The sequence below is a fragment of the Pleurodeles waltl genome, chromosome 12, assembly GCF_031143425.1.
Source record: "Pleurodeles waltl isolate 20211129_DDA chromosome 12, aPleWal1.hap1.20221129, whole genome shotgun sequence".
Classification (NCBI taxonomy): Eukaryota; Metazoa; Chordata; class Amphibia; order Caudata; family Salamandridae; genus Pleurodeles; species Pleurodeles waltl.
The window spans coordinates 687,293,193-687,581,550 of NC_090451.1; the positions used below are offsets into that span (position 1 = coordinate 687,293,193).

The window sequence follows — 288,358 nt, forward strand, 5'->3', positions numbered from 1 at the left end:
ATTTCATTTTTGTACGGTTTCCAGACCGGCCCTCATTATGTTTATGTAAGGGAGCTTCAGCTCTCACTGTCAACCTGCTGTAATCCTCCTTTCCAGACAGATTTCATTCATGACTAAAGTTGTGACATTGTTCCACGGCGGTCGGAATATCATCTTACCGGTGTTCTCTGCTCTGCCTCACACCTCTAAGGAGGAGAGACTCCATTGTTTGGACCCCAAGAGAGCCTTGAGCTTTTAATCAATCATACCAGCTCTTTGTGGAGCTCACCGAATTGCCAAAAGATATGGTGCGTTTCTGCAAGGCCATATCTCGCTGGATTGTGTTCTGCATTAAGATCTGCTACTCACTGGCCACAAAGCAACCTCCCACCAGGAGACCTGCTCCTACTGCACTGGCACACAGAATTCCTGTTCAGGATATTTACCAAGCAGCTACTAAAGCATCATGCCATACATTCATAAGACACTACTGCCTGGACAGCCAGGTTCGCCAAGAGGGGCTTCTGGTTTGAATTAATTCACAGACCGTTCTGTGCGAGCCACTCACCGGATTCCAGGTGTTCCGATGGGGCAATGACAATTCCCCAATCCCGGTGAGGACTACAGTGACTGCGATCAGGAGTACATTGCCCTCTCACAAGTCCTCAAGTGGAAGGTGGTTTTGGGAAGAGAAAATACCAGCTTCTGCTTCGTGGACTGCAGAATCTGACTGTTGGACCCTGGACTGTGTGTTGTGCTGGGCGTCAGGACTTCTGATTTCTGAAAATACTGGGTTCTTGGTTTTTAGGATTCTGGGCTGCAAAAGAATTACTTAATGCATTGAACTTGAATAAACTATTGTGAAATTATACATTGTTGACACATTGTGCATACTTTTCTATAAGGCTGAACAAGTCTCTTCCTCTTTTTATGATATTTTCAGAGTCTCTGAAGCAAGTCCAAACTCAAAAACAATTACCTTGACTAAAGGACTTCTTTGTGTTCTGACCTAATCTCTTGCCAATAATAGTTTTGATAAACTTGCTCTATTTCCAATCTTCTAATTCTAAGGGGAGCACTTGTTACAGGAATATGTGTTCCCTTAATGTCTGTTTAGCAGTATCTTGGATTCCCACCTAAACGCTAAATCATGTTAGTTCTTATTGTCATAAATTATTTAAAAGACCGGGCTCTGTCTTGTTTCATTTAAGCGATTAATCTTTCTTTACCTTAAAATGAAGCTACTTGCTTGAAAATTTCAGAAGAACCCAAACTTGATTTTTTTCACCTTTCATATGTTCTCTCTTTTATAGGAAATACGGGATAATCGGCAGAAGATGGAAGAGGAGAGCCGGGACTCCGCAGGAAGACGTCGGAGGGTGAGGATCACTGGAACTTGACTAGAGGCTGTCTGGAGTATGAGAAATGCTGGAACTCAACTGGAAGCTGGTCAGAAAATGAGGAACACTTGAACTCGACTGGAGAAAAAGGAACTTGACTTGCACTGGACCTCATCTGGAGGCAGGCTGGAGGACAAGGCACTTGACTCGACCGGAAACAGGTGAGCAGAGCAATAGGTACCAAGCCAAGAAAGGCCTCAGACTCACAAGCATCCTTAAATAATCAAATGTGCACATGTGCCTTTTGGCAGTTGATTTGTTGGTAAGGAAATTAGCAATTATCCTCCTGATTGTGGCACATGTTCAATACAGATAACATTGTGAAGAGCACATGTTTTGGCAGTTAAAGTTGGAGCAGGTGGAACACAATGTGCATAATCAACAAGAATTGGTTATAACAAATGAGACATTTAAGAAGCATTGGTTATTGCAAACTTGATATTCAAGGATGTAATGAATATACCCATATAAGTCTGAATGTTGCAAGCAACAACATCTTACTGTAATTGTGTTCTTGGATTTGCTAGTGTACCCACAACACAGAACCACATAAAAATAGCCACTGCTTTAGTATCTGCTCATAAGGTGAGGAATCTCCGGTTAGAACTCTCTATCAGAAGTTAGTTACCTTTGTTTACACTCTTTCTGGTAGAGACTCTATCTAACCACAAATTCCTCATGACCCTCTAATTGTCCCATTCTGTGAACTGGACTTTATCTTTTAATAGGATCCAAGTCTAGTAATTTGCGCACTGGTCACAACCAGTTTGCTATTGGGCCTTTGCATCTGGGGGCACGGACACCCTCGAAAGCAATGCGTGGGACTTTCACCAGAATGAGCTCCGCACGTCATTTCCAGAGTGAACCAGCATCAGTATAAAGTACATGGCATCACCTACTGGTGTGCAGAGGTACTGCTGAAAAAGTTTCCAGATTATGGGCCTGATTTAGACCTCGGCGGATGAAATACTCCATCATAAATGTGATGGATAAGCCTGTCCCCCTTATTACAATCTCCAAAGGATTTAATGGGATCATAATTTGGAGGACTGGATATGCGTCACGTTTGTGAAAGTATTCTCCTCCACCTTAGTCTGATGCCTGGCGAGCATTCAAAAGGTGAGGAATCTGCGGTTAGATAGTCTCTACCAGAAGGAGGGTTACTGAAGGTAAGGAACTTGTTTAGCAGGTGTTAACGTATAGGATGAGTCTCAATTTACTGATATGAGGATAGAAGGCTGAGCTGGTCTTGTTATGATTTGTGTTTGTGATCTATACATCTCAGTAGATGTCAACAGGAAGCATTATCTTAAGCACCTTTTGTGGAGGCTAGAGGTAAAGCTATTGAGGTACATCAGCAGCTCAAGTTTTCTACAGTGGAAATCTATATGCAACACGAGGTTGCAGGTTCAAGCCAATGAAGCTTTTCATCCTTCTAAGTTTGATAAATGCAGTACCAATGAAACTATGGACATTTTAGACCTCACCCCACCTCACACCATTTTTAATCCCACCTAAAGTATTGAGTATATCATTATATAATTTATTGTAGCTTTCCATCAGGCATGGCAAAACATGTGAAATTACTTTATTTTCAAGTCCTGTTTCTGTCACATGTTTAAGCTACCCTGCATGTTTGTGCCTAAAGTAAATTACATATTATTCAAAGTTGAAACGGCGAAAACAAAAGCCAGGTGCCTTCACAACAAAGGCAGAAACTGCATTTTTAATTAGTTACTAATGTGTGGTGAACACACCTGGGCAAAGTGCAGGGGATCAGGGTTAGATAGTTAAATGTACTATTTGCGTGATCCCTTTTAAACCTGTGCTCCGCTTTTCCTCCAGGAACTTTAGAAAATGAATTTATTGGATAATGATGATTGACTGCTGAGGAAATGTGATATCACAGAGTGTGTGTTTGAATTCAAATTTGCATTGTTCTAGGCTGTTAGTAAATATTTTTTCTCTTACATCTCATGTAGTTTGCTTTGCATTAAATAGTTTAATTTCCTTACAGACCTGGGCGAGGTACCATACCAGTTTGCCAAGGTGCAAAATATGTAGGAGCTCCATGTATAGCATTTCCTCCACTTCCTCCTGCCAGTCCTCCCAAACCAAGTTTGTGAATAAACATCCTGCTACTTATAATACCATAAATGTTAGTTAAGTGGTAAGCCCCTCTCCTTCTTTAGGGTGGACCTTTAAAATGGCTCTTCTCACACAATGGCTCCTTTTTAGATTTCGCCTGAGACAATGCATGTGCTGTTACTTTCATCGATCTGTTGTTTCTTTAATAAAAAATAAAAAAATAAAATAAACCTCTAAGAAAACGCTTTTAGCTGCCCATTACTTACAATTGGCTAGCTTTATTGTTGCTCTTATTTTCTTACTTTTCATTGGTAGCACGTGTCAGTGCGTGTCCACTTTAGTTGGGAGTCACCTTTTCTCCATGCTATTGTTTTCTTCCTTGGAGCTTCGACCAAGTCCTGATTGATTTCTTCATTAGTGTTATTCCCCACCTCTTGTGCTTGGATTGTGATACTTTTATATATTTTTTTGCTTTTACTTACAAGACAGCTTGAAACCATCAAAGTTGAATCTCATGTTTACTGGCATTTCCAAGAGATGAATTCATACAACTAGTAATAACAAAACTTTTTGGCATGTGACCAATTTCCGAAATATACATTTTGTCCGCCTGTTGCTTTAAATGATGATGAAGCTGTAAATATACACCTTTAGTTTGACTGCTGCCAAAGAGTTTGTATTTTTCTGAATTAACGTTTGCCACTTTGTCACATTTACTTATATGTTGGCTACATCTTTTATAACTTAGATGACGATTTATTCATAATCAGACATGCAGTGTTTTCAAAAGGTTTATCTTTCATCCTTACCTCCCTTTACTTCTACCTACCCTTAAACCGTTAAATCATCCATACCTCTCTCTAGCTCTACCACCCCTGAACCCTAAAATCATGCTTAACTCCATTTACTTCTACCCACCCAGAACCCTAAATTCACCCTTTCATTCCTTCACTTTGTAATGCTATGTGTATTTGACCGCCAACTCCATCTTGAACACTGACTCCATTTTGTGCTTAGCTTCAGGTGCCGTCACAGTGGCGGTGCAGGGTTTTTCCACACCAAGAGTGTTTTCCAGATAGAACGTGTTTGCGCCTTTCTTACCAGCACAGCGTTATACTGTATTGGAACAAAACATGGGGGATGTGGAAGGTAGACATAAGAGTCGCAGCCTGAGAATGTTTTCATCAAGGAAAAGTACAGCTCCTCTGTCTCTGGAATGCGCACTGGGGCAGGGCCCGTTCCTTTGCGTGTTTTCGATGCAGACCGAGTACAGCCAGCGCTTGAATTTCATAACCAAAGGGTGGGGGGAGATTGCCAGAATCTTCCTCTTGAGTTTGTTTAAGGTATATAAGGTGGGGAAACTTGGCGCTGAGGTAGAAGGAGCCCGTCTGAACGTGGATGCACGGTTCAGGAAAAAACCCATGTTGGTAAGACCTCCTAACTCAGCTGTCCAGATTTCCTCGGCTTGATGCTGGCAAGGATGAGGATTTCAACCCTCATGGTGATGCATTTTAATTCCTAATTATTTAGCATGAATATATATATATATATATATATATATATATATATATATATATATATATATATATATATATATATATATTCGCTACATATATTCCTTGTTGATGCATTGCACATTTTCTATCTGTCGTTTAACTGCTGTGAGTATTTTGGCATCTACATGTGTTTCACTGCATTTAAGTTGAATGCTCATGTTTTCGTGTGCTTTCATTTGATATCTGGGAAGTGCCTTAAATTCATCACTCAGACTAAGAGTGCTGCTTTATTTGGCATTGTTTCCTCTTAGTTTAAAGTAGAGCAACACATCTTGGCGTAACTATGCAGGATTTTGGAAACAGTTTGGTAAAAAATCTAAGGCAGTTTTCCAGATGCCATATGACATACCAGTTTGGGAAAAAGTACCCTATAATGCTCTTGAGAATGAATCGGTGTGTGGTGCAGGGTTGTGTGAAAATTGGGGCAAATGTCTTGTAGATGCTGAACCAACTCAAGTATTAAATTGTTTGCTAAAAGTGCCTATAGATAAGGGGAGGGAATTATCTCTTTTAGGCAGACTGGGCAGAATCCTTTTATCTGCCTATGGAAAAATGCATGAGAAAAGTGTTCAGTTAGAACAAAAAAATTCAGCAATTGGAGAGGCAGGTAGTCGAAGCCAAAAATAACACAAACATGCTGTCCTGTCAGAATAAATTACTGCAGAATATAGTTAATACTTATCAGTCCATGGCAGAGAAAGCTGCAGTGCACGTTGTTCAGTATAAGTACAAGAAGTGAAAGGGTAGAGTTGCTAAAAAGAAGGTTCTTTTAGCCATTGCTAAAGCAGGGCTAGACTGGAATCCTGATACTTGGGATGTAAATATTTGTGATTCCACAGATATTTCTGATTCTAGCAAAGAGCTTTGTAAAAATATTGGTGCTGCAAGCGAGGCAGATGAACAGAAAATGATACATGCACAGCCCATACACAGGCAAAAGTTACAGCATGAACCTCAATAGCCTGGGTGGCAGCCATGGACTCTCTAGAGGATTATATAGAACAGAAGATAAATGACATTATCTACAGATTTAGGCAGAGTTCTGGGGAAGCATTACTTACATGGATGGTGCGATTACTTGACACAGAAGAATCTGGAGTAATTCTAGATGTAGGTGCTCTGAAGTTTTGCATACTTTGCCCTGATCCCACTGTACAGGAGCAGGTTAGGGGCTATGAGACTAACCAACAGATCACCCTACTGCAGCTAGCAGTTATGGAGTGTAATCAAAAGAATCCTACAGAGTCAGACTGGCCGCAAAATGCTAAGCCCTGGTCTATATTAAGAGATGCAATGCAGAGAATTAAGGAGGAGGGAATGAAAATTGCCATTTTCTTGGGTGACGCTCACCGTTTGTTGGACGGACCGCTCTCTGTATCAGTGCGAAACAAAATAATTAGCTTTGCTCTTCCACCCTATAAACGTGATAATGACCCTATTAATCAATCCGACAGGTACTCCCTTAAAGGATGTGCAAGACAAAAGATACAAAAATTTGCCACTCCCCGTAATAAACAGGAGAGACTGCAATTGATTGGATTGTTTGGTTTTTGGAGACATCATATCCCTCACTCAAGTCGGATTTTGGCCCCTTTGTACAAAGTGACTAGAAAGAAGCATGAGTTTGGGGAGAGAAGCAGCAGTGTGTGCCTGAGTCGGCAAAGGAAGCGATTTAACAGGTGTTAGACTTATGGCCAGTACAGCAGGGAGACTTTGAGTTAAATGTAACCGTTCAAGGGCAATTTGCAAATTAGAGTATGTGGCAAAAACAGGGAAGAAAGAGGGTCCCCTGGGTTTCTGGGCTAAAAAGCTACCAGATGCTGGAGAGAGAGATACTCCCTTTGCGAAACAGTTACTAGTATGCTTCTGGGCTTTAGTGCATACTGAGCAAATGAACAGAGGGCATGAAGTGATTCTGAGACCCGAGATCCCGATAGTGCAGTGGATGATGATGTAGCCCAAAATGCACTGAATAGGACATGCACAGGAAACAAGTGTCATTAAGTGGAAATGGTATATACAAGATGGCCCAAGTGGGACCAGCAGGAACCGCAGCCCTGCATGAAAAGGTGGCACAGGCCCCCGGGGAGGATGATGAGGTGTTCCAGGAAGTACTAGAGGTGAAAGAGTCACCAGTGAGGTGGGGTGAGCCATTTGAGTCCTTGTCCCCTGAGGATGGGAAGCATGTATGGTTCAGCAAAGTAGTCGGGCCAAGAAACATTGGAAGGCAGTGTCCTATAAGCCTGTAACCAAGAAGCTGCTTTCCAATATGAGAGAAGCTAGTCAATATGTAGAATTATAGGCTGTATATCAAGCTCTAACGCAATAATTTCTTGGGAAATGCCACATTTATACGGATTTTGGTCTACTGCCAATAGCTAGCTACCTGGCTCCCCACATGGCTTGCACATAACTGGCAAATACATTCTAACAAGTTGTGGTGTAAAGAATTGAGGCAAAAAATCTGGGAAATGCTAAAGCAAAGTACAGTAACTATATATCATGTAGATGCCCACTGTCCCACAGACTCTCCCAAAAAAATGGTTTAATTTCTTTGCAGACAGCAAAGCCAAAATCTCAGATGCAGAAGTGACGACACAGGATTCTGACTTATTAGGTATGGCTAAATGGGCTCACCAAAAATGCAGACACCTTGGAGAGAACGCCACTAACTGGTGGTCAGGGATTAGTGATGCACATTGCACTAGATGTGATCAAAACAGTTCTCATTCACTGTCCCATTTTTCAACACACGCAACAGAGATCTGTTCCACAGACTGTCAGAGGTCAGTTAGGGAGAGAAAAGTTGCCGGGCAGATTGAGCCACTACCGAAGAGTTGCAGTGTCAGCACACCTGCACGGTGGAGGATACTTATTTTGGCTATCTGATAACGTTTCCATGTAAACGTGCTGCTCAGTTTAATACCATCAACACGTTAGGCTTGTTAATGTTGTATCATGGTGCTCCAGTTGAGGTCCAGAGTGACAATTGGTCACATTTTAAAGGTAGGTTGGTGCAAGATTACTGTTCACAACACAATATAGAGTGGGTTTTTATATTCCATACTACCCACAAGATGCAGGATTGATTGAAACAATGAATGGCTTGCTGAAAGCCCAGTTACGCAAGCTGGACCATAGTACGTTGAGAAATTGGAGACATCATTTGAAGGAAGCTCTTTAAATTTCAAATAATAGACCTTTAATTGATGCGAATGTTGACCCCAGCTTTACAGCTACAAACTCGTGTAGTAATGAATATTGTGTAGAGGGAGACTAAAACATGAGCTTTAGCTCTTGTAGGTGTAGGTGATGCTCATTGAAACATGTTGGGATACGAATTCCCCCAGAGCATTTTGGATTAGTTGCTCTTTGATCTGGGCTGGAACTCGAGGGTACTCAAGTCTTGGGGGGAGTGATCAATGCAAACTACAGAGGCAAAATTAAAGTGATTTTGTTGAACAGTGGAGACGCTGATTTGATAATACAACCTGGAGACAGAATTGCTCAGATTGTCATAATTCCAGTGTATGGAGGAATGGTCAAAAAGGGGACTGCCCAACCCTTCTTACAGTGCGTGGGGAGGGAGGCTTTGGCTCAACTAACAAAAGTCCGATTGGTAAGGTAAGGGAAGGATCCCCAAATTGTCCTCCTGAACCAGTTGAAATCATAGTTACGGGCAAGGACAAAATTCTGTTAGTCATAAAACCAGGACAAGAAAAATGGGAATATGTACCAGCTGATAAATGTTATTTGTGAGAATGATCATACTTGTCTCTTTTACAGATCATACTACGAGGTGTCTTTGGGGTAGCTGTACTGAGTGGAGCATGTTTGGACGGATCCGAGTGGGGATGGGGGAAACCGAAGGCCCCCAGCTCTGAAGTAATCGACAGACAGCACCAATCGACACCCTTGCTGCAGCAGTCCAAGAACGTTTTGGATTTATTTAGCCCAGACCCTGTTGAACAGGTCAGACTTCTGCATGACGAATATGAAAAGCACCGTTGATGTCATTTCCACATACTCCGACACTATCCCCCTCACACCAGTGTTCTGCTGCAAATATTCAATGGAGCCAATGCTGAGTGAGCGATTTTACCCCCTACGAATATTGCTGATTTTGCCAAGAAAAAACAGAGGAAAAATGGGAGAACCTGACACAGGTGATGACTTAAATTGTTACTGCTGGTGATGTCTGCTGCAACGTATCATGCAACACTTACAAAATCAGTACATGTGCTCAAATGTGCCTTGAAGAAATAACGGGGACTTCTCCTACAATGGAAAGAACAAGTACTATATCAACGAAGTAGGAATAAAATGTGTAAAAATGCAAATAATAGCATGTCTTGCAAGAATATAGTGTCTGCTGCTAGTCACACTGAGCATGCCATAGTACATTCCTGCAAGTATAACTGGAGGACCGTGTGCTTTCAAGCGGCTAGGACTCATTATGTTTCCATTTCACTATGTATTAGATAGTCGAAACAAAAGGGAAACAGTTCAACTAAGTGAAGACTGAGACTTAGAAGTTCAACTATTATCTGGATCAGAATATATAAGCTTAGGTCTTTCTATGGTAGGAGTTCCAGGATAAGCTGTGTATGATACTAAAGTTATTAACAAACTAGCAAGTTTGATGGTTAAGAATATCATTAATAATCTATTGTCTTGGCAGAGCTATTACTAGATATACGAGGCACTAGAAAAGCTGCTCTGCAAAACAAGGCAGCTATTGATTACTTGCTTTTGAAGCATGACCATGGCTGCTCAGAATTGGAAGGAATGTGTTGTTTTAACCTGTCAGATCATTCTAAATCTATCCAGTCTCACATTGAAACCTTGCACGAATTGGTGAAGGGACTGAAGCAAGATGTAGACAAAGAGTGGTGGAACTGGATTTTCGAGTGGTTCCCAGATTTTGGTCAGCTTTGTTCTATTTTAGGTGGAATCCTTATAGTAATTTGTTTTATAATAATAATGCTATGCTTGTGTATACAATGCATACCCAACCTAATGACTATGTTTAGACCAAAAAGGGTTACTTTCAGATCAGTATGTTATGGGAGTCACTGGTGAAAGGGTGGAGAGTGATGCTATGTGCATTCAACCACCAACTCCATCTTGATTGACCACTGACTCCATTTTGTGCACTGTTTCAGATGCCGACCTGGCAGCGCAGGGTTTTTCCACACAGAATGCGTTTTTGCTTTTCTCACCAGAATAGTGACATACTGTGTTGGAACATATTATGGAGGATGTGGACTAGATAAGAGGGTACCAGGTTGGGAATGTTTTCATCAGCGAAAGGTACAGCTCTGTCTCTGGAATGCGCACTGGGGCCTGGCCAGTTCTTTTGCGCTTTTTCGACACGGACCAAGTACAGCCAGCGCTTGATTTCATAACAGATGGGATGGTGTTCTAGAATGCTCTCCTAGCTTGTTTACAGTATAAAAGACGGGGGTACTTGGCGCTAAGACAGAAACTCACCTGTGGAGCGGACGCGCTGCCAGGGAGAATTTTGATCCCATGTGTGGTCTTCTGCCTTGGTTGTCAGAGGGTTCCCTGATCGTGCTGGCTAAGATGACAGATTTACCCCTCATGGTGATACATTTTGACTTAATTATTTAGCGTGTATATGTATGTATATGTGTGTGTGTGTGTGTGTGTGTATATATATATATATATATATATATATATATATATATATATATATATACACATTCACTGTTAATGCATTGCACATCTGTCTGTGATTGCTTAACTGCTATGATTCTTCTTGTGTATACATGTTTTACTTCATTTAAATCTAGTGGACACTCCGCAAATGACAATAGGGCATAGTGTGATTGTGAGTCCCGAGATCCTGATAATGCAGTGGGTGAGGGGTTCACCTAAAACTCACCCAATAGGACATGCACAGGAGGCAATTTTCATTACATGGAAATGGTACTTACAAGACAGGGCCCGAGTGGGACCACCAGGAACCGCTGCCCTGCATGAAAATGTGACACAGGCTCCCGTGCATGTGAAGAGGTGTTACAGGAAGTACCAGAGGTAAGAGTCACCTGTGAGGTGGGGTAAGCCATTTGAGTCTTTGTCCCCTGAGGATAGGAAGCATGTATGGTTCACTGATGGTTCAGCAAAGATGGTGGGCCAAGAGACATTGGAAGGCACTGTCATATAATCCTGTAACCAAGAAGCTGCTTTCCACTACGGGAGACGGGAGTCTATATGCAGAATTATACACTGCATATCAAGCTCTAAAACAAGAATTACATGGGAAATGTCACATTTATACAGATTTATGGTCTACTGCCAATGGGCTAGATACCTGGCTCCCCCATGTGGCATGCACATAACTGGCAAATACATTCTAAGGAGGTGTGGTACAAAGAAGTGTGGCAAGAAATTAGAGAAATGCTAGAGCAAAGTACTGTCCGTGTATATCATGTAGATGCCCACTGCCCCACAGACACACTAGAAAAATTGTTTAATTTCTTTGCAGACAGCAAAGCCCAAATCTCAGAAGCAGAAGTGGCGAAAGGATTCTGACTTATTGGGGATGGCTAAGTGGACTCGCCCAAAAATGTGGACACCTGGGAGAGAAGGTTCCACTTCAGGTCCAGAGTGACAATTGGTCACATTTTAAAGGTAAGTTGGTGCAAGATTAATGTTCACTACACAATATAGAGTGGATTTATCATACTCCATACTACCCACAAGCTGCAGGATTTATTGAGAGAATGAATGGCTTGCTGAAAGCCCAGTTGCACAAGTTGGATAATAGTACGTTGAGAAATTGCAGAGAGCATTTGAACGAAACTCTGCATATTTTGAATAATAGACCTTTAACAAATGCAGAGACCCCTTTAATGCGAATGTTGACCCCAGCGTTACAGATATAACCTTATGTAGCAATGAATACAATTATGTATTGGGAGATAAAACAGGAGCTTTAGCTCCGTACCGAGCAACACCAGAACCTGCAGGTCTTTATTTGTGTGCTTTGAACATGTACAGACTGAAACCAAGAGACATGATGCTCATTGAAACATGTGTTTGGGTACAAATTCCCTCAGAGCATTTCAGATTGATAGCTCCTTGATCTGGGATGGCACTCAAGGGTATTCAGGTCTTGGAGGAGTAATCAATTCAGACTACCAAGGTGAAATTAAAATGATTTTGTTAAACAGTGGAGATGCTGATTTGATAATACAACCTGGAGACCGAATTGCTCAGATTGTCATCATTCCAGTGTATGGAGGAATAGTTAAAAATGGGACTGACCAGCCCTTCTTACAGTATGTGGGTAGAGAGGCGTTGGCTCAAATGTCAGAAATCCCAGTGCTAAAGTGTGGGTAGAATCCCCAAATTGTCCTCTTGAACCAGCGAAAATCCTAGCAAAGGGCAAGGACAATATTCTGTTAGTCATAAAACCAGGACAAGAACATTGGGAATATGTACCAGCTGATAAATGTTATTTTTGAGAATGATCGTACATGTCTCTTTTGCAGATTATACTACAAGGTGTCTTTGTGGTAGCTGTACTGAGTGGAGCGTGTTTGGACGGATCCAAGTGGGGGGGACTGAAAGCCCCCAGCTCCGAAGTAATCGACCAACGGCACCGATTGACACCCTTGATGCACCAGTCTGAGAAAGTTTGGATTTATTTAGCCCAGACTCTGTTGAACAGGTCAGACTTCTGCATGACGAATATGAAAAGCACCGCTGATGTCATTTGCGCATGCTTAATTGCTATCTCCACTCCCAGAAGTGTTCGGTTATAAATATTCAATAGCACCAGTGCTGATAGAGCAGTGGAAGAAAGTGATGTGCTGACTCATTTTACCCCCTACGAATATTGCCTGTTTTGCCAAGAAGCAACAGAGTAAAAATGGGACATCCTGACACAGGTGATCACAAACAATGTTCTTGCTGGTTATGTCTGCTACAACTTAACATGCAACACTTATAAAATCAGTAAGTGTGCTCGAATGTGCTTTGAAGAAACAAAGGGGTCTTCTCCTGCAATCTTATGGAAAGAACACGTACTATGTCAACGAAGAAGGAACAAAATGTGTAAAAATGTAAATAATGGTGTGTCTGCTGCTAGTCACATTAAACATGTCATACTTACGTTCCTGCAAATATAACTGGAGGACTGTGTGCTTTCATGCAGCTAGGACTCATGGTGTTTCCATTTCACTTCGTATTACATACTCGAAACACAAGGGAAACCGTATAATTAAGCGAAGACTGTGACTCTGAAGTTCAACCATTATCTAGATCAGAATATGTAAGCTTAGGCCTTTCTGTGGTGGGAGTTCCTTGATTATCTGTTTATAATACTAGAGTTATTAACTAACTAGCATGTTTGATGGTTAAGAATATCAATAATAAATCTATTGCTTTGGCAGAGCTATTACTAGATATACGAGGCACTAGAAAAGCTGCTCTGCAAAACAGGGCAGCTATTGATTAATTGCTTTTGAAGCATGACCATGGCTGCTCAGAATTTGAAGGAATGTGGTGTTTTAACCTGACAGATCATTCTAAATCTATCCAGTCTCGCATTGAAGCCTTGCACGAATTGGTGAAGGGAGTGAAGCAAGATGTAGACAAAGAGTGATGGGACTGGATTTTTGAGTGGCTCCCAGATTTTGGTCAGCTTTGTTCTATTTTAGGTGGAATCCTCAGTAATTTGTTTTATGATAATGCTGTGTTGCTGTATAAAATGCATACCCAACCTAATGACTATGTTTAGACCAAAAAGGGTTACTTTCAGACCAGTATGTTACGGGAGTCACTGGTCAAAGGGTGGAGCGTAATACTATGTGTATTTAACCACCAACTCCATCTCGACCACTGACTCCATTTTGTGCACTGTTTCAGATGCCGACCTGGCAGCGCAGGGTTTTTCCACACAACATGTTTTTGCTTTTCTCACCAGAATAGGGACATACTGTGTTGGAACATATTATGGAGGATGTGAACAAGATAAAAGGGTTCCAGGCTGGGAATGTTTTCATCAGCAAAAGGTACAGCTCTGTCTCTGGATTGCGCACTGGGGCCTGGCCAGTTCTTTTGTGCGTTTTCGACACAGACCAAGTACAGCCAGCGCTTGATTTCATAACAGATGGGAGGGTGTTCTAGACTGCTCTCCTAGCTTGTTTACAGTATAAAAGACGGGGGTACTTGGCGCTAAAACAGAAACTCACCTGCGGAGCGGACGCGCTGCCAGGGAGAATTTTGATCCCATGTGTGGTCTTCTGCCTTGGTCGTCAGAGGGTTCCCTGATCATGATGGCTAAGATGACATATTTACCCCTCATAGTGATGCATTTTGACTTGATTTTTTAGCAAATATATATAAAGTAATGTGTGTGTGTGTGTGTATGTATGTGTGTGTGTGTATATATATATATATATATATATATATATATATATATATATATATATATACACACACACACACACATTCACTGTTGATGCATTGCACATCTGTCTGTGATTGCTTAACTGCTATAATTCTTCTTGTGTATACATGTTTTGCTTCATTTAAGTCTAGTGGACACTCGGCAAATGACAATAGGGCATTGTGTGATTGTGAGACCCGAGATCCTGATAATGCAGTGGGTGAGGGGTTCACCTAAAACTCACCCACTAGGACATGCACAGGAGGCAATTGTCATTACGTGGAAATGGTACTTACAAGACGGGGCCCGAGTGGGACCACCAGGAACTGCTGCCCTGCATGAAAATGTGACACAGGCTCCCGTGCATGTGAAGAGGTGTTACAGGAAGTACCAGAGGTAAGAGTCACCTGTGAGGTGGGGTAAGCCATTTGAGTCCTTGTCCCCTGAGGATAGGAAGCATGTATGGTTCACTGATGGTTCAGCAAAGATGGTGAGCCAAGAGACATTGGAAGACACTGTCATATAATCCTGTAACCAAGAAGCTGCTTTCCACTACGGGAGACGGGAGTCTATATGCAGAATTATACACTGCATATCAAGCTCTAAAACAAGAATTACATGGGAAATGTCACATTTATACAGATTTATGGTCTACTGCCAATGGGCTAGATACCTGGCTTCCCCATGTGGCATGCACATAACTGGCAAATACATTCTAAGGAGGTGTGGTGCAAAGAAGTGTGGCAAGAAATTAGAGAAATGCTAGAGCAAAGTACTGTCAATGTAGATGCCCACTGTCCCACAGACTCACTAGAAAAACTGTTTCATTTCTTTGCAGACAGCAAAGCCAAAATCTCATAAGCAGAAGTGGCGAAAGGATTCTGACTTATTTGGGATGGCTAAGTGGACTCACCCAAAAATGTGGACACCTGGGAGAGACGATTCCACTTCAGGTCCAGAGTGACAATTGGTCACATTTTAAAGGTAAGTTGGTGCAAGATTACTGTTCACTACACAATATAGAGTGGATTTATCATATTGCATACTACCCAGAAGCTGCAGGATTTATTGAGAGAATGAATGGCTTGCTGAAAACCCAGTTGCGCAAGTTGGATAATAGTACGTTGAGAAATTGCATAGAGCATTTGAACGAAACTGTTCAAATTTTGAATAATAGACCTTTAACAAATGCAGAGACACCTTTTAATGCGAATGTTGACCCCAGCGTTACAGATATAACCTTATGTAGCAATGAATACAATTATGTATTGGGAGATAAAACAGAGGCTTTAGCTCCGTACCGAGCAACACCAGAACCTGTAGGTCTTGATTTGTATGCTTTGAACATGTACAGACCCGAAACCAAGAGACATGATGCTCATTGAAACATGTGTTTGGGTACAAATTCCCTCAGAGCATTTCATATTGGTTGCTCCTTGATCTGGGATGGCACTCAAGGGTATTCAGGTCTTGGAGGAGTGATCAATACAGACTACCAAGGTGAAATTTAAATGATTTTGTTGAACAGTGGAGACGCTGATTTGATAATACAACCTGGAGACCGAATTGCTCAGATAGTCATCATTCCAGTGAATGGAGGAATAGTTAAAAATTGGACTGCCCAGCCCTTCTTACAGTATGTGGGTAGAGAGGCTTTGGCTCAACTGTCAAAAATCCCAGTGCTAAAGTGTGGGTAGAATCCCCAAATTGTCCTCTTGAACCAGCGGAAATCCTAGCAAAGGGCAAGGACAATATTCTGTTAGTCATAAAACCAGGACAAGAAAATTGGGAATATGTACCAGCTGATAAATGTTATTTGTGAGAATGATCGTACTTGTCTCTTTTGCAGATTATACTACAAGGTGTCTTTGTGGTAGCTGTACTGAGTGGAGCGTGTTTGGACGGATCCAAGTGGGGGGACCGAAAGCCCCCAGCTTAGAAGTAATCGACCAACGGCACTGATTGACACCCTTGCTGCACCAGTCTGAGAAAGTTTGGATTTATTTAGCCCAGACTCTGTTGAACAGGTCAGACTTCTGCATGACGAATATGAAAAGCACCGCTGATGTCATTTGCGCATGCTTAGTTGCTATCTCCACTCCCAGAAGTGTTCGGTTATAAATGTTCAGTAGCACCAGTGCTGATGGAGCAGTGAAAGAAAGTGATGTGCTGACTCATTTTACCCCCTACGAATATTGCCTGTTTTGTCAAGAAGCAAGGGAGTAAACATGGGAGATCCTGACACAGGTGATCACATACAATGTTCTAGTTGGGTATGTCTGCTACAACTTAACATTCAACACTTACAAAATCAGTAAGTGTGCTCGAATGTGCTTTGAAGAAACAAAGGGGTCTTCTCCTGCAATCTTATGGAAAGAACACGTACTATGTCAACGAAGAAGGAATAAAATGTGTAAAAATGTAAATAATAGCGTGTCTTGCAAAAATATAGTGTCTGCTGCTAGTCACATTAAACATGTCGTACTTACATTCCTGCAAATATAACTGGAGGACCGTGTGCTTTCATGCAGCTAGGACTCATGGTGTTTCCATTTCACTCCGTATTACATACTCGAAACACAAGGTAAACCGTATAATTAAGCGAAGACTGTGACTCTGAAGTTCAACTCTTATCTATATCAGAATATGTAAGCTTAGGCCTTTCCGTGGTGGGAGTTCCATGATTATCTGTTTATAATACTAGAGTTATTAACTAACTAGCATGTTTGATGGTTAAGAATATCATTAATAAATCTATTGCTTTGGCAGAGCTACTCCTAGATATATGAGGCACTCGAAAAGCTGCTCTGCAAAACAGGGCAGTTATTGACTACTTGCTTGTGAAGCATGACCATGGCTGCTCAGAATTTGAAGGAATGTGTTGTTTTAACCTGTCAGATCATTCTAAATCTATCCAGTCTCAGATTGAAGCCTTGCACTAATTGGTGAAGGGAGTGAAGCAAGATGTAGTGGTTGGACTGGATGTTTGAGTGGCTCCCAGATTTTGGTCAGCTTTGTTCTATTTTAGGTGGAATCCTTAGTAATTTGTTTTATGATAATGCTATGTTGCTGTATACAATGCATACCCAACCTAATAACTATGCTTAGACCAAAAAGGGTTACTTTCAGATAAATATGTTATGGGAGTCACTGGTGAAAGGGTGGAGACTAATGCTATGTGCATTCAACCACCAACTCCATCTTGATTGACCACTGACTCCATTTGTGCACTGTTTCAGATGCCGACTTGGCAGCACAGGGTTTTTCCACACACAACGTTTTTTTGCTTTTCTCACCAGAATAGGGACATACTGTGTTGGAACATGTTATGGAGGATGTGGACAAGATAAGAGGGTACCAGGCTGGGAATGTCTTCATCAGCAAAAGGTACAGCTCTGTCTCTGGAATGCGCACTGGGGCCTGGCCAGTTCTTTTGCGCATTTTCGACACAGACCAAGTACAGCCAGCGCTTGATTTCATAACAGATGGGAGGGTGTTCTAGAATGCTCTCCTAGCTTGTTTACAGTATAAAAGACGGGGGTACTTGGCGCTAAGACAGAAACTCACCTGTGGAGCGGACGCGCTGCCAGGGAGAATTTTGATCCCATGTGTGGTCTTCTGCCTTGGTCGTCAGAGGGTTCCCTGATCGTGCTGGCCAAGATGACAGATTTACCCCTCATGGTGATGCATTTTGACTTTATTTTTTAGCAAATATATATAAAGTAATGTGTGTATGTGTGTGTATATATATATATATATATATATATATATACACACACACATTCACTGTTGATGCATTGCACATCTGTCTGTGATTGCTTAACTGCTATGATTCTTCTTGTGTTTACGTGTTTTGCTTCATTTAAGTCTAGTGGACGCTCAACAAATGACAATAGGGCATTGTGTGATTGTGAGACCCGAGATCCTGATAATGCAGTGGGTGAGGGGTTCACCTAAAACTCACCCAATAGGACATGCACAGGAGGCAATTGTCATTACATGGAAATGGTTCTTACAAGACAGGACCCGAGTGGGACCACCAGGAACCGCTGCCCTGCATGAAAAGGTGACACAGGCCCCCATGCATGTGAAGCGGTGTTACAGGAAGTACCAGAGGTAAGAGTCACCTGTGAGGTGGGGTAAGCCATTTGAGTCCTTGTCCCCTGAGGATAGGAAGCATGTATGGTTCACTGATGGTTCAGCAAAGATGGTGAGCCAAGAGACATTGGAAGGCACTGTCATATAATCCTGTAACCAAGAAGCTGCTTTCCACTACGGGAGAAGGGGGTCTATATGCAGAACTATACGCTGCATATCAAGCTCCAAAACAAGAATTACATGGGAAATGTCACATTTATACAGATTTATGGTCTACTGCCAATGGGCTAGATACCTGGCTCCCCATGTGACATGCACATAACTGCCAAATAAATTCTAAGGAGGTGTGGTACAAAGAAGTGTGGCAAGAAATTAGAGAAATGCTAGAGCAAAGTACTGTCAATGTATATCATGTAGATGCCCACTGTCCCACAGACTCACTAGAAAAATGGTTTAATTTCTTTGCAGACAGCAAAGCCAAAATCTCGGAAGCAGAAGTGGCGAAAGGATTCTGACTTACTGGGGATGGCTAAGTGGACTCACCCAAAAATGTGGACACCTGGGAGAGAAGGCCACTAACACACACAACAGACATCTGTTTGAAGAAAGTTGCCAGGGCAGATATGGCAGATTGATTACATTAGGCCACTACCGAATAGTTGCAGGTGTCAATACATGGTGGTGGATACCCATTCTGACTATTGAATTCAATTTCCAGGTAAACGTGCTGCTCAGTTTAATACCATCAAAACGTTAGACTGGATAATGTTGAATTATGGTGTTCCACTTCAGGTCCAGAGTGACAATTGGTCACATTTTAAAGGTAAGTTGGTGCAAGATTACTGTTCACTACACAATGTAGAGTGGAATTATCATATTCCATACTACCCACAAGCTGCAGGATTTATTGAGAGAATGAATGGGTTGCTGAAAGCCCAGTTGCGCAAGTTGGATAATAGTACATTGAGAAATTGCAGAGAGCATTTGAACGAAACTCTGCATATTTTGAATAATAGACCTTTAAGAAATGCAGAGACTCCTTTAATGCGAATATTGACCCAAGCTTTACAGATACAACCTCATGTAGCAATGAATGCTATAAAGTATTCGGAGACTAAAACAGGAGATTTAGCTCCGTACCGAACAACACTAGAACCTGCAGGTCTTGATTTGTATGCTTTGAACATGTTCAGACTGAAACCAAGAGACATGATGCTCATTGAAACATGTGTTTGGGTCCAAATTCCCCCAGAGCATTGCATATTGGTTGCTCCTCGATCTGGGATGGCACTCAAGGGTATTCAGGTCTTGGAGGAGTGATCAATACAGACTACCAAGGCGAAATTAAAGTGATTTTGTTGGACAGTGGAGACGCTGGTTTGATAATCCAAACTGGAGACCGAATTGCTGATTGTCATCATTCCAGTGTATGGAGTAACAGTTAAAAATTGGACTTCCCAGCCCTTCTTACAGTATGTGGGTAGAGATGCTTTGGCTCAACTGACAAAAATCCCAGTGCTAAAGTGTGGGTAGAATCCCCAAATTGTTTTCTTGAACCAGTGGCAATCCTAGCAAAGGGCAAGGACAATATTCTGTTAGTCATAAAACCAGGACAAGAAAATTGGGAATATGTACCAGCTGATAAATGTTATTTGTGAGAAGGATCATATTTGTCTCTTTTCCAGATCATACTACGAGGTGTCTTTGTGGTAGCTGTACTGAGTGGAGCGTGTTTGGACGGTTCCAATTGGAGTTACCGAAAGCCCCCAGCTCTGAAGTAATTGACCAACGGCACCGATTGACACCCTAGCTGCCCCAGTCCTAGAAAGTCTGGATTTATTTAGCCCAGACCCTGTTGAACAGGTCAGACTTCTGCATGACAAATATGAAAAGCACTGCGGATGTCATTTGCACATGCTTAGTCGCTATCTCCACTCCCACAAGTGTTCGGTTATAAAAATTCAGTAGCACCAGTGCTGATGGAGCAGTGGAAGAAAGTGATGTGCTGACTCATTTTACCCTCTACAAATATTGCCTGTTTTGCCAAGAAGCAACAGAGTAAAAATGGGACATCCTGACACAGGTGATCACGTACAATGTTCTTGCTGGTTATGTCTGCTACAACTTAACATGCAACACTTACAAAATCAGTAAATGTGCTCAGATGTGCCTTGAAGAAACAACAGGGTCTTCTCCTGCAATCTTATGGAAATAACACGTACTATGTCAACGAAGAAGGAATACAATGTGTAAAAATGTAAATAATAGCGTGTTTTGCAAGAATATAGTGTCTGCTGCTAGTCACATTAAACATGTCGTACTTACATTCCTGCAAATATAACTGGAGGACCGTGTGCTTTCACGCAGCTAGGACTCATGATGTTTCCATTTCACATCGTATGACATACTCGAAACACAAGGGAAACCGTATAATTAAGCGAAGACTGTGACTCTGAAGTTCAACTATTATTTAGATCAGAATATGTAAGCTTAGGCCTTACTGCGGTAGGAGTTCCATGATTATCTGTTTATAATACTAGAGTTATTAACTAACTAGCATGTTTGATGGTTAAGAATATCAATAATAAATCTATTGCTTTGGCAGAGCTATTACTAGATATACGAGGCACTAGAAAAGCTGCTTTGCAAAACAGGGCAGTTATTGACTAATTGCTTTTGAAGCATGACCATGGCTTCTCTGAATTTAAAGGAATGTGTTGTTTTGACCTGCCGGATCATTCTAAATCTATCCAGTCTCACATTGAAGCCGTGCACTAATTGGTGAAGGGAGTGGAGCAAGATGTAGACGAAGGGTGGTGGGACTGGATTTTTGAGTGGCTCCCAGATTTTGGTCAGCTTTGTTCTATTTTAGGTGGAATCCTTAGTAATTTGTTTTATAATAATGCTATGTTTCTGTATAAAATGCATACCTAACCTAATGACTATGTTTAGACCAAAAAGGGTTACTTTCAGATCAATATGTTATGGGAGTCCCTGGTCAAAGGGTGGAGCGTAATACTATGTGCATTCAACCACCAACTCCATCTCGACCATTGACTCCATTTTGTGCACTGTTTCAGATGCCGACTTGGCAGCGCAGGGTTTTTCCACACAGAACGTGTTTTTGCTTTTCTCACCAGAATAGGGACATACTGTGTTGAACATATTATGGAGGATGTGGACAAGATAAGAGGGTACCAGGCTGGGAATGTTTTCATCTGCGAAAGGTACAGCTCTGTTTCTGGAATGCGCACTGGGGCCTGGCCAGTTCTTTTGCGCGTTTTCGACACAGACCAGGTACAGCCAGCTCTTGATTTTGTAATGGAGGGGAGGGTGTTCAAGAATGCTCTCCTAGGTTTTTTAAGGTATAAAAGACTGGGGACTTGGCACTAAGACAGAAACCCACCTGTGGAGTGGACGCACTGCCTGGGAGAATTTTGATCCCATGTGTGGTCTTCTGCCTTGGCTGTCAGAGGGTTCCCTGCTTGTGCTGGCTAGGATGACAGATATACCCCTCATGGTGATGCATTTTAACTTTTGATTATTTGGCATTCATATATACATATACATTCACTGTTGATGCATTGCACCGCTGTCTGTGATTGCTTAACTGCTATGATTCTACTTCTGTATGCACATGTTTTACTTCATTCAAATCTAGTGGACTCTCAGCAAATGACAATAGGGCATAATGTGATTCTGAGGCCCGCGATCCTGATAATGCAGTGGGTGACGAGTTAACCCTAAACTCACCGAACAGGAGATGCACAGGAAACAAGTGTCATTAAGTGGAAATGGTACATACAAGACAGGGCCCGAGTGGAACCAGCAGGAACTGCTGCCATGCAGGAAAAGGTAGCACAGTACCCCGTGCAGGATGAAGAGGTGTTACGGGAAGTACCAGAGGTAAGAGACATCCGTATGGTGGGGTGAGCCATTTGAGTCCTTGTTCCCTGAGGATAGGAAGCATGTATGGTTCACTGATGGTTCAGCAAAGTATGTGGGGGGGCCAAGAGACAGTGGAAGGCAGTGTTTTATAATCCTGTAACCAAGAAGCTGATTTCCACTACGGGAGAAGGTAGTCAGTATGCAGAATTATATGATGTATATCATGCTCTAACACAAGAAATACATGGAAAATGTCACATTTATACAGATTTGTGGTCTACAGCCAATGGACTAGCTACCTGGCTCCCCACATGGCATGCACATAACTGGCAAATACATTCTAAGGAGATGTGGTGCAAAGAATTGTGGCAAGAAATGTGGGAAATGCTAGAGCAAAGTGCCATCACGGTATATCATGTGCATGGTCCCACAGACTCATTAGCAAAATGGTTTGATTTCTTTGCGGACGGCAAAGCCAAAATCTCAGTGGCAGAAGTGACAACACAGGATTCAGACTTATTGGGGATGGCTAAGTGGGCTCACCAAAAAATGTGGATACCTGGGAGAGAAGGCCACTAACAGGTAGGCAGGGATTAGAGGGATGCACATTCCACTAGATGTGATCAAAACAGTTATCATTCAATGTCCTATTTGTTAACACATGGAACAGAGATCTGATTAAGGAATGTTGCCAGGGCAGATATGGGAGAGTGATTACATTAGGCCACTACCGAATAGTTGCAGGCGTCCATACAACTGCATGGTGGTGGATACTTATTCTGGCTATCTGATTGTGTTTCCATGTAAATGTGCTACTCACTTTAATACCATCAAAACATTAGACTTGTTAATGTTGTATCATGGTGTTCGACTTCAGCTCCAGAGTGACAATTGGTCACATTTTAAAGGTAAGTTGTTAAAGATTACTGTTCACAACACTATATAGAGTGGATTTATCATATTCCATACTTCCCACAAGCTGCAGGATTGTTTGAAAGAACGAATGGTTTGCTGAAAGCCCAGTTACGCAGGTTGGATCATAGTACGGTGAGAAATTGGATACATCATTTAAATGAAGCTCTTCATATTTCTAATAATAGACCTTTAATTGATGCGAATGTTGACCCCAGATTTACAGCTACAAACTCATGTAGCACTGCACACTTTTATGTAGAGGGAGACTAAAACATGACCTTTAGCTCCATACCGAGCAACACCAGAACCTGCAGGTCTTGATTTGCATGCTCTGACCGTGTACAGACTGAAACCAAGAGACATGATACTCATTGAAACATGTGTGGGATACAAATTCTCCCAGAGCATTTTGGATTAGTTGCTCTTCTATCTGGGTGTTTCCATTTCACTCCGTATTACATACTCGAAACACAAGGGAAACAGTTCAATTAAGCGAAGACTGTGACTCCGTAGTTCGACCATTATTTGGATCAGAATATGTAAGCTTAGGTCTTTCTATTGTAGGAGTTCCAGGGTTAGCTGTTGATAATACTAGATTTATTAACAAACTAGCATGTTTGATGGTTAAGATTATCAGTAATTCATCGCTTTGGCAGAGCTATTACTAGATATACGAGGCAGTAGAAAAGCTACTTTGCAAAACAGGGCAGCTATTGATTACTTGCTTTTGAAGCATGACCATGGCTGCTCAGAATTTGAAGGAATGTGTTGTTTTAACCTGCCAGATCATATCATCTATGCAGTCTCACATTGAAGCCTTACACAAATTGGTGAAGAAAGTGAAGCAAGATGTAGACAAAGAGTGATGGGACTGGCTTTTTGAGTGGCTCACAGATTTTGGTCAGCTTCGTTCTATTTTAGGTGGGATCCTTATAGTAATTTGTATTATAATAATGCTATGTGCTGTATACAATGCATACCTAACCTAATGATTATGTTTATACAAAAAGGGTTACTTTCAGATCAGTATGTTATGAGAGTCACTGGTCAAAGGGTGGAGTGTAATGCTATGTGCATTCAACCACCAACTGCATCTTGACCATTGACTCCATGTTGTGCACTGTTTCAGAGTCCGCCGCAGCAGCGCAGGGCTTTTCCACACACAGCTTGTTTTTCACAAAGAACATGTTTTTGCTTTTCTCATAAGAAGGGTACAGCTCTGTCTCTGGAATGCGCACTGGGGCCTGGCCAGCTCTTTTGCGTATTTTGGACACAGACCAACTACAGCCAGTGCTTGATTTCATAATAGAGGGGAGGGTGTTCTAGAATGCTCTCCTACATTGTTTAAGGTATAAAAGACAGGGGAACTTGGTGCTGAGACAGAAACCCACCTGTGGAGCGGACGCGCTGCCCGGGAGAATTTTGATCCCATGTGGGGTTTCCTGCCTTGGCCATCAGAGGGTGCCCCGGTCGTGCTGGCTAGTATGACAGATTTACCCCTCATGGTGATGCATTTTAACTTGTTATTATTTAGCGAGTATATATGTGTGTGTGTGTGTGTGTGTGTGTATATATATATATATATATATATATATATATATATATATATATATACATACATTCATTCACTGTTGATGCATTGTAAATCCGTCTTTCATTGCTTCACTGATTTGTTTCTTATTGTATATTCACATGTTTTACTTCATTTAAGTTTAACTGCTTTTTTTTCATATATTTGTGTGCTTTTTTTATATCCGGGAAGTACCTTAATAAATTCATTACTCAGACTAAGAGTGCTGCATTCTTTGCATTTGTTTCCTCTTAGTTTAAGCATGCACCTCGCACAGGGTAAATGCTGGCCTTGCACCTGCTGAATGTTGGGTCACCTGCTTGCTTTACGATGCATAGTCCAGTGGCTCACCTGAGGGAGATGTCACTTCCAGGGGCACCTTTCGTAGAGTCTCACATTTTCCTTGAGCCTGTATCAGTTCAGCACATGGGCTGCTTGAATGCAAGAAGCATCCTGCTCTGGTGTCCACTATGGGTCAGGCTGGACTGTTGATCACCCTTGCAGTCCTCTTCTGCGGTTAGTAGGACTAAGAATCTACTGACAATCCAACCGCATGGGATCTCAAGCTCCAGTGAAGCAAGGTACATTCTAAGCACCAATAGCAGTCCATTTCTTCAATATAAGTCAGCAGCACAGATCTTTTCCACAGTCCTAGGGATTTTGGTCCATACATCTTAAAGGAAGACAGTGGTAGTTTCTGTCCCTGGTCCAGTCCTTCCCCATGTTCTTGGAGATCCAGTGAGTCAAAACATGACCACTGGATATGCATTGCCTACTCGCTTTTAAACCATCTTATGGAAAGGTGAAATTTCCAAATGTTCAATCAAATACATTGGGGGAATCAGTCCTTACAGAGTGCATTTATCTTTCAGGTAGCCACTTTTCCAGAGGATCCATTTGATGGTGAAACCACCACCTTGCCACTTGCGTATTCCATGTAGACAGATTCATAACACAGATCTCAGGATTGAGGGCTGATAATTTCCCCTTTGGCCAGGGTCCCCTGCTAAAGTCTATGAGTTGGGGTTATTGGCTTCATGGTCACATCTTGATTTGCTGGTTCAGGGTCCTTGCTGGCATTGTCTATGAAAAGTCAGTCAGTGCACTCAGGTTTACAGTATGTTCCTAAGTTCTGGGTTGGCCGGGGAAGGGGGGAGGGTTAAAAGGAGCAGCACAGAAAACCATAGCCAAGAAGGGGATCCATCATAAATTATTTGGATTTGTATACATACAAGGGTACTCTGACCTAGTATTCTACCTCACATGTGCCCAAATATTCACATGCAGCATATCATTCTGTTGATTGTTTCAGCTGCAGCCATAGCAGAAAACATAATTATAATATTTGTGCTAAAAAAATAAGCTATAGACATTTAACATTCAGGTGACTAAAATATACTAAAAAGATGATAAATACACATATTAGCATCTATGGGGAAAATCTTACTAAAAACTTGCATTATACAGAAAAATGTTAGGGTGAGGACCCCATGAATGTGCTACAGTTGTGGGAGACGGATGTCAGGGAAGAGTTGACTGATGCAGAATGGAAGATGATCAGAGGGCTGGTGAAGGAAGTGTTTATAACAAGAGTTTCTAGGTACCACATAGAGCCCTAGCATGCCCTAGATGTGGGTCTCATGAGGCCACATGTGAACACCGATTGCCAATGATCACTAACATCTGAATTACTGGTACTATTAAATATCGATTATCATGCATCATACATCATCCCACAGATGTGAAAAGCATAGGTTTGCTGTGCTGGGATTGTTACTAGCCAAGAGGCTTGCAGTGATGATATAAATCAAACCAAGGTGACCGACTGTAGAATTCTGAGGGCCAGACTTGGTAGTGTGGCCCCTAGCATAGGATCATGGGAATGTGAGAAATCTGAAGGGGAGAAAGGTCAATAGACGGTACCTTTTAGTGGTCCACAATGATACAATAGTTAGTAGTGGAGGAAACGTTTATGATGGGTTAAGTTGGGTGCCTGAGGGTGAGAGTGTACAGGCACTGGAACCCTACCTGGCATCCTTATGACCAATCATGTTAGCACTGCTTCCACTCTGGATGAGTGCAATATGAAGGGAAGAGTAGAGAGATTTGGGGGCTCGACTTGAACTTCTGTTCTGACTCTATACACAAGTCATGATAAATTAGCCATAATTGTGATCGCTGAGATGAATACTGCGATTGTAATGTTTTCTTTTTTTCTTTTCTACAAAACTACCATAAAAATACAAGTTAAAAAAAAAATAATCTTGCATAACACTTCGGCCCAGATTTAGGAAGCTGTCACTCAACGCAGCAACCAAAGCTGTTGCGCTGCGTTGCGTGACAGGGAAAGAGATGGATAGCGATATGTCTACAGAGATGTTACTGGCCTGCTCTCTTCCTCGCACCGGCGCACAATCAGCCTGCCTAGCGCCACGCACGCACCTTTGCACCGTAGTGCAGGGGTGTCTGCTTGAGTCTAGCACAGGTTTTGTACTGGAAGAGCACCCTTTCAGTATAAAATACTATACTAAGAATAATTTTAAAACTTTTCCCACTTTGTATGTGTGTTGTACAGTGCAGTACAAGTGCAAAAGGAGAAGAATGATGAGAAATGAAAGCATTTCACCTTCATAATGCCTGCTTCAAAGTGGCATCCTTTTTCAGTGCAAAACCTCGTCACGATTGATCTCAGATAGGGCTTTGTGTCAGAAACCATGGGTGGTTGCACGGGAACTCCCATGTACCCCCCCCCAAGGAATACGCCCTGATGCAGAGGCACACTGATCTGCATCACTTTTAGGCAACTTTCCACAGCAAAACACGTTTTGCACAGTAAAGTAAACCCAATAAAAACATTTGCACAGGTTTTCATCACTTTCTGATGCAAACCCACCATAAAAGGTAGGTAAATCTGGACCTTACTGTGAAAAACAACGAAACCTGCTGATATCCTTAGATCTCATCCATGCGACATGTCCAGGGTGAACGCTGTAGATTATTGTCTGCACCACAGTTTTACCAGAGGGTAATCCCCACAGTGAATCAGTCAGCATCTCACTACTAAAATATTCCATCACCACCTGTTACTAGCTCCATGGTCTGGGCATGGCGGCAGCAGATGCCCATTCTAACAGTAGTACCGCTTTGGGTGGTCCCCTGAAACTCTAGCGTGCTGTCGGTGAGCAATATGTCAAAGGCATGTAGAGCCCGTGCCAAGAGACCTGTGGCATGGATCTCTTACATCTGAACATTGACCATGAGGGCCATGTTGGCACTGTTGGAACTGTGCTTGGGACTTTGGACCCTCCAGCAGGCCTTGCCCCTCGGCCACCGGTCTCCTACGGTTTATCTGCCTCTTTAAATAATGCCCCTGGTTTCCTGTCCTATGCACTGCCTCCCCCGCCTCCTGCCCAAACTCTTAGCACCCACCTCTGCTTCACATGTGTGCGGGAGTGGACATCTCTCTCTGCAGAGTCAACAGAGCCGAGTGTTTGCTTATCCCAGCAGACCAAAGGTCCAATCTCAAAAAACACCTCCAACAAACTAAACTGGATCATTTCCCAGAGAAGCTCACCCCTGCGGCAGCTCCCAGATCATGGGCCCCCATGGTTTCATGGTGATCCAGTGAGATCCACAAAAACAGCTTGCGGGAAGAACCACGCCTCTGCCACTCTTGGGTTGCTCACCCTGACCTGTTCTACCCCCCTCCCTGCTGACTGCTTCAGGTCCTGCTTCCCCCCCCCCCCCCACGTCCCGATTTATTAGATTTGAGAACCTACATTACTTGCAGCTCAACTGTGGTTGAGGGATTCCTCTCGAACCCCAGGCCCCCTCCCCTCCATTTACCTTTCCTTCTCTGCATCTCTGGATCTCTCAGCATTGACCTCCAAAACTAAATCCGCCATAACCCCCGGGGACCTCCCCTTTGACCAGCCCCCCTCCCAATCCACTGTTGCACTCAGGCTTGCAAACTTCTCGACCAGTTCCCATCTAATCTGCGCGCCATGAAGACTCACTCTGGCCGACTCCTGACGCTGTTGACGCTGTTGCATCTGTCTAACGGAGACACCAGTCACCAGGAAGAGACTCTCAAGGACCAAGAGGGGGTAAGTTGGAAAACAGGGTCACTCTGAAGCTCGTGGTGTCTGGCCACCAGTTTGTGATGTCAAGTTTAGAGAATATGGTAGGGGATCTGCTGTGTCCTCTGATCCAGATCAGCTGGGATGGGATTGGTGCTCTTCCTCTCCAGATATTCGGGGAGACGCTGCTCAGTGTGGTTGAGGCGTGCTCACAATCCATAACAAATGGCTTTGTTTCTTCACACAGGCGGGCTTGTGCTATGGTGTATACCGCCAGGAAACTGAGGCGTTGAACATAGGGCAACACTGGGCCGGGGCTATCCCAGCTGCCACTAAGCACATCGACCTGCTGCAAGTGACCAGGTAAAGAGGTTTTTGTAGAAAGCGTTATAAATAAATAACCATTTACTGGCTTATTTGTTAGAGTGAAACCAGAAAACCTGGATAAACCGTGGCTTTCCCGCTCAAATTGTGTGATCTTAGTCAGATAGTTTATTTAACCAAAATTATTTTTTTCTTCATTATCGCATACGAAAGCACTTTCAAATATGTGAGTGCAGACGACCAGCTGTACAAAACTAACACTTGGAATGAGTACTTCTCAGTGTAGTGCTTAAATGTGCCCTGTTAATGTGAAGCTTTCACATTTTAAGGAAATATTTTGTTTCAACTTTGAAGAGACTTTTGCATATTTTACATGGTTTGTTGTATGATTTACATAAAACAAATTCTTAGAGCTCAGCTCGTGCTTGGGCTCTGAGACCCGAGGCAGACCCTTGACTCTGCTCTCCCTGTTTATGTGTTTGCTTGCCTACCACTAATGAATGAGTTAATAAAACCCAGACCTATTGGCTTTGCCACTGCTTGTTTATCTCTGCCTCTTTGTCCCAGGGGAGGTGGTGGTCTCCGAGCTGGGTGTCCATGACTGTCCCCCTTCCTTCTTTAAATTTAGCCCCGGGGCGGTGGCGGCCCCTGGGGCTGTGGGGGGGAGGGAGGAGGCACAATGCCTCCCTGAACTCCTATGATTATAGCATGTGGCAGTCCCTGGGGCATATTAATGCCCTAGAATGGGGCCCCCCTGCCACCCCCGTTTATTTCAACATGCCCCTGGGCCCTGGCTCACCAGGGGGCTTCATTTAAAGAAGCACGGGAGACCACGCTCTTTTTTCCGTTTTAAATTTTTTTTCTCGCAGAGTCGCTGTGAAAATGAAAAACAAATGCCTCTTTGCCCTGAGGTGGTCCCTCTGGGACCCCAGGACCAGAGCTAAGGGGTCATGGTGTCCCTACTCTGGCCCCTTTTCTTCTTTTTTTTTTTTCTTCTTTTTTTTGTGTGGGACTCGGCTGAAGCAGAGGCCCAGGATGGCTGCCAGCACTTCCTGTTTGAAGTGTTGGTAGCTAATCAGAGCTCTGCATTTCCCTGCACTAGCTTATTAATATTCTTGAGTCCATCGCGCCTCTAGACATCTATATTTCTTTTTCTTTTAATATCTCAAAAACTACTGAACTGATTTACACCAAATAACAAAACACTTTTCTGGATAAGAGCTACCTTTCTGCCAAATTTGGTGTATTTCTGTCCAACAGTTTGGGCTGTAGTCATGTGTAAACCACTATGGGAATCATATTGGAAAAGACACTTTTTTTCACCCTGAAATTTCCCATGTACAACAAGATTCCTGAACACTTTTTTTGAAAAATTGGTGAAGATTAGTCAAACAGCGCCAAAGATATAGGAAAGTCAAAAAAATGCTTTTTCAAAAGATAAATACCTACTGGTGTCCGCGGGTAGGTAACATGTATGTATGTGTCTGTCTGTCTATCTATCTGTCTATAAATGAAATATCTGTGCGGGTAATCATCACAAAAGCCAAGAATAAAGTCGCTATTGGGACAAAATCATGTTCTGGCTGACTGTTCCCTCTAGCCAGAGGAGAAAGTGGGGAGTCAGCACTCTGCTTGTAAATTGGTCTGTCCCAAAAAGGAACTTGTTTCTTTCTAATATTCAAGGCTTTGGCCTAATATCCACTTTGTTCTGTCTTTCAGCCCTGCCTCTTCCTTTGAATTTCGCACTTTTGACCCGGAAGGAGTGATCTTCTATGGCGATACTGTGTGGGGTCAGGACTGGTTCATGCTAGGCCTAAGGAATGGGCGGCCAGAAATCCAAGTGAGAAACACCTTTTCCCCTGCGAGTGTGTCTGGCTGCAAACAGATCAACGATGGGCAGTGGCACCTGGTAAGAACCTTTGGGATCCAGTGTTAGGTAGTAAAGGGAGGGGTATACAGGCCTGTCGTGAGCGGGTGTTATGTTACCAGCTATTTATATAGCACATGGATACCAGAGCTTAATGGCGCTTCTACAAACCAGATTGTGTCTTGTTACTGAATAGGACAACTTTTAACTGTACTGTTTCTTAAAAACCAATTAAGAAACAACTCATGTCGTAGGCTTAATGGGAAAGAACTGCAGACCTTATCGGCTGTGGCAGAAAAAGCTTGGTCGCAATGGTGAGCTGCCTTTACCTTTGGGGCATCTACCAAAAGATGTGCAACATAATCAGCGCCACACTGACAGACTGACGAGAAGGGACAGGCCTCACACTGAATTCTAGCATAGTGAATGCTCGTTGGTCCAGCCCCCTTCCCAAAGGGGTGTGGTATGGCAGGACCAAGAGTCTGAGGAGGCCACCCCCAGGAAGCAGAGCCTGGATGGGTCAAAGTGAGCACAGAAGAATGCAAGGAATGTACCTGGTCTGAGGTGAGGTGGTCTTTTTAACCTTAAGGAGACACTTTCTCCTGCGATTCAACCCTTGAAAGGAAGTCACATTGTCACTGGCATTGCCCTGATAGTCTGTGACTGGCTTCTGCATCACTTACAAAGCCATCACACTCAGCATCCCTGCTTACTTTGCAAACAGCCTGACCATTTCTCCTTGCATTCTGCACACCTGCAACCAGGAGACCATCAGATTAAGAATTAAGAAATTTAAAAAAAACAAAAACAGCAACAGCATCTCTGTATCCATCAGGACCGCCCCAACACTGCTCCTATTTAGGAAAGAGTTCAAGAACCCCCCCCCCCTTCAAAGAACGCTACATCACAGGGCATTAATAGTTCACAAACCATCTGCCTCTCATCTTGCTCATTGACTATGGGCCTGATTTGGAACTCGGGGATAATGGGATTTAGATTTCAGCGGACGGGATACCCATCACCGTTGTGACGGAGTAACTCATTTGCTGAGTTCTAAATCAGGCCCTCCGTGCTTGTCTTCGACCTTATGCAGCACATCCCTTTCTTTGTCTAGATTTGTGAAATTGAAATACTACATACATACATACATACATGCATACACACACACACACACACAGATGCCCCTCAGCCGCATGCTCTGTACTGTGTACGCAGGACAGGGGTTACCCAGGTTCATGGTGTGCAGCAGCAAAGCCAGGGACCAGAGCTCTGGAAGCAGCTCGGCCAGCCTACTACAGGCATGCAATAGGTATTTATAAGGAACACAGAGCACTGTGTGGTTGACCTGTAGGGTCAATCCTGTAGAAAAAAATTCCTCCAGCTGTATTGCCTCCAGCTGCAATTTCTCTCCACCGTTGGCAGTGCATTCAAGAAAGAACAAGAAGGGGGTTCAAAGTGGCACGATGTTCAAGATAACACAAATTGGTCAATGGGGTCTGCAGGATGCAAAGTCCCGGTAGCCTTTATGTGGTTCTTATGTGTATTGCATGTGTATGGGGAGTGTAGGTAGGCAGCCAATCCTTAGACATCCATTTCTAGGCACTTACAAAGAAGTCCTTGGGGAGGACGTCCCAAATCCCCTTGTAAGCTGGTCTTTCTTACAGTTGTCATTGTTTGATGGTATTCTAAAATCTCCACCGTAGGAATAACTCTGAAAATCTCAGTAGCCTCCTCATTGTTGTCGTGTGTGGTTGACAGGTAAGGGTATTGAGCCAGGTCTAATGTCAGACCTCTAAGAGGTCATGCTTGGGTTGTCATGAATAGGTAGACTTCTGCAAGTCAGAGTCCAGATGTGAGAACATCAGACATAGGTGAAGTCAGGATTGAGGTGTAGTAGCACAGCTGTTGCAAGTGACATTGAGATGCTTTGGTAGAGCTGCAGGAGGTGAAGATTGAGCTGTAGCTGTAAGTTCTATTTATATAGTGCCTACTATCCCTGACGAGGCGTTGAAGCCCTTTGTGGTGAGTAGCACACTACTCCACTTCTCTGGGACCCGAGATTAGAGTTCACATTGGCAGACCCATACGAAGTCAGGGTTGATGACAGAAGACAGGCCTGGAGCAGAATATTGAAGCGCATTGGTAGAGGTTTGAGGTTACGCATGAGTTGCATTTATTTTGCATTTTATTACTGCTTTAGCTGTCCTGAGTCTCAAGGTGCTTGGACATAAAAAAAACTTTCAATGAACTAATTGCAAAAAGTAAGTTTACCCAATAGGAGTCTTTACTATGAAGAAGCAGCAAGTTTTCCTGAAGAGCAAGTGTTAGCCCATGAACTCGGTTGTGGGTCAGACCACCCGCAGGGTTTTGCCCAACAAGGCAGAAGCTTGTTCAAGAGCCACGCCCACTGAGTGCCAGAGCCACACCCACTTATAAGGAGGCAGGGCCAACTTTAGGACAGTGCGGCCAATGCAGGTGCTCCTGGCGCTGTGTTTAAATATAACCTGTGGGTTTAAAAGCATTTGAACTTCCTTGTGCGTCTAGCAGTTTTCAGGCAACAATAAAAATGTAAAGATAACTGGTGATTATTGTTACTACTGGTGAGAGATAGGAATTTTGTTTAGTGGCAGTTTTGATTCATCATACAGTAGCTCAGAGAGATAATGTGCCTGCTGCTGAGAACATGCACCATGCAGATCACACAACTGACTGTGAGTGAACTATGAGTATAACTCAAAAACACAAATGTATGTAATAGAGGGACTATGGAGAGATGAGGGGAACTGTTGGAGACTGAAAGTGAGGGATTCCATGGAGAAGGAGGTCATGGGGGGTGCCAAAAAAGACAGTTTCACCAAGTGCTACTAATGTTAAAGCCACCCCGTAAGGGAGGGCCCAAGAGTAAAGTCCGTGGAGAATGCTGAACGTGTCTGGGCTTGGGTCGGACAATGTTAAGCTCATATTGCCCTCTTTTTATCTCTACAGGTCTCAGTGAGAAGCGAAGCAAATAATATTGTACTGCATGTGGACCAAGCAGAGGTCTTCCGCGTCTGGCACCTCTCCGTGCCACTGAACGAAAGCACGGGCACGATCCTGCGCATCGCCGTTGGGGGCATGCTCGCTAATCAGAGCAACCTACTGGTTCCAGTAAGGATAATCCATGTTTATCAACAATCGGGTACTTCCCAGACTTAATTTTGGTTTATGTGCCCTGCCTCCATTTTGTAGAATGTTTTGGGCAGGATGGGTGGCTGCCAATTGGCCCCATGCCATGAATGTGCTGTTAATGTTTATTTTTAGGTCGAAGCCTACCAGACATCTGGTTGCGTAAGACTTCTTGGGGACATTCTGAAAGCTTCCCTGGGAATGCGTTCTCCCCATTGCTTACCATTGGCTTTGTGTTTTTATCTCTCATCTGCTTGCTTCCTATTTTCTGGCTTTATTTTTTTTATGCTGTCTAGCATTTTGATGTCTCTCCTGTGGAGCACAGCCTAGTTATCACCTCTCTGACTGCCTTCTTGTATTCTTCCAAGAGTGCTCACTTTCTGGGACCTTTTTTTCCATGAGGTGCTCCACAAGAGTGTGTTTTTAGTTTTTTCCCTTTGAATGCTAGTTCAGTAGGCAGTATACATGCTGTATTTTTTTTTATTAAAGATTTGCTGCCTCCTATCTTTTTGCTTGACTGATTCTACTTATCCCTGCCAGTTCATCAATCTTGCATGCCTATGAGGAACACTCCACTCTGTGCCACACCACTCCACACCACTCTATTCCACTCTAAGCCACTCCACTCTGACACTACTTTACTCTATGCCTCTCCATACTCCTCCACTCATGCACTCCACGCCACTTTCCTCTATGAAACTATACTCCACTATAGGCTACTATACTCCATTCTGTGCCACTCCACTCTGCCACTAAATGCCAGTCCACTCTGACACACTACGCTACTCCAAACCACTCTACGACACACTACGCTACTCCAAACCACTCTACGACACTCTACTTCGTTCTATGCCACTCCACTCCACTCAATAACACACTACTCCACTGTGACAGTCCCCTCTACTTCACGCCACTCTACAACACTTTACTCCATTCTACGCCACTGCACTCTTTGCCACTCAATAACACACTACTCAACTGTGACAGTCCCCTCTACTTCACGCCACTCTACAACACTTTACTCCATTTACGCCACTGCACTCTTTGCCATCCTACTCCAAGACACTATCCCACTTTACCCCATGCCACTCCACCCCATTCCACTCTACAACACTCTACTCCAGACTCTGCCATGTGATACTCTTCTCCATGCCACTCTACTCCACTGTATGCCACTCTACTGTGCAACACTCTACTCCATTCTACAACACTTTACTCCAGAGTACACCACTTCAGTTAACGCCACTCAATGACACACTACGCCACTCCACGCTACTTTACTCCGACACTCTACTCCACTTTATGCCACTCTACGCTACTTTACTCAACACCACTTTATTCCACTCTATACACATCCACTCTGCGTCACTCCACTCTGACACTGCTCCACTTTACTCCACTCTGATATTCTCCTACTCTCTGACACTCCACTGTAGGACACTCTACACCACCCCATGACACTTTATTCTACTTAACGCCACTCCACTCTATGCCACTCCACTCCACTCTAGTCCACACCCCTCCACTGTAGTACCCTCTAGTCCATGCCACTTCACATCACTCTATGCTACTCTACTTCACTCTACTCTCCGTGACACTAATTCACTCTACACTACTCCATGACACACTACTCTACTCCACTCTACCGCACTCTACTACACTCTACCCTACTCCATTTTGTGACACTGTTCTCCATTCTTCGCCACTCCACTCCACTCTGACAATCTACTCCACTGTATGGCACTCTACACCACTTTACTCCATTGTAGGACACTTTAGCATTCCAGTCCACACCACTCTACTCTAGGCCACTTCACAACACTTTACGCCACTCTACTCTACACTATTCTATGCCACTCCAGGCCAGTGTACTCCATGACACTCTAGTCCACTCTTCTCCACTGCACTCTACAACATTCCCCTCTGCAACACTCCACTATATGCTTCTCCACTCTGCCACTCCACACTACTTTACTCCAAGCCACTCCACAACACTATACTCTGTGCCACTCCAGGCCACTTTACTCCACTCTACGCCACTGCACTCTTTCCCACTGTACTCCATGACACTCTACACTCTACTCTACAACACTCCACTTTACTACACCCTACTACGGTCTAGTCTATGCCATGCCACTTTACTTGACTTTATGCCACCCCGCTTTACAGGTTTCCACTCTACTCCACTCCAATCTATGCCACTCCACTCTAGGACACTCTACTCCACTCCACAACACTCTATGGCACTCTACTCTACTACACTCTTCTCCTCACCACTCTACAACATGCCACTCTGACACTCACTCTATCCCATTCTACGACACTTAATGACACTTTACTCAAGAGCACACCACTTCAGTCTATACCGCTCTATTTTACATCACTTCAATCTATGCACTCAGTGGCACTCTATGCAACTCCACTCTGTGACACTCTACTCCTCTTCATGCCACTCTACGCTACTTTACTCCACTCAATACCACTCTATACTCTTCCACGCATCTTCACTCCATTGTGACGCTCTACTCCAATATACCTCCACTCGACTTTACAACACTCTACTCCACTCTATGCCACTCCACAACACTGTGCTCCATTCTACAACACCTCATGACACCTTGCTCCAGAGTACACCCCTTCAGTATATGCCACTCCAGTCTACACCACTTCAATCTATGCACTTAGTCACACTCTACGCCACTCCACTCTGTGCCACTCTACTCCACTTTATGCCACTCTACACTACTTTACTCCACCTCAGGCAACTTCACTCCACTCTATACTCCAACTCTAGGCCACTCCACTCTGACACTCTACATTACTCTAGTCCATGCCACTACACTCTAGTCCATGTAACTCCACACCATGCCACACCACTCTACTCTACGGCACTCTACTTCATTTCATGTTACTCCATGACACTCTACTCTTCTACACTCTACTCTACTACACTCCACTCTCCACTCCACTCCACTCTGTGACACTTTTCTCCACTCTTTGCCTCTCCACTCCACTCTACAACACTCTACTTCACTCTATGGCACTCTGCACCACTTTATTCAATTCTACACCACTTTAGCATTCCAGCCCACAGCACTCAACTCTAAGCCACTCCACAAAACTTTTCTCCACTCTATGCCACTGCACTCCATGACACTCTAGTCCACTACACTCTACAACTCTCCACTTCACAACACTCCGCTCTGTTTCTCCACTCTATGCCACTCTACTTTTCTCCACTCTACGCCACTTCACTCTACAACATCCTTCTCCATGCCACTTTACTCAACTGTATTCCACTGCACTCTCTACTCCATGACACACTATCCACTCCACTCCACAACACTTTACTCTGACACTACACGACTCCACTCTACTCTACAACCCTCCACTTTACTACACCATACTCAAGTCTAGTCTATTCCATGCAACTTTACTTGACTTTACACCACTCCACTCTACAATTTTCCACTCTCCTCCACTCTACGCCACTTCATTCTTCTACACTCTACTCCACACAACTCTGACACTGCACTCTATGCCACTCCATTCTATGACACTTCATGACACTTTACTTCAGAGTACACCACTACAGGCTATGCCACTCCAGTCTACACTACTTCAATCTATGCCCTAAGTGACATTCTACACCACTCCACTCGATGCCACTCTACTCCAAGACACTCTAATCCACTTTATGCCACTATGCTATTTTACTCCACTCCATGCCAGTTTACTCCACTCTATGCTCCTCCACCCTGAAACTCTACTCCATTCCACTCGACGACACTCTACTACACTCTGATACTCCACTGTGCCACTCCATGACACTCTGCTCCATTCTACAGCACATTATGACACTTTACTCCAGAGTGCACCCCTTCAGTCTATGCAACTCCAGTCTACACTACCTCAATCTACACATTGTGACACTGTGCCACCCCACTCTATGCCACTCTACTCTAAGACACTCTATTGCACTTTATGCCACTCTGCAGTGTTTTACTTCACTCCATGCCACTTTACTCCACTTTGTGCTCCTCCACTCTGACACTCGATTCCACTTTACTCCACTCTGACACTCCCCTCTAGGACACTCTACTGCACTCTATGCCACTCCACTCTGTTCCACACCACTCTTCAACACTCTACTCCTCTCTGCTACACTCTAGTCCACGCCTCTCCACTAACCACACTCTAGCCCATGCCACTCTACACCATTCTATGGCACTCTACACCATTCTATGGCACTCTACACCATTCTATGGCACTCTACTTCACATCATGCTACTCCATGACACACTGCTCCACTCCACACCACAGCATTCCACTTCACCACACTCTATTCAACTCTACTCTACTCTGCAACACTTTTCTCCATTCTTTGCCACTCCACTCTACAACACTGTACTCCACTCTGTGGCACTCTACACCACTTCACTCCATTGTACGCCACGTTAGCATCCCAGTCCACACCACTCTATCATAAGCCACTCTGCAACACTTTACACCACTCCATTCTATGCCACTTCACTCCATGACATTCCAGTCCACTCTTCTCCACTACTCTACAACACTCCCCTCTATGCCTCTCTACTCTATGCCACTCCATGCTACTTTACTCCACTCTACGCCACGCCACTCCATGCCATTTTACTCCCCTTTACACCATTGTGCTTTGCCTCTCTACTGCACAACACTCTACCCACTCCACAACATTGTACTCTAATCTGTCACTTCACAACACTCCACTCTTACCCACTCTACTCTACAACACTTCACTACACTCTACTCCAGTCTTGCCTAACCACTTTACTAGACTTTACGCCACTCTGCTCTATGGCTTTCCACCTTGACACTCTACTCCATTCCACTCCACAACACTCTATCCACCCCAGGACACTCTTCTTCACTCTGACACTCCACTCTACAGCACTCCACTCTACTCCACACCATGCCACTCTTCAACACTCAACTATATGACACTCCACTCTATACAACACTCCACTGTACTCCATGCCACTCTGCAACATCCACTCTACTTTACACCACTCTACAACACTCTGCTCTATGCCACTTCACAACACCCTGCTATACCACACCTTTTTTCTCCATTCTACACTACGCCAATCTGTGAAATTGCCACTCCACTGTATGCCACTCCACTGTATACCTCTCCACGCCACTCTAAGCTTCGACACTCAGGTCCATTACCCTGCAATATGAAAACCTACCCTTCTCCAATTTATGCCACTCCACGACACTCTACTGTATGCTACTCCACAACAGTCTCTCCACTCTATGCCACTTCACTCAGACACTCCAATCCACCCTACAACAGTCTACTCTATGCCACTCCACTTTGTGACAGTCTACTTCTCTCCTCATCCATCCACTCTTCAGCACTACTAAACTCTGTGGCACTCCACACTACACCACTCTATTCTACTTGACACCACTCTACTCATCTGCACTCCACTCTACTCCACTTTATGCCAGTCCACTCTATGGCACTCCATTTCAGGACACACTATACTACTCTACTCCACTCTACACCACTCCCCTTTATGACAGTCTACTCAATTCCAGTCTACAACACTCTACCCCACTCTCCTCTACTCCGCTCTACACTATTCCATTGTACACCAGTCCACTCTACAAAACTCTCTTCCACTGTACAGCACTCTACCCCATTCCACTATACTCCATTCTATGCCACTACACTTCACTCTTCTCCACTTTGTGACACTCCATTGCACTCTTTGCCACTCCATTCTATGGCACTCCACTCTACTTCACTCTAATCCACTCTTTGACTCTCCAGTCTGTGCCACTCCACTGTACAACACTCTACTCCACTCTATGCCACTCCATTCGAGGCCACTCTACTCCACTCTGTGCCACTCTACTTTATGCCACTTTACTCCACTCTAAAACAATCTACTCCAATCTACAGCACTGCACCCTGCACCACTCGACAACATTTTAGCCATGCTGAACAGCAGACCCGCTGGTGTACAACATGGCTAAACATATTGCCAAAGGCAAAAGCTCCCAAATAGGGGAGACCCATTTGCTTGTGTACATCTGAGATTTACCAGTGCAACTGTCAAGAAGGTATTTATCTATTCCTTTCATCCATTGGCTTTTTGCAACAAGCATCTTTTAGCCATTGGCTTGAGACGTTGTTAATCATGTCCTGGCTCAGTCCTATAGAGAACTGATCTCTCACCTAATTTCATTGACTGTTCGAGTGCATTCTTCAGGTTTGGATTGGGAGCATGGAAATTTAGGCACTAAGCGATGGGCCTGTATGGCAGTTGGCAGCTTATTTTTCTCTCAGTAGCTTGTCTGTAAATCCACCTGCCAGGAAAACATCAAACAAACCAAAGTTGCTGTGGCCGTAGAAAGGTGTGTATTTCACACAGTCTGGCTGTCTCATTCTCATGCACAGAATGACAATGGGCCTGCCCAGTCGGGTATGCCAGGTGAGCCCCTCGCCTCCTCTTAACTATTCATGGGCTTGAGCCTATGCATCCTCTGGAGATGTCTTGAACTGCACTATTATGATGCCAGGAAGATAGAGGCAGGGTATGAGGTGGAATAAAACACTTCTCTGAGACTGGTGCCCTAGGTGGTCTGCTAACGTTAATTGGACATTTAGCAGTGCCTCTTGGCATCAAAGCACGTTTTGCATGACACTGTCCTCTCAGGCTTCAAATGGCCCACAGTGGTGTAATGTCTGAAGCCAGGGGCTTATATGGGGCCGCACAATAGTTCACCAACCAATAATATGCTGTCCTAAAACAATATACCAATAATGCATAGGCTCCTACAGCAATAATGGTACAACCATATGTTGCCATGTATACAAATATACGGCTAAATAGAGGTCGAATACTGCCAGATATTTAAACCGAGGAGGCTAAAGTCACCATTACCAGGGTTTGGGCCAGCAACTTCCGCACCCCTTTTTAAATCATTTTAGCGAGTCAGCCCACTCCTGCGATTCCGCTATCGAACCCCCCATGAATTCTAGCGAAGAAAGTCAGGAGGAGAGGCTCCTATGCCACTCCCAAAATGGTGCCCAAGTCGCTTTGCTGTTCTTATGAGCTTTGTGACCTCTTCTATCCTAAATGGCCCTTCTTAGATTAAAATTAGCCATTAATCAGGCAAACCACTGCTGAAAGGTAGATGGTCCTTATCGAGCGAGCAAGATGCTATACACAGGCGTGCCACTGCCATGGCAATAAACACGAATCGTTGAGCGACTTATGGGACCCTTTCATTGCATACTCCCAGCAAAATAAGCTGAAGGGTCAGGAAAATATTAAGACCAAGGCATGAATAAAAAAAACGTTGAAATGTGTCCCCGGATTGGTTCAAGGCCGCAACAGGTACTAAACACCAGTAAAGCATCTGCCTTAAGATGCTGGCAGCGAGGACAGGTGAAACCTACTGTCCTACCTCTGTTGGCAGTTTTCCAAAGGTTATAATACAGATCAAGGATAGTTTTATAATGCTGTTCCTGAAGATTGGCAGATATTAAGATAGTGTGCACCAGTTCTAATGACTCCAGAAAAGACCACTCCGTCGCCCCCAGCTCGTCATGCCATTTTTCAGTATGTTTACCCAAGTCATACAAGGTGAGGGCATTTAAATCCATATAAAGTTGGCTAATAGAGCTTGACTTCCTCCCGACCAAATGGTCTCACAACTCAGACTTCTGAAAGCTGACAGCAACCCCCCTTTTCGACTAAAAAAAAATTCCTAATTTGCAAGTACTTAAAGAAGTCCCTACGGGGAATCTCAAACTTATCATGCAGTTCCCCAAATTAAACTATTCCTTCAGGTTAAAATAAATCCCTCAACCTCCCAATTCCACAGGCCACCCAATCCGCGACAGGGTAACCCCTAAAAATCTCTGGTAGGAGTATGTTACTCTGTATCAAGATATAATGGTGATAACGCCCAAACCCCAGTTTTTTTATAAATCAGAGCCAAAAACATTTGGGCCCCGTAAACCGTCTTAAGCTGGACTTTTTAAAAATAACTGGGTTTAACCGGTTGCAATAGACTACCTCTAGCACTTTCCCAAGAAATGACAAACTTGGTGTGAAAAAAAATCAAGGTTCATAATTTTTGTTTTCCACAATGTATCCAAACTTGACTGCCTCCCCTGAAGAAGAAGGGAATATGCTCCAGGGAAAGACCTATTATTGCTGCTGAGACCTCACAAAAGAGAGTTAGACGGCCTGGCATACTTAGAACCTACCTTAACTCAAGCCCGGAGCTGCAGGCCCAGTGGCACCACGTGCTGCCACCAGAAATTGTCCAGACCAGAAACCATTGTTGCCTCCTACTTATTCCAGGGTTGCTCTCCCTCTCATTGTTTCCATGTCATGTCCAGAGAGGTGAACTGATGGACTACATCCCCTAAGTGCAAGGAGGAAAGAGTCAAGAAGGTGGTGGGCAGACCTCTGCTGAAGATTTGACTCATTTGTGGCATCATCCCTCCTCCTCCCTACACCAGTATGTTCTCCCTGTGGAATGTGCCTAGGAGTGCAACCTGACCTGGTGATTCGTGGCCAAGTGGCTTATTTGGCCCCATCCACCATTATGCCACGCTCGCCACCATTGAGCACAAAAGATTGGGGGAATGCTTGCAATAAATCTAACCAGTGGTAATCGCTCAAAGTAGCATCCCAACCCATCAGTCTTTTGCTCATGTCACCTCAATTTTGGCTCAGCCGTACAAAAATCAGTCTTGACCCTGCTTTAGGAGGAACGGTCCAGCCCGAACTGCCAAGCCAGGTCCTCCCTGAACACAAGCAACCCAAGACTGGCTTCTCCTTCATTAGAGTTCATTAGTCGGGTATAGCTTTGTTCTAATGGCACAGTTAGCAAGGGACCCACGTCAGAGCATACCCTTGCCACTTAGGATGTTACATCAAACACACAAAAGGTGATGGAAGAAATGCTTGCAATTTGTCTAACCACTGGTAATTGTTTTGGGTAGCATCCCAAGCCATAATTCTTTTTCTCACCCTGCCATTGACCATCTTTTTGTTTTCGATCCCTCCTAAAATACCAGGATCATCATCAGGGCATGTAATCTTGGTGGACGCCAATTGTAACCATCGTTATTGTCCTCAGGAGTTGATTACATGTCCTGATGATCCCGCTATTTTAAGAGGGATCGTTATTTACATTATTCTGATTGTTTCCTAAGGGGACCAAAGTAGTCTGTCTCTCAAGCACACTCCATCACTCTAGCATTGCTTGTAGTCATTGTGTCCAAATCGGTCATCTTGTGATGGCTCTCTGTCCCTCTCCTCTTTAGATGAATCCCGCAATGGATGGCTGTATCCGCTCTTGGAACTGGATGAACCAAACCAAGAACTGGCTGACAGGCCCCCCCATCAAGCAGGGTGTCAGTAAGCACTGTTTCGCCCACGTGCACGGAGGCAGCTTCTTCTCAGGTGCGGGCATGGCCATCTTCAGATCGAAAGGTAGGTCATCACTGCCTGGGTGCATTCTGCTCCCCCTTTACAGACTTGTGTACCACCTTCATTCTCTGATTTTCGCTCCTGTTTTCTTCTCTCCCTTACTCTCTCTAGCTTTTCCTTTCCTTTCCATTCACTATCTCCTTCTTTATCCTTTTCATTTCTCCTCCTCTATTTGATTCTCTTCTGACTGCCTCACTTCTCCTTTACTATCTCCTTTTGTTGTCGTCTTCCATTCTTCTGTCTCATCCATGCCTTCCTTACTCTCCCATCAATCCTTCCTATTTTACCCTGTCTTCTTCTACATGCCTCATTTAGTCTCCCCTGACTTTCACTCTATTTCACTCTCTCCTGTTCGCCCTGTCTCTTTCTACCAACCCTGTCTCTTCCTTTGCTCTTCTGCGTTTGTATTCCATCACACCTTATCTCCAGGTCCCAAGGTAACTAGAGGGCAGGGTCCCTGTTAGATGCTGCCATTTACCACTGGTGACCCAGGGTATTGGGTAGGTTTGTTGGGAAATTCATTTGGCCAAGCACTCTCTTTGTGCTCCTGACTCTCCAGGGGTGTCTGAGCCGAGCAGTCAAGGCGTCTCAAGGAGGAGGCATGTGTTTGGATCACGTATGTAGTCTAACATAGCACATGCACACCAAACCTATTAATATTCAGGTAGAACTGCACTTTATAGAAGGGCAGGTCTTTATTTGCATTTCAGTACTTAGTGGCTACAGCACATCTTCAATGCTCAGGTAAGTTGCGTCTTCAGGTTTGGTTTGGGACAACTGGGCTGCAGATGGCACAGAAGCTGGTATCTTCTCTTCACTCCACACTTCTAGGTCACCTGAACCTTGATTCTGTCTCCTATTGGTCAGGACATCCCTTCAGCTCTCTGACCAATTCAGTTCCTCATCTTCGAAGAATGCGGCAGAAGTCTTGACTTTGTCATCTGCTCCAAGACTTAGTTCCAACCTCCAATAGGATTGCAGCAGTGTCCTGTTCCTGACATATCCTCCCTCCTAGATGTTCCAGAGCTTCTTTCTGGAGAAATGAATACAAAGCCCTGTCTCCAGAGGACCAGTGCCTCAGCCAGAACACAGGGCGATGTCAGATAATTCACCCTCTTCAAAATCAAACTCCTCAGCCAACCACAGCAGAGATCACCTGCATATGTATTTCTTGGGCTTCCTACATTCAAGGAGAGGTTAGAAATTGGTCGATGTGAAGCTAACTGGGTGGCCCATTTCAGGAATTAGATTTTATGGTGATCTAGTCATAGGATAGGACCCACTCTTAGAGCCGCCATAAAACATAAGGTAAGAAACAAGCAAGCATCCTTTTTTTCTTTTGCTAATAGGTTACTAGACATCAGCAAACACTTGTAGTGTGTTGATCCTTGTGTGCGGCCACGATGATGCTCTGGGCACCACATCTTCACACCGGTTTGTTCTTCTTTGAACGTTGGGTCATTGAAGTGTCTGATCGACCCCCAACTGTTATTGGGGTCTATTTCAAGTTGGATATGCACACCAAATTAAGTGTCTGTTTCCTGAATACATGCAAGGAAATTGTGTTTACATTGGTTTCCATTCCCTTCATTTAGAGATTACTTTTTCCTTACCTAAGGTGACTGAAGTTACATTTCCTGTTCCTTTCGGATTTCTTTTAGGTCACTTGCTATCCTGCACTATAAAAGGAGTATTAGTAATTTTTGTGGATTAAAGCTTTGCGTGTACTATTTGTTGCTTGATCTAGTAGATTATCATTTGTTCCTGATCTTCAAACTCCCTGCTTCACTCTGGAGGTGCTCCCTCTGGCCTGTATAATGCAGGGAAGTTTTTTTTTTTTTTTCTTCTCATTTTCACCTTTTCTGTTTTAACTTTCCTTACAACATGGTTGTTAAACCATTTAAAACCTGGATGGGAGGTGTGTGGGCTTGAGGGGGCTGGACATTCCTTTAAGACAGAAAGAAGAAACAACTTGTTGTGATGACAAATAAACATGCCTTGACAGGTTAAGTCCATAAAGGCCTGACAGACTAGATCAACTCCAGGAGCCTTTGGAAATAGCCAATAAGCCTTTTACCCTATCTTGATTCTAACCATTGAAGATGATGTATTGCGACAGTCATTGGCTATTTTGCAGCAAGGTTCTTTAGACCCTCCCTTGGCAATTCGGGCTGAACAGAGGTTTGACAGCTATTTTCATTAGTGAACGGAGTTCCTTGACACGTCAAATTCACTATACTTTGGAGTCCCATGTTTATGTCACTTATTAGGCTAAAGGGAGCTTTATTGTTAAGAGCACTTGGGAAAACGCATTAGCTTGGGCAACTCCATTGGTGTCTCAAGTTTTTCCTCTCTTTGATAATTTTTCAGCCTTTTTGACAGAAAATGAAGAATAATTTTGATAAGCACAATCAAAGTTACACTTCCCAGGAAGACATCTTGGGACTATAAACAAGGAAGAGTACGGCTCTAGCAAGAGAATATAGCTGTACCGTAGTCTGCTTTATGGACTCTTCATTGGAAGTGGCTAAATGGAGAAAAAAAGTTGTACTGGCTAGAGTTTCGAGGCCTGCCTCTTTAACGACCTTATCATCCTTTCTGTTGAAATAGATAGTTGAATGGAAGAAAGGAAACATGAACGGAAAAAGTTATCTTGTACATGCTCCTCCTTTAAGACTCCAACTAAGTTGAGTACTAAAGTTAATGACACTGAAGAAGAACTAATACAGATATGATCAGGAAGATGTCCTTTATCAGAAGAAGGGGAAGAGAGGCAATACAAGATGGACTTGTGCCTATATTGTGAAGTTAACGTTCATCCTATTGGCATCTGCCCTACACATCCTAGTCAACTAAGGAAGGATATGGAAAAGGACAAAGCTCATTCTTACTTCAGTGTCTAGACACATTCCATTAGGGTGTTGCTGTGCCTTTCATTTATCAAGGCTTTCTTACATTACAAGCCCAATCAATCGTTACGGGTAAGTCAATCTGTCTTCTATTAATGGACAGTGGAACCTCAAAGAATTATATAGCTTTAAAGTAGACGTATGAAAATACTGGTCCTGTTTGTAAAAAACTATGAACCTTATTTTGTTAAGACAGTTGACAGACCTTATTTTTATCATGACCTGTCATCAAGCATTCACAATGCATTTGATTATTTCTAAATATCTTGAAAATATAATGTTTCACTTAAACATCACTGCTCAGTATTCAATCATTATTTGTAAGTCTTGGCTCTCTTTACACACCTCTTTTATAAAATGGTGGGCAAGAACTTTGCTGAGAGAGGCTCTGGAAATTGCACCAATCATTGTACAGAAAGATGTTTCCTTGCTACAACATGCAAGACCTCTTCAATCTGAAAAATCTTCCATGGTGACTCAAATATCTTATAGTTAACAAAAATATCAGCGTTTCAGGATGTATTAATGGAGTCTACAGAAAATGAGATACCACTTCATTGACTATCTGAATGTGCCATTGAATTAATTCCTGATGCAATAGTAATCTTTGGTAGAAACATTATCTAATCTCCTCTAGAAAAAAAGCACTTTGAGAGTATTTGGATGAGACTTTGAAGAATATTTCCTTCAAAATCCCCTGCTTGAGTGTCAGTTTTCTTTGTACACAAAACGGGATCTTTGGAACTCCAACCATGTATAGACTACAGAGGCCTACATGATATGACTATTAAAGATTGCTATTCCTTGCCTCTAAGCTCTGTCACAAGCTGCTTGAGAAGCAAAGATAGTTACAAAATTGGATCTCAAGGGAGCTTACCACTTACTATGAATAAGAGCTGGCAATGAATAGACGGCAGATATCCATACTCGGAGCATAATATGGTAATTTACATTGATGAGATTACATCTTTATATTTCCATGACTCTTAAGGAGTATAAGGATTGTGTAAAATATGTTCTTAAAATACATTATCTTCATCTCCTGGTCAAACCTGAAAAACTGTACCTTCCAACATTGAACTTTTGGGTAATATATAATGTAATCTAAAGGATCTGAGATGTCTACTCACAAAATTAAGACAAGTCTAGATTGTCAGATTCAAAGTGCTTTGAAGGAAATTTAGGGTTTCTTGGGCCTGGTCACTTACTATAGAAAATGTATCTGAAAATATTATTCCTTGGTCAACTCATTTACGGATCTACTTAGAAATAAGGAAAGATCTTTCAATGAACTACTCTGACTAAATATTTTTCAGGACTCAAGAATGAGTTTACTGAGGCCCAATTCTATCACAGTCAGATACTTCAAGGCTGTTAATTTTAGAAAGTGATGTTTCTAGCTGGTCAATTTGAAGTAGCAAAATTCTAATAACACTTAATATCGAATTTCCATTTTACCTAGAAATGAACTACTTCAGGACAAAATTACTTTGTTGTAGAACATTTAGAAAAATAACTTTTTGTTATAAAAAATGTCGGTATTGAATGGAGACACCTTTTCTTGGGAATACAGTACTGTGTGGTGACTCTCGGGGATCACCACAATTTGCATTTCCTCAAACAAATTGAATGACGAAATTGCAGGGAAGCAAGGTGGACATTCTTTTTTCAACTGAACAATTTTGTAGTTATCTCCATTCCAGGTTAACACATTGTAGTTGTTGCCTGTTTAGCTTGCCAACTTCTAGAAAGAGAATTCCAAATCAGCAGAGAAGGAGAATTTGGCCCTCAAGCTTTTTAAGCCAACCTAATTTCTGAGTTTTTATATTCGTTTAAGATTCTGACCTAAAGATTTTCTGAATTCAGTTCAGGTCCGAACCCACTTGACATAAATTATATATATCTACTGATGATTCCAGAATTTGATCCTGACATGTGGCAGCAGTGATACATGCATCTCCAACAGTTGATAGTTCTTGCTCGAAAGTCGTGTAACTGAGATGTCGGATTGATGATGACTGTCATGCGAGTCTACAGTAAATTGTGTGTGTGTGCCAAATCAAGTGCATGTTTCTGAATCCATTCCAGCTTCATTTACATCATTTTACTCTCTTCTATGCCCCTTTCCTGTCTTTTCCTCTCACCCTTTGTTCTCTTGTCATCATGTTCTTCTCATGCTTACAGCATCATTTGCTCTCCTATATATCACTTTTTTCTGCATTTTCTTCATTTCATCTGCTCTCTTATGTCACTTTTCGTCTGGCACCATTTTTCCTCCTCCCCATACCTGATGTGCCACTTTCATATTTCTCTCTTCCCGCTGTCTTTTTCTTCCTCTGCTCTCTTGTACCACCGTTTGTGTTACTTTTCTTTTTTTCATCTGCAAAAAATGTGCCTTCTCCTTTGCTCCTCTGAACTGTTTAAACACACTTTCCTCTGTCATTCCCTCTGTTCTCTTGCCAACATGTAACCTCGCTCCTCATCCCATACTTTGCCCTCCTTTTTCATATCTTTCTCTGCTCACTTCTCTCATCTCTTTCCCTGTCTCCTGTACTTCTTTAGTGGTCTCTGCCTCCTACTTTACCTTCCATCTCTCCTTCTGTTGTTCCGGTTTGCTCTCACTGTCCTCCCGGTTCCTCTTCCAGATCTGGAACATGGAGTGCTTAAGGACTGGTCCCTGACCCTGGAGATGCACATCCGACCTGTGAAGGACACAGGATTAATCTTTGCCGTGGCCGATGGGTCTTCATATGACCGGCCTATTCTGAGCCTGAGACTGAATGGACAGGTGAGCCAACCATGCAAAACATTTCTTGGATAGCTATGAATTTGTGCATTATTACAAAAAGGAAATTGGAGAGGATTCAAGAGTCTGTGTATGACGTGAGTGTGACTGAGGATTATGCATGACCTATAGTGACCAGTGTGCCTCAGCACCAACGTGCCGCATGAGAGCCTCAGGAACAAGTGCACATAGGCTAATGCAACCTTTCCCATGCCTAAAGACCAATGTGCAAGGCCACCAGTGATCATTGCATAAGGACATCAGGGGTCATAACATACAGCATCCAAGAAGAGTGAATGAAAGCACCAGGGACCTGTGTGTAAGATCACCAGAGACCAGTGTACAAGAGGACCAGTGACAAATGTGCCTGAGCACCAACAAGCAATGTGAGAGAGCTCCAGGAATCAGTGCTCCTGGGCTCAAGGGACCCGTGTGCAAGGACACCAGGGACCAGTGTGCCTGAGCACAATAAGCAATCTAAGAGACCTGGGACCAGTGTGTGAAAGCACAATGGATCAGTGTATCAGAGTTCCAAGGAACAAAGAGGGAACATAAGGGATTGGATGACACCAACAATTGGGGTAGTGTAAACAAGTGTGCAAGAGCATCTAGAGCCGGTGTGCCTGGGCTCTAGGAACCAGTGAGAGAGAGCATCCAGAGCCAGTGTGCCTGGTCTCTAGGGACCAGTGTGAGAGCATCCAGAGCACGTGTGTCTGGGCTCTAGGGACCAGTGTGAGAGAGCAGCCAGTGTGGCTGGCCTCTAGGGACCAGTGTGAGAGAGCATCCAAAGCCAGTGTGGCCGGGCTCTAGGGACCAGTGTATGAGAGCATCCAGAGCCAGTGTGCATTGGCTCTAGGGACCAGTGGGTGAGAGCAGCAAGAGCCAGTGCACATGAGCTCTAGGCACCAGGGTGCATGAGCTCTAGGGACAAGTGTGCAAGAGCAGCCAAAGCCAGTGTGCATGGGCTCTAGGGACAAACTCGTAGAACACATAACATGCATCCTCCAACAGTGTTGGGCCAACAGAGGCTTTCAACCTTTTAAGGTTGAATGAGCACGCCAGTGTTTTCTAGCAGAACAAACTCTTTTTCTGCACCACTATGAAAGAGAATGTGGAGAAGAGTGCTGTATGTAAAAATAAAAAAGTAATGAACCGCCACGTGTAATTTGCAAACCCAGTGTTTGTGTTGTGTGCATAAGGCAATATAACAAAATGTTGGTCTGTATTTAGGGGTGCAATTGAAATTTCCACCTACCTATTTGCTTTTCATCCAGGGAGGGGGATATTTTCTTTTTCCGGTTAGTCTGGTTGTTGTTTAATATGCTAATTTTTTCTAAAAGCATGGGAAAGGTTGCATAAGTGCACTTTGCAGTTACATCAATTGCTCAATGACTCTGGGGTGGGGACTCCGACATGATGTGTAACTTCTAAAATTTGACTTAGGATCTACGAGTTTGGCAGAGTCAAGAGATAGAGTTTTGAAACAAGGTTTGAGTCTTGGTGTCCCCTCAACGTTCTGTGATTCTGGGCAAAACACTTAGGACCTCGTTAGGACATTGGCTGTAAATGCTGCTTACTGCCGCAGTGACGGCCGCCAACATACCACCATGGTGGCGAACATCTGTTTGCCTTATTTTGACACACACACACCAAACCGACAGAATACTGCCACATACACAAATCCGCAAGCCCAAAGGTCAGTGGTAAAGTGTCGGTACGAACACCCATACCGTTATGCAAACAAAACAACGCCCACTACATTATGACCCACAAATCACCACAGCGGACATTCAATGGCGGTAAACCATTGGAGATACACACCGGCGCGCTAAGAATGGCCACCCAAATACAAAACTCAACATTGGCCTAAATGAAAATCACACACCTGACACTGATACACACACCACACAGACCCACCCACAGCACTATAAACCACACACCCACATTACACACAACCCTTTACGAACAACAATAACCGCCACAAGACTAACACAAAGACCACTGAGACAACTACACACACACACACACCACAAACACCCATCCATCATTCAGGCACCCCACTCCTTAGCACATCACTCAACACCCTCTGCACAACACACACCACACAATACCCATGTCCCCCCTAAGGCTGCCCCATTTCACTGATGAGGAGTTGCGGGTCATGGTGGAGGAAGTAGTCAGGGTAGAGCCACAGACGTTTGGAGCACAGGTACAGCAGATCTCCATTGCCAGGAAGATGGAGCTATGGCGGATGATCGTGGACAGGGTGAACGCCATGGGACAGCATCCAAGAACAAGGGACGACATCAAGAAGAGGTGGAACGACCTGCGGGGGAAGGTACGTTCCATAGCAGCAAGACACCAGCTCGCCATCCAGAGGACTGGCAGTGGACCCCCCACCTCCTCCCCCACAGTTCACAGCATGGGAGGAGCAAGTCTTGGCAATCCTGCTTCCTGAGGGGACTCACTGAAGTAGCCGGAGGACTGGACACTGGTGAGTCAATATTTACTACTTATCACCCCCCATACCCGCATGCCATTACACCCCCTAACCCTCACTCCATCACACACACTGCACCTACACATATGACTAACCTCAATGCCAAGCCCTGCATGCTATACCAATGCATGGACAGCCCTCCCAGCCCTGCATGTACACCCATCACAAAAGCATGGAGAACTAACAATCCCACAATACATCACCATACACAAAGGCGGCAGGGCAACAGCAACAATAGAGGGGACGCTAGGGATGTACAATATGTCACAGATATGAAGCATAATACATCACTTACATCCCCACCGGTGCCCCAGCCAAACTCAGCGGCGAGGAGGTGCCACGACTATCCAGTCCCCCAACAGAAGATGCCCCCAGTGATGAAAGTAACTCTGGACTTAAGGATCTGGATGAACTACCTGGCCCATCAGGGACCACTAGTCAGTCGGCCACCCCAGCCCACTCACAGTCCACCACAGAGCCTGCCCCATCAGTATCCAACACCACAGCACCCACCCAATGTCCCCACACCCCTGTCCTCAGGACATGTCAATCAGCAGTGTGCTCACCTATACAGGGACCCCAGTCCACACCCCACCCCCTGGACAATCAGGGACCTGGGGTCAGTGGCAGTGGGCACACTGTTCAGGGGACAGAGGTTCAGGGGAACAGGTACACTGGGAGGACCGCTGTGCGTCAGGGGGAGGACAGGCCCAGGGAACCAACTCTCCAGGAGGCACTCACTAATGTCCTAGGTGCTTACCAACAATCCCAGGACAAGATGGGCCACATTCCTACCAACATGCAGGAGAACAAGCAGCTGCAGGAGGTATACCATCAGGAGATCAGGGAGGATGTGCAGGCATCAACACCACCATGGTCTCCATAACACGGGTGCTGGCAGATATGGCCAACAACATGAGGGAATGGACAGCACACCCCTACCAGTAGCCAGTTTACTGACCAGCCCACCACGTCTGCTACAGGTAGTGGGCAGGAGGTACTGCCACAGGACCCACAGGCAACCCACTCCCCTCCCCCTGCAGAAGGTGAACCACCCCGCAAATGTTCCCTGCGAACCAGACAAAAGCCAGAGACACTTGCCAAGTGGGGCTCAGGCTCACCAATTAGCCCCACCCTGTGCCTCTGTAGTTGTGGCATCACATTAGGGATGCTGCTATTCCTCAGGATGAAGGCGTCATGCACTGACTCAGGATACCTTGCAGTGACGTGGAAGATGTACTGGTACGCCAGGCACACCATTTGTACTTAGAGTGAGTGGAAACTCCTCAGATTCCTGAACACCTGTTCATTCTGGTGTGGTGGGGGGGGGGGGGGGGGCGCAAACGCAATATGTGTACCGTCAATTGCCCCAATAATATTGGGCATATGTCCCATTGCATAGAATCCTGCCTTCACAGTGGCCAAATATTCCACCTGGGGGAAAGCAATGTAGCTGCACATGTGTTTGACCAAGGCAGACAAAACCCTTGCCAGCACAATTGAGAACATTGGCTGTGACATTCCTGCTGCCAAGCCCACTGTCACTTGGAAATAACCAGTTGCCAGGAAATGGATCACTGATAGAACCTGCACCAGAGGGGGGACCCCAGTGGGAATAGGAGAGCTGATATCAGATCAGGCTCCAATTGGGCACACAGCTCTGTGATTGTGGCCCTGTCCAGTCTATAGGTCAGTATTATGCGCCTGTCCTCCAGTGTAGCCAAGTCCACAAGGGGTCTGTATATGGGTGCTTGTCTCCTCCTCCTATTCATCCGCAGTGGTAGGTATCCAAGAAACACAAGAGTGAGTAGGCTGTCACAATTTGTAGAATAGAACCACCACCTCAGTGCACATTGAGCATTGATGTGATGGGACAATGTGAATGTCAATGTATGTGCAAATTGTAGCAATGACTCAGTTATGGATTATCTGAATGTAGTCCACCACCATGAAATGGTGACCGCCTGTCCTGTTTCCAGGGACAGGTGGAAGTGAGGTAACTCTGCCAACGTTGGGCGTCATGGGGGAAGGTGGTCTTACACTGCCGTGCAATTCCTTGTTGCCTAATATGGGGCTCTATGGAGTACAGTGGCCAATGGGGATCAGCGGCGGTGGTGACGGTGTACACCGCCGTGGGCATGACCGCCATTTTTTATCTGAATCCTCACTTGATTTCTGACTTTCCACAGGACAACACCTTGACCAGTGTTTGGATCCTGCCATGGCCTGTGTGACCGGGGAAAGGGCCCCTGCCTTCACTTCGGAGGAGTTGGAGCGCTTGGTGGATGGACAGCTGTATGGGCCTCCAGACCAACAGGTGAGTACACCTTGAGCACAATACATGTGACAAGTTTGCATGGAGATGTGTGTGCAAGTATCGTGTCATTTGGGAGGGTGGTATGTCTGGTGGTAGTGTACATGGTGGGCGTTGGGTGATGTGTGTGCCAATAGAGTTGGAAATGGGATTTGTGGGCCACATGTGTGACAGACTGGATTGTATGTGTAATGGTGTCCTCTTGTCTGTGTTTCCTCTGCAGGTCAGCACCGTCCGAAGAAGGGATTGTGGCGTGCCATCGCCAAGTGCGTGTGGACCCTGGGGGTCTACAGCAGGCGGAACACCCACTGTAGGAAAAGGTGGGAGGACCTGAGATGCTAGGTCCGGAAGACCGCTGAGGCCCAGCTGGCGATGGCCTCCCAATGAGGGCGGGGTGCCCGTTGGAACCTGACCCCCCTGATGGCCTGCATACTGGTGGTGGCCTACACAGAGCTGGATGGGCGCTTTATGGCATCACAGCAACCACAAGAGGGTGAGTATAGTGGGGGTTACAACTATAATTGGTAGGTGGCATGGGATCCTTGTGGTGGGTGTTAGTTAGTGGGTGCCCCTTAATGCCAGCTCAGACATTGCAGCGTGATCCAGCTCAAGGGTAATGGATGTATTGCAAAATCTGGTAACCTAGCTAGGTTGCATTCCATGTCAGAGAGGGCTTAGTGACTCCCAGGAGGGGTGCAGTTGACAGTGGTTGGCTCACATCTTGCTGTGGTACCTAGCCAATGGAATGCCAGTGCGATGCATGGTGCTCAATCCTGATCCCTGTGTGTGATGGTAATGTGTATGCCATCTGTGGTGTTGGTGCTGTAATTGACCCAGTGCTCCCTTTCTCTCCCCCCCCCCCTTTTTCTTCTGTCATCCTGTCCATGTGTGCATTAGCATCATCTGGCGGAGGAGCAGAGGCACTGGCGACATAGGGAGCTGCATCCCGCAGGACCCAGGAGGCAGAGTCCACTGACGCCCTGGAAACCAGTGGGACGGAGGGCGAGGGGAGCACCACAGCGGAGACAGGAGGTGACAACACTGACTCTGATTCCTCCTCTGATGGAAGCTCTCTGGTGGTGGCAGACACCTCTGGGACCATCCCAGCTACAGGTACAGCTGCCACCCCCACAACAGCACCGCCCTCCCAGTAGCCCCTCACAATGTTGCCCGTGCCCGCTCACCCAAGAGGGTGGGCATCTCCTTCGCCCCAGGTACCTCAGGCCCTGCCCCAGTTAGCCCTGCAGCCCTCAGTGAGGAGGCTATTGACCTCCTGAGATCCATCTCTGTAGGGCAGTCAACCATTGTGAATGCAATCCAGGGGCTGGCATCCCAGATGCAGCAATGCAGTGCATTCCTGGATGGCATTCATGGTGGATTGGCGGCCCCACAGAAATCGTTCCAGGTTCTGACCTCCTCTCTGATGGCAGCTATTATCCCTGTTCCTGCCGTCCCCCACCCTCCAACTACCACTTCCCAGTGTCCTCAACCCCGACCCATCCCATGCACACATACAGACAAGCATGCACACAAAACATCACACAAGAGTGGCACAAACACAGGCAGCACACTTCAGGCCACAAGCACTCACACAAACAACAGATAGTTGAACACAAAACAACAGCCACTGTCTCCCTCTACTCCCCCCTCAGTCACATCTGCACTCACACCTGCATGCACTGCATCAACAGCCACCACCACCATCACCACACCGCTCCCCAAAGAGACACAACAGCCATCCACCTCACATCAGCACTCTGCCCATGCACCTACACCCAAGTCCAGTAGGCATACACCTCCAACAACCACTCCCTCAACCTCCACTCCCATCCCTCATCCCCCCACCATCCCTAAGAAGTTTTTCCTTGCCCAACCTGACCTCTTCCCTCTCCCTCCACCTCCCCCCCCCTCCCCCCCCCCCCAAAAAAAACCGCCCGTAAGAGCAGGGTCACAATGACCCAGCCCCGCAGCCAATCAGTCCGCGGGGACAGTGTGGAGGCACCTCCTAGTGCTGGAGTTCTCTGTATCTCTGATGGTGAGTCTTTTGTCTTCTGTGTTCTGTTTCCGCCAGGCTTTGGATGGTGTTGGTACCACCCCGGAAATCGTGGGGTTTGCTATGTCATAATATGGTGGGTGGTACCTTGTCTTCAGCCTGGCTGTTGATGGCTGCCGTCGTGGTCAGTGGTATTAACCCCCTGGTGGTTGGTATGGTACATTGGCTATCTATGGGAGTTATCACCGCCATGGTCATAATTTGGCGGTAATTACTGCCAGCCTGTTGGCGGTGTTACCGCCACTTTAACAGTCACCGCCATCGTCATAATGAGCACCATAATCTCCCTGCTTAAAAAAATGAATGTGAACACATGTAAGGATGAATGGTGTTCATGTAAAGCAACCCAATATGTTTTGGTCTGGTTGAGTTTGTGTTATCTAAAAATGCAGAAAGAAAATTAGAATCACTCTGGACAGACACTAATTAAGTTGAGTCCATCTGTACTTAGTACATGCTCCCCACAAAAGCAAGAAGTGATGCAGGAAGTGATGGCTTTGCATGCACTGGCAAATTAGAAGACCGCTAAAAAGCATGAAAATGATGCTAATCAATGGTAAGTAATGATGTTATGGTAACCAATCTACGCCCAGTCAGATCACTGGAGCTACTTATAAAGAAAGCATGCACCCCTCATCCAACTGAAGTACTTTTTTTTTTTTATTCAAATGATGGGACTGAGCACTTACATAGCCCAACCTCATAACCATTGCAAGCAGTAAGTATAAGGACGATTTTTTTAACCAACAAATCACAGTGAAAACAGGATGTGGAATATTCTTATATTGATTGGGGTCCTTTAGAATGGCCAAACTTTTGTCTCTCTTCCTGATTACTGCTAATGTTGTTGTTGGTGGCCAGGTCCCAAATGCTCATGTCTCTTTATGCCTCTGGTGTCTCTGTTGTGGGTGCTCCATCCTTGAGAAGACCCTGCTTTAAGGAGCATCACTCTAGACAAAGACTCAGCCTGTAAGGCAGCCAGAGGAGGACATATGAAAAGGGAACTATCCAAAACCGATTCTGAATGTGCAGACAGAGAATAGACATCTCGCTTCTGCTTTACATTTTGAGAATGTGGCCTGTTTTAAGTTGTCTCTGGCCTAGCAGGGGGTGCTCTACAGCATACAAAAAGGACTACTGCACAATAAAAAATGCTTCCCCAGGGTGAGGGGACTCACTGCGAGTCTGATCTGGAGGATGAGCTGTCTCCCTGTCCTGGAGCACTTGGAAGTATCCTGCCTGGAGGAAAAGGGGAGTGAGCCACAAACTGCACAAGAGGGTGGCTTCCAGTGAAGGCACACTCATTTGATGCTGGTGCTGTGGGTCTCTCTTACAGACTCCAGGGAGCATCCCTGGCATGCTCCTGGCTCATAAGCAATCACCTTTGCTGAAGCAGAGGATCTGTGGCACTACCGAAGTGTTCCTGAGAGGAATACCCTGTCAGCATAGGTCTTCGCAGTCTTGGCACTTGGCCCTAGTGTGCACAAGCGTCATCGTTGCTGAAGGAGTGACCTTTGCCAAGCCTGTGGTGCTACTTCAGTGTGTTTGAATGGATTTCATAGTGACTCGTGCCCAACGTGAGCCCGAGCGGACTACGCTGCTGTAAGTAAAGCTGCTGCTTCAAGGCACTTGACGCTGTGTCTCAAGTGACTATGCTGCTGCTTGAAGTGCTGACTGGATCTGTCCCTGATTAGACCAGGCAGCTGCTGAACTGCATTCATTAGCACAGGTATTCCAATATACGAACTACAGGGCCACAGGGAGTGTACATGGAGCTTCTGTAATTATAGTGAATTTGAATGGTTTACCTTTTGCTAATCTACTGACTACTGACCTCATCTTGGGTTCTGGAGTAGCATGCTACTCACCACAAATCACTTCAGCGCCTCAGCAGGAGTAGTAAGTGCTACATAAATACCATTTACAATTACAATTTAGGCACAGAGCATGAGCTAAATCTGGGGCAGGTAGTATTTGCACCAATTTTCTGAGTTGCCTCTATGAAGGCAAATTACCATCACTTGGTCATAACTCCCACAGTGAAACAGTTTGCTAGGGGTCACAAGGACATATGGGGTAACATACAGTAGGCTTACCTTAAGCGCCATGAACATTAGGAATATTAAGGGGCCAATCCATAAAGATTACAGCTGTACTATTTAGGAATGTGCTACAAAAATTATTACGCATGCACACTTTACGCATCAGTAAAAAGAAAGATACAGTTGCAGTGCTCCCACATGTATTTTGCTTGTGTGTAATGGGCTTGATGTATACATTAAGTCCAATAGCCAAGAAAAAGTGTGCGTAGCTGTAGGCATGTTAGAGGACATACCAAAGGCAAGTGATCTAAATTATGAATGGCTACTGCAGGCAGAGAGAGGCCCTGCAAAGTCACGCATGACTCAAAGATATGGAACAGAACAGGCAGGTCGCAATAAAGAGGCCTCCTGCACCATTTCTTCACCAAACTTACGAATTGACCTCAAGGTAGTAACTGCACTCAACTGGAGCAAAAAGTCAGCAAACCTATAAGGCCCAATTCACAGCATTTGTTTTGCTCTGAATCGGTGTGAATGACCCTTGATTTTCGCTTGATATACTCCTTAACTTCCCGGAGTAGGTAGGTCGGTAACTTTATTGCAAGATTACTTAAAATTGTTGCATAAAATACACCCTTAGAATAAAATGCATCTTATTGTATGATATAATAAAATAGTGTAAACACAGCAGTGAAATGTAAATGCCAGTGTAGAGTAGATTGTCCTAAAAGTCTGGTATCAAATCAATTGTTATGAAATTCTAAAACTTAGAGTGAAAGTGCAAATGTCATAAAGTTATGTAATTGCAGCAATGAAGGTGCAAACACCAGAAAAGGCTATCCTTAAAGTCTGACGTTGGATCTGATGTTATAAAATTCTGTAATCTTTGCATGAAATACTATAAAAACACATAAAATTAAATACCTCTTATTGTATGTTATAATACAACAGTATAATGACAACAGTGAAAGTGCAGAGACCGATAGAGACTGTTCTAGCAAACTGATGTCAAGTTGATTATTCTGAACTTCTGAGTCTTAAAAGTAGAGTGGGAGTGCCATAAAGTACTATAATCTAAGCAATGAGACTGCAAGAGCCAATGAAGGCTGTCCCAAAAGTCTGGTATCTCATCTGTTGTTATAAAATTCCAAAACTTAGACATGATAGTGCAAATGCTGAAAAATACTACGAACACAGCAATGAAAGTAAAATTGCCTATGAAAATTATCCAGGCAGTCTGACATCAGAGTAACGACAGAATGTGCAGATGAAAACGTGGAGCAGAATGATAGAATCCAGAAGTTTAAGTGTGAGTTCCCTGTCAAATATGCATCGCCATGATCTTGGTCAAAGTTAACATAGGTATGAGTAAGACTAACATGGGTGAATGAGCTACTTCGACAATGTTTCTTGAGGGCCACACCTCCCCTTTTGTTTCCTGCATGTTGCTGGCCCCGATCAAGCTGCAGAGCCTTTCTCATAATAGTGAAAAAATTCCCAAGGCAAGCCAGTTCCATAGGGATATCTGCAGTGAATTTATATTTTACGGCTTCTCTGCATGTTCTCAGACCATATTTCAGGAATAGAGGTTTTAGTAGTTGACGTCTCTCTGAGGCCAAGCATAGGCGGCAACATACTTGATGTATTATGGATTCAGTGTGGTAGTTACATAGAGTACATTCTTGTGAGTATCCCCGCAAAGACTTCCATTTGCGTCTAAAGTCCCAAACTGGGAGTGTTAAGAGACACATTTGCAAGATACTCTGAAACCCATGGGCTCCCAGTGCTGCTTTCATGTATGGTTGGGCATTAAAAGTTGTATGAGACTCAGGTAAACCCTCAGCTCTGCTAATATTCCTGATTATGGCAATGTCATTTTCTCTAGAAGCTCGCACACCCTTGTCTTACAAAGTCTTTCTTAGTAGGGCCTTGGATATGAGAGGGTCTGTTGTGTAGGAGGGAGCTAAATTAAAAAATTCTTCGGCTTGCCTGAGATAGATGGCCCAGCTACTAGAATCATCTTCAAAGATTGCGTTCGGGGACCCCCTCAAGCTATCAGTATTGGCCCTACAAACACAATGCAAAAGCTTGATCATATCTATTTTGGAGCTTGGATTCATTCTTATTATATTGAATTTTAGACCTATCCCTGCGTATCTGGTTGATTTAGGAATCTGGAATGTCCTTTTATAGGCTCTATAGGCTCTCATCTGGCACTTCTCCAGCGGTGTAATCGGCCTACTGGGATATGCAAGGTGTCCATAGGTGATACTAGGTAGTAGTTTCACTTTAATAACGCTTCTGATTGCCTCTGATGTTGGAGTTTGGAGCCGGAGATGGAGTTTTGCTAATGCATAAGTAATTCTCTCTGCCTTAGTTCTCAGTGCCTCTACCTGATATGATATTTTTCCTGTGTTTGATAACCAAACTCACGGTAGTGATATTTTTCTTCCATTTCTATTTTTAGTGAACCGGGTTTCCAATCTCTCAGATGTTTTTTGGTCTGACGTCCAAAGACCAAGACCTTGGTTTTTGCAGCGTTTGCCCTTAATGCATTTTTTTCGTTGTAGCTATGTAATATGTCCAGGCCCCTTTTCAACCCTATTTGTGTCTGAGCAAGCAGGAATAGGTCGTCCACATATTGAATTATGGGGAGCACTGCCTTACCCAGTTTCAGGGGGAGTGTATTACCTCTGAACAATCTGCACCAAGGTCAGCCGTGTACAGATTAAAGAGAGTAGGGGCGATGACACATCCTTGTTTTAATCCTTTGTTGGTGAGTATTTTCTTGGTAATGTGTATTTGTGATCTTGATTCTCACCCAAGTATCGAATAAAGTGTGATTATGGAAGTTAACAATTTCCTTGGTATCCCACAGACTGCCAGCTTCTTCCAGAGGTTGTGGTGCACCACACCATCAAAGGCTGCACTATAGTCAATAAAACAAGCAAAAAGCAGCTGAGCAGGTGATTTCAGTGCTTTCTGACCTAGGTATGACAGAGCAAGAACATTATCTATGGTGGAGGAGATATGTCTAAAACTAGTTGGATATATTGGTATGATGTTATTTTCAGTAATCAAATTTTCAAGCTCTTGAAGCAGAACTCTTGCTTAGGCCTTGCTATCCACATCCAGTAAGGCTATTAACCTATGGTTTTCTGGGAGAGTAGAGTCTCATTTTTTGTAAATTGGGTGCAGTATTGAGCCGTTCCAGGCCTCTGGGACCACAGAGTAATGTAGAGGGTCGTTGAAAAGAGTTGTCAGAGGTTCAGCCCAAAAGTCTTGTTCGTCTCTAAAAATGCTCCCTGGAAGGCCATTTGGTCCTGGAACCCCATCCCGCCTGATGCTGCCGAGCACCATTTTCGCTGATTTGACAGTGAACATTAACGCCAAATTTTCTAGGCCGTCTAGATCGTGTTGCCAACCCATAGTACCGTGTACTTCAGTATACTCTGGGTCTACATAGAGGTTGCCCACATGGCTTTCCCAAGCGCTGGCAGATATCGCATTCACCTTACACATGCGTGTAGCAACGAGTTGACATAGTCCCAGAATTCTCTGCTTTTGCTCGGTGGCAGCAATGTACGTAAATGGATCCAGCATTCTTAAATCTCCTTTTGCTTCAGTTTCCATATTACTCCCTTGCACTCTTTCCTCACTTGCCTCCTAAGAGCTTCTGCTTCAGGGGTTTTATTCCTTCTACATCGCATTTCGGCCCGCCTGCATTTACTTTTGCTCTGTGTATATTCCCTAGTTGCTGTGAACATGTCAACTTTTTTGCCTCTTGTTTCCTACAAACCCTTGCTGTGGTGGACTGCATAGAGAAGAGTGTAAGTTCTTTATTGTGTTTGCCCACTGGTCACTGGTCTTGCTTGTCTCGCTTTCAAAGTTTAATGGGCCATTGGCCTGCTTCCATAGGTCGTATTGTTCCTTGCAGGTCACACTCCATTTGATCCTTTTTGTCAGTGGGCATAAGTTAGTTGATAATTGCTGTCTGCTGGCCTTGTAGGACTGATGTCTCACTGCACTGCTTCAAGGTCTATATCCATTGCTACTGGGTTGTGGTCACTCTCCGATCTATTTGTCACCTTATGATTTAAGCATCTGCACAGTAATGATGGGCTTAAGAAAATGTAATCTAATGTGGAGATGTTTTTGAACGTCGGAATGAGTGTGCCCACTACTGTGTTGCTGCAATTGGATGATCTCAGTTCATATTCCCTGAAAAAGGTTTCTAGGGATGATCTTATGGAGTCTCCGGGGAGCCCCACCTCCTGACCGAGGTGTCGGACATTGAAATCTCCTGCGATTAGATGTTCGTGATCCGGATGCTCATATAAATTCCTTTGATATGGACAAATTTAATTTAACCTTCATCTGTTTGCTTTCCCGATTGGGATTTATGTACAAATGTATGACTGATATTGGTGTTTTTTTGGTGAGGGCTAAGCCATATATTGTTATCACGTGGACATCCCTAGTCGATTTTTTTCCAAGGCACCAATTTAACCGCTAAGTCTAATTTGACGTGTGTTGCGAGACCTCCCATATGTCTTCCAAACAAGTTTTTCTTTTGTGCAGGGGACTGAGTTGTTATGAAGCCCAGTATGGTGTGTGGCTCCATCGTCCCGGTTTCCTGAAAGCACACAATATCTGCATTGTTTAAGAAGCACTCAGTGTTGAGGCTAGCAATGAGGTGGGCCAATCCAGCGACGTTCCAGCTGATTATCTTAATCACCTTGTTTGGTTTGTTTAATGAGGGTCCTTTATGGTTAAAGATGCGCTTTCCCTTTAGTGGTCAGAGATGCTCGAAGCCAGTCTCAGTCCCGCCCTCCCAAATTGCTGTGATACTTTCTTGCATCATCAAATTGAATCCCTCCTGTGTTCCTTGTCAACTGTATGGCAATTTTCTTACCTACCAGCAGCGGTTTTATCACTGGGTTCCCCTCAAGGCACTGAACGTTTTTTTAGTTGGGCATGTTAATTGATTTTCCATCGACAGCACCCAAGGGTAGCGTTCTTTCTCTGGTTTGCCGATTTTTATACCACAATCCCTCAAATTCAAATATTCTCTCAACCTGCCTTAGTCAGCCGATCTCGCTAATGTAGATTCTCTCTGGCTGATCCATGCATATGTGTTAAAAGTTTACTCTTGAGAGGTTCCCGGTTGTGAGAGTCGCAAGTGATGGTATTTGATGAAACAGCCGCAGGATAATTCACCTATTAAGTATATCTCAAGGTCCCTGAGATGCATATAGAGGGGTGAATATTATTATTAGCTGTTCATTGGTTTCCTGTAAGCTTACTGTGTTTGTATTTAATGTGCCATTGTACTCCTGCTCATTCTCTGATCTATGTATGATGGGATAATCTCAAGAAGTTGTATGAACTGGTGATCAGTAGCTTCGTTCTCTGCTCCAGGCATGTGTGGGTTTGTCATCCCGATAGTCACATTTTTGTTTTGCTTGCCTCGATACCGGGGGACTTGCCTCCTGCATCCTTTTAGATTCTGTTCTGATTAGTTGATTATTGTATGTTTGTGTGGATTCTTCCTGGGGTCGTTGCCAGGTTGCAGGGATCATCATAACCTCTATGTTGCATTTTGTTTGTAGATTTGGATCTCCATTATTTGTGTATAGGGGCTGCTACCTTGGCCCCTGTGAAGCTTCTCCTCCAGATCTGGCTATTAAGTCGAGGGTTTCTTTTTGGGGATAGCCCCTCCCATAGGTTCATCACCCCCCTCAACCAATGAGGAGTTGCTCTAGACCCATCGCAGATTCTGCCTCTCTAGTCTGCAAGGATGCTTGTGTGTTTTTGTTAAAATTGAGTCATCTGTTTCCTTTCTGCAACCTTCACCTTTGGGGTGCACCTGGTTGGAGTTTACTATGGACCCTACCAACTGAGTGATATGACTGCCTTCCATATTTTTGAATGTTTGAGAATTATATTTTCCTTTTCTGCCTGAGTCCTCCCCAGTTACCAGGGTGATGTGTGCGCGGGAGCAGATTCCAGGTGCCAACATAGATAGCGGTCTCTGCTGGAAAACTGGGTAGGTCTCAAGCTCCCTGATGCCTGTGCGACTGTCCCAGTGCAGTTCAGTCTATTCATTTTTTTTTTTTTTGTGGCTTTGAGTGTTTTTTCAACTTCTTCTTCTGTCACCTTGTTAGTTGTAATTGTTGATGGTTCCTGGTATCAAACTCACGTGGTGACTTGGAAGTTACTTCCGGGACTTGAACTTCTGTGCTATTTTCGGCAGCATTAGTATCTGGAGTGGTCAACAGTGTTGGGTGTGCCGTAATTGATTGCCTGTTTGATTCCATCTACCTACTTCCTTCCTCACCTTCTATGGATGCGGAAGATCCCCCTTTACGGGCTAATTCGGCAGGCACTGTGTATGCTGCTTTTTCACTGGCATCCCACCGTTCTTTTTTTTTCAATTAGATTCATTGGCTGCTTTACAATGATGGATGAGGCTAGTTAGCAAGTTTGGCAGGGTTGATAGTTTGTCTATTATTTCATTATTGCTGGTCCCTTCCACCACATTGTCATCTTTCCATCTGTTACCCCACTTATCTAGCTTTCCACTTAATGAGTTCAATTTATTATCTAGCGTAAGTACACTTTAGCCAGCATGTGGGTTAATCCTAGATGGATATCCATCTTCTGTGACTGCCAAGTAAGTGCTTTAACTACACCTAAGAGAGATGTATTCATGGTATTTATAATACAGTCTGATCTGCCCACTTCTCCCGGTTCCTTGTTGGGCAAGTTTTTCTCTCCCATGACCTCCTCATATGTCCCCCTAGTCTCATTTTCATGGCCTGGTGATACCGCTCTAGTTTCTTGCAATGTCCAGCCATCCTGTCCTGTTACAGTGAACAACGCCTGGGGAACTTCCGTTGTGCCTTGTAGGGGAGTAGAGCAGGACCGGCTCTTGTCGGAGATTTAATGTGCATGGGAGTTCCCTGTTTGTGATTGTGCCGACTGATGAATCTCTGCCACTGTTTGCCGTTTGTTGTTGCTTGGAGATACAGCCTGCCCTCTTTTAGGCTGGCTGGATGCCACTACCATGGGATCTGTTCTAGTTACCTCGGGTCCGCAGGCAAGGCCCACTGGGCAAATGTTGATGCTAGTTGTTCTATCACTGCTATTATGACTGTTCCTGCTTTCTGCCAATGCAGTATCTGCCATTTCTAGCAATTCTCCAATTATTGAAGCATCCAGGCTGAAACTTGTAGCACAGCTAGCAATGTCTTGTGCTTGCTCAGTTTGTGTGGACCTAAGTAAAGGATCAAGCTCCAATATCGGAGTAGGAGAAACAGTGTGAACCTTTCACTTAAGACCTTTGTTGTGATCTTCTAGGCTTTAGGCCCATCTACCGGCAACTGACCTGCCTCGGCGTCAGGCTCATTGTCATCTCCATCGTGACAATTCATTTCTATGTGTTCTATAACGATTGCAGTAGTCCTTGTAGGGTTTGCGGGGTTTACGGGGCAAGTGGGGCACCCTCCTTAATCTTCTTCAACCGCTCTCATTTTGATCATGTTTGAGTGGTCGGACGGCCTCAGTCCCTTGTACCCGGATTGAGGCTGTTGTGCTGTTTTGGGTTGTCTCCTCAGCTTGCCATGTGCCCTACTTATTGAAAAGATCCTATGAGCCGGTTTCCAACAACCCCCAAATGTGTTGAGAGCTCTATCTTCCCATTTTTCTGTTTCTTTTCTTGTACCCTTTGTGCCTTAGGTACCAGCCTCGGAGAATTACAGATTCCAAGCAAATTTAGTGTTGGTGAGTCAGTTGTTGTTTCTCCCGGCCTAGGCTCCAGTACCTGCTCCTGTGCCTGCCCACTTCCAGGGGAGACATAGGCCAGCTTAGCACAGGATTCACTCAAGTTGTTTGTCCGGTGATCCTGGGATTCTTCCTGAGTGGTGTCCGGAAAGGGGTGTTGGTCAAACGTTAACTATTAGTGTAGATTGTCTTTCAGTAACACGTTGAATATCTGTTTAGATAATGGCTTATTACTTTCTTGATTGGTTGCATAGTTTTCACAATATAGAAATGTAGAAATAAAAGTGCTGGTCAGTTTGGTTTAGCCACTTGCCTCCGCACAGTTGAATGCCGCCTCACACCCTGCCCCTCTGCCCAATCTATTTCGTTTTATCACCGCTGGCTGAGGGGGGGCACGAGCATGCTCAAAGGAATGCTCTGGTCAGTTGCAGTTGCAATGGACTGCTTGCAGTGCCGTACAGTGTTGCGGTATCACAGTTCAGTGTTGCAGTTCTGAGGAGTCGTTTGAGATCCCCCTTATAGCTCCAGTGGCTTTTTAGCTCTATGGCTCTTTTGTTCTTGCAAATTGCCTTATAGTTTGGCTCGTGGCTCTTATGATTGCAGTTTAAATCTATTGTTGACTAACAAGATGCAGGGAGCATAGAGCATACTCTGATCACAGTGTTCCACTGTTCCGTCTCCCGGGCCACCTTCGGCACTCCTAACTTTTTATGTGCCTCGAGGCACAGTAGCAGATCAACAGTCCTTGCATGTGTGCCAGGTTTTGTGGGGGTTTTGGTGGGCTTTGGGGGGGTGGGTTGGTAGGAATCACCCGGGTGCAGTTTCAGCATGTTCTGGCTTCCGCGATCAACTCAGCGTTCAATGAGGCAACGTTTAAGCAGAGCTGGGCGCACGCCAATCTCCGGGGTAACCCACTAACGATCTTCCATGATCCTGGTCTCACTGAGGTCATGGAACCCTCTCTCTCAGGCCGCGGCTCCGCTGGCTCTGACATCTGACCAACCAGACCACCCCTGCCTATCTGCTGACCGTCAAGGGTTGGGGCGGCTCGGGAGAAAGAACACCGCTTGGCCGCCTCCTCTCCCCGTGGCTACGTGTTTGCTTCTGCTCCTGCAGGCTCCGCCCTCCTGCGCCTCTATGCTCTCTCTGCGTCAGCAAGCTTTCTTTTTCAGGAACACTCTTCATGTGGCCCGTAAGAAGTCATTTGTGCTCACAGAAGACAGCTTTGTGAACCAGGCCTAAAGTGTAAATCAAGTAATTGCCCTGTAAGCACGTTAGAGTTCAACAGTGCATATTAGTATTATAGATTAGGTGCCCTTTTTGGATCTTTGCAACTGTGTAAACAAAGAGTACTGTGGCTCTGCCTTAAATCAAGTAGTTCTCTGTAACATTATAATAATTTGTGCTAGTGAGCATCTTTTGGGAGGTTAGGTTATGTGGCCCATGTTTTGAGATCCCCTTGGCTACTATGCATTTTCTAAGTTGAAATTTTAGCCAGTGTCAGTTTTTAAGGCATTATGAGACCTGTTCAAGGCATGACTGTGCTGAACCACAAAAAAGACAGGACAAGAAAGGTGTTAACAGTAATGGTTAAGGGCACATTTTCCACAACTGTCTGCACAAGGCTCCTATACCTGAGGTCTGTGCTGGGAAATGGTTCTTCTGAAAGGAGACAAACGGGCCAGATTCCCAACTATATATATATTTTTTTAGATATTACGTTAGCCAAGACCTTTTCATTTTACTAAAACATGTATAATATACTTACTTAAAGGGGCTTCAGCCACCTCCCTTCATTCATTGATCTGTCGCTGTCATTCACATTTTGCTTCTACCCACCACAGAATACAGTGTGGCGCAGTGAGTCAGCCTACTTAAGTCAGCACTGGTTAACTTCACTTTGAGTGACTGCATTTTATTTTTTCTCAAGGAGCGTACCCACACACAAGGTGGCTCGCTTCAGTGGTGGAGTTTTATTTCTTACTTTGTCATTTCTTAGTGTTGCCTGATGCGCTAGAAGAACACTTTTAAAGTGAGCAGATGTCACAATCTAGCTTTATCAATTTATGTCTCCTATCAATGCTGTTGTAATTTTGTTTTGTAAATGGCCTTTATCTATCCGACTACTGCAATTTTCCAGCATGCCATAATGTGTTCCTGGACTCGTTATTACCAATGGTTCTAAAATAAACTTTGCCAAGCAAGAAAAAAACAAACGTTCTCTTGTTTAATTTCCAGCACACTTGTAACACTTTTATTTAAACATAATTGGGTGGTAATTTACATTTTATTATCCAATATTTTATACGGTCTAGCTTTCTTTCTTTCTTTTGTTCTTTGTTTCTTTTTTCTTCCTTCCTTTCTTTCCTCCATTTTTTTCCCTTTCTTGTTTTTCTTCATTCCTTTCTGTTTTTTCTTCCATTCTTTTTCCTTTCTTTCTGTTCTTTCCTCCTTCCTTCTTTTCTTTCTTTCTGCTACCTCTCTTCATTCATTGATCTGTTGCTGTGTCATTCACATTTTGGTTCCACCCGCTACAGCATACAGTATGGTGCAGTGGGTCTGGCCTACTTAAGTCAGTACTGATAACTTCACTCTGAGTGACTGAGGTTTTCTTTCTCAAAGAGCGCACCCACACACAAGGTGGCTCACTTCAGTGCCAGTGTTTTTTTCTTACTTTGTGATTTCTTTAGTGTTGCCTGGTGTGCTAGAAGTACACTTTTAAAGTGAGCAGATGGATGGCACACTCCAGCTTTATCATTTCCTGTCAATGCAGTTGAAAATTATTTTTGGAACGGCCTTTGTCTATCTGACTACTGCGGTTTCTCAGCATCCCATATTGTGTCCTGGACTCGTTATTATCAATGGTTCTAAAATAAACTTTGCTCAACAAGAAAAAAAAAAACTTTGTGTTTAATTTCCAGCACACTTGTAACACTTGTATTTAATCATAGTTGGGTTGTAATTTGGAATTTAGTATGCAACGTTGTATACTGTGTAGTTTGCTTGCTTTCTTACATTCCTTCATTCCTTTTTTCTTTCCTTACTTTATTATTCTCCTTTTCTCTCCCTTTTCTTTTTTGCTTTATTTCCTCTTATTTTCTTTCATCCTTTCTTTGCCTTTTGGCTTCTTTTCTTCAATTCGTTTTCAATATTTTCTTAGTTCTGTCCTTGCCTTCTTTTCTTTATCTTTATCTTCTTTCCTTTTTGCTTGTTTTGCCTTCTTTCTGCCTTCTCTTTGCATCTTTTTTTGCCATTGTTCCTTCTTGCTTTCCTTCATTCATTTTTTCCCCTTTTTAGCATTCTTTCTTTTTCCTTCATTCCCTTTCATTCTTTTCTCTTCTTTCTAACTTTGTTTCTCATTTTTTTCCTCCTTTTCTCTTCTTTCCTTTCTCCCTCATTTACTTCTTTTGTTTCTTCCTTCCTGATCTCTTCCTTTCCAATATTTCTTACATTCTTCCTTTCTTTTCTTTCTCCCTTTCTGTTCTTTGTTCTTCCCTTTCTCTTGTTCTTTTTCTTTTTTCCTTCCTTCTTCTATTTTCTACTTTATTCCATTTTCCTTTATTTTCTCATTTCCTTCTTTCTTTCCTCTCTTCTTTCCTTCCCATCATTTCTATTCTTTCTTACTTTTTTCTTTCTTTCAGTTATTTTCTGTTTTCTTTTCTTCTGTTCTTTTTGTTTTTTCTTACTTATTTGTTCCTTTCTCCTTTCCTCCCTGTTCTCTCATCCTTTATGTTCTTTCCACTGTTCTTCCTTTTTTTCTTCTATTCTACTTATTTTCTTTCTTTTCCTTTTTGCTTTTTCTTCCGTTCCTTTCCTTATGTCCTTTCTTCCTTTCAGTTTCCATTCTCTTTTCTTTCCTTATTATTTTCTTCTGTTTTTTCTTCCTCCTTTCCTTCCTGTTTTCTTTTGTTCTTTCTTCCTTCATTCTTTCCACCATCCTTCATTTGTTCATAGACCCGTTATTACCAATGGTTCTAAAATAAACTTTGCTCAACAAGAAAAAAAAAAATGTTATTGTGTTTAATGTCCAACACACTTGTAACACTTATTTAAATGTAGTTGGGTTTTAGTATGCAATGTTTTATACCATGTAGCTTGCTTTCTTTCTTGATTTCCTGTCTTATTTTCTTTCTTGCTTTGCCTTTTTGCTTGTTCTTCATTCCTTTTTAATTCCTTTACTACTTCCTTTCCTTTCTTTTTTCCCCTTTATCTTTTTCCCCTTCTTCTTTTCCCTTTCTCTATTTACCCCTTTCTCTTTTTTCCCTTTCTTTCTCTTTTCCCTTTCTTTCGCTCTTTTCTTCTCCTTACTTTCCTCGTTTCCTTTCTTTTTTCCTCTTTGCCTTTCTCTTTCTTCTTTCTTTTCTACTTTTTTCCTTCTCTTCCTATTTTCTTATTTCCTTTCTTTCTTCCCTATTCTCTCCTACTTTCCTCTATTTTCTTTCTTTTTTTCTTCTTTCCCTTATTTCTTTTTCTTCTTCCTTTCTTTTCCTCTTATCTTTCCTCCCTTTTCTCTTCCTCCCTTCCCTCTCCTCTTCTTTTCTCCCTTCTTCCTTTCCTGTTCATTTTCTCTTTTCTTTCCTTTCCTTTCTTTCCTCTTCTTTCTCTGTTCTACTTTCTTTCCTTCCCTTATTTCTCTCGTTCCTCTTTATTTTCTCTTCCTCTCCCTTTCATCTTCTTTCATCTTCTCTATTCTTTCTTTTCCTCTTTCTTCTTTTCCTTTTTTTCCTCCCTTATTTCTTTATTCCTTTCTTTTCCCTACTGTTCTCTTTTCTCTCCTTTCCTCTTCTTACTTTAGTTTCTCTTTTCTTCCTTTCCTCTTTCATTTATCTTCCTTTCTTTGTTTCCTTATTTCCTCTTTTCTTTTTTTTCTTTCCTCAATTTCTTTCATTTTCTTTTCTTTCTATCCTCTTTTCTTTTGCTTTCCCCTTCCCTCTTCTCTTTCCTCTTCTTACTTTATTTCCTTTTCACTTCTTTTCTTCCGTTCTTCTCTTCTTTCTTTTCCTTTTCCTCCCTTCTTCCTTTCCTCTTCTCCTTTCTTTTCTCTTCCTTTCTGTTCCTCCCTTCTTTTATCCTTTTCATCTGGTCTTTCCTCAATTTTTTCTCTTCTTTCCTCTTCCTTTCTTTTTGCTTCTTTCTTTCCCCTTCCTTTGTCTAATTTCCTATTTTATTTGTTTCCTCTTCTATTCCTTCTTTCCTCTACTTTGTCCTCTTCTTTCTGTCCTCTGCTTTCCTGTCCTCTTCTTTCTTTACTTCCTTACTTCTTTTCCTCTTTTACTACCTTTCCACTTTCATCCTTTATTTTCTTCTTTTCTCTTCTTTCTTTTCTCCTGTCTTTCTTTTCCTCTTTTCCTTCTTTCCTCTTTTCCTTCTTTCCTTTTCTTTTCTTCCCTTTTCTCGTCTTTCCTCTTCTTCCTTTTTTCCTCCACTTTCTTACCTTTTATTCTTTTCCTTTTTTCCTCCACTTTCTTACCTTTTATTCTTTTCCTTTCATGTCCTCCCTTTCGTTCATCATCTTTCTTTCCCTCTTTCTTCTTTTCTTTCCTTGTCTTTCCCTCTTATTTCCTCTTTTTTCTCTTCCTTCTTTCTCTACCTTCTTCTTTCCTTTTTCTTTCCTATTCCTTCCCTTTTTTCTTTTTATCTTCTATTTCCTCTCCTTCCTGTCTTTCTTTTTCTTCTTTCCTTCCTTTCATTTCCTCCTTTCATCTTCCTTTCTTTTTTCTTCTTTCTTTACTCTTTTTCCTCGTTTCTTTCATTTTCTCCTTTCCTTTTCTCTTTTCTTCCTGTTTTTTCTATTTACTTTCTTTTCCTCCTTTTTCTTTTTCTCTTGCTTCCTTTCTTTTCCTCCCTTCTTTCTTTCCTCTACTTCTTATTTATTTCCTCTTTTCTCTTCCTTTTTTATGTCTGCTTCTTTCCTCTTTCAATTCCTCTACTTTCTTTTTATTTCCTCTTTCTTTTCTTTCCTCTACTTTCTCCATCCTCTTCTTTTCTCTTCATCTCTCCTTTCATTTCGTCTTCCTTTCTCATTCTTTCTTTCTGTCCCTTTTCCTTCTGTTTCTCTTACTACTTTTTTCTTTTCCTCCCTTCTTTCTTTTCATATTATCTTTGCTCTTATCTTCCTTTTCTCTTTCCTATCCTTTCTTTTCTCCTTCCTTTTCTCTACGTTCTTTGTCTCGTCTTCCTTTCTTTTGTCTCTACTTTCTCTCCTTCCTTTTCTCTTTTCTTTCTTCCTTCATTTTCTCTACTTTTTCTTCTTTTCTCTTCTTTCCACCTTTCTTTCCTTTTTTCCTCTTTCATTTACTCCCATTTCTTCGTCTTTCTTTCCTCCTCTTTTTCAATTGTCTTCCTTCTTTCTTTTCTTTCCTTTTCCTCTTCATTACTATTTTCTTCTTTCTTTGTCCTCCCTTTTCCTTCTTTCTTTCGTCCCCCTCTTTTCCTTCTTTCTGTCCTCCTTCCTTTTCTTTTTTATTTCCTCTACTTTCTTTCCTTTTCTCTTTCTTCCTTCATTTTCTCTTCCCTTTATTTGAATTCTTTCCTCTTTCTTTCATATTTTCCTGGTTTCTCTTTCCGTTCTTTCCTTTTCTACCTTTCTTTCTCTTTTCCTCCCTTCTTTTCCTTTTCTCTTCTTTCCTTTCTACCTTTTTTCTTTTTCTTCTTTTCACCTTTCTCCCTTTCTTTCTTCCCTCCTGTCTTTCCTCTTTCTTGCCTCTTGTCTTTCCTCTTCCTTCCTCTATTTACTTTTCTCATTCTTCTTTTTCCTCCTCTTTCTTACTTTTCTTTTTCTTTTCTCCTCTTTCCTTTCCTCTCCTTTCTTTCTATTTCTCTACTCTTTCCTTTTTCTCTTTTCTTTAGTCTTCCTTTTCTATCCTCTTTTCCTCCCTTCTTTCCGCTTCTCTTTTTTCTTTCCTCTTCTTTCATTGTTTCTCTTATTCTCTTCTTTCCTAACTTTTTTTTCCCCTTCTTTTCTCTTCCTTCCCTCTTCATTTCCTCCTTTGATTTCCTCTCCTTTTTATTTAACTCATCTTTTCTCTTTCTTTTCTCGTCTCTTATCTTCTTCCTATCTTTTTTCCTGTCCTTACTTTTTCTTTTCTCTTTCCTTTCCTCCCTTCTTTTCTTTATTTTAACTTTTCTTTTCCTCTCTTCCCTTTTTTCTTTCTTTCCTCTTTCCTTTCCTCTTTCCTTCTTTATTTCTGTCATCTTCCTTTTTTCTTTCCTTTATTTTTTCTTCCCCTTTCTCTTCCTCCCTTCTTTATTTCCTCATCTTTCTTTCCCTTCTTTATTTCCTCTTTACTCTGTTCTCATTTTCCATTCCTTTCTTTTTCCTTTCTTCTTTCCTCTTTTCTCTTCTTTTCCTATTCTTTCTCCTTTTCTCTCTCGTTTCTCCTCCCCTTCTTTTCTTTCTTTTTCTTTCTCCTGTCCTTTCTCCTTCTCTTTCTTCTTACTCCTTTTCTCCCTCCTTTTCTTTCTTCTTACTCTTTCATTCTTTCTCCCTTTCTCCTGTCCTTTTTCTCTTCTGCTTTCTCTTCTCCTTTCTCCCTTTCTTTCTCTGCTTTCTCCTTGTTGTCTTTCTCTCCTGCTTTCTCCTTTCTTTCTCATTCTCTTCTTTCTCCTTTCTTTCTCTTTTCTCCTTCTCTTCTTTCTCCTTTTTTCTACTTTTCTTTTCTTACTCATTTTCTCCTTTTCTTTTTCTCCTTTTCTTTTGCCTTCTTTTCTTTCCCCTTCTTTTTCCTCATTTCCTCTTTTCTTTGTCATTTTCTCCCTTTTCCCTCTTCTCTCCTATTTCCCTCCTTTCTTTCTCCTCTTCATTCTCCTTCTTTTCTCTTTTCTTACTCCCTTTCTCTTTTTATCCCTTTCTTTCTCCCTTTCTTTGACCTTTTCTTTCTTCTTACTCCTTTTCTTTCTCCGTTCGCCTTTTCTTTTTTTCTTCTTTCTCCTTTTTCGCCTTTTCTTTCTTACTTTTCACCTTTTCTTTCTTCTTAGTCCTTTTCTCCTTTTCTTTCTCTCTTCTTCTCTTTCTCTTTTTTCCTTTCCTTTCTCCTTTTATTTCTCCGTTTCTTTCTCAGTTTCTCCTTTTCTTTCTCTTCTTCTTTTCTTTCTCCCTTTTTCTTTCTCCCTTTTTCTTTCTCTCTCCTTTTCTCCTTTTCTTTCTCCCTTTTATCTGTTTTTTCCCATTTTCTCTTCCTTTTTCCCTTCTTTTCTTTCTCCTTTTCCTTCTCATTTTTTCTTTTCTTTCTCCTTTTCTCCTTTTTTATCCCTTTCTTCCTCCTTTCTCATCTTTTTCTCTCCTTCTTTCTTACTCTTCCATTCTCTCATTTCTTTCACTTCCATTCTCTTCTTTCTCCTTTTCTTTCCCCTTCTTTTCTTTCTCCTTCGTTCTCGTTTTCTTTCTCCCTTTCTTCTTCTTCTTTCGCTTTTCTCCTTTTCTTTCTCTCTTCTCCTCTTCTTTCCGCTCCCTTCTCCTTTTCTTCTTCCTTTCTTTCTCTTATTCTCTCTTTTCTTTCTTGTCTTTCCCTTTCGCCTTTTTTCTCTCTCCCTTTTCCTTCTCTTTCCCCTTTACTTTCTTTTTCTTTCTCGTTCTTTCTCCTTTTCTCTTCTCCTTTCTCTTCTTTCTCCTTTTCTCTTCTCCTTTTCTTCTTTCCTCTTTTTCCTTTTCTTCTTTCTTTTTTCTCCTTTTCTTTCTCCTTTTTCTCTTTTCCTTTTTCTCTTCTCCTTTCTTTCTCTTATTCTCACTTTCTCTTCTCTTCTTTCTTTTATTTCTCTTCCTTTCTCCTCTTCTTTCTTTCTCCTTTACTTTCTCTTCTTCCTCGTTCTCTCATTTTCTTTCTCTCCTTTTATTTCTCCTTTCCCCTTTCCTTTCTCTTTCTCTTCTCCTTTTCTCTTCTTTCTCCTCTTCCACTTTTTCCTTTTTTCTCTTCGCCTTCTTTTCTTTCTCTCTTCACCTTCCTTTCTTTTCTCTCCTTTCTGTCTTTTTCCTCCTTTCTTGCTCTTCTTTCTCCTTTTCTTTCATTTTCTTTCTTTCGCTTCTTATTCTTTCTCCTTTTCTCTCATTTTCTTTATCATTTCTTTCTTATTCCCTTTTTCTTTTCTTTCTCTCCATCTTTCTCTTTTTTCCCCTTTTATTTTTCTCCTTTCCTTTCTCCTTTTCTCTCTCCTTTTCTTTCTTCTTTTCTTTCCTCTCCTTTTCTTTCTCCTCCTTTTCTCTCGTTCTTTCTCCATTTCTCCTCCTCCTTTCTCTTTTCTTCTTTCTTCTCCTTTTCTTTCTCTTTTATTCTCCTTTCTCATTTTCTCGTTCTCTCATTTTCTTTCTTTCTATTTTCTTTCCCCTTTTGTTTCTCTTCTTTCTTCTCCTTTCTCTTCTTCCTCGTTCTCTCATTTTCTTTCTCTCCTTTTATTTCTCCTTTCCCCTTTCCTTTCTCTTTCTCCTTTTCTCTTCTTTCTCCCCTTTCTCCTCGCCTTCTTTTCTTTCTCTTCTTTCTCTCTTCTCCCACCTTTCTTTCTCTTCTTCTCTCCTTTCTTTCTTTTTCCTCCTTTCTTGCTCTTCTCTTCTTTCTCCTTATCTTTCATTTTCTTTCTTTCGCTTCTTATTTCTCCTTTTCTCTCATTTTCTTTATCATTTCTTTCTTATTCCCTTGCTCTCCTTTTTCCCCTTTTATTTTTCTCCTTTCCTCTTTCCTTTCTTCTTCTTTCTCTTTCTCTTTTCTTCTTTCTTCTCCTTTCTCCTTTTCTTTCTCTCCTTTTCTTTCTTTCTCTTTTCTCCTTTAATCTTCCTTCTCTTTCTCCTCCTTTCTCTTTCTCCTTTCTCCATTTCTTCTCTTTCTCCTTTTCTTTCTCCTTCTCTTCTTCTTTCTCCTTTTCTCTCCTCTTCTTCTTTCTCCTTTTCTCTCCTTCTCTTCTTTCTCCTTTCTCCTTTCCCCTTTCCTTTTCTCCTTTTCTCTTCTTTCTCCCCTTTCTCTTTTTTCTCCCCTTCCACTTTTTTCTCCTCGCCTTCTTTTCTTTCTCTCTTCTCCCTCCTTTCTTTCTCTTCTCTCCTTTCTTTCTTTTCCTCCTTTCTTGCTCTTCTCTTCTTTCTCCTTTTCTTTCATTTTCTTTCTTTCGCTTCTTATTTCTCTTATTCCCTTTTTCTTTCTTTCTCTCCTTCTTTCTCTTTTTCCCCTTTTATTTTTCACCTTTTCTTTCTCCTTTAGTTTCTCCTTTCCTTTCTTTCTCCTTTTCTCTTTTCTTTCTTTTCTCCTTTTCTTTCCTTCTCCTCCTTTTCTTTCTTTCTTTCTCTTTTCTTTCCCCTTCTTTTGTTCCTCCTTTTCTTTCTTTTTCTCCTCCCTTCTCGTTCTCTTTCTCCATTTCTTCTCTTCTTTCTCCTTTTTTTCTCCTTCTCTCCTCCTTTTCTTCTCTCCTTTTCTTTCTCTTTTCTTTCTCTCTTCTCCTATTCTTTCTTTCTTCTCCCTCTTTTCTTTCTCCTTTTCTTTATCATTCCCTTTTTCTCTTATTTCTTTCTCTCCTTCTTTATCTTTTTTCCCCTTTTATTTTTCTTCTTTTCTTTCCTCTCCTTTTCTTTCTTTCCTCTCCTCCTTTTCTTTCTTTCTCCTCCTTTTCTTTCTCGTTCTTTCTCCATTTCTCCTCCTTCTCTTTTCTTCTTTCTTCTCCTCATTTTCTTTCTTGTTTCTCCTTTTCTTTCTCTTTTCTTCTTTCTCCTCCTTTCCTCGTTCTCTCATTTTCTCTCTTTTCTTTCCCCTTCTTTTGTTTCTCCTTTTTCTTTCTTCTTTCTCTTCTTCCTCGTTCTCTCATTTTTTCTCTCCTTTTATTTCTCCTTTCCCCTTTCCTTTCTCTTTCTCCTCCATTTCTTTCTCTTTCTCTTTCTCTTTTCTTCTTTCTTCTCATTTTCTTTCTTGTTTCTCCTTTTCTTTCTTTCTCCTTTTCTTTCTTCTCATTTTCTTTCTTTCTCTTTTCTTTCCCCTTCTTTTGTTTCTCCTTTTCTTTCTCCTTTTCTCCTTTAATCTTCCTTCTTCTCTTTTTTCTCCATTTCTTCTCTTCTTTCTCCTTCTCTTCTTCTTTCTCCTTCTTTCTCCTTTTCTCTCCTTCTCTTCTTTCTCCTTTCCCCTTTCCTTTTCTCTTCTTTCTCCCCTTCCACTTTTTCCTTTTTTCTCCTCGCCTTCTTTTCTTTCGCTCTTCTTTCTCTCTTCTTTCTCCTTTTCTTTAATTTTCTTTCTTTCGCTTATTTCTCCTTTTCTCTCATTTTCTTTATCATTTCTTTCTTTCTCTTTTTCCCCTTTTATTTTTCTCCTTTTCTTTCTCCTTTCCTTTTCTTTATCTTCTCCTTTAATCTTCCTCCTTTTCTTTCTTCTTTCTCCTCCTTTCTCGTTCTCTCCTTTCTCTTTCTTCTCTTTCTCCTTTTCTCTTCTTCTTTTTCCTTTTCTCTTCTCCTTTTCTCTTTTCTTCTTCCGCCTTTTCTCTTTTCCTTTTCCTCTTTCTCCTTCTTTCTCCCTTCTTTCTTTTCTCTTCTCCTTTCTCTTTTTTCCTCCTTTTCTTTCTTCTCTCGTTCTCTCCTTTTCTTTCTCCTCCTTTTGTTCTCTCGTTCTTTCTCCTTTCCCTTCTTTCTTTCTCCTTTTCTTTCTCTTTCTCCTTCTCTTTTTTCTCCTTCTTTCTCCTTTTCCATTCTCTTTTTTCTCCTTCTTTCTCCTTTTCCATTCTCTTTTTTCTCCTTCTCTAGTTCTTTCTCCTTTTCTCTTTGTTCTCCTTTTCTTCTTTCCTTTTTTTCTCATTTTCTCTTCTCTCTTCTTCTTTCTCCCTTTCTTTCTCCTTTTCTCCTCTTCTTTCTCCCTTTCCTTTCTTCTCTCGTTCTTTCTCCTTTCTCTTCTTTCCCCTTTTATTTTTATTTTTCTCCTTTTATTTCTTTCTTCTTTTCTTCTTTCTCTTCTTTCTTTCTCTTTTTTCTTTCTCCTTTTCTTCTTTCTCCTTTTTCCTTCTTTCTCTTTTTTCCTCCTTTTCATTCTTCTCTCGTTCTCTCCTTTTCTTTCTCTTCCTCCTTTTCTTTTTCCTTTCTCTTTTTTCTCTTCTCCTCTCCCCTTTTCTTTCTCCTCCTTTTATTTCTTCTCTCGTTCTTTCTCCTTTCCCTTCTTTCTTTCTCCTTTTCTCTTCTTTTTCTCATTTTCTTTTCTTTCTCCTCCTTTTCTCTTCTTTCTCTTTTCTTTTCTCCTCTTCTTTCTCCTTTTCCGTTCTCTTTTCTTTCTCCTTCTCTAGTTCTTTCTCCTTTTCTTTCTCCCTTTCTTTCTCCCTTTCTCCTCTTCTTTCTCCCTTTCCTTTCTTTCTCCTCCTTTTCCTTTCTTCTCTCGTTCTTTCTCCTTTCTCTTCTTTCCTCTTATTTTTATTTTTCTCCTTTTCTTTTTTCTCATTTTCTCTTCTCTCTTCTTTCTCCTTTTCTTCTATTTCTCTTCTTTTCTTTTTCCCTTCTTTTCTTCTTCTTCTTTTCTCTTCTCCTTTTTCCTTTTCTTCTTTTTCTTCCTCCTTTTCTCTTCTCATTTTCTCTTTTCTTCTTCTGCCTTTTCTCTTTTCCTCTTTCTCCTTCTTTCTCCCTTCTTCCTTCTCTTCTCCTTTCTCTTTTTTCCTCCTTTTCTTTCTTCTCTCGTTCTCTCCTTTTCTTTCTCTTCCTCCTTTTCCCTTTCTCCTTTCTTCTTTTTCCTTTCTCTTTTTTCTCTTCTCTCCCCTTCTTTTCTTTCTCCTCCTTTTGTTTCTTCTCTCGTTCTTTCTCCTTTTCTTTTCTTTCTTTCTCCTTTTCTCTTCTCTTCTTCCTTCTCTTTTTTCTCCTCTCTTCTTTCTCCTTTTCCATTCTCTTTTCTTTCTCCTTCTCTAGTTCTTTCTCCTTTTCTCATTTTCTCTTCTCCTTTTCTCCTCTTCTTTCTCCCTTTCCTTTCTTCCTTTCCTTTCTTCTCTCGTTCTTTCTCCTTTCTCCTTTTATTTTTATTTTTCTCCTTTCATTTCTCCTTTTCTTTCTTTCTTCTTTTCTTCTTTCTCCCTTTCTTTCTCCTTTTCTCCTTCTTTCTCCCTTTCCTTTCTTCTCTCGTTCTTTCTCCTTCTCTTCTTTCTCCTTTTCCTCTTTTCTCCTCTTCTTTCTCCTTTTTCTTTTCTTTCTCCTCTCTCTTTCTCCTTTTTCTTTTCTTTCTCCTCTCTCTTTCTCCTTTTTCTTCCTCCTTTTCTCTTTTCTCTCCTTTTCTCTTTTCTTCTTCTCCTTTTCTCTTCTCCTTTTTCTCTTTCCTCTTCCTTCTTCTCCTTTCTTTCTTCTTTCTCTTTCTTTCTTTCTCCCCTTTACTTCTCTTTCTTTTTCCTTTTCCTCTCCTGTTTTCTTTCTCCTTTTCTTTCTTTTTCCTTCTCTCCCTTCTTTCTCCTTTCTCATTTCTCCTCCTTTTTTTCTCCTTTCTCGTTTTCTTCTTTCTCTTCTCCTTTCTCTTTTCATTCTCCTTTTCCTTCTTCTTTCTCTTCTCCATTCTTTCTCCTTTTCCTTTCTTTCTTCTCTCGTTCTTTCTTTTTTCTTTCTCCTTTCTTCCTCCTTTTCTCTTTTCTTTCTCCTTTTCCTCTCTTTTCTTTCTCCTTTTCCTTTTCCTTCTCCTCCTTTTCCTTTCTTCTTTTTCATTCTCCTTTTTCTTTCTCCTTTCCCTTTTTCTTTCTCCTTTTCCTTTTTCTTTCTCCTTTCTCCTTTTCTCTCCTCCTTTTCCTTTCTCGTCTCTTCTCTTCTTTCTCTTCTCCTTTTCTTCTTTCCTCTTCCTTCTCCTTTCTTTCTCCTTTCCCTTTCTTTTTTCCTCCTTTTCTTCTCTTGTTCTTTCTTTCTCCTTTTCTCTCCTCCTTTTCTTTTAATTTTCCTTCTCCTTTTCCTTCCTGTTTTTCATTCTCCTTTTCCTTCTTTTCTTTCTCCTCCTTCTCTTTCTCTTTTCTGTTCTTTCTCCTTTTCCTTTCTCTTTCTTCTCTCGTTCTTTCTTTCCCCTTTTCTCTCCTCGTTTTCTTCTTTCTCTTTCTCCTTTTCTTTTTCTTTTTTTCATTCTCCTCTCCCTTTTCTATTCTCCTTTCTTGTTTTCTTCTTTCTCTTCTCTTCTCTTCTTTCTCCTTTTCCTCTATTTCTCTTTTCTTTCTCTTCTTTTCTTTCTCTTCTTTTCTTCTTTTCTTCTCTTCTTCTTCTTTCTCTTTCTCCTCTCTTCTCCTTTTCTCTTCTTCTTTTTCTTTCTCTTTTCTCTTCTTCTTTTTCTTTTTCTTCCTCCTTTTCTCCTTCCGCCTTTTCTCTTTTCCTCTTCCTCCTTTTCCTCTTTCTCCTTCTTTCTCCCTTCTTCCTTTTCTCTTTCTCCTTTTCTCTTCTTCTTCCTTCTCTTTTTTCTCCTCTTCTTTCTCCTTTTCCATTCTCCTTTTCTTGCTCCTTTTCTCTTTGTTCTCCTTTTCTTCTTTTCTTTTTTTCTCTTCTCTTCTTCTTTCTCCCTTTCTTTCTCCCTTTCTCCTCTTCTTTCTTCCTTTCCTCTCTCGTTTTCTCCTTTCTCTTCTTTCCCCTTTTATTTTAATTTTTCTCCTTTTATTTCTCCTTTCATTTTCTCCTTTTCTTTCTCCTTTCTCCTTCTTTCTCTTTTTCTTTCTCCTTTTCTTTCTTTCTTCTTCTTCTTTCTCCTTTTCTTTCTTTCTCCTCTTCTTCTTTTTCCTTCTCCTTTCTCTTTTTTCCTCCTTTTCATTCTTCTCTCGTTCTCTCCTTTTCTTTCTCTTTTCTCTTTTCTTCTTTCTATTTTCTTTTCTTTCTCCTTTTCTTTTCTCTTTTCTTCTTTCTTTCTCCTTTTCTCCTTTCTCCCTTTCCTTTCTTTCTCCTCCTTTTCCTTTCTTCTCTCGTTCTTTTTCCTTTCTCTTCTTTCCTTTTATTTTTATTCTATTTCTCTTCTTTCCTCTTTTATTTTTATTCTATTTCTCTTCTTTTCCTCTTCTTCTTTTCTTTCTCCCTTCTTTTCTTCTCTTCTTCTTTCTCTCTTCTCCTTTTCTCTTCTTCTTTTTCCTTTTCTCTTTTCCTTTTCCTCTTTCTCCTTCTTTCTCCCTTCTTTCTTTTCTCTTCTCCTTTCTCTTTTTTCCTCCTTTTCTTTCTTCTCTCGTTCTCTCCTTTTCTTTCTCTTTCTCCTTTTTCCTTTCTCTTTTTTCTCTTCTCTCCCCTTCTTTTCTTTCTCCTCCTTTTGTTCTCTCGTTCTTTCTCCTTTCCCTTCTTTCTTTCTCCTTTTCTTTTCTTTCTCTTTCTCCTTTTCTCTTCTCTTCTTTCTCCTTTTCCATTCTCTTTTTTCTCCTTCTCTAGTTCTTTCTCCTTGTTCTCCTTTTCTTCTTTTCTTTTTTTCTCATTTTCTCTTCTCTCTTCTTCTTTCTCCCTTTCCTTTCTTCCTTTCCTCTGTCGTTCTTTCTTCTTTCTCTTCTTTCCCCTTTTATTTTTATTTTTCTCCTTTTATTTCTCCTTTCATTTCTCCTTTTCTTTCTTTCTCCTTTCTCTTCTTTCTTTCTCCTTTTCTTTCTTTCTTCTTCTTTCTCTTCCTCCTTTTCTTTTTCCTTTCTCTTTTTTCTCTTCTCCTCTCCCCTTCTTTTCTTTCTCCTCATTTTGTTTCTTCTCTCGTTCTTTCTCCTTTCCCTTCTTTCTTTCTCCTTTTCTTTCTTTTTCTCCTTTTCTCTTTTCTCCCCTTCTTTTCTTTCTTCTTCTCCTTTTCTCTTCTTTCTCTTTTCTTTTCTCCTCTTCTTTCTCCTTTTCCGTTCTCTTTTCTTTCTCCTTCTCTAGTTCTTTCTCCCTTTCTTTCTCCTTTTCTCCTCTTCTTTCTCCCTTTCCTTTCTTTCTCCTCCTTTTCCTTTCTTCTCTCGTTCTTTCTCCTTTCTCTTCTTTCCTCTTATTTTTATTTTTCTCCTTTTCTTTCTTTCTTTTTTCTCCTTTTCTCTTCTCTCTTCTTTCTCCTTTTCTTCTATTTCTCTTCTTTTCTTTTTCCCTCCTTTTCTCTTCTCTCTTCTTTCTCCTTTTCTTCTATTTCTCTTCTTTTCTTTTTCCCTTCTTTTCTTCTCTTCTTCTTCTTTCTCTTTTCTCTTCTCCTTTTTCCTTTTCTTCTTTTTCTTCCTCCTTTTCTCTTCTCCTTTTCTCTTTTCTTCTTCCTCCTTTTCTCTTCTCATTTTCTCTTTTCTTCTTTCTCCTTCTCTTTTCTTCTTCCGCCTCCTTTTCTCTTCTCATTTTCTCTTTTCTTCTTCTGCCTTTTCTCTTTTCCTTTTCCTCTTTCTCCTTCTTTCTCCCTTCTTCCTTCTCTTCTCCTTTCTCTTTTTTCCTCCTTTTCTTTCTTCTCTCGTTCTCTCCTTTTCTTTCTCTTCCTCCTTTTCCCTTTCTCCTTTCTTCTTTTTCCTTTCTCTTTTTTCTCTTCTCTCCCCTTCTTTTCTTTCTCCTCCTTTTGTTTCTTCTCTCGTTCTTTCTCCTTTTCTTTTCTTTCTTTCTCCTTTTCTCTTCTCTTCTTCCTTCTCTTTTTCTCCTCTCTTCTTTCTCCTTTTCCATTCTCTTTTCTTTCTCCTTCTCTAGTTCTTTCTCCTTTTCTCTTTGTTCTCCTTTTCTTCTTTTCTCATTTTCTCTTCTCCTTTTCTCCTCTTCTTTCTCCCTTTCCTTTCTTCCTTTCCTTTCTTCTCTCGTTCTCTCCTTTCTCTTCTTTCCCCTTTTATTTTTATCCTTTCATTTCTCCTTTTCTTTCTTTCTTCTTTTCTTCTTTCTCTTTCTCCTTCTTTCTCTTTTTTTCTTTCTTCTTCTTCTTTCTCCTCTTCTTTTTCCTTCTCCTTTCTCTTTTTTCCTCCTTTTCATTCTTCTCTCGTTCTCTCCTTTCTCTTTTTTCCTCCTTTTCATTCTTCTCTCGTTCTCTCCTTTTCTTTTTCTTTTCTCTTCTCCTCTCCCCTTCTTTTCTTTCTCCTCCTTTTGTTTCTTCTCTCGTTCTTTCTCCTTTCCCTTCTTTCTTTCTCCTTTTCTCTTCTTCTTTCTCTTTTCTTTTCTCCTCTCTTCTTTCTCCTTTTCCGTTCTCTTTTCTTTCTCCTTCTCTAGTTCTTTCTCTTTTCTCTTTTCTTCTTTCTCCCTTTCTTTCTCCTTTTCTCCTTCTTTCTCCCTTTCTCCTTTTCCTTTCCTCCTCCCTTTCCTTTCTTCTCTCGTTCTTTCTCCTTTTCCTCTTTTCTCCTCTTCTTTCTCCTTTTTCTTTTCTTTCTCCTCTCTTTCTCCTTTTTCTTCCTCCTTTTCTCTTTTCTTTCTCCTTTTCTCTTTTCTTCTTCTCCTTTTTCTCTTTCCTCTTCTCCTTTCTTTCTCCTTTCTCTTTCTTTCTTTCTCCCCTTTACTTCTCTTTCTTTTTCCTTCTCCTTTTCCTCTCCTGTTTTCTTTCTCCTTTTCTTTCTTTTTCCTTCTCTCCCTTCTTTCTCCTCTCATTTCTCCTCCTTTTTTTCTCCTTTCTCGTTTTCTTCTTTCTCTTCTCCTTTCTCTTTTCTTTTTCATTCTCCTTTTCCTTCTTCTTTCTCTTCTCCTTTCTTTCTCCTTTTCCTTTCTTTCTTCTCTCGTTCTCTTTTTTCTTTCTCCTTTTCTTTTTTCTTTCTCCTTTCTTCCTCCTTTTCTCTTCTTTTCTTTCTCCTTTTCCTCTCTTTTCTTTCTCCTTTTCCTTTTTCTTTCTCCTTTTCCTTTTTCTTTCTCCTTTTCCTTTCTCCTTTCTCCTTTTCTCTCCTTTTCCTTTCTCGTCTCTTCTCTTCTTTCTCTTCTCCTTTTCTTCTTTCCTCTTCCTTCTCCTTTCTTTCTCCTTTCCCTTTCTTTTTTCCTCCTTTTCTTCTCTCGTTCTTTCTTTCTCCTTTTCTCTCCTCCTTTTCTTTTCTTTTTCCTTCTCCTTTTCCTTCCTGTTTTTCATTCTCCTTTTCCTTCTTTTCTTTCTCCTCCTTCTCTTTCTCTTTTCTGTTCTTTATCCTTTTCCTTTCTCTTTCTTCTCTCGTTCTTTCTTTCCCCTTTTCTCTCCTCGTTTTCTTCTTTCTCTTTCTCCTTTTTCTTTTTTTCATTCTCCTCTCCCTTTTCTATTCTCCTTTCTTGTTTTCTTCTTTCTCTTCTCTTCTCTTCTTTCTCCTTTTCCTCTATTTCTCTTTTCTTTCTTATTCTCCTTTCTTGTTTTCTTCTTTCTCTTCTCTTCTCTTCTTTCTCCTTTTCCTCTATTTCTCTTTTCTTTCTCTTCTTTTCTTTCTCCTTTTCTTCTTTTCTTCTCTTCTTCTTCTTTCTCTTTTCTCCTCTCTTCTCCTTTTCTCTTCTTTTTCTTTCTCTTTTCTCTTCTTCTTTTTCTTCCTCCTTTTCTCCTTCCGCCTTTTCTCTTCTCCTTTTCTCTTTTCCTCTTCCTCCTTTTCCTCTTTCTCCTTCTTTCTCCCTTCTTCCTTTTCTCTTTCTCCTTTTCTCTTCTTCTTCCTTCTCTTTTTTCTCCTCTCTTCTTTCTCCTTTTCCATTCTCCTTTTCTTTCTCCTTTTCCATTCTCCTTTTCTTTCTCCTTTTCTCTTTGTTCTCCTTTTCTTCTTGTCGTTTTTTCTCTTCTCTTCTTCTTTCTCCCTTTCTTTCTCCTTTTCTCCTCTTCTTTCTTCCTTTCCTTTCTTCTCTCGTTTTCTCCTTTCTCTTCTTTCCCCTTTGATTTTAATTTTTCTCCTTTTATTTCTCCTTTCATTTTCTCCTTTTCTCCTTTTCTTTCTTCTTTTCTTCTTTCTCCTTCTTTCTTTCTCTTTTTTTATTTCTCCTTTTCTTTCTTTCTTTCTCCTCTTCTTCTTTTTCCTTCTCCTTTCTCTTTTTTCCTCCTTTTCATTCTTCTCTCGTTCTCTCCTTTTCTTTCTTTCTCCTTTTTCCTTCTCCTTTTCTTTTTCCTTTCTCTTTTTTCTCTTCTCCTCTTCTTTTCTTTCTCCTCCTTTTGTTTCTTCTCTCGTTCTTTCTCCTTTCCCTTCTCTTTTTCTCCTTTTCTCTTTTCTTCTTTCTCCTTTTCTTTCTCCTTCTCCTTTTCTCTTCTTTCTCTTTTCTCCTCTCTTCTTTCTCCTTTTCCGTTCTCTTTTCTTTCTCCTTTTCCGTTCTCTTTTCTTTCTCCTTCTCTAGTTCTTTCTCTTTTCTTCTTTCTCCCTTTCTTTCTCTTTCTCCTTCTTTCTCCCTTTCCTTTCTTTCTCCTTTTCCTTTCCTCCTCCTCCCTTTCCTTTCTTCTCTCGTTCTTTCTCCTTTCCCTTCTTTCTTTCTCCTTTTCTTTTCTTTCTTTTTCTCTTTTTCTCTTTTCTTCTTTCTCCTTCTCTAGTTCTTTCTCTTTTCTTCTTTCTCCCTTTCTTTCTCCTTTTCTCCTTCCTCCTCCCTTTCCTTTCTTCTCTCGTTCTTTCTCCTCTTCTCTTTCTCCTTTTCCTCTTTTCTCCTCCTTTTCTCTTTTCTTCTTCTCCTTTTCTCCTTCCTCCTTTTCTCTTCTCCTCCTTTTCTCTTTCCTCTTCCTTCTTCTCCTCTTCTTTCTCCTTTCTCTTTCTTTCTTTCTCCCCTTTACTTCTTTCTTTTTCCTTCTCCTTTTCCTCTCCTGTTTTCTTTCTCCTTTTCTTTCTTTTTCCTTCTCTCCCTTTTCTTTCTCCTTTCTCATTTTCTTCTTGCTCTTCTCCTTTCTCTTTACTTTTTCATTCTCCTTTTCCTTCTTCTCTTTCTCTTCTCCTTTCTTTCTCCTTTTCCTTTCTCTTTCTTCTCTCGTTCTTTCTTTTTTCTTTCTCCTTTTTTTTTCCTTTCTCCTTTCTTCCTCCTTTTCCTCTCTTTTCTTTCTCCTTTTCCTTCTCCTCCTTTTCCTTTTTCTTTCTCCTTTTCTCTCCTCCTTTTCCTTTCTCGTCTCTTCTCTTCTTTCCTCTTCCTTCTCCTTTCTTTCTCCTTTCCCTTTCTTTTTTCCTCCTTTTCTTCTCTCGTTCTTTCTTTCTCCTTTTCTCTCCTTTTCTTTTTCCTTCTCCTTTTCTTTCTCCTTTTCCTTCCTGTTTTTCATTCTCCTTTTCCTTCTTTTCTTTCTCCTCCTTCTCTTTCTTTTCTTTCTCCTTTTCCTTTCTCTTTCTTCTCTCGTTCTTTCTTTCCCCTTTTCTCTCCTCGTTTTCTTCTTTCTCCTTTTCTTTCTCTTTCTCCTTTTCTTTTTTTCATTCTCCTCTCCTTTCTCCTCTCCCTTTTCTATTCTCCTTTCTTGTTTTCTTTCTCTTCTCTTCTTTCTCTTTCTCCTTTTCCTTCTCTCTTCTTTCTCCTTTTCTTCTATTTCTCTTCTCTTCTTTCTCTTCTTTTCTTTCTCCTTTTCTCTTCTTCTTCTTTCTCTTTTCTCCTCCTTTTCTCTTTTTCTTTTTCTTCCTCCTTTTCTCTTCTCCTTCTCTTTTCTTCTTCCGCCTTTTCTCTTCTCCTTTTTCTCCTTCTTTCTCCCTTCTTCCTTTTCTCTTCTCCTTTCTCTTTTTTCCTCCTTTTCTTTCTCTTCCTCCTTTTCTCTTTCTCCTTTCTTCTTTTTCCTTTGTTTTTTCTCTTCTCCTCTACCCTTCTTTTCTTTCTCCTCCTTTTGTTTCTTCTCTCGTTCTTTCTCCTTTCCCTTCTTTCTTTCTCCTTTTCTTTCTCTTTCTCCTTTTCTCTTCTTCTTCCTTCTCTTTTCTCCTCTCTTCTTTCTCTCCTTTTCCATTCTCTTTTCTTTCTCCTTCTCTAGTTCTTTCCCCTTTTCTCTTTGTTCTCCTTTTCTTCTTTTATTTTTTCTCATTTTCTCTTCTCTCTTCTTCTTTCTCCCTTTCTTTCTCCTCTTCTTTCTCACTTTCCTTTCTTCCTTTCCTTTCTTCTCTCGTTCTTTCTCTTTCCCCTTTTATTTTTATTTTTCTCCTTTTATTTCTCCTTTCATTTCTCCTTTTCTTTCTTTCTTCTCTTCTCTTTCTTCTTCTTTCTTTCTCCTTTTCTTCTTTCTTTCTTCTTCTTCTTCTTCCTTTTCATTCTTCTCTCGTTCTCTCCTTTTCTTTCTCTTCCTCCTTTTCTCTCCTTTCTCCTCTCCCCTTCATTCTTCTCTTGTTCTTTCTCCTTTCCCTTCTTTCTTTTTCTCCTTCTCCTTTTCTCTTCTTTCTTTTCTCTTCTTCTTTCTCCTTTTCCGTTCTTTTCTTTCTCTTTTCTTTTCTCTTCTTTCTCCTTTTCCGTTTTCTTTTCTTTCTCCTTCTCTAGTTCTTTCTCTTTTCTTCTTTCTCCTTTTCTTTTCTTTCTCCTTTTCCCTTCTCTCTTCTTCTTTCTCCCTTTCTTTCTCCTTTTCTCCTCTTCTTTCTCCCTTTCCTTTCCTCCTCCTCCCTTTCCTTTCTTCTCGTTCTTTCTCCTCTTCTCTTCTTTCTCCTTTTCCTCTTTTCTCCTCTTCTTTCTCCTTTTTCTTTTTTCTCCTTTCTCTTTCTCCTTTTTCTTCCTCCTTTTCTCTTTTCTTCTTCTCCTTTTCTCCTTCCTTTTCTCTTCTCCTTTTCTTCTTTCTCCTCCTTTTCTCTTTCCTCTTCCTTCTTCTCCTTTCTTTCTCCTTTCTCTTTCTTTCTTTTTCCTCCTTTTTCCCCTTTACTTCTCTTTCTTTTTCCTTCTCCTTTTCCTCTCTTCTGTTTTCTTTCTCCTTTTCTTTCTTTTTCCTTCTCTCCCTTTTTTCTCCTTTCTCATTTCTCCTCCTTTTTTTTCTCCTTTCTCGTTTTCTTCTTTCTCTTCTCCTTTCTCTTTTCTTTTTCATTCTCCCTTTCCTTCTTCTTTCTCTTCTCCTTTCTTTCTCCTTTTCCTTTCTCTTTTTTCTTTCTCCTTTCTTCCTCCTTTTCTCTTCTTTTCTTCCTCCTTTTCCTCTCTTCTTTCTCCTTTTCCTTTTTTCTCCTTTTCCTTTCTTCTTTTTCATTCTCCTTTTCCTTTCTCCTTTTCTTCTTTCTTTCTCCTTTCTCCTTTTCTCTCCTCCTTTTCCTTTCTCTTCTCTTTCTTCTCCTTTTCTTCTTTCCTCTTCCTTCTCCTTTCTTTCTCCTTTCCCTTTCTTTTTTCCTCCTTTTCTTCTCTCGTTCTTTCTTTCTCCTTTTCTCTCCTCGTTTTCTTCTTTCTATTCTCTTATTTCTCTTTCTCCTTTTCGTTCTTTCTTTCCCCTTTTCTCCTTTTCCTTCTTTTTCATTCTCCTCTCCCTTTTCTATTCTCCTTTCTTATTTTCTTCTTTCTCTTCTCTTCTCTTCTTTCTCCTTTTCTCCTTCTCCTTCTCTTCCTTTCTTCTTCCTCCTTTTCGTCCTTTCTTGTTTTCTTTCTCCTTTCTTCTTTTCTTTCTCCTTTTCTTTTCCTTTTTTCTCCTTTTTCTTTCTCCTTTTCTTTCTTCTTTTCTCTTATTCTTCCTTTATTTGTCTTCTTTTCTACTTTTCTCCAGCACATCCACCCCCCCCTCCGTTGTCCGTGTGCTTTGTCTGAGCCCCTCCCTCTCTTTTCCATTTTAACTCTCAACTTTCCTTTGGTGTTTCCTGCCATCACACCCTCCTGGCATTCCTTACCTCCACTATGCTGCCTCCAGCCTCCCTCTCTGCAGTAAACAAAAAAAGCACTATAACACAGCCAGTGCTGGCTGCTTCATGGTGTTTGTTTCTCAGACCCTCCATTGCCTGACAAGTAGAGCACATGGGACCTAATTATAAAAGTACTAAGGACACGTATCCAAGAGCCCACTGGATAAGTTTGCAAGAACAAAAGGACCTAGGATAGAAGAAAACCTCAGATTAGTATATAAGAGCAGAAGGAACCTGTGTTCAAAATGTACGCGGGACGGACCGATGTATAAAAGAACTTAAGAACAAGGTGCAGGAGCCCAAAGCAGCAGTGCATAAAAGCACAAGGACTAGGGAAGGAGAGAACCTGGGATTAGTGAGATACAGCACAAGAGCCCAGTGCAGTTATGTATGAGGTACCAGAGTGCACGAGCCCATGGGGGGGGGAGTGCATAACAGCACAAGGGCCAAGTATGGGAGAAACTGGGATTAGTTTATGAAGCCATTGTGACCAGTGTACCCGCTATTGCCCACAGGTTGCTGGACACTCAGTTGAATCTGACCAGCAAAACAAATATTTTATTAGTTAAATAATCAATTCCACTGAGAGCAGAAGGCACCAATAACTTGTTAGATCATGCAACTAGAACTAACTGTGCTTTTCTGAATATGTTTCCCACATACCATATTACAGCAATTGAATTAAGTCAAAGACATCGGTAAATGGTCACCTGGAATAACCACCAGGAGTTCCCCAGAAATGCAGACCTGCTAATGATGGTGGCACACAAGGAATACAGAAAAAGGTGCTTTATTCAAATCAGGAAGGGACATTTGAGGCTAAAGGAGCACCACAGTCAGAAAGATTGAGATCACCAATACTGTGTTGTAGATGTGTCCTCCTGGGGTGAATCAATTTAATACAGGAATGTGCTGCGAGTGGTATGGACAAAATAGACTATCAGATGGGGTGGAATGTGGAGTAAAGAAGGACCTCTACTGATTAGAAGGCTCTCCCTTTCTTCCAGGAATACAACCTCCAGGTGGGGAGCTTGATGGAAACCTTTAGCACCGCGAGGATGCCATGCGAAGAAAGCAGATTGGCCTTGGTTGTCACAAAGACGCGCATCACCTTAGGAAGAGGGGACCTCCTCATTGGAGATGCAAACATCTCAGACCACGACTACCAAGAACTCATGGAAGCCTGGCATAACCCACCAGGGCGACTCTTCTTTGGGAGCTTGCCAAGTAAGTTTACACTGACACCAGCAAGGGGAGGAATGAAGGAACTACAAGTAAGGCCAATGCGAAGGACCAAAGAGGCCCCACAATAGAAGACATCAGAGCAGCCATAGACTGCCAGGTTCTATAATGCTACAGAAAGCAGAGAACAGTAATACTACAAAGTACTATAATGCTGCAGAGAGCAGTAATAAACTACCTGGTTCTATAATACTAGAGGCAGCAGAGAGCAGTAATATACTAAAAGGATCTATAATGCTACAGACAGCAACAAGCAATAATATACTCCTAGGTTCTACGATATTTCAGGCAGCAGAGAGCAGTAATACTCTACAAGGTTTTATAATACTACAGACAGCAGTGATAAACTACCTGGTTCTATAATACTACATACAGCAGAGAGCTGTAATATACAACACGGCTTTATAATACTACAGACAGCTGAGAGCATTAATATACTACAAGATTCTATATTGCTACAGACAGTAACACACAGTGGAATAATAATCAATCCTCCAACTGTACAGACAGCAGAAAGCATTTAAATAGTACCAGGCAGCAGAATGGGTGTGTGTGAGTGGGACTCTGGCTGAGCAGAGGTGTAAGGAAGGTTTTTTGAGTCGGATGTGGTTGTTCAGGCATGCTGGGCCAGTGGTGTGCAAGGCTCAAAATAAGTGCTTGAGGAGTTTGACGAGAGCTCGCTTGTGGAAGGAGCCTGTGAAGCCTTCTATATGCGGGGAGATGTACACATTAGGTAGGAGTTGGAAAGTGAGTTTTACGGCTGAATTCTTTATGGTTTGGAGTCATCTGGTTAGTTAAGTGAGGGAGTCTTTGAGTATCGAAGAAAAAGTGGCAGACACGTGGTAAAGATAAAGTGGCCGCATGTGTATGTATACTATCTTGACTATCAGACTTCTAGCTTTGCAGTATTCTTATAAAGGATATCTAGCCTAAGCTTCTCCTACAGGTTCATATCTCTTTCAAGTTCCTGACAAATTACATAAACTTGTCAAATGAACTTTTACTAACACCTTCCCTGGCAGTCACCGGAGGCCTAGGAAGACGTGCATTTAGCTCAATTGTTATGCTAAATCTAACTCCTTCCAGTATGTGAATTAAAGTTCACGGGGTGTCCAAGGATGCCTCGGGCCTATATGCCTCATACTAGGTGAGTGTATTTACCTTTTACATTTAAGAATCACCGGCTGGGGAAGACTGTTCTAAGTTCCTTAAAGAGCACTTCAAAAACTGCTCTAGGTTTGTGGCACAGGATCCTCAGTGACAACGTGGCCTATGTTCCGGCCATCTGTTGTGTGCAGTGCTGTGACGATAATGAACCTCTCATACAGCAAACAGAACATCTTCCTAGTGAAGAAGTGTTCGATGGGAGATGTGTTTCTATGTACAGCGATTGAAAGGTACATACTAGGGTACAACGTAAAGCAACTAGGAAAACATACACCAGACTAGAACACTACAGAGATAAATGTTATATATTACTGCAGAGAGCAGCGGTAGAGTGCTCGGTTTTATATTACTACAGAGATAGTACCAGGCTATGACACTACAGAGTGAAGAGTTCTATATTACTGCAGAGAACAGCAGAGTACAGGTTCTGTCACACTACGGAGATAGTACCAGACTATGACACTACAGAGTGAAGAGTTCTATATTACTGCAGAGAACAACAGCAGAGTGCAGCTTCTGTCACACTACAGAGATAGTACCAGGCTATCACACTACAGAGATAGTATCAGGCTAGAACACTACAGAGACAAATGTTACAGCAGAGAGTAGAGGTAGAGTGCTAGGTTTTATAATACTACAGAGATAGTACCAGGCTAGAACACTACAGAGACAAATGTTATATATTACTGCAGAGGTAAAGTGCTAGATTTTATAATACTACAGAAATAGTACCAGGCTATGACACTACACAGATAGTACCAGGCTAGAACACTACAGAGACAAATGTTACAGCAGAGGTTGAGTGCTAGGTTTTATAACACTACAGAGATAGTACCAGGCTATGACACTACAGAGTGAACAGTTCTATATGACTGCAGAGAACAACGGCAGAGTGCACGTTCTGCCACACTACAGAGATAGTACCAGACTATGACACTACAGAGGTAGTAGCAGGCTATGACACCACCGAGATAGTACCCGGCTAGAACACTACATAGACAAATGTTATATATTACTGCAGAGAGCAGAGGTAGAGTGCTAGGTTTTATAATACTACAGAGATAGTACCAGGCTATGACACTATAGAGATAGTACCAGACTATGACACTACAGAGTGAAGAGTTCTATATTACTGCAGAGAACAATGGCAGAGTGCAGGTTCTGCCACACTACAGAGATAGTACCGGGCTACGACACTACAGATATAATACCAGGCTAGAACACTACAGAGACAAATGTAACTGCAGCGAGCAGAGGTAGAGTGCTGGGTTTTATAATACTACAGAGATAGTACCAGGCTAGAACACTACAGAGTGAACAGTTCTATATGACTGCAGAGAACAATGGAAGAGTGCAGGTTCTGCCACACTACAGAGATAATACCAGGCTAGAAAACTACAGAGACAAATGTTACTGCAGAGAGTAGAGGTAGAATCCTAGGTTTTATTAATACTACAGAGATAGTACCAGAATATGACACTACAGAGTGAAGAGTTCTATTTTACTGCAGAGAACAACTGCAGAGTGCAGCTTCTGTCACACTACAGAGATAGTACCAGGCTACGGCACTACAGAGACAAATGTAACTGCAGCGAGTAGAGGTAGAGTGCTGGGTTTTATAATACTACAGAGATAGTACCAGGCTAGAACACTACAGAGTCAAATGTTATATATTACTGCAGAGAGCAGAGGTAGAGTGCTAGGTTTTAGAATACTACAGAGATAGTACCAGGCTAGGACACTACAGAAATAGTACCAGGGTATGACACCACAGAGATAGTACCAGGCTATGACACCACAGAGATAGTACCAGGCTATGACACTACAGAGATAGTACCAGAGTATGAAACTACAGAGATAGTACCAGAGTATGAAACTACAGAGATAGTACCAGGCTATGACACTACAGAGATAGTACCAGGCTAGAACACTACAGAGAGAAATGTTACTGCAGCGAGTAGAGGTAGAGTGCTGGGTTTTATAATACTACAGAGATAGTACCAGGCTATGACACTACAGAGTGAAGAGTTCTATATTACTGCAGAGAACAACGGCAGAGTGCAGGTTCTCTCACACTACAGAGATAGTACCAGGCTATGACACTATAGAGATAGTACCAGACTATGACACTACAGAGTGAAGAGTTCTATATTACTGCAGAGAACAATGGCAGAGTGCAGGTTCTGCCACACTACAGAGATAGTACCGGGCTACGACACTACAGATATAATACCAGGCTAGAACACTACAGAGACAAATGTAACTGCAGCGAGCAGAGGTAGAGTGCTGGGTTTTATAATACTACAGAGATAGTACCATGCTATGACACTACAGAGTGAACAGTTCTATATGACTGCAGAGATCAACGGCAGAGTGCAGTTTCTGCCACACTACAGAGATAGTACCAGACTATGACACTACAGAGATAGTACCAGACTGTGACACTACAGAGTGAAGAGTTCTGTATTACTGCAGAGAACAATGGAAGAGTGCAGGTTCTGTCACACTACAGAGATAATACCAGGCTAGAAAACTACAGAGACAAATGTTACATATTACTGCAGAGAGCAGAGGTAGAGTGCTAGGTTTTTTATAATACTACAGAGATAGTACCGGGCTATGACACTACAGAGTGAAGAGTTCTATATTACTGCAGAGAGCAGCTGCAGAGTGCTACGTTCTATCAAACTACAGAGATAGTACCAGGCTACACCACAACAGAGAGAATAGTTCTTAATTACTGCAGAGAACAGCGGGAGAAGGGATAGGTTCAATCACACTACAGAGGGAAGAGATCTATATTACTGTAGAGAGTAGTGGAGAGTGCAGGTTCTGTCACACCACAGAGATAGTACCAGGCTATGACACTACAGAGATAGTACCAGACTATGGCACTACAGAGTGAAGAGTTCTATATTACTGCGGAGAACAACGGCAGAGTGCAGCTTCTGTTACACTACAGAGATAGTACCAGGCTAGAACACTACAGAGACAAATGTTACTGCAGAGAGTAGAGGTAGAGTGCTAGGTTTTATAATACTACAGAGATAGTATCAGGCTATGACACTACAGAGATAGTACCAGACTATGAAACTACAGAGATAGTACCAGGCTATAACACTACAGAGCCAAATGTTATATATTACTGCAGAGAGGAGAGGTAGAGTGCTAGGTTTTATAACACCACAGAGACAGTAGCAGGCTATAATACTACAGAGGGAAGAGTTCTATATTACTACCAGGAATGGCAGCAGAGTGCTAGGTTCTGTCACTCTATAGAGATAGTAGCAGGCTACGACACTACAAGGACAAGTTTTCTATATTACTGCAGAGAGCAGCAGCAGAGAGCTAGGTTCTATAACACTAGAGGCAATATCAGGCCATAATACTTCAGAGGGAAGAGTTCTCTATTACTGTAGAGAGCAGTGGCAGAGCCGGAGGTTCTATAATACTACAGCGATGGTACCAGGCAGAAAGAAGAGTTCTATATTACGTCCGAGAGCAATGGTAGAGTGCCAGGTTCTATCACATTACAGAGATAGTACCAGGCTATATTACTACAGGGAGAACAGTTTTATATTACTGCCGAGAGCAGGGGCAAAGTGCGAGGTTCTATCACACTACAGAGAGAGTACCAGGCTATAACACTACATCGGTAAGTGTTGTATATTACTGGAGAGAGCTAGGATCTATAATACTGCAGATATAATACCGGGCTCCAATACTACCCAGGGAAGAGTTATATATAACTGCAGAGAGCAGCAATGGAGTTCTAGGTTCTTTCAATTACAGAGATACTACCAGGCAATAGCACTACAGAGGGAAGAGTTCTATATCACTGCAGAGAGCAGTAGTATAATGCTAGGTTTTATAATACTACATAGATAGTACCAGACTATTACTACAGAGAGAAAAGTTATACATTACTGCAGAGTGCAGCAGCAGAGAGATAGGTTCTCTAACACCACAGAGACAGTACCAGGCTATAATACTACACAGAGAGGAGTTTGATGTTACTGCAGAGAGCAGTGTCAGATTGCTATGTTATTTAATACTACGGAGATAGTACCAGGCAATAATACTACACAGGGAAGTGTTCTGCCGAGAGCAGCGACAGCGTGCTAGGTTCTGTCACACTATAGATACAGTACCAAGCTATAACACTACTGAAGGAAGAGTTTTATACTGCGGCAGAGAGAAACAGTACAAGACTATATAACTACAGTCAGGAAAGAGCAACAGTGTTGTACCGTCTCCTACAATACTCCAGACATCAGAGAGCAGCGATATAGTGTTAGTTACTTTAACACTATCGGTAATCGAGAGCAGTGAGATTGCATCAGGCTGTAACTTCTGGGAGGAGAATGCTTTAATCTTCATAGAGAAGAATAGTCTATAAATACCCCAGAAAGGAGATGACCATGATGTTACCGGGTTCTGAAATCATTTGTATAGAAGATTGCAATGACCAATTACCTGGTCCTTTATTACTGCTGTGACATAGTACTGTGAACCTGTCTTTTTCTGAATCTTACTTTCAAAGAGACTTTCTCACAATGAAATGTATTTGTAGCCCAGTTCTACTCCTCCTGCCCCCTTTACCCCCTTAGTTGCTCACCTCAGTCCTTTCTTTTTCAGAGGAGTTGGAGAAGTATGACCCTGAGCCCATGGTGTTCTTTGAAGGCTGCATGCGGGATGTGATGGTTCAAGGGCATCCGTTGGACATGGACAACGCTCTCTTCAAAAGTGACAGCATCTGGGCCCACAGCTGCCCACAGAATCCCCCCTCCGCCTAGCAACCCTCAGGACAGAAGAAATTGTACAAGGAATGTCGCCTGTGCAAATCTCCCAAGATCACTCTTGACACTGAGCCATGTGCATCAACTTAGCCAATGTGATGGTACTTGTACACCTGCACCGAAGGCCATGGACCTACTGACATCTCCAGACTATCAGCATCCAAGGCTCCCATAACACAACCACCTCTGATTAGCTAGCCAGGCAGGACAAGTCTTCCTGGTTGACTAGTTCCTCATTTTTATCACTATGAAGGTGTTGAAGACTCAGTGACTGGCTAGTCTTGATAAACCACCCTCCAACCTACTTAGTGCATCCACAAGTATATTATTCACAAGCATGACCGTACGAACATCTGTCAGATCACCAAGTTGGTCTAAGTCACATAACTCTCGCACTGTGGAGGTATTTTCATGGTGCTTTTAGTAGGAGAGAAGCATTGCCCCCACCATTCACCATCATTATCTAGTCAACGCTAGATGTTGGCGCTTCAGCTCATTTTACTGCCCCCCAAATTCTTTACCTTGAAGCCATATCAGGGCAGTTATTGGCTCTCATTTTATTAATGCAAAGAGCTGGACTCTAGCAATCCAAACAAATCCAGGTATCTACTTAGGCAGATGGAGTGTAGTATATGTGTTTTTAAATCCCTATCCCAGTGGCTTCTCTGTGGGGTGATGGCCCAAACCGATCCAACAAACCCAGTTGTTTATTCTTTGAACCCGGGACAGTGACCGGAGTTTGGGCAGTAATGTCATCGCCTCCAGCAATGTGCAGAGAGTGCAACCCAAGTTATGAAATAACCCTTCTGCCTTAGAAATCTTGATCCTCTGGGGACAAAGAGGAGAACATTCTCATCAAAAGTTAAAGCAGGTGTATGCGCATGAAGGAGCAGGGAAATCTGAGATATAGACGCTGGTAGAGACTTTTACTAGGCCTGGGGAAGTAACAAAGGCAACACATATACAGTATTGGAAAGCTCCACTGTAGGACTAATGTGGCTAGAATGGTGAAATAACAAAATGTATTAGCACATTCTGAATTACCACTGTGTTTTATTCCAAAAGCCACTCTACTCCCTAGTAGCACATGCTGTTTGGAGCTTGGATGGTTCCAAAAGCAACAAGGACAAATAAAGGAATTGCACCAAGCAGTTTTCTGGTGGGGAGTAGGCAGGCAGCATTAAATGGTTGCCAGTGTATAGATGTAGCTTTTGTCTGACCTTCAACTGGTCAATATTCACATCGCCAGGAATGTCTCACGTACTGATGGGTGTATATGTATAGTAACTGCTTGAAGAGCTGGTGAAGCAGTCAACTTGTACAGCTTGTCACAATAATGATACAAGTAGCAAAATAAAAGGTGCTGAATGGGAAGGTAACATTAATCATAACCCTTGGAATTACTCTTTTCAACTTTGGAGTACATCATTTTATTCCTTAGTGTAATTAGAGAGAGAGAGACCAACCATAAGCAATTCAGCCCTGCAGACTGCATAACGACAACACCTCAGGGCCACCATGGATTGAGACTTATGAAGCCTTACGAACACAATAAAAGCAGCAGTTTCTTCACTTCAAACATTTTAGTGGTGCATTAAAAAAGCCCCCTAGCCATACAAGGCGAAGCATGTGTTGGCTGTCTAGTAACTTTGGCATAGCAACATTAAATACCTTAACAGGTGTGTACAAAGAAAAAAGAACAATGCATTGTCTGTAAAGATATCCTCTTCTCAGTGTTGTTTATTAATCTGTGCTGTACTTGTTTACTGTTGAGAGCCAAATCTCTGAATTATACATATTGCTTTGTTTAAAACCCTTCTGTGCTTCCTAGGCTACCATGGAAGGGGCAGTCCCACCCAATCTGTTAAAAACCTACATCCCCTACGAATTGGAACAAAAACAAACTGAGATCAGTTTTAGCTTTTGTGAGCCTTGTCACTGGGTGCACCTTAAGTATCTAAAACAAGATAAGAGACCTTTATATATATGTACTGTGTCTCCTAGGGGGTGGTCTGCGAGAATCTTAATTAATTATTAAGCCAAAAAAGTTTGTGATAGAAGTCAGTAATGGAAGTACAAGTAAAAATGAATCCATCAATAAACGGAATGTGTAATACCAAGAAATGTAAATATGTTTGGAACTTCAAATAAATCATTAAAACTATATAATTACTAAAAGTTTTTAGTTGATACTGTGCTGAGTTTTTAGTCAAGCTTGTCATGATGCTTTGTGGTTATGTGTTCCGGGTGCTGCGCACTGGTTTGCTGTGCTGCAGAAAAAACAAAGACAAACTACTACTCTACTTTATGTAAAAGCAAAGATACTGCAAGTGTTCTACTTACAAAATGATCCAGCAAGGCTTGTCTTCTACTACCTGTATAGGAATGAAAAGACTCCACAAAAATGAGCACGCTTCAGCGTGACCACAAAGCTCAAAGGCACCGACTGACCATCTTAATCAGTGCACACAAAACGTTTTGCTGCTAGACCCATTGGTGAGCAGTTAACATGAAACATAAACATATGTAGAGAGGGAAAAGCAAGACAGGAAATGTATATTTAGTATTTGCTGTGCCCCTGCACAGGGATCTTGCTTTGTAATTTCATAAGTCTTTGCAGTGAATAAGGTTCAAATAAATCCAGTGGACCGGGGTGTCATAATGTAAGATGCGTTCATCATAAGTAGTAAACAGCACCCTCCTTTTCAACAACACTTACCCCTTCCTCCTGATTTGCTTTTGTCCCAGTCGACCACCAAACACCGATCAACACCTTGGAAAAAGGCACAGGTTTTTCTGATATGGTCCTGCATTGGTTCTCGTCTTACCTCATCAACGGCCACCAACTTTTCTAGATGGGAATTTCAAGATTCCAGAAATTCCCGATCGTCAGAGTATCCCAGGATTCCAGCCTCTCCTCCAGCATCTTCATCCTTTACATGAAACCCTAGCGTATTCATACCCTCTAATAACAATATCAAGATACATCAATATACTGATAATTCAACTCTCCCTCAAAATCTCCACATGCCAAGATTTTCAATGACTTTAAACCTGCCTTGAGCTAATTCTGGACTAGATGTCAAGCATTTAACTAAAGCTCAAACATTCAATAAGCAAATTCCTTGTGTTTGCTAGTAGCACCAAACAACCAAAAACTTAAGCCTGGCAATCCCAAATGTCCATTGATGCCCTCACCCGTCCTCCTCCATGGCCTCCCAGCTGACAGCAAATGCACAGGGATCTTGCTTTGTAATTTCATAAGTCTTTGCAGTTAACAACCTTCAAATTACTAACATTCACCCTTGACACATATCTTCCCTTCAAAGAATATGTCCTTAGGAAAAACAAGATAGGACGTTATCAGCTGTACCTCCTGAAAAAAAGAAAACCATCTTGCATCTGAAGCAGACTTCAGATGAACAGAGCAAACTTACCCGACATGGTGTAACACAAGGATATAGAATCGTATGGTAGGTTAAAAAGGGATCAGTAGTCCATGCCGTATTTCCTTCTGCACCAGGATCCCAATGGTATATTAACAAAAATCATAATATCCAAGAAACCAGTTCAGAAATAAGCCAGGTTTCGAGGAAGGTCGTCTTTTTTAAGGCTAAAGAATACAATGGGGTGAATTCTGAAGGAAGAAATCTGTTACTGCGGCCTGATACAATTTGAACGGGGGAAACTATATTTGTGTTGTAAAACTGATCTTTTGAAATTGACTTTGATACAGAATATACTAGAAAGATCTATAAGGATACGTTGACTTTGTGAAAGAGGACATTCCTTGACATGTGTGTTGATTGTGTTCTGGTTTCTTGGGATTTGTAACTAATGAAGAATGGAATGAATCCTACACTGACAACAAAGATTATTTTTGGAACAATGTATTAGAATGTTGTGCAACTGGTGATTTCTCACTGAAGTGGACATTTCTACGACCTCCCTTAGGGTATTATAACACAAGATTATTGACATTGGTCCAGAGGGCCTGATCCAATACAAATGTTAAGGATATACAGAGGGAGTATGTATGCAATAATTATATAGTCTATGATAATCTAACTTGGTACTTACCCTAATTTACTAGTTCATGTGATACATAGTGAATGCTTGATTATATAGCAGAGATAGTGTGGGTTTTATAATTAATTGACCAAATCATAATTCTTTGCATAAAGTTGCACCAGAGTTAGGAGGCAACAGAATCTCACTTCATGAAAAATTTGTAAACACCTTGTGATATGGACATCAATAGAAGAGTTGCTGTCGTTGGTGATTTCATATGTGATGCCATTTATTATTTTATTAGTAGCTCATTGGTTAGCCTAAAGTTGATGCCTGTCTTTCCTGCCTTAAGACCTCGGTTTACTGTAAATGTACAATATCTCTAAAGGCTTGTGATAGCTGCCACACTAGCAAAGGCATACCTATTTCAATATGTCCTCAGTCACTGCCGGTCTCTGGCCCAGCACTATCTCCCGGGCACCAAACCAATGCCCATGTCCACTCTTTGTTCTCCCTTCTCCACTGAAAGATCCTGGAAGTTTATCTAGCAGGAGAGATATATCAGGGAAAATAACCTTTGTCCTAGATGAGGTCGCTCCAAACTCTAAATTGGTTAATATCCTCCTACCGAGGGGGAGGATATCCTTTTTCTTAGCAGAGTTTCCTAAGTGTAGGTTACCAACATTTTTGCTTTATAAGTGAATTGCCCCCACATTTCAAGCAAGCTGTCATCACATTATTTACTATGTCACAACATGTTGTGGATCCCACCATAGAAGTTCAGTAACATCTCTGGCCTATTACTCACCATGTCCCATTGTCTCCAAAATGCCTCAGGACCAGCCTAATGGAAATTGCCAATTTTATCAAGATGGATAGAGGCATGCCCTGTTCTCTCCCACCTGCCCGACCCTGCAATGGGCAACTTCTGCCCAAGCCCCCATATAGGATATATCATCAAATGATGAATTGCTAAGTTACTGTTAGTCCAAACAAGACCCCTGAGTAGATGGGGAAGAAAAGCAGTAGGGAGGGCTGGACCACAGGTGTGCAGTAGAGACCAATATACTGTGAGGTTACTTTGATACTTTTGAAGATGAACATGATTCTTCAGCATTAGATCTTTCATAAATACACATGCTTGAATTATGACCGCTTGCCAGCCTAGAAATCCTCTGTAGAAATCTAAATCAGCGGTCGTTTAAAAGACACCATCAAAAGTCTATTAATCTTGTTGTAAGGCCCAAAATAGAACAAATGAAGCACAGTGGCTTTGAACTTCACACTTCCTTGAGCTTCCATATCTCATATTTTGTATTGCACAACTATTGGAAAGGAATCCTCCAAGCTCTGCTCTTTTGGTCAATTTTTTCTCCATAAGATGCTACTTCTAGCAGTTGCAGCGAAAGATGAGATGACGATGTTTATTTGATTCATCTTGGAACTGTTTTAACCTTAATCTTAAAGTTCTTTGAGACCTGGACACCAAAACATAATTGTCCACAGCAGCCATTTTGAAACACAGCTTTATTTTATACACACAGTGGCCAACAACCCAGCAACAGAGTAGGAAGGTATTTCACTTTCACTTTCTGCTCCTGCCAGACATAACAGAAAAGATATAAGATGAACATAAAACATCTTCCAAAAAGCTGTGATGTTTACCACTTCAGTTATGACCCACAAAGGGAGGCATATGCACAGGGCCACTGGAATTATGCGATTCTGCACTCTCTGTGTTTTCCACCTAACTATGGATTTACAACATGTGCTGCATGATACACTCTGTTCCGCATAATTTGCAGATTTCAACAAAAGACACTGTCAGCTTGAATGGAGGAAAAATGAGTCTTTTTGCCACATTATTTAGACAACTTTGTTGCATTACCTGGAAGCCCACTTCTCCATAGTTCCAGTGGCCCTGCATATGCCACAGAAAACAGCCAAGCCCATGAAGAGTAAAGATACCCACAGCTAACTACTTCATCTAAACACCCATTGCTCTCTGCATGTACCATAGTCAGAATAGCTGGATGTTTAATGTTACAGCCGCCCTTGCGTTTTGGAGTGGGAAACACCCTGAGTTTAATTTCCCTGTCCGCTTGCTATTCATATGTACCATCTAGGATACCTTGAGGAAGCTTTCCTATCCCCGTAGCTTACATGAAAAGACAACCTGAGGTAACTCTTCTACCAGCACCCCTCTCCATATGAGGGAAGACTAATAGAACAATTGTTCAATACAGCCTCCCCTTACTTAGGTACTACAAAAAGTGGAGCTAAACTTAACTTCCATGCACTCTTGATACATGAAGCTTGGTCACCTGCCATCATATAGAAACTCAAAATCTACATTCTCCCACACAGAAACCACACACAATGGTTAGGCCAGCCAGGCATTAACCCCCCCCGCTTCGTTATAAAATGAGGTTTGAAAAACAGGGGGTCTAACACCTAGCTTTCTCATGCTAGACACAAATATATTCAATTTCCTTCCATGGAATCTACATAGACTAGAACAGGTGGACTTTAAGACACTGGCATTTATACATTCAGGGTAAAGAAGCAAGGAACCTAAAACACTAGCCATCATCATAGACAGGTGATGACCAACAGGGGACTCAGATATCTCCCCCTGTAGACTAAGTATAGATCATGACATCTGTAAGTTCATCTTACACTAATACGGAGGCTAGATGGCCTAGGGACTCATTGCAAACAGGATCATTTATACAGATGAGTCAATGCTAAAATGAGTGCATGTAGCATTTATGACCAAACTTTGCTCTATTTAGGAACTGATCACAAATTGAGGTTAGTAGAGGGGTAAAATGGGTAAAAAAAAATAAAAAAAAGTATGCCTATGTTATTCTCCAACACGTACCACAGAGGTCATAATCGACTGCCAAAACACACCAACTAACTGGCGCTAAAGTAATTTACACTAAGGTATTTTTTTGTTACAACTCGTATTTTCTCATCGGTCTCGGGGACCCAAATACAATGAACCGTGGGGACTCAAATTCCACCTCTCTAGCGCCCACCAGTACTGTAGCCTAGAAAAACAGGGAGTCCAGTTCCTAGAACAGAATCCAGAAACAGCAGGAGCCACATACCTTCACGCACTAACAGAGTGGAGCCTCATTCTGGACCTTCATCTCTCCATGTCCCAAGATGGTGAAGAAGTCCATCATCACACTCCGGTGTGACCTCAATATCTCGAACCTCTCCGCATCTTGTAGGGCTCAAGGACCTCACACCCCTGCTATCACTAACGGATAGTTTATATGTAGGTGTAGAATGTATGGTTACGTATGTCACTGTTTGACATAGCTTGATGCAGATTCTGTTATCCTCTCTCCCTTCTCTTGTGGCACTACCTTATTTGCATTCATTCGGTGATATTTATTGATTGATATTGCATCTATAATGTAGTCCAGCCCTGGAAATCATCCCATAATACAAATGAACGCTCTTTAAACACAGAGACAGGGTTGCATTATCTTGTACACTTACTGGATTTACGATGTATACCTTTACCAATTGTTTGACAAAAACCTTCAATAAAAGTATTTAAAAAAAGACATTGTCAGCCCCTTATCCATGAACACATTCATTAACTTATGAAATCACATACGCAAATGAAATTCTCACTTCCATTGAAGACACTAACATTTCTAAGCAGAAGCAACATTCTGCAGAATGTAAAAATGATGACATTTTCTTGGCAAAATTTATGTCACACATAAATTCAATCTGTAGAAAGATGGAGACCAATGCCTTATGACTTCCTTTGGTCTTGTCCGAGAGCAAACGGGAAGGCAGAGCAGCTAGTTGAATGTATGTAACAGTTCTTGCTGAAGAGTATGGAATGAAGGATTCTTGGAGAAGGTCAACATCAAACAATTCTATTCAGCCACTAATGAATACTTCTGAAACTCCAAAGCTCCAAATGATATTTTGAATAAATTATAATCTCTGGAACACTTTACCTATTTCCTGGCTCCTTCTTCTGGAAATGTTGCTGTATATTTCTGGCCATAAAAAAGTTCAAGTAGGGCATAACTGAAGCATTGGTAACATCTTCACCCCAAATTAACCAATGGACAATCTCCAGCCGTGTCAGCTGTAAAATATGGACAGGCCCCCCTGTTACTGTTTGGTTCAGTGGTTGCATCCCATTTGCCCCCTTGAGTCAAGGGTGATGGGACATCCAGGTGAGTCCCTCTGTGTCAGATAATTGCGAATGGTGCTTCACCCAGAAAGTTCAGAAGAGGACGCAAGTCCCAGATGTATTACTGTTCCCTGAGTTAGAGCCTCTACACAGATCTTTGGGAATGGACCCCTTTGCTCCCCAGGTGTTTAGCTCCCCAAACACCCCTGTCTCAATCATCTCTTCTTGCCAGGGGATGGGCATATTCCCTGAAGCAAACTCTGCATAGAACTCCTTGTCAGCCTCATCAATCACTACACCCTTGATGGTGGAGAAGGCTCCCACGTCATCAATGTCCTTGGCATAGACAGTTCTAGCATCTGGAACAAACGGTGGATCCAGGAGACCTTGGAATCAGATAAGGAAGGTGAGAAGCAGCATTAAGCCAATAAAACTTTAAAGTTCTCTCTCTCTCTACACACAACACAGAACCATACACCAGACACATACACCAGAGATTATACTACAAAAAAAAAAAAAAAACTCACTCAGTATGGTCCAGAATAACCTCATTATTGCGCTGCAAATATATTACAAGCACATCATTCTACACAGAATATGAGCACTTTTGTTCTACAGAATGTGTCCAGTGCACTAAAGACTATTTACAAAAGTTATAAGTAATTTACATATGTAAATGTACTCTTACATGTTTGAGGAACTTTACTACTTTTGGTTATTTGTAGAATGCAAGAGTAAAGCTACTGTAAACTTGCATGTCTCCACAACCTGAAAAAGAATGTGGAGCCTAACTTAGAAGTGGAAGTTATTACTAAAAACAGTAATAAGTCCCACCCATCACCAACTATGACGGCCACCTGACCAAATGGTCAACCCTCACCAGAAACGACATAGCAGAAATTATGCGGACCATCCATTTGGGGCCACCACAGACCTAAACACATCTACAACTGGGAACATGACCAATCAGTACCACCATGACCTACATCATCAACACCTCCATCATGTCCGCCACTTTCCAAGATGAATGGAAACTTGCAGAAATCAATGCCATCTGCAAAAAGCACACAGCCAACCCTAATCAACTGAGCAACATCCAACCAATTTCCTTGCTCCCACTATCCAGCCAAAGTGATTGAGAAGGCCATCAACAGGCAACTCACAACTTGAAATTCAGCATCTTCTAGACAACACTCAGTCAGGTTTCAGAAAGAACCACACCACCGAAACAGCACAAATCGCAGCCACCGAAAACATCTAAATCTTTCAGCACCAAGGAGAAACAGCAGCCCTTGTTCCGCTAGATCTCTCGGTGCTGTCTCTCTCAACAGAAGACTGGCTTACAAGGATCCATGCTCAAATCGGTCTTCCTCACGGGAAGAGCCCAAATGGTCAGACTGCCATCTTTCACATCAGAGACCAAAAAATTGATATGCCGAGTTCCACAGGGATCGCCCTCAAATGCCCCCCTTTTCAACATATACACCACACCACTCTCCATCAACATCTGATCACCTATGTTGATCATCCTCTCCTTCAAATGTAAACCACCGAGGAAATAATTTTAATTTAAATTAAATTATTTCAAATAGTTAACAATTTAAATACATATAATTTAATATTACAAAACAATATCAAAATAGTAAATGTTTTAAATTAATTATAAAATATTTAACAATGTTTTGCATTTAAAAATTAATATAGCAAATGTTAATAAATGTAAGTTAATTACTCTAAATTCATTCTGTGCATCACTTTTAATAAATAATGCATTTTTTTTTTAATTAGGTGGGAATTTATTTTTTAAATGTAACCTTAGCAAAAATATTTTAATGTCATTTTGTCTAATTTTAATAAGTTCATTTTTAATTTGAAATGTAGCTAATGGTGCAAAAGTTTTTGTTAGTCTCCAGTTCCACATTTACAATAAATACATAAAATATTTTTGCAAACGTTTTCCAAATTGAAAACCTTTTTACTTCTCCCTGTATTTTTCCATGCAAATATCACCACCACCAGTCTGGAGATCTCCCTATGATAAAGTATAGGGAACTTTTGCCTATACTTTACCATGCATTTTTACTAAAATATCAATGCACATTTTTTTTAAATAAATGCATTCAAATTTGTAGAAAGAAAAGAATAAAATGCTATAGTAGTATTAACTATATTTGTAATTAAATGATTTACACTTTATTAAATCACATTACAATTTACTATTAAGTACATTTTTAAAACGCAAAAAAGATTAAGACATATTATAATTTAATTAAAAATATGTACTTTTTAAATATTTTCTCATTAAATATTTATTTATATTTTTAATTATTTACATTAATTTAATTAATTTATGTTAGAGTGTGTCCAGTGTTGCAACGGAATGTGTCCAGTCTTATACCAAAGGAAAAGTTCTATGTTGTATGAAAGAATGTATCCAGTGTTTTACTACAGAAAATACCCAATGGTTTACTATAAAATGTGTCCTTTATTCTACCACACAATAAGGTAATAGTTCTGCAGATAAGTGGCACACCTCAAGAACCGAATCCTCCTATCAAAGTGTAATTGAATATGCCCCAGTGTACCATCCAAGATGCTCATTGTTGCAACGCAGTATATGCCCATCAGAATTACTGGTTGAGGTACTGCAAGATAAGGCCATCTACACGCCTCAGTACTACCACCGATTATTCAAGTTTTTTGTTCTGCACTAGGTACCTACTAGGACTATTAACATTACAAAACATACAATATTGATATTTGTAGTAGTGACAGTGCCTATATAAGCCAGATCAATAGGTTTTGAGAAGCCTAGACAGAGTGCCCAAAAGCAGATCTTGGCAAGATTTTGGTCCTCAAGGGCTGTAAATATAGAAAACAAAAGCCAGAGTGGGAAATCTTTAGTTACCTCCTTCAAGTCGGCCCCAATTCATCTTTTTAAACCATGGCTGCTGTTTCAGCTCTGAGCAGTTGTCATTCTTGAAGCCAAGCCTTTTCAAGGGGTCCTTCATTAAAAGGCCCTCACACAGGGCCTTGAGGCAAACACTGAATTTCTCAGAGTAGGTGGCAGGGTCGTGCAGAATGCGCCGGGTGACTTCCTTGTTCTCCACCTGCCAGGAGGGAGAGATGAGGCAAAATACTAGGAATAAGGTCAAGGAAAACACAATATGGCGCTCCATCTAGCTTTGCAGATTCCCAGCCTGAGATAATCTTATACATGTATTCTGGCTTGAGGATATCAGGCCTGAAGCACAGATGCTAGAAACCCAGCGTGGAGAGAGTGAGGGACAATGTGTGGCGATGTTAATCCATCGGTGTACATCACACTAGTCTTACCCTGCTTATTTTTTTCATTTTGTGTTGTGAAGGTCTCCTGTTGACAACATCCAGTGGTACTAACAATTGAGGACCACCTAGATACCAACTCAAGGGCTCACTCCAGCTGAGCTTGAAACTGTTGGTGGGGACGTGGTGACCCTAAAAGTGTTTTCCTACCTGTTCCACAGGGATTATTCTCCCTCAAATAGTTATGGGCAGTCTTTCAGTATGATGCCAGTCCACTTTAGGTTTAAGAGTGCAGCATCGGGTGAGGCCTGCTGACCCCTGAAAAACAATCCATAAATTCAGTCTTGTAAATTAGTCCCTCGCTTTCCAGCCTCAAGGTAACAATTAGATAATGTATACCTATGCCCTTGGCAAAAGGAATTCCTTTCAGTTCCTATGAATTTCAAAAGTCCTTTTGCTTCCTAAAGGCCATAAAGAGTGTTGTATACCACCAGGAACACTAGTTTTGGAGGGGGAGTATCGCTTGCAGAAAATGTGTTGGAGTGAATTATGTCTTTTCTAACAGAATTTGTGACAATTCTTCCCTTATACATAGACACAAGGTGTGCTAACAGGAGCCAAGTTTGCACCCTCATACACCAAAATTTGCATGGTTTGTTTTGGAAATTTGCCCTTTTTGCAGGTTCACCCAGGAATTTGTTTTCACCTTTTTGCTGAAACCTTATTTTTCCTGCATAGAACTCTGTGCACTTTACCCATGCTAACCCGTGGTAAAGTGTTATTGCTCCACCTTTCAACAAGATTAAATTTGTATACACTGGATTTATGTAATTTTCCTACGAGTTTCTAATATATGGTACACAAAATACCCAATGATTGCAAATTATTAGGGGTGTGTGGGGAGCTCTGCTCCGCTGGCGGAGCTAACGTAGTTTTTGGAACTCTTCACCCTGCTTAGAGAAGCAGTAGAAAGGGTCAGGTGCAAGGGGATGGAGTTAAACGGGGTTGGTTTAACAATTATTGATACTGTTCTTGTGTATAAGTAATGTTAGTCAGCTGACGGGAGTGATGTGCTATTTACACATTTTAATGTAGAAATGAATCCTAGCTGAGGGCCACTGATAGTGAGTACCTTGCTCCAGCATCTTCTTGGACCTGTTTCATGCTCTTCTGAATCATAAAATACAAAAAAAACAAAAGTTCCCATTTCTACCCACCTTCTCTCCGCGAGTCCGGAATGGGCCTTTCGCTGCAATCATTTCATACAGAGTCACTCCAAGTGTGAAGTAGTCAACACACCAGTCATATTCATCCCCTTTCAGTAACTCTGGAGCCATGAAACCTGCGAGGAGTGAAAAGTAAAAAAGAAAAGTTTGGTAGGCCACAGGGAAGCCCCTTGAAAATCCAGGGGACCCTGTGAGGGATGTGGTAGACAACACGTGGAATCACAGGAAAGGACGCGTTTGCTTACGCAAGGAAAGGGGTGCTGGAGAGAGATAGACATGAAGGTATGTGGAAGGGTCACCGGATTCACAAGGATACTTTGCAATAATGTACCTGGTCATCATCGATGAGACAATACATATTTGCCGGATGACCTTGAAGTCAACATCATGAAAACTAATAAAAGACCCATGGATTGAAACGATTCCTCTAAACACTATAGGACAAGGGGTTTCTGAGATTTTCTCCAGATCTCTCTGTTTCATTATTCAAACCAATATATCAGTTTATTTATTATTACTTTTTTTTCTTTTAAGAATCAAATTACAATTCTTTTGACGACAATGGAAAAAAAAACACTATTTCCAATCACAGCGAGGTGAGCAGATGAACTCGGAAAAGAAAGATCTCAAACTCATTGCAGGCACGCCAGTTTCCATAGAAAACTCATAAGGGTAAGATCTTTCCAATGGAAACTCGCAGCGGGCAAGTTTTTTCTGCTAAAAAACTTCGAGTAGAAATTTCCAGACACCAAGAGCCTTCCCTAGGAAAATCATGTTAGGCAATATTTGCATTCCTTTTGAAATTTATAGCAAGTAAAAGTTTCATTAGAAGTTCAAAGTAGGCAATCCAACTCCATGGAGCATTCTAAAAAAAAAACCTTTCCTTTGAAGTTCTTAGCCGGAAAGAAATTCTAATTGGAAATTATGACCAGGAAAGAGCTTTCATTTTTAATTTTAGAACTGGAAACTACCACTCCACTGTGACTTACAAGCAGAGGAAACCTTTTATTGTAAATTCAGAGCAGACAAACCCTTGCGGAAGGACTTTTCCACCGGTCAAGACTTTTCCAAAGGAAATACAATTAGTCAAGATATTTCTTGAAAACATCCTTTCCATTACAGATCCACAGCATTGACTCACCAGGTGTTCCCGCATAGCCTTTTGTCTTGGACTGCCCTTCTTGAAGTTCTACCGCCAGCCCCATATCCGAGAGCCTGACATGCCCTATAGAGAAGGACAACTTTCATCAGAGCATCCAAGGAGCTACATCAAATGTTCATGACTGAGGATTCTGCCTTTTCAATAAATAATAACCACATTCATGAACAACAGCCTTTCAAGCTTTTGTCCTACATTCAATTGTTCTCTGTTATACACAGGGAAGGGCCAGGTAGCAGAGGAGTGTTACATCCGTCTCTCACCTGCATCGTCCAGTAAAACGTTCTCCGGTTTCAAGTCCCGATATATGATGCGGTTCTGGTGGAGATGCTCCAGTCCACAGATGATCTGAGCAGTATAGAAAGCAGCCCTCTCCTCAGAGAAACCAGGATTCTGCAAGTCCACATCATAGATGTGGAACCTAGAGTTGTGATAAGGTATCGAGACAGTACTTAGCGGAAAAGTAGAAACATAGTTCAGGGCTAAGCACATCAAACTGCTTTCCAGCATATACCTCTAAGTGTCATTAAGAGTGGACACTCCCATGCTCCCCACCTCTTCCTAGTTTCCCCTGCGTATAAATCAATACATTTCTGAACTTTTTTTAAGTTGTAAAAGTGGCTTTATGTAAACTGAAAACTTTGATAGACCTGTGACAAGTGAAATTTTAATTTGTTCTTATTGCTGTAACTGGACTAGAAAAACCCAATGTAAAGAACTGGCAGTATACACATACTGGACTATGGTTTGATGTACTAGGTCTTGTGTCAACAAAGCAGTCACTGCTTTTCACAGTGATATGTTTGCAAATCTAGTTGGAGGGCCTGATTCACAAAGTCTCCGCACTCGTGGCGGAATCTCCACATGGCGCACAGTGCAGCGTGCCAGGCAGAGATTTAGCCACAAGTGCAGAGCCTCTTCCACGACTGTGGAAACTCTTTGTTAATCAGACCCTTATTTTGTACTGAGATAGACTTAATAATTTGTTGCAATGCAAAACAGACTTTTGAGAAATTCACAAAAAATCTAACTAACGAATATTATTGAGGCAGCTTCTTCTTTGAGAATGGATAACACTCTTTTCACTGTCAGTATCCAATCAATTGTTTGCAGCCACAAACCACTGATTCATGTGATTATTAGTAACACAAACCTAATTTCACTCCTCCTTCCCTAATGAATGAAGTCATAACGTATATGTTGCGAGTCGCAAAAACAATTGCAACTCGCAATGTACCCATAGTACATTGCAACCTTGGGTCTTGTGGTGGCAGTGCCTGCAATTTCGAGATTTTTGCGAGTTATGGTCTGCTATTATGCCTTTGTATTGCTTGATACTTGCAAATTTTAATAAGCCATTACAATAAGTTTCTCTCATGTTTTTACTTTATCCATCTAGGGCCAGATGTAGCAAAGGGTTTGAGAGTCGCAAACGGCAAAAAATGCCGTTTGTGAGGCGCAAAAGCCCCTCTGCTATGCAGAAATGCATTTTGCGAGTCGGATCCGACTCGCAAAATGCATTTCCGACTCGCAAAATAGGAAGGGGTGTTCCCTTCCTATTTGCGACTCGCAATGCTATTCAATTTCATTTGCGACTGCGAAAGCAGTCGCAAATGAAATTGCAGTTACCATCCACTTGAAGTGGATGGTAACCCAGTCGCAAACGGGAAGGGGTCCCCATGGGACCCCTTCCCCTTTGTGACCGGAAAAAAATAAAAATAAATTCAGAGCAGGCAGTGGTCCAATGGACCACTGCCTGCCCTGAAAAAACCCGAAACTAAAGGTTTCGTTTTTTTTTTTCCAAATGCAGCTCGTTTTCCTTTAAGGAAAACGGGCTGCAGATGGAAAAAAAAAACTGCTTTATTAAAAAGCAGTCACGGACATGGTGGTCTGCTGACTCCAGCAGGCCACCATCCCCGTGAGTGCCCATACTCGCAATGGGGTCACAAACTGCGACCCACCTCATTAATATTAATGAGGTGGGTCTTTGCGACCCCATTGCGAGTTGCAGAAGATGTCTGAGACACCTTTCTGCATAGCAAATTGCGACTTGCAATTTGCGAGTCGCACAGACTCGCAAATTGCAAGTCGCAATTTGCTTTTTTCCTACATCTGGCCCTTAGTCTCTCATGTAATGCACCAGATACATTTCAGTGGAATTTAGCAAGCAGCCTCCAAGTTACCATGTCCCAAGGGCCATATGTTACCTCACTTGTTAGAACTCCTCAAGTTATGTATGTTTTTGCGGCCAGTACGTTTAGTCTCAAAATGAGGGAATGGAAATATACAACTGAGAGCAGCTAATGGAAAAATAAAATGGCTCCAAACTAAGTAAGATTTGATGAGTCTGTCCACTTATTTGGACCAACGACTGCCAGTTATGTAATTACTATTTATTTATAAATATCTTTCAGTCTTAGAAAAGTCAACGTCATGTGATGCCATCAAATTAAAAAGTAACAGGGCAACTCTTGCTGTAATATCATTGGGTGCAGAATCAAAGGTCATGTGACGTCACATCCTGTGATGTTGTCAACGAGAGAGTCAAAGGGCACTTGATTGACTCCGGCTGGCACTTTAGTGAACTGATGTTTGATGGTCTTTGATGATCTTTAGCTAGAACAATGGCCAATGTAAAGATTACATTTGCAAGGAAGTGGGTAGGAGCCAGTTCCAAAGCAGACAGGGAAAGGAGTCCTAAATATAAAAACTATCCTCACTACTTTATTCAACTTCAGTCAGTGACTAGAACTTATTCTACATGAGAAAATTCCAAACCAAGGGACTGAACCAGGACTTCACAGTTCATCAAATGGAACATGATTTTAGAGAATGCGATGTGAGCTCTTTCTGGTATAATCTGACAAAGAAATGGAAAGAATGACCTAGCAGAGAGGAGATAACATGTCTAGCATTCAGAACAAGACATTTCTTAGGCAGGGCAAGGGGTCACCCCTAGATATAATGATAAAAAATCCTGCATGGAATATTAGCATATGAGCCCTAGAGGGAATGGAGCTGCAATCTGCCTCCTTTAACAAGCAAACCTCCACAGTAGGGAAGATGTTCTCCTATAATACCACCGGTCCACCAGTAAAAAGGATGAGAGGAGGAGTCTTGCATATTTTAGAGAATGGCTTCAAGTGAGCATGGGAGTAAAACGATCCGACCTGAAAGGAGGTCAGAGGACCTACAGGAATAGGCACAAAGGTAGTTCAGTACTCCTCTCCATTAGCACTTTCATGGAAAACAGTATCCTGGCAGGGTCCCATACCTGAGGTCCCCTCCGTTCATGATGGTCATGACAAGGCAAAGGTCTGTCTTGGTTTGGAAGGCGTAGGCCAGCAGGACGATGAAGCGGCTGTGAACCTTGGCCAGGATCCTCTTCTCCACGATGGCACCCTGCGACCAAGACGAACCAGAGAGGTGTCACAAACTCCGCTCAGAAGGGGTAGGATTGTGTAGATTACAGGGTGCTCAGGGCTCCATTAGCATCAAACACAGCGTTACAGAGCACCGTGGTACCCGACTCACCTCTAAGACCGTGCCTCAGATATCAAAGCAATAACATCATCTCATAGTGTATGCATGGTGTATGAAGGTTTCAAGGCACTTGACCCTAAAGCACGGTCCATGATTTTTGCATGATGCACACCAACCATACGGTCAAGCATCTAGACCTACGGTGTGTCAATGCTGTCTAAATAGCCTGCAGGCCTGGAGCAGAGTCCCAGAAAACATTGACACTGACCGCTGATAGCGGGTATGTTTGTGTATGAGGGAGCATGCATGTTACTTACAACACATATATGACTATAAGAAGGTACCTGACATCAAGCTTGTTCAGGCATTGTTTAATGCCATGCAGGATACACAACTACTACAGGAAAGACAGACAGTCCACTCATCCATGGCCTGGGGCCTTGTGTGGGCTAGGCAGGGGTGTGGGAGTTGCTAGCCCTAGGGTAGTGAGGAGTGGTGTTTTCCTTGCCCTTGTGTGAGGAGAGGCAGGTTTGGTGCATCAGTCCTCCCCGTCCCACCACATAAGGGGGTTCAGTGGGAGACTTCCCTCCCGCCTCTTGGGGAAAGATGAAGAGATAGATAGACAGACATGCAACAGGGCCCTAAGCGGTTAACTGCTGTATTCATCTACCCAACAGCAGCCAAAGAGGCCATTTTCTTGCTAGCACCAGGGCCCATGGCATCGTTGTTACATTACTGGGCACTATCGGCGGTCTGGGTGCCACTTGCCAAGACTGCATGTCTTGTTTCCACTTTTAGCTCTTTAATCCCCCCATAAGACATCCCCTGCCTCTTCTTCCCACTCTTACAGGTTAGTTTTCATCCCGTATTTCTCCCTTTGCCACTGTTTTACCGTCTTTATTTTCCTCCCCCTTTCCCACTTATATTTATTCTCTTGCTTTTTTGGTTGAGGAAAAATAATTGCCAGTCCCCAATAGTGAGTGCCGGTGTTCAGCATCTGCATCCACCAGCTCAAATTAAGCATTGGCTGACACCGCTTACCTTTTCCAAGGGTGGAGGAACCCACCACATCCACCAGCTCAAATTAAGCATTGGCTTCCACCGCTTACCTTTTCCAAGGGTGGAGGAACCCACCACATCCACCAGCTCAAAGTAAGCATTGGCTGCCACCGCTTACCTTTGCCAAGGGTGGAGGAACCCACCTCATCTTGCACACAGCATAGCGGGGAAAATACTTCACTCCACCCTCACCTTGCCACAGTTAGCAGCTGCCTCACTCCTCCCTGGCACACACAATGTGTCAGGCCATGCAGGAGTGGTCATCTGTCAACTCCACCCCTGCCTCCCCACACCCTTCCGCATGTGGGTACTAGGTGAAGAGGCTGGCACCATTACATTTCCAATTTGGAGAAGGTCTCAGCAATGGGCTCTTTCACGTCCAGCACATTGCTGAAAGCCACAGTGGATCAGATCAGGTACCATCCACCGCTGCGTCTTATCTGCAGGTAGGGCACAGGGGTGGGTGTCACATCACCCACACCTCACTGTGTTTTTTTAGATACCATCCTTGTGCACAGCAAGGGGGGCATGCGTCACGTCCCGCCTTGGTTGGGATGAGGGAGGGTCCCTGAGCAAGAAACAAAGCATGAGTGGCACACTTCCCTGACCCTTTGACAAGGTGTAGGGAAGAAGTACTAAACCACCCATTGCCCCCCCGCCCTCCCCAATCTTGGGCAAGAGGAGCTAGAAGACTCTACTGCACCACGGGGGTTAATGTATGAACCCCCCACCCCATAATACTTTTGCAATCTTCAATTATGTTAAAAACACCGTGATATATATATATAAAACAAAAGTTGACCCTGTAGATTGGGGTGTGCTAAAGAACCACTCTCTATTACTCGGGCTCAGTTATAAAAAGATTTCAACATTTTAAGTGGCATATTGAAAACAAGTTACAGGGTAGTGGGTTTTAGGAGGGTAAGAGAAATCCAGCTGTGAGAGCCATTACAGGCACCACTACCATTACCACAATTCCTACCACTACTAACACAACTACAACCATTACCACCACATCAGCATTACCCCTACTACTATTTTTAGTGTTGCTAATACCTTTGGCCCCGTTTGACGAGTCTTCACAAACCTTTCCAAATAGGTGCTTCTTTTTGACTAGTTTTTGAATAGAAAGTTTCGGGGTGATCTGTCAAGTGGAGGCTGAGGAAAAAGGGAGGGGGGGCAAAAAAATGCAAAATCCCCATGCATATCCCATGCACTTATTTAGGAAGCGCTCCCCCAGAAACTACTGAACGGAATGATACCACATTTGGCAGGAAGCTAGGCCTTGGTCCACAGGTTGTGTATTTTGTAATTTGGTGTAAATCCGTTCAGTAGTTTTTGAGAAATTAAGGTTTAAACTTAATTGTATATCTGGACAGTTGGGTACACAAGAGGCTTGCAAGCATCTTGCGGGAGTGCCAATTTAAAGTTAGAGGACTCGGATTGTCACAGCGAGCTTTTTTTCCCCCCCCTTTGGCCATCTTCATCCTGCAAAAGTGAGACTCCCGCAGGAGCAAACGTTGTAATTCTCTGTCAGCAATATGAGAAAAAATTTGCTGGCAGCCATTACAGGACTTTGAGACTTCGGGCCTGATTTAGATATTGCCGGATGGGGTACTACAGCTGCCAAAATCTAAATCCCACAATATAATGGAATTTAGATTTTGGTGGATCAGTCTGCCAATATCTGAATCAGGGCCTAGAGTTCCCTGTCCTGAAGCAAAATAATACATAAATAAGATAAGGGGCAATGTAGACATATCTTGTCCACCCCTTAGGGCCCATCAAATACACAATTTGTGTGACCTGTGGACAAAAATCCTCAATAAAATGGACCACATTCTTCAGTTATAGGTCCAGGGGAGCCCACCCCGGGGCTGCAGACCATAAGGAGGGGGGGATGCGTGGCTGTCCTTTTCTAGCCATTTTAGGCCCTGGGGACCCCCACCCCAGGGGGTCAACATGTTCAAAAAAGGGAAGAGAGATGCGTCTGAGACTTTAATGGCCCCAGGAACCCTCGGGATTGGCTTTACGATTGGTAATAAACTATTAGTGTACATTAATAAAAACTAGGAATTCACTGAAATAAAAGGTTAAGGTAACATTATAGTTAGGTGTAATAAAAAAAAGACCTGTTTTGTTTAAGAGAAAAAAATACTTTTGCAATTATCTGGGAAAAAAAATAAAGGTTAAAGTAACCTTATGGGAACTCAAAAAAACACCAGTTATACTTAGCAGAGCTAGCTATAACTTGTGTCCCAGCCATGCACTGCTTATCCCCTCACATATTACATCACACATGGCATATTATTTGACATCATTTATGACATCTCACAGGGATGTGGGATTCCTATCGCCCGGACATCTTGTTTGGGGTCAAGGGCAACAAGTTTTTATGTATACTTTGTCCTTGGGACAAGTAGGCCCAACCCCCTGCAGCACAAACCCTTTGGCTGCCTGATTACAGAGAGTGGAACTCTCTGCAGTTGAGGTAATGTGTTACCAAAAGATAATGCTGTTCGAACTTGTATTTATGGTTCATTATTTGAAAGCCTTCATTATTAGGGTGAGTGCTGTAAATAAATGTTTTAAGGTCACACTTCACTACTGACGTTGGTTCCAGTACAAAAAAAAAAAAACGTGTATACACATGTTTGAAAAGTTTAGGCTATAAGGCTAAGTATAATGCTCCCAGAATGCTCTCTGATTATATGCAAATGAAGTGTCATTTAGTAAAATGTGTTGATGCATGCTAGTATTTCCCAAAAATATTTCTAATGGAAAATCAGTGTAACCGTTTTCAACACGATTATGGGAAGCATGAAAATAAACAAACACTGACAAAGCCAACTGATCTGACATATTTTTATAAGTCTTTTAGTTTCATCAATGCGTGTCTTGTTTTGACATGGCTTTTGTAACACTTTATTGTTGTGGGAGCTACCAGGCCCTCAACATTGTAACAAACACTGGCAACCCCCCCCCCCAAAAGTTTTTGAACTCTCTAAAAGCACACCAGCGGCATAACAAAGGCCCCGCAGCCGCCCTCCAGGGGGCCCCTTCAGCACAGCACCTGCCCTGAGTGAGTCTGGAGAGGGGGCTCCTCCATGTTCTTTACAAAGGGGCACCCTCCAGTTTAGTTACGTCACTGATTGCCACTGTAGTTCCTGACACTGAACAAAACTACTTTGTGTGGCAATATGCTCCTTGTGGAAGAGCAGAATGCGATCATTCACAGTAAAGCCGGCCGAAAGAGGGAGAAATAGAAGTTTAATAAAAACAAAATGTCTTTGTTAACACCAGACCTAATTAGGAACCAAGACCCACATGTAGGTAGCTTTTTGCATGTCGCAAACAGCGACTTTCGCTGTTGCGACATGCAAAAAGCACACTGCGATGCACAAACCCAGTTTTGCGATTCGGTAACCTGGTTATCGAATCGCAAAACGGGTTTGCGACTCGCAATTAGTAAGGGGTGTTCCCTTCCTAATTGCGACTCGCAGTGCAATGTAGGATTGTTTTGTGACCGCGGGCGCAAACCAATCGCAGTTTGCACCCATTTCAAATGGGTGCTAACACTTTCGCAAAAGGGAAGGGATCCCCATGGGACCCCTTCCCCATTGTGAATGTCTCTGTAAACATTTTTTCACATTTCATTTTTGTTATGCATCTCGTTTTCCTTTAAGGAAAACGTGCTGCATTACAAAAAAAAAAACTGCTTTATTGAAAAGCAGTCACAGACATGGTGGTCTGCTGTCTCCAGCAGGCCACCATCCCTGTGAGGGCCGCCATTCGCGAAGGGGTCGCAAATTGCGACCCACCTCATGATTATTCATGAGGTGGGCATTTGCGAAGCCCTTGCGAATCACAGATGGTGTCAGGGACACCATCCTACATTCGGATTAGCGACTCGCAATTTGCAGGTCGCAAATCTGAACCTACCTACATGTGGCCCCAAATTCTTAAAGAAAGTCACAAAAGTGCACCCATGGTATATGTCGTACCCCTACAAAATATTTGTGAACTGTATTTTAGCATGGGTAAATACGATGTGTAGATTTGCTCATGTAAAAATCTATTGAGCATTTGCAAGTTCATTTTCCCTCCAGCCACTTTCTTCCCAACCCTGGAAGAAGTTCTGATTCTGCCATTGTCAGGAGTAAATGTCCAACCTTTCTTATTATGGGAAAATATTAGAGAGAAGCTGGTAAAAATCTTTAAAACATGCAGGTTAGTAGGTTTGCAGACTCAAAGGCATTCCAGCCCTAGAACTATTGCTTACTGCTTCCTACAGCCCCAGTATGCAGATCTGCAGAAAGGTGGCAAAATAAGGAAATTGCTACAGTAGGGATTGAAACTGCAAGTATTCAAGCCCTACTATGGTAGTAGCCCTGGCATAATCAGAGAGGCTATTATCAGAGCACTTACATAATGAGATTGCTGCCATAATTTGTCGCCACACTACATGGCACCAAAGGGACAAGTAGATCTTTTTACAGGACAAGTAGATTTGAGAAGCAACCTGTCCACTGGACAAGTAGATATTTTAATAAATTCCACACCCCTGCATCTCAAATTGCATCATTGATGACATCACCCAAGCTTCTTTTTTTACACATTACTCTATAAATTATAGGCCTGAAAATAAGTACAAAATAGCTCAGAATATTATGAAGCATCATTAATGCCATCATAGATACAAATAACTCCCTTAGGTGTGGCACGCATGTGTTATGTGCAACATTGACCCTATACCATATACTTCACGGGAAGCCTAGTTCATGTTAACAATCAACCATAGAAATATGGGAAACCCTAATTTCACACAATGTTCAATGTCTATACAACTGTTCAGAGAAAGACAAGATCCTCAAGGTACTCTACAACCATTCCAAAATGAATGCCCTATTAAAGGACAGCTTTTGGTGGCCAAGATGGCGGCGTGAGCAGACGCGTATCCGCGAGCTCTGCCGCCCGGGCCCCAACATAAGCTGGCAACCCAGGATTGCCATATCCCGGACCCCCCCGGCTTGGAGAAGGGCGACAGGAGACTGAGGGAACCCCGAGGAGGGTATCCGGGGCGCCCGCAGGTGCGGAGGACCGCGGCGTTGCGCCTCTCGGCCTTGGCTCGCGCCTGCTGATGGCGAGAGCGGAACGCGGTGGGTAGGCTGCGTGGTGTGGCCCAGCGGTCGCGGCGCTGGGAGTGGCCCGCCGGGGCACAGACGTCCTGCGCGGGGCCCAGGTGGCAGAGGAGGTAAGGGGAGCCTCGCGCCTGGAGCCGGGTCCCGGGAGGTGCCCGGTGAGTGGGGCCTACGAAGGCTGGAGTGGCCAGCTTTGTTTTCTGCCCTGGCGGCAGAGAAGGACTCCTGGCAAGAGGCCGGGCGGCGGGGAGTGCGGCCAGCCTGCCTCCGGTCCCTGGTGGAGGAGCCTGGTGTGGCTCAGGAAATGGGGCCCCTTGGTCGGCGGTGCAACCGGCCCGCAGTGGTTTGCCCAGGACGGGACGGGGCACGTGAGGAGTAGATGGTCCCGGAGAGAGCCTGAGTATGGTGAATACCCGTGGTGCTGGCTGGAGTGCGACGGAGTGAGGACCATAGTATTACTGCCTTGATCAGTGGAGGATAGCTAGAGGAGAACATTGGTGACCGAGACTCGCTCACATAACGAAGGACCTTCAGTGAGGGCAGTGGGACTGCGACTGGGCATAACATTAATCTGGTGCAGCACTGGACCTCTCATGGCGTCCTCCAAACCAAAACGGGACCAGTCAGTGAGGGAAATGTTGACCAGGTCCCACCCGGCACAGGATAGGTCGGCTGAGGGGTCGGCTGTGATGCGGCCTCCTGTGGAACGTGGGGAGGCGGAGGAGGATGGTGAGGCCCCAGTTATGAAAGGCTTTCTTACCTCCTTGTTTGATTTGCTTCGGAGAGATCTGCAAGACCTTCGGAGGGACATCTCTCAAGAGCTGAAGGATCTGCGTGGGGAGGTCACGTCCCTGGGGGAGCGCGTGGCAAATGTAGAGGATGGCGAGATCTCTCGAGGAGAGGAGGTGGAAACCATGCAACAGGAGATTATACGCCTCCGGGAGCAGCAGGATCTCCTACAGATCCCAGTTGAGGATTTAGAGAACTGGTCACGACGGCATAACATACGTATTAGGGGCGCCCCGGCCAGAGCAGAGAAGGAGGACATTGGAGAGTTTGTCACAGCACTGTTTCGCTCGGTCCTCGGCCCGGATGATGTACGAGAGATTACGCTGGATCGGGTTCACTGTGTGGGCCGCCCCGGAGGGACCAGGGAACGTCCACCTGACATTTTAGCGTGTGTCCATAACTTGGGTACTAAAGAAAGCATCCTGAAGAGAACCCGCAACCTTCTCAGGTACAGTTCCGGGGGCACGCGCTTTAGCTGTTTCAGGACCTCTCACTCCGGACTTTGTAGAGATGGCGAGAATTCAAGCCCATCACTGAGTACTTGCGGGCGCATTCCACGTCTTACTCATGGGGTCACCCCTTTCGCCTCATATTCCCGTGGGAGGATCAGGTGGGGCAGGTGAAATCGGTGCCAGATGCACGGGGGATCTTGCATTTGGAGGAGAATGATTGAGATGCTGGCACGCATGTAGAGGCGGCAGCTGGGGACCGACCACGCTGGAGGGGGAAAGAAAGGAAGAGGAAGCAGCAGCAGCCTACCACGACGGAGCAAGCATTGGAAAGGCAGTCAGTACTGAGTAGCTTGGCTGCTGGGACCAATGCCTAAGCACTGGGCAACCGGGGGCTGCTACATTGATCTGGGGTCGCGCCTGTTTATGTCTTGAGACCATTTGGGAGGGGCCTGGGTGGTGGAGTCGCTGGTCGCAAAACAACAATTTTCGGTGGTTCTACTGCTCCTGTTAGAACTTTGCCTATGTGGGGATGTGTGTCAGAGGACTTCTATGTTGTGAGCACTTGTTGTGCGTTTTGGTTGTGTGTTGGTGTGCTTCCCCTGGAATTTACATGGGAGTTGATCTGGCTTGCTGGCCCTGTACATGGGAGCGGCTTATGCGCTGCTCCAGGCTCCTGCCCCCCTGGAGAGATCCCCGCCCCCAGAGCGTAACCTGTTTGGTGCCACATGTCCCTTAAGTGTTTAAGCTTAAATGTTTGGGGGCTCAACAGTCCGGCTAAGAGGTTAGCAATCCTGTCGGGCCTTGAGAGGTCTGGGAGCCATGTCTGCCTTTTGCAGGAGACGCACTTCCTGCCCAAGGACACATATTGTATGCGCTCCAAGTGGTTCCCTAGGCAGTTCTGGTCCTCAGCCTCCACAAAACATGCTGGGGTGGCGATACTATTGTCAAGGACCTTCCATGGGGAGGTGGTAGCCAAGATAAATGAGGTGCAGGGTACGTTCCTGGCCCTTAGGGTACTGGTGGGGTCCTTTTTCTTTACTATTGCTACATTATATGCCCCTAATGTGCAGCAAGAAACCTTTATGAGGCAGGCCATCTCCCCAATGCTCGAAACACCGGATAGGGCTTTGCTAGTGGGAGGCGACTTTAACCTGGTAATGGACAATGAGTTAGACAGATCAGGGCATCGATTTGGACAGACTGGGGCACTGACAGTGGCAGGGCGACAGTGGTTGGCTGACTGCGGACTGGAGGATGTGTGGAGGAGGGTGCACCCTACACTTAGGGATTACTCTTTTTACTCTGCGGCCACTAAGACGTATGCACGTATAGACTTTTTCCTGGCCTCCCCAGAGTTCCTCTCTCGGATTGGTGAGACCACAATAGAGCCTCGGGCCCTAACGGACCATGCACCTATTACTCTGGAGGCCAGATTGGATGTAGGGCGAGTGGGAAGCCCGTGTTGGCACTTTAGGGATACCATACTGCAGAGCAAGGCGGCTGAGGAGACGCTGCGGCGTGTGATTGTGGAATATATTAGCTTTAATGACGAAGGGAATATTAGTTTGGAGACTCTGTGGGAGACCCTGAAAGTAGTGGTCCGGGGGGGAAGTAATGTCACTATCAGCTAAAGATAATAAAGCAAGGAGGGAGTAGAGGGCGGTTTTAGAGCAGAAGATGGCGGCCCTGGAACGCTCAGATAAGTATACTGGTGCACCTAGAGTGTGGAGGGAGCTGGAGAAGGCACGCCAGCAGCTGAAGCGGTTGGACTGGGATACAGCGGAATATGCAATAGTACGGCTTAAGCACAAATATTACACCGGGAGCAATAGGTGTGGGAAGCTTCTGGCGCACCTGTTCAGAGCACAGCGCTCGGCTATGGTGATTAAAATGGTGCGCTCTCCCTCTAGAGGTGAGGTCCAGATGGATGATCAAATAGCGGAGGTTTTTGCTGAATATTATGGGGAGTTATATGCTGCGAATACACAGTGCGATGCGGACCCTGCTGCCTTTCTCGCTGGAATTTTTATTGATCCACTTGGTGAACGTGAGGCGTCCTCCTTAGATCAGCCTATTAGGGTGGAGCAGGGAAATCCCCTGGCGCAGATGGCTTTACGGCACTTTTCTATAAAACCTTCTGCCCGGAGCTGGCGCCAATCTTGACGCAGCTATTTAGCTTTTTCCGAGTGTCCGGGGCCCTCGCCTAGCATGCTAGAGGCTACTATTGCGGTCATTCATAAGCCTGGGAAGGACCCAGAGGAGTGTGCTTCTTATAGGCCCATCTCGCTTCTGAATATAGATGCCAAGCTGTTTACTGGTATACTGGCTCATCGCCTTAATCCCTATATGCCGGGTCTTACAGATCCAGATCAGGCGGGGTTCATACCTCATCGTCAATGCAGTGATAACACAAAGCGACTTCTGCACTTAATAGATAAAAATAGCAGATCTTGTAGGGAGGCGCTTCTCCTCTCTATTGATGCGGCGAAGGCGTTTGATAGGGTTCATTGGCCTTATCTCTTTCAGGTGCTGGAGCGCTTTGGGTTGGGCCCGGGGTTTAGAACCTGGATCTGATGCATTTATCGCTCCCCTAAGGCTTCTGTTCGGGTTAATGGAACTCTGTCCCTGCCGTTTCAGATAGGGAGGGGAACACGACAGGGCTGCCCGCTCTCCCCCTTACTTTTTGCGTTGTACATGGAGCCCTTTGCGCAGCGTCTACGCAACAATCCCCATGTTTCTGGCGTTAAGTTTGGGGGAGACTACCACCTCATTAGCCTGTACGCAGATGATGTGATTCTTACCCTCGCGGAGCCCATGGTCTCACTGTGGCGTCCATTAGTGAGTTCAGTCAGGTATCTGGGTTTCGGTGAATATGCAGAAATCGCAGGTCCTCAGTCTGTCTACCTCCCCCGAGCATGCAGAAAGTTTGCGGGCCCGATATCCTTTTATATGGTCGACGTTGCAAGTATCCTTTTTGGGTATTGAACTGGCGACCACGGCGGCGAAGACGGCAAGTTTGAACTATGCTACGTTAGTTTGCGAGGTGCTGCGGGATCTGGGGAATTAGGGGAAATATAAACTCTCCTGGTTGGGTAGGGTTTCGGCAGTGAAGATGACCGTGTTGTCGGGTATACTCTCTATGTGTTTCAGGCGCTCCCTCTGACCCCTCCGTCTCGGACGATTGCGACCCTTCAGTCTGCGATTGTAAAATTTATCTGGGATGGACGACCGGCCCGCCTCCCGAGCAATGTCCCATATCGCCCAAAGGGAGAGGGGGGGACTGGCTGTGCCCTGCCTCTTGCGCTATTTCCAAGCTGCTCAGCTGCGCTTTCTTTTGGAGTGGAGTCGGCCGCTTACTGAGAAACACTGGTGCTTCATGGATCAGGCGGTGGCAGTGTCCCACATTTGGATGGAGCCTTGGCTCAGATGCCGGCATAGGGCGCAGGGGCTATATACCTCCCCGATCACGGGAGTGACGTTCCTCGTATGGGATATGGTGGCGAGTCGGCTGGGGTTGATGACGTTTCGGTCACATATGATACCGATTTGTGCGAACCCGGACTTTGCGCCCGGTCAGCAGGTAGAGAATTTTCGCCGCTGGTATGATGGTGGCTGAAAAAGGGTGGGAAGCCTTTTTGATGAGAATGGGGTGATTCCTTTTGATCAGATATGGGAGACGTACGGGTTGACCGAGACGGATAGACTGTTGTATTATCAAGTGCGGCACCAGGCCCTCATGCCAGCGAACAGGGCTTTGATAGATAGGCCGCTTACCCTGTGTGAGGAATGAATAATGACAAAGAAGGACGATAAACGGGTGGTATCGGAGCTTTATCGATGCTTACAGAGTGTGGAGCATCCGCCTAAGACTAAAGGACAGCAGAGATGGGAGAGGGAGCTCGGGAGGGAGCTTACAGAGGGGGACTGGGACATCATATTTTAGAACACATCATACGGCCTATAATGCTGCGGGGACAGAGGCGGCACATAAGATGGCTTCCTATTGGTATTATACCCCAGCAAGGATACAGCCTGGGACCCCGCTAAGTCTGGCCTTCGTTGGAGGGGGTGCGGTAACACGGGCAAACTAGTACATCTTCTTTGGCACTGCCCCAAGCTGCAGAGATACTGGACGAGTATACTGGATGACATTGATAAGGTGTTTGACAGAGATCCCCAGATTTCCATCGTATATATTGTTGGGACTACCCAATTCTCTCACCTTCCCCCTTCGATTGTTGGGGGGGGCGTCAAATGGCCTTAGCTCTCAATGCTGCACTGCAGGTGATTCTCGCCTTATGGGGCTCAGATCGGTTGCCGACGTACGAGTCTTGGCTCCAGAAGCTGTGGTTCTTCCTGGCGATGGAGAAGCTTACACTAGCTTCTAAACAGAGGGCAGGTGACATATGTACATTGTGGAGGCCATTCCTCCAGATCCTGTCGACCGAGTTTACTGAACTGACGTGTCCAGCATATCTAAGGGTCCTGGGGCTGACACGAGAGGCTTGAGGGAATAAGGAGCCATGTGGAGCCTGGAGAGGGGCTGTGGCAATAGTGTGAAGAGGTTGAGAGTGTGTGGGGATGGGAGAGGGGCGCGGCATTTTGGAGGGGAAGTGCAGTTCTTTTTCTGTTCCTGTTGTATTTTGAGTTTAGCTCTGAGAGACTCGACTGTTGTGCTTTGACTATTTTGCTCTTTATGTAAGCGGGACTGGACAAGGGGTGGTGTTTGTCCCAGCGGCAGAACAGCAACCATGTGACATAGCCCTTAATGTGAAGATATGGGACTTTTGATATATCAATAGTCGAATAAGTAGAGGTTTTGATGCAGAGCTTTGTACTGTTTTGTGTGTTAAATACCAATAAACAGATTTGATCCATAAAGGACAGCTTTTATCTGTATCAAACCCCTCACAGTCACCGAACCTACATTGAGAAATGAAGTTATCAGTAGATAAGTGGGTACTGTAAACATTATTCGGCCTACGCAGTGTTTACTCTGTGCCACACTGTTTGCAGACAGTGAAACTCTCATGAGAATTACACCACAGAGTCTTTTTAAAACTATCTATTTAGAACTGCGTACTCTATGCAACACATCAAAAAAGAGACTATTTGTTTAAAATAACCAAAAATAACCAAGGTCTGAAGGTGCTAAAGATCATACTACCTGCAGCGTTCATACTGTGGTGAACCCTTTACACATAGCACATTTTATGAAGCTGAACAAGCATATATACATGGGTTAGTAAAACATGCACACAGGCTTACGTGTCATGCTACGATGATTCTGCCTAATAGCTCTAAACTGCTTACTATTCTTAGGGGCATATTTATCAGAGTGTTGTGTCACGTTTGCACTATGCAATGTGGTACATACATGATGCAAAACTCCAAGTCAGATTTACTAACCTGCGCAAAGTCATGTTGTGTGGCTGAGTGGCATTATAAATCGGGAATAGCGCAACACAGCGCAAATGGATGCATTGCGCTACTCTGCCGCGGGTAGGTGTTCCAAGGGCACCGTGGTAGGTATTCCCACACAACTACTATGAATTTTGACAGATTTCTGGGAATGCGCCAAAATCGTAAGCCTTCCCAGGGGAGGCATAACGAGGAGAAATATATTTTTTCCTCCTCGTTTATTCCTTTATTTATGTTGGCTTCAATTTGCAGCACACATAGAAAGAGAAAAAAGGCTCTCAGGACTGTTTCTGTGCAGGAAGGTGCACCTTCCTGCCCAAAAACAAACCTGTATGCAACACAGGCACCCTTGCACCATGGTACAAGGTGCCTGCATTGGCGCTAGGCAGCCCATAGTGCGCCAGCACCAGGGAAAGGACAGGAATCACCATATTACCTTAAATACAGCAAATTCCTGCCCTTTACCAGTGGCGCAGCAAGGTGACCTGCAGCGCTGCATTTGCCCCTTAGTATCTACTACGTAGAATCTTTGCCCTGTTGGAAACTTTTTCTGCAGAACCAAAACACTTGTGTGGAACCTACTGGACACATGTCGTCGACTGTCATCTGCACACAGAGTTACCCTTCACTACCAAGTTTTATAACATGTTCAATACTTCTACACACCTATTAGGCATTACAAGCACGTGTTTTATAAACATTTACACTCATTTGCCGGACAAGGCTGTACAAAATAAGGTAGAAATGTAATATGGTAGTTACCCGCCACTATGTAAACTATAAAACAAACTAACACACTCATTGGATGACGTCATTTGAGATGTCATGAGTGATGCAATATGTGAGGTCATAAGCAGTGCATGGTGGGTGCACAGGACGTACTTAGCGCTGGTGAATTTCTGTGTTTTTTTGAGTTCAAAACATTAATGTCACTAACATATAATATATATATCTCCTATCGGCAGTTGCCAGTAGGTAGTTATAGTTGGGACCTGCCTATATCTTTGGCACAACATTTTCCAGAAAAAGTGTTCCAGTAAAACGTACTGTACAGGGAAAGTTTCGGGGTGATCCGTCAAGCGTGGGCCAAGAAAAACAGGGAGGGGGCGTCAAAAAACTTGCGTTTTCCATTATAATTTCCAGGCTAATTTTAGACACAACTACAGCCTGAACCACTGGTCAGAATTACAACAGATTTGGCAGAAAAGTTGCTCTGGTTCCAGAAAGAGTGCTGTGCTTTTTGCTATTTGGTGTAAATCCATTCAGTACTTTTTTGAAATATTAAAAGAAAACTCAATATAGATATCTAGAGGCACAAACGCTTTGTGAACAATAACTAGCTTGTGCAGGGAAATACAGAGCTCTAATTGGTTGCTAACACTTCAAGCAGGAAGGGCTGGTACCCATCTTGGATTAAAAAAAACAAAAACAAAAAAGCATGGTAAGGTCACGCTGACCCCTTAGCTCTTAGTCCCTCCCCCGAGGGGAAAAAAAAAAGCATTAATTTGGGGCAAAAATTTAAGAAAAAAACCAAGCGCAGGCTCCAACACTTGTTTTAAGAAGCCCCTGGGTGGGCATTTTGAAATAAAGGAGGGGGTGAATGGGGCCCCCTTTTAAGGTGGTTTGATGCCCTAGAAACCACCAAATCCCTGGGAGCTATTTATAATGAATGCTGGGGACTGTGTGCCCCCCCGCAGGGCTTGGGACTGCCACTTCCCTGGGACAGTAATGTAATATATTGTGGGGCTGTGTAACCCCCAGCAGCCATGGGGATTGCCACCTCCCTGGGACTGTAATCAAATACAAGGCATGGCGGAGGGGAGTGCAACCCCACTGCAGAGCCAGGGAACGCCACCTCCCCAGGAATGTTATCAAATAAAATGCAGGCCGCCGCATGGCAGCCCTGGGGACCGCCACCTCTCTGGGGTTGTAATCAAATACAATGTGGGTGGGTCATGCAGGTCCCCTAAAACCCTGGGGAAACAGCTCTCCCTTGCAGAAAGTAAAGTTTTCATCTGTTTCCCTGCAGACAAATGTGTGTGCAGGGAAACAGATGAAAACATTTCTCTCACAAGGAGGGAGCCGCTATTTAAAGCAGCTCCCAGCTTACAGGAGCAATGCCGGCTCCCACAGGCTACCTCTGCGGTCCTGTCATTCTGTCTGTCTCTGTCTCTCTCACATCCCATAAAGGGATGGAGGAGAGAAAGAGATTGTTATTGCAATGGTCTCTTCACACAATGACTTTATAGAGTCAGACTAGCAATATGTTTGATAAAAATGTTATAGTTATGTTTGGCTGGAGAGCAGAAAAAAGTCACTTTTGGCTTAATGGTTAAGGTCCAACCTCCGCCAAAGGTCATGCACGGCAGTGGTTGGATTAACATATAGTAATTTAAATTAATTTAAGTTAAAAAAGAAACATAGAAACTCACTGAAAAAAACAAAGGTTACAGGGACATTATAGTTAGGAAAGAGTTTTAAAAAAACATAGAAATTCACTTAAAAAAACAAAGGGTACAGGGACATTATAGTTAGGAAAGAGAGTTTTGAAAAAACATAGAAATTCACTTAAAAAAACAAAGGGTACAGGGGCCTTATAGTTAGGTTCTGAATTTACTCATACAAAGCCTTAGAAATTCAGCAGTTCTAGTTATGCTTACGTCAAGAAAGTATGACTTTTGTCCTTTAGCCATGTACAACCTACAGCCAGGCCCTGAGTCCAGCCCCCAGACCAGCCAACCCCAAGCTGCTCACAGCCTTTGGCTGTGCGCGGTGGGAGTTTTGTGTGTGAGTGGTGTATTTTGTTTTCCATTGTGGTTCAGATTCACCTTAAAGTTACATGTGGTGGGCGCGCAGTGTTGCGGTGGATTCGCAGATCCGCGGTTTGGGTAAAAATATTGGTTTTGCCCAATTTCTTGCCCAACTGTCCTATTGGGTCAGGATACCTGTACCCTGACCACTTATCTGATTTTTAAATTTTTTTCCCCTCCCTAACCAACTTTCTGCCAAATCTGCTGTAAACACGTTCAGCGGTCCGTGCTGTAGTTGTGTCTAAAAATCCCCATGGGAAATTGCTTGGGTCCCTTTCCTATCCACCCTTCTTTTTCTCAGGCCCGCTAAATCAATCACCCTGAAACTTTCAGCACATGAGCTGAATTGAGTGGCAAACTAGTTTTGAAAATTTTGTGAAGAATTGTCAAACGGCGCCAAAGATATAGGCAAAACAAAAATGGTGTGTGTATGGAAATTAAGTCCTAATTATAACTGCTTACTGGCTATCAACATTGTGTGATAGATAGATAGATAGATAGATAGATAGATAGATAGATAGATAGATAGATAGATGAGTGGCATTACACTACAGTTAAAGTGCCGGAACTGCTAATCAGCAGAGATGGAGAATTTCTTCTCCACCAGTACGGGGTCATATCATTGTCTCTTTATGGTAATCCTCAGATGAGTTAGAAAGTCCTTTAAAACTTCTATTTGGAAAAAAAAGAATCTTCTGAAAGAAGCTGTAATTGCTTTGCATTGGCCAGTCAGTGAGTGACAGATGGTGTCTGCCATGGAGTCACTGAGGGCTTAAGGTTTCCGGTTTTGTAGCCGTCTTTACTAAATAGAGGTTGGAGGGGAACTGAACCAAAAATAGTCTTTGAGAAGCTTTTGCTGTCCGTTAATGCAACAAGTGTGTTAGTGGCAGAGGTGAGGAGAGGCAAAGGGGTTTAGTGACTGCGCTTGCAGAGCTCTGAAGCTGAGGAGATCAGACAGGTGCATTCTGTATTGTGCAGTGATGTCACCAAGAGTACATTTTGCAAAGAAATCAAGCATTGTGCTGAATTCTCGATATTTAAAGATTTTTTTTTTTAAGAAAGGGTGTGGTAAATGTTTTCAGGTGCCAGGATCGTGGATGGTTTCACATACGGGTTTACACAATTGTTTCCTGCTAAATTTTATGAACTTTCAGGCTGTTGTCCATTGCAAAGTTGCATTCATCCGTCATTTGTGCAAGGTGTTCTGTACCTTTGTCTCGTAGGCTCTCATTATTCTAATGAGACTACTGAATTTTGAGCAGCAAGATTGTCGACAGTGTGGAGACTGAGTCTGACCCGCGATGGATGACACCTGTCGCCCCAAATCCGGGCTTTGGTCCGGCTAACTAGCAGTGCCACTCAGGTCGCATCCCGTTCTCTCCTTCACAATTCGGTCTCATACATAAATGACAAACGGAAGCTGTATATGTTCTAATGATTGGTTTAATAAAACGACTGCATCTTAGATAGCAAAGTGTGAGCTGCAATAACCAGAACGACACAACATGACAATATTAAAATGGTGACTAGGAGAGTGAAGCACAAAAATAACGCTATCATATTGTCACTAGAATTTATGGACTATTTCCTATTTAAGTCATAATCTGAGCACAGCATGTTAAACTCTAATCCTGCCTTTCAGGTTCCCCCGGGAGGACATCGACCCTCATACCTGAGCAAAGGCCTGTAGTCTGCCTTAGCATCTGCAGCGAAGCATTCAGCAATCAGCATACAGTTGTGGTTCCCTGGCTGGAATCTCCCTCTTAACGTGTAATGGCAATAGGAAGTGTTTTTAATATAACACAGCTGATGTTCTAAGAAAATGTCCCTACGTAAGGATGTGTATTTTCTACGAATGTTGGAGACTAAACTTCTACCTCGTTCACCGGCAATGTACCAAACTGTAGCCTTGACTGAAGCACAAAAGTGATCAAGAATGTCTTGTTTGAGAACACAATGCTGGGCTAAGCAAAAACAAGACCGTAAAACTGGTTATTGTAAAAATAACAATGCGAAGCTGAATAAAAGATATCTAGGTCAAAGTGCACAGTGGCCTAGTGTGTTCAACTAACGTGCATGGAGCTATAACTAGAATGGCTACACAACACCTTGTGTGATAATTGAGACTGTAGTTCGATAAATGTCACTCTGATTGAATCCAGCCTAGCTAGAATCTCTTACTGTTCTCGAAGTTTTTTTCAATGCATGAGGGAAAATATTTGCAGATTTGTTTTCTCTTCAAATGTACTTTTTGTGGTGCTTCACTATGCACAGTGGAAGTACACAGGAAAAGAACACCAACGATGCCCTTCTAAGTATACTTAATGCAGAGCCAATTTCCAAGTGTTTAATTAGAATATGTGCAGACATATTCAGAAGAAATTGGCCAAGAATTGTTTTTGAAATACTTATAAAGTTGCAAAGCTTCCAATAGAAATTTCCCAAAGTTCATATTGAAACATCGAAATGCTGAACCCATCTCGCATTATCTGTTTTTTTTTATTTAATTACTTTATTTGCAATTTTACATCCAATAAAGCCAAGATGGAATAAGCACCCGACATTCGTGAAACAGAACATTATTAGCAAAACAATTGAGGCAGTAACAACTTAAAAAGAAAAAAACTGTTAAAAAAAACTTTTAAAAAAAATAACAATGTAACATGCATGAGCAAAAACAGTTTTGTGTGTTTATATGTTAAGCTGTTACTGTTGCTATGTTTTCGCTAACAACACACCAACATTACACATTGAATAAGTGGAGTCGTGCTTGTATACGGAAGCCCCAAAGAGACAAAAATCCCAAAGTTTACACTTTTGCAGATACGTTGGGTTTTGCCTAATTTACGCATCTTCCCACGTCATTCTGAAACAGTTGAACACAAGCCAGCCACATGCTGATGGCACCGCAGACTGTCATTCACTGACTGTCTGACGTAGGTGAAGTGTCGCCTGTTTTGGAATTATAAGCAAAACCGCGACTGTCCAGTGTGGAGGCTGCAGATATGTCAATTTCTGTGAATATTTGCAAGCTCTCAAAAAAGGGGAATTGTTCGCTTACAATGGAAAATACAATAAAGCGAAGACTGCAGGGAAAACAAGAAAACAAAAAGCAGAGACTGGTGGGGGCGAGGTGGCCGGAAGCATAAGGGTCACCCCCACCCCCCAATGTAAATCTTTGTGGAGAGAAGAAATAACCAGGAGGCCCCTCGCCATCCCTGCCAGGGCCAGAAGGTACAGGTACCTTGGGCTCCAGTAGCAGAGGGACAAAAGGCTCTCCCCGGTCTTGGTGATCTGCTGGGAGGCACCCCCGCCCCCCAAATGTATGAAGATCCGCCCAGCAAAGGGTTACTTTAAAGGAGCCACGCTTGCAGGTGAGGTACTCCCTTAACCTGTGACACTCATGCCTGTTGAGTATGTTTGTTGCAGCCACTATAACTTACACAGCTTGGTCAACCTCATCTCCCATGTGCCAGGACATGTACATACACAGTGGCTGACCACTGAAAGCCATTTGATTAAAAAGAAAAACATGGACTGTTTTGGAAAAACTTTTAGGCCTTCGGTGAATGTGAATGCATGGATGGATGGATGGATGTCTACTGGGCCTTTCAGGCCTGGTAATATTAAAGAATGATGTGTTTTTGTCATGCATGACAATGGCACATACGTCTCCTCTCAGTCAGTAAATTAAACACCTGAGCACTAAGAAGGCCAATCTCTGAAGATCCTAATTTAGCTAGAAAGGGTTTGTTTGGGAGGAAATAAATGCTATTAGTAAAGTCAACCCAAACCGCTGTGTTACATTCGGACTCCAGAGTTTATGCTTCCCCAGGCCAAGCACTCTTAGAAAATGCCAGCCAGGATGGATAAAATGTCCCCTTTGTCTTATGGAACGTTTATACACGCGTAGGATTCATTGTCTCTGTATGTGTGTGTCATGTAAAGTGCTTCAACACCCTACGCTGGTATGAGAGGAGCTATAAAACAAATGAAATACATATCACTGAGGGGCTATGGAGAGATGAGGCACTGTTGGAGGGTGATGGTGAGGGAATCATTGAAGAGCCCCAGTAAGTATTGCTGTATCCTGGTGCACCGTGAGGTCATCATTTACTACGCTTTAAAAACAAATACAATTGAATATATAATGAGATGTGTTGTAGAATGCAACCTGTACCTGTAAGAGTATTAGTCTATGCTGGTGCTATTTACCAAGGACACCTTTGCATTAAACTGAATATTTTTTTTTTGTTACAGGTAGGTGGCTACCATCTGCTGACACCAAGGTGATAAAGACTGATAAAAATAGAAAAGCTCCTGAAAGTTGTCAGTAGAAGACATATTTAAGCAGGCTCACTATGCACAGAAACCATAACTACAGGAGGGTGAAGACTCTGGGCAATCTGATTGTCAGTATCGTTAATGCATGGTTGTGATTGGCCTTTTGAACTGAGGGCGGGTCGGAAGTCTGCCAGCAGGGAGAATGTTCTAACTCGATGTGCCAATATGCTTGAGCTGGGAAAAAGAGAGGAGCCAATGGCAGTTGTTGCTACAATATAGAACAAAGGGTTATCCACCTGAGAGGACATTACCTACAGAAACTTCCCACAGCACCACTGCAAGCTCCAGGTGCACTGGAGTTGGACAGGTAATTGCTAGTGTTCCCTACGCGGCTGGCAAATCATTCCTAAAGTGGCCTGGTCCCCTTTGGCTCAAGTTGGACTGCTGTAGCCATGGATTTGGAACCCGGCCTAGTGTAGCATCAAAGGGAAGCCAGTAAGTGGGCATCATGGTTGATCCCCATGTTGGTCCTACAAACCTCCTGGGTAGGTTACAGGACCAGAAGCAACCTCCTGGGCCCCACAGAGACAGGCAGTGTATCTGTTTTCGTGCTTACAATCCTTAAGGCTGAGGCCGCTTGCAGCCCTAGTTACAAATGTACATTTTGCATTTGACAAGAGTGTGTCCCAGGATGGAATCGTCCTGGAGTTATGTGGTGACAACGATTAATTAAATAAGTAGTAGGAATGTGGTAAAAATCTGTAAAAGCCTCTTTGCTTGTAATATGGCAGAAATGTCAGCATTGCAAAATGAAATTGCCTTTTCACCATGACTGTTCCCAGTGCCCACATCCGCAAATTGCTATACACTGGGTACCCCCGGGATCCCGCCCAGATGGCTCGATGGAAGAAAGATGGATTAGAATGGGATTTAGCAGATGAACAGCACACGAAGATTACAATGAAGAGATGATAGAATTACAGGTAAAATTGCTGAGTGAGCGGAATCGTTGTTAAGGATTTACTACTTTTCGGTATTCACAAAGGTAAGTTACTATAAGTAACTTTATGACTAGTATTTTTACTAGTAGTTACTAACCTTTGTGAATACCACAAAGAGGTAAAGTTAGACTTTTGGTAGAAGTTAGACTTTTGGTCAAACTTTACTTTTGAGAATCGGGCTCTGAGTGGGAAGGGAGCATTGAGGGGGTCTGGTTACCTCTTTATCGTTGAGGGACCCCAAGGAGTTATATGAGTGAGCAAAATATACGAATCCTACTTCAATATTTATGCTAAGTGACCTAATCATGCCACAAGCAGGGTCTCAGTGGGACCCCCTGCCTCCTGATAAGTCTCCCCTTTGCATAAATTCGAGACTAAAAATTCCAGTGATCGATTTCCTTACAATGCATGTAATGGAAAGTGAGTCTGTGGGCTGTGCTATGTGATAGGTTCCTTGTCTTTGTATAGACGAGTGGGGGATTCATATTAGGCCTGAGTAGAGTTCACGGAGGTCTGCTCGCGGAACTCTGCAAAGTGACCCCAAAAACTCCAGCATGCTACGCAGTTATGCAAGCGGCAGAGTGCGTTAAGTCGCGCCTTTCGCGCTGGGTGTTTGTCCCACGCTGAAAAATCAGTACTAACGGCACAACACGCAATGCAAGAGGGTACTGCTTCTTTTCTGCCACTCGAGTAGATGTAAGTCATCATGATGCTGTAAGTGACATTTTAAGAATCTGTGGGACCCCGGCCAAGATATAGGTTGATGTCCCCGCTGTTTGCAGCAACTTTGAATGTATAACCTCCTTCAGCTCATTTAAGCCCTCATGATGCCAAACAATATTGAATTATATGCTAAACCTTCAGAAATGGCAACACACAAAACAACCAAAACCTCAAGACGCCTTGTGTTCCCAAGCCAAACAGAACAAAAAGAAAGCTTGGACAAGCATTGATAAAGCTGATTCTTTTGAGTTTAAATGTGTTTATTTGAAAACTACATTTTAAGTGGAATTCAGAACCTGGCCAGCTTGTTATTTCCATTGTAGGAAAAACATGCTATACAGGTGACTTGTTTGAGCTTTAGTTGACTAGTGCATAATATTAAAGTGATATTAAAGTGAGACACGTGAGCATAGTGCTTGAAATTGTAGCTTTGGTTGCAAATCACTAAATCACAAATGAAACTCAGTCAGGTTTCCCAGGTCCATAATGATGTACTGCTCCAGTCCAGGATTTTTTTTTTAGCAGACTACAAGTCCCAGAATTCAAAGGAAAGACATGAGCAGGAGCAGCATATCATGCATTGAACTTGGGAAACTCGGCAGCTAGGCAAATGCATCCCCCTCACTACCAGTGGTCTGTTGGGGCCGAAAATGTTGGTTCACACACTTCTGCAGAAGGTTGTGGTGCCAAGTGCCAAGGCCGTGTAGCCCCGATTTCTCTTCTTGCATCTTTAATCCACCACCAGACACTCCTTGCCCCTCAAACGCCCACCTGCATGTTCCTTTTTTTTTTGCCTACTTTCTCCCTTTGTCACTCTTATTCCTTCTTTTTCTTCCCCCTTCTTTCCCCTTTTTGTGTTTTTCTCACTGGTGAGGAAACATAACTGCTGGTGGGACCCACCTGCAAACACCGGCTCAAGTTAAGTAGGAGGTAGAGAGAGAAATTAGATGGAGAGGTGAGGGGGGAGTGTTGAGGTAGAGAAAGGGGTTAGGGAGGTAGAGAGAGGTAAGGCTACAGAGACTGGGAGAGAGAGAGAGAGAGCGAGAGAGAGAGAGATTGCCTGAGAAGTGCAGGAGTCAGTGAGAGGTACAGGGAGGTCAAATGGAAAATTGCAGCGCAGTGAGGCAGAGAGAGTAGGTCGAGAGTGCCAGATACAGGTGTACACCGAGAGTGAAGCAAACCGCGGTATAATGATAGAAAGGTGAGGTAGAGCGTGGAAGAACTGAGGCAGAAAGAAGATGAGATCTAAAGCCGTAGTTTAAGAGAGGGGGTTAAGGTGGAAGAGGTGATCTAAAGAGAGATACGAAAAAGAAAGATTATTGTTCAGTGTAATTACCCTCAACTTCTTGAGAGTTTTTATAGTTGTAGGAGAGGAAGAAAGCTGCAGAGCGCCAAATTTATTGAAAAGGGCCTATTTCTGCCCTCTCCCCTGCTCAGAAACAGGATGTCTAGTGTCACGGACAACCTTTGCACCATGGTGCACAGATGAATGCGCTGTTTAGCATAGATTTGTACTGAAAGCACACCCTTCCAATATTCTACGCCTAGACACATTCTTAAACATTCCACACATTGTGTATGCGCTGTATAGCTCCTGCTGCAAGGAGGCATTCTTTTTGTATGCAAAGCCAGGTCTGGCCATCTCAAGAAATCAACCCAAGTTACAACCAAATAATGCTCCCTTGATGCAAAGTGCTATTTAGTTCAGAAAATGGCCACTTTCCAGCACAAAATAACTTCTGGGCTGGAATGTAAATACCCTTGGAGGGACTTGCACTGCTTTGCATCACTTTGTATGACTCTGGCCAACACAACCCTTAGTAACTGTGGCCTGAGTTGCATAGCACAAAAGGATGTCCCGCGCAGAATGTGAAGAAGGGCCCCTGAGTCTCCCATCCTTCCATTGGCTTTGTGCTTATTAGGCTCCCCTTGAGGGGTTTGGTACCCCCTGGAGGGTTGGAGACCCCCATGCCACAATATGTTTGTGCACCTGTGAGCATTGTAATGAAGTGAGGTATGAACGTAAATGAACAATTTAGCCCTCAAGAAAACAATATCTGGACACCCTTCTAAAAAGAGGAGCACACATAGGAATCCACATAAATAAAATCAACTTATAAATAATGCACCCAAACAAGCATTGGCTAAGTCAATAGGTCTCACCTTGGCAAGAGTGGTTAGCTTTGTCTATTTATTTAGGCCATGCTGTAAAGCAGCCCAGCTGCTGTGCAACATGTCTAAAAAGTAGAATAATAAGCGCTATGATATGACTAGTGATCGCAGCATCATAGTACCTTTTGTCTGGCAAGAGGGAGGGGGACAAGCAACAACAACTGAAGGGCAAGCAACAAGTGCAGGATAGGGAGGAATTGCAAGCAACAGTAATGAGAGGGCCAGCAACAACAATGGGAGGGCATGCAACAAGAACGAGAGGGAGGCAAGCAACAATGTGAGGAAGAGCGCTAACAGCGATGGGAGGCATGCAGGTGCATGCATCAACACTGGATGGTACAAGCAACGAGGGAGCAATGTTGAAGGAGGAAGCAACCAGAAAAAAATCTCAAACCATTCACAAACAGTGGAAGGACACAAATACAGCAATTAGTCAGTACTTGGTCCATGCTCCAGGGAAGGGATAAACACACACAGACAAAGTGAAACCAGCATGCTCTGACCTATGAAAAGCAAGGAAATTAGACTGACAATAAAGCCAACAAATGGTAAGCAATGGGTAAGCTCCAAGCCACTTTTAGGTAACAAACTGTCTTGCAAGTGACAACTCATACGCTGCTTAGGAAGAACATAAAAACAACATAAAGGATACTAGCAGTGCAAACTTCTTCCTCCGAATGTACACTAGCTGTGCTAAATTCTTCCTCCAAGACCCAGGTGCTGGACATACTTATGCCAAATAAGCTAACGAGCCTCACTATGCACTGCACTCTTTAGTTGTGCTCAACATACCAAGGGACTTCATGTTGACTCCATCTCCTGGACTCAGAAATTTGCCTGGAGCATTAGACAGTGGAAAGCCAGACTAATCTGTCACTTAGTAAAGCAATGACACCATTGGAAGGACGTGTAGTCTAGCTGTGTTTATTAGTTCTTGTCTTCTCTCTGCGAGGAGACAACTAGGAGGGTCTTTGGGCAGATAGTGCATGCAGACTGCAGGAAGCAGATTCAAACAAGAGGAAAGTTGAAGATGTTCCCAGAGCTGCGGAAGATACCAGATACTGGTGAGGGTCATTAAGAGTGGTGGTACCAGTGAGACCACCACGCAGATCCATGTGATATCTATGCCTGCACAAAAGGTCCACCCAGTGTGTTCAATGATGGCAGAGTACTGACACACCTGGAGCACTGAGAAGAAATGAGGACCTGCGGTGTCACAGACGATGGAGCCACCAACCAAGAAGCTGATCACATCTAGGTATGCCTGCAGTCCCCAGAGCTCCTGTCAACCTGCCTCTCCCATGCTGCTCGGCCCTGAAGGGACACCTGCTTCAGTGACTCTGAGGGTGCTGAACATATTACCCATCTAAGAAGACATTCTCAGAGCATGGGCACCCAATGGACACCTGCTTCATCACAGACGGTGCATGCAACCTAAGAGAGACTGAAATTTAGTTCACACAAACAGGTGAGTATAGGAAGAGGAACCATATCAAGTGGGATAGTCTGCCACTAGATGCTTTGTGCATCCTCTTCTGGAAATGCCTTCTGAAGGAACCCTCCATAATGCTCTGCCCCTTTGAAAAGGACTTTTCACAATTTTTATCAACTGCAAAATATGTGAAGAAAACTGCAGACCTATAATTACAAACACCTCTCCCACAGAGAGCGAGGCCACAGTGGGGAAGCTAGTGGCCCTTTGTGTACTCTTAATACCACCTGCAGAGAGGGAAGCCAATTCATGCTCACCAGCTCAGACATCACCACTCTTTTCCACTTCAGAACCTCAGCAGGGGAATTAATTTCTCAGATCTTGACACTAAGGATTGATCCAGGAAATATTAAAAAGAGGATAAGATGTCAGTCTTCGCAAGCACTCTCAATGTGAATCCCATTAAAACAATGTACTAGCAGATATTGTGGCTAGAGTTGACTAAGAGGAAGGAGTCTGTGGGCTCCCAGACAATTGTATGTCAGGATTAAAGTACACATAGATGGTGGAGATGCCCTGTTTAATGGCAATCCAGACTCCACACCACCACCACCTCATGTCATCCTACACACTGCAGTTTGTCTCATCCAGGGTCTGAAGAAATTTTATCAGATCACCTCTATCCTGATGGAACTCCACTGACTCCTCTTACTAGCCCCTACCAACTTGAAAACAAGTTACATCCTTTACAAAACCATCATGACTAGCACCCCTGTTTATCTTGCAGACAAGCTCGCCATCCCTGTAGGCTCTCTGCACACCCACAACCAGGACAGCATTAGACTGGAGACTAAGAAGGGTAAAAAATACAAATAATGATGCAATAGACCTTTTCCACATGTGTGATCTGGAACATCATCCTGGTATCCATCAGGACCATCTCAACACTGCTCCAGTTCAGAAAAGAGTTGCGGATGCACCTGTTTAATGAGCCCTACATAAAGATGCAATCACAGTCTACGAACTAGCTACTGCTCAAATCACTTGTTAATTATTTGCTTGCCTTTTACACGTACAGCGCTCAATTGTCTTTAGCTAGGTTCATGCTATAAAAATACCTTATACATATATATCAAATATCCTAGCTGTAATAGTAATAAGTACATATGTGGAGTTAATATCAATATCTCTCTCTCTCTCTCTCTCTCTCTCTCTCTATATATATATATATATATATATATATATATATGTTTGATGGACTGTGTAGCTGCAGATACACATGCTGTGCACTGTTCCTGCCGTCTAGTGTTGGGCTCGGAGTGTTACAAGTTGTTTTTCTTCGAAGAAGTCTTTTCGTGTCACGGGACCGAGTGACTCCTCCCTTTCGGCTCCATTGCGCATGGGCATCGACTCAATCTTAGATTGTTTTCTTTCCACCATCGGGTTCGGACGTGTTCCTCTTTGCTCCGGGTATTCGATTCAGAAAAAGACAAAAATTCACCAAAAACTGTCAGTATTGTTTTCGATCGCGGAAAATCTTCCAGCGACACCCCGACACTGGCGAAACACAGCTTCGGTTGCCCTTTGGGGCTTCTGCGCCCAGCAGTGCCTGGTCGACCCGACCGCAGAAGACGTCGAAGTCTAATGGACCGGACCCCATTCCGTTTCTGCCCACAGTGCCACGCCAAGTATGCCTACACAGACCAGAACGGGGTCTGTAATCTGTGTCTGTCACTGGACCACCGAGAGGATACTTGCATGGCCTGCAGGTCCTTTCAATCGAAAAAGACCTTGAGGGATCGAAGGGCGAGGAGACTGCAAATGGCGTCGAAGAGTTCCGAGCACCTCGACATCGAGGAAGAGGAGATGACTCCGATGCAGACCGACCACCTAGAACAGGCCAGCACGTGAGTACGTCTGCCCTGACCCAAGTCCAGAGTCAGCCCAAAACTAAAATAAAGGCCTCGGGGACGCCACTGCCGGAAGGCCATGGCTCGACCCATAAGAAACCAAGCATTGACCAAGCAACACCTTCGGCACCGAAAAAGGCCAAATCCGCACCAAAGTCTTCAGACTCGAGCCGAGAACCCGTGACCGAAAAAAGTCGCCATCGACTCGTCGAGTCGTCAAAGCCTCGAAAGAGTCTTTCGGAGCCGAGGCCTACTGTCAGCATGGGCATTTCAGTGCCGAAAATAACGGCTTCGGAGCCGAAAAAAGCCTCGTACACCGAGGAACATGGACTCTCAAAACAATTGAAAGAGAGACACAGATTTGAGGAGGAACTTCACCAAATGGAGGAGTTTGATGAAACACAGGCAAGGATACAGATCCATAAGGATACTGGGAAGATCCAAACAGCACCTCCTCTCAAATTCAAAAGGAAACTGATTTTCCAAGGACGTACAGACACTGAGCAGCCAAAGGCTAAAGTGCCTAGAGAAAAATCTCCATTACGCCAGTTTTCCCCCAGAACCTTCTCCACGCATTCCCCTCAGAGAACAATTTCACCTCTTGCCACACCCACTGCACAGTCACCCACACACACACTGTGCAGTCACAAGAGGATATAGACCCCTGGGACCTCTATGATGACCTTGTGTCGGACAATAGCCCTGAGTGCTATCCTTCGAAACCTTCAGCACCCGAAGATAGCACCTCGTACACTCAAGTATTGGCTAGGGCTGCTGCATTCAATAATGTGAGCATGCATAGAGAGCCATTAGAGGACGACTTTCTCTTTAATACCTTGTCCTCCACGCATGCTTCCTACCAAAGTCTGCATACATGTCAACACTGGATTTAAAAGATGCGTATTTTCATATACCCATCCATCGCACAGAAAATACCTCTGGTTTGTTATACAAGGAAAACATTACCAATTCAAGGTATTACCCTTTGGGATTACAACAGCCCCCAGAGTATTTACAAAATGCCTTGCAGTAGTAGCAGCATACATAAGGAGACAACATATGCATGTATTCCCATATCTCGATGACTGGCTAATAAAAGCCAACACTCAACAGCAGTGTCAAAATGAGACATTACATAATAGATACCCTACACACACTAGGGTTTTCTATAAATTACCAAAAATCACACTTGCAACCGGCCCAAGTTCAACAATACTTGGGAGCAACACTCAACACTCAAAAAGCGATTGCCAGTCCAAGCCCACAAAGGGTACAATCATTCCACACCATGGTGCCAAAAATACAACCAAATCAGCACTACACAGTCCGATTTGTGATGAAACTCCTAGGCATGATGGCATCATGCATCACAATTGTCCCAAACGCAAGGCTACACATGCGGCCCTTACAGCAGTGCCTTGCAAAACAATGGACGCAGGCACAGGGTCCACTCCAAGATCTAGTGTTGATAGACCGCCAAACACACTATTTGCTTCAGTGGTGGAACCCGTAAATTTAAACAAAGGGCGGCCTTTTCAAGACCCTGTGCCTCACGCCATTATCACAACAGATGCACCAATGATTGTATGGGGAGCACACCTCAACAATCACAATATACAAGGACAGTGGGACAACCAGCAGAAACAATGACACATAAACCACTTACAGCGGCAAGCAGTCTTTCTAGCACTAAAAAGCTTTTCAACATCTTCTAGCTCACAAACACATTCTTGTCAAAACAGACAATATGACAACAATGTACTACTTAAACAAACAAGGGGGGACACACTCATCACAACTATGCCTCCTAGCACAAACATTTTGGCATTGGGAAATTCACAACAATATTCAACTAACAGTGCAATATATTCCAGGCATTCACAATCAATTAGCGGACAATCTCAGTTGAAATCACCAACAAACTCACGAGTGGGAAATACATCCCCAGATACTACAAAGATACTTTCGCAAGTGGGGGACACCAGACATAGATCCGTTTGCCACAAAACAAAATGCAAAATGCCAAAACTTTGCATCCAGGTACCCACACCCTCAGTCCAAGGGCAATGCTCTATGGATCAACTGGTCAGGGATATTTGCTTACGCTTTTCCCCCTCTCTCACTCATTCCTTTTCTAGTCAACAAACTGAGTCAAAACAAACTCAAACTAATACTCATAGCACCAACGTGGGCACACCAACTGTGGTACACCACACTGTTGGACCTCTCAGCAGTACCTCACATCAAACTTCCAAACAGACCAGACCTGTTAACGCAACACAAACAACAGATCAGACACCCCAATCCACCAATGCTCCATCTAGCAATCTGGCTCCTGAAGTCTTAGAGTTTGGCTATTTAAATCTTCCTAAAGACTGTATGGAAGTCATTAAACAGGCAAGGAAACCGACCACCAGGCATTGCTATGCTAATAAATGGAAAAGATTTGTTTTCTACAGCCAAGCAAAACAGATCACACCGTTAGATGCGTCCATACAAGACATTGTAATCTATTTACTACACCTACAAAAAGCAAATCTTGCTTTTTCTTCCATCAAAATACACCTCACTGCAATCTCGGCTTATTTGAAAATTAAACACACATCATCACTATTTAGAATACCAGTTATTAAAGCCTTCATGGAAGGACTAAAGAGGATCATACCTCCAAGAACCCCACCAGTACCCTTGTGTAATCTTAATATTGTACTTACACGACTCATGGGTCCACCTTTTGAACCCATGCATTCTTGTCAAATCCAATTTTTTAACTTGGAAAGTGGCATTTCTAGTAGCGATCACTTCACTACGAACAGTTAGGGAAATACAAGCTTTCACTATTGAGGAACCCTTTATACAAGTGCACAAACATACAATTGTTCTCCGCACAAATCCAACATTTCTACCAAAAGTCATTTCACCGTTTCATTTAAACCAAACAGTGGAACTCCCAGTCTTCTTCCCACAGCCAGACTCAGTAGCAGAAAGAGCACTGCATACATTAGACATAAAAAGAGCACTAATGTACTATATAGAAAGAACAAAATCAGTTCGTAAAACTAAACAATTGTTCGTCGCATTCCAAAAACCCCATGCTGGCAACCCTATATCCAAACAGGGCATAGCCAGATGGATAGTTAAATGTATACAAACCTGTTACCTAAAAGCTAAAAGAGAGCTTCTCATTACACCGAAGGCACACTCCACTAGAAAGAAAGGAGCAACAATGGCCTTTCTAGGTAACATACCAATGACAGAAATTTGTAAGGCAGCCACTTGGTACACACCTCATACTTTTACCAAACACTACTGTGTAGATGTGTTAGCAACACAACAAGCCACAGTAGGACAGGCTGTACTAAGAACATTATTTCAATCAACTTCAACTCCTACATGCTAACCACCGCTTTTGGGAGGATTACTGCTTTGTAGTCTATGCACAGCATGTGTATCTGCAGCTACACATGCCATCGAATGGAAAATGTCACTTACCCAGTGTACATCTGTTCATGGCATGTTCCGCTGCAGATTCACATGCGCCCTCCCGCCTCCCCTGGAGCCTGTAGCTGTTTAAGTTGCAACTAGAAATTGTATAGATGTAAATAAACACTACTTTAGCACAAACTATGTACATACATATTCCACCGCATGGATGTCTTTACTATTCCCATTCTACCACTCCTACCTCACCCTCTGTGGGAAAACAATCTAAGATGGAGTCAATGCCCATGCGCAATGGAGCCGAGAGGGAGGAGTCACTCGGTCCCGTGACTCGAAAAGACTTCTTCGAAGAAAAACAACTTGTAACACTCCGAGCCCAACACTAGATCGCAGGAACAGTGCACAGCATGTGAATCTGCAGCGAAACATGCCACGAACAGATGTACACTTGGTAAGTGACATTTTCCATATATATATATATATATATATATATATATATATATATTTTTTTTTACACACATACATACATATATACATACACACACACTAACACATAGTCACTGAGAAATCACAAAGGTATAAAGGAACATTATATTAGGTGAAAAGTTCAAGATAAGTTATTGTTTTAGACTAAAACCCCTTAAATTCACCAGTCATAGTTATCTTTAATAACTATAATTTACACTCTAGGGTAACTATAACCCTCTCCCCCCCCCACCATGCACAGGCTTGTTATCAATGATGTAATTTCAAATGTTACAGTGATGCCATCAATAATGTCATAGAACATGTCATGAGTGATGTAATATGTGAGGCAATTAGTAGTGCACGTTAGCTATAGTTACCTTAGAGCATTAATTATATTTACCAGAGAGAACTATAATTGGTGAATTACTAGGGGTTTTAACAAAATACTTTTTCATCAGTTAACCCCTGCAATGCATGGTCCTCAGCAACACCAAAATATAATAATTGAGCCCATTGGCTTTATCCAGGGGTGAGAAAATCAATATATATGAAACTAATAAATAAAAATGTGTAGTAAAAAAAAAAAAGTCTGACTCTTTCTTTTTACATAATTATTACATTTTGAAGAAAAAAAAAACACTTTGTATCAGAGTCTTTCTTTTAACATTTTTCAGCCCAGAAAATGCTATCACAAAAACGATCACAAGAGGACATTACACTCCAGCTGAAGAGCATAAAGCTCTCATTAGGAAGGCTTTAAGTTATGTTTAATTTCATAATCCCAGGAGAAGTTAAGACACAGGGAACTTACTGTTTTTAAGGCTGCTGTGGTGGTGGGGGGGGGAGGTAGGAAGGAGCTGCTGCACTCCCTGCAGCCCCCGGCAACATTACAAAAAAGGCTTGGGGGTGACCCTCACTAATATAGTGTCAAGAACCCTCTGAGATGCAATGTCTTGACTTCGTCTGAGCATAAAAGAAAGACTAAGTATGTGAAAATCAAGAAGTATTCGCAATGGAGGAGGCAATGCCCTTCTTGGAGAATTGAGCAGAGATTGCAAGGAAAAGACTGTGAGAGAGATTCAAGATGGCTGCCGGAATGTGCAGATGCTCGACACCTGGTCTAGTGTTCGCATCTTCAAGAATCAAGACAATTGTTGACGCGCACACGCTAATTCTGATCTGCGCACTTCAACTGTGTCCTGATAAGAATCAGGTAGTGTTTTGAGAGCGCTCATGTTCGTGAAGTGAAATTCTAGTCAGAACATTCAATTCGAGAAGCGCAAGAGGAGAATTCAAGTAAGCCAACATAATTTAGATTGTTTGGAAGACATGAGATAAATTAGCGAATAGGAGAGTGAAGGAGGAGAATTACAACTAATAGAGAGTTCCGAGTTCTGTATTTCCTTTCAGTACATGACTTTAATAGCCTCAGTGAGTAGTGTTTTTTCCTCAGCACAAGCGCAGTAATTCAGAGACTCAGAGACAGCGTACTACTTCAGCTCAGGGTAAATATTCTGAGATCCAGAGAGCAGAGTCTTTCCTTGCATTGTGTTAAAACTCAACAACTCAGAAAATAATGTCTTGCAGGCTTAGAGCAAATATTCAGAGAGTCAGTGAATAGAGACTTTCCTGAGCACAGTGGAAATATTAAAAGACTCAGGAAATAGTCATAGGGCTATGTAAATGCACAGAGAAACAGAGAATTGCAATTTAAGTCGGAAGAGATTGCAAATGAGAAAGGACTGTAATTAAACTCTTATGACTACACAACCAAGAGAAGAACCAGCATTGACATTTACATACGATCATATAAAAGAATATGTCAGCAATCCCCATTAAGAAGTGGGTCAGAAGAATCTAATCATATTCAAATTACTATTAACAAAAGCAACACAAGAAACTACTGAGCACCAATACTATCCACTATTATGAGTGAAGCTCAGTAATTAATAGAGGCAATTCCTCAGATAAATCTCAGGTAAAGGTTTATAAGAATAAATAAATAACTATAGTGATCATTTAGTTGGATGTGGGTTGGAATAAGAAAGTTGCCTGTCCCATGTAATTATTGATGTAATCTTTTTAGGGTCTGCCCCAAAGGGACTGGAGAAGGGCCAGACAGGTCAAGCCCAAGAAGAACCGTGCATCTGAGTCAGTCTCTCTTTTCTCATTCCCCTTTCCCCCTCTGTGGGTGCTCGGAACGGAGGAAGAGATCCGTTGCGGGTGGTCCAGGTGGGGACTGAGGACTAATCATCTGCTCCTGAGGGAATCAAACTAGGTAATCATAAAACACTTGACATATAGGGACATCACCAAACTCAAAATAGCATAAAAAATGAATCCCTTGCAGGGCTTTTAAGCGGTGTTCCTTCAAAGGAGCTGTAAATATTAAATGATCGTCTCCTGCTGCTAATTTAATATATATATATTTTTTTTAAGTTAATGTGGGTGTCCTGGTTCAAAACCGGTACACCTATATTTTATTTTGATGTTGGGGGGGTATGCAGTACCCCTCCTTCAGCCTTTTAGGCACTGGGGACCCATTCCCTGGGGTAGTTTTTTTATTTTCTTTACTAAGGGAAGAGGGTGCATAGTCCCCCCTTGAGCCACTAGAGGCCCTAAGGACCCCATTCTCTGGAACGTCATTCTTTAAAAAGGTAGTGGGCCTGCGGTTCCCCTCCTCAAGCCTTAACAGACCGGGGTCCCTCCCCCCCGAAGACTCTAGTGGGTGCCCAACCAGGGAACCCAGAAACCAGTACATTGGGGCTGTGGATTAAGCCTCACAGCCCCATGGCCTCTAAGCTCCCCAGCCAGCATGATTCTGGGTGCTTGCGGAATCCTGTACTTCTGTTTTCTCCTGCCCATGCGAGAGCAGCACGTTTTCTACTGCTACTGCTGGTTGGGAGCAAATTAGAGTTCTCTGCCTGGGAAAGTGCGGGCAAGGTGTGCCCATGCACTCCTGAGCAGGGAGCCACAGTGTCCCCGGGGGGTGGGTTCCCTGGGACACTAAAGTATTGCATGTGGGTGATGGGTCCATGGGATGATTACAACCACAGAGAAGGGGAGTGTGTCAACATGAACCTGACTACCCATGAAGTGTATGGTATAGGGTCAATGTTGCATATAACATAAGCTTGCTTTACCTATGGGGGCTGCATGTATGATAACAGTAATGATGCTTCATATTATTCAGAGCTATTCTGCACTTAGTTTCATAGCTCCCATGCTATACCCGTTTATAAAGCAACGTGTGGAAAAGAAGCTTGGATGAGGTCATTAATGATGTAAATTGAAATATCCTCAATGATGTCCTAAATTATGTAATTGAACATGTCATGATGAGTGATGTAATATGAGAGGTCATAAGTAGTGCATGCCGGGGGCACAAGTTATAATTAGCTCTTCTAACTACAACTGGTGAATTTGTGTTTTTCTTTACTTTCAAAACATTAATGTTGTCACGGACATATTCACCTAACTATAACATTTCTTTAACGTTTGTTTTTTTTCAGTGAATTTCTAAATTCTTAATAATTATATGAATCAAAAACAGATCTTTTTATCAGAGCTATCTATATCGTTAATAATTTAACCGTTTGGTTTTCTCAGTGGAAAAAAAAAAATATATATATATATATATACAGGGAGTGCAGAATTATTAGGCAAATGAGTATTTTGACCACATCATCCTCTTTATGCATGTTGTCTTACTCCAAGCTGTATAGGCTCGAAAGCCTACTACCAATTAAGCATATTAGGTGATGTGCATCTCTGTAATGAGAAGGGGTGTGGTCTAATGACATCAACACCCTATATCAGGTGTGCATAATTATTAGGCAACTTCCTTTCCTTTGGCAAAATGGGTCAAAAGAAGGACTTGACAGGCTCAGAAAAGTCAAAAATAGTGAGATATCTTGCAGAGGGATGCAGCACTCTTAAAATTGCAAAGCTTCTGAAGCGTGATCATCGAACAATCAAGCGTTTCATTCAAAATAGTCAACAGGGTCGCAAGAAGCATGTGGAAAAACCAAGGCGCAAATTAACTGCCCATGAACTGAGAAAAGTCAAGCGTGCAGCTGCCACGATGCCACTTGCCACCAGTTTGGCCATATTTCAGAGCTGCAACATCACTGGAGTGCCCAAAAGCACAAGGTGTGCAATACTCAGAGACATGGCCAAGGTAAGAAAGGCTGAAAGACGACCACCACTGAACAAGACACACAAGCTGAAACGTCAAGACTGGGCCAAGAAATATCTCAAGACTGATTTTCCTAAGGTTTTATGGACTGATGAAATGAGAGTGAGTCTTGATGGGCCAGATGGATGGGCCCGTGGCTGGATTGGTAAAGGGCAGAGAGCTCCAGTCCAACTCAGACGCCAGCAAGGTGGAGGTGGAGTACTGGTTTGGGCTGGTATCATCAAAGATGAGCTTGTGGGGCCTTTTCGGGTTGAGGATGGAGTCAAGCTCAACTCCCAGTCCTACTGCCAGTTCCTGGAAGACACCTTCTTCAAGCAGTGGTACAGGAAGAAGTCTGCATTCTTCAAGAAAAACATGATTTTCATGCAGGACAATGCTCCATCACACGCGTCCAAGTACTCCACAGCGTGGCTGGCAAGAAAGGGTATAAAAGAAGGAAATCTAATGACATGGCCTCCTTGTTCACCTGATCTGAACCCCATTGAGAACCTGTGGTCCATCATCAAATGTGAGATTTACAAGGAGGGAAAACAGTACACCTCTCTGAACAGTGTCTGGGAGGCTGTGGTTGCTGCTGCACGCAATGTTGATGGTGAACAGATCAAAACACTGACAGAATCCATGGATGGCAGGCTTTTGAGTGTTTTCTTGCAAAGAAAGGTGGCTATATTGGTCACTGATTTGTTTTTGTTTTGTTTTTGAATGTCAGAAATGTATATTTGTGAATGTTGAGATGTTATATTGGTTTCACTGGTAATATTAAATAATTGAAATGGGTATATATATTTTTTTGTTAAGTTGCCTAATAATTATGCACAGTAATAGTCACCTGCACACACAGATATCCCCCTAACATAGCTAAAACTTAAAACAAACTAAAACCTACTTCCAAAAATTTCAGCTTTGATATTAATGAGTTTTTTGGGTTCATTGAGAACATGGTTGTTGTTCAATAATAAAATTAATCCTCAAAAATACAACTTGCCTAATAATTCTGCACTCCCTGTATATATATATATATATATATATATATATATATATATATATATATATATATATATATATATACACACACACACATATATACACACACACACACATATACATATACACACACACACACACACACAAATAAAAAACAAAGGTTAATCCTTTGTTATAATTAGGAAAACGTTACAAATTCTTGCTATAGAAACCAATCTTAAAATACACAAACATTACAACATTCTACAGTTATACTTTAAATCAAATACTACGAACTTCTTTAACTACAAACCAAACTTAAACTACATAAAAATTGAAAATTTTAAACTTATATCGTTAGCTTATATTTTAGGCAACACCTTCAAATTATTATAACTCACACCTCCATACACTGTGTACTCAACTCCATAGCCACACTACATTAACTATAACTCATGCCTTCTCAATGCACTGCCTCTTATATTATATCACTTATACAATTTAAAATAATAGCATTTACAATAATAGTTATGACATTGCAAATAACATCTTTCGTGCATAGTAGAGAGACTACTGCCACACGGTTATAACAGTTCATTATGTGATTGGCTGTCTGCCTTTACAAAAGTGAATACCGGTCCACTCTTCGCTACTCCACTGCATGCTATTCCAATGTACACAACAATACACTGTACCCCATTTTACTCTATGCCACTCCACTGTACGCCACTTCAGTGTACACCACTGTACTGTACGCTATTCTACTGTACACAGCTCCACTGTATGCCACTCCACACCACTCGAATAAGATAATCCACTGTTTGATATTACACTGTACACCATTCCATTCTACACCACTCCACGTTATGCTATCCCACTGTACACCACTTTACTCTACTCCACTATCTGACATTCCACTCTACATCACTACACTGTATAACCAGTAAACTCGACGTTATTCCACTTAACACCACTCCACTCTACGTTACTCAACTGTATGCCATTCCACTCTAAGGAACTCCAATCTTCATCACTCCACAGCACTACTACACTGTGCACCACCATAGTCTTCCCCACTACACTCTACCCCACGGTATTCTACTCAACAAGACTTCACTTTATACCACTCCACTGTAGACTATGCTATTCCACTGTACACCACTACACTGCACCTCACTCCACTGTATGCTACTCCACTGTAGTTCAGTCTACTCTACCCTGTTCCACTCTATGCCACTCCATTACACTCCATCCCACTACAGTGTATGCTATTCCAAAGTATGCCACTCCACTTTGTTATTTGACTGTACGCCACTACAGTGTACCTCACTCCAGTATGTGCCAGACCAGTCTACACCATACCACTCTAAGCCACTCCACTGTATACAGTCCACTATACCAGACTCCACTGTACGCCACTGCACACCACTATGCTACTCCACTGTATACTACACTTCAGTCCAGTCCACTCCACTGTACACCATTACACTGTATGCCAATCCACTCTACACCACTCCATTTTATGCTATCCCACTATATGCTATTCCATTGTATGCACCTCCACTCAACTCTATGCTATTTTACTCTATGGCATCCACTCTACGCATGCTAGTCCACTGTATGCTACTCCACTGTACCCCACACCAGTCTATGCCACTCCACTGCACTCTATACTCTCTCACCATACACTATTCCATTCAAGGCCACATCAGTGTATGCCACTCCACTCTACTCTACTGTACCCTATTTCAGTGTATGCTAGTCAACTGTACACTATGCCACTCCTCTCAATTCCACTCCTCCGTACCCCAAACCACTGTACCCCACTCCACTTCATGGCACTCCACTAGATGCTATTTCACTGAATGCAACTATGCTATTCTACTCTATGCCACTCCACTATTTCCCACTCAACTGTATGCTATTGCACTGCACCACTGTACCCCCTCCACTGTATGCTATTCCAATCGAGGCCACACCATTCTATGCCACTCCACTGTATGCCACTCCACAGTACCATGTTTCAGTGTATGCTTGTCTACTGTATGCTATTCCACTGTATGCCACATCCATGTATGCCACTCACCCATTTGCCACTCTACTTTATGCTATTCTGCTGTGCACCACTCTAATGCACTACTCTACACTCTATGCCACTGCAGTCAACGCCACACCACTGTACGCCACTCCACTCTACAACAATGTGCTCTACGCTATTCCACTGTACGTAACTCCACTCCATGCTGTTCTGCTCCATGCCAGTTCACTATATACCACTCCACTATGCTACTTGACTGTACACTATTATACTGTATGCCACTCCAATGTACCATACTGCATTCTATGCCACTCCACTGTGGTCCACTCAACACCATACTACACTTAACAGTCTAGGTCCCTCCACTGTACCACACAATACTCCACTGTATAGCACTACACTATACAACAATCTACTTCTGTCAATACCAGTGTACAGCACTCTTCTTTACTCTATAGCAGTTTACAACACTGTACTTTACAACACTCCACACAACTCCCTCAATGTGGCGCCACCCAGTTAAAATACTCTAGGAGATACTAATCTACTGTACTCTGCTACTTCACACTATGCCACTCAACTGTACGACAGTCTATTTGACTCCATTCTACCATACTGTACAACACTCCACTCAACCCCGCTCTTGTACAACACTCTCATCCACCCCGTGATACTCTACTCCACGCTCACCTCTTTCCAACACTCAACACACCACTCTACTGTACCACACAACACTTTATTCCACTGTAGCCCGCGCTATTCCACTCCTTTCTATGCCACTCCACTGGACTCCACTTCTCTGTATTCCAATTCATGGCACTTTACCACGCTCTGTGGCACTGTACAATGCTCCACTCTACACCACTTCAATGTATCACACTGTACTTCACTCCATGCAACTCCACTCTACAATACTCTAGTACTCTGTGTGCTGCTATACAACACTGTTCTCTACTCTATGCCCCTACATCATACTGTACAACACTCCAATCTATGACACCTTCCAACACTAAGGCACACCACACCACTATACTTTTCAAAATTTAACTTCAATTTATAACACTTTACATGACTATGTACAACATATCACTGCACAAAAATGTATTCCACTGTACACTACTCCACACCACTCTACCCCACTATGCTATCCTACTGTATACCACTTCACTTTAACACACTCCTCTCAACTCTATGAGAGTGCACTGTACAACACTCACTTCCTCTCTATTGTGCCACACTCCTCTTAATGACACTCCACTAGACAACAGTAAACTTAAGGATTAGGAGCACATTTTTATTAAAAGTAAAGAATCATTAAAATGCAAAGACCTGCGGCACCCAGATCACTTGGCTGGGCCCCAAGGGATGGGGTCCCCGGGGCGGAGATTGGCCTGGGGAGGGAGGCTGCGCGGCAGCCCTCGCCCCCAAAAATATAAATAATTAGGCTGCACCCCAGGGGATGGGGGTTCCTGGTGCAGAAATGGGGAATTTACCATGCATCCCCCTACCCAAATAAAAAGAGTTAACAATTGGGCTGGACCCAGGGGATGGGGTACTCTGGGCCGAGATCGCTGCCCCCTCCCACTAAAACAAAAAGAAAAAAATATATACTTAGGCCAGGCCCTTGGGGATGAGGTCCCCTGGGCAGAGATGGGGCTAGGGAGGTGGGCCTTGTTGCCAGGCCAGGCCCTGCGGACAACCCCTGCTGCACACGGACAAAAAGCTGTGTGCAGCATGGGGTTGGGTGGTTATAGGGGTTGGCTGCAGGGACTGGCCGCCATGTTGGAACTCGGCTGGAATATGAAGGAAGGTCCTATTCGAGCTAATTTAACTCCATTTTATTACACACACTCACATATATATATATATATATATATATATATATATTATACATTATTAGACTATTAGTGTGATAAAAAAAATGACAATACAATGGACAGCGCAGGCCAAACTGATGTCCATAAGGAGGAGCTGCCCATATGCTCCTGGGACTGATTTTGCCAAATCTGAGGTCGGGGGTCGCAAAGCCAGTATCTGGTGTCTCAGGGGAAAGACAAGAGTCACAGCTGCGACCCCTAAATAAAACACCTTTCCTGATGCCCCAGGGTTTACTTTCAGAGCTCACTGCTGGGTTTTACTGTAACCTCTTGTTGTGGTTCTTTTATTGTTTTTGATACACGACCCTGCTGGACTCCCGGCGTGTAGTTTTGCAGAAAAAAATACATCTCCAGGTCTCGGCTCTGACCCAAGGGGTTCTCGCAAGGTCCTCGGTAATGATAGGCAGAAGTTCAGGCCCTCCCCTTGACACAACTGTCACGCCTTCACAACTGTTTCCACCATGGTACCTCGTTATTGGAACCATATTTTGTGCCAGAGCCTTTTTTGATTTTAACCAACCCTTGGTACCTCATGTGTGCAAGCGCCCCAGCCACCCACCAGATGATGACTCTTGAGGTGGGACAATGCCACTTAAACCGCACTTTATTAAGATATGTCAAAACTCGGGCATCTGTCAGAATGATTCCCCCACCCCCCCAGTAGGTTTCTGGCTCCTTGCCAAATCGCCTGCAAGGTTAGCTGCCAGCAATCTCCAATGTCAGTGGCTTGTTTGCTTCCCTTCGAAACTGGATGAAGCTTTCTAGTTTACAACTTAACCTAATCTTCTTTAACTTGGGCTTGGGCTTCCTCCTCTGGACTCGCTGGTCGAGGATGTCTCAACCGGTAATCGGCCAGGTTGTAAGAGCTGCGCCAGTACACAATTAAGAAGTAATATTCCTGCAACTTCAGCATCCATTTTTCTATCCTGGGCAGGGGATTCAATGCAGACTCTTGTAACAGAGGAACTAGGGCCTTGTGCAAACAGTGAACAGGCGGACGTAACATAATATTCGAAAGTGTCAGCCTCCCCAGTGGATCACAATAGCCTCCTTTTCAATCTGCGGGTACAGCTGCATGGCAGGGGTGAGGGCCTTCCTGGCATATGTGGCCAGTGATCAGACCTCACCTGTTTGTTTTTGGAGAAGCACTCTCCCCAGGCAAACGGGGCTAGCATTGACTGCCAGCTCAGAGTCCTTAGTCGGGTCGATGAACGGTAGGGAGATCACCGCCGACAGCATGTTTTGAAATGTGACCTGGTGGCAAACCACTTGATGTCTTTGTGAGCTCCCTCAGTGGCCTTGTCAGAGAGGCTAGATTTCTGTTAAACCTCCTGCAATGAGTACCCATTGAGAGGAAGTTCCTCTGATGTTGGAGTGGTAGCTAATTTGACGTTTTCCACTTTGGCTGGATCTGGATGGACAACCTCTGTGGCGAATCGATATACAAAGAAGCTGAAGTTTTGCTTCAGAAATGTGCATTATTCTCTGTGCAAAGAAGTGTGGCTGGTAATTAGAGCAAAGGGGGTGCAAGGGTCACACTGCACACTCGCTCAGGTAGCAGGCTCTACCTCGTCACAGAGTGGGATGGGAACAGAAAGACTCATGCCCCCAGCTTACTCTGTGATGAGGTGTCACTGACGGACACTCAGCCCTGGGCACTTCAGGGCTTCAAAATGAAATGCTGAGGTTGAGCCTATGTGTGAAGCTCTCCCCTCATCATGGTGGGGAGGTCAACAAAGTGTTTGCCAGGCAGAGGATGTCAAACCCACCATCAGCCAATCAACGTTCAGCACAGGCAGCCAGGTGCCTGCGCATTCAGCCCAAGTATTTCTCCTGGCGACCCGACCAGAACAAGAAGAGTGTCTGTGAGGCTAAGCTTTGCTCAGACTGACAGACACTCTTCACTTCACAAAAAAAGTGGTGGGGGGGGGGTGGTGCCCCTCCACCCTTAGGGACAGGCCACTGCTGGTGGAAAGTCTCACAGCACTTTGCAGATTAAGGTATCATGATCTTCCAGACTGCAGGCACAGACCAAGATACCTTCACGGATATTTATCATTCCAGTTACCGAGAGAAGTCTCCTTGGACGGTGTTCTGGAAAACTTCAGCTACTCTGGAGATACAGAAATGTAGCCTCTTGTACTTGCGGAGGCTCGCGTGGGTGGAACAGGTCACTAGATACCGTGACTCAAAGTCAATAAGCAGCTAGTGATAGCCGATCTTGAGATCCAACTTGAAGAACCAGCTCTCCCCACTGATTTTATTCACATAGTCATTCACTGTTGGCATGAAGTTTTGCTCTCTCTTGATTGTCAAGTTTGGGATGCTCATGTTTACACACAGACGTATTTCCTCTGGTTGCTTAGGCTTGCTTCTGATCAAGATGTAGGACAACCTCTGTGTCGACCTGTCCAACCATTCAGTAATATCTGCTTCTTCCAGATTTATGTAGTTTCACTTTCACCTTTGGTCTGAGATGGAGCACCACTGACCGATGCCCGAGTGGTACTGGCTAGATGGAGAATTCAGTACAGCATCTTACGGTCTTGTTCTTCATGCATCCAGTGCCATGAAATAGCTCTACAAACTCACTGAATAGGTTGTCTTGCTCCACTGTGTGTACATCGTATGGAAATTCTATGAGGTGCAATCTCCTACAATCTGGGAACCTAGAAGCATTCCTGTGCCCCCTTGAGTGATGGCTACCTTGGACTGGTGTGATCTGTCTTTGTGAAAGAGTTCAGTCATGAACATCCACAGGAATGGCAGTGTGCTTTGTGTAGACCTTCAATTTTGTGAGTTTACGGGGCAGTAGTGTTGACAGAGAGTTAAATGTCATCTAGCACATGATGTTCGATGGACGCACGGATGTTGATGAGGGCTGTCACTGGCTCATTTCCCATGATACCTGTAATTTTGGTGGGGTGATGTGTTGCTGAAGTGCTGTTCAATTGTGTACATCACATGTATGCCTCCTTCCTTTTGTTGGATAACATCCATGTCATTCTGCGGAGTGTCAGACACCAAGGCACAAGGGTATTGATGGTCTTTTTTTGTTTGATTCTGGTTAATGCGAGGATCGACAGATTGTTGCCAAATGGTCTATTTTCTCACAAGAGGGGTGCTTCTTGGCCTGCGTTGGACAGTGTCCAGGTTTGGGAAGGCTGTGCTGTACCTCCTGCACAGGCAGTTTAGGATTTGGTGTGGAGCGGTCTTGGCTTGGCTGGTGATTTTGGTGATCTGATTTACTTGATGCATTGTGATTGGTTTGTGGCATGCTGCCTCCACTTGTGAAGCTCTTGCTTTTGAAAGTACTTTGAAGTGACCGAACATCTAAAAATCTGATAATTATCTATCTGGTTCAAGAAATAGAAGTTCTCTCATCTTCGCCAAGGTACACTCCTGGATGAATTGGGCCCGACGTCTTCCGTTCCATCGTGCACATGAGCTCTTTCAGCATGGGGTGGAATGAATCTGATTCCTCTTGTCCCTACTGGGCTTGACGGAGCAGAAATCTTTTGTGGTCAGGGTTTGCAATTGGCACAAGGTACTCATTAAGGCCTGTGACCATCATGGTGTAGGTCAAAGGTGGACCTGCTTTAACCAGGTTGCCTGATAAGTTTCCAGAGAGGTAATGGAGGAGGGATCACTTCCTATCTCTAACTATGCCTGTGGTGGTAAGGTACATCTCTAGTCTTTCTATCCAGTTTCCATTTGGGTGCCCATGTGGATGGCACCTATGAAATCATGAAATGTCAGACGGGTGGCATTGATGACATGGCTATTGGCATGGCCTCAGTGGTTCCCAAGGACATCAGTACTGAAGCCAATGGCAGGGCTGTGCAGCTGACGGGAGCACCCTCTGCCAGACCTTCCCCTTTTGTCTCTCTTTAGCCTGGGTTTCTTGTGTCCCAATGCTGAGCAGCCCTCCAGATGCCCGGGATGCAACAGTGACACTGCCCTTTGCTTGGGCATGGAGACGGGTGTGCAGGCTGTGAACATAAAGCTTGTGTTCTCTTGGAGGGGTGGTGTGGAGGTGATGGGTGCATAGTACCACCGGCAGGCTCTCCGTCAGGAGTTCTCTCCACAGTGCTCCATATGCCACCCTAAATAGCCAGAACGTGCTGTGAGGCAATGCAGTGTTTGCTATGCGAATCACCCTTCTGCATGTAACTAGTTCTTAACAAGCCTATCCCCACTGGATTAACTGTGCACACCTGTACCCATTGAACGAAGTGTACCCAAGCCTGGCATTTACCAACTAACTGAACTAAGCCCACATGGAACCTTTGAGCATTGAGTGAACTGTGCCAACCCAGCATACACTACAGAACTGCATGTGCTCACTGCAGTGTGTCCACCCTCACTGAATGTACTGTATCCAACTGTACCCATTGGGTGGACTCCGCCAAGCCTGCAGACATCACTGAAGTGTCGCCATCCTGCGCTCGCTGTGTTAGACCCACACTCAGCATGTGAACTTGTACTCTTCAAGGCTGGTACACATCACGGAACCAGGCCCAGCCAGTACCCACATGTTAAGCACACATTGTGCAAGTGAACTCTATCCAGCCCTTATCTATTGATTGTGCTGTGTCTAACTCAGTTGTCTTCAAACGTTTTAATACTGTGCCACTACCCACAGTGCAAAAAAGTATCAGGGCCCCCCTACGAATTTTGCACAGTTATTCTATTAAATTGGCAAAGTTTAACCATGTCTAGACTTATTTAAACATTGCAGTTAAGTTGTGTTGCCATTTTAAAAATGCTATCAAGAGATTATGCCAAACATACTATTCTCGTCAGGCAGGCCTCGCTGACGTGTAGAAGTATCCACAGTGTGATTATTAAAAGCGGGGGTTTTGAAGAGTATTTGGAGTTCCTTCCAGCTTGGATTTAAAGGACAAAACAGGCTAGTGATGGCCCATTAAGAGTGGTTTACCTCGGCTGGTTTTTTCAGGGTTTCACCTTAAAACAAAGCCCTGTTACCAGTATAATGTTTTCTTTTGGCTACAGTCGGCTCCCCCACCCCGAGCACTTGAGGCCTCCCCTAGGGGGACCTAACTCAAACTTTGAAGACCCATGGTCTGACTTGTACACATTACCAAACTGTGTCCAGACTATACCTAATGGATTGACTGAACAAACTAAACCAGACGTGCACCTATTGGTGAGTTGTCCCACACTTGTATCTTCCCATGGCCCCCGCAGTCTTGATACCAAGAATAGCCCCTCTCCAGTCTATCACTCCAAAAATTACATCATATGCCCTATGTCATATAATTACCCACCCTCTTGTGCTCTGTACCCACCTGCCCAGGCCCACCAGTCCCTGTGGCCACTCCCAAAAGACTCTCACACTTCTCAACACCACTCAATCAACCATCCAATCGCCCTCCCACAGTACTTGTCCTCATCAATGACCCCAGTGATAGAAATGGTAAACTTTTACCCTGGGATTCCATACAGTGAGTATGGTAGAAAAGAGGCAGAATCCCCTTGCTCTGGTACTTCTGACTGTGAACTCCTAGTTCTTGCGCTCGTGTTCTTTTGGTCATACTTCTCCTCGTCTTCCCCATCTTGATTCTCATGAATGTGTTGTTCCTCCAGGTGCTGCTTCGGCTTCTGGGCCATCTTAGGTGTGCCTGTGTAGCTATTGCTCCTCCTGGTCCTCTTAGCAATTCTCCTGGTGGTGATGCTCTTTCTGCTGCTTCTATTGTCCTGGAGCCGTTAGCCCTGTTACAATTGACACTGGCCCTGATCCACCAGGACTTCCTTGTCCCAATCCCTCTGGTCCTACAGCTCTTGGTTCTGCTGGCCACGGTCCTTTGGTGCTTGTATTCCTTATCCCAGTCCTTTTGGTCTTCTTGGTTTTGATCCTCTTAGATCGGCTTGTCATCCTGGTCCTGACCCCCTCCCGGCCTCAGTCCTCCTGGTCTTTTACCCAGTTTCCAGCAGGTTTCATGGCCTAATAGTGGTAGGTTAGCTCTGGTGGTTAATGCAGTTGCTGGAGAAAAAAATAGTGTTATTTATAATTACAGGTTTGAAGTATCATAACATACCACAGGGGGGTAATATTCCTGTTTCAGAGCACAGGATTGAACATCTAGGTAACACAGTTGTCTTAATTTAGGTAGCTGAGCGGTTAAATGATCATACTGTAGACATCTCTGTGTTACGTTCAGAACACAAATTCCAATCCTGGTAAAATAGCTAAATGTATTGATGTAGCCTTTTCAAACAAGTCCATGTAACTTGCAAGCAATGAGTTTGAAGCAATGCTGTTTTTACCATGATCATCTGTTATTCTAAGAATGCAAAAAAAAAAAAAAAACCAGTGCATTGTGTATTGAATAAATAGTTATTATGAGTACATATACACAGACAGACCGGGCGTTCTCTACATACATAGCTTCAAAGTCTATTAGTCAATTTTCAGATCTCTCTTTAGGTCTTGGAAACTTGTGAAGCAATGTGTGAGCATATTAGTTCCCCTGGTGGGGCAGGTATTAGGTTCCAGATATACTCATCCTGAGCCCCAGATGCTCCCAAACAGGATGCAACTTGTACAAAAGGCGGGGATGATTTTTTAAAGAGAGAACTTTGCACCCCCCCCCCCCCCACGTGCACCACCGAGCTAGAACAGCTAATGTTGCCAGTATTAAGACTAGGCCTGGACTGAACTCGCAGAGTAGAACTCTGTGGCATTCCACAGCGTTACAAAAATCATTCTGCGAGATTCCATGGAATTCTGAGAACGGGCAGAAACAGGCACGTTGAGCTGTGATTTAGCGACAGGTGTTCGTTTGGCAACATGTCAAGTTCATTTTGCTGCCTCTCAAGTTTTCTACTCGGGTGGCAGCTTTAAAACTGTGAATGGTGGTGACCTGCCGAGACTGCCCACATTGCAGAATTCTCATCAGGTACCCTCCTAGTGACTGAACTCGCATAAGGGAACACCAAATCTCACTTGTGCTCACCACCCTACTGTTAACAAGCTGCGTGCAAGAAAAAAAAAAAAAAAAAATTATATGTATATTTATTTACTCTATATATATATATATATATATATATATATAAAATCCAAATGGTCAGAGTCATTTTCTTAAAGGTTCACTCAGCTGCCGGTAACAAAGGAGACCACCCTCTGAAGATATTTTGTGACCAAAAAGTAATTTACCAAACTCCAAAGTACCTTTAGGCAGATTTATTGATGAGAATAGCAACCACCAACGTGTTTCAACTCCACTTGAGTCTTGCTCACCGTAAATGAAGTGTTTTTCATACCACCCTTGAATAGTGTGATGTCATTGTTACCGCCCCCTTGCATTCTGGTTATGGTAGTTTGACATTATACACAAGCCTATATGAAAGTGAAATTAAAAAAAAAAAACAAATAAAAAAAAAAAAAATCACTCAAATTAGAATCCTAAAGTTGAAAGAATGTCCAATAAAAAAAAATCAAATTACAATAATTACTTCTATATAAATGAGACTTATAACCAATGTTATATTCTGCATTTTAAATATGTTGCCACCATTTTTGCAATCGCTAAAATTGCATCATGAGAATGTTATACATATACCTACTTGCATTTATATATATATATATATATATATATATATATATATATATATATATATGTATTTCTTTTTATATTATCATTTTGAGGATACGATTATCACCGATCTTGTCTTACTCTATTATCAAACCATATATTGCTTATGATGTTATCTCATATAAATAGAAAAATATAAATCAGTTCAGATCTTTCATTGCTGCTGATCACATATTACAACAATTATTAATCATTAAATGTCGACTAAGTGCCTTTACAGAATACAATTTCAACATCACCTCAACAAGGAAACTGATTATTTAAACATAATAACTATGAATCCTTCATATCAGATTCTATCATATTTGTTCTTACATTAAGTGTTATATTATACATATCCTCCCCATTTGAACAATAATTTTATTCTATAATGATTATTTTCCAATTGAAAACACTTAGCAATTGCTCACAAATGAGCCAATAATTTTTGATAATCATTCAGTTTAATTGTTCTAATACCCTCAACTATTCATTGTTGGTATAGTTAGTTCATTATAAATGTACAAAAAGTTCTTCATCCATGTTTAACCCAAATGGGATTTTTGTACGGAGTCGAATGATGTACTTGCTTTCAAGTTGTCTCAACAGTAATGTTCTGTTTCCTCCACGTTCATTATTATTTACTTGTGCTAAACCAAAAAATGATATACTTTTCCAATCTGTGGTGTGGCATTTATTATAAGGTCTAGCCACAGCATAACGTTGGTCTTGATGTTGAATTGCTCTAGTATGTCCCAGTATTCTCTTCTTCAGTGGGCAGATTGTGCTACCCACATATTGAAGTCCACATTCACATTGAATCAGATATACCACAAATTGGCTACTGCAAGTCAATCTTTGTACAATCTGTACTTCTCTTCCTTCGTAATCCACAAAATATTTCATGTTTTTCGCAATTTGACATGCTTTGCACTTGTCACATTTATGGAACCCAGTTACACTTTTGTTTAATCAGTTTGTTTTAGGACGTTCTACATAGTGACTTCTGACCAACATGTTTTTTAAAGATTTTGATCTCCTATAAGTTATTTGTGGCCTTGTTTCAATTATTTGTTTCAAGTCTTGATCGCTCCTTAAAATCTTCCAATATCTTTTGAAAATGTTTTCAATTGTCTTACTTTCTTTACTGTATGTTAATATTAGTCGCAGCCCCTAATTTTCTTCTTGTTTCTCAGGGATCTTGACTTTATTATCAAACAAAGTTTGCTGACGACTTCTCTTTTTGGCTTTTGATGCTCCTAATTCTACATTCACTTTAGGGTATCCTCTCTTGAGGAATCATTGTTTAACATTGCGGAATTGTGTATTCATTTCTGCATCATTAGAATAACTTCTTCTAGTTCTTAGAAATTCCGCCAAATGGAATGCTTCTTTATAGTGGTTTAGGGTGAAAGCTTGTCTCATGTAATATGCTATTCATAGATGTTTCTTTCATATATAGCGTTGTATGCAATTGATTGATTATTTTCCACATATACTTTAATACCTAGAAAATGTATTTGTGTTGAGCTGATGCCAAAGGTAAATTGAAGACCATAGATGTTATCATTTAGTAATTGAAAATATGATGTGAAGTCTTCCTTAGATCCATTCCATATTATGAAAAGATCATCAATATACCGAAGCCACAAGACAATCCCATTCTCATATTCCAGATATTGATCTTGCCATGCTATTTCTCGTTCCCACCATCCCATAGTAAGGTTTGCATAACTTGGAGATAATGAGATTCCCATAGCTGTACCTTGTTTTTGCTTATATACTTGACGATTAAATAGGAAGACATTGTTTTTGGGACACATTTTCACCATCTCTATCACATCAATGAATGATTTGTTTCTTTTATGTTTCTCCGTTGCAAAAAATATTCTAAGGCATAGAGACCAATTTCATGACGAATTTACGTATACAATGACACCACATATATGGTTACCAAGAAAAAAAACAGATTGCCACGATATATCTGTTATTGCCTTTAAAAAGTTGTTGTGTCTTTTATGTATGAACTCAATGAGGCTACCATAGTCCATATATCTAGAGATGTTATCAAAGACTGAACCACAAGCCGATATAATTGGTCTTCCTGGGGGATTCTTAAGAGTTTTATGAATTTTAGGTAAAAAATATATCGTTGGTGGAATTGGAAAATCTTGACTTAGAAATTTCAATTCTTCTGAATTAATCAATAATTCTTGATGCCATCGCCTTAACTGCATGTTATTTTAGACTCAATATTTTTTAAAGTAGGATTTGTATCCAATTTTTGATAATTTTGTATATCATTCAACTGTTGCATAGCTTCTTTGACATAGTCACTTGAATTCAAAATGACTATATTATCCCCTTTATCAGCTGATTTTATAATGATTCTGTCATTGCTCATTAGTTGATTAAGAACTTTTCTTTCCAATTGGGTCATGTTTTCAGCCCAATGATCATGTTTCTGATTTTCTATCATTTCCAACTCAGCTATTACAGCATCATAAAACAAATCCACTTTATTTCCTGGATTAAGAATGGGACAGAATTTGGATTTGGGCTTGAAATGACTATATGTATGGTCATTAGTTGAAATACCCAACTGATTCATGATTTCCATTGTGGTGACTTCCTCGTTCTCCAAATTGTGCATCAATTCATAACATATCTGCACATCTTGTATCTGTTCAGTCAAAAGTTCATTGTCCGAATATGATCTTATTGGTTCCTTATTTTTAATAGGTTGTCTCGCAAAATGTTTAGCTAAATTAATCTTTCTTATGAATTCATACGTGTCAATTTTTGTTTCAACTCTGTCCAGATGATGCTCAGAACAGAAAGAAAGACCTTTAACACTTTATTCTCTTCTTTTGAGAGATCATAAGCTGACAGATTTACCACAAGATTTTCTTCAATATAATTACTTACATTTATTTCTTCTGTCTGTTGCGTAAAGGATAGCTTCTTCTTTCCTCTCTCTCTCTCTCTCTCTCTCTCTCTGTGTTTTTCCATGTTTAGTTGTGTGAATCTTGTTCTTAGGAGGCCTCTGCCTTGACTGCGCCATGGCCCCTGCCTTTTGATGTTTGTTGATCTGGATATATCATTTGCATTTCTTCTAATGATGTTGTCTTTATTCTTGATTCTCCAATATCTTCCCTTTCACTTAACTCAACATCAGACTCGCTCACAATTTCTATTGCAGTAGAAATAATTACTTTTGAATCGGTTATATATTTCGGTTTGATCATTTCAAACCTCTTTAAAAATGTCAAGATTGAGCCATTTTTATAATCATTCTCATCTCTCTGAAACTTCCGTTGTTTTCGTGCCTCAACTTCCAATTCATGTTTATCCAGTCTTTCTTCCATTTTTGATCTTAGTTTAGCGAATAAATCTGTACTCTGTAATGTTAACAACTTTTCTTCAATTTCCTTTACTGAATTTTTTATTGTCTCCACATCTATTTTTGCATATTTAATCAAAATTAGCATCATATTGCGAGAGCAAGTCATACTGTTTTCTCCCCATTCAAGTAATAATTCAGGTTTAATATCAGGATGATTGGGTAACGTGAAAATGTGAAGCCCCCTTGGTACTCTCCCCATTTCAACATATTTTTGTAATGTGTTGATTTCACATCTTTTGTGATCTCTTTTCTATAAAGCTTCTCTAGTTGGGAAAATAATCCTTATACATCACTACATTCTTTTTGCCCAATATTCTTTCTCATTATTGGATCATTATGTTGTATATTTGCAAAAATAGTCTCTGCTTTCTGAGCTCGTTTTGCTGCTCTCGCTTCCATTCTTTCAACTTCTAAAAACTCAAAAAGTTACTAATAATTATATTCTTATTTTTATGCTGGACTTTGGCCTATTATTTCAGGCTACATCGATATGATTGTTATTTGTTACATTCTCTGTTGTTGTATTGGCAAAGGAAATAATTAACATTATTCAAGAGAGTGCTCACAGCACAAATATAATCGCAACTGTAGCAAACAAAGGAAATTATTCCGTTTATCTGGAGAGTCCCCCGCGTTGTGTAGTGTCCTCCGACCCGCAACTCGCGGCACGCTATCACAGGTATTATATCCTCCATTCAGCGTCTCTTTATTTTTATTGTGTAGCACTTCTCATTGTAGGTATTTTTCACTGCCAGTATTGCATCGTTTTAATTTCTCCTTGATTATATGTTCCCAAGACATGCTGCATTTCTTGTTCCTAACTTGCCGATAATATTATCGCTTCTTTTTTTAAGGAAATATAAGCACTTCTTTATTTCACAAAGTTTTGTCGCCGTGTCCTTGAATCCACTCGGCTTTTAATTGTATAAAAGCATCTGTTCACATAAGGACTCCTCAATTTAAGTGATATCACAGTTTTTTTTAATGATGATGTATGTTTGCTGGAAAAACGGAACCGTTCTTTTCTTCTTCTTCAAAGCCGTCTAATATAATGCTCTTATAGCCTCCTGTTTCTTTCACCAAGCCGATCCTGTTTGATTTACGGCTAAGTAGTTGCTTAACTCCGGTTCCTTCTATGATTGTATCATTGAATTTCCTTTGACTTTAAATGAAGGCATCTTTTAGATTGACAATTTAATTTCAAAAGCGATGCAGTATCACAGTGGCAGCGTTTATTTTTTAGAGAAGAACAGAATCCAAACAATCTTTTCTTCGCAATGAGCTGATAAAAATACTCTCACTGCCTTGAATTTCTTTGACCTTGCTGATTATATCTTGTTTTCAACTTCATTGTTTTACTTTTGTTTTCAACTTGAAACTCTGTTTCATTTTTCAACATTTATGAGCAGTTTCCTATATATCACCACACCTAGTTCAGACCCACCTAGATCCAAGATCAGGGTCAAGCTCAAGCATAGCTGCTGAATCCAAAATCTGGTTGGATCTCCCCAAATTCCAGCACTGGATTCCCTAATAATCAATTTCCCGACCTTCATGGGTGTCCAGTGACTGAACACTCTGTAGCACCACAACAAGAAACACATCCAACATGCCACCTTTTCAGCCACTTTCTGCCCAAGCTACATCCTGCAGTCAGGAAATGGGACCATATTTATTATGAAACTACGCGCCTCCAACAGTCCTTCCCTACCACAGCCACGACTGATGCATAGATTGACCCCACAGACCCTCCGTCATCTTCAGCCCTTCCCACAGAAGAGACCACAGTCGCCCAGACACCTCCACCTGCCAGGGTGTAGAGTTGCCCTTCTGTAGATATCTCTCACAATAACAGTGATCCCTGCCCCCCAAATCGACCCTCACTGCCCCATTCTTGTTTCCATTATTGGCCTTGCACCTCTAACCTCCAAAGTGACCCTGTACCATTCCTTGACAACCTTTATAGACCTTTGAAGTTTCCAAGGTCCGTGCATGACGTGCTGCTCCATTCCAGGTATTTTCCTTGATTTCTGGACTTGTACTCTTATTTTAATCATTATAAAACAGGACTACAACTCCCAGAATGCACAGAAAAAACTTGGGGTGGAGCAGCACATTACGCATGGACCTGGGAAACTTGGCAGTTATGCCTTTACCCCAATCTGGAGTTCCTTCCATCTTCCAAACCCCTCTGTCATTCTTGGGGACCAAACTCTTAGCGTAAGCAACAGCCAAGAGGACCCCTCTTTGCCCAACTCCTTTCGACCCTCTCTCTGGTCAAAGCCCACTGACTCTGACCTCACTGATTCACAAGAACACATCATACTATCTCTCCCTCCCTACACAACACCGACCCCGTGGTGTCGGACCACACCCTTGTGTGCATGGATGTCCAGTCCTGTGCAAAGCATTGCATCAATTTACTTACCGTTAGTAAATCTAGGTGATAGAACCAGGGTCTCCAGCTACTGTTCAATATGCAGAATTATTAGGGATTTATTGTCATCACTACAAGTAGTGCGGAGTAAGTGGAAGAACATGCAAAACTACCACCGCGCGGGAAGGTCATGAGCGATGAAGGAAGGGGCAGAAAAGGGACAATCTTAATCTGCAGGGGTGCTAGGTCACAACCACATGCAGGGGTGCGGCTTGGTCAGTACGATGGGGAGGGGGGGCGAGTTTAAGATTTCCTAATAAACACGCTTGGACATCTTGTCAAAGCACATATGGGAAGCAGGACACCAAGGGGCTTAAAGGGCAGTGGAAAGAGAAAGGAGTGAGAATTGTAAGGAGTACTTAAAACACAATCATTTTCAAACTAATCTCTATGTTTTGAAGGCCCTAAAAATTTGTGGAGAGAGTGTGTGTGTGTTTTTGTCTGTCTGAGCATGTACAAAATCACAAATGAAATCCGACAGCCACTTCACATTACCCAAATGAAAGCAATTGTACCCAACTATTTAGTACAGAATACATTTTTTTAGGGTGTTTAACACACCAAGCATGCACCTCCCCAACACACCCTTAGCTATACCACTGTTAAAGGCACAAGATTCCTGTCCCTTGTTTTCCTTCCACAATTCAGGTCTTTCAGGTGTGATGCTACTGGTATTAGGCGGGCCCTTGAGATGTTTTTGTCGATTACACTTGTTGGACTATGCCAGGCTCGACTCCCACCGCCTCCCGAGTCCTCCCACCGTTCTGTGGGTTCTCTTGGTCTTTTTTGAGCCGCAAGCCTCTTTGCTCGGGCTCAGATTATTCTCTCTGTAATTCAGTGAACTGGCGTGACATGCGCCCCCGCTGTGAACACCCAGCCAATCCCACCGGTTTACCAGAAGTGAAAAAACAAAAGTGACAACAGGAGACAAACTTACAGGGAGGGGCTGGGAGCTGGAAGTAGCCATGGCAAATGTTTAATACCGGACCCATACTGCACCTCGCGAGCCCTGCTAGTGAGACAAGCTCTCTCCAATGAGATGTTAGCTGCTTCCAACCCCAACAGTATGAAAAGCAGCAACCAATGACTCATTTCACAGCACAAATACCCACTATATTGCCATATTTTCCTAGGGATTCTGAAAAGAAATTCATGAAATGGTCCTATGTTTCCATTCATTTTCTCCAAAAGCAAACCGTACATGTCTGTAAAAAGTTATGTGGTGTCCCCGCAGGGTCCTTTCGTTCCAGGACAGGCATAAAATACTGCCAGCAGGCAACTAATGTACAATTCTGCGGCTGGCCTACAGGGACATTCCACAACAGGCCAGTGCCTACGGAAAGCCATTTTTAAAATTTCAGCGGAGCTTAGGAATCTGAATTTAGCATAGTAAACCTTTCACAAATGCATCATGGGACGGGAGCATGATGAGCATATGCAATCGTGAGCGGTCAGCTGCTCAATTGGGCCTCACTACGAGCTCCCTGTTGCAAGTTATAGGTGAAAATTAACAAATGGTTTTAACTTGAACCTCTTTTTAAAATGGATTTCATACAGGCAATGATCTGCTTAAGAGGACGTGTTCTAATACAAATCAGATGGCAATATACTGACAGTAGAATGGCCCTTGTTTTTCTGCTGGGCATATTCAGTCCAATGAAAATCAAACATATCCCTCAAGTATAGCCAATAGGACCCATTTGCAATTGGTGAACTGGAACTTCCAATTTCCCAACTATTAAATTAGTACAAGCTGGTGCTTGGAAACTGCCCTGTCGCTTACTAATACCAAGACACTACCTGGGAACTATTACACTGTTATTCCAAGTCTGGGTGCGGAAACTGCCCTCCTGCTCTAATGGTGTAGACAATGCCAGGACCTATGAGCTCCTCTAAAGCTTATCCATGCCATTCCTAACCAGAATCTGATTGACAAAAGCTCATCTAGGCTAAGGCTTGGTCTGTGAGCTACCAACTATGCTGTGCCACCCACACAAATACGTGTGCTTGCCTTCCTACAGCGGCAGGTGTCTACAGGACATCCAAGCTAAAACTGGTCAACCTCTCTTCTTTCAATCCAGACAAAATATGGAACTAGAGAATCTCTTAATCCACATTTAAGAATCCTAGAACATCTGGACACAAGTAGCCATTTTAGAGTATCTTACCTCATAGCCATTGCGTTTCTTCAGCCTCTTCTTGTTCAGTCTCTTGTTGGCATACATTTTGCCTGTGGCCTTCATCTGGCTGGCAAAGACCTCTCCAAATCCCCCCTTCCCCAGTACCCGGAAGTCCATAAACCATTCTTCTGTGACTGTCTGAGCCTCCAGCCACTTAAACTGTAAGAACCGGAGGAAGAAGAGGCTTTCCTTGTACCTCTCTAGGGCTTGTCTCCCCAAGTGGGCAATCAGTAACTGCTCCGACTCCTTGAAGAGATCATGGTGGCCATTCTTGGCGTCCTCCTTCACTCGCATAATCGCTTTCTCCTCTAAGAAAGAGCAGAAGTTCTTGGATGCCGATTCCATGTATGTGTTGATGATCCTCTGGGCTTTTTGGACGCGGAGGTTCTCCTCCGCCATATTGTAGTCCTCGGCATCCTTCCAGAGGTTGACGATTGGTCGGAATTCCTCAGTGTCATCCAGGAACTGCTGGAAGAGGCGCTTGCCAATGGGCTGCTTGATGCACAGGCTTTGGAAGCCCAGCTCTATCTGGTCCTTCAGGTGCTCGCACTGAGAGATGTTGGGCAGTTTCAGCTTGGCGCGCATCTTTCGGTCGCGCATGGTCTGTGCGGCATTGGCGTCCATGCTCCCACGGGCCGCGACATAGGCCGAGTTGGCCACCACGGTTTCGAGACAGCCGATGTCCATCTTGGAGCCGATTACCTGAGAAATATAGACAAGTACAGCAAGACGTTTATATACAAACTGGCTGTATTATTACAGATCACTCAAATTAATTCAGAAAATAGGTATGGAAAAAAAAAAAAGACCGAGACAAAATATTTGTTTTATTACCTTCATCATGTTTCTATCATTAATAGACTACATAGGGGAAATCGTAGATCCTAACCTAATTTTTTAAGCTTTTTATTCATGGAAATAGACATTGGCCCTGGTTACCAGTGGGGAGGGGGGGGGGGGGTAGCTGTGAACTCTGCACAAAGCGATTTTTTGCACTTCTTATATCTATGTTCAGCACCACACCTTTGCAACTTTTGACTACTGAAATGTACAGGGGGAAAACACAGTCAACATTCTAGTTTATGCACAATTCAGTGTGCAAAGCCCACATTCCGCAGTTGATTTCTTATTTTCGAGATGAAAATTTGGAAAATGAAATATTTATTGCATCTGTTAACACCAAACTCCACTCTATAGTTATTTACCGGGTGTGACAAATACCTCCACGTTTTCTGTCACCCTCGTAATCAAGCCCATTATGTGTTACTGATAATGTTACATGCCCCTCCCACTGATTGGCGATTGTGATTTGTGTCCTGGTGTGTGGCTCCTATTGGGGATTGGGTTCCACTTCTTCCTTGGGTGTGTGGCTTCTGTTAGTCATTGGACTACACTTCCCACCCAAGTGGGTGGATTTCTCTTACTGCCCTTGTGTGTGACTTCTGTGAGTGATTGGTTTCCTCTTCTGGAGTGTGGATTCAGTTACTGATTGCCCTACACTATCTGCCAAGATTTGTGGCTCCTGTTAGTAACTGGTTTAGTCAGGTGTGCAACTATTGCTAGTGATTGGCTTCCACTTCCCGCCCAGATGTGTGGGGTGTTTAGTCTTTAGTGATTGGTCTACAATGCCTGCCCAGGTTTGTGACACCCGTTAGTGATGGTCTTCCACTCCCTTACCAGGAGTGTAACTGATCGTAGCGTCTTCAACTCCGTGCCCATGTGTGTGGTATTTGTTAGTAGTCAATTATTCAACCAATACATCAAAGATTTATAAAGCAGGGCAAATCACCCATGAGGGTCTCAAGGCACTGAAAAACTGAGGAGAAGTCCGGCGTAAGAGCAATGCAGCAGCACAAGGAGAGCTGGGCCTGGGACCTGCCCTACACCGCCTGAGGTATGATCATCATAATGGTTGGCCTACACTCCCTGCCCAGATGTGTGGATCTTTTTAATGATGGGCTGGGAGTGCAAGCCAAGGTGTGTGACTTTTGTTAGTGATTGACTTAAACTCCATGCACAGATGTGCATCACTTGTATGTGTAACATTTAAGGTAGCAGGAATAGAGACAAGTGAAGGGTTACAAGGCTGAAGTAAGCAGCAGGGCTGTAGCACCAAGAGACGTCTTGTTTGATCCCATTGGGAGGAGAAGCGTGAGATGGGGGCAATCCTGCTAATCTGCTGAAGGTAATCGTATTAAAGGCTCATCCCTCCAGGTAGATACCTAGAAGGAACCACTGTGCAGTCCAGGAAGGAGGAGGCAAAAGGCGACGACGCAGAGGGTGAATAAGTAGGAGAAGCAGGGGTGGGGGGGGGGGGGGAACACAAGGGCAGTTCATCCAAAGAATAAGAGAAGGTGGAAACCACAGATGTACAGGATGAGGAAGAAAAGGGGGGTAAAGGAGGAGAAGCAAAGTGAGGTGCAGGGCAGGGTGAGTGAAGGAGGAAGCTGAAAGAGAAGTGGAGATGGACGGTACAGTGTAGAGGGGTTAGGAACAGATTTGAGAGGAGGAGGGGTGGGAATAGGAGCCAGAGGAAGAACTCGGGAATGAAGAGGAAGTGATGAAATGGATGAAAAGTTAAAGGGGGAGAATGTGGAGGCGAGAAAGGAGTAGAATGGAACAAAAGAGGGATAAGAGAAGGAAACTAAGTTATGGGGGAGCTTCAGAGGTGGATGAGCCTGGAGATGGGGAGAAAGAGGTGGGCCATGAGGAGGAGGGAGAAGTAAAAGGGTCTTCCAGATACTGGGGTTGGGGGGGGGGGGAAATTCAGTGATTTGTTTTCCAGAATTGTGACGTCAGCTGCAGCCCTTTCAAAAACCTGAAATCTAAAACTGTTGTAATTTGGCAAATGATTAATAACACAAGTGTTTGTGACAAGGTTCCTGATGCCACGATGCTAGACTGCACACTGCTTGAACCTACATTATCAAAGGCTCAGCAGTTAATCTCAGGCGGCATATATTATCTTCTATGTACTTATGTATCTATATATTTATTACTTTACTCCTGCTGTAGAACTAAAGGAAAAAAACCTTTGACTCTATCCAATGCTCTACTCTACGTCTCATCTTACATCTATCTCAATATATCCTCTGTCCCCACTCTCTGACTCATCCCAAACCTCATTTGATTACTATGATCTCCAAAATAACCCTTTCTAGACTCTTCCCTCCTCTACCCCTCCTTGACCACCCCAAACCTCATTTTACTACTATGATCTCTCTAACAACCCTTTGTAAATTCTTCCCTCACGTATCCCTCCTTTGACGCCTCTCAAACCTCATTTTATTAGTATAACCTCCCTAAACTATTTCTGGAGACTCTTCCTTCCTCCATCTCTCCTTTTACTCATCCCAAACTGCATCTTACTACTATGATCCCCCAAATAACACTTTACAGACTTTTCCCTCTTCTATCCCTCCATTACTCTATTAAATCCAAATATCAGACACCGCTCAAATTAACTCATATTTTCCTATACCAATCCACCACTAATCCTTTTAGGGTTCCAGGGTAGCATGCTACTTGCAAAAAGTGCTTTGACACCTTGTAAGTGCTATATAAATACAACAGATTAAGATCCAAGCTAGCAAGTGGACCCCTTGTCTCTAGGTTGGGGACCTGGGATATACTTCTGGCTCATTAAGGGTGTGTCTGGGAGAGCCAGACTTCAGAAGATAGCCAAGAGACAAATCTTGATGATGGAAGGACGCAAGTCCACCTCACCTCGAGGAGTCTCACATTCCAAAAAACTGCAAGTTGAAAAACAAAGTCATATTTGATTCAGAACTCTCTTTTGTTCCCTAGTAGAAGCTGGTTGTTAAGGGCATCATTCTGGAGCTATCCCAACTCTGAAGAATCGTTCCACTCCTCCAAACGGACCACAGTGGATCCTATTTACCAATTGCATTTTGTACTCTATTTAGCAGTACTGCATGTGTTAATACACATAAGTGTAAGTTACCTTTGTGAATAGCCCGAAGTGTGACTAGATGAGTGGCTTGTGATTGACAGCCCAGACTATTGAAACATAGCACACTCCCTCATTCCAAAGAAAGCCACTGACAAACTTCAGTCTCCAGAACTCAGTGCCTGATCATGTGGCACCACAACCACATAAAAGCAGCCTTGAAAGAACCAAATTGTCACACAGTATACACAAGAATAATGCTTAGATTGCTTTGTACCTAGGTGGTCTGGGAAAGAGATCCAGGATGACTGGATGGGGACGGGCCCACCACCTACATGCCCGACAGAAAACTCCAGCCAGCAATGGAAAGCTGGTCTCTGATCAAATCCTCAGACAGAATAAAAATGGAGGTAGAACATGAGAGGTCAGCGAAACCGACTGTGCACCTCACTGAACACAAAGTGGAACCAAACTACAAGCAATTCAAGTAAAGCCCAAGAACTGATCTATTCTGAAGCGAATTTACCTGAACCAACTTTACTCTAACTGTCCCGTTTCTATTTTCACCCAGTGCTCGGGAATAGCTGAAAGGAAACACATACTACTGCAGGGTGACACATCCATGGTCTCCACTGCTTCGGCCGTGTGACATCCTTTCCACTGGATTCAAGCAAGCCTGGCTGATGAGGGGCGATACCCTGAACCCAGTCCCAGGATGCTTGTTTCCGGTCGAGGAAGGACCTGGCCCGGCAGTTTGAGCTGGACTGTTCACATGGGGAGCAGAGTCGAGACTGGTTTGCATATGGCTTAATCCACACTGAAATGGCATGGGTAACAAAAACACAATGGATAAAACCCAGATCTGTGACTGGGGGGAAATGTTTGATTTGTTCAGCATTCCGTCCATCATCTGTTCTTTTCCCTTTCCAGTTATAGGATCACTCTGGTTCTCCTGATGTGATCTTCTGTTCAGAAGACTGTCACTGGTGCCCGTACAAGTGCTCCCCATAGTTTGGATTCTGCTCAACAACAGAGTGCAGGACTTTGTGGAATGATAGGGGTGAATTTGTGATAGTATTGCTTCATGTTTTTATCATTTTTACACGTCACAACTGGGAATAGGGATGCCTCATTAGCACCAGTTTAATATCTAAATACAGCAACGACAACTGAAAGGTGAGCCATTAAGCTTTTCAAAGGGCCTGCCACTGTGCAGCAGCATGCCTGGTGGCGAGTTTACTCCCTTTTGCTCTGTTTGAGCTAGAAAAACGTTTTTTAGCTAAAGTCTATAAATTAGGCATCAGATGAGGGATGATGAAACAGATCCAATGTTGTGAATGAAGCACTGCAGGATTGCATAATTGCAGTGGCCCTACATATATCTTTCCCAGGGGAAAGGCATTTACAGGCGGTTAGTAGTTTACAATTATTAAGGTGTTGTTTCACCAGCCTCATTAACACTCAAAGCAAACTGATCCCAAAAGAGGAAGGGGAGGAGAAGGTCATCAAATGATGTGTTGCCATGGACCATTAGTGCAAGTACGGGGGGGGAATTCCGCATCCTGCAGTACAACGCGGTGAGCTGCACAGTGGTGCAGCCAGTGTGTGTAATGGGCCCTAGTGCAAAGAAGGAAATGGCCCCTCGGGTGCTGTTTGAAGTGCAAACTACAGCAATGATAGGGATTTGGGGGGCTGGAAGCCTCTGGGCCCAGTGCCACTGCACCTGCTGCACCAGTGGAAGCTGTGCCCCTGGAGCTCCTACCAGCACCTGCAACCTTAACTGCAAACCACTGTAAACAGCAACACATTGTGTTGGACCATATTTACTACACGCTTTGAGCCACAACTGTCACCAGCCAACGTTGGTCCCAAAACTGTCTTGTTCGCACAACACTTAGCGCAACCTAGACTTGTTTTAAGCAGACAGCCAAGCAAGCTGTTTTTCCAGTATCGAGCCTTGGGTACAAATCTCTACACGCAGACAACCGTACGAAACTAGGTACATTTCTGATGGAAATATCTGGTGGTGTAACCGTTTGCCCATTGTTTCTGCATGCTTTCATTTGAAGCTAGGACTCCAAGCAAGGGTAGTTCATGATAGAAAGGGCTTAAACGCCTCGTCAGGGGTAGTAAGCGCTACATAAATGCAATTTAAAAACTTTGTGTGACGTGATCTGGCCTTATATGGAATCCCAGTGCTGTTTCTGCTGTTTCTACTGTGTGATGCCCACACTGCGTAGATGATCATGGGTTGTGACCTACCTGACGCAATATGTTGCAACACTCACATCATCTTTCTGAGAGAAAATTCTTTGTGTGCAGAAGTTGATCAACTATCAACTGTGCCCCTCCGCTTTACGTAGCCGACCTTAGCTAAAGCGTTGTAAATCTGGGCCTAAACATTTGTAAAACCACTGCTGATAGGACAACTTACAGTGAAGCGCCCAAACATTCCAAATCCGCCTGCAGGTAACACTCCAGAGCCACCTTCCCAATAGAGAAAGACCCTCTCCTGAAAGACCATCCTTGGAAAATAATGCCATAGAACATCAGTTCCGGTCTATAATTTGCTTAGATCGCCGTGGCATGAAACACCACCAACTGTAAGATTTCTTCATAGAGAAAATCCTCTGAATTCAAAGCCCATCTTAAAATCCCCCAAAACCATTATCAAAAACTAACCATCCAGACAACTGCCCCACCATAATCAAAGCACTCTAAAATATATTTTTCCCCCATTTCAGTTTCATTGAATGAGCAAATCTTCTTTTTCCCCACTACAGTCCAGCTTCTTCCTAAATAGGAATTCTCAAAAATCAGGACCAATGTCCTTGCACAGCTTATAGGGGTCTGCTAAGCCTCCAAGAGTGAAACTGAGCGAGAGGGTAGAGAACCTGTTCATTGTTAGCACTAGAAGGAAGAGGCTCCTCCAGGCCCTTCCTATCTGACCAATCACATTGTCTCAGGCTAGTTCACTTCCTGCCCGACTCTTGCCAAGTTTCTGGTGGTTTGCCTTAAGGAGTTTCCTTAGAATTAATTCTCTGCGTCCTAGGGCGGTCAACCTTCATGCAGTTTGCAGGATTGCTCCACAATGATGGCTTCTGTCCCTCTGCTATGGTTGCTACTTTTCCTACAGGCCATTTGTTTACATTTTCCTATGCTAGAGCAGGCAGGAGATGGTATGTGAAAAAGAAAATCAAAAACATTTAATTCTTTAGCGTGACAAAACTTTTCTCTTTAGTACATTAGAGTATTTGAGAAGTATTTATTAAACGTGAGAGTTTTAAAACATGAACTAAAAACAGTCCTACCTCCACCAAGATGACAATGCTATTAGTGAACCAAGAGGCATATCAGCGGTTATGTGCTCCCTGAATGTGGCATGGATTCCTGTTTTAAATGGAGCAGTATTATAGGCAATGAACCACAGGAGTGGTTTTTGTATAGCACACCTCCTGAACTTACATATTTGAGGGTTCTCTTAATGTGATAATGAACAAAAAGGAGCCTTGGCAAAATAAAGTATTTGGGTAGGATCACACAATTTGGTCAAGCAAGGAAGTTGGGATTAAGGTCAGATCATTTGGTTTCACACTGCAAGTTAGCCGCCAGGTGGATATCTCTTTCTGACATCAAAGGTTAATGCTTTAAACTCAATTCTTAGCAGATGAAATTAAACCTTGAGTAACAGGCAAAATCCACATTTAGTTTTTTTGCCGTTTTACATTGCGAGAAGTATGATACCATAAGGAGATTTGCCTGGGTACAGAGAAAGCCGAGCAGAGGAAGGATTTTGAACCTGGTTCCCCGTCCTACAGGATCGCAGCTGGAGCCACTAAGCCACATTGCCTCTGAGACTCGGCTCGTTTTGGGCTTGAGGTTCTAAGAGGACCTCGAGCTGAAGCGGGGCCTGGCTAAGGCTTTCAGTGGCTCGCTAACCTCTAGTAATGCACAAAGCAGCTTCAGGAGCAAGACCAGCTTTAGAGATGGAGACACACCAACCTGGTGTTAAACAGCCATGATCAAAACCGGTGTATTTAGGTGAAGTGCTAAAGCTGAGATTAGATGTCAAGTATCCTAGTCCCATGGCTAAAATGAACCCACCGGACCACATCAACTCCTGCTGTCTGCCCATCTCAGTGACGTACGCATTGTTTTTGGGGTCCTGTCAAGGTTTTCTTTATCATAACATTCACTACTGAGAGTGTTTCTAAGCTCCCCTGACATATTCATTTAATGAGAAAAAGACCTACAAGTCTTTTAAATTGAGTTATTTTCTAAATTCTCATTATTTCACTGAGTTATATATTTTAAGATGGCTTAATTTAGAGGAGGCAGGGATAGAATGAAATACCTGAAATGTGCCGTGTGACATAGACCACCCTTTAAACATCCTCTAGTGTAGATGCATCGTCAGGGTCAGGAACATCTTAAGTATTTTGGGGGCCTTAGGCCAAAGTATTCTGGGGAGCCCTGTTCAGAACACCCTTGAATTTATGAATCAATTTCAGCTCTTTCATGCCCTCTTTGCCAGGCCACTGACGCACTCCTCCAAATTCTAAATGTGTTTACATGTAATATTCAGGGATAGTGGCGTGTTTTCAATATTGTAACACATCAGCTCACTATTACTGCAAATAATCTCTGAGACACTCTCCCATTTCTCATTTGAGAGGTCCTGTTTTGATCTAAAAGAAGCTTTTATGGATGCTACATGAAACATAAACACAACATTTCTCTGCAAAATGTCTGTAATAAAGTCTCACACATCACCCACATTAAAAATAAATGAAAAACAAACAGTATTTAAATCAATCTCTATAAGAATTATTCAAGGTAATCGGGGCAAAATTGCATAACAGAGCTGGCTACATCAGGGACCCCCCCTCCATGGGCGTAGGAAGTGTGGGGGACACGGGGGATATATCCCCCCCCAGATTTTTGAGGGTGGGGGACACGGGGGACGAAGGTGGGGGGGACAAGGGGACACAATAATTTCCCCTCTCACATCTATTATTCAGAGGGCCATTAGCGCACAAAAGCGCTACTTATGATAGCCCTGTACGGACCATCCTCCAATCTGATGGTAACAGAATGAAGGTGAGTCCGGAGGCCCTCTGCCCTTTTGTCCTGTTCACAGCTGTGGGAATTAAGGGTGCTCATAAGAACAAAGGGCACAAGGAGGAGAAAAGAGTTTTGGATGATTACTGTCTGCATCACCTGCCGCCTTGAAGAGGAGCACTGCAGGATGCCTTCAAGAGGAGCTGCAGGACAATGAGGAAGATCTAAAGACACCTGCAGGCTAGAAAGGAGACTGTGAAACACAATATTTGTATTTGCCTAAGATCACACCAGTTGGTGAAACAATGAAGTCGAGATTGAGCCCAGATTTTACCTTTTCACACAACAATTTAGCTATTAGAAGGGTATATTTTTCTAACATTTATGTTTAGTGTTTTGTTTTCTAGGTAATGAAGCGCTTGATTACAGCGTGGCTAACAGGGAAAAGCACTATTTCATTTTGGGCCGTTATGCCTAGCGTTATTATTTATGTTGTTGTTATCGCTACGTTCTTCAGCATATTGAAGTATATTATCTTTTCTCTATCTTTTCTTCACTCTACTCTGAAACAATCTACCCTATGCCACTGCACCCTACACCACTTTTCTCCACTCTGTGCTACTCTAAGCCACTGCAATCTATGCTGTACTACTCCACTCTACACCATGCCACTGCAATCTATGCTATTCTACTCTAACCATTGTACACTACACCCCTGCACTCTGCCAGTGCACTGTTCACCACTTTACTCAAAACCAATGCACTCTATGCCAATCTACTCTGCACCACAGCACTCTTTTCCACTGCTTTCAATGCCACTGTACTCTGCGCCACAGCACTTTATGCCACTGCACTCTATGTTACTCTACAATACACCACTGCACTCTGCGACCCTCTAATCTGCAACATTGCACTTTCTTCCACTGAACTCAACGCCACTCTACTCTGCATCACTGCACTCAATGCCACTGTGCTCTGTCCCACTGCACTCTTTTCTGCACCACTGCACTCTAATCTACTCTACACCACTCCACTGTAGGGCACTTCACTCTACTTTGAAATCATCTCCTCTATGCCACTGCAATCTACACAACTCCACTCTATGCTATGCCAGTCCAATCTACCCTGCACCACTCCAATGTGCCCTGCACCACTCCAATCTGTTCTGCACAGTTCTATGCTACTGCACTCTACATCACCATGCTCCACTCTGCAACAATCTACTCTTCACCACTATACTGTACTCTGCAGCAATCTACTCCATGCCACTGCACTCTACGCCACTCTATTCTACTCTGCGCCACTATACGCTACACCACTCTTCTCTACTCTGCATCACTCTACATCACTGCACTCTACACCAATGCATTCTATGCCACTCTACTCAGCAGCACTTCCCTTTATGACACTCTACTCTGCAACACTGCACTCTGCCACTGAACTATACTCCTCTCTACTCTGCACCACAGCACTCTACTCTGCACCGCTCAACTATATGCCACTCTACTGCACTCTACACCAGTGTACTATATGCCACTACACTCTATGCCACTCTACTCTGCATCACTGCACTCCACCACTGCACTCTACACCAGCCTACTCTACCTTGCACCACTTCATTCTACCATGCAACGCATCACTCTATGACACAGCACTCTGAACCACTGCAATCTATGCTGTGCCACTCCACTCTGCTCCCCTCTACTCTTCACCTCTCTACGCTACTGCACTGGATGCTAAACCAGTGCAGTATTCACCAATGCACTCTACACCACTTTACTCAAAACCAATGCACTCTAGATCACTACACTCTACGCCAATCTACTTTGCACCACTGTACTCTATGCCACTTCACTCTAGACCACCCAACTCCACTCTATGACACTTCACTCTGACATTACACTCCATGATACTAGACTCTGACACTCTATTCCATTAAACTCCAACACTTTCTCCGCTCTGTAACTCCCTACACAACTCCCTATACGCCACTTCATTCCACTTTACTCCACTGTATACCATTCCACACCACTCTATGCCACTTCAATCTACGATACTCTTACTCAACGCCACTGCACAACCCTCTATGCCACTCTACTATACAACAATGTACTATGTTCACTGTAACACTCTACCCAACTTCTCTATGCCACTTCACATTACTTACCTTCACTCTACTCCAGTTCACTCTTCCTTATGCCTTTCCACTCTAGGACACTCTGCCACTCCACTCTCTGACACTCTATTACATTGTGACACTACTCCACTCTACTAATACTTTATGGCATTGGCGCTTGATTAGTGATTCAGATCTCCATTGATTGCCTTCTCACTCATATGAGATGTGAGTCCGATTTATCTTCGCCGTTTTAGTTACAAGCACTCTGTAACCCTTTTAACTCAAGCTTAACGAAGGCTTAGGATGATCCTGATACTTGTCTAGGGGATCGAAATATCGTTGGCCAAAGTACCTTGACTTGAATTTGTGATATTGTACATAAGTTAGCATAAGCATAGGTACTATGAGCTAATGACTTCTTGATTCACTATTTGAGTAATTCATGTAAAAGTCAGTGTATAAAAGCTTGTAAATCATTATTGTGGATGCTAAACTTGTAGGAAAGTAGCCTCTTTCTAGCTTGGTTACCCCCACATTTGGCCTGTTTACCAGTGTGTTTGAGTGTGTCTACTGGGATCCTGCTAATCAGGACCCCAGTAGTTATGCTCTCTCCCTTAAATTATGGTTGTTGCATACTGGTAACCCAGTATTTCATCCACAATTGCCATACTGGTGCCTCCTTATAAGTCCCTAGTATATGGTACTTTTGTACCCAGGGCATTGGGGTTCCAGGAGATCCCTATGGGCTGCAGGATTTCTTTTGCCACCCATAGGGAGCCCATGCAAAGGCTTCTTCAGGACTGCCATTGCAGCCTGCATGAAAAGGTGCATGCACCCTTTCACTGCCAGTTACACTGCACCAGGTCACTTATAAGTCACCCCTATAGCAGGCCCTCCAGCCCTGAGGGCAGGGTGCAGAGTAACTGTGTGTGAGGGCACCCATGCACTAGCAGAGGTGCCTCCACGACCTCCAGGACCATTTTCCCAGAATTCCTGAGTGCGGGGATACCATTTTTGACGTGTACTTGAAATAGGTCACTATCTATTCCCAGCTACATAATGGTAACTCCGAACATAGGTATGTTTGGTATAAAACATGTTGGAATCTTACCCCAAGGCTTTTGCAAGCATTGGTTGTATGATTTCATGCATTCTGGGGGCTCCTTAGAGGACCCTCAGTATTGCCATTCCAGCCTTCTGAGGTTTTCCAGGCAGGCCCAGCTGCTGCCACAAGGTTTCTGCCCTCCTGCTGCTTGAGAAGTTCAAGCCCATGAAGGCAGAACAAAGGATTCCCTTTGGAAATATGAGATACAGGCTTTGGAGGGGTAGCTTCCTTCCCCAGGCCACTGAAAATGCTTTGAAGGGCACATTTGGTGCCCTCCTTGCATAATCCAGCCTACACCTGTTCAGGTACCCCCAGTCCCTGCTCTGGCATGAAGCTGGACAAAAGAAAGGGGAGTGACCACGCCCCTGTCCATCACCACCCTGGTGTGGTGCTCAGAGCTCCTCCAGCGGGTCCCTGTGTTTTGCCATCTTGGATTCCAAATTGGCAGCAAACTCTGGGAGCATTTGAGTGGTCAGTGCCAGCAGGTGGTGTCAGAGAGGTCCCCTGAAATGTGCTTACCTGTTTAGCTGACCAATCCCCCTTTCAGGGCTATTTAGGATCTCTCCTTTGGGAGGTTCTTCAGATTCGGATTGGAAGACTCCAGCAGGAATCCTCTGCATCCTTTACTTCACCTTCTCACGGAAGAAACTGCATCTGGACCCTCCAGGAACTCCACAAACTGCAACAACGAAGCAAAGACGACTTCTGCAACATTGTATATTCAGCTCTTGCCAGCAAATGCAGCTGTTTCCCGGTCGTGCATCCTCAGAGGACAGCCTGTCTTCAGCCTGCACCAGAAGAATGAACGAATCTCCCTTGGAGTGAAGGAGTCACTCCCCTGCTTCAGCAGGCACCTCTCTGCAACAACAACCATCTGCTTGGGTCCCCTCTCCTGTTGAGTTGCATGGATCCTACATCACGGGTGGTGGACTGAAGTGGTCGCAATGGTCCTGACATCCTACTGTCCAACTTTGGTGGAGGTAAGAGCGTGCCTTCCCACTCAAGACACTAACCCTGTTCACCACGTGTTTTTCGGTTGCCAAGGATTGTTGGCATCCTTCTATGAAATTCTTTGTGCACAATGTAACTCTGGCCCCCAGCACTCCTTCCTGCAATGCACAGCTTCCTGAGTGGTTCTCTGGCAGTGTGGGATCCTTTGTTTTTGTGCTGCGTGGGCCTCCTTTTGCAATTCCTTTGTCCCCGTGCTAGAGGACTCCTGTGTGCACTGGCTAGTTTTCTGTGGGCTCTCGGAGTTGTTGAGAGCCCCCTACGACTCCTCCTCCTGGGTAGAGTCCACCAGGTCCCTCCTGGTCCCAGGCAGTGCCATTTTCCCCTTACCGTGAGCTTTGCATGTGTGCCAAGGTTTGTTGGCGGAATCCAGCAACGCAAACCAGACTGCAATCATCCATCCGGTGTGGGATATCATCTGCACCAACCAGGAACCCACATCCATCTTCTTGGGTGCAGTACAGACTGTTCTTCTTCACCAGTGGTTCTTCTTGTGCACCTTGATTCGGGTTAGCAGGGGCTCCTGTCCGTCCTGGACTCTTCTGTGCTTCTTGGACCTAGTCCCATTCTTCCACAGGTCTTTAGGTCCAGGAATCCACCCTTTGTGTCTTGAAGTATCTTCTGGTTCTTGCATTATCTTCTTTCTCGTGTTCTTGTGTGTTCTAGGAAAGTTACTGTGATATACTCCTGCTTTCCTGGGCTCTGAGGTAGGTTCTATTACTTACCGTTGGTGTTTTCTAATACTTCCAGCGCCCCTTACACACCACACTTGCCTAGGTGGGAAACCGACATTCGCATTCTACTTTCTTAGATTATGGTTTGTGTTTCCCCTAGGCCCATTTCTAACCATTGTGATTTTCACTAATTGCACTGTTTTCTAACTGTTTTTATTGCTATTGCTGCATACTAGTGTAAATCATTGGTGTATTACTTACCTCCTAAAGGAGTATAGTCTCTATGGTATTTTGGCATTTGTGTCACTAAAATAAAGTACCTTTATTTTTGTAACACTGAGTATTTTCTTTCATGTGTGTGAGTGCTGTGTGACTACAGTGGTATTGCAGGAGCTTTGCACGTCTCCTAGATAAGCGCCTTGGCTACAGCTACCCCTAGAGAGCCTGGCTTCTAGACACTGCCTACATTTCACTAATAAGGGATAACTGGACCTGGTATAAGGTGTAAGTACCATAGGTACCCAATACAAACCAGGCCGGCCTCCTCTAAACCACTGTACTATATAGGTTCCTTTTTACATTTTTCTTGTAATTGGTAACATTGGGTCATCCAGATAACTTGTGTAATGCCCGAATACCAGTCTTTCTCAATTTCACCAGTTGATGTTTTCCCACTACATTTGATCTTTTATATTTTGATTGAATAAATGTATGAAACATTCCATTTGCATATTACTTTAATATCATTGTTTATGGGAGTGGTGTTGCATTTTATTCAAGGGACCCCTGTTCCTTTAAAGTTAGTTTACTGCTCCATTCTAGGACACTCTACTTACTCCATGACACTACGCCACACCAGTCGATGACACATCATTCTCCTTTATGCCATTAACTTTGAGCCATGCTGAATAGTAGTCTCACTAGTGTACAGCATGGCTAAAACACATTGGCAAAGGCAATAGAACTTGCATAGGCGAGACCTATTGGCTTTGCCAATGCTTGTTTATAAGGTATGAACTTCAAGGTGACTTGCAATATCCTTATGTATGCAAGGGGTATTTTACCCCATATAATACATGGTCACACCACCAACTTTCCCACAAACCACTTAAAACCTTAGTGCATAGCTTCTGTCATTCCATGCTATTAAAGTAGAGCAGAAGAAAGAAAGCAACATTCCATTTTTTGCTTTAAACATCTGCATTAATTATGCTCTGTGACCTGATCTGCCTTTTACCTTGGCTGCTAGCTCTGGCAGAAGGCACTGTAATGTCAGAACTCGACTGTAATAACCCTATCATAGTCATTTTCCGATGTCTTTTCTTTATAATCAGTGAATGTCTTTTCTTTATACGCAGTTACTTGGTGCATCACAGACAGCCATTTCTAAAGAAATTAGTGACTGCAGTTTATACAGAGATTAGAGAATCCATGTTTATATAGCCTGTAACTGCAAGAGCTTCTTCAGTGGAAATGCTTCTAGTTATGACTGATGTGGAGCTGAGCTGCCCAAGATCACACACAGGAGTAGAAGTGTTATTAGAACTATGGTTTCTGAGCACAGTTTACAACTCTTGTACCTACTCGCTTTTGCTATCTCCAGTGCGGTTCCAATTGGCATGAGGCGAAGGGCATGATGGTTGCGGGGCGCAAAGGGTATGTTCTTCCTTTTTACCCTCCTACCTTTATTTGCTTGGTGCATGAAGATGCAAGGTTAATCAACATGTTATTTTCACATTTGAGCTAATTACTTTGTGAATGTAAATAACAATTAAAGATACTTTCAGACTGTGAAAACATGCCTTCCTTTCTCCCTATTTCACTTCCAATATATATGATTGTGTATATTTATCGGAGCCTGCAGTTCGTAAACAACGAGCGATTTGTATAGGATTGACTGAAAGTCCCCAAGGCTGTCCCTGTCCCCCCCAGAAATGTATTGTCTCCTACGCCCCTGCCCCCCTCCCCGAAAGGATGTGGCCCTGGGCCAGAGCCCACTTGTCACCCATCTCTCGTCAAGGTGACTCCAAGAGTGAAAATTGTCCTGGGAAGTGACCGTGGAAAGATGGTCACCGTAATGTGACTATTACTGTCCATCCCAAAGACCAGTGACAACCTTCGCTGTTACCCCTACAGCAACAGCGATCAGCTTCACTCCCAAGATCATCTGTTCAAAGTGGATAGAGACTACAGTCCAGGCGCCACGTCCATTCGTACAGCGCTTCAACCCCCAAACGAGGCGCATATCATTGCATAAGGGCCAACATCTACTTTCCAGTAAACCCTCTGTGCACCTGCCTCAGACCACAACGTGCCTCGAGGTGCTGCACTGCGCAGAGTTATCGAGTCGCTATACACACTTCCCTTTATTCATACATTCTCTCAGATCTCACATTGTGGCAGTTTGGTACTTTCGGGTGTGTAACTACTTTTAAAAAGAGAGAAGAACTGCATTTCTAGAAGTCATAAATAGGTGACTATGGCCATAAGCGCCACAATAGCTCCGTTGGTTAACGCGCCTGCTGCAAAGCGCTGTGCCTAGCCCGGCACGGGATATAGTTGTGAGTGACAAACCCCTCTGCGATAGGTTCGCAGCCGAAATGTAGGTGTAACCTGCTGCTCGTGCGGTTCAATCCCGGTAGTGCCAACCCAGACCTTCAGCCTTCTGATATCGATAGCAGATGAAGTAGGTATAAAAAGTGCGTGAGGGCGCACCCTCTCTAAATAAAGGTAACACAGAGCCCAGGTGTGAAATAGGTATTTGAAGAGTCAAAATTTGACACGTGGAATCATTGAAAAGGGGACAGGACCCACTGGGTACAGCTACAAGGCAACTTGTGTCCCCTTTGCGAAAGGCATGAGGGGTCCGGTGGGACCAGGGCGTTATCATCACCCACGGGCAAGGCTGGGGTGGTGGGGGGCTTGAGTCCGAGATGTCAAGGTCCCCAATCTGAGGGTGACACCCCTCCCTTCCACTGCCCTGCCCCTCCTCACCTGCTCTGCGCCCCTCAGCCTGCTCTCCTGGCTCCGGACTCCGGCAGGATTGAAGATGCTGCTGGTCTCCGCCTGAGCATGGATGGGGGGGCGGGGGGGTCATTAGCTCAGGGATTAGCAATCCTCTAGCTGTCAGGTGGCATTACCAAGATCCCTTCTGAAGGGAAACTTCTTCGGAAAAGTCAAAGGTTGGTGGTTTGGAGCCGAGAGGAGGGTGCAGGGGGCGGCCATATGTCCCACCCGGCTAACCCCGCCCTCAGCCTGCCTCCCCTTAGCTTAATAACGCGGCGTGACGTCCCAAGATGGAGGGCCGGGCCTGCAAAGAAGCAGGGACGGGCGGCACCACCTTGGCCTCGTGTCTCAGTTCTGTGGGGGGTGGTCTGGACATCTCCTGGGGGGAGACTTCTGCAGGTCCTTCTGCTGTCCCAAGTCTTCAGGGTGCCTTTGTGGAAGGCATGGTTACTCACGTGACCCCTCGTAACACGAGCCCTCTGATGGGTATCCTTTGAGTCGGGAACAAAATTCACCTTTTTTTAATAGTTCTGCTTTTCAAACTCTACATGTTCCCTCTGCTAATGTGTGACCTACAGTGCGACCAGATTGACCCATAACACAAGGTGAGCCCCAGAGTTTCCTTTCACAATCCATTGGCTCACTTCAACGAAATTAAAACTACAAGTCCCAGAATGCTTTGATGGGGTCAATCAAAACCTTGGACTGCGGGAAAAGGTGCTCCTTGACCTGGGGGAATACACTAACCTTAGATGCTCGTTTGCAACTTTGAAAATGTTGACCCACTCCACAGTAGGCTAAAGAAAAACCCACTCCACAGTAGCCTAAAGAAAATACAAGTCTGACTGTGTTAAAATGCAAAAAGCAGAGTAAAGTATTGCCAATACTCTGCTGTTGCTGCTTTTGGCATTGTCAATAAAGGATTGTTTTCATGTTTTAGAGACACCCATCATGTTGTTCGCGATGGCACGAGATAGCAGTCGTCTTGAAAGTACGTGTCATTATATCAATATATCAACTTCAGAATGCCCTTTGTCATTGGCGAGCTATATATCATTATATTTAAGTTCAAAAACTTGCACTGCAATGAACACCACGACCAAAACAACCAAGTTCAATCTTCTGGGAAGAGGATTTCAGATACAGCAGCCATCTTGGATTGAAATCAGCTAAGCATAACATCTATATTTGTAAAGTACATATTCAACCATGGGCCTCTCAACAACACATGTTTATCATTTTATTGACCCTAGAACTTCGATTAAAGGCTCAGTGGACCCAGCAGGATTTGAACCTGCAATCCTGAGATCAAGCACAGGCACGCTGCAGTGAACGCATTACTCCACTAAACCACCAGACCCAACTCATAAAAGAAGAAGTCAGAATCTTGTGTCTCAAAGCAGTTCATATTTGCAGTTGTCAGAGAATCATGGTAGAGCCAGTGACTTGCGGTTGGAACTTTTGATTTCCTACTTTTTTTCACAAACTTGCAACTCCGATCATTTTCACAATCACCGCCATTTTTAAGTCCTTGAATATTCATACCTATTCTGAGTGAGCACTGTTTTCTATCACTTTTTTGGGGGGTTTTGTACATTCTTAATTTGCAATGTACATCACTCATTTTTCATTGTCTGCATTGTATATATTGTCATTGTCCTCTAAATTTGCAAGACTGGAACTCATTTTGGACTTATGTGATTTGAACTATATGGTAAGTCCATAGGAGTCTTTCATAAGGACTACACTTTAAAGATTTTCTAGAGAACAAAACATATCCATTGTTTTCTTTTTTCTTCTATGAGAAAGATGCTTTATGTTTAGAGAAGAAATGACTGAGGTAGGGGACTTGTTACTTTAGGTGATAAGGTAAAAGGATTGCCTATTGTAGGAAGGTCGCCTCTTTCTAGCCTTGTTACCCCCACTTTTGGCCTGTTTGTGAGTATATGTCAGGGTGTTTTTACTGTCCCACTGGGATCCTGCTAGCCAGGGCCCAGTGCTCATAGTGAAAACCCTATGTTGTCAGTGTGTTTGTTATGTGTCACTGGGATCCTGCTAGCCAGGACCCCAGTGCTCATAAGTTTGTGGCCTGTATGTGTTCCCTGTGTGGTGCCTAACTGTATCACTGAGGCTCTGCTAACCAGAACCTCAGTGTTTATGCTCTCTCTGCTTTTAAAATTGTCACTACAGGCTAGTGACTAATTTTACCAATTCTGATTGGCACACTGGAACACCCTTATAATTCCCTAGTATATGATACCTAGGTACCCAGGGTATTAGGGTTCCAGGAGATCCCTATGGGCTGCAGCATTTCTTTTGCCACCCATAGGGAGCTCAGACAATTCTTACACAGGACTGCCACTGCAGCCTGAGTGAAATAACGGCCACATTATTTCACAGCCATTTTATACTGCACATAAGTAACTTATAAGTCACCTATAGGTCTAACCCTCACGTGGTGAAGGTTAGGTGAAAAGTTACTTAGTGTGTGGGCACCCTGGCACTAGCCAAGGTGCCCCCACATTGTTCAGGGCAAATTCCCCAGACTTTGTGAGTGCGGGGACACCATTACACGCGTGCACTACATATAGGTCACTACCTATATGTAGCGTCACAATGGTAAATCCGAACATGGCCATGTAACATGTCTAGGATCATGGAATTGTCACCCCAATACCATTCTGTTATTGGGGGGACAATTCCATGCATCCCTGGGTCTCCAGCATAGAGCCCGGGTACTGTCAAACTAACTTTCCGGGGCCTCCACTGCAGCTACTGCTGCTGCCAACCCCTCAGACAGGTTTCTGCCCCCCTGGGGCCTGGGCAGCCTGGTCCCAGGAAGGCAGAACAAAGGATTTCCTCTGAGAGATGGGTGTTACACCCTCTCCCTTTGGAAATAGGTGTGAAGGGCCTGGGAGGAGTAGCCTCTCCTGGCCTCTGGAAATGCTTTGAAGGGCACAGATGGTGCCCTCTCTGCATAAGCCAGTCTACACCGGTTCAGGGATCCCCCCAGCCCTGCTCTGGCACGAAACTGCACAAAGGAAAGGGGAGTGACCACTCCCCTGACCAGCACCTTCCAGGGGAGGTTCCCAGAGCTCCTCCAGTGTGCCCCAGACCTCTGCCATCTTGGATGCAGAGGTGTGAAGGCACAATGGACAGCTCTAAGTGGCCAGTGCCAGCAGGTGACATCAGGGACCCCTCCTGATAGGTTCTTACCTTTCTCAGTAGCCAATCCTCCTCTGTGGGCTATTTAGTGTCTCTCCTTTGGGCATCTCACCAGATAACGAATGCAAGGGCTCACCAGACTTCCTCTGCACTTCCCTCTTCAACTTCTGCCAAGGATCGACCGCTGACTGCTCCAGGACGCCTGCATAACCGCAACAAAGTAGCAAGAAGACTACCAGCAACATTGTAGCGCCTCATCCTGCCGGCTTTCTCGACTGTTTCCTGGTGGTGCATGCTCTGGGGGCTGTCTGCCTTCACCCTGTGGAGAGGCTCCACTCTCTCAACCCAGGCCCCCGCCCCACGGGCACCCCTTCTAGCCCCACACACACTCATGGCCCCTTCACCTGCCACACCTGTCATTTCTCCTGCTCCTCATCCATCACACCACACACCAACCATAGCGACCCCCCTTCAACAAACACAACACCCCAACGCAATACTCACCCGCTCTGCCCCCACCCCCACCAACCAACCCCCGCACACCAGCCCACAACCAGAACACACCCCGCAACAACACCCTCATGCACCACACCAACACCACCCACCACAACCACCTCAACTGCCTGCTCCTCAACACCTGCTCCCTTCATAAACATGCCATAGAACTCTGGGACCTCATCACATCACACTCATCTGACATCGCCTTCCTCACGGAAACCTGGACCAACCCCTCCTCGGAACCCGACATAGCCATCGCCATCGCCACCCACAAGTGACACAAACTCCAACGCAAAGACCGCCTGAACAGGCCAGCTGGTGGCATCGCCATCCTACACAGGGACACCATCAAAGTCACCACCAGCTCCCAAGACACTATCAACAACACAGCACACATGCACTTCCCGGTCCACATCAACAACAACTCCACCCTCAGAGGTACATTAATCTACAGACCACCAGGACCATGCCCCGCCTTCTGCGACACCATCGCCAACACCATCAGCTCGCACGCCCTCACCTCCACAGACTACATCCTCCTCGGTGATTTCAACTTTCACTTGGAAAACTTACAAGACCACAACTCTACCTCCCTCATAGACAACCTCACCAACCTCGGACTCAAACAACTGGTCACTGCACCCACCCACTCAGCAGGACACACGCTCGACGCAATTTTCACCTCAAGCCAACACATAGCCTACACCTACACCACCGAACTCCTCTGGACTGACCACCACTGCGTCCACTTCTGCTTCACCAAACCCCCCACATACCACCATCAACACACCACACCCTACTGCATGTGGGACAAGAGCCCCACAGAACGACTAAACTCCCAAATGGCCCACAACCCCCCACACCAACGACCCCAACCCAGGAGCACACAACCTCTCCAAATGGATCACCACCTGCGCAGATACACTAGCCCTCTCAGAAAACACATCGCCACCCGCAACATCAAGAACGCCCCATGGTTCACCCCTGAACTCCAAGACTCCAAGCGCAAATGCCGCCAAGCTGAGAAAATATGGCAACTAGAACCCTCTACAACCAACTTCTCCACCCTCAAAACCACCATTCGCACCCATCACCAACTTAAATGCACCGCCAAAAGAGATCACTACAAGACACGCCTTGACAACAACTCTCAAAACAGCAAAGAACTCTTCACCATCATTAATGAACTTGCCAAACCCAAAGCCAGCAACATAGACCCCTCACACACACAGCCCCTATGTGACGCCCTTTCCAACCACTTCCTCCACAAAATCCTGGACATCCACAAAAGCTTCATACCACACACACCCACCACACACACCCCTCACTTACCCAACCCAACCCCCACTCTTGACCCCCCCACCACACTTTCCACCTGGACCCCCACCACACACGAAGAAACCGAAAAAACCATGAACTCCATCCACTCCGGATCACCCTCCGACCCCTGCCCACATCGCATCTACAACAACGCCAGCCCAACCATCGCACCCATACTCTGCAACATAATCAACTCCTCTTTCGACTCCGCCACCTACCCAGACCCCTGGAAGCACGCGGAAATCACCGCTCTCTTAAAAAAAAAACAAGCCGACCCGGAGATCCTCTCCAACTACCGCCCTATCTCACTCCTCCCTTTCCCCACCAAGGTTGCCGAGAAACAAGTCAACGCCCGCCTATACCACTTCCTCGAAGCAAACAACCCTCTTGACCCCTCACAATCCGGGTTCCGCAAGAACCACAGCACAGAAACCGCCCTCATCGCATGCACTGACGACATCAGGACCAAAGTCGACAAAGGCGAGACCGTCGCACTCATCCTCCTAGACCTCTCCGCAGTCTTTGACACCGTCTGCCACCACACACACTAGGAAATCCCCACAAAGCCTTAGACTGGCTCACCTCCTTCCTCTCCGACCGGACCCAGAGAGTCCGCCTTCCACCCTTCCACTTCAACACTACCAAGATCACCTGCGGAGCCCCCCCAAGGGTCCTCCCTCAGCCCCACACTCTTCAACATCTACATGATCCCCCTAGCCAACATCCTCCGAGCACACGGAATCACTATCCTCTCCTACGCAAATGACACCCAACTCATCCTCACCCGCAACCCCACCACCACCAAAACCAACCTACACGCTGCTCTCCTTGACACCACCAACTGGATGACCACTAACCACCTCAAGCTCAACTCCAACAAAACCGAGATCATCATCTTCGGCCCCAACAAAACCACATGGGCCGACTCCTGGTGGCCCACCGCCCTAGGCCCCGCACCCACCCCCGCAAACCACGCACGCAACCTCGGCATCACCCTGGATCCCTCCCTCTCCATGACTCAGCAAATCAAGGCTCTAACCTCCTCCTGCTTCCACACACTCCACACTCTAAAAAAATCCTTCAAATGGATTCCCCCAGAGACCAGGAAGACAGTCACCCACGCACTCTTCAGCAGCAGACTTGACTACGGTAACGCACTCTACGCCGGCACCACACTCAAACTCAAACGCAAACTCCAGAGAATCCAGAACACAGCTGCACGCCTCGTCCTTGGCCTGCCCCGCCACGATCGAATCTCACCACACCTCACATCCCTTCACTGGCTCCCCATAGACAAGAGAATCACATTCAAGATCCTCATCCACGCACACAAATCCCAACACAACACTGGCCCAACCTACCTCAACGAAAGAGTGAACTTCCACACTCCCACACGCAACCTCCGATCAGCCGACCTCGCCCTAGCCACAGTCCCCCGCATCCAACGCATCACCAAAGGAGGTAGGTCCTTCTTCTACCTCGCCCCCAAAACCTGGAACTCCCTCCCCACCGACCTTCGCAAAACCAAAGACCTCCTGCTCTTGAGAAAGAACCTCAAGACATGGTTGTTCGAACAGTGACCCTCCCTGCCCCCCCCTTGATTGCCCCCCTCCAGCGCCTTGAGACCCTCACGGGTGAGTAGCACGCTCTATACATTTTTTTGATTGATTGATTCACCCTGCACTGGAAGCCAGAAATCTCCAGTGAGTCGACGGAATCTTCCTCATGCCAACGCAGGCACCAAACTTCTGCATCACCGGTCCTCTGGGTCCCCTCTCATCCAGACGAGCGTGGTCCCTGGAACACAGGAGCTGGGTCCAAGTGTCTTCGACAGTCCAGTGGCCCTTCTGTCCAAACTTGGTAGAGGTAAGTCCTTGCCTCCCCACGCCAGACAGTAATCCTGTGTACTGCGTGAACTGCAGCTGCTTGGGCTTCTGTGCACTTTAGCAAGACTTCCTTCATGCACAGCCTAGCCCAGGTCCCCAGCACTCCGTTCTGCATTGCCCAACTCACTGAGTTGGACTCCGACGTCGTGGGACCCTCTTTTGTGACTCTGAGTTGACCGCTGTCCTCAGATCTTTTAAGTGCCTGTTCAGGTATTTCTGCGGGTGCTGCCTGCTTCTGCATGGGCTCTCTGTATTTCTGAGCGCCCCCTCCGTCTCCTCCTCCAAGGGGCGACCTCCTCGTCCTTCCTGGGCCCTAGCAGCACCCAAAATCATCAACCACGACTCTTGCAGCTAGCAAGGCTTGTTTGCATTCTTTCTGCGTGGAAACAACTCTGCATCCTCCAGCTCGTTGTGGGACATCTTCTGACCAAAGGAGAAGTCCCTGGCACCTTCTGTTGTTTCAGAATCTTTGGCTTCTTCCACCCGGAAGCAGCCCTTTTGCACCTTCATCTGGGGTTTAGTGGGCTCCTGCCCCCCTGGACAATCGCGTGACTCTTGGACTTGATCCCCTTCCTTTACAGGTCCTCAGGTCCAGGAATCTGTCTTCAGTGTTTTGCAGTCAGTTGTTGTCCTCGCAGAATCCCCTATCTCGACTTTACTGTCTTTCTGGGGCAGTAGGGTAACTTTACTCCTACTTTTCAGGGTCTTGCGGTGGGGTATCTTGGACACCCTTAGTGTTTTCTTACACTCCCAGCGACACACTACACTAGGCCTGGGGTCCATTCCATTTTTGGAGTATATGGTTTGATACTTTTGGCATGTTGTCACTAAAATAAAGAACCTTTATTTTTAGAAACTCTGAGTATTGTGTTTTCTTATGATATAGTGCTATATGATATAAGTGGTATAGTAGGAGCTTTGCATGTCTCCTAGTTCAGCCTAAGCTGCTCTGCTATAGCTACCTCTATCTGCCTAAGCTGCTAGAACACCTCTATTCTACTAATAAGGGATAACTGGACCTGGCACAAGGTGTAAGTACCAGAAGGTACCCACTATAAGCCAGGCCAGCCTCCTACACCTATGACCTGAATGTTACAAAGTTATTTTTAGGTCTGTCAGCCAAGACCTTTTGATTTTATTTGACATAACTATGGATAATGTAGGGTATTTCAGTCAACTCTCTTCATCCATTGGCCTTTTGTTGTGTCATTCACATTTTGCTCCCGCCTGCTACAGCATGGAGCAGTGGGTCAGGCTACTAAAGACACTGGTTAACTTCACTTTCAGTGACTGCATTTTGCTCTTTCACAAGGGGCACATCCTTCACAAACTAAATCCCTTCAATGCCAGTTTTGTTGTTGTTTGTTGTTACTTTATAATGACTTTAGTGTTGACTTTATGTTTAGAGCCCAATGGGATAGCAGGGTGCTTCTGACATGAGCACAGGCCTCCTTCAATCTTTATAAGATCCCATTACCTGTCAATGCTGTTGTAAATTCCCTTTGGAGTGTTTTGCTTTTCTGTCTGCTGCTATTTTACAGAACCAGACTGTGTCCATTTGAAACTGTTCTGAATTAATTTACCTACCTTTTACTCTGTCATTCTTTCTCCTTTCTGTTTCATTCTTTTCTACTTTCTCTTTTCTTTTTCCCTCATTCCTTCTTTGTTTTTCTTTCTTGCTTTCTTTCCATCCCCTTCCTGACTTCTTGTTCCTTTGCTCGTTTTCTCTTCCATCCTTATTTTTCCTTCTTTTTTCTTCCTTTCTTTTTCGTTCCTCCTCGCCTTTTACCTTTTTTTCGTCCTCCGTCAAGCTTTTTTTGCTTCTTTTTGTTTTTCCTTCTTGCCTTCTTTCCTCCGTGTCTCCTTTTTCCTTATTCCGTCCCTTTCTTTTTCATTTTTTCCTTCATTCTCACTCGTTCTCCTTTCTTTTCCCTTTTTTCCTTTTTTTGTTCTTTCTTTTTAATTCTTTCCCCTTTCTTTCCTTCCTTATTTTTCTGTTTTTCTTTCCCCGCATAAGAAGATTCATCTTCCTCCCACCCAGGGTTGGAGGAAAACAATCCGTTGTTTCTAAACATAGGAGAGATATGCTACACAAAAAGATAGAGTAAAGAAGCCAAGACACACCCCTGTCATGATCTATTATCCACATGCATGTTATGTGTACGCTCATTTGTGGAACCCACAAATGTCCTCACCTATATATTCATATGAAGCTGTTCCAGCATACCTAGCCAAAGTGGTAGAACAGACCACTGTCACAATTTACACAACAATTTTACCCAGTTTATGCAATCAAAGACAGAGAAAAGGTTTATAAAAGGGACGTATTTGTTCATTCTCTTATATGTAGTATATTTGTAATGGTATTGTAGTTAGGACTAGAATATTATTGACTGTTGATCTGCCTGAATGGAACCCGGATTGTTCAAAGAGGATTAGATGATCTTCCAGCTAACCAGATTGTGCAACCACGAGGATTTTCCTAAACAATTTTCTAGCAATGTTGATCAGAACCTAGGAAAATAGTTTTGGGGCAGAGTTCTGTTACCTTTTTAATGTATTAGATGAATTAGAGCACCTGTCCATGATGCTGTAATGGCGAGGGATGTAAAAGAATGAGCCTGGCTAATGACAGTCTAAAATACTTAGGGGGTTATTACAACTTTGGAGGAGGTGTTAATCCGTCCCAAAAGTGACGGTAAAGTGACGGCTATACCACCAGAAGTATTACGAGTTCCATAGGATATAATGGACTCGTAATACTACTGGTGGTATATCCGTCACTTTACCGTCACTTTTGGGACAGATTAACACCTCCTCCAAAGTTGTAATAACCCCCTTAATATGTTTTTAAAAAGCATCAGAACTGAAGTACAGAGCAACTGGATATGAAAGCATTTGTAAGCGTTAGGTTTGAGCTGTAATTAAAAGGTAGGAGGGTTAGGCTTATAAAGGCGTTGGAGGTACGCACGCCATGATTGCTCACCTACTGGAACCAGCATTTCCGGGGCAGCTATCCCAATCATGGAAGCCTCATGAAACCAAAATGGTTGCATATTTGCTTGAATTCGAGATTTGTGGATAAGATTCCAAACTTGCACTATTTTAATTTGATCTTGGTGAAATATACATTGCTCCAATACACAAAGCCCAGTTGACAACAGGAGTTATCAGCTGAGAAGGGGGAGACAGGTATTTCAAGGATCACTGGATATGTTTTCCTTAATCTAATGCTTGTGCACAGAAAGTATCCTACAATATGTTGCCTAGATATGGCAATCATGTCTGGTTAGAAAAATGAATGTTTGACCTACAGGAAACTTACAAGTTTTGTCTGTTATACCCTTACCCACTCTTTTAGTGGGGTGCTTTATCATCAGGTCTCATCCTGGCCCCTAAAAAACACAGGATTGACTCAAACATATTCTAGGGAGCACTTTGAATAATACTTTAATGGGTCTTCCAGAAAATAAAAATACTTCAAATTATGGTGTGTAATATGAATAATTGTGGAGATTTTGCCATACACGTTCTGCAAATTTCCCAAAATTACATATGACACTCCTTAGCGTAACACACACCGTTCGCTATAAAAAGTAACAAAAGTACATGAGCAGCTGTTATTCCCGGTGCTTTTGCTTTTTTGCACATTTTATTTAATGCAACCTCAGGTCAAAAAATGACCCGAGGGCACATTTTGATCATAAATATAGTGTGAAATGACAGATTTGCATAACATAATTAGTTGTAATTTAATCCAAATTTCTAGAAATTGCATATAACTAAATTATGCAAATATCACACATCCCTAATTTTCATTTCCTTGATCTGTCTATTAATGAAATGTGAGATAAAATATTACCTGTTTTTGAGATCTTCCTAAGATGCACTTCAGAATTAACCTGCTTTGTCATACGATCCTATTGGAGCAAGATGCAATCGAGGACGCTAATTCCCAACAACCCTGGCACAACCTGCATACTGGTTAAAATCTGGACTGGGTCAGTCCTCATGGGAAAGGGGAATGGAATTGAAGAAAAAGACTAAACATCATCTGTTCAGCCTTCTTCCAATTGTCTGCGCTTCGGGGTGCTAGTAAGTGTAGGTATATCTAAATCTACCAAAAATAAGAAAAAAAAAGTGTAAGCTTCAGAGAACCTAAACACAATTCAAATACTTACTAACAATTCCCTATGCACCCTTTTTTTGCCTATAACTTCCTCCTTCCTCACTCGGTATTAAATTTTACTTGCTGGGTGGAATTGAATCTTTGAATTATTCCTAGGGGAAGAAATAGATGAGTAGGACTAATTGGGGATTATTCCACCACAACATCTGTTGAAAATGCCTTAAACTGAGGAAACCCCTTGTTTGCTTGATGTACATCTGAGGACGGTTGAGGTATATAGTAAATTTAGGAATAATTTCAGCATTCCCCAGTAATTCTCGCAACCTTATTCTTGGAAAAACTATTTTATAATTTGCAGAGGACCAGGAGTAGAAAAAAACAAAAAAGTCTTTAGAATTTTTTGTAGAAAACCAAGTCAACAGTTTATGAGTTGTTAGTTCTCTTTTCGCACAAGTCAATTATATTCAGTCTTTCCAGTCTTCTGTTTGCAAGGGTTCTATATATATTTAATTCTGCAGATTTCCTTGTAATCCTCCAAGTACTTAATGGAGGCGAAGTGGTGGGCCATTGAGAAAATAGTCCAGATTGGGGAGCACAAACCTCTAGAGACAGGAAGGGAAATTGGTTGGAGACTTTGGGTCAAAACTGACATCAGGTAGGTCAAATTAGTATCTCAGAATAACAGGCGCCAATGACTTAATGCACAGCGCTTTTGTAAGCTGCCTCATTAAAAAAACATGGCTGCCTTTCATGCACAAACGCATACGGAAAATACATTTTCCCATGCAGTAATGCACATCAGAGGACCCAAGCAGTAATGAAAAACAATGGATCATGCTGTTAAGGACAATAAATGGCTGCAGGCTCTAATGAGCCTTAATGGCCTCATGCAGTATTAGTCATTAAAGGCCCCATGCAGTAATGAGCCCTAATAGTGCTAAGCATTCATCATTATCAGTGTCTCATTATTGGCAGTGTCTCATTATTAGCTCTGAGCAACAATGCATTTCAATATATTCAGACAAAAATCAGCAATGAGTGTCAGTGTCTGAGGGTAGTAATGAGCTTCAGTGGCTACTGGAATTATAGGGCCTCAATGGCCTCAGGCACTATTAATCATCAATGGCTTATAGCTCCATTGAGGCTCAATGGTCCCAGCTAAAATACATATCGATGATCTCAGCTAGTGGTTCCCAAACTTTTTAGTTCTATGGACCCCTACTTTATCATTACTGGAACCCGGGGACACCCACTGAATTATTATTAGAATCTGGATACCGCCCACTGAATGATTACTGGAAGCCTAAACATTGTCGATAATTTGAACGGCAAAACAATAAACAAAAAATACAGAAACAAGCATTCCATCAAACACATACGCAAATTAATTTTAATGAGAAGGCTGGAGCTTTTTTAAATTCAGTTGAAGTCACACATTCTTCATAGTATATTCTGCCTGGTGCAGCTGCACTGCTACCGCAAATCAATCTGAGGATACTAATTTAATTTTTAGCCCCCAATTTCAAATTCCTGGACATTTACAGTACTTTGTGAAATTTTCAATTGTATATTTAGGAGCTTTATATACTTTATGAATCTGTTATATATAGGTAAATTTTCTAAGCAGTCATTGCCCCCTGAGGTGGCTTTGTGGACCCCCAGGGGTCCACGGACCACAGGTTGGTCAACCACTGATCTAAGCAGTAAAGGGCATCAACAGCCCAAGGCATTAATGACCATAAATGACCCCCGGCTGTTATGCACATTGATGACTTTAGGAAGTAATGAGCCACAATAGCCCCAACATTAATCAGCATCGATATCTCAAGACAGAGGTGAACATTAAAGGCCCTCGGCATTAACAAGTCTGGGTATTGGCCCCATGACATAGATGCCTGGTCCTCCTTCCCCTGCGTGCTTTTTGTATAAGAAGAAGGCGTGCCGAAGCTGCTCGCTGTTGTGATGCCATGTTCACAATTATGAAAATGACATAGGGCAGCTATGAATGCCCAGCTCCCTTCTGCTGCTTGGCCAGGGCTCAGGGAGTAGGTGGGGACTCACACACTTTTTGAGCTTTTGCATACATGTTACAGGCGATACAGTGTATGAGCTGGACATCCATATCTCAGTGAGGCGTAGGCAGTGTTTGAGGCACTGGGGGGCATATTCACGAGCCCCTCCAGCTGCTGCTGCACCACTTTTTGTGACCCAACGGTGTCACAAACATTGGAATCATATCCATGAGGTCACACAAAGCCACTAAGCATGTCTGAATTACCTCATAGATATGGAGTAAGGCAAGGCAGTGCAAATTGCTGCCTTGCCTCACTCTGTATTAGGGGGGGGCATTCTATGGGCTTTGGGGTGGGTTTTCCCAAGCAACAACCATGAATTTTGATGCAATACCAAGATTTACAACGCAATGTAAACCTGGGGATGCGTCAAAAACGTACACGTCCCCAGGGGAGGTGCAACAATTCTCCTCACTGTTTCCTCTTTCTATGTGAGCTGCATCCTGCAGCACTCGTAGATATAGGAAAAGGCCTCCCTGGATTGTTTTTCTGCATTAAGGTGCCCCTTCCTGCACAAAAAAAAATCCTGCATGCAATGCAGGCGCCGTGGTGCTTGCACTGGTACTAGGCTGCTGAAATGGTGCCAGTGCAGGGACAAAGGACAGGAATGCACTGTATGCCAGAGATCCTGCACTTTCTCTTTGACCCAAGGTGACTTGCTGGCCTGCCCTGCGTGAAAAGACCATAAATATGGGCCTGGATGTCAGGAACGGTGATTTCTTACAGGTAAAGTTGTGTGTCCTTGAGGTATTGGTCAATATTGCCTATGTGAATAGAGTACAAAGTGTCTCCATGAAGATTACAGGGAGAAGGTGTAATCTTGGGAACTTCTTAGGCAACAGACATCTTCTGGGTCCTGGAGGTGCCTATGGGTTTGCCACTTTTGATATAAGCAAAATCTGGAATTTATGTTCCTCCCATATGAAAATCACACACTCCTTTGAACCCCTCCGCACACATTTTTGCTTGCAAACACATGCATACAAACACCCACATACTTTTTTACATTTTTATGACATTTCATTTGTCACCGAAGTCCTGCAGTGTAGTATCAAATTTGATAGAAATGTTCATTATCCAGGTACGTGAAATTTATTTTATTCACCCTAGAAAAATAAAACCTTGCAAAAACATTCAAAGCTGTGTCACTCAGTTTACCACAACAGCAACACTGACCACTGAATTATTCACAAGTAACTCATTGCTAAGTGCATCCACTTGTAAGAAGGGTCAGAGGTTCAGGCACCTGCTGCAGAGATCTGGGTTTATTCTGTAACTTCTGGTGTAGTCCTGGACTGGAAGCACAGGCTGTGAAGCACTTGGCAGACAGATGTGTGCATTCTACTTGTTAGTGCTTTTAGTAACCATGGACTATCTTGGAAGGTTAATGCGCCTGCTGTTAAGCACTGCCTGTAACCTGTATATCATGTTTCAGTCCTCATGCTATAGTACAGCGCATTTCAGCATTTTAGGAACTCCTCGAGCAACCTGCTAGGTACACTTTACAAATTAAGCACTGTTTGTCACCATTGAGACAAATACACACAAACGCAGTAATCACGCACAGGCACGCATGAAAATGGTTTTTTAAACGTGCCACAAAAAGTGTTCAAAAAAAGAGTTAAAAAATATAAAAGTGGCACTTGAGTCCAGAAACGGAAGTGACGTGGGAGGTGTCAATGTGGGAAGAAAACGGAAAAACAATTTGGTGGGGTCGGGAAGAAGTTGCCTTCAGACAGCACAAAACCCAACCAAGAATCTAGTCAGAGGAGGAGAGATTTCCTCTGGCATCAGGAGATATTCTGAGTAGTATTTTTTCCAGCAAAAAAATTTAAAATCCCACCTGTGTATTCTGCTCCTAAAATGCTGAAATCCGCTGTACTATAGCATGAGGACTGAAACATGATATACAGGTTACAGGCAGTGCTTGACAGCAGGCGCATTAACCTTCTAAGATAGTCCATGGTTACTAAAAGCTATAACCAGTAGAATGCACGTATCTATCTGCCAAGTGCTTCACAGCCTGTGTTTCCAGGCCAAGACTACACCAGAAGTTACAAAATAAACTCAGATCTCTGCAGCAGGTGCCTGAACCCCATTCAGTAAAGTTCTACTTTCATGTCAAGTTTGGTGTATTTTCGTTTTTTTCTGTATTGTAGAGCAACAAATGGAAATTAAAATAGGGAATTGCTTTTTTAACCTCTCTCTTCATACTCGCTCACTATATATATATATATATATATATATATATATATATATATATATATATATATCCACATATGTAAATATATATATATATATACACACACACATGATGAGAACCCAGCATGCTCCCAGGCAGCACTAGAGTCAACGAAAAGGGGGAAGCCCTAAGGATGCTGGTGAAAGCAACAACACTAGATCTCTGAAGGTTCACGTAGATTTGTGCAGCCAGAAGATTAAACTGAATCACATGAAGGACTCAGAACAAAAGAATGCTGGGGAGGGCAGAGGGGTGAGGGAGACTCCTACCAGTGCCAGGGAAGGGATTCCCTGGCACTGATAGTGCCTACCGCCATGTTTTTTGTGGCGGTAAGATTGGAATGAAAACCATGGCGGTAGGCCGGGTCGTAATCCCGAGGGTGGGATTGTGACGACCGCCGGGCTGGAGACCGAAGTCTCCAGCCCAGCGGCCGTTACCATCCTGGCGGTCAGTGTGTTAAAGTGGCGGTCTTTGATGGCAGTTACCGCCAGGGACAAAATCCCATTTTTTTAACGCCGGCCTGTAGGCGGTATTAATGCCGCTTTAACACAGCCCGCCAGGGTTGTAATGAGGGCCCCAATCTGAAATGTGGCTACAGGTAGAACCTCTCTTGTCCTGAAAGAAGGGATGAGATACCAGAGCAGTAAACTTCCATGTACTCCCTTTATTCTGGATAGAAGTATGATTTTCTGCTGTGAGTAGCACAGCAGGAGCTGAGTCCAAGCTGACATCCTCTTGCTGAGTAAAGTACCATGCGTACAATTGGTGATCGACCCACCGATATTAGGCGGAACCACAGATCGAATGACTGCTGGTAAGATGTTGAAATATGGAGTCCTGACTTCCCGTCCAACAGCAGGAATTGTACTCAGGGAGGATTGACATAGCTCAACATATATGACCTACAATAACCTAACAAAATATGCTGTTTATCAGTTTTTTTTATTTAGGTAAAGAATAACTCATTGATTATTGCAGATGTGAAATCTAATTCCTCAGTCCATTTTAAGGACATTTCTAGGTCATAATATTGCAAATTGGTGGTTATTTAGGAATGGCTGCTTTATCAACGATTATCACTGAGAACGTCACATAAGAAAATAATTGAGCACATATACTGAAAACATGGAAATGTCACACATAAGCAATGTCAACACTTGCTAGCTGTGTTTATAATAACACCTAATACTGAAGTCTATGCACAAAACTTAATTTAAAGAGTTGAAATACAGCGAATTATGTGAACATTTCACAGAGGTGCTAATTCCAGCTATCATGCAGGGAATGATCAGGACAAATGTGCTCATTTGCCCTCTTCTACCAATGGGCTCTACATGGCTGAACGTCCTCCAGCTTCATACATCAGGCCAAGGTAGGACACAAGAACTATCTGAAAATGAGGTTTGTGGGTCAGGGGGAATTGGGGAAGTAGCACTCCATCACTAACCTCTATTCTGTCTTTGATTTTGTCCCTCTGTACTGTGATCACGATATTGTTACCTGCTGATATTTTGGCTTCGATATTGCCTACCACAATTCTTTTGACTGCTACTGTTCCCGATAGCCACTATTCACACTGTCAGGTAAAGCCAGGCGGGTACTTCTCCCACTAACAAGATCCAACTTATAGATGATAGAAAAAGGCAAATAAAAAGTTCTCATTCTCCAGAATTTATTTTCAAATAGTGTAAATAATCCTGAGTTTACATGTGAAATTAGCTTGTGTAATAACGCAACAGAAGAAAATGAGTTCACTAAACAACTAAATCATTTACAAAATAAGTATCCAGAATACACGTCCAAATTTAAAAACCAGCACTGGCAAAGCCAATGGTTCCTGCTTACATTGTGATTTCTGACTATAACATTTACAAAAGCTTTTTGCAGTTAAAAAAAAAGAAAAAAAAAAGATTGCTTTCTGTACACAATGCTTCTATATCATAAGGAATGTAATGTGTCACCCTCGATTCGATGCACTTTGGAGCTGTAAAATACTCCCTGATGCTTTGTATTGTAATCAAACAACATAAGAGGCAGATAATGCACTAAACAGGTGGGGGGGGGGGGGGGGGGGGGGGGGGGGGAGCGGTAAACACACTTTTGGGCGGAGCCAAAGCCTAGTTCATCACTATTGAAAAAAAAATAGTAACAATACATCTTGCAGACAGTTGCGATGGCAAACCAGACCTAATTAGTAAGCTAAAATTAGTAGAAGTGAAAGCACAACTTTGACAGTAGAGTCACTCTGACTGTAGGGCGTTGTGAAGATGTCTTGAAATGTTTCATTGTTCGAACGGCGAAGTCACATGCACGTGGGATGATTGAAGGTGTCTTGAAGTCAAATCACAAAAATATAAATTATGAAGAGGCGGGGGCCTAACACGAGCTACGTGCGCAACTGTGAGATCCTCAGTACAAAGCGCTCGAGGAAGCCGTGAGGACACAGCACTCCAGGACTAATTGTCACAGCTGTAATTTCTCATTTTTACACTGGGTGGCAGCCTTTACCCGCATATGATGCTGGATTTTTGGTTTCAAGGCTACTTACTCTATCACAGCTGCAGTGTGGTGTAATTGAGTTAATGCTACGCAAAATAAGGCCTACTGTATCCAATAAAACAGTGGCAATCCTTCATTTTTTTTTAAAGTACTGATTTATTTTTTGCTGTTGTAAGAATTCAGTCTTTTGAACAAAAAACAGAACGTTGTGCAACCTCTTTCTCTGAAACGTAGATGTTGTTATCTTAAAGTTCAAAACTGAAATGTATTTTAGTTATTCACTCCGGAGTGCCAGTGGCCATCCTGGGTGTTGTAATTGGCAAAAATAAAAAGAAACAGGCGTGAGAAGGAAACAGTTTCACATAATAAATAAGCAAAAAATATATTTTACTGTAGGAATAGCGCGGTCCCATTCATGGGGCCTGAGTGAAGATGCTTTGAAGTCAAATCACAAAAAAATTAAATTATGAAGAGGCGGGGGCCTAACACGAGCTAAAGGCGCAATTATTAGGGCGCCTTCAGTACAAAGCGCTCGAGGAAGCAGTGAGAACACCGCACTCGAGGACTAATTGTCACAGCTGCAGTTTCTCAGTTTTACACTGGGTGGCACCCTTTACCCGCAATTGAAGCTGGATTTAGTTTCAAGGCTACTTACTCTGTCACAGCCGCAGTATGGTGTGGTGATTTACAATACAAACAGGGATTATGTCACATATCTGCTTTTGAGAAATTAATCGATTTGGGATTTGATTTTTAATTCGCTCATAATGGAAAATCTTTTTTCTATTTCTCGAAAGGTCCAAGTTACAAATTAAGCACTTTGTCACCATTGAGACAAATACACACAAAGGCAGTGATCACGCACTGACACGAGTGGAAATGGTTTATTGTATATAAAAGTGGCACTTGAATCTAGAAACGGCAGTGACGTGTGAGGTGTCAATGTGGGAGAAAAAAGGAAAAACATTTTGGTGAGGTCGGGAAGTAGCTGACTTCAGACAGCACAAAACCCAACGAAGAATCTAGTAGGAGGAGGAGAGATTTCCTCCGGCATCAGGCGAGATTCTGAGTAGCATATTTTCCAGGTAAAGGCACTTTTTGGAGAGAAATTTCTATACCATTCTGTATCTAAGTGGAGGAAATCCCACCAGTGCATTCTGCTCCGGACGTAGCTGTCCTTTGAGAAATAAAAAAAGATTTTCCATTATAAGCAAATTCAAAATCAAACCCAATATCACAAATCGATTAATTTCTAAAAAGGCAGACCGTGACATAATCCCTATTTTCACTGTAACTCACACTGCAGCTGTGATAGAGTAGGTAGACTTGAAACCAAAAACCTGCATCATATGCGGGTAAAGGCTGCCACCCAGTGTAAAAATGAGAAATTGCAGCTGTGACAATTAGTTCTCTAATAAAGTGTCCTCACACCTTCCTCGAGCGCTTTGTACTGAAGGTGCCCTCCCAGTTGCGCCTCTAGCTCGTGTAAGGCCCCCACCTCTTCATAATCTATTTCCAAGACATCTTCACAACGCCCTATTTAAAATCGCAATGAGTTTGCTGTCAAAGTCGTGGTTTCACTTATAATAAATTTAGGTTACTAATTAGGACTGGTTTGCCATGGCAACTGTTTGCAAGGTGTATTGTTACCATTTTTTTTCAATATTGAAGCACTAGGCGTTGGCTCCGTCCAAAAGTGTATTTATCACTCCTCCGCCTGTTTAGTTTATTATCTGCCTCCTATGTTGTTTGATTACAATACAAAGCAAGAAGGAATCTTTTACAGCTCAAAAGTACATCGGATCAGAGGTGACACAATAAATTGTTTATCTTTTAGGAGCATTGTATATAGAAAGCAATCTTTTTTTTTTTTTTTTTTTTTTTTTTTACTGAACAAGGTGTTTTTTAAATAGTTTATTCGGGACTCAAAATGAAAGTAGGAACCACTGACTGGAACTGTGTATTTGTTATAACAGTCTATACTGTTGCTCCATGTATAATTGAAATATATATATATATATATATATATTTTTTTGGCTAGCCCTCTTCAGCTGTTAGTCTGATCAAGTGTAATTCACATTTTGATTCCACCCACCACAGCATGGGGCAACAGTTCAACCCTCTTGAGCGCTGGGCTATCCTCACTTAGAGTGATGTAATTTTGCTTGATTACAATCTGCATATCTGCCTAAAGAGTAGTCCTCTTTTGTGACAACCTGGTGGAGCACTATGGCCACTGTTCCGGTTGTCAGGCGGTGGAGTGACAGCATTTTGCTGAGAGACATCAGCTATCCATCTTCGCTTATGTAGGAAATCTTATGCAGCACATGTGGTACATGGCATCTGAAGAGTGTTCTGGAGTGAGTGCCACCTGGGCTGTAAGTAATGCCATGTGCAGTGAGTCATTTCGCCCCACTGGTAAACCTGTGGCAGTATACCACATAAGTGACCACATAAGAAGGTTTGCATAGCATAAACAAATTCATGCAACACTCTTATTTTTTTGCTTATTTATTATGTGAAACTGTTCCCTTCTCACGCCTGTTTCTTTTTATTTTTGCCAATTACAACACCCAGGATGGCCACTGGCACTCCGGAGTGAATAACTAAAATACATTTCAGTTTTGAACTTTAAGATAACAACATCTACGTTTTAAAGAGAGAGGTTGCACAACGTTCAGTTTTTTGTTCAAAAGACTGAATTCTTACAACAACAAAAAAAAAGAAATCAGTACTTTAAAAAAAAAAAAGAAAGATTGCCACTGTTTTATTGGATACAGTAGGTCTTATTTTGCATAGCATTAACTCAATTACACCACACTGCAGCTGTGATAGAGTAAGTAGCCTTGAAACCAAAAATCCAGCATCAAATGCGGGTAAAGGGTGCCACCCAGTGTAAAAATGAAAAATTGCAGTTATGACAATTAGTCCTTCAATCACCCCACATGCATGTGACTTCGCCGTTCCTACAATAAAACATTTCAAGACATCTTCACAACGCCCTACAGTCGCAATGACTTTGCTGTCAAAGTTGTGCTTTAATTACTACTTATTTTAGTACTACTAAAGTCTACTAATTAGGTCTGGTTTGCCATCACAAGTGTCTGCAAGATGTATTGTTACCAGTTTTTTCAATAGTGATGCACTAGGCTTTGGCTCCGCCCAAAAGTGTATTTATTCCCCCCCCCCCCACCTGTTTAGTGTGTTATATGCCTCCTATGTTGTTTGATTACACTACAAAGCATCAGGGAGTATTTTACAGCTCAAAAGTGCGTCGAATCCAGTGTGACACATTACATAACTTATGCTATAGAAGCATTGTGTACAGAAACCAATATTTTTTCTTTTTTTTAATGCAAAAAGATTTTCTAAATATTATAGTCAGAAATCACAATGAAAGCAAGAACGATTGGCTTTGCCAGTGCTGGCTTTTAAAATTGTACGTGCATTCTGGATACCTCCACTTACTTATTTTGTAAATTATTTAGTTGTTTGGTGAACTCATTTTCTTTTGTTGTGCTATTACACAACCTAATTTCACATGTAAAATCAGGATTATTTACAGGTTTTGAAAATAAATTCTGCAGAATGAGAACTTTTTATTTGCCTTTTTCCGACATCTAGAAGTTGGATCTTGTTAGTGGGAGAAGTACCTGCCTGACTTTACCTGATAGTGTGAACACCGGCTATCGGGAACAGTAGCAGTCAGAACAATTGTGGTAGGCAATATCGAAGCCAAGACATCAGCAGGTAACAGTATTGTGGTCACAATACTGAGGGACGCAATCAAAGAGGGAAGCGCACAGACGGAGGCATGGATTTACCATTCTTAACTCCAAGTCTTCCTACCTCAAAGGTAGTGTATGTGGAGTTAGGTACAGAAAATGTATACAAACTTAACTTTCAATATTTTGTCCCTGTATATTCTGGTCACAATATTGTGACACATTGATATTCTGTCTCCATATTCTTAACCCACAGCCATCAGAACCTGGAACCGTCTATTTGTTTTAATAGTCAATAATGTTTCTCCATGTTTAATTAGAATCTATACCATAAATAGGGGGCACATGGCTTGCCTCATGGTTTACTAATGGCATTGTAGTCATGGCAGGGACAGGAATGTTTCTAGGTACATGTTGCAATATTGCCTCTCAATGCATTGATATATTTTGATGTACTTAAGTAGTGAAATTTGTTTGCCTATGGAAAATAATTGCTAAAAGTTATATTTATATATTTATCTATAATTTGTTTCATTATATAGGCTTTCAGCTAGCCCTTATCAGCTATTGGTCAGTTGAAGTGTAAAACACATTTTGATTCCACCCACCACAGCATGGGCAATAGTTCAAGCCTCTTGATTACAATCTGCATATCTGCCCAAAAAGTGGTCCCCTTTAGTGACAACCTGGTGGAGCATTATGGCCACTCTTCCGGTTGTCAGGCAGTGGGGTGGCAGCATTGTGCTGAGAGACATCAGCTATCCACCTTCTCTCATGTAGGAAATCTTATGCAGCACATGTGGTACTTGACAACTGAAGAGTGTTTAGGAGAGTGTTTTGTACTGAGAGCCACCTGCGCTGTAAGTAATGCCATGTGCATTTAGTCATTTTGGACCACTGGTAAACATGTGGCAGTATCCTACCTAATCGACCACTTAGGAAGGTTTGCATAACACAGACAAATTCATGGAACACTCTTCTTTTTTTAAACTTATTTATTATGTGAAACTGTTCCCTTTTCATGCTTGTGTTTTTTTATTTTTGCCAATTGCACACCCAAGATGGCCACTGCCACTCTGGATTGAATAACTAAAATGAATTTCAGTTGACCTTTAAAATGACAGAATCTACGTTTCAGAGAGAGAGAGCTTGCAAAAAGGTCTGTTTTGTGGTGTTCAAAAGACTGACTTATTACAACGAAATAAAGAAATCAGTACATTAAAAAAAAAAAAAAAAAAGCAGTGCCACTGCCCTGTTCTATACTGTAGGCTTTATTTTGCATAGCATTAAAATACGCCTGGACCTAACCGGGCACACTTATTGAAAATTCACGCATCAAGTCACCTTGCTGTGCTGCACCGCGTGATAGCGAAAGGGCAGGGATGTCTTGTATTTAACCTGCACAAAATCAGTGCTCTGAGACATTTTCCTCTTTCTTTGTATGATGCAGAATGCAGCAGACAAAGAAAGAGGAATAACAAGGAGAATTTCCCCTTGTTACACCTCACCTGGGGAGGCATAGGATTTTGACACATTCCTAGGTCTACCAGTAAAGTAATTCTGAGAATGCACCAAATTCATGGGTGGATGTGTGGGAACACCCACACTATACCGATGGAATGTCTTATCAGGGGAGAGTAAAGCAAAGCAATGATTTGTGCTGTGTTGCATTACTCTAGATTTATCAAGCCAGGCCAGGCCAAGCAAGGTGACCTTGAGTGGTTTGATAAATGTAACTTAAGAGTTGCACCGATGTTGCGCCCTGTTGTGTGGGACAAGGGGGATAAAACTCTTTAATAAATGTGTCCCTTTGTGTTCCAAAATGGCCTCAGCCACCTTGTTTGTTGCTGTCAAGTGAGAAAATAAAAACACCTTTCTGAAAAGGTCTTTCTTCACTTATTTACATTTACCTTTCAGAATGGTATTTTAAATTCTTGCTTGAGAGAAAATACACAAGATGAACAGTGTCTTTTTGCATAGAACATCTGCTTAAAGTCGGAGGATTGAGAATTACAGATGCATTCCTGATGTGGTCCGGATGGGAAACAGAAGATTAGGATGGGTTGTGGGAGTGTCCAGTGCTTCTGAATACCAAGAACTGGTGAGTTCAGTACTTAACATATACTGCTCCTTGCCCTGCCTTCAGAATTTGCTTCTAAAGACCATGTACATGGGTACATTTCCAAAGCTGTTTCTTGGTTTACCAATGAACAATCAGGAATAGCGGTTATGATGGAGTTCTACATGAAGGGCCTACTTCTTCCATTCTCCCTCCCACAAAAATCAAATCTTCAGATATTTCTTGGCTTCCTACCTTGGCGAGATGTATGAACCTGCAGGTAGTGGTGTAACAAATGCCCCCGCAGTCATTGGGTTGCAGAGGCCTCCTCAGCACAGTAGCCTGGCCTGAGAGTGCATGCGTGAGGTTGGATGTGGGCCCCTCCATGTACTTTGCAGGTGGCCACCCTCAGGTTTAGTTACGTCACTGACTGTAGGATGTTTAGTCACGTAGAGTCCATTGGTAGAAAAGGGCAAACAAGCACACTTGTCCGGAGAGTTCCCTGCATGGCAGATGGAATTAGCACCTCTGTGCAGACGTTCACATATTTCGCTGTATTTTCAACTCTTTAAACTAAGTTTTGTATATGACTACAATATTAGATTTTAGTACTAACATATTTGGCTAGCTTTGTCTTTGCTTATATGTAACATTTCCATGCTCTCATTAGTGATAATTTGTTTCCTTATGTGTGTGCTTTTCCAGTGATCGTCGCTGAGAAAGCCGTCATTACAAATTAACCACCAGTTTGCTTTCACATCTGTAGTAATCAATTAGTCTTATTCCCTGCTTAAATTATAAAAGCTAATAAACAGCATAGTTATATTAAGTAATTTCTGTCATTATGCTGAGCCATGTCAAGTCTCCCTGCGTACGTTTCATGCGGGTGGACCTAAGGTCAGGACTCCATATTTCAACAGAAAGAAAGAGGGAGAGAGCGTGAGCGAGTGTGCAGAGGGGGGTAAAACAATGATTTCCCATTTCGATTTCCTTTTTTTGCTCTCCAATGCAGAAACAAACATGAAACAAAACTACACCAAACTTGGCATGAAATTAGAACGTCACTAAAGGAAGTTCCTTTGCTTGGCTTGGGGTAAACTTTTAAGTAATTGTTGAGAAATAGGTATTTAGCTTTGGCATGAAGAAGTTAAATTATAGTGATATCTAGACCATTATTTAGTAGAGGTCCACAAACCTGGGCACACAGTCTTCCGCCAGCGCAAAACTTACAAACTATTAAAATTTGATTGGTTGGGGGAGCTGCTTTTCATATTGACCATTTTGGTACCGCATACCCAAAGCTGGTTTTTAGACAGTTTGAAAGGGGGGGGGGGGTGCCTCAGGGTTCACCTCACCCCCCAAAGAGATGTTTAAAAAATCCCACCGATTTTGCCACTGGCTTCATGTTCCGGAGGTTATGGTTTGCTTGGCTGTTGTGCAAATAATAGATTTCTAGTCTTGCCTCCTCAAATTGAATGGTATTTCAAAAAATGTCATCTATAGACCTTAAATTCTACACGAAACACTGACCCGAAAACTGTCTTTTCTTTCAAATGGCATTCTCTTTCACTTGCATCCTCTACATGCTGTCTCACTTTGATTGTCACATTAACGTTTGCCTTTTTCTCCATTATTATATTTCTTCAAATTGCCCACAACTAACTTAGAAGGTCACAAGTCTCCTCCTGAAAAGCCATACCAATGCAGCTGACCTTACGGACCTACTTTAGCTCATCTATTACTCCCAATCAATTATCTGCTTGAACTCGTGTACCTCCCTAAACTCCTATTCATTTTTATCTGCTGCAAAAAAACTGGAGTGAATGCAAGCAATGGTTTGATTAAGCACAGAAGAATAAAGTGAACAGCCAACAATAACCAATAACACTGGACTAACCACCAGCGATGGGTTCCGTAACAGCTACTGCTGGGCGTAAAGCATTTCAATGCCTTGTTGGGGGTAGTAAGCAATATATAAATGCAATTATAATACAACACAGTATCATTAATGGTAGGAGAAGGAAAGTAACGTTGGAGTCAAATTAAAAAAAATGGCACAAACTTCATAAAGGGAAGAAAGACTTGAAGAAAGGAGGACAAAGGAGGTGAGACAAAAAAAGAAAGAGGAAGAAAAAATGAGTAGGGGTGGGCAGAACTCGCAGAGTTGTACTCTGCATAGTTAACAAAAAACTCTAACAATTCCGCGGAGTTCCACCCACCGGTAGCTTCTGCTGTGACCTTTTTAGAATGGACTTGAACTCCACTCCCCCCCCCACTACAGTGACATTTAATGTTTGAGCAGCTGTGTAGAAGTTTTCAGAAGAAAACCATTGCAAGGTGTACCCCGAAACTGCAGAGTGCGTGCATTTCATTCAGATCCATTTCAAAGCAAGGGAAATCAGCTGGAGGGGAGGAGTGAAACACCCCAGACCTGAGGGTAAGAAATATGGTGTGCAAGGGCCTTCTGGGAGACAGAAGGCATTACATCTAAATATGTTGTGGGAGATTTTTAATATACGTATTGCGATCGCGTTGAAAGGACTGAACTTGAGTCTAATTGTAATAATAACAAGAATATAATAATTACCACCACAAACTAATATAATAATGGCTTATGTTGAGCTTATATTTAAATGAAACTTTACAGACCTTATCGTGTACCCCTGGCAGATGGAATTTTGTGCACATTTCCCCCAGTGATATATTTTAAATGTGTAACCCGAAAACATGGTTAAGGAAAGCCTTTTCATGCCAACCTGAGCGGTGTGATTTGCCCTTCAATAAATTAAGCTGTGCTTTGGGTAGATCTGTTAATTAGAGAGGCCTAGCATGGATCTGAAAGATACTCTAAGCCACTGCTTTTGTTGTGTGTAATGTATGTCCACGTTGGTTTTGCAGAGTGCGCATCACCCAATCGACCCGTAAATAATGGGTGGCATGGTGCTAACAGAACGGATTATATCGACCTTGACAGGATGAACAATGCAGCTCCGCCAAAACTTCTCCAGTGCATGACCCGGAGGGTGCACGCATTTCTACAGTCATGTAGGAGCCCCTCGAGCTGTCTTACAGGTGTCTCTGCATCCTGTAAATAAGAAACATTTGGACATTCACTGGAACTAGCGGACATGTCTAGTCATGTACGTCTTGTGGGCTGGGAATTATATTCTCAATACTGCCTTGAGATACAGACGTGCAGCCACCAGTACACAAGAGCAGTTCTGTGAGGAATCTTGGGCCAGATGTACGAAGCCTTTTGCATGTCGCAAACTGCGAAAAACGCAGTTTGCGGCATGCAAAAGGCCGAACGCGATGCTCATCCCCAAATTGCGAGTCGGTACCGACTCGCAATTTGGGAATGTGACTCGCAAATAGGAAGGGGTGTTCCCTTCCTATTTGCGACCGCATCGCCATTCAGAGTTGCTTTGTGACCCCGAATGCGGTCGCAAACCAACTCGCAGTTACCACCAGTGTCACACTGGTGGTAACTCATTCGCAAAAGGGAAGGGGTCCCCATGGGACCTCTTCCCCATTGTGAATGCCGTATGTCCATAGGACCACTGCCTACTCTGAAAAAAACGAAACCAAATGGTTTTGGTTTAGTTTTCATTTTGCAGCTCGTTTTCCTTTAAGGAAAACAGGCTGCAAAATGAAAAAAAAAACAGCTTTATTGACACAGCAGTCACAGACATGGAGGTCTGCTGACTACAGCAGGCCACCATCCCTGTGAGTGCAGGGACTCGCTATGGGGTCGCAAACTGCGACCCACCTCATGAATATTGATGAGGTGGGTCTTTGCGACCCCATAGCGAGTCGCAGAAGGTGTCTGAGACACCTTTCTGCATCCAATTTTGCGAGTTGCAAATTGCGAGTCGGTCAGACTCGCAATTTGCAAGTCGCAAAATTGGAGTTTACTACATCTGGCCCCTTGTCTATTAATCTTGTCCATGTGATGTCGTACATAGGTGTATATAGTGAAGAATTTGCTGGAGATAAAGGCCCTCATTACAACTTCGGCGGTCTTTTAAAAAGACCACCGAAGCTGCGGGCGCCACTATACCGCCAGTGCTGGCGGTATATCTGGTTCCCTATTATGACTTTTCTGCTGGGCCAGTGGATGGAAACAGTGTTTCCGTCCGCTGGCCCAGCAGAAAAGTCACATTAACATTGCAGCCGGCTCATAATAGAGCTGGCGGCAATGTCGATATGCAGCGGGTGCAGCAGCATTCGGGCAGTCAAATGCGCGATGGGGCTGTGCCTGGGGGCCCTGCACTGCCCATGCCAAGTGCATGGGCAGTGCAGGGGCCCCCAGGGGCACCCGGTGTTCCCCTTACCGCCAGCCTTTCCATGGCGGTGCTTACCGCCGAGGACAGGCTGGCGGTTGAGCATTATGAACACCAGGCGGAAACCTGACGGTATGTTGGAGGGGCCGGCGGTATGGCCGTGACTAATGTGCCATGGTCATAATACGCTGGCAGTACACCGCCAGCCTGTTGGCAGTGTTACTGCCAGCTTACTGCCGGCCGCCAGGGTCGTAATGAGGCCCTCAGTGTCTAAGCACTGACCTTCCATCCCCCTCTTTTCACCGGCTTTGGCAAGATGTACTAAAAAGCGATGTCTGCATCTAAAGCTGATAAGCCTGAGGGGAGGTTTTTTTAGTGAGTTACTTTCTGAGCACTTCATGGGGGGAAGAGCTGGCTGGGCAAAGGGGCAAATGGGTGTAGGTTTACTGTAGTGTTGCAGGGTCCACTGGCTGGGGAGGGTGCAGCTGTAGGGGTGATGTGAGGGTTTCTGGGGGTTAGGAGAGCGAAGCTAAGAAGGCAGTGAGTGAGGCAGTGAGACGACAAGCGGGTAGTAGCATTGGTGCAGTGGGGTTGAGTGCTTTGTAAGAATAGGGCTGCACAGTTGCAGTCCACCACCAGGAGCACTTACCTGAAGCTGGGGAGAGTATCCGCCATAGCAGCAGATGCTGGAAGACACAGCTCAACATGGCGAGTATGTTGACCTGTGAAGAGAGAGCCTCCAAAGAAGACAAGCCCGCCTAGGAAGAGGGTCAGTAGTTTAAGCTCATCCGGAGGCTCTAGAGCAGCCACGTGGGAGAAAGAGAGCCAGGATTATCCTAAGAAGTGACTTCTGGGGTGATGTTTTTCTGTTCAGTTGTGCCCACCTGACGTCACAACTCATTCTCCACCTTTACCACCTTCACTGGAGGGACCTTATGTCTATTAAACTAACATCACAGATTTACTTTGAAAATGCTCCTGCAATGGTACTGCATGGGGGAGTGGGTAGAGATTTTACAACTTTTTAATAGTTTCATGGAAAAAAAAAATCAGAATAAAGTCCTATTTTCCAGAGGATAGCAGTAAACTCAGCCATGAGGTGGATGGCAATGTTTTTTGCTTAACTCCTTGCTCCAAGGGGAGCATAGAGTGGCAAAGCTCAGCAAACTTCACCTGTGGAGCAGAGTTTACCGCCCACCCCTAGAACTGAGAATGGGAGTGGAGGATGGAAGAATGAGAGGAATGGAACCAATAAGAAAAGGAATGCTGCAAAGAGGAAAGTGGCCATGGAAGACTCAGATTATGGTGCAAATACAGAGGAAACGGAGTGTACCCCTAGGGCAAAACCTCAACACAGCAGAGTGAGTATGAATGGGACAACAGAAGGACAGAGTAGACTATCAGGAGGATTTGCAGCAACAGGGAAGACAGCAACTGCAGTGGGGCTGAGGAAGGAAACTGTTGGCAACCGATGTCCTCTTGGAGAATCATGCATACTTGAGATCATGACTCAAGGCCATGTAGTGGGCAAGCGAGTAAAGGGAAATGAGAATGGAAAGGGGTGAGAAAGGGATTCACTGTTTTTCTTCTTGTATTTTTAACCTGTGGGTTCTTTTCCCCCATTCCCTTGTTCCCTCCAGGTTTTTCAAAAATGTGGTTGCGTTTGTAAGAAGCGTTTTAATGAGCGATATATATCTATATATATCTATGTGTGTGCATGTATGTATATATATATATATATATATATATATATATATATATATATACATATATATATATATATATATACACAAACTGGTCTTGTGAACAGAGCACTCTATCTGCTGGCGCCAGCATGGAATTCCGACCAAACACCCTCATAGTTCTTCACTTATTACGCTGCACTCCCGGAGGTAAAATATGGCAATCCTCATTTATTGAAAATGACAACTTATGCCAGATTTCTTACAAAGCATATTCTCAGATCCCACAACGCGTTTCAACTTTCGTCTTCATCAGGAGATTCTGATCTGTATTCACACATTGTTCTAATTAACCTGCCTTCATAAATGCAGGGGCATCATGGTACTTGTAGTTTAAATATCCAAACTACGTGGGACTCATTGTAAATCATATTATATTTATCACTACTTCTTGCTGTTAATAATGCACTGAGTAGAATCTTCAGGTTCCAGTTGAGGTGCAGGTGATGGGCTGTGTGGCGCAGCCTGAGTCTTCTAGATCTGAGAATAATCAGCAATTCTAGCTTGTGATTTATACCCTGGGGGGCATATTTATCAGCCCCTTGCACCACTGGAATGTCACTTTTTGTGATGCTCTGATGGCACAAACTACATATTCATATCTATGAGGCCGTGCAAAGCCACTTTGCGTGGCTTTGAATGGCCTTATAAATATAGAGTAAGGCCTTACACTGCGCTCAGAAGGCATTCCATGGGCTTTGTGATGGGTGTTCCCACGCAACACCCATGGATTTTACTGCTTCGCCAGATTTACAAAACCATTTAAACCAGGGGATGCACCAAAACCTTATTGCCTAACAAGCAGAAATAACTTTGTTTCTCCTTGTTTGGATTGTTTTTTCTGCAGGAAGGTGCTCCTTCTTGCACAAAAACAATTGTGACGAAAAACAGGCACCATGTTACCATTGTGCCCTCATGGATGCCAGGCTGCGGAAATGGCACCTTGTGCAGGGGGAAAACACAGGAATGCGTCGTACTGGATAAAAATGGTGCATTCCTGCCCTTTCACATTGGCGTTGGGCATTCAGCAAGAACACTTGCTGCACTGCCCTTCCCCAAATCCCCATAAATGAAGGCCTGAGCTTGCTTGCATTTTCCTGCCAAAGTATCCCTTGATTGCTAAGATCTGACATTATTTTTAGTAGGATTCTGTCCTCCCTGAACATTTCCCCTGAGTCTCTCTGCCTAGTACTCAGTTACCATCTCGCTTAGTTGTTAGCTTCTTTGTTTATAGATAGATCTCTCGCCTGGTTAGATTTCATACTTGTTCAGTGTTATGGTGCCATCTTTGTGATTCTGTGTGATGGTCCACTTGAGCCTTTGCACCTGTCAGAGATGTTCCCACAAAAACTGTTTGGATTCCCCTGCTCAACTTGGCCATATTGTTCACATGCTTAGCCCTCAAACTAAGGGCGGCATTTACAAGAAACTGACGCACCTTCATTGATGCGTCAGATTTCTTGCACCTGCCGCACATCCCCTAAGAATGCCATGGAGTCACTGTATTTACAATACGGAGCTCAATGGTGCACGTTTTCATAGATACATCTGAAATTCTAACGCATCTGTTGGCACTAAAGTGATGCATTACTGGAGCTGCATTGTTAAACTGATGCATCTCCAGCAAGGCGAGGAGAGTCCCATTTGAAAAAGCCCTGTGTCAATTTTACGCTTGGTTTGAGCAGATGGTAACATTTTTATACAGTGAAGTCATGGACTGAAGCAGTGAAAAGTTGTCAATTTCAATGCGTCAGTTCTTCGTGGCTTCTTCCATGAGAACGTCTACCCTGCATACATTATGCCTGGCGCAGGTATAATGTGATGCAAGGTTTTCCAAACTGACTCAATGGGCCCAATGGGTCAGTTTGTAGATATGTAGTAGTGTAGTGCACTGCTAGCACCACTGCTGTGTAATAAACATGACACTGCGGTGGTGCAAGAGGCTTGTAAATAAGGCCCTAAGCATTTTATTTTCATGCTAGCTTAAGGTGGAAGGGCATTGCATTCCATGCTCAGCTCAACAGGTAAGGAAATTATGCCCCCATGCTGACTCTAGATACATGGGCATAATATGCCCATGATCTGATCTAGATGTCAGGCCTTTAGATACCCAGGCTATCACTATACATGCAGGTACTCTATGCCCATGATCTGAGCTAGATACCAGGGCTTTATGTTCCCAAGCTAGCTCTAGATGTACGTACATTAGGTTCCCATGCTTGCTTTAGATAGAGGGCCATTAGTTTCCCATGCTTCTTCTAGGCATAAGGGCTTTAGGTATCTATGCTTTCTCTATATGTAAGGGCATTAGGTTCCAATGCTAGCTCTAGATGTAAGGGCATTAGGTCCCCATGCTAGCTCTAGATGTACGTACATTAGGTTCCCATGCTTGCTCTGGATGTAAGGGCATTAGGTTTCAATGCTAGCTCTAGATGTAAGGGCATTAGGTGCCTATGCTAGCTCTAGATGTACGTACATTAGGTTCCCATTCTAGCTCTAGATGTACGGACATTAGGTCCCTATGCTAGCTCTAGATGTAAGGACATTAGTTTCCCATGATAGCTCTATATGTGCGGACATTAGGTTCCCATGCTAGCACTAGATCTAAGGGCATTAGGTTCCCATGCTAGGTCTAGATAAGGGCATTCATTTCTCATGCTAGCTCTATATGTATGGACAACAGGTCCCCATGCTAACTCTAGATGTAAGGGCATTAGGTCCCCATGCTAGCTCTAGATATTTTTTAAAAATGGCAAAAAAAAACACAAGTGCTGTGTTAGAAATGGGGTCTCTAGTTGGCAGTCGGTTTGCACCCTGTCCAAAATAGGGAACCTCACTCTAGTCAGGATAAGGAAGACACCCGCTCAGATAACCCCTGCTCACCCCCTTGGTAGCTTGGCACGAGCAGTCAGGCTTATCTAAGAAGCAATGTGTAAAGCATTTGCCCATAACACACAGTAATAAGTGAAAACACTACAAAAGGACACCACACCAGTTTTAGAAAAATAGGCAATATTTATCTATATAGAACAAGACCAAATACGATAAAAATCCAACATACAGTAAGAATATGAATTCTGCAGGATTTTCTCAAAACTACAGTTCCTTGAAGTCGATAGCTCCACCTGGGGCTATCACAGCGTCGTGATCAACAAAACCAACAGTTCAAGCCGGCCGCGGTGTTGCAGGCCAGCTACGATGTCGGGAAGACCCGCAAACAGTACCTTGGATTTGCAGGGCGTTGTGATCCTCGCAGTGAGCGGCGTCACTGATGTTGCAGTGTTGGTTCCGGAGTCGGAGCAGGAGTCGTCAGGCCCTTAAGGTCACATGCGTTGCAGATCGAACTCCAGGCTAATGAAGTCAGGTGCGCCGGCGTGGATGGCGTCGGGGCTGCGGTGCGAAGTGGGACGATTCGACGTGCGGTGCCGACAGGTCACGGTGCAGGCATTGGCTCGGTGACGGCCTCCAGCGGCGTCAGTGAGACCAGGGCTGCGGTGTGAAGCGGGCTGGTGCGTTGTGCGGTGTCCACAGGTCATGGTGACAGGTCACGGTGCAGGCAGCGTCGTAGTCGCTGCTGAAGCACTGACGTCGGTAGGCCCAAGCCAGCAGTATGGGGTGGGACGGTGCTTCGTGACCCTCACGAGCGGTGTCCACAGGCCACAGTGCAGGCAGGATGCCTGGTGACGACACAAGAGTCGATGGTGCTGGCGTCGGTGGACCTGGGTTGTGGTGCCGGATTGAACGGTGCTTTGTGTACCTCACGAGCAGTGTCCACAGGCCACAGTGCAGCAGCAGAACCCGTGTCAGCAGGAGCGTCGTCAGGATGCCCAGGCTGTGGTGTGAGCAGGCGATGCCGGAGTAGGAAGCCTAGCGGTGCGAGCAGCGGCTCGGTGATGTCGTCAGATGACTGCATCGGGGAGACCAGGGTCGCGGTGTGAAGTGGGGCAATGCGAGTCCGTGTGGCATCGGCAGGCCACGTGCAGCCCAGCGGCGTCGTTGGTGGCGTCACAGTGGTTTCTCCTCTTGAACAGCACAAAACGCACAGTTCCCAGTGCTGCAAGTCGAGGAAACTGAAGTCTTTTGTGTCCCTGAGACTTCCAACAAGAGGCAAGCTCTACTCCAAGCCACTGGAGAATTTTCTCAAGCAGGACACACAGCAAGGTTCACCCTTTGCACTCTTTTCAGGCAGAAGCAGCAACTGCAGGCCAGTCCATCAAAGCAACACAACAAAGGGATGGTACTCATCCTTCAGCTCTTCTCCTTGGCAGAGGTTCCTCCTGATTCCAGAAAGATTCTAAAAGTCTGGGATTTTGTGTCTTCTTCTTATACCCAGTTCAGCCTTTGAAGTTGGCAAACTTCAAAGCAAAGTCTCAAGTGTTTGCAAGATCCTTCCTTGTACAGGCCAGGCCCCAGACACTCACCAGGGAGTCAGAGACGGCATTGTGTGAGGGCAGGCACAGTCCTTTCAGGTGTGAGTGACTACTCCTCCCCTCTAGCACAGATGGCTAATCAAGATATGCAGGCTACACCCCAGCCCCCTTAGTGTCACTGTTTAGAGGAGAGGTGTGAACAGCCCAACTGTCAAAGTGACCCAGACGGGGAATCCACAAACAGGCAGAGTCACAGAATGGATTAAGCAAGAAAATGCCTACTTTCTAAAAGTGGCATTTTCAAACGAACAATCTAAAAATCAACTTCACTAAAATATGTATTTTTAAATTGTGAGCTCAGAGACCCTAAACTCCACATTTTGATCTGCTCTCAAAGAGAATCTGCGCTTTAAGGATATTTAAAGGCAGCCCCCATGTTAACCTATGAGAGAGATAGGCCTTGCACAGTGAAAAACGAATTTGGCAGTATTTTACTGTTAGGACATATAAAACACACTAGTTTATATCCTACCTTAAACATACACTGCATCCTGTCCATGGGGCTACCTAGGGCCTAACATAGGGGTGGCTTACATGTAGTAAAAGGGAAGGTTGAGGCCTGGCAAGTGCAGTTTAAAACTGCACACACAGACACTGCAATGGCAGGTCTGAGTCATGTTTACAGGGCTACTAATGTGGGTGGCACAACCAGTGCTGTAGGCCCACTAGTAGCATTTGAATTACAGGCCCTGGGCACCTCTAGTGCACTTTACTAGTAAATCAAATATGCCAATCATGGATAAACCAATCAACAGTACAATTTCTATATAGGAGCACTTGCACTTTAGCACTATTAGCAGTGTCAAAGTGCGCAGAGACAATAAACCAGCAAAAACAAACCTAAAAAATAGGAGGAAGAAGGCAAAACGTTTGGGGATAACCCTGCAAAAAGGGCAATTTCCAACATGCTGTGAACAACCGCAGCTTGTGTGTTCGTCCATTGTATTGTTCCCGTGCTTTTACTCTATGTGATGTAATGGCATCATTTGGGGAAATTAGCATAACAAGTGTGACACAAAATTGATTAAATTAAAAAGATTATGCCCATGTAACACACATTTCGACTGGGCGTAAACTTTTTTGTGAGTCCTGGTCCTGAAATCTACACATAAATTGACCATACGACAAAATTCTGGGTGTTTGTGCCTGTCCCAACACACACCATCCACAAACCAAGTCTGATGTTGGAGAAAAGGAGATTTGCACACAGATGGTCATGTTAACCTCTGCACGCGAGGCCCTACAGATTTCCAGGACCCCGTTCTGAATCATTCACTCAACCAGACCTTACCATGTGCATGTCTCGAAATAAATATACATTTAAAATTGATGCCAAATATATAATTTATTTTCCCTGTGTGATTGTCACAAAAATATGTGTCTAAATTGTGCTGTGAAGTGGGTCTCAAACAACTGTATGTAATAAAAATTTAGGGGCATATTTATCAATCTTTCATGCAGCGTGGCGCGGGGCAGGAATATGCCATTTTTAACATTATACTGCACATTCTCGTCCTTTCATTGCACTGGCACACAATGTGCTACCTTGCATCAATGCAGGCACCCTTGCACTGTGGTGCAAGGGTTCCTGTGTTGCAGACTGGATTGTTTTTTGTGCCTTCCTGCCCAAAAACAATCCTTTGAGGCTTTCTCCTTGTTCTACGTATGCTGCAGGATGCAGCACGCACAGAAAGAGGAAAAAACAAGGAGAAATAGAAATATTATTCCTTGTTATGCCTCACCAAGGGAGGTGTAGCATTTTGACGCATTCCCAGGTCTACCAGTAATGGTCAATTGGGGAATGCACCAAAATCCATGAGTAGATGCGTGGGAACACCAACCCTCTTCCCATGGAGCAGAGCACCTCAATGCAGCAATTTGCGCTGTGGTGCAATACTCTAGATTTATGAAGCCGTGCAGGGCCACACGAGGTGGCCTTGACTGGTTTGATAAATCGGAATTAGTAGTTACGTTGCCCTTGCGCCCCCTTGTGTGGTGCAAGGGTGACGCAACTTGTTGATAAATCTGACCCTTAGCACATATATTATTGTCTCAGGGGAACCATGTAATTGTAATTATCATAATTGAGACTACGATCACCAGGTGGCTCTGTCTCGCCAATGAACAGCTTCCAGGCGAGGGCTTTCATTTTACAGATCTTTTTTTCAGGAGCTTCTAAAGGTATAATGAAGGATTCACTTGTACTCATTTGTCATACGTGATCCGTCTCCTGGAATGTGACTTTAAGGAATATCTGTGTTATGATATTGGTAGCCCCCCACACGCATGAATGTGCAGCATCATAGGCTACTTTATTTTTCTGTTTTCCACAGTAGGTTTTCCCCTCAAGAATGACGGAGTTGCAGGGGTGTAGCTTGGTCATTAGGACTGGGGGGCGGGGGGAGGGGGTGGGGTCAGTTCATCCAAGGAGATCCGTATGCCTCATATTTGGGAAAGCACTGAAAACTGGGCCGATGTTGATTCTTCACCAATCCGCTAGGGGGCAGTGTAAGAATGTTTGATCACAGACTGCTGAGTAGGCGGCTGCAGAGGGCCCAGGTGCCAGTGCTTAATTGCAAGTGCGTGAGATGGCAGGGCTGCGTGCCCATGCCATGCTAAGTGAGTGTTACAGTACTGCCAGTCGGTGCCACTCGAGTAATGCTGCATCCCCGCAAGGACAATCTGAAGTAAAGTTGCAGCAAAGCAAGGATATATTAAGGATTTTGGGAGTCCTGGGCCAAACATAATTTGGGGGCCCATGTTTGGAGCAGCTTTAAATTTATGATCTAATTTCAGCTCTTTCGTGCCCTCTTTGGCCCGGTTACTGACAGTGCACAGCCACACTGGTCCAAATTCTAAATTTGTTTACATCCAATAATCAGGGAAGGTGATGTGTGTTTTCAATATTAGAATACAGCAGCAGCTCACTAATGTTACTGCAAATAATCTTCATCACCTCTTCACACTTCTCACATGTGTAGCCCTGTATTGATCTAAAAGAAACTTTGTTAATGGATGTTGCATGGTTTGGAAAAAAAACCCATTTATCTGAAAAATGAATGTAATGGTCTCCCATATAGCACCCACATTAAAATAAATGAAAGGAAAACAGTATTTAAAATGAGCTGTTTAAGAAATATTCAGGGTCATCAGGCAAGACTCCCTGCAGAGCAGAGCTGGCTCCTTCAGGGGGGTCCCTGAAAATCTGGGGAGCAGGGCCCACTTTGTCCATGCCTTAAAAGGGCAGCAGGGGAATACCACGACTGCTGGTGTGCGGGAGAAAGGAAACCCCAGTCTGAGTCATCTATAAGAGTGCACTGAGGAACGGGGCTGCCAGCCTGAGCTATCTCATGGAGACAGTTATACATATTACTTATAGACATTACAGAGTTTCCATTCTAACCAAGCAAGGGAAACTTCTGTAAGTAAAAGATCTGCCAACACATGGCATCTCCACTGAGACTGGATTAAGTAACACTGCTGCCAGTCCTTATGCTCTTCAGTGAGGGAGACAGCCAGTGCTTAATTTGTGCTTGTTGTTTCCGGTGCTGAGCACCGACACTTATTTTTGAGGGCCGGGGCTTATTCTTCTGCCTCAAGCATTCGCTGCGAGCAAAAGACGCGTATGGGAAAGACGAATGAAGGGAAAAGCATCACAAAGGGAGAAAGTAGAAAGCTGCAAGAGTGAGCTGAAGGGGCAGGGAGTGGCTTTTTATGGATTGAAGAGGCCCGAGATGGCTTCAGGATTACGCTTCCTGAGTATTCCTGATCACACATTTAATTGCAGCAGCTGCATGTTTGAGAAGGGCTTTGAACACCGGCACCTTTTTATTTACGAATTAAGCACTGGAGACAGCTATACGTTACATGGCTGCCAGCCTATGCTATATACATTGTGTGGGACTCTAGTAAGGTCCATGACTGCCAGCCTGTGCCATCTACACTGGGTGTATTGTAGCAATGCCCAGGGCTGTGATCCTATGCTATATACATTGTGAGATACTGTAGTAAGCCCATGGCTGCCAGTCTGTGCTACATCCATTATGAGTGAGACTACAGTCAGTGCTTGAAATGGAAAAAATAAAGTTTCGGTACTCTGTGCCAGAGTACCTGCTTGTTCCTGAGAAGTGCCGGTACTCTCCTATTAAAAGTATTACGTTTTTCTTGAAATGTGCCGGTACTCTCCCTCTCAAAATAAAAAAGTGCCGGTACTCAGTACCGGACAGTACCGGCCCATTTAAAGCACTGACTACAGTAAATTACAGGGATGTCACTCTATACTATTCCAGCATGAGACTGTAGTAGGTTTAAGGTCTTCCACCCTCAACCTGTGCCATCCCCAATGAGTCACATATCAACATGTTACTGGGGTGCCGCCTGCAGAGACTGAGACTATAAGAATGTATAGGGCCATCTCCAGAATGTGCATAAGGTACAGTTCTGCCAGCCAGTGCCACCATAGTTAGAGGTGCCCTCTCCAGAGTGTGTGCAAGTTTCAGGGCTGCCAGCCAGTGCCATCTCACCTATGGTAAGTTACAGGGATGCCAGCCGGTAGCATCACCCGTGTGTATAAGTTATAGCACTGCCAGTCAGTGCCATCTCTAGAGGGTGCGTTGGTTTCAGGGCTGCCAGCTAGCGCCATCTCGTTGGCGTAAGTGACCTCGTTGCCCCAGGGCCATCTCCGGAGGGTGAGGGCGCAGGAAGCACAGTGATGCCAGCCTGCGCAGGATCCAGCCGAGGAAAACCATGGAAGCATCTGTGCCCTCACACCACGCCTGGCAGGGTGCGCTCTGCGTCCTGGGCGGGGCCCTCTGTGCCCGGCGCCCACCGCGCGTGCGAGGCGCTGCACGTGCCCAGTAATCAGTAATCTCCTCTTCACGGGCGCCTTCGCCCGACACGTGTGGACAAATTCGGGGGAAATGTGTCAATTGGTTGGTTTTGATAACATGGTTTATCAATGGAAGAGTCACAGCATAGGAAGCGAAGCATTGGCGTACAAAGGCCCCCTTGGGAGGGGGGGGGGGGGGGAAGAAATGGAGGGGGGGGGGGGGGCTCAGCATAGGCACTGTGCAGAGGCGGCAGGCCCCTGACTGGGTCCAGGGGGGAGGGGGCCCTTACATGTACTTTGCTATGGGGGGCCCTTAAATTAGTCACGCCACTGATGCGAATCTCCTCCCCAAAGACAATTTACATCAGATGTGAGGCCCGAAAAGACTGTGCTGGGGCCATGAGCTCCAATCTCACCCGAAAGTCTCCCCACATCAGCACACGAATCCTCCCTACGTTTATAGGTATTCAGCAACGCCCCCCGACATCCCCCTCCGCCCGGCCAGAAAGAAAGGCGGTGCCTTCCAGCATGTTTTAGAACAATCTGTGTGAACAAATTAAACGAAGACTTGGCGCAAAACATGTGCGCCCACTTTCATTAAAAGCAGTGGTTTCCAAAACCGTATTTTACTGGGGTGACGTCAGCCCTATGACCTGGTTCTCACAATTTGCGCAGATAACATAAATCCAATGAACTATGGATTTTAGCCAATGGGAGGCTTAGTCTACATCTGACTTCCTTCCTGTCCGCCAATTAAACTGCAGGCATTGGAGTGCATTTACATAATGACAGCAGCGGCCCACTCTGCAGAGTCCGGCCATTGCCCTTGGTTTACCCAGCATCCTTCTCATGAAGGGTAAACCAAACCTGAACACTCTACCTGCACTCTGACCCCCTTCGTAGCTAAACTTTGCAGACAGCATCTTCAAAAGCCTCTTACGTTTACAGATAGTTTGGCTTTAACACAGCAAATCACGATTTCCCCAAAACAATATTTGAATATTACATACTTTCTCTTATTTTTAGGTCGAGCCTAAGCAGTGTGCATGCTCTGTCTCTGGACATGCTGTAGTCTACGTCTGTGGGCTTTTGCCAAGCCCATCACTTTATTTCGTTCCTTGACCTGCCTTTCAAAATTCATTTGATTTCTTAGGTAAATGTTTTCTGTTTGTCCCAGTTTTAGGCTGCTTCACCGCCTTGGAGGCTGACCCAGTTACATGGATTATTGCATGATTGCCGATATAGGTTAGTATTGGCCAATGACTTTTTTTTTTTTGCCTCAGCTTGTTTTGTTACTTTCCTGCCCATGTTGTGCTCCGTTTCTGCAATGGTTCGTTTCGGGGCACTTGTCTGGGGGAAACACGCTCAGCTGACACCTTTTCCCAACCAAAATGTATCTGTGTATGCATGTGTAAACAAACATCTGATAGAGACATCTAGTTGCAGATTCCTTACCTTAGAATTTTTCCCCTGGCGTCAGACTGGATCCGGAGATTTTTTATTCGAGCAATACCCTTGCACGCCGAAAGGTGGCATTGGTCGACTTCACGGGCGTCGTTGGCGTCGTAGTCGTCGTGATGACATCAGGAGTAGTACTTAGACGCCGTCTTAGCGCAGTGACATCAGTTCTTTTCTTTCCGCAACATGTGCTGATCCAGAGAGCGCTACTCTGGTTATTTTTTGACCGACTTTGACCACTATGTCGAGTTTTGGTGAGTTTTTGGTGCGTCGAGGATGTCTCCAAAGACCAGCATCCGCATTGGGTCAGTTTATGTTGCCTGGAGTGGGACCAAATCCGGAAGTCATGCTCGAGTGCTGGGCCATGCAACCGCAGGCTTTGAGGGAGCGGTCCCTCAAGTTTATGGTGGTCCGGCACTCGACTCCGCGTAGGTCCCGATCTGGCTCGAGGGGAAGGTCTCCAGACCAGTCACAGAGCCATCACCACTCTTCTTCTTCCAAGTCATTGGGTCAAGGTAAGAAGAAGTTGAAGAGATCCAGTCACCCTGTCGCTCGGCTGATGCGATGCAGGAGGAGCGTAGACGCTTGAGGCTTCCTGTCTTTGGAGGCTTCATCTGGGCAGACTCCATGATTCCCCGATTTTCCGGGAGCCGGAGTGACCCCTTTCCAACTTAAAGAGTTCTATGAGGTCATGCGCCTCATCTTTGGGCAGACCGACCCTGATATGGCACCTTCGCGCACAAAGGGTTCGGTTGAGGGGCCTTTGGGTTCGGCACCAGCGGCTTTGGCTACAGCCACCGAGGTCCCCTCTGGATTCGCACTGGTGCCGGTCATACCATTGAAATCTTCCCTGCCGCTGGGTCGATTGTTGACGCTCCCGACATCGGTGGTGCCCACCATTGACGTCGACCCAGTCCTGATCCCCGATGACTCGGAGTCGGACCACCATTGGCTGACGCCACCTCGTTCTTTGATGAGGCCTTCTCGTCCCAGGTTGGATTCCAACCCTTTTCACTGTGGGTACGAATTCGGGGAAGGATTGGAGGGGTCCCTGGACCCTTATAAATACAAGGATGACCCTAATTTGGGCTGGGCACAGGAGTTGGCCGAGGCCAGTGGTCTGGATACCTCGCCAGATGCTGGCATGCTGTCTCCTCCTACTGTGGCTACGGTGGAGGGAGTGACTTATTCCATGGTGGTCAGTAAGGCGGCTGAGGTCCTCGGCCTTGAGCTGCCTACTGTACAAGTCTGGTCTAATCTCCTGGCGTAGGTGCTTCAGCCACGGGCTTTGACCTCGGAACCTCTTTTGCCATTCAATGAAGCTCTTTTAGGTTCTTTTTTATCGCTACCTTCTCCTTTTGTTAATGTTTTCCTTTCTTTCCCTTCCTTCTTGTTTCTCTCTTTGGTGCCTTTGCCCTCTCTTACTCTGGGTCAAAATCGGATTTTTTAAAAATAAGTCCCATTCCTCAAATGTGAGTGGTGGTGCTGACCATCTACAACCACTGGCACAAATTAAGCACTGACTGTGTGACTGAAAGTGCTGGAGAGAATGTGCTAGAATTTTACAAGAAGTTTGTCAACAGCTGGATAGTGGATGCTGACACTCCTGACAGGAGAGAATTCCAATTATGTATCAGTGAAGTTACCCACCTTCTGTGAATTGTGGTGGTTCCAGCGGCTTGAACAGGAATGTTCCCTGCGTGATATACAAGTGTGTTCTCTTGTCCTGAGTGCCCAGCTGCAAGCACATATGTAGTATCCTGACTTTTTATTTCAGGCCTGGCATCAAGCTAATCTAAGAGTGTGTGCAGAGGAACAGGCCCGTGCCTGAGTATGAGACAGGATGTATCCTGTGACTTGGATGGACTCACCAGATCTCTGAAAATGGGGTCTTTGTGGCTTTCTTGCTGTTCTCAGGTTAATCAAACTCAGTGGACAGGGTGATTGTCACCATTGTTCCTCAAGAGTTCAGAAGTACTTCCTTTCTTCATAAAGGACTTTTGAGGAACAAGGTAGAGAAGGTTTGTGTCCGCAGGAGCGCGCTCTTGAGAGATGCACGTTCCTCCATGAAGCCTTTCACGCACTTATTACATTTGTCCGTGGCAGTGCTGATGTCAAGTTGAGACACTACAAAGGCAAGTTTCGGGTGAGCCTTGTTCACAAGGGTCTTAAGGAGGGTCTTAATATCAATGTGTCTTTTGTCTCTGAAACAGATTTTCACCTTTTTAGGTTGACCAGAGGTTTTAATGCAGGTACATGTTACTGTAAAGGGGATTCAAAGGTGTCCAGATCAGTCTACCAGGTTGGGATCATCAGCTGTTAGGTGAGGAACTTTAGATATGATCAGATCCAGAGTGAAGCCCTTGCTGTCTCTAGGTTTACTCTCTTGCAATGTTGTCACTGAGACAGGAGAAGGTGCCCATTGGTTTGCTGCCATTGGTGCCCCAGGAAAGACCAAAGTCACCCAGGAAGATGATGTTGTCGGAGCTAATTAATTGGCATGTGTTAGACTCCATGCATTCTTTAACAAAAATGTTAACTTCGCGGGTGATACACATAGTCAACTCTGAAATTGGAAGCAGAGTGCGAGGAGATGTCCAGAGATATGCAATCAAGGGAGTGAAAGTGATTCAAAAGGAGCCTTCACCTTACCGAGTTTTCGTGAATGACCACTAACCCCGCCCCAACGTGCCAGAATTCCGAGTCACAGAGAAAATGGACTAGACTGAAGGGAAAAGAAGATCCAGTATATTTCTTGTGTACTGTACATGAGACGGGAGGTAGAGATTCTTGTAAATCTGAGAATGCGTCAAAACCGATGGGTGTTACGTAGGAACACCCACTGCATGGCCTCCCTGGCGCACTGTAAGGCAATGCAGCGACTTGCACAGCATTGCCGTACACCATATACAAGGCCATGAAAATCCATGTAAAGTGGCTTTGCGTGGCCTTGAAGATATGGGCCTGCACAATATGCCGCTGGTACATCACAAAAAGTGACACACCGGTGGCTCAGGGGGCGTGTAAATAAGCCCCTTGATGTCCAGGATGAAACTTTAGATAATTTCAGAAATCTCATGCAGTGTTTAGCTGCTGAGTGGTGGTTATTATGGTGCATGCAGCTGAGAGAATTTTAGAGTTGAGAGTTAAGACACAGGGTGTCCAATGAGTGCGTTGGCCACTTGGATAAGTTTTGTGTGTTTTCGGGTGGTTATGTGAGGGAGGCCCGGGGATCTGCGGATTTGTGATGTCCGTGAAAATGGGTAGGTAGCCTTGTGCTTGGTTGTGTGGCAGTTTGTTGGTGGATTTGGGATTTACGCAGCTTTCAATGAGGGGGCATAGGTATTTCTCATTGAGTGAGGAATACGTTTGATTGGGTCTAGGGACAGTGTCCAGCATTGGAGGGGGAGAAGGAGAACGGGTGATATATTGGAAGTGGGTAGCTTCCGATAGGTGGAGGGTAGTTGAGGTAGACAGAGTGCTGGGGTAGGGAAGAGGGCTTGTTAGTATTGGGAGTATGCGGAGAGGCCTTAGATAGCAGGAGAAGAGGGCAGAAGAGGTTGGTGAGAGTTACCAGAATGTAGAGAAAGAAAACGGGAGGCGAGACAAAGAGTGAGAGAAAGGAGATTGTTAGAGATGAGGCCAGGGGGGGCGTGGAGATTGCTCAGAAAGTGGGATGTGCAGGAGAGAAAGTGGAGGGGGTGGGTAGGCAAAAGGTAGGTGGGCAGAGCATGGGATACGTGGCAGTTGAGGGAGACAAGTTAATGGGATGAGTTTGTGGGGTGTTGTGCAGAGGGGAATAGTCATGAATCAGAAGAGAAAGGTGTAAGCATAGAAAAGAGATGGTCAACTATGGCCAAGGGCATTTCCTTTTCTTGGAGCATGATTTTTATCCCTGTTAAACCGAAACCAGGGCACACTTAAGTTGGCTTTCAAAGGGAATGTTGTCAATGAGGAAATGTGCAGTTTATTTTGTAAAGAGCTGATCCATAGATCAGTGTTGTGCGTTAATAGAAGGAGGTAGGTTTTCAGGGTTCCTTTCCGAACGCAGTGGTATTTGTCTGTGCATAGGGTTTCTGGAAATTCGCTCGAGATCTTGTGTTTAAAGTTTTTCATCAACATGGACTTTGGATTTGGAGAAGCATTTCAGAAGTGGCATGAGATCTCAGTAACTCATCACCATATCACCATAGTTAAGGGGTGAAAGTCTTGGTACCAAGAGCCACCGAGCTATGCTGGGAGAAGGGGACCCAGGGTTAGTCCCCTATGTGCCTCCCCTCTATCTCCCAGCTCAACCATTCTTTTTCAAGTTGCAGAATTACCCTTTTTTTATCCCTGTCCACCTCACCTCTGCTTGAGCTCTGTTGGCGTAGCATCCCAGGAGGAGGGGTATCAGAGTCTGACTACCCCAAACCACATACTTTATTTGTTTGCCACAGCAGTGCAATAGACATTCCTGAACTTCTTTCAAGGCCATAGTGGACACAAGCGTGTGCTTTCCTTCCCCGTGCATCCTTTTGGCAACCCTAACCTGCTCTTTGTTAAACATGCCAAAATAAGGTTCCCAGAAACACACTCAAGTGTGGAAAGGGTTGTACTTGGATGAGTTTGCAGAGCTATGGTAGGATGGGCCCTGGGTCACCAGTGGCAATGGATCGCAGCCACCACAGAAGTGGCCCATAACCCCGGCATGCCCTTTCTCCTCCCCTCCATGCCCTGAACAGGCGCTGACACCAGCTCTGAGTTTTCCTTGTACACATACTTTCACTTTCTTCATTATACTAGTGTGCCTTTCAACGTTCGCACCGCTGGTCTAGACCAAGATTGAAGCAGGCCTTGGATGGGGCAATTCTGTTGTTCAGAATTTACTATTTTTGTGCTGGTGTAAAAAGTGCTTCCCTAACACAGAGATAAATGCAGCTACTGACACTTTGCTACCAAAAATGTTCTGTACCTCTGTTAGATCTGGCATCCTTACCCCAGATTTCTTGCTTTTACCTCCTGCTGTGTTGCTGTATCTTTTTGTTGGCCTTAGAACTCTGAGCCCTTTGCCACTGCTAAACAGTGCTGAAGTGCATGTGCTTCTCCCTGAGTCATGGTAACATTGGTGTACTCACGATTGGACTATCTAATTTACCAACAAGCCCCATATAAAGTGGTATACCATATACCCAGGACCTGTAAATTAAATGCTACTAGTGGACCTGCAGTAATAGTTGTGCCACCCACTTAAGTAGCCCTGTAAACATGTCTCAGGCCTGCCACTGCAAAGTCTATATGTGGAGTCTGACTGCCACCCTGACTTGGCATTTAAAACATCTTGCCAAGCCCAGAACTCCAATTTTCTTACATATTTCACCCCTAAAGTAGGCCCTAGGTAGCCCATAGGGCAGGGTGACATGTAAGCAAATGGAAGGACATATACTTTTAGGTTTTCATGTCTTGGTAATGAAAAACTTCCCAAAGTCATTTTTCATTACTGTGAGGCCTGCCCCTCTCATAGGCCAACATTGGAAATTCCTTATAATACATTTTAAGCTGTAATTCCTGATCTGAGAGGAGTAGGTGCATCATGCTTGCTACCATTGGAATGTTAATAATATATCCTATTTACTGGTAAAGTTGGATGTGTTATTACTATTTTAGAAATGTCACTTGTAGAAAGTGGGCATGTCTCTGCACTCAGTGCCTTGTGTGCCCACACCCTATCTCTAATATAGGTATGGCTTGGGCTAGGTGACCGCTGCACTTGTGCATTCCCTTCAGACACCCACAACACAGGATACCCAGCTACATCTGCATGCATCTGCATACCGATGGGTCTTCCTGGGAAGGAGGTTGGGAAGGGCCCAGACTTACACTTCAAAGGGTAGAGAGTAGAGTTCATACAAAGGTGCTGATTACCTCCCACTGATAGTCTGGAGCCGAGAACTCTTTGTAGTCACCCCCACATCAAAATCACTTTCTAGTGTAAGTACTGGGACACCGACCCACTAAAATCAGTACACTTCTGGACTACAGAAAACGCTGCTGGAGTAAAAACTCCTGTGTGCCAGGATTGCCACTTTGCCAGGATTGACTGCTCTCAGGAACTGCTGCCCTGCTTTGCTGTGCCGTCCTGCTCATCTGTGCCCGGTAGCCTAAGACTCATTCTTCAAGCCCTGAGTGACTGACCAGCTTCTGCTTTCTTTTGCAGCTCGCTACTTTCAAACTCAATCCAAGTGGCTTTCGCCAAACTTCGACGCTCACATCTGTGACCTGCCCGTATCAACCCTGCTACCCTTTACCACTCGCTACTTTCTGCCAAACTAGACTTGACAAACTTTGCCACCCAAATCTCTGAACTACCTGGAGCACCCCTGCTTTCCATTGCTGCTCCCTACTTTCAAACTCACCCCAACGACTTTTGCCAAACATTGCCGCTCGCATCCGTGACCTGCCCGGAGTGACCCTGCTTCCCTTTGCCGCTCGTAACTTTTTGCCAACCTGGATGGCTTTGACAAACTTTGCCGCCTGCATCTGTAAACTGCCCAGAGTAGCCCTGCTTCCCATTGCTGCTCGCTACTTTCCATCAACCTGAGCGGCTCTGCCAACCTTTACCACTTGACCTGTAAAGCATCCGGAGCAGCCCTGTTTTCCTTTGCCACTCATTACTTTCAGTCAACCTGAGGGGCTCTGCCAACCTGTGCTGTTTGCACCTGTGAACCATCCATAGTGGCCCTCATTTCCTTTGCCACTCGCTACTGGCACCGAGTGGCTTAGCTGCACACAGCTCCTCGATAGGAGCGCAGCAAGGAAAGAACTGGAGTCCATCAAGACATTGAGCACACGTGTCGAGGAGTCCCCGGCACCACCCCTTGATCTCTGCAATTGCCCATCAAACTTGCTTTATTTTTGAGCATGCGAAGCAAATATTTAGCTTTTTACAAATTGGATCTGTATTGTGCTGAACTTAAAATTAACCAAATAAACAAGCTTTATTTTACTACATCCATGTTAATTCTTTTTCTGCGGTGTATCTCCAGAGCTTACTGCGTGTGTGTGTTGCACAAGTACCAAGTACTTTACATATTGCCTACTAAGTTAGGCCTGCCTGCCTGCTCGGCACCAAGCTACCAGAGGGTGAAGACAGGTGAATTTATTTCGTGTTATTGAGTTGCCCTGACTAGTTTTGTGGCCCTTGGACAGAGCGTTACCTCTGCCAACTAGGGAATCAATTTCTAACAACCTCTCTACTGGTTCCGCCTGATTACAATGGGTGATGTAAAAGCCTGATTACAGACACCTTATCTCTGCAGGAATCCCAGTTCAACCTAAAAATTGCCCAGGATCATAGTATGCAGTTGTAAATCAGGAACATCTCTGTTAGTTTTTCTTGTGTCCAGCCACAGTTTGAAGTAAGATTTACTTGAGGTAAGTAACCCAACCGACATTGCGGGTTGCCTCAATCAGACTGTGCCATTCCTGCTGGACCATGGAGCCAGATGTACCGAGAATGGATTCAGTAAAAAAGGGTCACAAATTGCGCATCAACTTTTACCAAATCCATTCTGGTTTTGTGAACTGACCTATGTACTAACAGATTGCTTCACAAAAAACTGATTTGCAGTGGGCTGCAAATTGACCAACCTCATGAATATGAATGAGTGAGGTCGCAAATTGCGACTAAATACGAATCACAAATGCAACCTGTTTTCCTTTAGGGACCACAGGGTGTGTGTAAAAAAAAAAAAAAAAGAAAAGTTAAACTGACATTTTTTAAGAGTATGGACTACTGCCTACTCTTAAAAATATTTTTTCAACATTCATAAAGTGGAATGGGTCCCTTAGTGACCTCTTCCAGTTGGTAAATGGCTTGCTACCTCCTTTGAAAAGATGGTAACATATTAGTGTTTGCAAGCCGAATTCGGTCAAAAATCATTGGGTTTGTGACCAATTCAGTGTTTGAAAAAGGTGTGTTTAGAGCATCCCTTCCAAATACAGAACTGGAATGATATGTATCAAGTTGTGATTCAGTAACTTGTTACCAAATCGTAATCTGTGGTTTGTACATAAGAAAAGGCATTTTGGAATCGCAAATGGCCCAATTCTGCGCATAAGCCCATTTGCAACCACAAAAATGCTTCGTACTTCTGACCAATAGTCTTTTTGTTCCTTCCAGTTTCAGCTAGGCAGTGTGTATACATGTAATTCCCCATCCACCTTTGTTTTTTCCCCACAGAGGATGGTTATGGAACACGTGTTCCTCACTTTAAAAAATGTTTTTAGTGCCAAGATGCTGTTCTTCTCCTACATTTTGGGGTGCATAGCACAATGTGTGTTGTAGGCAGTGCTTAATTTCCAGAAAACAAAAGTGCTGTAGCCCAAAATATGTTAGGAGCTCACCAATGGAAATGTTGAATGCTGGGGCTGCTGAATACCAAGTCTTCCTGGTCTTGAATCCACCTTACGCCTCTTTCTTCCACCACCCCACACTTTACTGGTCTCTTTATCTCACTCTTGCATGTTCTTTCTCCTCCCTGCTTTCTTTTTTTGTCACTTTTCCCTATATTTTTGCTTCTTTTTCCTTGTTCTGCCATTCTCTCTCTTGCCAAATTAAGAAAAATACAATCTGGTGCCCTAAAAAGAGTGCATCTGCCCAGTACTTGCCCTGACGACTGCAGTTACATGTGTGCCAAGATGGCCTCTTTTTCTTCCATTTAGTGACTCACTAGCAAGAAGTCTCAAAAGACCAGTCCCGGGGAATTGTACCTGAGTAGGGTGTCTAGGTTTGGGTCTGGCCGGTATTGTCTGATGTCTGGCAAGTATTATTCACTGTTTAACTAGCAGAAGCAGCAGGGCAGGGTGAAGGAAAACAGAGGGAGGGAGGGGGGAAGAGTGTTTACATGCTATAATTATCCTCCACTGATTAACACAGTTTCTTGCCCTTGGAACATGCATTTTATGGCTTCTTGGCTCATTAATGTGTGTGAAACAAGTGCTGCTGGCTGAAAGCCAGAAACAGGTGGAAAAAACTGGGCCTGCTTGGAAGTTACTGACTGTGCACTTGGTACCAGAGCAGTGCCTGCTTCACATTGTACAGTGGACCAGAGTGCCTAGGTCTGGAATTGTAGTGCTTAGAAACTCAGAATGAAAAATTATATTAGCGTAATAATAAATGAGTCGACCACAAACTTCCTGATTCCCAAAAATATGATTTCATTTATACCTGCAGATTTAGAAACAAGTGTAGATGTTCTCATTCTAGCCACCCACAGTGTTTCTGATTCCTAGGAGCCATTACAAGTTGAACCCTGTGAGTCCCCTTACAAATGCGGAATTACCATGGAACACGTAATTCTGGGTCCGAGACCCCAAGTAATACCCCATCTTCATCCGAATTTACGCACTTTGGGCCTGACTCACAAAGGTAAACTTACACTTTTCTTTAAATTTGCCATTTTGTTTGCTATTCACAAACTCTGAGTCAATAGTAAGTTTACGACTGCGGAGACTGCACAGTCGGGGTGGAGAACTCTGCACATAAAAATATAGGGCATGTCTTTCTTTTATGTGCGGTGTCTCCACCTTAACTGCTATGATGATTCAAAATAATGTCTTAAAAAACACATTTACTTTTGTGAAATTCATAGAATCCTCCGTGAACACAGGGCATCACGTCCAGCCCTATATTCATCGTCCACTGGAATTATGCAATTTCTGCGTCCGCAGCATTTTACGCACAGTAATGTGTTTGCCACAATTACACACAATCTATCATCTGCTGCCTAATCTTCAGATTAAAAAATATATATCTAGCTCAAAACAATCAAAAGGTATTAAAACACGGCTAGACTTGGGAAGTGGAAGACACTCCGCACAGGTTGACTGGCCACCTTTCTGAAATTTATTGCTGGATTAGGATGTTAATCTGATACTAATGAGGTGAAACCTTTGCCCAGATGGTGTTAGCATGTGTAACAAGCATTTGCAGTGCAACAGGTCTCACATTTGCTTGAGTTAGAGGGATTGGCATTGTACATTCGTAACTGGTCTTTTCTTGCCACATAAATTGGTCAACCCTGCCTCATAATTTTGTCTTTTCCTGCCATATATTTCCAGTGGTCCTGCATATAACTAAAGCACTTACATTTACCTTCTTCCTCTATCTGCAGCAAAAAATAAAAATGTTGCCATTTAGCATCCTAATTTAAATCTGCCATTCTAATTCCAATACAATACCACTTTCACCACCCCACCATCAGAGTTACGGGCTGGCTAACACAATTCCTCAAAAAAAGCCTCAAGACAGCCTAGGAGGAGAAATAAACTAGAAGGGTCACCCAAACATATCAAGAGTGTTAAAACAGTCATGGTATAATAAGGATATTAAATTGGCCTGAATCATGGTCATGATTGTAATAAGGAGAGATCATTAAAAATATACAATTATCATATAAACATTTATCAGAAATAAACGTTTGGCATTAGATTGTAATGCTCAAAACAGCCCCTAGATGGAACCATAACACAAATATTATTAGTAAGACACATGGTCATGTAACCATATTGTTAGACCCTAGAGGGCATAACCCCATTAAAAAAACAGGAGAAAGTAATGCAGTGCAACCCATATACTTAGGCCCTCATTCCGAGTTTGGCGGTAACCTGACCGCCACAATGGTGGTGGTGTAATGGCCACCACCAGGGTGGGGGAGCAGACCGCCATATAACAAGTAAGGCGGTGAACCCAATGCAACACAGACAACTCACCGCCAGCACCGCCGACGAGCAGCATCTGGTGGCAGAAATCAACTTCATGCTGGCGGAAGCCAATGTCCTGGCCACCATATTCCGAGCCACCACACCGCCAGGTTATCCGGGGCGGGCTGGCCGCAATGAAAAACCTGGTAGAAACAGAAAGTACAGAAGGAGACACCCACCTCCAGGCGCAGTGACTCATCCGTGGCTGCCATGGCAAACAAACTGCTAGTCTTACCAGCCTTGTATCTCACCATACACCTTCAGGGCCACTGACAATGACGAAGACAACAACCGTAAGTACACCTAGCACAGAGGGGAGAAAATGGCAGTGATACACTCCCACACATTACATACATTCCTCACACAGACAGTGAAGGCCACACACAGGCACACACAATATACGTCAGTGACAAGTACCCAATACACACACAAAGCCAAGCAGATACATGCCAGACATACAGCATAACACACACAAACACCACCAACACACCCCATAACACACACAACAACAACTTGAGCACAAACACCTCAACGCAGGCATAGGCCGCCACATCGTACAACACCACACATACACACACACACAATGAACTGTATGTAGCAATGAAACACAATCAATAGCAGTGAACACCCATCTAAACAATGACACTGGTGACACATCACGTACAACCAACAGTAAAGAAAATCCACACATGCTGCACCATACACACAGACGCACACCACACCCCATACAATCCCACAAGCAAGCAGTCAGACACATTACAACATGCCCATGGCACAACCCATCTACCCAGCACATGAAACACAGAAACAAGCCATACACAGACCTCACACACAGTTGCACACAGATGTCACACCACCATGTAGAAGGAAAATAGGACAAGCATCTCAACTTGACAAACACAGCAATGTGGGCAGTTATATTCAACAACAAAATATTAAAATAAACTGTACACAATATGTGCCAATGGCAAGTCCAATGTCAAGCAATTCAGGAACCACTGTCCAAAAATCATGGCCCCAGCTTGACTCCTGACTTGAAAATAGGCATTCACGACATAGGGGCATCAATGGGACAGGCAGGCACCTCAGAGGGGCTGGGGTGGTGGGGGTGGCTTGGATGTGGAAGGGGCAAGTTTCGGTTTGGGCTTGGGAGGGGTGACTTTGGCACTGAGAGGGGTGGATTTCTTGCAGGGTGGAGGAGCAGGGGAAACACCAGAGAGGGCACCCGAGGAATGGGAGGTGGAAGGGCCTGAGAGGGGCAGGGGGACATGGCCTTTACAGGGACCACGGGGTGGGAGAGTAGTAGGGAAGAGGTAAAAGGCAGCAACGAATACTTTCTTGGGTACATGGGGGAAGTCACATGATTGAGGGTTAGGAGTTGAGATAGAGAGAGGGCTCGCCTGATGTGTTGGTGTGCTGTATGTGGATGCTGGTGTGTGCAATGTGTGTGGTGGGTGAATGTTGGGTGGGTGAGTGGGTGCATGTGCATTCATTGGGAGGAGGGGGTAGAGATGCGGGGAGAGGGAATGGGAGATGTGTGAGTGAATGTTGCAGTAGTATGTGCAAGTGAGGCGGATGTGCTGCAGGTGTCAGAGACGGTAGTTCTGGTGAGTGCGGATGTGGTGTGTGGGGTGTGTGGGGTGTGTGCCTGTGAGTCTGCTGTTGTGGTAAGTGAGGGTATGACAGGAATGCTAGCAGGACCAGTGTGTGATGATGCATTGCTGGCAGGTGTGAGTGGAGATGAGACTGTAAGGGGGGGCGGAGGGGGAAGTGTCTGTTGTGTCTGCAGATGTGTTTTGTGTGTGTGCATGCCTGTGTAAATGTTTGTGATGCCTATGACTGTCTTTGCGCACCTTGTCTGTTGCAGTGGGTGCATGCTGGTTTGTAGGTGTGCTTCGGATGGGTGTAGGGAGAGGGGTTGTGGATTGGGAACAAGTAGCTGGAGGGGGGACGGAAGATGTAAGCACACTGTCTGCCATCAACAAGGAGGCTAGAGCCTGAAACAATGTCTGTAGGCCAGGCAAGGCATTTTGAATGCCTTCCAGGAACGCACTGAACTGCTGCATCTGGGATGCCAGTCCCTGGATGGCATTCACGGTGGTTGTCTGCCCACAGAGATGAACCTCAGGAGTTCAATAGCCTCCTTATTGACGGCAGCAGGGCTGACTGGGGCAGGGGCAGAGGTGCCTACGGTGAAGGAGACGCCCATCCTCCTGGGTGAGCGGGCACGGGCAACTGGGTGGGGTGCTACAGGGAGGGCGATGCTGATAAGGGAAGGGGCGGACAAGGATGGTGCTGGGGTGGTCCCAGATGGGTCTGCCACTGCCAGGGAGCCGCCATTGGAGGAGGAATCTGTATCAGATGTGTTGGTTGCTCCAGTCTCCCCCGTGGTGCTCTCCTCGCCCTCTATCCCATTGATCCCCTCGTCTTTGCTGGTGCCAGCCTCCTGGGTCCCGTGGGCTGCTACATCCTCACTCCCCAGTGCCCCTCCTCCTTCGCCAGATGAAGCTAATGCATACATAGACAGAGGTGAAGAGAGAAGAAGGGTGGGAGTAACAGAAAGGGAAGAAATGTTGATAACCCAAACTTCCACTTCACAAACAAACAATACATATTACAAACCCTGCCAGGCAAACAGGAGAGCATTTTGCAATCAATTACAATTGAGTCATGTAAGCGATAACCAAACTCATCAGCGATCACCTCAACTCTGCAGCCTAAACACCTGAATGAAGACCACTACATGCCTATCAACTGCCTAAATGACTTATCCAACAATCCAGCACAGGAACATACCCAACCACATGTTATCCATTACAGTTTGATATAAATCGGAGCTCAGAGGGACTGAACACACCAACTAACTGACAGGAATGTATAGAGTGCATGTAGTACAGAGGTCCATTGATGTAGCAAGTGAAGCAATTGCTATGTTCAAGTAACATGCCTGTCATTACCCCTATACAGTGCCAATATGATCACCTTGTACTACTACAGTACACAAAGAGATGGAGTATGCAACCAGTGACATGATAGCATAGATGAGCGACCCATACGTACAGGTGAACGTGTATCACAGTACCACCACTTCTTTTACTGCATGGCTCAACATAGCTAACGTGTCACACTCCCACATGATGGGTGTCACAACCAGGACTGTACATTCCCCCAAAGCTCATCTTACCAAGTAAATTACAAGCCCAGTGAGGTTCACAGTACACAACCATGCTGAAGTGTCCTTACAGTCAACACTTACCCCATTGTGGCTACTGTGTTGCCTTCAAGCCCCCATCCAACTCTGGGTAGGCCACCGCCAGTAAATGGGTCATTAGGGGGGGGTCAGGGTCCAACGGGCACCCCTTCCATGAGGCTGTCCCCAGCTGGGCCTCTGCGGTCTTTCAGGCCTAGCATCTCAGGTCCTCCCACCGCTTCCTGCAGTGGATGCCCTGCCGTCTAGGGACCACCAGGGTCCGCACTTCCTTCGCAATGGCTCTCCATAACCCTTTTTTCTGGTGGGTGCTGACTTGCATGGGAAACATTCCGAAAATGGGGGACATGATGTAAATAATACCAATACAGTGTAACCTTTGGCGACACACAACATACAAGGACCATGCACACTGCTAATATCCCACACATATCTTGTGCATGCATAACACCTGATCAGTCATAATATGACAATGTGCACCCACATATATGGTCAAACACCACCCGACATGTGGGACAAAGGACGTTGTACTGACCTGATGCCCTGGAGCACCGTACAACCACTCATACAGTGAAGGCTGGGGCCCTATCCCCTGCAGCGCATGCCAACCTTGCTCCAAGATACAGGACACAGCAGCACACAAAGTGGAGGTCTGTCTTGCCTGAAAGCCAGGAGTCAAGTGAGCTGGCCTATACAAAATGGTGGTTTTGACCTCAGCGGTCATGACCGTCACCGTCGGCAGTGATCGTCATTGGTTCCGGTCTCCCACAGACATCAATGGTAACAATGAGGAATTGCACAGCGGTTCAGACCACCTTCCACCATGAGGACTTCCACTGGTGGAACGAGGTCACTTCCAGCTGTCCAATGCACACCGCACAGGCAAATGCCATATCAGTCTGTAACATAACTGTCCTGGGTTCACACTGCGTAATCGTCACAAATAGATACATTAGGTCAAACACTGTGGATAATAACACATGAAGTGTGCGTCTGGTGACCTCACCACACTTGTCACTACACTTGTCGGATTATGTGATCTGTATAGTGGAAATAATGGAAGGTGTACGTGTACATGTCCTGTATACGTCCATTGTCACAGGAATTATGTGCCATCGTCTGATTAGGAATGGAGTGTGGAGTAATGTGTCTTCCCACACCATGACAGCCAACCTGCATGAACAAAATTTTGTGACTGTCGTATGTCATACTTGGTACCCTACATTGTGAGAGGTTCCCAGATTGTTGTTTGTGTCCCCGCACAGTTACTGACACAATGGAGTGATGAGGAATGCAACAGTTTATCAGCCACTCGTAGATCTTGATACCATGGAAGAGTGCCACATCATTCTGACCTATCGACTGAACCGTTTGTGCATCAGGGAACTGGTCGCCCAATTGAAGCCAGACCTCCTGCTGGGTTTGAGGAATTCCTATGCCATTCCTCCAACAGTCCAGGCGTTGTCAGTCCTGCATTTACTGGTGAGTGGCTCTTTTCAGGTTACAGTAGGACTGGCTGTAGGATTTTCACAGCCCCAGTTCAATAAGGTGTTGCAGGATGTGCTGGATGCCCTACTCAAGCAGGTGCACAGGTAAATCAGGTTCCCACAACGTCCGGAATTGTCCACTGTAAAAGCAGCCTTCTACAACATATCAAATGTCCCACATGTGATTGGGGCCATTGATGGGACTCACATCCTTGGTACCTCCAAGGACCAATGAACAGGTCTACAGAAACAGGAAGAGTACATATTTGCTCAATGTACAAGTGATGTGTCTTGCAGACGAATACATAACACATGTAAACTCAAAATTCTCAGGATCAGTACATGATTCCTACATACTGAGGAACAGCAGTGTCCCTACAATGATGTCACAGCTACAGGGAGAAAGGGCCTGGATCATAAGTATGTGTACTGCTCTCTATATCAGATGTGTATACCCCTCCAAACACAGTCAGCACTCTCTCTATCATTGTTACCTAAAGTCATGTTCTCTTTTCCACACAGGTGACTACGGATAACACAACCTACCCTGGCTCCTGACACCTGTGAGACATCCAACTACAGGAGGGGAGAACAGGTACAATGAAGCACATAGCTGGACGAGGCAAGTGATTGAGCGGACTTTCAGTCTCTTGAAAGCTAGATTTTGTTGCCTCCATGTGTCCGGTGATGCCCTACAGCACCGGCCAGGGAAAGTCTGCAAGATCAGTGTAGCATCCTGCATGCTCCATAATCTAGCCCTCAGAAGGCACATCTCACTGTTGGAGGAGGGGGACATTGATTCTGGAGCAGTGCTTGGGACCGGTGACTCATGCTGAGGGGGAGGCAGACGAGGATGAGCCACATGACAACAGGACTGACATGATTAGTCACTACTTTCAATGATGTACAGGCATGTGTGATTTGCATGTCATCTCCACATGGAGGTTTCATTGTTGAAGCCAGTCTGTAGCCATTATTTGCATGCATCAATGTGTGTGTGGGGACTTCAGCATTCCATCTTGATTTCCGACCCTGAAAGGTAGGTGAGTTATCATGATGGATTGTGGAAATGCACTGCTGCTAAGGACATGTGTGGAATGCTGGTGCCATTGTGGTACAGCCTCATAGTTGTACCAGAGGTTTAGCATCCTCAGTCTGCCTGTTTGGGCAAATGTTAGGAGGACTTATCAATCTTGTCCTGCTGCGTAGGCATGTCATGCTGCATTGTCAGTTTATGTGAGGCAAGTACCTGTTACTGACTACTCAGGGAGGTGAACAATAGAGGATGTTACCTATGTTACATCTTTCCTGTCCCACACGTGTGTGGGTGCCTTTGCAGGCCCTTACATATGTGGTACCATAGCTGCTGGGCCAGTCATCCTGTATATGTGTTCAGATGCTGTGGATGTATGAGTTGGTTCACATGCCTTACAACATTGTGCCTGACTCCATTTCATTTTCCCTCTTCAGGTCACATCTCTGTCTGCAAGCTGATTACTGTGTTTCTTGTTGGCATCATTGACACTGGTTATCATTTCAATTTGGATGTACTTACACACCTGCTGGGGTGTCCCACTACATCTGCCACTTCAACATTGTTATGGTGCCATGTGTATATAATTGCTGCTTGGAAATTCGATTGCTACTACATACAATGAAGAGACGTACACCATGACTTGTGTATATTTGTGTTTATTAGGTGTATGACATCACAGTCCAGAGGAGTGGGGTAATGGTCTGGGTGCTGATCAGAGTGGGTGGTACAGCTGTTTGTCTCACATGTCCTGTATCCATTTTCCCGGTATGATGTGAACTTGGTTTTGGACAGCCAACAGGGTGTAACATTGGCACACAGGGGTGACAGTTCAGAAGAGGGATCACTTCCTGGTGGGAGGATTGGTCTTGGCCTCTGGTCCTGCAGGATGTCTGGATGGGCGACCTCTTTTATGGGGGGTTCCTCAGCTGCAGGGGTTGGGATCCTGGTGGCCAGTGGGTCCCCATGCTGGGCCTCCATTCCAGTAGCAGATGCAGATGTTGATGGCAGTGGTGTTGCCTGACTACTGGATGGGGCCTGCTGTTGGGTGGAGGATGTCCACAGGATATTGTTCAGTTCCTTGAATTCCCCTAATATGGAGACCATGGTGGCACTGAGTGCCTGCCACTGCTGCATGGCCTCCTGGTGGTATTCCAACTGCAGCCTTTGGGTGTCGCGCAAGGTGGTGACTATCTGGCCCATCTTGTTGTGGGTTTGCTGGTAGGCTCCCAGGACTCTGTAGACGTCCTCCTTGCCAGTTGTGTCCTATACCTGCCTCGTCCATTGGCCCACAGTTGCCCTCCCACTGGCCCTTGCCCCCTTTACCTGTGCCCCTGATGCAGTGTGCTCCCTCCCACTGACACCAGGACCGTCACTGTCTTCGGTTTGCTTTGTTGACTCCTGCCCCTGTCCTGTGGGGCACACTGGTGTTTGATGTGACCTTGGGACACAGGTATGGGAAGGTGGGCTCTGCTGTGCATTGGCTGCCACAGAGGTGGAGGTTTGAGTTGTGGGCAGGGTGAGGCTGGTGGTGGTGGACTGACCACTCATGCCAAGTTAGTCGTCCATATCCAGACCTCCATGGGAGTCCTCCCCTCTTGGACCTGCTTCCAGGTCTGGGCTTTCTGTCACTGGGCTCCTCTGCTGTGTGGCAGTACTTGGAAGACCTGTGGAATGAGAGGTATTGTGTCAGATGATGGTATTTTAGCAGTGACACACATGGTTGTAAGCCATCATTGACTGGATTTGCAGGGCAGTAATGGCATTGTTGTGTTTGCCTCTTGGCCACAAACCACATCCTTTACATAGTCAAGTTTGTGGTTACAGTGGTTGCCCAGTGTCACACGGGTGACCCCACCAAACCAAAGCCCAGATTTCCTAAGTTGTCATGCAGCACTGAGCGTCGTTCATATCTGTTGCACTGCATGGCATAGGGGCAGGACATAGAGGGTCATTCTGACCCTGGCGGGCGGCGGGAGTCGCCCGCCTGGCGGGAACAGCCAAATGGCCGCTCCGCGGTCAGAAGACCGCGGATGCCATTCTGGCTTTCCCGCTGGGCCGGCGGGCGACCGCCAAAAGGCCGCCTGCCGGCCCAGCGGGAAAGACCCAGCAACGATGAAGCCGGCTCCGAATGGAGCCGGCGGAGTTGCTGGGGTGCAACGGGTGCAGTGGCACCCATCGCAATTTTCAGTGTCTGCAAAGCAGACACTGAAAATCATTATGGGGCCCTGTTAGGGGGCCCCTGCACTGTCCATGCCAGTGGCATGGGCAGTGCAGGGGCCCCCAGGGGCCCCACGACACCCGTTCCCGCCAGCCTCTTCCTGGCGGTTACACCGCCAGGAACAGGCTGGCGGGAAGGGGGTCGGAATCCCCATGGTGGCGCTGCATGCAGCGCCGCCATGGAGGATTCCCTGGGAGAGGGAAAACCGTCGGGAAACCGCCGGTTCCCCTTTTCTGACCGCGGCTTTACCGCCGCGGTCAGAATTGCCCAGGAAGCACCGCCAGCCTGTTGGCGGTGCTTCCGTCTACCCCGGCCGCCAGGGTCGGAATGAGGGCCATAGTGTCCCTCTTGTACCACATCTACAAAGACAGGCCTGCTGCTGATGTGATGTCTTGCCCTAGAGCTCGAACAAAGCTGCCTTGTGTGATGTCCGGTCATGCACCAATTGGCAGAGGTGCGTGTGCGCTGCCTAGCATAGAGTTTGTACTGAGAGCACACCATACCAGTAAAGATTTGTATGCATAAACAAACTCAGAAATGAGAAATGAACACATTTTGCATTGTCTGCGCCTGCTTAAAGTAGGCATTACATTTTGATGCAAATTCGGGTCTATGTTAGTAGGCATTGCTTTGTGTCAAAACTTATGGGCACCCTTGAGGTAAACTAGCACAAATGGGTGCAACATGTTTTTGCACTGTGAAAAGTGCCCATTTCCACTGGACAGTAAATAGCATGCACTGATTTGCGTCACACTTGTGTTGGCACAAGACCCTGGTAAATTTGGGCCCAAAAAGCTTGACCATGATCAAAACTTATAAGACGGGTGCCCCGGAAGTTTGGTACGACAGGGTTGTGTTATTGTGGGTGCCAGCTAGATGCCGGCCTTCTGCATTGACTTGAGACTAGGGCTTTATATACAAAACTGTTTTGCAGTCCCACAGCATGTCCTTTGCTAAACCACTGGCTTTGCAATAGCAAAATAGATAGTACCAATGTACACAATACAGTTTGCACGTCGGAAATATTTTTCCAACTCCAAAGTGCACAGTGTGAACCAGAAAGTGAAGGGGGAGTGAATGGGGTGCTCGCTCCAAACTCTAATTTGCAATACAATGTAAAAATGCTTTGCCACCACAATACCTTTCACAAACCATGCATAAGCTGCTTACCTGTCAACACAGGTGCACTGATTCAGACAGTGGAAGCTGTCTGTGATGGACAGCCCCACTCTGTGAATCAAAGCTGTGGTTCTTGGGAGGAGCAGGAGGTGGTCCAAAGGATGAATGTATGTTTTATTTTTTGATTTCAGCCCCTAGCTGTTTTACAAAAAAAGTAGGCATTCTGTAAGGATGGAGGTCTGCTGTCCCTCTCAAGTTTCTTTTCCTGTAGTCACAGCCAATCACTATGAGACGCAAAATGAAACTTGCTTCATGTACATAACTGCCAAAAGTCTATTTGCGACTCCTTGTGAATGATGGTTTTGCATGTACATTAGTTGCAGCACAAAACTAAGGTTTAGTTCCAAAGCAGTTGCTCTGCAAAAAACAGCAGGTGCTTTCCATCCCAACCTTTGTGCATCAGGCCTCCAGAAAACCCACTAACTGGTCGCTCCCTGAACTGTGTACAAAGTGGATCAGGACTGCCAGAGCCCCAGCAGCAATTGCACGTCCATCCAGTCATTGCTTGAAATGGACCTTGACACACAGTTTTCCTTATAGACTTGGGTGAGTTCCAATTAACAGTTTAAATGGTGGGCCTTTGGGCTTTTCTGAGATTGCTTATAGTGGGAACTCAGGGCACAGGCTCAAACCCACTGAATTGTCCAGGTTTCCTCCCAGAGTTGTGAGAAACTGGTGCAGAGGACAAACATATCATGTGAATGTGGATACAAGCATTCTTTCTGTCTAACAGCTCTGCCCTTTATCATCAGTTTGCAAACAAAAACACTGGAAAACTACACTTCAGCCAGTTTTAACCTCTGAGTCAGGGAATACCACATGTCAACCGAGTCGACAACTTGCCCATAGTATAACATTACCGAGATGACCTCCTTTTAACTTTTTTTAGCGCTTAGAACTTGAATTCCACATTAGTGTTTGCAGTTCTATCCAAGTCACAGAAGTACATCGGTATTTTACTTGAACTACTTTTTTGCAACAGTTAAATAAAAATAAAGAATTACGTCTGACTGGGTACTAAGTTTATTGATTGAAAATCTTTGCCTCATACAATATCTGAATTCCATCACATCTCTCACTTCCTGGAGCAAGCCATGACTGTTCATTCTAATTACTTCTGCAGGCTCAGGGACACAAAGGGAGAACCTTGGCTATATAACCAGAGTGTAACTGAGTAAAGATAGTAAACACTGACTGCCCCAGGATCCAAACCAGAGGGCTCAATTCTCCACTGATGCCAAAGACCAAACTGCTAGTGTGAAAAACCCAAGACTGAGAAGCTGCTAGCAATTTACTTCCAGCATGCCAGACATTCTTTCATCTTGGCAGATCCATAATGGCTCTCTCCCCAGTTGGTAAATAAACAGTGGAAACAGGGTATGTACTCTATGACTTACTTGAAACTCAAATATCAGCCCTGTCCTTTGGCACAGGCTGAAACCTCTGGGTAAGAATGCATCCCTGCTAAATATTATAGGGGCAATTCACGAAGGCAAATTCAGTCATAAACATAACTTTATGACCAAATTACCTTACATACACCTGCCAGGATTTCACAAAGGGCTTCCCAGCAGGTATAAACCCATTTACCAGGGCAGAGATCTCCCTCGCCCAATCGAGAGTTCTCTGCACTGTAAATCGCTGAAGAGAAGTTGAAAAGTGAGTTGCATGGCATTCCAAAATATGGTTAGCCTTGGAAGTTTGGGAATGACCACAAACAACGTTTGTGAGCAATCACAAACTCCTCACAGTCTCTTTTTCAGCCTGGAAATTTTTTGATTAGTACTCCTGCACAGTGCTGGCGTAAATCCAGTGCTTAATTTGTGCTTGTTGTTTCCAGTGCTGATCACCGGCACTTATTTTTGCGGGCCGGGGCTTATCCTTCTGCCTCAAGCATTTGCTGCGAGGAAAAGACACATATAGGAAAGACGGAGGAGGGGAAAAACGAAAAAGTGTCACTTTGGGAGAAAGCAGGAAGCTGCTAGACTGAGCTGAAGGGGCAGGGAGTGGATTTACATGGACTGAAGAGGCCCGAGATGGCTTCAGGATTACGACACATCAGTATTCTGTGTTCCCACATTTAATTGCAGCATCAGCGTGTTTAAGAGGAGAGCTTTGGGCACCAGCACATTTTTATTTACGAATTAAGCACTGCGTAAATCCCTCTACAGCAGTGATCTCCAAACTTTTTGATGCTGCGCCCCCCAGTTGAAAAATAAAAATCATTGGACCCCCTCAGAATTTTTCACAATTATTTTATAAAGATGGCAATGTTTAAATATGTCTAGACCTATTTAAACATTGCAGTTAAGTACAGTTACCTTTTTAAAGATGCAATAACATGTTTCTGCTTATTACAAAGGCCAGTTATCTGTATAATGCTTCTTTTGCCCAGAGCCTGTCCCCAAGTCCAGGAATAGCGTCTCTAATGTTTTGTTCTGAGTTGCAGCCAGCCAATCAGATCACCTGGTGCCATGGGATCGGGTACTGGTCCCTTGGTACTAAAATGGCTGACTGGAGATAAAGCTCTCTCAGCCAATCAGAAGGCCATTTTCCCCCCATTTATCAATACCACAGGACTTCCAGAAGGCCAAACATGTATATACATGTATTCACTTAAAAAACACAAAGGGGTCAGGGACATTATAGTTAAGTTCTGAATTTACTTGCACAAAACCATAGAAATTCAGCAGTTAGAGTTATTTCAAGTAACTATAACTCGCAGCCTAAAGTAACTATAACTTGCACCCCCACCATGCAAAGTTTTTTCTTCAATAATTTAAATTCCAGTGTTTCATTGATATTTTTATTGACGTTATAAAAGTTGTAATGAATGCTGTAATATCTGGGGTAATTAACAGTGCATGGCGAGGGTGCCAGTTATAGTACCTTAGGCCGCAAGTTATAGTTACTTAAAATAACTCCAACTATAACTGCTGAATTTCTCTGGTTTTGTGAAAGTAAATTCAGAACCTAACTATAACATCCCTGTAATCTTTGTTTTTTTATGTGAATTGCTAAGATTTTTTTTATTTCCTAACTATAACATCCTTGTAACCTTTGTTTTTTTTCAGTGAATTATTATGTTTTTTTAACGTAAAGTAATTTTCATTACTATACGTTAATCCAACCACAGGTGGGGGTTGGCTGCAGGGGTTGGCTGCAGGGCTTGGCCTGCAGCAACCCCCAGCCCCCCAACCAACCAACCCCTAACCTAAGTGGTGGGCCTGTCTCTCTCTGTGTGAGAATAGGTACGAGAGGATTTCTCTGGATGTGAGAGTGGCTATGAGATTGTCTGTCTGGGTGTGAGAGTGAATGTTAAAGTGTCACATAGTGCTCCGATAGTTGAAAGATGCATTCACCTCCACAAAGGATTTCAGATGGTTTTCCAAAATGGAATCGCTGAGTAAGCACACTTGCTTAGCCTTGGCCAAGCCCAGGAGTTAGGATCATTTGTCCTTTCAAGAAGTGGAGCTTCAACTGGGGCACCTGCTACATTTATATTTGCAAGTGCTTCCTGTTGAGGTTTCATTTTTGTGAAATGAGCATCATGGCCAGAATGGAAGCTCACCTGCTCGTTTGACCAACAAGAGTCCACAGTTTGTACAAAATGTCTATCCAACTGGAGCACTTTCTACTGGTTAGTTAGTAAGTGCAACCTTGTTGGGTAAATGTCCAGTGTGGGGCAGGAGGGGCTGTGCAGCTTCCCTCCCCTAGCTGATTTCGGCTTTGGGGACCCAATCCCCTGGAGCCCGGCCTTAATATATCTTTTTTGTGGGTGGGGGCCATGCGCCCCCCCTCCCCAGGCCAATCTCGGCCCCAGGGACCCCATGCACCGAGCCTGGCCATCTGTCCTGGGTGCCCTGCAAGGCACCAATTGTGCAATGGGACCACAAGGCGACCCTGAAGGCTCCAGCGGACCCAGCCGGATCCCTGCCTCCTGAGCACTATCTCTGTGTAAACAACTCTCTGTACTTCAGTAAGTGATGGGTAATTCCTGAAAACCAGGCTTGCAAAAAAAATTAGGACCTCAAATATATCTGTACATTTGTATTTTCTCTACATTTGAGACAGTTACCTCAAGCTTTGTCACTACACACTCTCTTGTGGAAAATAAGTTTCTACATGACCTTTTTAGAATTGCACTGTACAATGACATCTATAACATGTTGTTTCCCAACCTCACAAACTGCATTAATTTACTATAACCCTTACGCCTTATACATATCATCCATAAATACATATGTAACAATTCACTTCAAGGATTCTACCTGTTTCTTCACAGGTTGATCTAGTACCATATAACTCCAATCTAACAGTTCATACAAATGTTCAAGTGAATAGTTCAAAGTTTGTGTTCACCAACACCACAACTTTAAGTTACTTCTCTGTAAGCCAACTGGCCATTCACAACAATCCTTTGTGGCCTTGGCTGCACAAATACTGCAGCATGATTGCCTAATAAAGTATGCTGTCAACTATAAGGAACTTTATACCCATTAATCCAAAATAGCCGCTTTCTCTGGACACTCAAGAGTTTGGAGCAAACTGGGAACCATAGTTCATTGCCAGCATGCTCCTGCACAATGATTCATTCACAGGTCAGCAGCTTCAGTCCAAACAGTGCCAGCACTCTGTGGTGACCACCAGCCTTTCCTTTGATAAAAGGCACTCAATGTGTGGCTGAATTGAGTATTGCTTCCATGCACATAAAGCACACACAGTAGTAAGCAATGCCTCCAGACCTTCCCTCCACCTAAAGAGGTCTTAAAATACTGGCATCAAGGGTGGATCATCAAGATTGAAAGTAAGTTCTCATCATCGTTCCTGCATAACAAACCCCTCCCAAACCAAGTAATGTAACGTTTTCCTAACAAATCCTGTATCCAAAATCTTATACATATTTTATGAACTCAACCTGCAAGGGATGTGAAGCAAATGTGTCTTTGCAAGGGTTTAATAAAGACATGAAAGAACTGGGTGGATTCTCATGGACTGGGGCGATTTCACAGGACCAGCATTCACAATCTGTTTTGTCCCAAATGAACTCCCAAACCTAAATTGTAATTTGGGAAAAAAAATTTAAAGGCTCTTGCAAGAAGGAAATTATGTAGACATAAAAAATAAAGTGTGATATTCCAATAGATGAGTGTTCTGTGTTATTATGAGTTACCTCTGCCAACATCTTACTCCAATCTTCCCCTCTTGTATCAATCTTTGATATCTCAAGTACAGCTCGACTCATTGATTCAATCTTTCATTCTATCCAACCATTTGAGAATGATAACTAGTGGATAGGCAAACTTCCGTAAGTAGATAGCTACATAATGCAGACCACAATTTTGTAATGAACCGATACCCTCTATCAGTAATCAAAACCAGGGGGACACCATGGAAGCAAATAACGTGTGAAAAAAATCTATGCTGACTTTTGGATTTGTATAAAAGATAAAAAAATTAACCATTTTAGTGAAATGATCCACAACTGTTAGAATCACTGTGCAACCTTCACTCTTAGGCTTCTTGATAAAACAATCCATTGACACTATATGCCAAGGTCTAGATAGAACAGGCAAAGAGCTAAAAGCTCCCTGGGTTTACTGTGTACACTCTTGATTTGAGCACAGATTCGGCATGTTTGCACATAACTTTTAACATCAGAAAATAATCTTGGCTGATAAAGTTATCTTCTTCTTGCTGACAAAGTCTTAGCAATGGTAGAATTCCTGGCCACCTTAGAATCATGAGACCAATTCATAGCCTGTTGTCTTAATCGTTTGGATTGTAAATGTACAGTTTTTCATGACATAGAGAGTTATACATTTCATGCCTGCTCTCTTGTTCATTTAACCAAGTCTTCTTGTTTATAGTTTCTGTACATATTTTAGTAAAAGAAAATCTGCATTAATCAAACCAATGGAATGAGCCCCAAAACTCTTTACAGACAAGATTATTGATAGATCTTCAGTCACTTAATTCTCATTTACAATTCATCGTGTAGTGATAAGGCACTACCCTGCTAATTTCTAAGACAGTGTCTATAATTTCTTACAAAATCATAGTCCAAGAAAAATAAAGGTCATCTAAGCCATCTAGAGATAGGGGCCCAGCCTGTTCAGTAATCTCTGCTCACTTCTATGGTGTGTTTGACCCTAACAAATAACATCCCTATCCTTCAAAATATCCCTTAACGGCTATACGTTCTGCATCGGTGATAATATGAATTAACTGTGGTGGTGATGATACTCTATGTAATGACTCGAACTTGCAAGCATTGAGCAAAATTAATATTGATGTAAATCCCACCTGCTCTAGAACCTAAAAGAATTATCATATGTTCCGAATTTGACTGCATAGTTTACACAACTCATTTGGGAACTGACGTAATTACTAACAACTTTCCCTTTTAATTCTTAGATGTACTTCTGTAATCTTTTACAAAATCTTCTGACCTTCGGAAATACAAACACAAACTATTTACATATCTTCTTTCCTCCTCTTTAGCATGGGACCCCTTACAAGGCCTAATGACATTGGTTCAGGAGGCTGCATAATTCCATTCTAGTCTACTTAGGCTGTACTGCTAAAAGTTTGGCCTTTTTTTTAAAGATGTTCAGACAAGGGATGGTTCAACTGTACAACTAGTTCTGTGAACTCATCACATTTAGTAGATGTTTAACCAACTACGATAGAACATCTGTCAATGCACTTTGAAAGCAAATTAAAGATGCCATATTTGCATCTGAATAACCAGTTTACACTACCAATTTATTGAATGTAGTAATCTAGCTCAATAGATCCTAATCACCTTGTTTTGAATTTAGCGATCAATTATCAACAAACAGTATGTGATATGCAATCGGATCACAAGAAGCGGAAAAATTATAAGAATCACTTCTTTCTACCAATGGAATACTCGATTCGGCTGCACGTGACCACTCTCCATGATGCCAAAGTCAGACTATTGCTGTTTTCCCCACACAAAGATTGAGAAGCTTTATCTGCTATGAAAACTTTCACTTGTATGCTGTAATGTTGCACATGTTTTAATCCTTATCCAGGAACAAACTCCCCTTTTGCCCATATTAAGACTATCAGCCTAATCAAAATGAGGTCCTTTGGTATTTTGTAAGCCTCATCAGCATCTGAGGCTGCACCACTAGGTCACGTCTACCTCAATTTTAATATTCATTATTTATTTTACACAGACAACTTTCAGAAAACACAACTTCAGGGCACCTTATACCCACAAATATAAACTGTAAAAACATGTGATGTACAATTTACAAATACACAGAAAAATCAAGAAAGCAGGAAGAGCAAAAATAAAATCTTCTGAATCAAAATTTGCAAAGCAATGAGAAAATACATAAGACGTTATATAAAAAAGCAATGTGCAGTTCAATGTAGACTAGTCACTGGAATGCGCTGCGTCCCCATCATTGTCTCAAAGTTTACAACTAGACCGACGCAAAAATATTTATTATGCCTGTGAATATCACAAAATTTGCAAATCGGGTGGTATGTGAAATGTATGCGATTCTGGGAACCTTTTGGATGCAATATATTGCCCAATGTTTTTTATAGGGAGAGAGATTCAAGCAGCAAATGGCTTGCAAGAGACATTTCATCCTCAAAATAATTCCCTTGTTTATATCTACTGAGACATTATATGTGTCATGTGACCAGGTGTTCAACTTTCATACAAGACGAGAAATTAATTTTGCAAATTTATGAGTAATGTTTGTACTAAAATTTCATAGTTTTAAATGCACCTATTAAGAACCACTTTGCCCAGTTTACAGCTTTTGTGGTTCACTAGAACCCTGATTAGCAATGTCTTGGTCAATATATTAAGACTTGTGGACGTCTACCCAATGATGACACAGCTTAACTAGCTGGGGAAAACCACAGGCAATACCTCTCCTAGTACTGCTGATAATAGATGAATCATTCCCTAACTTACGTTCTTCTGTGTCATCTTTCCAAAAATGTCCAAGATCATGAATCACTCAAATGGTGCCTGAAACTAGAGGTATGTGAGTTTTATCCCCTGCAAACTTCCCATAATTCTTGGAACTACTAATGTTACAACATTGAGCTTGAAAGGCTTTCTGCATGTGGATTTTCACATTCAAATCAGATCTTTCTTGTCCTTTTTCCCTTGTTTAGAGAAAACAAAGATCACCAACATCCAACATCTTTCAAAGTCACAAAGACAATTGTTTTAATGTCAACTGGAAAGACTTAACTTTTTTGCTCTGTGTGGGGTAAAATATTGCTTGATAGCTCAGAAAAATATGACATTGTGGAACGATAGAAAAGTATGATACTCCATGAACTATGGCTAGGTCAATATTTTGGATCTGCATAACAGTTTGCACACATAATAAAAACTTTGGGCAACTCTCCCTGCACTGTGCTGCAGTCCAGCCTTACTTCCTGGCCTGATCTTTCTGAAATATCTTCCCAATTAACTTCAATGGTTCACCATATACTTCCATGTTATCAAAGGCCTCTGCTGAGTTAATTTAAAACTGTTAAAACCTTTCCTTGATGTGATTCCATTTTTCTTTTTCCAAACTTTTGTTTACTTTAGCAAATACAATATGTTTTAGGTTTCCCTTGAGAAACATTTTGTTAAATTAAAAGGGCTTGGATTACGCACATTAGTTATTATTTGTTGGCTTCATTGTCACTCTTATTTGCTGGTTCATGTTGTGTAAGCTCATGCCAGTTTCACTCTCTTCTTTTTGTGTTTCTCTCTCCTGTGGAGCATGGACCAAGTACTGAATGCTTTGTGGTTGAGGTATTTTTTTTTCTTTCCTCTTTCCGTTTGTCCTTGTTGTTGCTTGTTCTGCCGTCTCTCTCCTGCATAAGTATATTTACCTCCACCACCTAACTACCAACTACCACTACCACCCAACCACCTTTCTCCCCACCACCCTACCACCCTTCTACCAACATCACCCAACCACGACCAACACCCTACCACTACCGTTCTGCCACATCATACCACCAGCATACCACCACTACCCTACTGCCAGCATCACCACTCAAACACCACCACTAATCCACCCTACCACCACATCACCACCCCCACTGCCATCAGCCCATCACATTATGACCACCATACCACCATCCTAACGACAACCCTGACCATCCTGACCACCACCAACCTAACTACCACCACCTGAACCACCATCACTGTACACCAGCCCCCTCCACCCTATCATAACCACCACCATAACCACTACCACCACTCTACCCTGACCACCACAACAACCTAACTTGCATCACAATCAATATGTGGAAGTTATGAAGGAACTCTATGAGAGGGTGATGCTATGAACCTTAGGACAAGTGCTCACTGGGTAGAGTCACATTTGCATAAACTTTATCATGTATCACCTTGTACATTTTAATTGCTGTGCAGTGGGAATAAGAAAAAGTGGTGTTCATCTTACTACCTGGCATGCTTTTAATAAAGTAACCTACAAATGCAGTCAATCCTGCCTCGAAGACTACTTGTGTGAGCTTTACATTCTCTCCCCGCATTTTTCCCTTCCCTGGAGCATGGCCTCATTACTTGTGTCCTTCTACTGTTTACTTCTCCTACTTGTTTCTTTTTGGTTAATCACTCAATGAGAGTGCTTGTGTTTTCCAGCTTTCCCCTATGTGTACTTCTCTTCCCTCCTCCACTGCGCTCCAAGTTGCTGTCACCTGTGTTTTCCCCCCACCCCCTCCGTGTTGTGCTTGCCCTCCTGCGGTTCTCCGCGCATTCCTTTTTTGCCCATATGCTGCTCCCCGGTTGCACTTTCTTTGATTGTGTCCTTCTGTCCTCCCAAGCTCCACATTGCTCTTTCTCACCTGTGTGGTGTACTTCTTCCATCACCCTCTGTGTTGTCACCGACCCTATCTTCCATGATACTTCCCACCACACCCATACACTCGGTGCTGCATCCCCTTCTGCACTCCTTGTTGCATCTCCCCACCCACAGTAAAAAAAAACATGCATTGGCACTACCCTTTTTTGAGTCAGTAAATAAAAATAAAAAAAATCCCCTTTGCATTTTGTAGGCATGTGCATGCTTGGTGCATACGCCTAAAAATTACACGCCCGCTGCAACCTCATCATAGCACCTTTCTTTCTTGTTTCTTCTTTAGCCATGATGCCCTAGGGTGGCCACCCGTCCATATTGTCATGAAAGAACTCTAATGTCCCTTGCCCATGATAGAGATATCAACAGACGCCATTTGTCCATAGTTTTAGCCTTTGTGCAGAAAGACCAATGTTAATTCCGACAGCTGCAATGCCTCAGCTGAAGTGGAAGGGAGGGAGGTCTCCTGTGCTGTAATCCCCAAGGAGGGGCAGACAGCTGAACCAGAAGCAAGCCTTCTTGCCAGGGTGCCTGCTGCCTGAAAAGAAATGTAGATCTGTCCAACTGGGTAATCTGTAAGTGCAAAGGCTGCTTGAAAGTGGTATAGCGGTTAGTTGATAAATTTCACTTGAACCTTCCAGAAGACAAAAATGTATTCTTTTTGAGAGGTATTGGTGGGGTGTCCCAAACTGAGCTGTGGCTTGCGTGCTTTCAATGGACAGTTGCAAACCGTTTGCACGAAGTACAACCTGCATATTACTAAAATCTACACTTTTAAAACGCTTTTTTGTCTGTAACTTACATATATTACTGCTTTTTGTGGCAATCTATCTTATACTGTGGGTAATGCAAATTTATAATAATGACTTACATGTTCATAGTTCTTTCTGTGGCGCACAGGGATCTCCTAGTGCTAAAATACAAGTCACAATTACCGGCCGAATGAAACAGGATTCAGTTCTGTGTGCCTCTGGTTGCGCACACATACATCTGCAGTGATTACATTAACCAACGGAGATTGTAACATAAAAAGTGTATTTCTCACTGACAAGATGAACTTTCACTTATTCTTCATTTAAGGTGTGTATCACCTTATATACAATTACCCGGAGGAGAAAGATCAACAAAATAGTCACAGAATATGTCATTCTTTTTAGCCATGCTTTAAATTCTGCCTCAATGTTCACTGACCAGTCCCCATTGCACACAGGGTGGATCACAGTATCCATACATTTTTAAATACACTTGAAAAGCTATGTAAAGTCTGAGAAAACCAGTGGTGTTAGCATATGGTGTCCCTCTATCCCTCACCTTCACTATGGGCCTGATTATAACTTTTATATCCTATGGAACTTGTAATACGGTAGGCGGGATATCCGTGACATTTGGGACGGATTAACCCCCTCCGCCAAAGTTGTAATCATGCCCTGTATACACTCTCTTTTAGATATTGAATCGAATCAACCTATAATCTGTATTTTTGTAACACAGTGTACTATTTATCTGACAAAACTGAGCAAAAACAATGTCCTCTGATGCTAAAGGGATTGAGGAAAAAAAGTAATCTACTTAGTTGCTTAATTGCACTATATGTTAGCAGGAACCCTGGAATCAAATCCTGTCCCCCTTGCAATTCTATATTGTGTCAATTAAGTCACATCAAGTAAGTTCAAGTATCTTATTTATTTAATATTGACATTTGAAAGCACTTTCAAGTAATTCAGTTTGAGATGGAATCTGTACAAAAACCTCACTTTAACACCCCACCATCCATAGTATTATTATTGGCCATGATATAAGGAGCACCAGACAGTTTGTTCACTCATAGCTTTGTCAGGATGGAGGCTTAATAAATGTTTTTACAGTTCATTTTAGAATATTTTACTTCAAACAAATGTCAATGCAATGGTGTGGTACAATATACTAAACTGAAACGCTTTCATGTTTTTGAAGAAACACTTCTTACATTTTAAAGTCTTTATCGTGTTATTATATTTTGCTTGTTGTGTAATTGCATTTAAAATATTTCGAAGGTTCTGCATCTTTGGCACATAGGGATGGGTCAGACCGCTGGTTCGCGCTTGGCTCAAATTTAGAGCCGTTTTAAGGCAATGGCAGAGTGGGCAATTGCCCAGGGCCAAGGCTTCCAAGCACCCTGGCCCTTGCCCTCTCTCAAAAAGCACTAATGTAGCAATACTCCTACAGTTTGTAGATAATGCAATCTTGGCACGGTAACAAACTTAGTTCGGCACCCAACCGATCTCTCCATCGCCTTTCAACAGTCCCAGACCTCCCCACCTACAAAGATCTACATTTCTGTCACAATGACACCCATGTCATACCCCTTACCGTGCACTACACAACCATACCCTTATTCTGTTACATGAGAAACAATCAATCTTCTATATAACTCATCTCCACTTAGATATATGAAACAAACACTACTAATCTTCTATACAACTCATCTCCCCTTAGATATATTAAACAAACACTTTTTTCTCCAGCATACAAACATTTTGCTGTTCGCCAATGCAACAGATACACATCAGTGATGTTTACACTTGGTACAATTGTGAGAACAAATAAAAATCAATAATACTATTCACAAATGTAATCGCTGAGCTCGTATGGTTTGTTTAAACACCTACTTAACCGTCCGCACCTTCATCCCAACTCCCCTTGATCGGGTACAACACGTTGATCTCCCCTGTCCGTTCCAATTTGTTCGTAAGAAGTAGAATTACCATGTGGGATGTCCACCTACAACTCGGTTTGCTCCAAGGAAGAAGGCGAGTGGGACACGTGGGAAAGCACATTTCTATTACCCCATGCTAATTCTGTATTGTTACCTTCCACATAGCAATTTTCTTATGAAAACCCATCATAATTGGTATCTGTTGTGAATTTATTCCTACATATCACCTCCTTACACAATGAAATGCGACTCAAATCCCAGATTTTATAGTCGCTCAGGAGAAGTGAAATGCAAAACACCTTTTCCACTTGTGATGGTTTTGAAAATGTGCTCTCTCCTTTTGCAATCAGCCCAGGTTTTTTCACTCTCATGCAATCTCCGATTTTCACAGTACGCTGTTTACACTCATGCTTACAATCAAACTACTCTTTGTGCGGATTTTGAGCTCTGATCAATCTACTCTTTACCGCAGTGGATAACAAATCCACCGTCATCGTATCTGACATCCAGCCTAAATTATCATTAGTACTTGCCATCCTGCCTCTTGTAAGCTCAAAAAAACTATAGCCTGTTGTAGGAAGGTAGCCTCTTTCTAGCCTTGGTACCCCCACTTTTGGCCTGTTTGTGAGTATATGTCAGGGTGTTTTTACTGTCTCACTGGGATCCTGCTAGCCAGGGCCCAGTGCTCATAGTGAAAACCCTATGTTGTCAGTGTGTTTGATATGTGTCACTGGGATCCTGCTAGCCAGGACCCCAGTGCTCATAAGTTTGTGGCCTATATGTGTTCCCTGTGTGATGCCTAACTGTCTCACTGAGGATCTGCTAACCAGAACCTCAGTGTTTATGCTCTCTCTCTCTCTGCTTTAAAATTGTCACGGCAGGCTAGTGACTAATTTTACCAATTCTCATTGGCACACTGGAACACCCTTATAATTCCCTTGTATATGGTACCTGGGTACCCAGGGTATTGGGGTTCCAGGAGATCCCTATGGGCTGCAGCATTTCTTTTGCCACCCATAGGGAGCTCAGACAATTCTTACACAGGACTGCCACTGCAGCCTGAGTGAAATAACGTCCACGTTATTTCACAGCCATTTTTCACTGCACATAAGTAACTTATAAGTCACCTATATGTCTAACCCTCACTTGGTGAAGGTTAGGTGCCAAGTTACTTAGTGTGTGGGCACCCTGGCACTAGCCAATGTGCCCCCACATTGTTCAGGGCAAATTCCCAGGACTTTGTGAGTGCGGGAACACCATTACAGGCGTGCACTACATATAGGTCACTACCTATGTGTAGCGTCACAATGGTAACTCTGAACATGGCCATGTAACATGTCTAGGATCATGGAATTGTCACCCCAATACCATTCTGGTATTGGGGGACAATTCCATGCATCCCCGGGTCTCTAGCACAGAAACCGGGTACTGCCAAACTGCCTTTCTGGGGTCTCCACTGCAGCTGCTGCCAACCCCTCAGACAGGTTTTTGCCCCTGTGGGGCCTGGGCAGCCCAGTCCCAGGAAGGCAGAACAGAGGATTTCCTCTGAGAGAGGGTGTAACACCCTCTCCCTTCGGAAATAGGTGCGAAGGGCTAGGGAGGAGTATCCTCCCCCAGCCTCTGGAAATGCTTTGATGGGCACAGATGGTGCACATCTCTGCATAAGCCAGTCTACACCAGTTCAGGGATCCCCCAGCCCTGCTCTGGCGTGAAACTGGACAAAGGAAAGGAGAGTGACAACTCCCCTGACCTGCACCTCCCAGGGGAGGTGCCCAGAGCTCCTCTAGTGTGTCCCAGACCTCTGCCATCTTGGATTCAGAGGTGTTGGGGCACAATGGACAGCTCTGAGTGGCCAGTGCCAGCAGGTGACGTCAGAGACCCCTCCTGATAGGTGCTTACCTCTTTCAGTAGCCAAGCCTCCTTTCTTAGTAGCCAAACCTCCTTTTTTGGCTATTTAGGGTCTCTCCTCTGGGCTATTCCTCAGATAACGAATGCAAGAGCTCATCAGAGTTCCTCTGCACTTCCCTCTTCGACTTATGCCAAGGATTGACCGCTGACTGCTCCAGGACGCCTGCAAAACCGCAACAAAGTAGCAAGACGACTACCAGCAACATTGTAGCGCCTCATCCTGCCGGCTTTCTCAACTGTTTCCTGGTGGTGCATGCTCTGAAGGCTGTCTGCCTTCACCCTGCACTGGAAGCCAAGAATAAATCTCACGTGGTCGACGGAATCTTCCCCCTGCCAACGCAGGCACCAAACTTTTGCATCACCGGTCCTCTGGGTCCCCTCTCATCCTGACGAGCGTGGTCCCTGGAACACAGGAGCTGGGTCCAAGTGTCTCCCACAGTCCAGTGGCCCTTCTGTCCAAATTTGGTGGAGGTAAGTCCTTGCCTCCCCACGCCAGACAGCAAACCTGTGTACTGCATGATTTGCAGCTGCTCCGGCTTCTGTGCACTTTCCAGCGTCTTGGAGCGGGGTATTTTGGACACCCTTACTGTCTTCTCACAGTCCCAGCGACCCTCTACAATCTCCCATAGGTCTGGGGTCCATTCGTGATTCGCATTCCACTTTTGGAGTATATGGTTTGTGTTGCCCCTAGACCTATGTCTACCTATTGCATCCTATTGTGATTCTACATTGTTTGCACTACTTTTCTTACTGTTACTTACCTGTTTTGGGTTTGTGTACATATAATTTGTGTATATTACTTACCTCCTAAGTGAGGGTGTTCTCTGAGACACTTTTGGTATATTGTCACTAAAATAAAGTACCTTTATTTTTAGTAACTCTGAGTATTGTGTTTTCTTATGATATTGTGCTATATGATATAAGTGGTATAGTAGGAGCTTTGCATGTCTCCTAGTTCAGCCTTAGTTGCTTTGCCATAGCTACCTTCTATCAGCCTAGGCTGCTAGAAACACCTCTATTCTACTAGTAAGGGATAACTGGACCTGGCACAAGGTGTAAGTACCACAAGGTACCCACTATAAGCCAGTCCTGCCTCCTACACCTGTCATGTCACAAGGTGATTCTCTATGTCCAAACCATGTGCAAAACTCATCTTCTCCAACTTAACTTTGAATTAACAGCAAGCTGTGTGGTGGCTTATACCACCCTGTTAAATCTCTCCACTGCACCATTACCTACCATTCCTTTTCACAAATTATTTGAACACCCAAGACACACATTGCAGACCATTATTACTAAGTATAGCGTTAGGTAGCCCATCTCTCAATAGGACTCCATCAAGGAATTTTAGAACCACTTCTGAATCTGCTCTGGGAACAATTTCTACCTCAGGACACTTAGAGAAAGGATCTATTATAACCACAATAAACTTTTGTGTGTCCTCTTCCCTTATCAGACCCATGACCTCTATTCCAATTTCCCCCAAGGCATGCTCGGAGCACTCGAAATACACACACTCTTACTATCACCTCAATGTTCCTATCTGTACTAGGCCACAAGCATGGAGATCATTTCAGGGTTGCGAGGTCGCAGCTGCGACCCTTGGCATGGCCCTTGCGACCCCTAGCTTGCTCCTTGCGACCCCTGGCTTCAGAGGTGGCAAGATCAGTGCCTGGAACTGGGATGCAGCTCATACTAATGGATGTTGGTTGAGGTTCCACTTTCCTGGCTTTGTGTCAATTTTTTATTACATAAATAGTGAATAATGTAGTTCATTATTGGTGTAATAAAAAATGGATTACAATTAGCTGGAATATGACCGTATCTGGCAGCTAAGGAAAGTAAAAAAATACTTTTAAATGTATGTTGTATGTGTGCTTGCCGGTGAGAGTGTTTATGTGAGTGGCAGTGTGTATGTGTAAGCATATGTGTGTTTGCCTAAGTAAATAATAAATGGCGTGTGATGTCACTTCTGCTACCCCTGGCATTTAGGTGAATTGACACACATGGCCAGCAGTACAAGTGTTTCACTCTTGCCTTCGTTTTTATAATTCCCAAGTGACCTTCATGGCTCATTTTAGTAGCTTCCCTCTGAGATCTAAAGGAGGTACCAACTTGTCATTTCTCAAAATCTTCCCTCGCAGTAATGAGAGTTCTTGTCATAATTTAAAAAAATTACTTAAGTCCTTAAGCAGTAGTTTCTTCTCGGGTAATCCCTTATGCAACACTATGCAAAAATGGGTTGCAGCAGACTCGTAGGAAACGCACTAATCCCTATAAGTTCCCAACCATCCAAGAAAAAAAAAAAAAATAATTTACAAATATATACGTTCAGGTATCTATCGTGTGCAACTCCACCAAAGTTACTGCTGCAAAGGAGATCAATAGGTTAGAAAAACCTCATAATGAAAACTATATTGGCGGTGCACCACCAACAGGCTGTTATCATTATATATATCAGGCTGTAACAAGATCATTGTGGAAGAATTTCATGGAATTGGAAGAAAATAAAAAGATTTGCTTTACTTATACCATAAAAGAATTGGACTTTCTCTATATTCTGTTCAATAATTGCTAACAAAGTGTTGCACCGCCAACATAGTTTTAATCCCTTAACAATTCCACCTCCTTAAAAATAGGATCATTCTCCTGCGCATTTATCCATTCTTCTTGTGTTATACCCATTTCAAACTCATGTACATCTGCAACACGATATTCCTCAAGGTCACTCATAGACGCATCTTTTAATGGTAAAGGGAACTGACTCAAATAGCCTGCTGTCCTGTTTTTCACGCCTGGTGTATTTCCTTGAAGTCTATAAATAAAATGCAGGGGGCAGGACCGGTGGAACAATGACAAGCCTCTAGGCCATGGGTACTGACAAACTTTTTCTCGGGGGCCAAAATTGCAGTATGGTTTGTGGCCGAGGGCCGCACTGAAGGGCCAGTGGGTGGGGGGGGCGGGGTCGTGGGGTGGCCTCCTCAACCAAGCAGGCTAGAAGAGGTTACCTTTGGGTCTCTCAGCTGCTCACATTAATCCTTCCACAGCCATATAGAAGAGAAATGCATTAACGGCAAACGGTTAACTATACAAACAAGCACTGCCAAAGCCAATAGGTTTTACGACTATTCCTGACTGCTGAAAAGAACAATCAAAAATGCCTGCTGCAGTGCAAAATTAATTAAAAAAGGCCTGTTTTCTGTCTGTAGTGCATCAGTGAGACAAATAAATACTAGTTTAATAAAAAATATATACTTTTCAGATGTAAAATAGTCCACTAATCTTCCAATGGAGGAGGAAAAATACATCCAAACAGCCAATAGAAAGAAGGTGACTATAACACAGATATGGGCCAATCCAAGATGAGAGCCACAATGCCTCAAGTCAATGGCATCAGATTCCTGAGCCAAATAAGCGGATGGCTCCAAGAAGCTGATCTAAAGACCCGTTCAGAATATATAGACTTGTGACGTCATCGGTAAACGCCATACGATAGTGGCCGCCGTATGTAAACATAAAGGAGAGGGCCGCAGGAGCATGCGGAAAGAAGCCGCTATTGCGCATGCTCCCGCTGCCCTCTTCTATGTTTACGTACAGCAGCCATTATTGTATGGCGTTTTTCCTACGTGTCCGCGGACCACCAGGGTAGGTCTTTGGGACCGCTGGCGGCCCGCGGGCCGTACTTTGAGTACCACGGCTCTAGGCCATCTTTTGACGGCCCGCAGGAAGGCCTCCACCTCGCCAAGAGGACATGTCGCCACTGGCAGTAAGCCGGTCTGTCTCGAACAGAGGGCCCCGTATCTCGAGAAGCACAATATAGTTGTATCCTAACCGTCTCAATGAGAAATGTGCCAATCGTGAGGATGCAATTACCATACCCTTCGTGGTCAGAACCTTTGTGAGGAGGTCTATAATCACTCAGCAATGTCACACAGGTCCCTCACACATACGGTCTAAAGTGCTCATGACTCCCTCCTCAAGCAAGTGCCTCCTGTTCTAGGACTGAATACAGCTCCTCAGTTGACGATAGAACATGTGATGCAAAGGCAATCAGAACTTCTTTCTCATTGGAATGAGCAAACAGTGGGGATCTCACATCCCTTGAATTTCTGAGATGACTGAGCGAGAGGTGCATGGTGGACATTGGAGAGCTTTTACGATTCTGAGGGATGAGTGCCTAATGGACACGAACCACACACAAGGACCGAAGGTACCAAGAACAAATGGAATATGGTGGGTATATGAAGGTTCATTGGAATTATGTGGGAGGGGAGGACCAAATTTTGCAGCAGAGTTCACTAATTTTTAAGGCAAGAAAAGCCAAATTATATGGCATATGTGGCTCATTTTGGGATAGTATGCCCTAATGATTTTGTTGTTTTTACATGTTAACATTATCTGGGCAAAAGTAGCATCTTGTTAGCAACCATCTGACAACCAAGTACAGCCCTAAGCAATAGAAAGAAGACCATTCAACCTTTTTGATGGGGCCTTCCATTGTGCAGCAACATGTGTTGCTGCATGTTTTGTGCCTTTTGATTCATTTCAGATAGAAATATTTTTTATATTAAAAGTTGCAGATTATACAGCAGATGATGGATTATGTGAAACTTCTGGCAAATCCATAATTATGCAGAAAACTGCATAATTCCAGTGGCACAAAGTGTAAATTGGGAGCCCATGCCTGTGTTTGTTTAGGTTGTGAGAGCAGGGCATGTGATGGAGAGCTAGGTGTCCACATCTCTTGTGTGACAACTGAGGAGACATTGATAGTGTGCCATATCCTGATATATGCCATGTTACGTACCTCCAGGGTTGAATTGGCACATTGGGAAATCAGGCAGCGCTCGCGGGGCTGGTCTGATGGGTCATCTGTGGGGCTTTTTTTGGCTGTTTGTGGGCCAGTTTTATAGTCTTCCGGGTCGGTTTTCACTGTTGGTTTTCTTGACCTTAGTACAGGCGTTGCCAGCAGAAAGCACAAATTTATGCATTCTACACAGTCGCGGCTCGCTGTGCTCTAAAGGGGTGGAGTGGCGTGCGGGGGAGGACAAAAACATTTAATATTTCCGCTTTCCCTCATCACTTGCGGCACAGGCTCCCAGCCTGCCCTGCTGCCAATCCTGACGCTGCTCAGAGCAGCATTAGGATTGGCTGGGAGCCTGGGTCTTTTCTCTCCAGCCTGTCAACACAGTGCCGGGCTGGAGAGAGCACAGTGCGCATGTGTGTTTGGCCGGCCAAACACACATGCCCACTGAGGGGAGTGCATCCTCTATTGCCCCTCCTTTTAACAATGAAACGATAATAAAAACACAGTTTATTATTGTTTAGTTGTTAAAGGCTTGCAGCTGCTCGCAGGGGGGTGACAGTCCTCCACCGTAGCGGAGGAGCCACTGCTGATTCTCCCATACCTTGCAAAACACTTACAGGGCACGTCTTTACAACTTTAAAACTGACCCAACTTACAAACATGGACCACTTTTTTAGCTATCTAATTCACTCTATCACTTTTATTTTAGTGCACAGCCTGTTTTCTGCTTCAGTGAAACCCTGCCTACCTCTCATTCATAAAGCGAACACCCTATCCTAGAAGTCCATAAATAAAATGTAGGGGGGAGATGGGTATTCAAACTGGGGGGGGTGGGACTTGTGGAACGATGACGAGCCTCCAGGCCATGGGTATTCAAACTGGGGGGGTGGGACCTGTGGAACAATGACGAGCCTCTAGGCCAAGGGTATTCAAACTGGGGGGAGGGCAGGACCTGTGGAACGATGACAAGCCTCTAGGCCATGGGTATTTGTAGTAGGCTGGCCTGGCTTGTAGTGGGTACCAGAGGTACTTACACCTTGTGCCAGGTCCAGTTATCCCTTATTAGTGTAGAAGAGGTGTTTCTAGCAGCTTAGGCTGATAGAAGGTAGCTATGGCAAAGCAGCTTAGGCTGAACTAGGAGACATGTAAAGCTCCTACTATACCACTGGTGCCATATGCACAATATCATAAGAAAACACAATACACAGAAGTACTAAAAATAAAGGTACTTTATTTTTATGACAATAAGCCAAAAGTATCTCACTGAGTACCCTCAGTATGAGGATAAGATATATACACAAGATATATGTACACAAACCAAAAGTATGCAGGTAATAGCAAGAAAAGTAATGCAAGCAGTGTAGAATTACAGTAGAATGCAATAGGAGCACATAGGTATAGGGGTAACACAAACCATATACTCCAAAAGTGGAATGCGAAACACAAATGGACCCCAAACCTATATGAGCTTGTAGAGGGTCGCTGCGACTGCAAGAAAACAGTGAGGGTTAGAAAAATAGCCCACCCCAAGACCCTGTAAGGTAGGTTTAAAGTGCACCTACTACTCCCAGAGAGCACAGAAGTCGTGATAGGGGGATTCTGCAGGAAGAACAAACACCAGCAATGCAACAACAGTGGATTTCCGGACCTGAGTACCTGTAAGACTAGGGGACCAAGTCCAACAGTCGCGACAGTGTCGAGAGTGGGCAGGAGCCCAGGAAATGCCAGTTGAGGGTGCACGGAAGCTGCCACCTGTTGGAAGAAGCTTGGAGTTCTGCAAGAAAGAAGAGGACTAGGAACTTCCCCTTTGGAGGATGGATGTCCCACGTCGCAATGAAGCTTGCAGAGGTGTTCCCACGCAGAAAGACCACAAACAAGCCTTGCTATCTGCAAGGGTTGCAGTTAGGGTTTTTGGATGCTGCTGTGGCCCAGGAGGGACCAGGATGTCGCCACTTGGATGAGGAGACAGAGGGGGACGCCCAGCAAGTCACGGAGCCCTCACAGAAGCAGGCAGCACCCGCAGAAGTACCTGAACAGCCATTTACCACTGCACTTAAGTATCTTATAAGTCACCTATATGTCTAACCTTCACCTAGTGAAGGTTGGGTGCAAAGTTGCTTAGTGTGTGGGCACCCTGGCACTAGCCAAGGTGCCTCCACATCGTCCAGGGCAAATTCCCCGGACTTTGTGAGTGCGGGGACACCATTACACGCGTGCACTGTACATAGGTAACTACCTATGTACAGCGTCACAATGGTAACTCCGAACATGGCCATGTAACATGTCTAAGACCATAGAATTGTCACCCCAATGCCATTCTGGCATTGGGGGGACAATTCCATGATCCCCCGGGTCTCTAGCACAGAACCTGGGTACTGCCAAACTGCCTTTCCGGGGTCTCCACTGCAGCTGCTGCTGCTGCCAACCCCTCAGACAGGTTTCTGCCCTCCTGGGGTCCAGGCAGCCCTGGCCCAGGAAGGTAGAACAAAGGACTTCCTCTGAAAGAGGTTGTAACATCCTCTCACTTTGGAAATAGGTGTGACACATAGACTTAAACAGCATATATACAGTGAAATCTGGGGGTAAGATGCCAGGCAAGATGGTACTTTCCTACAGTATTCAAACTGGGGGGGTGGGACCTGTGGAACAAAGACGAGCCTCTAGGACATGGGTATTCAAACTGAGGATATTCAGACTGGGGGAGCGGGACCCGTGGAACAATGAGGAGTCTCTAAGCCAGGGGTATTTGTACTGGGGGGCGGGCCCCGATAAGGGGCCCTAAAAATGATCCTGGGGCGGGGGCACCAGGCTCCAGCCAAAAGAAGCATTATGCTTTTAACAGGGCTTTGTTTTTAGCAGAACAAAATGAGTAGCAGTAAACTGCTCTAACATGTTTTGTCGTTTATATCCAAGCTGAGAGTGTGTGCTCAAAGGGAAGGGACTCCAGGTACCTTTCAAAACCCCAACCACTACCCTCAAAAATGACACTGTGGATACTTCGACATGTTAGTAAGGCCTGCCAGACCAGAATTATATTTGGCATCATGTACTGGATTTTTAAAACAGTAACAGAATGTATCTGCAACGTTTAAATAAGTCTAAACATGTTTAAACGTTGCCAATTTAATAGAATAATTGTTAAAAAAGTGGAGGGGGCGATGATTTAGTTTCCCCACTTGGGGAGCACGGCGTTAAAAAGCTCGAAGACCACTGCTCTAGGCCATCTTCTGACGGCCCGCAGGAAGGCCTACACCGGAGAGGTGCCGGGCGCCAAGAGAACAGGGCGCGCTGGCGGTAAGCCGGTCCGCCTCGAACAGAGGGCCCCGTCCCTCGAGCAGCACGCGAGTTCGAGGCTGCTCCCTCCCGACAGACGCCGAGGCCGCCCTGCAGAGCGGATGCATCCAGCCGGGTCCAGATTGCATCGCCCCTGGACTGGAAGAACCGGCTGCCTGGTGTGCGCCCGGAGCCAGGGGCGCGCAGGGCGGGAGCCGGGAACACGCTGCTCCGGGACCTGCGTCACGGAGGAGGCTGGGGACGGGGCTGTGTGGGGTTACTTTGTGTTGTGTTGTATGGCTGCTGCGTGAAGGAGGGTTGTGCGTGTGTCAGCGTTACGTTCTGCTACTTGTATGCCCCTTTACACATACCTCTGTGGCCTCTTTTACCTTCCTGGGATGTGAGCAGCCTCAGGCGTGAGTGGGGCGGAGCAGGGGGCGCCCCTCTCCTGATGTGGGCCGTACACATATCAACATGTCACCGGATCAAAGGGCTTGTGACCATACCTGCCCCTGTGACGTCATCCACTGCGCCAGTGCGTCCACTTCGTCACATTCAATCGCAATTACTCGTGTTCATGACAGTGCAGGAGAGTTGGGGCTCAGTCAGTCAGACATCATGCACTGCTGCACCCAGGCCAGACAGGGCTCACGCACCTATGCTGGGCAGTTCAGGCCTACAAGTCAGAGACTTTTTCCCCTGTGCCACACCACTTTGCCAGGCCGCACTGGCTATTCTGATATGTGCCTAATAGGCTGGGGGAGTGGGGCGGCTTCTTACAGAGCTCAGTGGGGTGCTGTCACCCATCTGAGGCCCCATTCCAGTCGGTGCTTAATTTGTTGAAGAAAAAAAACTAAGTTAAGTGCCAGGGCTCTTCTCAGGAAGCCCCTGCAGCCTGCACCACCCATTGCCACTGACATCTCTGCCAACGACAATACCAACATAACTGATAACCATTCACCTCTACAAGTGTGACAATTCTGAGTATGCCAGGCCACCCAGAGCAATAAGAACGGCATCGCTGGCAGATATTATTCCTTTAAGCTATAACAAATTATTATTAAACACTGCCCATCTCAAAATGTGGTAAACAGTTGCCACCACGTGGTTGACTGTCATTAGAACGGTGTTGAGAGTAAAGGTACGGCGTCGAGCACCGGATCAAATTAAGCACTGATTACAGTCAATGTCTCCTGTATTGGACTTGTTCAAACACTTTTGAAACTTTTTACTGGGGCTACTTTGTTTGGCTCTGACCCGGCCGTTCACCCCGAGGCCCTGTGTGACTGTAACCACCCAGTCCTATAGGTGAAAAGGCTCTTTATTTCTGTGTCACTTCTCTTGCGCACATCTGTTGCCATAGCCGCCAAGCACTGTGCAGGGGCGTACCTACCGTTGGTGCAGCAGGTGCAGTAGCACCGGGCCCAGGCCCTAATGGCCTCATTAAACCTCGATAACTTTTGTATTCTGCTACTGCAACAGTGGTCAAATGAGCCATCTTTCCCTGCTTGCACCAGGGCCAATGGCATCCTTTTTAAGCTACTGACTCTGTATCCTGTGCCAGGCCCCTGACCCCTTCAAGCTTTCGATTTGAAACCTCTCCCGAACCCCCCCCCCCCGTGCCTTAGTTGCACAAGAACAAGCTTCTGACTGGTAATTAACGAGGCTCATTCGAATGGTTCACTTGGTGCCTAGAGGCGCCAGCGTGGCTATCCTGAGATCGAGTGATGTGAAAAAAGGCAGGCGTTCCATATAAGTCTGACTGACGCCTTCGGAATATAACACCAGCTGATGAGAAAGGGTTCGAGTAACTAGGAAACCGGGGCAGTATGGAAGGTGACAGCCTAGTGCCACAGGGAGGTTACGTTTGCCCAGGATTCTTTCTACATGGATGGCTGGGCACCCTTTAGAACCAGAAGCCTCTGGAGGATGCAAAGAGAGCAACGTGAGATAATCAGGGCAGGTGCTTCCATAAAATACAGCCTTACACCGCCACCTAGTGGTAGAACCAACTTACTAAAAAACAGGCCCAATAAATGGCATTTTCCAATGCTTGGGTGTTCTAGTGAGCAATATGTTATTCAGCCTGGAAGAATTAAAGTCTGTGAAAAGTCACTCGACCAACAGTAGCCTGTCGCATGCCGGATATAAAAGGGTTTCTCTCTTGGGCTTACTGACGTGAGTAGGGGTGCTTAATGCAAATAACCACGTCTTAAGCAAATTGCTTTTGGTCCCGGATGTTTTGTACCTTCTGCACCAGTAACCCATGAAGGTCTCTTGCCCAAGAGGCCAGCGCCGGCTGCAGCCATGGAATGGAGGGGCCCGTGGGAAGCAGGAGCAACGCTCCAGTCTTCCCGCGGGCCATTTCGGGATAGGAAGTGACGGCGGGACAGGTGATTGGGGGAAAGGTAAGTGGGGGTGGGTTTAAGGGGTGGGAATAAAAGGGGTTGGGGGTGGAGGGACCGGCCTCTTTCCGCGCTGACCCATCGCGCGGTTAGTTTGGCCTCCCACCCACCCGGCAATTAGAAGAAGAGTTTGAAAGGATGGAAGTTGGGAGTCGAATGGCAAAGGGGGGAGGGTAGTTGTCAGTTAGGGCAGGTTGCAGGAGAGAGCGAGCAGTAGATGGGGGAGGGTGGTGAGTCAGATGCGGACTTGGCCACCCTTCCAGGGAATAAACAAGCAGGTGAAGGCTCAGAGTGGGGGTACGCATGAACCAAATGGGACATGAAAGGAAAAGGGGAGTGCGTAGGGGAATGGAAACGAAATAAGGGTTTGAAGGGGAAGGATGAGCGAGGAGATGTTAAAGGGAGGGCGTTGTTAAAGTTACAGTTTACGTTTAAAAAGTTAAGGTTATGTTGATTATGCAATCCTGTCCTAATAAATGACCTTTTACACTAAAGACAGCTGTCACTGAGTTATTTCCTGATCAAGGCACGGGGTTTTCATGGCGGGACAGGATAGCATCTCTTCCTGTTCCTGGCGTCTGGCCACACCCAGAGAGCTCCCAGTCCAGAAACTCACAGGCCAGTGGCACAAAAACCTGATTATCAAATGTTTGGCGATTAGTGCACCAGGGCAAAGGAGGAATGCTCTAATCTAGTAGGGCTCCAAAATTTAAGGAAAAGGCCAGTTAACTTAACTACTGAGTGGCACACCTGCTGACAGGCTTTACATTCTCAGGGCCCCAGTGTTTACCAGTTTACAACAAAGTGGCTCCTTTATCTAGTCTCTGAAGCCCACAGGGGGTCCTGGCTTAGTCACCCCCGGTTACCCACAGTAAGCTGAGGCACTGTCGCTCAGGGAGCAGCACGATTCACCCTAGTGATCCCACTTTGCAGGTTTGTTTGATGACACTTTCAGCATAACTGTTATCATTGAAACTTTTACAGATGTACACAAAGCGATGCAGTCCTGCAAGTGTTTAAGCATATAGCTATGCTAACATTTGCCAACGTTTTAATATGTAACCTGCTGCAGCCGACTTTGTTAGACTCTTAACTGGAAGTTGTCTCTACGAGGCTAGACAGGATTTGCACAGGGTTGGACCAGCCTACAGGGCAATCGGGCAGCGCACGAAGGGCTGGTCTGACAGGTTAGTGTGTGGTCTCTTTTTTTGGACGTTTGTGGCCCTGTTTTATGGTATGCTGGGCTGGCTTTTAGGGCCAAGCCTGCGATTGCATGCACTTGAACATTCGTCTCGCTTGCAAGACTCTGTTGTGGTCAATGAAGGGCTTGGAGCCCGCCTGTCGCTCACCATTTGTTGGCCTGTGTGGCAGTCATCTTTACAGCATCGTAATTCGTCGAGGCACGCCTGGCATCATTTCCGTTCCTATGTTGTTCTTTTTAACTGCTAGTGCCCAGCAAACATAAGGCTTATGACTGGTCACTCTTGATTTCCCTGATATTAAAACAATCATTGGTTGCAGCAAGCAGAGATCCAGTCTTTCGTACCTTGTTAAACACTTCTCCAGCGTCTCTTTAAAAGTTCAAAACTGCCACAATTTGCTAATATGGGCCACTTTTTTAGCTGTCTGATTCACTAAAGGCAGACACTTTTATTTTTGCGCTGTAGCCTGTTTTCCTTGACCCAGGGTTTGTTTCATTGTACCATGGTCTATGTACCTCTGTTTCGCTTGAGATCATACATGCTCCTGTTTACTAGAAAAACAAAACTTAAAGTGAAGTAACCCTATTCAAGAAGCTTTCTAAGTTGGTTACAAACGTGGGGAGTACTCACACCCCAGGGCACTTTTATTTTTAGCAAATGCCGGAGATGCTTCCTCCTGATTTATCTGTGATCACTGTTTTTAATAAATGCATTTTTCAGACTCATTCCAAACGCAGAGTACTGAAGTTTCCTCTATCAAGCGTCAACAACACACTTGTGGTGGTGCAAAAGGACATTTTAAATACACTGCATGGCAGAAATAATGAAAATAACATGGTGGATAGTGCAGCCTGCCACAAGGAATGGTAGAATATTAAATATAGCATGGGACTATGGCTCAAAGCATTTATGCACTAAGTCCGGACCGCAGTAGAGATGACGCAACCGAGAGCCAGCACTAGTCAACTTCCTGCAAAGGCACACCTGTAGGGAGAGACCACCTCAACCTTAGAGAAAGGAGGAAAGAGGATGACTGATATGTGCTCTAGTTGAGCTCAATCACTGCCCGCTTCCAGTAGATGCTATAGAAGGAAGTCAAAGGGCATTTTTGCATCACATGATTCATCTTTGGACAGCACAGGCTGAGTTCAGGTTGCATCCTCCTGAGAGCTGCTTGGTGGGTGCAGCAATCAGAAAACACAACTGCAGTTAAGTTCAGACTTGAAGGGCTACATGTAGAGCTGGGCAGTAATGGAGCATGTGCCAAAAACCACTGGATGTCCTGCCCACCCAACTCTTTGTTCGCCCACCTGTCTCAGCGCTGATGTTAGAAACTAATTTTCTCATCATCGCATTTGTTGGTGCGACTGGTATTTAAGGTGGACTTTCCACTACAATTTGGTCAGCTTTTTAGGACTAGCACGCAAGCGCTTTTCACCCTGTTGTAAGTATTCTGTGGGCTTTTAACCAGACCCATCTCAAGCCCATCACTTTCGCTCTTTCGTGGGCTTGCCTTTCAAAAATCCTTTCATGTAATTGGTAAATGCTTTATGTTTGTCCTGCCCTGGGGCGGTTTTGTTGCCACCTTGCAGAATGACTATGTTACATGGATTATTGCACGATTGCGATATACTTCTGCGTCGGTGAACTATTTTTTTCTTTTGTCTCGCCCCTTTGTGCTCCATGGTGGCCATGTCGTTCACAGCGAAGAATAGTGCAAACTCCATCGGCGTTACTGAAGCACGGGTCACATTGTTCACATTGTTACCTAATCAGAGTCTTTTCTTTTGGCTCTCCCCTTTGCGCTCCATAGCTTTCACAGAAACACTTGTAATGCTTTACCTAAAAACACAGAAACCCTCAAAGTGGCTCACCCAACAAAGTGTGAGAGCTGATACTAAAATATTCACTGCACTCTGGAAACTCACCCAGTAATGCTCTGCAAGGCATTACTTTTAGAAAACATTTTTGCCCATAACTCAGCCTGTGGTGATCCTAGGACAATGGGACCACCACCAAAACGTTCACCACAACGTGTCCTTTCTGTGTACATTATAACTGTGTCCCCACACTAGCTTAGTGGGTCCCCTAAAATATGAATCCCTCTCACCATTATGTCTTTTTAAGCTCTCTCATGGCTGGAACTTTTGTTTTAAAGCTGGGAGTAGTTTGTGTTTTAAGGGCCTTGTGTGTAATATCATTGCAGTAGATCTGTTAACTCAGAAAACATGTATTGCACTACACCCTTGTTTTGCTTCACTAATGACCAAGCTGAAACACTCATGCGCTGACAAAAATCTCTGGAATGCGCTTCTTAGTCTAAAGAAGACATATTTATATCACTTTGCAAGGTTCGTAAAGGAAGATTAGCATGTTGATAACACACGTTTAAAAATGGTCACAGCAATGCAATGAAAACATGTACAAATGATTCTCCACTGCAATATACACAGCAACTATCTCTATATGTGTGTGTGTGTGTGTATATATATATATATATATCACAATGCAAAGCAGATTACAAGAATTACAAAATATGCATCACCATGAGGCAACTGCACATCTGCTTCATCTCCCTCCTATCAGCATCAGATTGCCAGATCCCAGAATCGATTGTGGAGAGAGAGAGATCAATTATCCTCACGGGAAGGATGACACACCTCCGCGTCCTGAGCATGTTTGAGATCTGAATCACTCCCACCCCGGTCCATCTGGTCTCGGCCTCTTATATTTTGAAGAAACAAGAGAGGAAAATTCTAGAAACTTCCTCCCACTGCAGAAGTTTTTTATTAAAAAAAATGCTGATTACTTTAGGCCAGCTTTCAAAAGAACACGTCAGGATTTGGCCAAAATCCTAAGGTGCCCCTTCAAAACAAAACCATTCCCTGCCGTCCTAATACATTCTTATCAGCCTAAGCCCTTGGTGGGAAAGAACACAAAAACAAGCAGAATAAAAACATGAGCACATTGTATAAGGTTGGCATGGAAAATTACTTACAACTTTTAACGTGGCGGTGGCTAATGCTAAAATAAAGTCAATAGGCAAAATGAAGCAGGTGATCACTAATGTGACGGTGTGCAACGTGGAGTCAGTGGTCAAAACACAAATATCATTACAGCCCTCTAGGGACTAAATATATGGTTGCACTTCACTACGTTCTGCTCTTTTATTTTCATGCGGTTATGCCCCCTACTGACTAACTACATGGCTACATGACCATGTTTCTTGCCAATTCTATTTTTAGTCTGGTGTCCTCTAGGGGTTGTTCTAAGCATTACAGTCAACATATCAACATAGTACAATATTTGCGGCTCTCAGAAACTCACCCCATAACGCTTTGCAGGGCACTACTTTTACAAAAAAATGTGTTCATAAATTAGCCTATGGTGGTCCTAGGACAATGGGACCGCCTTCAAAACATTCACCACCATCCCAGGGTCCCCATACTAGGTTAGTGGGGGCCTCAAAATAATATCCCCTCCCACCATTCAGTGTCTTTTAAGTTCAACATGGCTAGAACATTTGTTTTACAGCTGGCAGTAATTTTGTTTTAAGGGCCTTATTTGTTATATCATTGCAGTAGGCCTGCTAGCCTTCAACATTTGTAATGTGTAATGTCACCATCTTCAGGAAAAACCTCAAAACATGGCTCTTCGAATGAGGACTAGACCAACCACCATCGCCTTGAGACCCTGAGTAGTTGTGGTTTACAAAAACAGATTGATTGATTGATGCACTATGCCCTCTAGGGGCTAAATATATGGTTACACTGCATTACTTTCTGCCAGTCCCTCTTCATGTGGTTATGCCCTCTATATTGTTACATGACCATGTTTCTTACAAGTGCTATTTTTATTTTAGTGTCCTCTAGGGGCTGTTTGACAATTACAGTAAACATACTACAATATTCACAGGCACAAAAACTTACCCCATAATGCTTTGCAGCGCATTACTTTTTACAAAACATTTTTGCTCATAACTCAGTATGTGGTGGTCCTAGGACAATGGGACCACCTTCAAAACGTTTACCAAAATGATCTCTTTCTGTCTACATCATCTCTGGGCCCACTCACCAGGTTAGTGTGGACCCCAAAATAATAACCTCTCCCATCATTCAGTGTCTTTTTAAGCAGCCTCATGGCTGTAACTTTTGTTTTACAGCTAGGAGTAGCTTGTGTTTTAAAGGCCTTCTTTGTAATTTCATTTCAGTAGGCCTGCTAGCCCTAAAAATGTGTAATGCACTATGCCCTCTATTGGCTAACTATATGGTTACATGACCATGTTTATTACAAATGCTATTTTCATTGTGGTGTCCTCTAGGGCTGTTCTGAGCACTAACGTCTAATGCCATAAGTTTATTTCTGATAAACAATTTTATTGGGTTTACATGATAATTGTATATGTTTTATATCCCTCCTTGCTGCAATTAAGACCATTATTTAGGCCAACTTTACATCCTTGTTACACTATGACTGTTTGCACACTCTTGATATATTTGGGTGACCCTTCTAGTTTATTTTTCTTGGATACTCCTCCACGGCCACCTTCTGTCATTTTTTTGGGAATTGTGTTAGCCAGGGGAGTGGCAACGAGGAGAAATATATTTATTGTTCCTGTTTTTCCTCTTTCTATGTGTGCTGCATTCTGCAGCACACACAGAAAGAGGGAAAAAAAAGTTTGAGGATTGTTTTTGTGCAGGAGGTGCCTCTTCCTGCACAAAAACAATCCTGTCTACAACGCAGACACCTTTGCATCATCCTGCAAGGGTACCTGCTTTTGTGCTAGGCTGACAAAGTGGTGCCAGCGCAGGGGGAAGGACAGGAATGTGCCGTATTGCTTAAATACATTCCTGTCCTTTCCATTTAAAGCAGAGCAGTGCACCAAGATGACTTGTTGCACTGCACTTCCCTGCGCCAAAAGCCTATAAATATGGGCCCCAGTGTAGGAACTTTGGTTGCTACTCTGCATTAATGTTTAGTAAATCTGCCCCAAAGTTTCCTATTTGCCTCCCATCTGCTAAGAGTGAGCAGCAGCTAAACTTCTAGATGTGCAGGAAAGAACCCGACACTGCCTGTGGATAAAGACTGTGCACTTTGGTGAGTTTTGAGTCAGTGACAAGCTACTCTTCTGGCCAGGATGCAATGGAACCACAAACTAGCACTTTCATTCGAGAAAGATGAGATGGCTAGCGAGAGCACAGCCGTGGTGCTGTGGCAGGAGCAGAATCACAGAAGGCAGCCGATGTGCACTACATCCAGGGGTGTAGCTTAGGTCAATGAGGTTTGGGGGGAGTGGGAATCTCAAATTTCCCAACAAAAAATAAAATACATAGGACTGCAGGGTGGAAGGGTGAAATGACCAAGTTTGGGATGGACTGTTCCCAAGAGGAGTAGGGTCAGTACTGGTATGCATTACGTTGGCCTCTGTCTAGAGTAGCACACTGAAAGAAAATCAGTGGGTTGGAATGCTACCTCGTGTAATTGCCGCTGGTTAAACCATATGCAAGCATTGATCCCTTCACATTTTGGGTGCTTGATTGCCAAATGTATCCCTGCAAAACTGAGAATCGTGCAGCTTCTTACGCCTGTTTCTGCCAATGTTTGTGAATTCCAAAAAGTAGGAAATTTGCACCAATTCAAGGAGCACTTCTGTGGGTGCAAAGTTTCTACTTTGGTCACTGTATATATATTTAAGATCCTGGTCCAAAAATAAACAAGTTAGAACGTCTTAGTGAAATAAGGATGATGAGAAAAGCCGACATAGCAGACACGACTCAATATTCAAAGACTACCAAAGCAAGAATGCATTTGAGGGGTTGTTACATTCCAAACACCACCAATGACTCTATGCCCCTGACCATCCCAGCTGGTCCTGGTAGCTCTACCTGGGAACTCATGACTATGGTCACGTACAACTCTGTGCCTAGAGTCCCTGCCCTCGGATCACTTATTTTACATGTTTTTTCACTGCACAAACTCTTCTTTGTCTCTGCTACAAGACGCCTTTAAGGTAGAGCTGTCAAATCAGTGCATGTGGGCAGGGCTCCAGGTTTCTGGTATCCGCCTTTTACAAATCATTTTATCCAGTGACTGATGACCCCATGTACTAAGCCAAAGTTGCAAACAGAGGAGGGCCTGCAGACAAATTAATAGGGTGAGCCAAGTCCGATATTTATTATCCTTTAATGTTTTAATCCCAAATTGAGACAACAACAAAAAAGTTAAAACTTACCTGCCCTCTTTACATCAACACATAAATGATAAGCAAAAAGACTCCCACAAAATAATAAACATTTCATTCATGGTAAGTAACTTTTTAAAATGTCAAAATATGTAACTAAACATATATATAACAGATGATAATTTAAGCTGCACATGCATCCCACCTCAAAGCAGCAGCAACAACGGTATTACTCGAGGCTAGATTACCACAGGGTTAATGAAAATGTTGCAACCAATCAATTCATTTTCTGGTTTAAGTATAAGCGCACGTGCAGTAACTACAGAAGTTTTACTATTGTGAGTATAGTGAGGTATCGTGAATTTGTTAATAGAATTCCACGAAAACCGGTATTCGAGAATCAATGTTTTTTTTTTCTTTAAAAAAAAAATATTTTTTAAATTAAATCTTATAACAACCCAATTGATTTTCTAGGTTAAATATAGGCATGTGTGATTAGCTACTGTACTGATACTGTTGTTAATTGAATTCCATAAACACTAGAATTCAAATAACATTAATATCATTTTTAAAAACTATTAAAAAATAAATAAAAAATATTGCAACAAATGAATTTCATTTTCTGGATCGTCTATTAGTGCAAATCCATTAACTAAAGAGTATGCAGAGCCGGACACACAAAAATCACATGATCTGAATCTTGAATCCCCTGTGTGCAAAAACAACATATGTGTTATTGTCTCCTAAATCTTTCCTATGTTCCAGTGATAATCCTTAGAAGAAGCATTTGGAGTCTAACAAGGAGCACTAAGCTCCACGTTTTATGCACACTGTTCCATCTCTTCATATTACAGAAAGCACGTACTATGTCATATCTTCTATTTGTGCGTGCCGAGTTAGAACCGAGCCAAGGGTCTGGCGTGGCTCTAAGAGTCTGTGCATGACTTGAGTCTTGAAAACGTGTGGCGTGTATATCATGCAACAAGCACAATGTAAAAATATGATTCAATCGCCTCAAAATTCAAACAAGTGTTTTTTTTTTACAGGCAGCAATGTTTCATGACATTAATCTAGTTATATCACTGCATTGACAGACATATATTAAAAAGTAATAGCTTTTAGAAACATTCATGGTTCTTGTCCCAGTGACAATGGCTTTAGGGAACTAAGATGCAAGTCAGAAGTCACATAACTTATTCTTATCATAGATCAAGCAACATTACAGTCCACTAAATCAAACATAAGAGGCACTTGTACAGTGCATATCCTGAACTCAAGTACTTAAAAGTGCACTCATTAGAGATAATAAAGAAAAAAAGAGGCTCTGTGAAATAAAATATGCGCCTAGGATCACACAATTTGTACAAGCAGAGAAAAGGGTATTTATTTCAGGTTATTTTGTTTCTGTCACGACTTACGCGCTGCTTTAACCTGGAGTCTGCAGAACGAGTGGCGAGGACCTTGTTCCTGCATGTTCGGCCATGGCCCAGGTAGGGGCGACTCTTTCTGGTAGCCACGGTGCTGCAGGCAATGGAAACGCCAAGAGCAGGCCGTATCATTCAGAAGTAGTGCCAGAGGGAAAAAAAAACCTGAAAGGGGAAAAAACCTCCAAAAAGGAAAGGTTCCTAAAACAGGAACAAATTGAATAGGTAATTACAAGAGCAAAAGTACAGGAAAAAACACTGGAACAGACGTGAACCAGTAATGAATACGAGGAAGCAGGAGCGAAGACACCATCCAAACAGAAAGTGTTGCAGCGCAAGGAGAGAAAGAATCACAGCCATTAAATACCAAAAAACAAAAAGCGACCAACAGGAAGTACAAGGAAACCATCTTAGATAGGGAAAAACACATAGAACATAATGGACTAGGAGCCATAGAGAGTAGGGAACTAAGGCATGCTGGGAAGAGAGGGGTAATATGGGAAAAGGAAAAAAAATAAAGGAAGGCACAATGAAAAGACAGAAAAAGAAGAACAGGTAAGTGGGGGAGGTCAGACCTGCATGAAAGCGCGTCGCGCTAAGAAAGAACGAGGCCCAATGCCCAATTTGGGGCCTCGTAATGTGCACAGCAGGCTGGGGACGCAGCGTGTTTTCATGCTGCGTGCCGCGGCCCGAGCCGAATGCTTGGCTCGTGCTGCGCGCGGCGGCGCGACAGTAGGTCCCCCCCCCGAAGGCCCAGGTTTGTGCAGAAACAAATGGTGAAAATGATGAATCAGAAGAGGGGCGTGAACAGAAGACGCATCTTCCCAAGAGCATTCACTGAGAGGGTAACCCTTCCAATAAATCAGATACTGAAGACATTTGTGAAAGATACGAGAGTCACAAATTTCCTGTACCTCATATTCAGGTACATCATTCACTAACAAAGGAGGAGGACAAGGAAACTGTTGAGAGTAAGGATCAGGTACATAGGGTTTGAGCTGGGAAACATGAAAGACAGGATGAATCCTCCAGGTACCAGGCAAGTGAAGACAGACAGTGACAGGATTAATCAGCTGAAGAATACGGAAAGGACCGTAGTAACGAGGTGTGAACTTATTCTGAGAGAGTCGCAAAGGCAAACATTTTGAAGAAAGACAAACTTTATCCTGGAGGTGATATACTGGAGTATCCCTACGCTTCTTATCTGCTATTCTCTTCATGTATCTCTTAGTGTTCAGCAAGTTAGATCGAATCAATCTATGGATCAGTAAAAGTCATCTGGAAAATGAAGTGACAGCAGGAAGAGAAGAGGTAGACTGGGGAGTAGTAGGAAAAGAGGTAGGATGATAGCCATAAGAACAGAAAAAGGGGGTGACCTTGGAGGCACTATGGACAGTGTTATTGTAAGAGAATTCAGTGATAGGAAGGTAAGTGTTCCAGTTGCTCTGGGTAGAATTACAAAAGCAGCGAAGGTACTGCTCTAATCCTTGGTTGAGACGCTTGGTCTGTCCATTGGTTTGGGGATGGAAACCAGATGATAGTGCTATATTGATATTCAGTATCTTACAGAAATGTTTCCAAAATCGGGAGATGTACTGAGGTCCCCTGTCTGATACAATGCTGTGTGGGAGTCCATGGAGACGGAAAATATGATGGATAAATATCTGACTTAGTTCTTGAGAGGTAGGTAATTTTTTCAGGGCAGTGAAGTGAGCCATCTTTGTAAAGGAATCTATTGTGACCATGATAACCCGGTTTCCTGCTGATGGAGGTAGTGAATACATGTAATCAGTAGAAATGGTGTGCCAGGGAGCCGGTGGAACAGGTAATGGATGTAGTAATCCCGCAGGTCTGGTACAGGGTATTTTTACTTGGGCACATATGGGACAAGCCTGAACGAATCTTTCGACATCCAATTTCCAGCTAGGCCACCAGAAGGACCGCAAGAGTAATTCCTGCATGGCTTTGATGCCTCTATGACCAGCAACCGGAGAATCATGGCACATTTGTAGTGCCTTTTCTCTTACTCCGTTAGTAGCGAGGAACAACAGGTTCTTATAATAATAATAATACCCCTTCTGTTTACGTATTAGGGGATTTAGGTTCTTTAACTCTTGATCAGACAGGTTGGAATATTCCAGTTGTCCCTCATCCAGGAAAGATTGAGATACACCGATGATTTTACTGGGCTCAAGTAGATATTGTGATGGGGTAGAAGTACAATCTGGATAACGGTGGGACAGAGTATGTTTTGGGATCCCGGAACATAGGTGACATAAAAGTCACACTGACTGAAGAAAAAGGCCCAACGAGACTGACGACTGTTCTGGCATAGAAAATTATGTAAACACTGTAGGTTACAATGATCTGTTCTAACCTCAAAGGGCTCTTTGGAACCCATAAGGAACTGTCTCCACTCTAGGCAGGCTGTTTTCAGGGCTAATAACTCCCTTTCTAATACTGAGTAATGTTGTTCTGATGCAGAAAGTACATGGGACAAATAGAAAACAGGATGTTCAAGACTGTCATCTTCTTTTGTTGGAGTAAGGCAGGTCCGATGGCTCTTTCAGAAGCATCAGTAACAACAATAAATTGTTTGTTGGTATCTGGGTGTCTCAATATCGGTGCTTGAGTGAAGGCCTTTTTTAGACTCTGAAAAGCTGTTTCAGCCGCCCTGGTCCAGACAAAGCCTTTATTTAAATTCTCCTTCTTTAATGTTTGAGTTATGTGGCTGGTTTGTTCAGCAAAGTCAAAAATAAACTGTCTATAAAAATTAGCCAGTCCTAGAAAACATTGCGTTTCCTTAATAGAGGAAGGGGAAGGCCAGTCTAGGATGGCTTGTACGTTTTCCGGGTCCATTGCTATTCCATTGGGACTAAGGTGATATCCCAAATATTTGACTTTGGACTTGTCAAACTCACATTTTTCTGGGTTACAGGACAGCTGATATCCCCTGAGTCTTTGGAGGACTTGTTTCACATGAGTAGAATGAAGTTCAGGACGTCTAGAGTAAATAAGGATATCATCTAAGTAGATGACAACCGTATGGTTCAAGAGATCAGAAAACACAGAGTCCATAAATCTTTGGGAAATTGAGGGGGCATTAGTGAGACCAAAAGGCATAACTCTGTACTCATAATGACCAAATGGGGTTCGGAAGGCAGTCTTCCACTCGTCTCCTTCTTTGATGCGCAAAAGGTGGCAGGCTCCACGAAGATCTAGTTTGGTAAATCGTTGAGCCCCTCTGACTGCCTCTAGTATATCCTTGATGAGGGGCAAAGGATAACGGTCTTTTATAGTGATCTTATTTAGACCACGAAAATCCAGACAGGGACGAAGATCCTTTGTCTTCTTGGGTACAAAAAAGAGAGGACCCCTGCCGGAGAGTATGATGGTACAATAAGACCGCTATGCAAGTTTTCTTGCAGATACTCTCTGAGAACCTCCCTTTCGGGTTCCGTGAGTGAATACATGCTCCCAAAGGGAACGACTGCCACAGGTTCCAAGGGAATAGCACAGTCGTAATCTCGATGTGGGGGTAACACAGGTCTGGATGGTTTTTGGGATACATCTTGAAATTCTAGGTAGTGATCGGGGACTCCTTGGACTGTATTGATGGAACAAACAGTAGTAATTTCAGTAGGCATCAACCTCTTGGGTGACCAGTATGTGTCAGAAGCGAAGCAATTTTCATGACAAAACTGTGAGGACAAGGAAATAGTCTGGGTTTCCCAATTTACATAAGGGTTATGTCTTATGAACCACAGAATTCCTAAAATGATAGTATGATTGGGAGATGATATTAGGTCAAATGAGATGTGTTCTTGTGGTTCCCAAACTGTAAACTTAGTGTCAGGGTGGTAGTATCGACTGGACCAGAGGATATTAAGGACCCATCCACTGTGTGAACTTGTTCAGGGACTTCTTTGGATCATGTTGGTTTTTGTTGTGTTGTGGCCCAAGTCTTATCCATATATATGCCACTAGCACCACAATCAAGTAAGGCCATTGTTCTTTCTTTACGACCGTCAGGTAACTGTAACGTCACAGGTAGCATAAACAAAGTTGTGGCATTATCCTTGAATGAACTGATGGAAGGTATAGCAGATGATCCCGTCCCCTCCCTTCTTACAGAGGACAGGAAGTGCATTTCCCGATGGCCTTTGAGGACGAACGGGGCAGGTACGAAGCATGTGACCGGCAGCACCACAATACAGGCACAATCCTTTCATACGTCTTTCTTCCCGCTCACTGACGGAAAGTGGGCCTCAAGTAGTATTCACCTGCATAGGTTTACCTTCTGTGTCTCTGACGGGAGGATGAGGTTCCTCAGGACGATGCAAAAAGACACGTGAAGTACTTGGCTGGGAAGATCCTCTACTTTTTCTCTTCTCCATACGTCGTTCTTGGAGACAGTATTCGATGGAAAGAGCTAAATCCATCAGACCACGAAGATCTTCAACTCGGGTGGAATGTACTAACTCATCTTTGATCTCCTCTTTAAGTCCTCTACGTAATAAAGTCACCAGAGTTCGATCCACCCAGGTTGTCTCGGCCGCAAGCTGTCGAAAGCGGGTAATATATTGGAGGACATCTTGAGAGCCTTGTTGGATGTCACATAATGCTTCTTCAGCAGAGGCCTCCAATCCTGGATGACTAAACATCTGTTTGAACCGATTCACGAAGGCTGGATAGTTAGACAATACTGCGTTATTGGATGATACCGTCGGAGTTGCCCAGGCCAAGGCAGGACCGGATAGCGCACTGATAAGATAACCCACCTTTGTCTTGTCGTGGGAGAATTGGGTGGGTCGGAAGGCGAAATACACAGTTAATGCATCGAGGAACTCTCGCAGTTTAGTTGGTTCACCGGAGAAACGAGGAGTTGAGGTGGAGACGGCCGGAACATCTGCACTTCGGAAAGCCAAAGCCTGACGTAAAGCAGAATTCTCATTGCGTAATTGTTGCAGTTCCTGAGCCTGTTGCTGAATGGTTGCCATAAGAGATTGATCAGGATCTGCAGCAGCTGCCACTGTATCATCCATGGTGTTAGACGACGTCTGGAGTATTTGGTGCTGCAATCTGTCACGACTTACGCGCTGCTTTAACCTGGAGTCCGCAGAACGAGTGGCGAGGACCTTGTTCCTGCATGTTCGGACTTGGCCCAGGTAGGGGCGACTCTTTCTGGTAGCCACAGTGCTGCAGGCAATGGAAACGCCAAGAGCAGGCCATGTCCTTCAGAAGTAGTGCCAGAGGGGAAAAAACCCTGAAAGGGGAAAAAACCTCCAACAATGAAAGGTTCCTGAAACAGGAGCAAATTGAATATGAAAAAACACTGGAACAGATGTGAACCAGTAATGAATACAAGGAAGCAGGAGCGAAGACACCATCCAAACAGAAAGTGTTGCAGCGCAAGGAGGGAAAGAATCACAGCCCTTAAATACCAAAAAACAGGAAGCGACCAACAGGAAGTACAAGGACACCATCTTAGATAGAGAAAAACACATAGAACATAATGGACTAGGAGCCATAGCGAGTAGGGAACTAAGGCATGCTGGGAAGAGAGGGGTAATATGAGAAAAGGAAAAACATAAAGGAAGGCACAATGAAAAGACAGAAAAAGAAGAGGAAAAGAAGAACAGGTAAGTGGGGGCGGTCAGACCTGCATGTAAGCGTGCCGCGCTAAGAAAGAACGAGGCCCCATGCCCAATTTGGGGCCTCGTAATGTGCACAGCAGGCTTGGGACGCGGCGCGTCTTCATGCCGCGTGCCGCGGCATGAGCCAAATGTTTGCCTCGTGCCGTGCGCGGCAGCGCAACAGTTTCACAGTTTGGAATTCAGCTATCACATGGGTATCTCTGTGTCTCCCTTTCTCCTATTTACATCAAAGATCACTGTTTTGTCTTGATTCTTGGCTCACAACAAGAAAAACCAACACAAAGATAACAGACCCGTCTCCTGGCTCCCAGACCTAACTACCAAGCAAAGAATGCATTTAATTTGTGGGTGTCACACACCAAACACCCCTGCTGAAACTATGCCACTCAGTACATCATCCAACTATCTAACTTCAGAGGCTACTTCTGAGCTGGCAGATCAATCAATCAATCATATATTTGTAAAGCGCTACTAATCATCTGTAAGGGTATCCAGCTACTAGATTGTAGGGTTTAGTCGAAAAGCCAGGTGTTCTGTTTCTTCCTAAATTCTGCCAGGGAGGGTGATGTCTGGAGGTGGAGGGGAATGCCGTTCCAGAACTTGGTGGCGAGGTGGGAGAAGGAATGGCCTCCACTGTGGCTTTGGTGGATGTGTGGTGTCTGGGCGAGGGAGGTGGAGTGCAGGTCTCTGGAGGGTTGGAGGAAGTTTAGGCAGAGAATGATGTGTGCTGGTCCTTGTTTGTGGTGGGCTTTGTAAGCGTGTGTCCACACCTTGAATTGAGACCTTTTTTGGAAGGGGACCAGTGGAGGTTTCTGATTTGGGAGGTAATGTTGGTGTGTTTGGATATATTTTGAGGATGAGTCTAGCTGCTGAGTACTGTATCATCTGGAGTTTCCTCATGAGTTGGGTGGTGGTTCCTGCATACAGTGTGTTACCTTAGTCCAGACGGCTCATGACTATGGCTTGAGTGACGGTTTTCCTTGTTTCGATTGGGAGCCATTTGAATATTCTTCGGAGCATTCAGAGGATGAGGAAGCGGGTGGAGGAGACTGCGTTAATCTGTTGCTTCAAGGTGAGCTTGCTGTCCAGGATGATGCTGAGGTTGCAGGTGTGGTCTGTTGGTGTGGGGTGGGACCAAGTGTGGCAGGCCACCAGGTGTCGTTCCACGGAGAGACATTGTTCCCAAAGATCAGCACTTGTCAGTGTTTATCTTCAGACAGTTCGTCTTCATCCAGTCAGCGACACTCTTCATGCAGTTGTGGAAGTTTGTCCTCGTGGACAAGCCTGCTGAGAGCGAGAGGATGAGTTGGGTGTCGTCGATGTAGGAAATGATGTTGCGATTATGGGTTCTGAACATGTTGGTTAGGGGTGTCATGTAGCTGTTGAAGAGGGAGGGGGTGAGGTATGAACATTTGGGGGTGCCACAAATGGTGCTCTTAGGTTCCGAGGTGAATGGGTTAGGTGGATTCTCTGAGTTAATCTCATGAGTAATGATGTGATCCATCTGAGAGCATCTCCTTGATCCTGATGTAAAATCTTTTGATGAGCGTATGATGGGATACAGTGTTGAACGCTGCAGAGAAGTCAAGAAGGATCAGCACCGCTGATTCTCCCATGTTGAGGAGAGTGTGGATGTCATTAGTAGCAGCGATCAGGGCGGTCTTAGTGCTGTGGTTCGCACAGAAAACTGATTGGGAAGCATTGAGCAGGTTGTTTCTCTCCCGGTGTTCGGTGAGCTGATGTTTGATGGTTTTCTCTAGGACTTTGGCAGCAAAAGAGAGCAATGAGACGGGGCGGTAGTTTTGGGGTTTGCAGGCTGTGGAGATTGATGCATTGAGGATGGTGGTGAGTTGGCAGCTGACCTCCTTATTTCCATGGTTGAAGAGGTGGTGGGGGAAAGGGTTCGTGGGCGCTCCGGAATTATAAAGAACAGAACTTGTACAACTCCATCCTCTGACTTATTTATTTCTATTATTATTGATCCTAAGAGGAACTTCAGAGTTTTCTGTATGAAGTAGGAAGTGGCAATAATGTCAGCCCGGCTGCCAGGCTGGGCAATCCTTTGGAATAAAACTGCGCCACTCCATTCCCTAACTTCCCACCGCATTTTCTGCTCTCTAGCTTCTAAAATGGCGGCTGGGGACAATCGCCATCTTGGAAAACAATTGCCACTGCGTAAGCAGTCAGTCAGTGAGATTCATAGCTCAAGGGTGCCTTAAGGTATCTGAGGCCCCAGAGCAGAAAGCACCAGATGCAATCCAGATACACACTGCACTACCTCATTAACACTCCTCAGTGTAACAAGGCTTTCAGACATGAAAAGGAAGGATGGCTTAGTGCATTGAAAGGAGTATAAGAGGGCGTGCCCTGTTTATGTAGCATCCTCGCGCTTACCTGCTCAGCCCGGCGCCAGACCCCAGACGAGGGAGGAGCATGGCTGATGTAGGCACCACTGGACCAGCTATGTTTGTGTAGCCACAGGCTAGTCATTATAATCAGGACCACTGGAGTTATGCGACAGGGAAGGACTAACTGATGCTGCTGCGTTGACTACATTTTGCAGCAAGAAAAGGCAAAATATGCGATGTAATGCAACAGATTTTCTGCCTGTATTACTGAATTATTTTGTATTTTTATACACATTATTGTGTCTAGGCAAAGGTTCTGCTTCATTATTTACAGTTTAACACTCAAATACAGCAATAGGCAGCCGAAAATTGACCAGTTGGCTTTTGCAAAGGGCCTTCCAAA

The 288,358-nt window shown here is 43.8% G+C and overlaps 2 protein-coding genes and 1 long non-coding RNA gene across 3 annotated transcripts; 2 read left to right on the plus strand and 1 right to left on the minus strand.

Annotated features, from left to right (window-relative positions):
- Positions 1-11,221: 11,221 nt before the first annotated feature.
- LOC138267800 (uncharacterized) lies at positions 11,222-17,228 on the plus strand. Its single transcript, XR_011199868.1, has 4 exons — positions 11,222-11,680; positions 12,544-12,722; positions 15,283-15,428; positions 16,294-17,228. It is a non-coding gene; the product is annotated as an uncharacterized lncRNA (long non-coding RNA).
- An 11,032-nt stretch (positions 17,229-28,260) lies between these two features.
- Positions 28,261-98,112, plus strand: LOC138268750 (sex hormone-binding globulin-like). Its single transcript, XM_069218738.1, has 8 exons — positions 28,261-29,021; positions 29,242-29,357; positions 31,038-31,227; positions 34,171-34,332; positions 43,694-43,862; positions 49,414-49,556; positions 89,746-89,965; positions 95,786-98,112. Exons 1-8 carry the CDS (start codon positions 28,920-28,922, stop codon positions 95,941-95,943), a joined length of 1,260 nt encoding a protein of 419 aa, XP_069074839.1. The 5' UTR covers positions 28,261-28,919; the 3' UTR covers positions 95,944-98,112.
- Positions 98,113-101,472: 3,360 nt separating this feature from the next.
- On the minus strand, positions 101,473-186,219 carry LOC138268751 (rhodopsin kinase GRK1-like). Its single transcript, XM_069218739.1, has 8 exons — positions 185,956-186,219; positions 169,073-169,786; positions 113,076-113,203; positions 110,065-110,222; positions 109,784-109,867; positions 108,634-108,758; positions 107,040-107,241; positions 101,473-104,517 (listed from the first exon to the last, which is right to left on the minus strand). The coding sequence occupies exons 2-8, from the start codon at positions 169,769-169,771 to the stop codon at positions 104,225-104,227; spliced, it is 1,689 nt and encodes a 562-aa protein (XP_069074840.1). The 5' UTR covers positions 169,772-169,786; positions 185,956-186,219; the 3' UTR covers positions 101,473-104,224.
- Between the last annotated feature and the right edge of the window lie 102,139 nt (positions 186,220-288,358).

Bases quoted from the DNA above. Each gene is read 5' to 3' on its own strand.
- LOC138268750 (XM_069218738.1), top strand. From the start codon at position 28,920: ATGAAGACTCACTCTGGCCGACTCCTGACGCTGTTGACGCTGTTGCAT. The intron at 31,228-34,170 runs GTAAGAACCTTT...TTATCTCTACAG, and splicing joins ACGATGGGCAGTGGCACCTG to GTCTCAGTGAGAAGCGAAGC. The intron at 89,966-95,785 runs GTAAGTTTACAC...TTTCTTTTTCAG, and splicing joins CTTCTTTGGGAGCTTGCCAA to AGGAGTTGGAGAAGTATGAC.
- LOC138268751 (XM_069218739.1), bottom strand. From the start codon at position 169,771: ATGGACATCGGCTGTCTCGAAACCGTGGTGGCCAACTCGGCCTATGTC. The intron at 113,204-169,072 runs GTAAGATACTCT...TCTTGGTCGCAG, and splicing joins AGAAACGCAATGGCTATGAG to GGTGCCATCGTGGAGAAGAG. The intron at 109,868-110,064 runs GTGAGAGACGGA...CCTTCTCTATAG, and splicing joins CGTTTTACTGGACGATGCAG to GGCATGTCAGGCTCTCGGAT.